The 243,956-nt window shown below is 37.6% G+C and overlaps 3 protein-coding genes across 3 annotated transcripts; 2 read left to right on the top strand and 1 right to left on the bottom strand.

Annotated features, from left to right (window-relative positions):
• Positions 1-743: 743 nt before the first annotated feature.
• On the bottom strand, positions 744-127,060 carry NT5DC1 (5'-nucleotidase domain containing 1). The gene is made up of 12 exons (XM_041478140.1): positions 126,838-127,060; positions 124,841-124,932; positions 123,126-123,197; positions 121,512-121,618; positions 119,782-119,861; positions 115,996-116,077; positions 45,681-45,855; positions 41,133-41,230; positions 19,116-19,234; positions 18,132-18,290; positions 11,923-12,091; positions 744-965 (listed from the first exon to the last, which is right to left on the bottom strand). Exons 1-12 carry the CDS (start codon positions 126,928-126,930, stop codon positions 850-852), a joined length of 1,362 nt encoding a protein of 453 aa, XP_041334074.1. The 5' UTR covers positions 126,931-127,060; the 3' UTR covers positions 744-849.
• On the top strand, positions 103,733-110,308 carry COL10A1 (collagen type X alpha 1 chain). The gene is made up of 2 exons (XM_041478138.1): positions 103,733-103,871; positions 108,396-110,308. The coding sequence occupies exons 1-2, from the start codon at positions 103,733-103,735 to the stop codon at positions 110,249-110,251; spliced, it is 1,995 nt and encodes a 664-aa protein (XP_041334072.1). The 3' UTR covers positions 110,252-110,308.
• Positions 127,061-141,947: 14,887 nt separating the features above from the next.
• FRK (fyn related Src family tyrosine kinase) lies at positions 141,948-188,234 on the top strand. The gene is made up of 8 exons (XM_041478065.1): positions 141,948-142,375; positions 163,814-163,935; positions 170,248-170,408; positions 171,022-171,190; positions 178,726-178,884; positions 183,869-184,050; positions 185,996-186,161; positions 188,041-188,234. Exons 1-8 carry the CDS (start codon positions 141,948-141,950, stop codon positions 188,232-188,234), a joined length of 1,581 nt encoding a protein of 526 aa, XP_041333999.1.
• Positions 188,235-243,956: the final 55,722 nt, after the last annotated feature.

Raw genomic sequence — 243,956 nt, 5'->3', positions numbered from 1 at the left:
GAACAGGATTCCTGTTTGTTTAAATAAGCAGGTAAAAATCTCATATTTTCAGTTCATGCCTTGAGTCCTGCTCCCCTTCTGCCCGAGGCTGTAATTAGCAAAGATGGCTGGTCGCTATACCTTTCCTACTCTTGGGAGGTTTTCCCAGGAGGTGGAGAATGCAGGTTAGAATCCACTCCATCAGAGAAGGGAAACGTATGCAGGTTTCCCTCCTTCTGCACAAGAGCTTTGATGCTTGAGATATTGCAGACTAAAGGAGGAAAAGGTATGTAGGGAACTTCGTGGCTGAAGAGTGGTCAGGCATTTTCAGGAATACAAAGTATGATAAAGACTTTCCGAATTATCAGTCTGTATTTAGTTGCCTAAATCCCATTCAAATCTCTCTTTGAGTATGATGATCTTTCTCTTGGGATTCTTTGTCTCCAAGAACAGTTACAGTGGGAGAAAAAATTCCTCAGAGCTTGCAAAACATTGGTGTATGGTGATAACCTGGGCTGTCCAAGGCAACTGTTAATTGAAATATGTCTGAGGGAGAGTACCTCAAAAATGTAGAATGTAACTTGGGATGAGCTTTTACTATTACATTTCTCCTGAAGGCTGTGGGCAGTGCAAGGAAAAAGCCAACAGCACTTTGTGAAAGGTAGTGGTGGTCAGAAGGCTTAGAGAGAAGGATACATCACTCACCTGTTCCAGCTGGACCAGAGAAACAAGTGAAACACAAATCTACACAGGAGTCTGCTTTAATCCATCACTCTATTTTATGAAGCATCACACAGCATTTTCAGCAATTAGCATTTGATAGCAGTTTAAGTAAGGGCCACAGGGTTATCTAAGGAAAAAGCCGACAACCTATTTCATCATCACTGAGTCCTCACTTGGCAGCAGTGCTCTTGGAGGGCTTGGGTAGTACCCAGCAGTTGAACTATTTGAGGAAAATCGTGTAAATCTATAATCCAGTGGTAAATCTGCAAGACAGAAACATACCACATCTGATTAGCAACACAGCCTGTATCACATAAAAAACAAGCTTGTGGTGAATAGCAGTTCTTAAAACCTTGAGCTGTTTGCTCACCGGCATCAGAATTCAATTTGATTGCATGATTACACATTTATTTGACATCTTCAGCTGTTCAAAGGATTGACTTTCAGAGTTTATTCAACTGCAGTAAAGGATATTCAGTTCCTTGATTGCTGAAATAATGTTAGTCAGAGAAAATTATTTAACGAGTGCTTAAATACTAATCAAAAATCTTCATTGAGCCTAGATGCAGTTTTTCTCCCAATACACCTTAAAGTTCATTCTTCAATTAGTCATCCTTCTCTTTTATCTCAGCAATCTACCCATAAGAGGGTTATGTTTAAAACAAAGAATCAGTTCCTTTTTCTGTTTTTCATGGGTATTGAAGCAGGATTCCCAAAAGGCACCCACTCTTAGACCTTCTTGTAGTCCAGTGTTAACAACATTATTTTGTATCAAGCATTCTTAGAAATCTGCACTTGTAACTTGATGTACTCATCACTTCCATTTGTAAAGAACACTGAATGCATTAAAATAGCTCTGAACAGTCAAAGCTTTCTTTTCTGTAACTTTTCAAAAGCCTCTGCTGCCAACAGTGTCCCACCCACCCTCACAGCCAGAAAACTGATACTTCCTGTGCTCACCTCGTACTCAAAGTTCAAGAAACCAAATTAAAAAACATAGAAATAAAACTTAGTTCAAGAAACAATTCCCTTTCCAATAAACTAAAAGAAAAAACAACTTCCCCCCAAACAGGGTTAGCTCCTTTTCAGGGTGTCTGTACAGAACCAAAGTAATGCATAACAGCGACTACTAGGCTTATCTGTACAATAGCTTATGAATTGCAATTTTTAAAATTTAATTTTAAAATTAAATTTGGAGTAAATTTGGGGAAGTGACATCCTGTCACAACATGCTACAATTTCCACGCCCCCCCCCCCAACAGCTTCTATGAAATAGAAACCCACAATTTTAGTAGTTTCGGCAAAAACAACAGGAAATCCAGTTCTGTCTCACAAGCGATTTGCAGGCAGGCACCAGGACAGCATCCAGGTCTGCAGCTTCAAACTCATATTGAACTAATAGAGCAACAAATGAGTACTTAGATCAAGTTGAAAAATCAGATAGAGGCTGGAATAAAGTAGGAATAGTAGGAAAGATAATTGGAAGAGAATTATTTAAGTGGGTGATTTTAGCTTGTCAAAGAAGTTAATTTTCTCATTTTGTCTGAGTCAGGGAAATCTCTGGAGCTCATTGTGAGCATGGAAGAACAGGCAGATGTTTTCCTAGTATGCAGAAGGCCCAGTGGATTTACTGGCTGCTGAGTCTATTTATGACACTCAGTTTAACACAAAGGTTTCAAAAATGACAAACTAAATGGAAAAAGAAAGCAAATATTTCCAAATATCTTTACAAGCTATAAAAATGAAATGTCATACAGTTACTTTTATAAAAAAGCTTTTACTAGCTTAATAGTCTAGCAGTCTGGAGTTTCCCAAGAGTAGTTTAATCAAAGAGCAGCACAAATGGGGCAGACTTGCTAGAGAGTTGATAATTGCTGAGGAAAAGAATCAGCTGGATCAAAATGGTAATATCATTGGTATTTCTTGGTAAACTACAAGAATCAGCTTAAACACCCACACCATTCTATATACAATGCAAAATGCTCCAAAAGAGAATAATCACATTTTTATATATTCACACCTTGGTTTATCAATTTAAATGTTCCTTTTGTCTCAGCAAGCTGACTTTGGAAGATGACTAAAAAATATCCATATGCATTTTACAAAAGCATGGAAAAACCCAAAGCCATACAGTATTTGGTAAGAAAGCCAATCTTGGGGAAAAATCGTTGCTTATTTCCAAGTTGTTGTTTTTCTTGTGTTTTTTTCCCAGTAAATTCTTCAGTGTTTGCTGTTGTGCATGCTCACAGCCGCTGCTGTGGTGATAGACCTTTGCATCTTGGCACCTAACCCTGATGGAGAGTCATGAATTAGGCAGGGGGTAGATATGACAACGAGGGGGCAGTTTGACAACAAGGCTCTAATAAGTCCTAACCTGCACTGATAATGAATTCAGCACAAAACTCATCCAATATTGCCACTATCACAAAAAACCCTAAATAGACTTGAACAAATGAAGCAGCCTGAGACTGGAAGAAGGAACTAGCTGACTCTACCCAATTTCTTGAGAACCACAGTCCCAGAATTTTTCTATCATTCTTAGGTAATTCCACCCAGACTAATTTTTTTTTTTTAACCCAAGGCAAAAAAGATATTCCCTTTAAGAGCCAAAGACTCCTAGAAACTTCAGACATGAAGGGTACCAAGAGGGTTCCAGAGGAATACAGAAGGTCCTAGATCTACAGAAATGCCAGTTATCAGATGTATCCCCCTGAGTTCCTGTCACACTTCTTTCTTGGCTCCCACACCAGCCTGAGTGCAAGAGAGTGATGAATACTGCTTTCCCTGATGGTGACCACTCAGTGGTGCTAGCATTTCCCAATGGCTTGGGCAGCCCTCACAGGTTACGTGGCTTCACCTGAGCTCAGAAGAGCTCCTGCCCTGCCCTGCCTCCCTTACAGGCCTCCAGCAGCCATGGTGCGAGCAAAATTACAACAATGGTATCTGAATAGTAGCTACTGTCAGTTACTGTGCTCCAGTTATCCAGATCCAGGTATTAAGTGACGTTAGGTACAACACTGTGTTCTGATGCTTAAGTATACTCATATCCATGCATGTACTCAGGAGCTATGGATGGATTTATGTCACAGCTACAACACCTCACTGTCTCGTATGCTGTGCACTTAGTGTAGGCCAGCTAAATCAGTGCCACAAACTTTTATCACAGGAAGACTTGGAGTTCCACCCACAAGCAAGAAAGAGAAACCACAAGAAGAAGGGAAAATGTAATATTCTCAATGAGTGATCAGGAAAGTATTTGAGTAACTGAATGGAAGACAATTTTAATTTAATCCAGACACAGGCCTGCTTGATAAACTTACTACTCTAATTTTTTAAAATTTCCTTGAACAAACCAATAGATTAAACAAATAAAATCTTAACTAAGCACTTTAGGTGGATGTAATTGTTTTTCAATTAAAAACACAGTCCAAGACTGAAACAGATTTCTCCCAAAATACACAGCAGAAATGTCAGGAATCATTTTTCAGTATTGACCAACAAAAGCAAAGCCAACATTTTTTCACCATGACACCACAGCAGCATCCCTGGGATGAGTGAGAAGCTCTACAGAAAGCAGAACTCCCCCTCCCACCCTGAGGTCTGCTCCCTGCCAGTGAGCAGGGCTGGCGCCAGATGCTGCAGAAGCGTCCTAGTAAACAGCAGGGTTGTGTTCTTAAGTGAATCCAAATATATCCTCCTGATTATCACCAAGGAAAAGACATGAGGAAGAGAACTAAAACCTTGTTAGTGATACCCAAGTTTGAAAAATATTTTTACACTGCTTAATTGTGCAAAATTTCAGAAAACACCATCAGAGCTCTATCTTACATCTCATCATCTGTGTGAGGTAATTATAGGGGCAGAGGACAAACCATCAGATAGTATAAATTCTTTTCCTTTTACAGGACTTTCCGTAATTAATGCTGGCTTAGAAGCTTTATCGCGAATTTTTCATTCTATTTCAAAGTCACTGCTGAAAGAAAATATTAATTTCCTAATGAAAACAACCTCTAATAACTGTTTAGCAGTGGAGTAAGTACAATTGCTGCGGGGGAACTCACCAGTTTGGCTGTGCCTTTGAGTGGTCTGGCTTGCCAGTCTCTGGGTAACCTGTAACAGGTGTTGCTTTTTCTTAAATGCTAAATGTCTTTTATCTCCTGACCCATCTCTATTTTGTAACAGTCAAAGCAGCACTTGCACTAGAAGCTCAGGATGTGAGACAGCATACTAGAGGCAAAAAGAAAAAAAATCCCAAGGCCACAAATAGATTTCTCTGATAGCAGTTATTTTTAGAAAAACTTCTAAGGTTGGTTTTCCTAAACTGGAGGTCAGATGTTTGCTGTACTAAAGCAATGCTCCCAAAAGAGTGAAGTCAGCATGAGAAAAGCAGTCCTTCTGTCAATTACATGAATGTCAGTGCTGCTGTCTGCATACTCCATAACTCAGAAGATGAAGAGGAGGAGAGTATCTGGGAGCTGTATGGGAGAGGGGGGACTCCTCAATATAGGTTTGCTCCACAGGAGAAAGCTTCTGAGTTTGGACATAGATGGTGATACAAGCCAGTGCAGTTTACCCCTGGCCATGCAGGAATAAAGACTAAAACTACTCTCAGTCAAAGTGCAGGTTTGCTGCTTTCCTTGAACTTACATAAGAGCTTTTGCCAACACAGATGTATTGGTTGGAGATCACACCTGTGGCACTGCCAGCAGACATCTGTGGCCTGAGCTTGGCCTGAGCCACTGAAGTTTGTCACTGGTTACTTTTCTGTGGTATCTAACACAGAAGACAGCGCCATTGGGGAAAACCCAAGTGGCAAACTGCAGGGATATATGTGCAGCAGCAGCTTCACTACCAGTTTTGCAGATGGACGAGTGCCTGGGGAAATGGAATGACTGTCCCATTATGGCTGCTGTGATTGCTTGTGGTGTGCAATTTTACTGTAATTATCTTGGGAATAACAAGTCACATTACTTTGGGTCTACCCTATGGCCAAGGGACTGCTGACCCCTTCCTGAGCAAAACAGCTGTGCACAAGGCGTGCACTAACTCGCAGCTGAGCCTGATAAGGGTCTGCAGTGAAGGAAAGCCTTAGGAATTCCTTTGCTGTTTTGGGTTTTCATGAGAAAACTCATTATTTCCATGTGAGGGAAATGTTTTTCCTTTTTGTTTTAGTTCAAACAGTGGTTTTTGAGAGTCTTGTAAGAAAATAGCTCCATGTAGTTCTTTGCTTGATATGGAACTGATCAGAAGAAAATACTGGACTATAATATTTTGAAATATCTAGGTGAAGACTTAATCTAAAAAAAAAAAAAGTTGACAAAATGCCAAGATCCTACCAGGGTGTGTTAGTCTTTCAGGGATCTGTTAATTAATTTCTGTGTGTGAATGACTCATTCTGGATCTCAGAGCAGGAGGAAGGGCTTCTGAGGTAGGTTCAAGAAGTTAGCCTGGAAACAAGCAATTGTTTGAGCTGACAGGCATTTCTGGTTGATAAAAAAACAAACAAACAAACAAAAAAAAAACAAACAAAAAAGAGATGCATTTTGAGACTGTGATGGAGCTACATTAAGACAAATGCAGAGATGATACACCTCTTTACTTTCATTTTGAGGTAAACTCACCAAGATCAACCTTCCTCTCCAAACTCATGAGTTAATCTCATGATGTTCCCCTCTCTTGTAAAACAAATGTTTTCTTTCCCTTTCCCTGATTTTTTATCTGGAGGGGTGACAAACACTGTTTACCTTAAAATAAAAATCCACACAGACACACATGAAGACAAGGCTTACATAGTTTTTTGTGCCTGTGTGACCATCTTAATCTAGAGGGAATATGTTATACACCAGTCCAGAGTACATGAAGGTCCTTCCAGCAATGTTTTTTTTACATGTGAGGTTGCAGGTTACGTACAATTTCAACCTGGTCAGACAAGTGTTTTCAATATTTGGTGATTTACCTATTTTCACACTCAAAAATTATCAACACTTTTTATTCCAACCAGGGTTTATAAAGTGTCAATCTAAACCCACCCCATAAGCCTGTGATCCGGTCAAAACCCAATTATACCTTTAGTTACAGCCTGCAAATGAAATTATGCTGCCTGAGTTGAAGGATAACTTTAAAGCAGAAATGACTGAGTGGTTCCCCCTTTCTTAATGAGTTGCTCATGAGTTCTCCCTTTAATCTTTTTGAGGTGGCTGTACTTTGACATCTCATAGAGCAGAATAACGATGGCAGGAACATTTCTGTCAGCTATTGGCTAGGAAGTAATCTTTTGGGTTCTGCATGATTTGACACGGTCTTCAGGGGCACAAGTCAATACACCTTTATGGAGGAGGAAGGAAAGCCTGACCAAATGGTAATACACTGCATACTGTCTTTTCTACACTGAAAATCACTATCAAGTGGTCAAATCCTGTGGTAAAGATGAGGTCTCAGACCATTTTGGAAGTAACTAGGTCCTGAAGACTTTTTTATAAACTAGTCCTGATTTATTGCACAATAATTTTTTAATGGCTAAAATCCCATTTATTTTTGGTTTCAGCTGTATTTTTCAGATGAAAAAATAGATGCCTTATATTTGTTGGTTGTGTTGGGCATGTTTTTTCTTTTTTCTTCTAAAAGGAGAACACTGAAACTAGTTTCCTGGAACAGATGAATCAGATTTACATTACCTGATGCTTTTCAACTGACATATAGATCAAGATACTGTTTATACACTCAGAACACATATCTTCTCTCTATTCAGTTATCTTTATTATCTGTTTTTTTCCCCCTTGTATGAAACCTCAGGGCCAGAAAACCTCAGAAATGTTACTGATGTGTATTTACACCAATTTTCCACCTGGTGTAAGAGTACTTTTTTTTGCATAAAAACTTTAATTATAAAAATTACCTCTTTCGCCTTGTAGCAGCAACTATTATTTGTAACAGCATATTCCCAAAGCAGTTTAAATCCTCAAAGCATTTTGATAAACTTAGTGTTTAGATGCTATTGTACAGACACAGACTTACACTGAAGCTGGCAAGCAAAAGTGTAGTTGTAAGATAAGGCATTAAATATGAAAGGTTACTGCTAACTAGCAAAGCATAATATAGAGAGTTCTATGTGTTTAAGGGAATTATATATTATTGTATCATTTGAATAAGAGCACAGTTATCAGTCTAGTTACAGGAAGGACTAATTTAATTATCAAATGAGTTGGATTTTACTTTAGGTGATGTAATGTCAACGAAAAAACATAGAACTAAGGTGCAAAAACATGGGATTTTTTTGTTTCGCTTCAGCAACAATTACAAATGTTGCTGTTCAGGATACAGAAATCAGTATATGGCTGATCAGTGATTAGTATATCACAAGATTAGGGAAATTCATGTCTTCCATGATAACAGCTGATTCCTCCAGGGCATTCACCTTTAAAATACATGTGGAAGATGCTGTGTGAAGTTTGCAATTTGTAGTTGATCTCTGCTGGGCAGACCCGTGTATCTGCAACCTGCATATGGCCAGTTCTGGAGCCCCAGCCACGGCTGCCTTGAGCTTTCCATTGTGCAGATAATTTGCAGCTCTAAGCAGAAACATGAACTTTGTCATGGTTCACTGGCAATTTTATCATTATATTTATACAGCAAGCAGGCTGACGACTCAAACTCCCGCAGAAAGTGGCAGGGATCTGTAGGCATCTTTAAAGAGACAGCTTTGGTTAATTGTAATGGAGATTTTCTTCTCTAGCTCTAGCTAACTGAAATAACAATAAGGCATGAAGAAAAACTTATGCAGCCATATGGGCAAGGCCTGATACAATTTCATGTTGCATGCAAGATTTAACAAAATGCATTATACTCATGCATTTTGTTAAATGACACAAGCTTGGTTATCAAATCTCCAAAGTGTGAAATGAACTCTGTCTCCATAAAACATTTATATTTGCACTAATTCCTCTCTGAAATGAAATTCTCTTGAGCTGCAACATTGCTCAATCTCCTTTTCTTGCTTGCCGTAGTTTTTAATCCTATGACAAACTTCACCAGTCAGAGGTTATGAGACAAATTTACAACATTAGGTTAAGAATTATGAAATTAGGAAAAAAGTTTTGTATGTTCTCCTTATTACATTTTAGAGCCCACTTTCTTAACCTTTTCTTTACAATGAAGGAAAAAAAAACCCAAAAAACTTACAAAAATCCCCTCCATAGCTCTAAAACTCCTCATGGAATTTTTTAAAGTGTGGCTTTTATAAAAATACCAAATATAGTGAGATTGAAAGGCAAAGCATTAGCTTGAAATATGTGTATCATATTTTTCAATCAAAGAACTGTTAATCAAAAAACGTGTCAGAAATGGTATTTTTGAAATTGTTGAAATTACTGTTGGAATACCTATATGATGCAGGAAATACAATTATTAACATGGAGATCTGGAAATGTGGTCACGTGGTCACAGAGTAGTGGCTACTGTCCTTGAAGGTAAAGTTCAGATTATTCAGGTAGGAAAGATATGAGTAATCCTCCTCTACTTGGCTCATACCTAACCTTCTGAAGTGGAGAAGGATGTCCTGGAAACTGTGGTTTATGCAGAATGCCATTTTTCAGAGAGACCCCTACACCTTTAATTTCCATGTGGGAGCCCTAAAACAACATTCCCACGGTAATGGATCCCAGTTTGGAAATTCTGTCTTATGATATCATTGTGCATTAAAAATCTGCAAGGGAGCTGTAAATGAGGAGAGACTCAACAGCAGAAAAGTGGAGAAACAGATGGATTTGTGAGTCAGGCATGTAGAATAGAAGTAGGGACATTGGCTTCCTCTACTTTATTAACCATGTACTGTCAATATAACATGTATCTGATTTCCAATCCAAACCGATGGAAGTGCAGAGAAGGAATTGTAGAAGGTCTCCTTTGGGGAATTTTAACAATAAATGAAATATACTCTGTAATGCACAAAGAAAATGCCAGTTTCTCTTCAGGGAATCTGAGGAGAGTTTAGATGATCAACAGTGGTGCAATAATCTGCAATTCCAGTAACACCCTCCTTGCCAGAGGCGAGATTGAAGCTAATGCATCTTTGAACTGGTATTGAGTAAGTGAGTTACTAGCATTAAGTAACATTGAATAGTCTTTGGAATAATCTTTTTCAATGTGTCTTGAGAAGCAAACCAAGCTGTTCTTTATGCACAGACACTCACTGCAGCCAAATGACAAGAATCAATCTTAAAGCCAGCACTGCAGCCATCTGCCACATTTCACCAAATATTTTTTTCAGACCACAAGCATCCTGACTTGTATGTGACACTTACTACTGCTCACGTAGGTGTACAAAAGCCAGGTAAACATTGTTGATAGAGAAGCCCTTGTCAGCCCCCAGCTCCCAGGAGGCTGCAGTGCACCCCAGGGAGGTGGCAGCTTGTTTGGCTGGGTCAGGCTGAGCGAGGTGCTGCCAAGGCTGCGCCAGCCAGAGTTGAGCTCACACAGTCAGCACATCACTAGCTGGGAGCTGGGCTCATGTGGCCAGCATGGTGGCAGCCTGGCTGCACACTTGGGCTCAGGGCATCTTGAGGAAAGGCCTGAGTTTTTGCAGCTTGGCAGTGGGAAGTCCTCTGCTGGTAATTGAAGCAGATGAATGGGAAAGGAAAAGCTGGAGAGCACCAAACTCGCATAACCCATTTCAATCTCTTGTAGCAAATAGCTGTAGCTAAGATATGACTTACAGCTGCAACCAAAAACTTTAGGGCTTGCCAAAGCAGGGGTTCTCAACAGCTTGCTGTGACAGGAGTCAGACAAGGTATTCAAGGGGAGTCACGAATTCCTTAACATCCATAATAATGAACATCTGCTCTTTCACACAAACAAGAAATACCTCTCTCTGTAAGAAAGCAGAGATGTTCTCATACCTTCAACTTTGAGTCTGCTGTCCAGCGCACAGCTGCAAATTTAAAACATTATTTCTCCCCTGCCCCTTAGCACTGGGGTTTAGCTTTTACAGACATGACCCCCTGCCCCAGCAGTGGTTCAATGCAGTGAGGGACAGCACATGGTGTCCCTCCTCATGGAGAATCAGGCCTTGCAGAAGCTCCACAGCTGATGGCAGGTAGCTATCCTACTCACTAACTGCCCAGATATGCCTTATGGGTTTGCACCCTTTCATCTGCAGCTGGAAAGCTTGTCATACATTTGAGGTTGAGAGGCGTTGCATGTCCTTTAAACTGAGCTGTGGTTGGTGGGGATCTGGCTGGGAGGCGAGTTTCAGACTGTGGCTGGCCATTTTCTCTTGGTCAACACTTCCAAAGCAAGCCACAGCATGACCCTGGAAAGGGTATTAGATGGGAGTTTTATGGAAATTATCTCTCTGTTGGCATTTTCCCTTTGTATGTTTGTGTCTTTAGGCTGAAATAGATTGCAAAATGGCAAATATCAGATTCTATGTGGCATTCTATGATTTTTCTGTTTTGAGATATCCATACAATGTAAGTACATGTGTAAAATATGGTTGCAAAGAAAAGGTCTATCACACGTCCTGCTGTAGAAGTCACTGCTGGGCAAGCCTGAAATGCTCTCTTGCAACAAACCTTTTATTCCTTGGTCTTATGCACGAAGCAGGCAACAGATGCTGAATGCAGGGGTTAGTAAAGTAAATTGCTGTATTCTTCATTCATTTAATAATTAATTTATTCCTTTAGGTATGGGTCTCTACAAAGTTCCGTAATGCAAAATGATAGGTGGAGCACATGGGGGTCCTCATCATCACTTTGCAATCCCAGGTATGTACTGTAGCTGCAAAGTTACTGATAGGGGAAGTGTAACAAGCTAGATCAGTAAGAAACCTTTTTTTAAGTATAACAGTCCCAAGTAACTTTGCATGTTGTTTGTTTCGAATGTATCACACCACTGAAAGTAGAAACAGCAAATCACAGTGGGGAAGTAGGGACCAAATTCAGGAACTAATCTACAGTCCAGTAAATGTTGCACCCTATCTATAATAGTGAATCAATTAAACACCTCGTATTTGCAGGCACAAACAAAAACCTCTGGTATATCAGGCAACAATTAAAAGCACAAACATCAAATTAATCAAAGGTCATTAGTGCTAAGTGTTGCATCATATGAACAGAGTATTTTAAATGTGTTTTAGATATATGTAATCTCTAAACCAGATCTACAGAACTGCAAACTTACTATGAATACTGCATGTTCATTAGAAAAAAGCCCCATCTTCCTTACCTGCTATTGCTTCCAGACTAGGGATTGCAATAGTGCTGTAAGTGCTAATACATCTACAGGACCACGTGTGAACTAAGGTCTCCTCTGCATTTTCCAGGCCTGGCAATCTGTCCATGAAGAAAGAGCCCCACTGTTTAGATACAAAGTAAGGAACTTTGAGCTGATCTCCCTGCAAGAAAAATAAATAAATATGTAAGCTTAAAAAAAAAAAACAAACCTAAAAATCTCTGTTTATCCACAAGCATTAGTTTAGGGAACTCTAGTGTTTTTATGATTCTCTGAAGCCTATACTGTATCTCAGGAGCAATGTAACTTTAAAATATAAGGACAATAACAATACAATAACAATCCTCTTCCCATAAGTTCCCAAGTTCCTGTTTATACAATTTATGGATTCCCTAGGACATAAAAAGTTAACTGTAAATATTTTTTAAACCTTTTAAAGAAAACACCTTCTATTTTCCCTGGTTTTTCTGTTTATGATAGTGTGAATTGCTTGCTGTATTTCTCTACTGGAGAGGCTGTGTTACAGCTGGGATCTCCTCCTGGGGGACAAGGAGCTTCGTCATGCTGGGTGGAGTAACTGCAAAGAATGCATCATGCCACCTGTGTTATCTGTTTCTGAGCTGAGGAATGAGTGAAAACACAGCCACAGAATCCATGGAGAGACATTCGGTTGCCTAGAAAATTGTGGAATACTAATTTTTTTAATGTGTATTTTCAGACAACAACATACTTTTTAAAGAAACCATTAAAGCAGCATTGGGAAAACTGACTTTTTACAAGTTCATCTTGAAACCTGCTATAAACTGCCATGAGTAATCAGAAAAAAATGCCAGGACACATCTACAGAAAGATGAAAAAATGGGAAACAAAACTACACTATAGAAAATCTGTTAAAGTAATTTGTGTGCAAAGGAACACTCAGACCTGCAGAGCACAGAACAGATACTGCAGTTTGTGCCTCCAGGTTTGTGAACTTTTGTACTTTTTTCTCCATTTAACCTCTCTCTTAACAGTTTTGAGAATCTGCTGGAATCGTTTGTGTTTATGACAGAGGTCTGTATCTTTTGATCACAAGGAAGTGGTTGATGCAGCTGAACAGACTGCACCAGTAAACACAGAGCCACTCTCTCCCTGAGCCTGTGCTACAGTTTTTCCTCTGAGTATAGATGAGGGGGGAAGTACTGATTTCAACACACGTGGATATTAATTTCTGTCTTCTGATGTAAATAAATTGGAAAAAAACTCCTATCTTTTGTTTCAAAATAAGCATTTAACTGAAGTCCTGGGCTTTTGTGTTTTTTTTTTAATGCCTTACACAAAGTGACTTTCTTTATTCCCCCCAGTAAATCTTATCTTTCCATGCCAATCTCAGGACTTTACATCAGTTATAATTAAGTTTAGATGCTCTGATGAATCAAAATCTGTTTGCCAGCTGGATGACACATGCAGGAAACTCCTAAGGCTGTTACAGCTGTTCAGGTGATTAATCAAAACAACCACCCCACTACTGGCCCACAAAAGCATTTGTACAAAAGACAGGGTCCTGTTTATTGACAAGAGAAAAGATGTGAGGGTTCTGCTTTCTGAAGTGAATGGTTAGTTCAGTAGACAATTAAAAATGTAACCTGAGGAAATGAACTGATTTTTACAGAAGTTTGATTCTAGAGTGGGATTTTCTTCCTTATTAAGGAGGAGGGAGTTAAATTTTGGATTTACAACCCAAGCCCTTAGTGAAATCAAACCCAGTTAGATATGAGATTTGCCATCAAGTCACTTGGTGCAGAGCTTCCATCATTTTGCTGCTGGGCTTATCTACACATGGCAGGGCTGGTCTGGTAGGCTAAATCTTGATTTAAAATTTGGAAAGAGCAGTCAAAACTTTGACACATCCCTACGAACATCAGACATTGCTGCCCCTTCCATCCCTACCTGATGCTCTGAAGATGTCCTTATCTCACCTGCAGCACACATCGTAGCCTGCAATGAAGGACAGGCCTTCTGTACATCTGTGAAATGAGGCAAAAGCTTCCTCTTACTGTGCCTGCTCACATGCCTGGAGGCACATGCCCAGCAGCAGGGCTGAGGAGCTCTGGAAGATCCATCAGCCACTCCTGCAGTCCCCAGACACAGAGTTGGCTCTCACAGCAGGACAGCAGACCCTGGAAAAGTGCTGGGCAATCCCTCTTTCTCATGCAAATCCCCCAGGCATATGGGTTTACTCTCTGGCATATTGGTCAGACAGCAGCAGGTCAGATGTTGATTGTGTCAGTTCAGGGTACAAGGACTGGAAAAAACATCTACACTTCAGGGAAATAGGGATGGTACCAGAAATTCCCAAGTTCTAGGGCCTTCCTTCCACAAAGTCAAAACACCTGGAGTACTTGTTACCATCTTTGCTGTTAACAGAATAGACAGAATCAATTACTGTTAATAGGACCCTTGGGTAACACTGATTTGTCAGCTTACAAATGACCTTTTTAAAATACTAATTAGCAGGGAGCCAAGCTCTGAAATTTTCTACATTTAGTAAAGGGATGAAAGAAAGAAAGATGTAAAGGAGACAGGAGTGGAAGATCAAGCCGTTAGTATTTTTAAGGGCTCTTTAGATGCAGAATTGCCATCTATGCCATAGCAAGCGCGTTAGTATTTTTAAGGGCTTTATTTAGATGCAGAATTGCCATCTATGCCATAGCAAGCACAGAGCCTGAGGAATACTCTACTGCATCCAATATGAGTGATGGTACTGATGATTTTATGCTTTGTCCCGAGGTAGTTACACACCACTGACTCTTGATGCCAGAAAAAAAATCAATGCTCAAGATACAGTTTTTCTGGTGTAATAGTACTTGAGATGCGCTGACCACAACAATGGGATGTTCCTGAACCACACAAATGGACAAGGCAGCCACTGGCCTGAATTCTGTTGCACAGAACCTGCCCTCCTACACATCATGCAAATATGAAACATTTCACACACGAAATTGCACCTAAACTACAACAGGGATTACCATAAGCAAATTTAAAATAAAATGTGCTGCACTTCAGGGTGTTGCCCTAGGAATATTGCTTAACTCACCAGGCTTCACAACAGCACATCAGGTTGTTCCTGGAAGTACTGTTAGATTTATGCCAAAGATAAACAGGAATAAAGAGACAAACAGAACCAAAAGGCATAAAGGAAATTGCCTTGTCTATGGTCACACCAAGGGAGTTAATGGAAATACAGGGGGATAACAGCCCTGACTTCTACCACAAACCAGTCACTAGGCAATATTGTAAATTAAGTTTTCCCTTCTAACTACAAAATTATCATCTGTATCCACCAATTAATTCTTTGATTTCTGCTCCATTCATTCATATAAGCCATTCATTTACACACTGGCAGCTCCTCTGTAATAATTTTCCTCGAAATCCTGGGACAAATTCCAGCTTTCCTTTGAGTTTTCATTGATGGAACTGATCATGCATTTAAAGAACAGAATGCAAAAGCAAAGCCTCCAGCCAAACAAACAAACCCCCAATTCTAGGAAGGAGGGAAATCTTATTTCAACACAATGCCTTGTATTTTTATTCACCCTGCATGCTGCAATTTACTTAGGAGCCAAGTAACTGCATAAATAGTTCTTAGTTTACTATTCTCTTGCTTATTTGGTTATGACTCATGTACTTAAAAGAATTGCAGTTGGTACCATAATTTCACAGTTATGTGTATCTGGCTTATATCATGCATTTAACTGAAGGGAAAAGACAAAAACTGCAAATGAAAATGGAAATCACAAGTCTCCCACTTGGTGTGTGAGGTGGTTGTTCTCTTCCCCTCTTACTGTTAGTGATGAAACACCAGTCAAACAACTAAAACCAGGTTTTTGTAATTTCTTTCTGAAAGATGCAATTGCCAATTAAAGTAATACTTTCTTACTTTAATAGTATTTCATAAAGAGTGATGGAATTGTGAGTTGCATAATGTATTAAATTTTCAGTCCCTCTCTGCACACTGCACATGGCATGGGATATCTACAGTAGCACTGTATTTTATTGCCAATGAATGCTAAGGCCGATTAACCAGATGACATCTAATCTGTTTGTGACTAATTTTCCAGAAACACCTGACTTTGTACAATCCTTTGAATTGTCTTTTCTCCCTTCTTAACCAAAGGGTTAATGGGAGAAGTTTCTTGGGGGAATGAAAATAAAACTCTCATAGGTTTGTAAAGGGAGTCCCTTTGAACTAGTCCTGTTAAGTTAGTGGTGCCCAGTCAACTGCAGAGATATGGATGTGACCTGTTGTTCAGACTCCAGTGAGCAGCATGGTAATGAAATAACACCACTGACCTGCCACGGACCCCCAGGTTCAGGTTCCTTTAATCAACACAATTCATTTCTCCCTTGCTTGCTCGCTGTCACTGCTGGCGGATGTAAACGGAACAGGGGTTGTGTGTGGTAGGGGTGGTGTCTCCTTGAAATACTGCAATCTCTTGTCAAGAACGCTACAGTGTCAGTGAAATGTCAAGCACCTGTCTAAAAGTCTCAATTTGCTGCCTGACAACTGCTGCGATAGAGAAGATGGATCTTGTGAGCAGTCGAGCAGAGGTGTCGCAACAAGGGAAAACCAAATCATCATCGTGGGCTCGGAAACAAATCAATCCATTACTCTTTGTACTTCCAGGAAAAGAACCACCTTCTGCCTCTCTATTTAAAAATGTGTGCTTCAAAAGCATTCACTGAACATGCTTAAGAAACCATGCTGAACAAATCTCCCACACCTTAAGTTTTATGCAGCAATGCAACAGAATATCCAGTCAGAGAATGAACAAATTTATGGAGGATTTGAGTTGTTTCCAAAGCATTAATTATTTAAATCATATTGTATTAACCTGTATGTGTAACTAGCTCTTCCTCCCCCACCTTCCCTTCCTACTGAGAAACACATTCTCTGGATAGGATACTGATATTTTTTTACTTATTTTTTTTTTTTTACAACCCAGGAAAAAGCCTAAACATTAATGATTACATTTCCTCATTTCAGTGACTGTAATGTCCTTGTCTGACCTTAGTTTAGAAATCAGGATAGTGGGGGAAAATATGAGATATCTCTATTAAAAAAATAAGATACAGATATCACATCTATATTGTTTTAGTCCATTGAAGAGACCCTTTTCTCCATTAAAAACAGGAGCTTTTATAACACTTGGATTAAAAACATACGAAGTATAAATGCACTCCCAAATCTTCTCTATCGGTAAGTTAACTTTTATTCACAAAGAGTAATTATTTTAAAAGAAAAATAAAGTTTAGTGCATTACAAAGAAAAGTGTGATAAGCATTTGTATTTCTCTGCAATTAGAAGAAAATGACCTATTTATTTAGTAACATATGAAATGAAGAGACACTCCAAATGGAGAGTGAAGCCTCGCTGTAATTCCTACCTACATGGGACATGCTGGAGGTACAGTGCTGCCTCATCACCCATCTCAGTGCTGTTTCCAATCTACTTTGCTCTTTGGCAGCAGAGGAAAGAATAAACTATAGTAACTTCCCACCTTCTGTGGGAGAATTAAAGGGTAACAGCAGAGCTAAGGCCCTGCTTCCTAACTGTGATCAACCTGAACATCATTTTATCTGAGGTAACTATCAGTAAGTCAGCACTGGGCCAGATTTTGAAGCCGTCCCTCTTATCTGAGCACAGCTGTCACCAAAACAACAACCTGTGAGGGAAGCAGCAAATTAAAAGTTATTTGTATATAAAAAAAGCACAAACAAACCATATTTCACACAGAGAGAAAGCAACCTTCAAAACAATGTAATAAAAATTCCTCTGTGTTTACAGTTGGTCACAACACACAGGGAAACGTCATGAACTCAGCAGAGTTCAGGCGCTGGACTTGTGACAACTGGGCTTGAAATTTTTCCTTGTGGGATGGAGGGATCCTGTTACTAAAAGGGTTCTTGCTAAGGGAGAGCACACACAGCTCCTTTTCTGAGATCTGGTTGAGCTCTAGGTAGAGGTGCTGTGTTACCCACACATTGCTGAGCTGGGACAGAACAGCATCCTCCTGATAAGACAAGGAGGACACATCTGTGAGGGATGCTGATGCTGCCAGCACCCTGGTAAGACAAGCAGGTTCATTCTTAGTGCAGGTGACATGAGGCTTTTTTGTAATTTACTTTATTCTGTTCCAGGAAACATCTGCAGGAGCCCTTACCTCATATTTTCCTTTCTTCTCCAAGGGCTCAGATTCAGCTTTTGCAGGCACTATACCTTTGTCCCCTAGAAGTTCCTCTAAGATGAAGACAGTCTCCCAGTTGCTATAGTGATGAGCTGGGAAAATATCTGAGTGCATACTGTCACCAAAATAAACAACCTGTGAGGGAAGAAGCAAATTAGAAGCATTGTACATGAGGAAAACACAAGCAAACTTTATTTCAGAGAGAGAAAGAGAGCCTTAAAATGACCTAATAAAAAATTCCTCCATGTTTACACTTGGTCAAGACATGCAGAGATCCTATTAATGTCAAGTTTAGGGCTTTATCTTCAACCAGCTCTATAAGGGAAAGGCTGGCCCCACACACCCTCCATGCTCTCACCCTCCAGGGGCATTGGAGAGGGATGCCTAACAGGGACCAGCAAAAGGAAGTGTGAGTATTTTGGCTGACAGAAATAGCCTGATGGGAAGCAGTAGAAAGACTACCAAAAAAATACACTAAACTGGAACAAGCTCTAGACTACACTGGAAACAAGACAGAACATTTTTCTTGGTGACTCAAAACTCTTCTGTGTCCAGGGAGAAATTTATTCACTATGAAAAATGTTGTTACACCATCTTTTGTGGCATTTTCACCTATCCAAACCTGTACTTACACACTCCTAGTTTTTAGTGATGCCATCTTTTAATCTATACGATCTATTTCCTCAGGGACATTTCCTGATTACAACCAGATTCTTCCCAAAGCTGCTGAAATGTTTACCCTGCACAAAGAAAGTTTACATCTAGAAAGTTTACATATTCTACCAATAAGACAAATATGCTATTTCCAGTTCTGGGCTACAGGCTGTTAGACAGCAGCAAGTGTAACCAGAACAGAAGTTTGTGACCAATCACATCAATAACTTTAATGAAAGTTTGTCTGGTGAATTCTTGACTGAAACAGGGTATTTTCAGAAAGATTGAATCTCACTTGCAACATACCTTGGGATCCAACTTGCCAGTCATCTTCTTCAGTAGATCATAAAGCTGGATAGCATTACCTTGGGAATACCAACCAGGCTTGTCCAGTGACAGCAGAGCCTCCTGCTCCTCGTCATTTTCTGAAATCACCAAGCCAAATTGCATGCTGTTAGTGAGACCAGCCCATCCTCCTGTACTTGTGAGATGTGTGAGAAGCTGCCTGTGCAAAGCTGATCTATTTTGACATTAAACCAGCTCCAGTGTCTGGCTCAAGTTCTGGTACTGACTGTGGATTCAGTCGAGGTGTTTGGCAGCTGGAGGTAAGCAGACACTTGTGAGAAAAGAAGAAGCTGAGCCTTGTGTGCACTGGCTACAGAAGAAGACCTAGGGACTTAAATTCATGGACTTTGCCACCCAAACTCTGCAGCAGTGAAGGCAGGAGGCCACACAGACCAGACTGATGGAGCTGCCACAGATGAAGGTGAAACCATGATGCATAAAAGTGACCCACAGTTTTTAAGCACTGATATAAACCCAACAAAACAGACTGAAGTAGCTCTTAAGGGCATTCATCAGCCTTGGATCAGCATAAAAAATGAGCAGTTCCAGTTATCAAACAGTTTTGAAGAAATGATGAGTAGACAAATGATGAGAGGACAACAGCCCCAGTGTTGCTGATGGTGGCATAATTCAAATTGTCATATACCCACTCTGGCAGTGTCAGCAAATTAGAAAATTCAGTAGAAATTGAAACTCCCTGGTCATCACCCAGCTCTGCCATAAGCTTTGTCTCTGGCTGGTTTCAAAGCATGGATCTGTCCCAGTGTCCACGTAAACTTGTTGCTTTTTCAAATCCATGTGCTATTGCCAAATGAACTTTAGCTTCTTGCTGGAGCCAAAACAGCAGTCTCAATGAACCGAGAAACTACAATTCCATCAGAAGTATTAATATGAATGTCTTTTGTCTACTGAACTCATGAAACAAAAGGTTGATTTTATTATTTAGTCTCAACCATGTCTTAATTTTATGCTAGAGACAGAAGAGTTAGAAAACAATACAGTACTTAGATCTGACTTAGGTGTAACATCCGAACTTCAGTTTTTCTCTTGCTTTACAAAATTTTTCAAAGCACTTAAAATGTGTTAGGAATAAGTGGAAAAGAGCAACTTCTACTTGGTTAGAGACTGCTGAAAGCTGAAATGCAAATTTTGGAGAACAGTGAAATGCTAAGGCAGCTTTATGTTTTAAGAGCATTGAAGATGTACATGGCACAATACATTATCTTTGAAAGAAATTAAAAAAGAAGCAAAAAGAGGGAAATGGGTATGTGGAGAGAGGAATGAAACCATTCTTTAATGTTATGACTCTACAAATTTGAAGAAATGGAGACAAAATGATTCTATATTAAGACTGTTTTATAAACTAGGAAAAAACAAGGAAATTCAAAGTTGACATTAACAATTCATGTAGAACTTGTGTGGAAATGTTTTCCTTTGTTCTTCAGAATGTAACACTAATTACAATAACAATAAATATGATGGCATCCGTTAAAAAAAATCTTAATTTCCTGACTATTAAAACCTTTGATCAAACAACTTCTGAACAAACAGAAGCTGCCGTAACAGTAAATTTATTTTATATTCCTTGTATTTTTAGACATATTTGGATGGTTGGCTGAACAAGTAGACACAATCTTCAAATTACATGGACATAGAAAAAGAAATATATGAAAACAATTCTTTTGAGATGCTATAAAGTTTTTTGAAATTTTTGAAGATTTGTATAGCTATCATTGTCTCTCCATTTAGTCAATAAGAAAAATTGACTAAATTAAGCTTTTATGAGGTATTTTCTGAATAATGACATTGCATTTGCAAACAGAAGCCCTATGTATTACAGCAGTTTCAGGAGGCTCCAGTAAAGAGCAAAACCCTGCTTGCCACCTCTATGGAATGGCATGAGGGGAAGTCCTGGCTGCAACAATTCACTCTAATTACAAGGTAGAAGATGTAATTCTACAAGGTAGAAGACCTCGCTCTGTGAGAGCTATTACTGTCTCCCCTAGCAATGAGATTCATCTCACTTAAGGCATTTGGAATTTAGGCTTCTAATACTTCACAATCTGACCTAGCTGGCCAGGAACCTGTGGTAGGCAAAAGACGGTGCAAAAAGAATTTTCTGGGGTGCCAGCTCTGGAGAAGGAAAGGATTTAATTAAATGAAAAACTTTGATTTTAGGCAATGAAATAAAGGGAAATTAATTTCCCCTTTAGAAGGAGGCAGCAAACAGCACTGCAGTGTCTAGTTCATTATGGGAACACTTCAATTTCGGAAGGAACTTCATAAATTTGAGGAATTAGGAAAGGTCCTTTAAATTATTTGAGTTGTAGGGTCATAGGGATAACAACTCTGAATGGACAAATCTTGAATTGAACCATCTCATATGGCTGCTTGTGCTCATACATCGAGGGGTGACTCTGTCAATTTTATCACTCTAATCTGGAGTGGAAGGAAATGGAAGGTGTTTCAGTTATCATAAGTCATTAACGAGAACAGTTTCTAATTTGCTTACATTTGTCCAGTGGCAAAATACAGCTAAGAAAATTATTCTTCAGCACCACCTTTCAAGGCTTTTTGTAGAAGGTCTGCCATGTAAAAAATTGATACACAACAACTTAAAAACCCATCAGTGACACCAATGGCTCTGGCCTTGTATCCTTCAGATGGTAGCTACATGACAGCGCTGAAGAAATCTGCAAATTTCCTGCAAAAATGTTGCTTAAATGTGATTATGGGAGTTCCTAATACATATTAGATATTCCAAGCTGAACACTGGCTACACTCAGTCAAGAGGAAAACTGCTGCTGCCCTGCTTTCCACTTTGCTGTTATTGATTCTTAGAAGTTCATTCAAAGGTCAGAAATGCTATAAATATTCTTCCAGCAGGAAGAAACTTACATAGGTGGGGATGCTTTAGGTCTTATAAGCTAGGAGGAAAAGGAGATGTCCTGACAATTTCAAACAGACTGGGTAACCAAAAAGAATTTCTCTGATGATTTAGATAGAGTGATTTGCTTCCTTCTGAAGCCTCATACAACACTGCAAACCAGATTCCCGGCTGTAGACTGAAAATGTGCTAGGTCAAGAAATGTAAACGTACCAAGCAAGTAAAATTAAAATAATTAAACCCAGAGAATCATTCTATTAAAACACTTGCCCAAACCTAACTGTGATTCAGAGCAGTCTTCCTGAAGGGAAGTTACTGTTCCTTTTTAAAAACAAACGAAAGCTTAACTCCTGCTGGGGCAATATTAACATTGCTGGGATGGCAATTTCCATATAACTTTGTCTAACAGCTGGGAAATGGTTTCTGATTCAGAAATATACTCTCATCACCAACAAAAGATATGTTTTTTTCAGATAAACCAATTCACTAACAAGACTCAATATCCTTTTTCTTGTGAGAATTTTCTTGCCTAACTCTAAATGTGCATTGCAGCTTTAAAGCATGGCCTGAGGAACATCTGGTTTCATTCTGAATGAATATGCAAAAAGTAATCAGTGAAGCTTATTCTTATTTAAATGACAACTGATGGTAATTTACTTTGGCAAAGAGTCACTTTTTGGGAAAGACTTTGCACAGCTTGCTTAGCGCCATCTGCTCTGTGTCCTCTTATGGGTTATACCTGCTGAGATGGAAAGTGTCTGAACCTGGGGATCTATCCCCAGCCTGGCTGCTGTTTACACTGTTAGACCTCAGGCCATGGGATAGGGCTCTTGGCTGGGAAGCACAAGGTTAAGAGAGAAGCTGAGATGAGGGTTAATTTATGCTTCAACACTTACCTATACTGAGCCACACCTACACCCAGGTAAATTTTCTTCAGTTCACCACCCCTGAGGAACCACCTGTGCTGCTCCTCCGGCTGCATGCCCTGCAGTGAGTGCTGGCTGCACACTGGGGCCAGGACCCGCCACTGACTCACCAAAGAGCCTGAGGACAGCTCACATCAACTTGACTGGGCAGACACCGGAGCAAGAAAGCAATTCCAGGTGCCCAGAGGTCCTGCCAGCTTAAAGTGTGCTGGGTTTAACTACAGTGCACATACAGCTCCACTACAGCCCCTCCTTCTGCCTTTCTCTGGACAGCCTTTAACCCCTTTCCACACAGACCTAGTTAGACTGTCTATTAGGGTTATTTTTTTTCTCTTTGAGCTGTACAGTAGTACAAAAAACATGTGACAATTATATAGCTGCTCCTGCTTCTTCTTGCCCATGGGCAGCTCTGGTGGGCTCTCTCTGCCTGCGGGCACCTCGTGCAGATGGGCTCGTGTTCAGCACGCTGAAGCTCTGGTTACCAACATGGAGGTTACTGTAAAACAAATCCATTCTATAGTCCACAACTATCACACTGATATGCCTCTCTGCAATTTAAAATAATGCCATTTCAGACCCTGAGGGCATTAATACAAAAGCTGGGTTATGTTTCAGACTTGCAAACACAGTCTGATTCTGGATAGAATTTTGAGCTCACTTAAGAAAGACAAACTCCTTTCCAAAAGGGAAATCACAGAAGGAAAGTGCATCATTTTACAAGGACAAAGGGACCTGCACAGGTGGGTTCTTCCACTTGTAAGGGTATAACAAGATGGAATGACATAAGCTGTAGAGTTTCCCTGTGGGCATGTTCTCCATGAAGAAAGCAAGCACTTACAAGATTACTGGAGGTAAAACTTCATATCCTGTGGCTACCCTTCTTAGGGCACCACCAAAAACTCCTGGGTATAGACCAATCAACTTTACTGTGTGGTTTCCACAATTCACTCAGGTATTAGTGTGTGTTTTACCATCCCTGAATCACTTCTGTGCCCTGGAAGCAGCTGTGAAATCCATCTGCCTGTGCACCAGCACTTGCCAGTCCCCTGTCTGACTGCAGAGAAATGATAAAGAACAAAATATTCCCTTAACTCCATGTGCTGAAAGGAAAGGTTAAGGCTTCCCAAAGTGACTGGTGGTTTCAGCCATCTCCATTCTTGGCTGTACAATCTGTTTTTTGTGGGTTTTTTTGTTTCCCCCACCCCACCCCAGAAACAGCCTGAAGATCACCTCCCCTTCTTGCCTTTGTATCATTCTGCCTTTTTTGGGGTGTCTTGTAGTTGGTGAGATGGAGGTTGAATTAATCAAAGTAAAAATTTGGTTTTAAAAACTGGAACACGATTTTAAAATTTACATAGGCAGTGATATATCTTTCTTATGCTTAGCAATCCCAATATGAATGTATTCCGTCATATGGAAGACTAAATAACAGTACTACTAAAAACTGGCAATGCTCTGGAAGAACACCACGGATAAAGCTGAGGAAAAAATACAGATACCACTCTGTGGAAAAAAAGAAACTATTTCATAATAATTCATAAGTACTGTTTATCACATTACCAACAATTACTTTTCTCAGGAAGGACTTCTGTCCTTCCACTAGTTTGCAAGGCCTTGTAAAACCAAAGTACAAAATATTTGTACTTTGTGTATTTATATTTGTGTATTTTATATTTGTGTATTCTCAAATTGCCCTGGGCATATATAAAAACCACAGAATCCTCTGAGCAGAAATTAAAAAAAAAATCATTTTTTTAGTTTTGCCAAAACTTTTTACACTTTTATTAAAATCTGCCTTACTGCTTAAATTGTGCCAAGTAACAGGCTATGTAGAGATAAGATTGAAGCTATACTTGATTACAAGAAAATCAGCAGTTCCTTTAGAGACGTCAGCAAGTAAGTTCCTCTGGAATTTTACTTGTTTATAAGAAAATTAGTAGTTTCTTTAGAGAAGAATCAGCAAATAATTTTCTCTAGAAGGCTTTGATTGCTGTGTTACAAGAACTGAAAATAACAGTAATTTGTTTTCAAAACTGTCGCAGCATTAACTTTCTGCCTTCCCAGAAACAGTGTGGCTAACAAAGCCTTTCTTTTTGAAACACTGATATGATGAAATACAAGCAAGGCCATTTTTTTCTCAGGAAAGAAAAATCACTTTTTGGAAAATGAGTCTCCTACAGGTTCATTTTTAATTGTAGTTCATGTGCAAATTTGGCAAGACTTTTCTGTAATTTTATTTAATTTGAATTATAAAAAAGAAAACTTATACTCTGCAAGAGTAACATGGACATAAATACATAATTTCACTTCTTCATTGCATGTATTTTGTAAGGGTTTTCTTGTTCTGTTTTGTTTTTTTAAATTGGGATCTTGGAAAGGTACAAAATGGAATGAAAAGAAATAAATTCCCTCTCTAGAGCAGTTTTATTCTGAATCTCATTAATTTTGTAAAAAGATCCAGAGCCTTATAAATGAGGAACTTTCAATATTCAGAAAAAATAACCATGTTAAAATTAGTACTATAGTCTTCCTAGAGATCCCTATATAATTATGGAGAGAGACAGGCTTTTCCAGAAAGCAGTTCCAATTAAAGTAAGTTAGGAAAGGTAGGTAACTGGGGAAAAGCCCCTGATATGAACATTCCAGGTCAGTTCAAGCACCTGTCCATAGCTGGTCCTACCAGGGAGCACATGAGGTGGAAGCAGAACATGGAGGGAAACAGAGAAGATGAGATGAGAGCTACGAGACAGTTCTGACCTAACCTGTCACTTTAGAAAAATGTCTCAATTTCTCAATTAAAATCACAGTGAGACACACAAAGCATCTTCTTTGCACTGTGTAGTCTGTAGTCTTCCAGTTTATCTGAACTTTTTAAGTCTCTCTAGTATTACCTCCTGAAATAAGGCATATTGAAATTTGCCCTTGGACCATACTTTTCCCCACTGAAAACTGACACTGAAGTGTAATGGGGAAAAACTCCCTGCCATCATTTACCTTGGCCTTAGACTTAAAAAAAAAAACAAACACCAAGGACCAAAAAAAGAACAAAAGTTCTTTAATCCTCAGTTACAGAAAAACTAAGACCTTTTTTCCCCTATATCTTAATACTTCAGATACAAAATATATGTGAAAACTGGAATAGACAATTTGATCCTGAGGAAATGTATCCCCACAAAGCAATATAGGGACCCTGCTGCAAAGGTCCTTAGCTTTTCATTTTTTCAATTCCCTAAAATATGTCATTTCAAAGGGAATAAGGATTGCATAGGAGACATGAGCATGCATAGTTTTGCACATACTGATTTACCTGGAATACACAATAGACTTTTTCATTAACTTTTATATGAAAACTTTTTATACAACTAGGTTGATTTATCATTTATAAGTAGTTCCATTCTTTTTTCCTCTCTTATTACACTGCCTCAAATCCCTACTTTAATTTTATTGATTTATTCTGTCTGAAGTTCCAGCTCCAAATATTGGCTGCTTCTGAAGGGGGGGCAATTTGATATCAACCTTTAAGGACTCTTAAGATTTAAGATTCTAAATACAGAAAGACAAATTTGGGAATTAAAAATAAATAAACAAATAAATCCACACAGCTCTCTTCCTGTTAGTAACTGTACAAGTATAGCTGCAGATAGTGGATAATAAAGCCTTGCTCAGCTTTAGCAATTAAAAAGAACCCCACCCAAACCCAGTATTTCTTACAAGAACTGGATGCCTTAGAGAAGTCCTTTTTTTTTTTTTTTTTTTTTTCCTCTTGAAGTAAAAGCTAACATCTGAGACTACTGAGAGAGGGGTTCTGGCTTCTGTTGACCCAAGAATTCTTTTTATCTCATGGTAACAGAAACATTTCATTGCACATGTAAAAATCATACTGATATTAAACCTATTTGAATATGTCTGTCAGGGAAGACACTACCTCACCATTGCTTCACACATGTATTAAATAGTGAGTAGTTTTTTAGGTTACTCATAATACTTGGCACCTCAAGTAACAATCAAAGAAAAAAAATTTCATTAGAATATAATAGAATTAAATAGTTAAGGACCATTTTCTCACAGAAAATATAGCAACTGCCACTAATAGTTTAAAATCATATATATTCAAGAATATGAAATATACCCACAATCACACTGTGTGGTTTTGTTCAGCAGCAAATACACTTTTTTCCTGATATATTTTCTGGCTTATATATTGTTTCCCTTTGCTTAAGAAATTGTTCAAGAGGCACTGAAAGAGTTTGGGACCTAACACTCACTTTAGACTCTCCCCTTGGAGTCCTACCTCTGTTCATGTATCATCAAAGAACCCTAATGGTGATTTCACAATTTTTTTTGCAATGAGAATGATTTTATTAGTCTCTACTGCATCTTCTATTATTACTACCCCTTCTAGATAAAGACATTACAAGAGAAGGGAAGGAGAAGGTGTTAGTATGTGATGGAAGACAGAGATGTGACAACAAGTTCACTCTTGAGGTCTGGGGACAATTTCATGGCCTTGTGGATCACAGTCTTGGATGAATTCAAAGAAGGGACAAAGAATACGACAGGGTAAGAAAAACTGGCAGAGATTTAAGAAGCTGTTCAAGGTCTGCTAAAGAGCCAGGTGTGTCAGGTGACACCATAATGAAAATCAACACGAAACCTTGTTCCTGTAGGATCTGTTGAGATACAGTACAACTTCATATTTAATAAACAAAAAGAAAAATATTAGGAAGTGAATGTTCTAGCAAACAGGAAGAGTTCTTACGTGTGAAACAGTCCCTGTAAATCTCAGAACAATGCAACTGGGCTGGAGATGGCAAGCAAAACTGGAAACTATTCCTTTCTGGCAAAGTATATTTAGTTACCCTTTGAAGGGAAGACTAATATGAAAAGATCTGTAATAATGAGTCTTCTGAAGAAGTAAAAGAGAAGTGATTCCTCTGACACTTCCTAAGGCACATGGAGGACAGGGAGATGAGTCCAGCTAGCCAGCATGGCTTCACCAAGGGAAAATCCTGTCTCACCAACCTAGTGACTCTGTAATGGAGTAACGACAACAGTGGATAAGGGAAAAGCTATAAATGTCATTTATCTGGACTTCTGTAAGGCCTTTGATGGGGTCTCCTCCAACATCCTTCTCTCCTGAGACCTCACTTGGAGTACAGCATCCAGCTCTGGGATCTTCAGCACAGGAAGGACACAGACCTACTGGAGGGAGTCCAGAGGAAGGCCATAAAGTTGATCAGGGGGATGGAGCACCTCTTCTGTAAGGAAAGGCTGAGACAACTGTGATTGTTCAGCCTGGAGAAGAGAAGGCTATGGGGTGACCTAACTGCAGCCTTGAAGAGACCTTACAGGAAAGATGGGGCAAGAATATTTACAAGGACACGTAGCGACAGGACAATGGGAAATTGGTTTAAATTGAGAGTAGCTTTAGATATTAGATATTAGAAAACTGATTTTACAGTGACGTGGTGATGCACTGGAACACGTTGCCCAGGGAAGTTGTGAATGCCCCTTTCCTGGAGGTGTTCAAGGCCATGTTGGATGGGACTTGGAGAGACCTTACAGGAAAGATGGGGCAAGAATATTTACAAGGACACGTAGCGACAGGACAATGGGAAATTGGTTTAAATTGAGAGTAGCTTTAGATATTAGATATTAGAAAAAATTTTTTACAGTGACGTGGTGATGCACTGGAACACGTTGCCCAGGGAAGTTGTGAATGCCCCTTTCCTGGAGGTGTTCAAGGCCATGTTGGATGGGACTTGGAGCAACCTGGTCTATGTGAAGGTGTCCATGTCCACAGCAGGGGGGTTGGAACTAGATGATCCTCAAGGTCTCCTTCCAATCTATGATTACATTTCCTGATCCTTATCTGTGCATTTTGTATGGTTTGCAAAACCACTTGGGTGTTTATATGAAAATGTGCTTTATCTTGTTTCTCAGAACCAAGGGCATTGTGCCAGATCTCTCTATGCAGGAATTTCACAGATAAAAATCTCTTGCTACCATTATTCCAGAAAAAATAATAATCTTGGAGTGTTCCGCCTTAGTCTGGCAGTATCACAGAGGCACCTGGAATCTGTGGACAGTAACAATATATGAAGTGGTTTCACAGCAAATAAGAATCAAGCTAGAATGAACATGTTTGCTAATGAAGAGAAAAAGTCCTGGGGTTCCTAACTCTACCTAGCAAAACATGCAGCATACATATTGAAGTTTAAGACATCTGGAGCCCAATGTGAATAATAAAGACAGACTGAAGAACAAAGACAGTGAGGAAGAAGATGGTACATCACCTGTGTTTTTGAACTTTCAGGTTGCAAGAACTAATTCCTTTTGAAACATCAGCTATGGAGGACTTAGGCTCACCTAAACAATGCAGTGTTCCATGACTGCTTACCAACAAAGAAATGTCCATTTTTGTATTTTCTGACCTATTATTTCGCTGTACTTAGTGGGAGAGGCAGAGTTGCTCCTGAACAAGGTGACTCTGTACACACTTGATATTTACCTCATGTGTAATCCATATCTGCTGTTTGTTGTAGGTCTCCTCTGCCACTTACCCCTTTGCAGTTCTCCTGGTTGCTTCATAAACATTGGGTAATCTGCAGTATTTAGAGACTGGGAAATTGAGGCAGAGATCAACTGTCATATCAAACTGAAGGAGATCTCATCCCAGGCTTTGATTACGATTCCTCCACATGCTCTCAGCTAATTTCTAGGACTCTTTTCACTACTTGCTTCCAATAGCAGATCAAAAAAGCAAAATGTACTTTCTGCAAAAATCAGTTCTACAGACTAACTTTAATAAAAGCTTGACATTTTGGAGAACACACAAGAGAACTCTAAAGCTCCTTAATCAAAACCAGCACATTCAGATTCATGGAAACTATGCTGAAGGGAAGCTTTCTGCATCAGTTGCCAGCTCGTGCTTTGCCAGGAATGTACCATACACAATTTTTATTTTTGCTTTACTACAAACTGCCTTGATTTAAATTTCCAAATTGGTTCTGAATCAAATCACAAAGTAACTCTTTATGAGGTTCTCTGTCTACTCATCTACTTCTTTTGAATTCTACAGATGAAACAATTACATGGAGAAAAAAACTCCTTACTTCTATCATGCATTGTTTATGCACATGTTATATATGTCAAAGAATGTTTTTTGCCCTGCAAAGTCATACTGGTAAGTCCCCTATTTCACAAGTTTCTACCAGAAATTCTGTTTGGATTTTAACATCATTTTAAGAACTAGATTGTAAAGCTATTTCTCACAGGCTTGCACTAAATGTCAGTGGACCAGTAAAGTTCACAAATCTGTACTACTGATACATCCCTCAGGCACCCCATCTTCCGTAGGGTCTGAGCCACTTCTGCAAGACCATTGGCTTCCTTGGGGCTCTTGCTCAGCACTGAAGGTCTGTAATTAGCAATGAGCACACCTCAGCTGGGATTCAGAGCCAGGCACAGAAACACAGTGTGAAGGCTCTGCAACAGGAAACGCAGCTCTGGGTCAGTGGCCAATGTTTTGTGTGAAGCGCAGGCACTGCTGTTTGGGCACTGCAAAGCCTCCATGGACCAGGACTGCTGGCCCTTCACTGCCAGCAATGGGAGGTGGCTGAGGATAAATGATAGACAGCCAGAGCAGTTTCTACATGCTGCTTTCGGTATCTATTCCTGGTACTTCATTGTTTCAAAACAGACATCTGATTTTTACAATCTAATTCTGAGTCAGTTTTTGTTTCAGGGAGCATGGTGGTTGTCTTGTTGCTGGGGGAGGGTTAATTTTCTTCCAAGTGGTAGGTAGGGGGCTGTGTTTTGGATTTGTGCTGAGCACAGTAATGAAAATAAAAATGTTTTTGTTATTGCTGAGCTCACACAGAGTCTGAGACTTTTCTGCTTTTAGTACCTCCATGCTGGCAAGGAAAGTTGGAGGTGCCATAGGAGTCTGGGACAAGACACAGCTGGGACAGGTGACCCCAACTGAACAAAGGGAAATTCCAGACCATTTGACATCATGCCCAGTAAATAAAGTGAGGGGAGGAAGAAGGAAGGGAGACACAGAGTGATGGAGTTTGCCTTCTCAAGTCACAGTTACATGTGATGGGGTGCTGCTGTCCTGGGGATGGCTGAACACCTGCCTGCCCATGGGAAGCTGTGAATTGTTTTGTTTTGCTTGAGTGTGCAGCGTTTGCTTTAACTTTCAAAAGTTAACTTATTAAACTGCTTAACTTATTAAACCATCTTTATCTCAACCCATGAGTTTTCTGCCTTTTACCTTCTGATTCTCTCTCCAATCTGCTGGTGGGGCAGTGAGTGAGTGGCTTGGCTGCTGGCTGGGGTGAAACCACGACAGTGAGAGGCTTACACCTCCATATAAGAAAAAAAAAAAAAAAAAGTTTCTTAAAATGATCCATGATACAGATTTGGCAAGTAAAAAAGCCAGGTTTTGAATAAGCTACCAAGGTTATAACATCCTACGTAGAAACAGCAGTAGAGTCTGGTAATAATCTACATAAATTTATAAGCTTTCCAGTGGGACATTTATTATTCCATGGACAAAATAAAATGTATCTGTTTAACCATCTAATAATAAAATTGTACAAAAAGAAATAAAATGGAAATATGTGTTCTCTTAATGCCAGAACAGCTGCTGAGTTGTGCGTGGTTTGCCTCCCTAGTGTTTCTTTCAGTCTTTTGAAATTTCAATTTAGTTCTTCCCCCCCAGACATGGACACTCTTGTATGTGCTGGGAAACAGAATGAAGGTGAAAAAGCATTCATAACCATAATTCTACCCTTCTGGTCTAGAATTGTGGGTATTGAATCAAATAATCTGTCTAAAAATTTGCTGGACATTCTTTAGCATTTCTGTGGAAACATAAACATGAGAACTCAAGGTATTATTTCAGAATGGCTGCTACTACTGCTGCAACAAACCCATTGGTGTTATTAGCACCATGCTCTAACCAGCTGAGCTCATCTCAGGGCTAATAAGAGTAGGCTTGGCAAGTCTTGCTCATGTATGGAAATATACATTTGCTTTTATCTTCCATACAGAACTGGGTCTCCACTTTCAGTGTAAAATCTTCCATGAGTCCCAAGCATTTTTATGCATCACATATTATTATCACACTATAAATGTCGTCTAAGTTGAGTGCTCACTGCTTTGCTTCTACAGCTTCTCTGTTTTTCTTACAGAATATGAAGGGAAAAAGAAATAGGAAGGGAAATCATCTCCTCTTAATAATATTTTCATGTTTTGGAGAAGAATTCCCTTAAGCCAGATAATCTGTTTGCTGAACACAGTTTTGTCTGGAATACAAAGTGGTCATTTAGGCATTTTGGCTTTGGTTTTGAAAACACAGACTTAGGTTATGGCAATTTATGTTCTGTGAGTTCCCACTGGCTGGAGAGGGTTGGGTTGACAGGCCCTTAGCTCATTCTGCTGTAAAAAGAAGCTGCATTTTTTAGATTAATTTGGCTTACTAAGTGTGGCGGTTTCCCTGCCTTATCTCTCTGGTACAATCCAGATCAGACTGCTCTACAGTTCTACTCTCTGCTAGTGTCCTGAAATAAAAGACGATAAAGAAACAACACCAGAAGGTGATCACAGAACTATGACTGAGGATTTTCTGTAGATGTTGACTTTTAATGACCTCCCAATTACATGGTGTGTGTGTGTGTTTCAAGGCAATTGGCATGCTTCTCTATGAAAGAAGTTTCTTTCATTAAAATGAAACACAAACATGGCCTGAACCACCAGAATGCAGCTGTCTTCTAAAATAAACAACTAATTGAGCTTATCACTTTCAATAATTTGAAATAATTGCTGGATAACTATAGAATAATATGATTAATTTTAATGTAGAACATATAAAATTCATGGGTTCAATTCCTTGAAATTACAAAGGACACATTAATGAACCATAAAAATTAAATCTAGCAGAATTAATTGAAATAATGTCAATTTTTCCATTATGCTAAATCTTTAAAAAGAGCTAAAAGGATTTTCACAATAAAGACTGATGAGGCCTTATTCAAACTCATTTTACAATTCTTCATTGCTTCTGGATTAGGACATTAGATATCTTAGGTGAACATGCATATCTGCCAGAGATACGATTCAGAGGAGGTCACTCAATATCTTGGTTCTTTAGCTCAAACAAAAAAGCCAGTGCTTTTGTTTTTCTAACATTTGTTTATCTGGTCTGCATGTGGGTTCCTAGAAGACAGAAAGTGACTCTTATCACATCCTTACACAACCGATTAAAGAAAAGGGGTTTGAGCTTTATCCTTCAAGGCCTTGAATATAACATGATGTAATCAATAGCCAGGATTTTGTAGCAGTGTTACTGTAGTAGTTACTGTAACGCCTTTTAAAAATGAAAATATAATCTCTAGACACAAAGAATTCTGTTTTGGAGTACTTGGCAAATATGCTAAACATGTTTTCCAGTTTTAACAAAAGGAATATTGTAGATACCATGCTTTTGAAAGCAGCAGTTTAAACTTTCTTTGAACTAGCTTTCTCTAATATTCTTATCAGCTCTGTGCCAAACACGCTATTTAATATCAAAGGTAATCAGCTGAAGCAACCCCTGCTGTCTCTATGCAGAAGCAAGTTGCAGTTTTTCACTGTTTTGATATTTGGATGAATAACTTATTGTTCCTTTTATCCTCTGAAGTACTTTGAACACTATGCAAACATATAAGGACCTTGGCCTGACATATTTACTGTAAGTTTTTTTCTTTTAAAGAAGGATGGGCATTGGAGAACGCATCTCAATACTCAGCAACAAAGAGATGCCTTACCTCAAATGCTGTTTAATTTTTTTCTTTAGAAAAAAAATTAAATAGAGAGTTGTTTATGAACAGCAATGGAAATAATGTGGACTATCTTCCTATAAAGTTTTCTCGTGTTGCTGCATTCACTGAAAGTCTCTTACAGTGTGGGGTCTCATGGGTGATTTTCCAGTAGCTGGGTCATTTGTAGCTGGGCTCTCATGGATGGATACTCAGATATCTAATAAAGGGGAAGTTTGTACTGCAGCCTTTCTCTGTGTTGGCAGTGATAGTCCCGTCTTTTCCTCAGCAGCCTGTTGAGGGTTAATATCTCGTAGAATGCTAGGCCAGACTCAAATGTGGTTGAAATTGCAGTATTGATAGAGGTTTGCAGTAAGGGATGGGTGGAAATTCCTACCCACACATACCATGAGATTGCATAACCCTCAGTGCTTAGGCAAACAGAGTAAATGTTAAAGAATTAGCCTGTGTCCTGGTAGCTCTTCTGGCTAATATGGTTGAGCCAAAGGAGCTCAAAAAGGAGCACCAAACTAAATTTTCATTGGCCAGTTCAGCTGATAACCAGGTACCTGCTGTGGCCAGTTTCAGGCATTAGCTGAAATCCCAGTCCTTGGTCCGTGCTCCAGGTTTACAGTGAATTGCTGTAGTCAGGCCAACACAGTGCCCTCCTGGTAGAAACAGAAATAGAGCTTTGCTGCTCAACCTCCAGCTTCTGATGTGCTGTAAAATGCCTGAGTGAAACCCACCATTTGTGTAAATAAATTTGTGTAAATGATGTGATGACAATCTGGCCTTCCAGCACTTCTGAAGCAAGTACCAGTAAAGCTCATTCAAAAACAGCCCCAAACAAACAGAACAAAACACACTCACTCCACTCCTCTTCCTAAGAAAAGGAATGGCTTTGCAGCTCAGATTGCCAAGAGGAATGAACTGTAACAGGAAGTCATTCCTTGGCTTCCACATGGTCTAATTACTACAGAGTCACAACTTGAAGAACTTACACCAGTTTAACCATGTCACTGCAGCAGTGCATATACACACTATCAGTGCAAACTGCAGTGTCTCTTGCTTTAGACAAAAGGTTTACACATGATACACTGCCAGTTAGTGATCAATTGTGTGTCCTCAAGTTCTAATTCATTATCTCTGTAATGGAACAAAATTGTACTAAGCATTTGTTTTTATGAGGCAAAGACCATCAAATATGGTAGCCGAGGACTTTGGAAACTATCAGAAAGAAAGAAGGCTGTGACTTTAGCAACCTGCTCTACAAAAGGATGTGAGCATGTGCTGGCCCAACTTTATTCTGCTTTTTGCACCTGTTTTAAATGCTTTCACACAGAACTTAGTACTGAACACATAAAACCCAAAATCCAAACTGTTACCATCTACTATGTTTATCAAAAATTAAATAAAATTTAACTGTTAGAAAAGAGTTTGTTAATCCATCAGGACAGTTAAATGACTCCCATCTTATGTATCCCATGGCTTAATTACAAACATTGAGGACATGCTAGGAAATTATCACCTCTGTTCTCAAATGATTCCCAAAGTGTTGATTTTAAACTACATACAGGTACTAACTAGCAAACCTTAAAAAGATTAATTGGTAAATCCCTTTGCTTACAAGGTAACATCTGTTGAGTTTTTAAATGTTTGTCTACAGGACATAAATAATATCAGGAAACCAGTAGTCTCTGAGACAGCTGTTTACACTGTCAGAAAAAAATCTGTGGATTGGCTGATATCTTTGCAAAGGCAGTACACAAAGTGGAATAGTTTTAGACTAAGATCATCTAAACAAAGGATAGGAGGTGAAACAGTCATCCAAGAAGCCTGACACTGTGGATTTTTTGAAACAATCTCTGAGCTTCTCCAGTGGATTATGAATATCTGTATGATTACAAACCTTGGTATATGAGATGAAATTTCTTTGTATGTGTCTCCCACTGTCAGCTCTACGGGCCTGTCCTAGCTTGCTTTTCAGAAAATGGAGTCAGACATTGATCATGTTGCCAAAGAGGGTCCTGAAGGAAGCAGGTATCTTTATAAGGTACTTCCATAATCCTTTTGGTTTCTCATTATAAAAATTAAAACCAGTCAGGTCCTATCACTGAATATGAAGATCTGTCTACATAATCATCTATACTAACCAGTTGCTTAAAAAGAAACTCCTTTTTCTCAGAAACCATGGATCAAATTAAAATCCCTGGCTGAGATTAGAGTAGGGAATTATTTCTCAGTGGTGGCTTGGGTATAGAACAAGATGCTTTATCCCTTTCAACCGTGGACCTCCTACTGTCAGCTTATTACAGAATCTGTTTCTGATATTAGAGCAGTAAGAGATTCTTAATGTCATGTACTGTGAGGTACAAAAATATTGAGTTTTGAAAACTAGAGTACAAAGTGCCATTGCTTGTTAGTTTTAATCATTTTTCTTTCCTAGAAAACTGGAAAGCACATGAAAAACAATGCCAATACACTTTAAAGAACTGCTAAAAAATTCTTTAAGTCACCCTTAAAAAGAGTAGTGTGGCTTTTAAGGACCATATGGCACTATGGAATGTTATAACAATATAAAGACATCTTCTTGTAGAAGAGATATGGGAAATGGTTATAGACTTGATAGCTCTTGAATAATGCAGTGTGCAGCCAGTGCACCCTTTACATGCCACTCTGTCACAAGCTCCCGGCAAAACTGCATTATTATGTAGTCTCATGTTACAGAACATATCCACACAGACTGATATGAAGAGGCACTATCTCCAGAAGAATGGCAACAAGCACAGCTGCATTGGATAAAGGAACACCCTGAGCCAGGGAAGGAAAAGATTACACAGGTGCCCTTTGCTGGTACTGTTGTTATTCTGCTTGTGCCTCCCGAGAGATGCAAGATGAGGCCCTTTGTGGGCTTCCCTGCAAAAGGCTTCCTGAGCTCTGAGACCTGTGGGAGGACAGTGCTGTGTCCCCTGCTGTGGCTGGAGGATGTGGCCAGCTGAGAGCCCCATTCAGCCCAGGACACGGGTACATCATTTTAAGCTATGTTTGACACACTAGCCTTATTGCAGAAGTCCTCCTGGAGGCAACAGTAGAAGTCAAAAAGCAAAGACCTGACATTCAGAAAACCCCATCAGTGTGAAATCCCTTTCCTCTCTATGCTTCCATGCACTGTTCTGCTCTTGCTTTACTTCCCTCCTCCCATGACTTCCACCAGCTGGATCCCCCAGCCCATCTCTGGCATAGTCAAACCCAGTTGTTCACAAAAGATGGCAAAAGAAAACTCAAGAAGCAGACATGGGATCACCACCTTCCGAAGTCTTGCAGTCCCTAATAACCAAAGATGGTCTCCGTTCGAGGGATATGGTGTTTTATATCCCATCTCCGCATTTTCTTTTCTAATTGGTCCTTTCAGCTAATAGAATTTTCTTGTATTTTTAGAAAGGTGGAGAAGAAGCTTCTGTATAGAACTGTTACAATGGCAGTTACCAGAAAACCATAAAAATAGAGGACTGAATGTTTCTTAAAAGGGAAGCTACATTCTACAGCAGAGGCACCTTAAGATGGACAGAAATTCAAGTTCAGGATGAAGGAAGACAGCCTGGAAGTGTAAATGAAAGCAGGCTTTGAAAGTGGTATTCACTGGCACTACATCTGTAGGATTGTTTTCAACCTGTACAGATATATACACATACACATGAAGCTATACGTAAGTTTTTAAGTGTGTGTTTTAAATTCAGACGCTGAACAGTCAGCAGTGCATTTCCAATTTATGGGAAAAAAAAGAAAAAACAAAAAACAAACAAAAACAAACCAGATCAGAAAACACAGCTGTGCCTGAGCTGAAAATAAAAGATATATAAGCCTTCTTTAAGACCAAGCAGACTTCCCTGTGAATACAGACTTAGAGTAGCCTTCCAGGAAATTAATGGTTATCTTTAGCATTTCAGTTATAATTTTGCATTGTAAAAGATGTATCTGGCAATGATCAGGACTGGCAGTCAGGCTAGTAATTTGATATGCATGAAAAAGTGATGTGATAAAGGGAAAGCTCTGTTGTCAAATGTTACAGAAATCTTCATGTATTGCAGATTATCATATAATTCACAATTGTCTTTTCTATTTATAGTCCTTCAAGCCCTTTGTGGAATGAGAAATTATTTTAAGCTGGATGTAGCTGTTGAAAGCAAAGAAAATCCTTCCTTGTCAACACAGGATTTACGCAGACATTTTCAACCTGATCCTTAGGTCTTGTAGCTCAAGATATTATTAGTACTTTCAAGAACCATGAGAAGAATTTTCCTATGTAAAAGAAAATACAACCTCATGAATAACAAGCAAGTTATGGAGTATTCATATTATGGTAGCAAAGTCTGGGGGTATTTTTATGTGCAGCACTGTTTTTACAAAATATATCCTTTGCTACATAAGTTAGCCCTAAGCATAAAACCAGTTTTGCCAGATCAAAATAAGTGTAGCTGTCCTAAAATCTGTAAAGATACATATAAACTGTTCCTTCACTTAACAGAATGGTACTTTGAAAGAAAATGATGCAAACTTAAATAAATAATTATTGTGCTTTTCAGTGCCCCAGTCACACAAATCTTTTAGGCTTTCAAACAGTGTTTTAGTTGCTTTAAATGATGCACATCTTGAAATGAAAAAGAAATAGTGATGCAATTTTAATTGATCAATTAAAATAATTTTTCATGGTTTCTAAATGGATTAGCTCCAAAATTACTTGTCTGCTGAAAAAAACACTTTCTCAGAGCTGTTACCCAATATCACATTTCCAGACAATGCTTCCTTTGTCATCTTGTCCTGTTTCTCATTCTCCTTCAAATGCCTACTGAATACAATTGCCTTTTGAACTTATTCACTGAAAATAAGTTATCCTTCTCTTTAGTAAACTTCAGAACCTGTCCTTCAGTAAATCTGTAGCAGAATTCCTGTTATAGAGAAATAACATTTAGCTCCAGTACACAATGCAACACTTGGGATATTAGAAATTAAGAACACATTCCATATTTTGTGCCTTATCCTTAAGTCAGTTTATAGCACTATGATATATGGTATCATTAGGAATTTATTGCAGCTCAGACCTAATGGCTGGAAGAACGTGGCTGAGACTCAGACCTGGAGAAATGGGTAACAATGATAAGCAGTTACTTCAATTCATTTCCTACAACACATTTCTTCCTAGAACAAGGTTTGGGTTTTTTTTCCCTAAATTATCTTAGCAAAAGGTTAGTCTCTGTCCTTTAAGAAAATATTCTATGATGTCCACCTATAGATTTTTAATTTTTCAAAGGAAAAATATGAAAATTTTGTCCCCCTGATCTGCAGCACAGGGGCCAAATTCTTCTGCCTGAAGTCTGCAGTGCCAACAGGAAGAAAGGAACTAGAAACTGGAAATTTGAATTTTCATTGGTTCTGATATGAAAGAAAGCCTTAAAAAATTCTGAAAACTGGAAAACTGCTCCCCATCAATGTGTTAGAAGCTTCACTGTACACTGTTTCAGTTGCTGTGAGGAACACAGAGGTAGGGCAGCAAAATAAACATTACAGAAATGCATTATTATTTTGGGAATTTTCTCATATAAATGCTCCTACTTTTATGATGTAAACTTCATGTGCTCTTAAAGCTCTACAGTACTTTAAACATCTCTAAAAACCTGTCCTATGTGTATAAGTCTTTGCTTTCAATGTTGTGGTTGGTCTTTCAGAAGAAACCAGTTACTGTCATTGGAATACAAACATATTAAGAAAAAAAACAACACTCCCAGGTTAGTAGTTTCAACAAATTATTTATCTGATTATTGCTTTAGTTATGTTAGTGTCCTTTATCTATTTAGATAGTGAAGTGTCCAGAACAGAAACTACATTTTATTTTGCATTAATAAGGTATTAATGTAATGGGTGATTGACTTGACATTTGAGCTCCTTTGTGTTGTCAGGATATAAACTGAATGAAAACCACTAAGTCAATAAGAGGACTCCAGATAATGCTATTCTTGTTTGAAAGCAGAGAAAGAATCATCTTCATGAAACCTGGTCCTTACACTACAATGTGGTGATTATGCCAATATTATCAATGGAGAGAGTACTTGGTCTTCTCCCTCTATTCTGCCCCTTTTTTGCACAAACCGCCCCCTCCTCACCTCTTCAAAGTATCCTGGAGCTTTTTGGCTGTCTATTAAATTTACTGAAACTGTCCAACAGGTCCAAAAGCTGCTGGCTGGATTACTGACAGAGGGACACAGCAGGATTTCCTCAGGAAGTTAGGCTAATCAGATTGTTTAAAAGAAATCCAAAGTGAATTACATTTTATTTTCAATTTGCCTTACACAAAACTAAATCAAATGGTCACAGAACTAAGCCTTTTTCACCCTTTATGATTTTACTCCCCTTTCTCCTTTCATACAAATAGTTCCAATTTCCCTTCTGAGATTACTTTTTTCTCGAATTGTCAACTTGGCAACTATTTGAACTAATCCTTTAAAAATCACACCTAAGATACTTCTTATTTTCCTATATAAATATGTGAAACATTAAAATATAGTTTCAATTTGTATTTTTGCTGCTTGTTTCAGTTTTACTGTAGAAGTTCCACAAGCAAAGTTTCTTTTGGGCTGGAACGGTGACTTTCCTGCCATAAATTAGTGATGAACTGTGGTTTAGTGTATGCTGACTTAAGTTATTTTGGCTATAAGATTAATTTTCAGGTAACTTAATCATAAAGGTATTTACCAAAATATGGAAAAATTAACTGTATTCAGCAATGTTTTAGTGTTATTTGTAGTTCAATGAACACTGCTCTTATAAATCTCCTGTGTTACAACCTTAATTACCTAATGGACAACATTGCCAAATGTTCCAGATTGTTTTAATTAAATTAAGTGAGTACAGGGGCGCTTCCTTTTCACCTGCTCTCTCATTATTTAGCCAAAGGAAACACACTTAATGCTGTCAGATTTCCATCATAAATTCTTTCCTTCAGCTTTACAATTTTATTTGTACAGTTCTCCTAATTTCCTTTAAATTCTTTAAATATTTCTGCTTTGTTTTTTCCCAGAACTAAATTTTGTTTTCTGTGCATGACCCTGTGAGAACAATAAAGATTCTTTTTCATTAATGATGAAATATCTGAGCCCCAATGTAATTTTAATTACTATCACAGCTCTGCCTTTTAGTTGTCCTCAACACTGTAATTTTAAATTTCTCAGTGCTCCTCAGTCTTAACAGAATTTTAGTCCACTTCCCATATCCCTGCCAGTGTTCAGTTGCCTTAATTTTCTTTCTTTTTTTTTTTTTTTTTCCATAGAAGTAAGCAGATGAGAAGGGACTTACAGCTGCAACTTACCAAGAGTTCGGAAAGGTCTTTGATTTGGTGTATGGGAGAAGAAACCAGGTTTCAAAGCATTTGTGATCAAAATGTCAAAATACTCTTCGAAATCATTCCTAGAAAGTAAAGTAAATGTGATTAATTAAACTAACAAATTACTTAAGATGTCATGAAATACTCTATAAAACTTAAGAAAATATCACAGTATTTCTTTAAGGCTTCTGTCACTTTTTTTTTTTTTTCAATGCTTGTTCAATGTCACTATTATTCTTCTTTTCCTGAAGCTGTCAAAAGAGAGTCAAACCCACAGTGAGTTATCTTTGGGAACACTCATTATTTGTAAAAAGATGTTCCTTGATCTCAGGAGAACAGATTACATTTTTTTAATCTGAGATGGCAACATATGCATAGACATCGATCAAATGTTGTAAATGAGGGATTTTCTTTTCAAAGAAGAAAATCTGAAGTGATGGGGTAGGAAGGAACTGAAGACACATAAACACAGGTGCTTATATTGTAGGTATCCACACTGAAGGTATGCACAGGCCTAAGATGCCCTTGGCAGACAACTGAGATCTAATTTACAGCCAGTGGAAACTAGAGTGTAATCTCACATATTCCAAAACTGAAGCACCATTTTGATAGCTGAATTCCCTCTTCAGACTCTGCTGGCTGCCCTCACTGCATCCCTGCTGGTTACAAGGAGGCCGGACTTGTGACCACAAATAAACAGCCACCGGCTTCAAGTCTTCACCTGCCAGCTGAATCCCACAACTAAATTCAGATTTTTACAAGATCATTTGGTCCATATATACAGACTGTTATCTGAACTGTGGAAATCCCATCAGTTTAAATGGGTCTGAATGTCTCAGCATGGTATATAAGAAAACATTCCTCATCTGTGACACACTTTATTTTATTAGAAATATTTCATTGCTTAGGTGACTTCATTGCCTACAATATCCAAAAAGTGATGGATATTCTTGCATGGAGCAAAGAAATCACAGATGGCAAGTCCAGGATGGACACAGGCACTGAAATGCTATCAGCAGTAGAGGAAGTTTGCTGGAAGTAAACCAGTTAACTATATCACTTTCAAATAATTCATGATCTTCCATGGGACTGAGATATCTTACCAAAAACTGAATGCTCTCCCTATGAGAGACAGCTTTTGGGCTGTGCTCAAAATTACATTCCAGCCTTGAAATAAAAAGTCCTTTTAAAATTTCCTTTCTCCAATGAAATTTTAGCTTTGTCTAATTTTTATTCACTTGTGACCATACGTAAACCTTTGCCTTTTTAAAAGAACCAGTATCAAATATTACAATGATGTGTTTTTAAAATTTGCTTCCACGTGGAAGATTCCAGATGCCGAGCAAACAGGGTTTGCTGGGTTATTCTGTCCTCGGGTGAAAAGTATCAACAGCAATACATTTTTCAAATTAGCAGCTGGTGCAAATAATCAATCTACAGGTAAATTAAGCTTGAATTTGCAAAACAAAGCAAGCATTTCAGAAGCACAACAAAGAACAAATAACAAGTGAGAGGATGAGAGGAAATGGCCTCAAGTTGTACCAGAGCAGGTTTAGATTTGGTATTACAAAAAATTTCTTCACAGAAAGGGTGGTCAGGTATTCGAAAAGTCTGCCCAGGGTAGTGGTAGAGTCACCATCCCTGGAAGTGTTCAAGTAATGTGTGGATCTGGCACTTGGTGATATGGCTTAGTGGAGAACACAGAGGTGCTTGGTTAATGCTTGGACTCAAGGTTTTTTTCCAACAAATGACTCTGTGATTCTCTGAGTTGTGGGAAAAGTGGCAAGTGCTCTGTTTAAAAAAAGTTGAAACACAACAAACAGACTTTTCAGAAGAATTGATAACTTTTTACTGATCTGTTGAAAAGCTGCTTTGTGTGCGGAGATGCGTTATCTGTGGCCTTTTTTGAAACAATATATTCAATCTCATGTACAAGGCTACTGTTTTTATGAGGGACTTTGTGTTACATTATTATGTAACACTATACATATAAAGCAAATCTGCTCCACTTGCTGCCTGTGATTGGTAGAGTGGCCTGTGGTTACAGTAAGTAGCTAGAACAATGGGCAGGATGTATCTTATACATGTATCATAACTTGCACCTTCTAAAAATTACACTCTCAAATTCGGATAGTGGTTGACGCCACAGACAGAGCCAGTGGAGAAACATCCACATTCTTGAAAGGTAATTCATCCCACTTATTTCAGACATAATTCTACAATGCAGAATGAATTGCCAAGGATAATGCCCAGTGGTTTCTCTCCACTAACCACAGAGGGAAAAAAAAATGACCAGCTTCAAAAAGTTCCCCACTTTTAGGCGGCTAACATTCCTGAAAAAGTGAAATGCACTTGGCTTCAGTGACTATGTGATGACTGACTCATCTTTAGGTGTGCTCCTGCCAACACTTAAATGTTCAGTTAACTGGGCAGCATCCTCATGGTAGGTAAGACTGAAAAGTCACACCATGATGCTGCTGTGTGAATAAAGTGGCACTTGCTCTTTAAGGTTTACATGTCTTGTATACTGATCCCAGCAATATGTCTGTGCTCTGGCTGGGAAACAGTTGTCATTTTATTTCAAAATGAAGTTTTTTCTTTTACTTCCTCTCCTGACCAAAATGTGTTCTAGTTAAGGACAATTTTGTCAGATTAGCACAACTGGGATATTTTGCTCATGAAATGGTAAATGATACACTTAAACATGAATTTCCCAGCATAGGTTTTATGAAGACAGTAATTTCTTTGCCAAAAAGGAGCTTCTTTAATAAAGGGCAAAAAAGTAAGTAGTTACAAGATAAGGATATTAGGAGTAAAAGGCTAAAATTTTACATGCATCTCTGTTTTTCATATTTATCATTATGTTTTTTTTTAATTTCATATTATAAAATTTTGGGCTTTTCAGTATCATATTGATTAACTGAAAGGAGTGGGAATATAAATTAATAAAGGATTATGTGGGTGCAGTTCATAAGTGTTGATATCAAGAATAAAATGCAGTGCTGATGTCAAGAATAAAAACCAGTTAGCCTGGTCAAATAAAGTTAAGGGCAGAGATAATAGGTGTGAACCTAAACTAAATTCCAGTACAGCAAAAAGCAGCACAGGTACAAAGAGTCTTTATGTCTGATATGAGAGGCATGGAACAAACAAAACCACTAAAAAGTTTAGATTTTCAGGAAAATAACATCACTTCACTAAAGTCTAATGGACAGTGGAGTACTCAGCTCTCCACACTGCATGAATCACTGGAAAATAAAATTGTAATAAATACCATAGAACATCCTACACTTTTGTGGAAAGAGAGAGCGACACAGTTTCCTTCTAGCAGGGTATCTTTTTTGGTGTTTTGAAAGGCAACTGATCCTTTCTGATGTCTTTGATGTCTTGCTTACTGTCTTCTAGCAGGATTTCTACAGCTACCTTCAACAGCTGAACACTATTCACCAAGGAACCGAAAGCCAAAATCACTATATGTGTCCAAGAATTTACTTTTATACTAAATTTTCATTTAGGAAATAACTAGACAGATTTACAGAAAAGAGTTAATTCACAGGCATCTTTCTCATAAAGAAGAATTGCTTTTTGTCAGGAGGTAGATTTGTCCCTCAAATGAGCAAGTATAATGCTCATGGAAAGCAGTGAGAACTGGCACAGTTGATGCTTCATTTTAGCATTTAGCCTAGAGAGTACAAAAGAGAAGTAATACTGGCAGGACTGGTTTTGGAAGGCAGCTCTGTCTTTTACCTTACTTGTGGTTTTCTTACAGTGTTGCTGTATTCATTCTGCTGTTCCCTGGCATATCCTGATAGCCAAGGTAGGTGACATTGAACTACTTTATTTCTTTGATTAATAATAAATAAACAGTCTCACTATTTGCATCACTGATTGATTTTTTTTTCTAGGTAAGCGATAGTTCTGCTGAATTTCACTGAATTTGACTTGACCAGCCATGTTCTTAACATTATGCTAAAAACAGCTGTTGTGATCAGCAACTACAATCATAGCCAGTTGCCAAGTGCAATGAACTGCCTGTTCTATCTTTTCTGCTGTGATGAAGCACATCCATCTTTTGAAAACCACTAATGGGAAAAAGTATTTGTAAGATTGTCCTGCAAATTTTCTGCAAGGAAATGCAATAGTACTACTAGTTGCATTCACTGCTGGAGAAGCAAGAAAGGAAGTGGCTTAAATAAGACAGTCTAGCAAAAGTTTACAACAAAATTAGGGATCAGATGGTGTATAGGATATTGGCCTGAAAGATAATTTCCTGGCATCTTCAATACCATCACAATGCCTCCAAAAGGATGCAGGCTATAAGTGTGCTGTGGGTCAGACACAGCTCACAGGCACACAGATGGACTACTTTGTCTCAACTACCCTGGAACACTCTACCGGAGAGGGGCCCAGCGGAAAACTCGGAACCAAATAATTCACCATACATAAACAAAACTCAAATTAGCTTCCCAATAACTCAGGCTTATCTCCAGTTGCTGTTGGGCAGATATAATTTGAAATGGACTTTGCACTTACCCAAGAACATGTTCACACAGAAGCCTGCAGTAGTCACTGTGAGAACTGGTAATTAAGAGCAGAATCTTCCCAGCATTCTTCAGTTGTTTCAGCCACTTTTTTACAGACTCAGGACATTTTTGTAAATATTTGTCTGGATGATTTTTCACTTCTGGGAAATACATCCCACAGTCTTCTAAAAAAATGAAAACATAATTATATTATTCAATCTTGCTCACAAACCACACAACAAATATCCTTTCATGTGCAAACAACACAATTAAAATAAGGCAAAGCAAAGTTTAAAATTTTCTCTGGGCTGTAACATAATAGAAACCAAAACCCCCAATCAAACCAAGAGGATTCACTGTAGCAGAAATAAGTTTGCATGACTTTTTTATTGTGGAATTTTCATAGTGACTTTATTTTATGTTCTTTTGATCATAATAGTTAATAGCAAAAAAAATTCAGATTATAGTTTCATGCAGGAAATAATTATTTCTTTTTGCCTTTGCTCAATTTTCGGATACTCAGTTTGTGATTGTAAAATAAGCTATATGTTTAGAAAGTATTAAGGGCCTAAAATTCCAAAGAACACCTGTTCACTTTTTTCTGACACTTTATGTTAGCATTGACTGATCAGTAACATCCATTTTATTATTTTTGCATTTTTCTCAAGTATCACTTTATCTATGAAAGGTTGATCAACTGGCAAAGACTTGTAAGTATTTGGAATCCTAGGAACAGATGCAAAAAACTGCCCTGTTCCAATTTCAGCTTCAATAATGCTTTTTTTTTTTTTTTTTTGCCAAATAAAACAGCAATAGAATTTTGCAAATACACTTGGAATGTAAGATTTTTAAAAGTGTGTAACAACACTAACTTGGCAGTAAAAGTTACCTATTAATTAAAGTCACCAATAAATATTCATCTTGTTTTAGCCCATAGCTGCTTTACCAAGACATCAAATTAACATTAAATTTCTCTACATATTTCCTCTGTGCTCAAACCCTCTATAACCAAAACTGTCAATCTAGTTAAAGATTTAAAAAGAAATATAATAATTGTAGAGACAGAAATGATACCAAGTATTTGGCTCTCAGTCTGTGTCTGTTATATTATAATGAACATCATCATAGATTATTTTTCTTCCAGCACTTGTTCTATATGCAACTGTCTGTGGTCAACTTTGCTGAATGATTTAATAAATCCCAGACATTACTTAGCCTTCTGGTATGTGAGTAATGCTGTTCTCTAGTTTGAAAAAATAAGATTTAAACCACTTGAACTTTAGCTATTTAATGGAAGAGAACATGCATGCTTGAAACAGTAGTATCAAAGAAAGATTGAAAGATGCTGGGTGCTAAACATTGTTCCATACACTACATATTCAAACATCTACAGATGGCAGGGAACAAAAGTCTTCCAAACGAAGATTCAAATTGGCTGTTATCCCTGGAATTAGACAGGAGGCAAAAATGTATTATTCTGTACTACAACTTGGGAGATTTCTTCCAAAAAAGTAGACTGGCATATCTGAGAAGAGTCTCTCAAACAAAATCTCCCAACTCACAACCAAGCTACTCTTCCAGTTCTTCGCTGTATTTAGGTCAGGCTGTGTACCAATGTCTACCAGGGATACAAGCCTGTTCCTGCAGCTGGCATTATGGGATACCATGACATTAGCCTTGAGAGCTAGCCAAGAACAATGATATTTTTGATTAAACAAAGCAGATTTATGAAAGAGGTTTCCTGTTGTATTTTCCCTCCTTCTTTCCTGAGGCATGAATATTGTTTGGGATGAGCAGTAGAGTTTCTAGGAGCAGAATCTGCATTTTTGTTTCTCCATATTATAAATAGCAATAATATTTCATATGATATCTTATGACAATTTTTCTTTTTGTGTTTTGGAAAGTGCACAACATTAGATGAGACGGAAGGGGGACACAAAACAAAGCAGGCTTCGCATTAGCTCTTACAGGTACAAACAATTAAAATAAAGATGGCAAAGTTAATTTATATAACCAGTGACCTATCACTCTTAACACTCTCAGACAAAAAGATCTATTTTACTCCTGGATGCTCTTTGTTCTTCTGTTCTTATGAAATCCCTTCCACTGTCTGTGACCGTTATTTGATGTACAATTTAAAGCCTTTGAGTTAATTTAATCAAAACTGTCTTATTTCTCCATAATCTGTGCAGCATCTTCTATGTGACAATTGTATTATATTTGGCGTTTGAGCTACATCTGCATTGGAAAAGGTCAACAACTCTGGGTTCAATACATGAGCAGAAAGAGAGTCTTATTCTAGCTTTCTATCTCGACCCTGAAGCCCTGCAGACAAGCAATGAATCAGTTCTTGACACTGGGATCTGAAATTTTCCTCTGGGCTGTTTGCCATATCAGGCAGAGGCAGCTCAGAAGAATCCTCATTAAAGCATACTCTACTGTAATTAGGCCAGCATGGCCCAGGAAAGCAGAGTTTGCTTTAATTCCTAACATACTATTGTGTCTGGTGAAGACAGTTTGGTGGAATACAAACTCATACCTGTAAATGAGTTTAATCACCAAAGCTTGCAAGATTTGATTGAAAGCCAAATAAAATAAAAGCCAAAAAACTTGCTCATTAACCCAGGGCAGGAGCCAATTTTGATGAGTATAGCAGAGCCACAGGCACCTTGTTGGCAGAAAGAATTGTGGAAGCTTTAACATGTGATGGAGAAATAGCATCGCGTCAAGCCTTCAAAATCAAATACAATGATTTCTTAATGACCAGTTAAGCCATTTTCCCATTATGGCATAGGTTTTACTATGTTTTTCTAAAGCAAACAAACAACAGAAGTAAGAAGAAAACTCTAATCAAGAGTGAGAAATCAGAAAAGAAATAATTTTATCAGAGACAACAGAGGAAAGCAAAAATGAGTGATTAAGCAACTGTCACACAGCTCAATACTTGAAAAACAAAGAAGTAGTTCATCAGAATAACACTGTTCTGGAGAAATAAGAAATTTCTCTAGCCTGTAAAATCTCCCTGAGAATGCTTATGGGCCATCCAAATTGGAAAATACTCTTAAAAATGGAAATATAAGCAAACTTTAGGAAAGTTTTGTTAGCCCACAAGTTCAGTGTATCAAAGTGGGGAACTTGTGGTCACTGCCAGATCTACAACTGATGGTTTGTTATCTGTACACTGCCTAAAATAAAAGCTCTACTTTTTTTCTCTCTGTTTTGTGAATATCACTTAACATACAGCTATATGGACATTGACATATGTTAATAGATACCCATAAATCAGTGAAAGCAAAACATTAACAAAACAAATGTTCCAACTTTCACCTCAAATTCTCTATTGTTTTCAGTTACCTTCAAGCATGCCAAAGCCTTCATTAGTAACCTCTGCCTCTTTGGCAGCGTAAACACTTACACAAAATACAAATAAGTATTTAATAAAAAAAATAAAAACAAGAAGCCCATGACATTCAACATAACAATTAACATATTTACCCCCTGTGATTTTATGAGAAAATTTAGTCCAACTGTGTAGAGCAGGCAAGTGAATATCTAAGCATTTTATACACAACCTCGGAATGTAATATGTATATGTCACCATGGAACAAATAGAATTTTTTCAACTTCCATTCTTGTTACTAAACAACTTGAAGTTTATCTCAAATCTCTGAAATACAGCCTGGAATAGAAAATTAGCAACTAGCCTCTGAAGGGATTATAATAATCTTTCAAATATACTTTAAAAAACAATTATTGCTTTTGCAGTCCACCAAGTATCCTTTCGGAAAAAAAAAAAACCCAACTTTTTAAGCTGAAAATGGAAATAGAAGCAATTAAAATGAATTGTCTAGAACCACCACATATGAAGGTCCTGCCAGAGCCTCTTACCAGATCAACGTCCTGGTGTATTTTCAAAGCAATATCATTTCCTCTATCTATATTATCCAGAGGTTCCTTTCATGTCCAGTTTGGAGTTCATTTTTTCTTATCTGATGTTTTAATTTGACATTTATTGTGACTTTTAATCTGACATTTATCTGACATTGTAATTTAACAATTATATTAAGTTTATCTGACTTGTAGTTTAACTGTGTGAGAGCTGTGATAGCAAGTGTGATGAGAATTATGTAGCTGGAAATGCAGAACCGCCAGACCATACTCAGAGAGAGGCTGCACAATGCTTGTCGTGTCTTCCAGCACAGATAGTAATCCAGTCCTTAAACCAATGACCCTCCTCTACTAGAGTCACAACATTTCTTTATTGAAGTATACAATTTGATGTTGTAATATAATACCTGTATTCGTGGAAAAAATAATTCTGGATTTCACCTGTGCTCTGCATTACAGTGCTTCTCCCTGGCAGGGTCAGTTCACACCCACCTGGCCCTGGACTCCTTTGGATTCAATGTCAGTAAATCTGCAGTGCCAGGATACTGCAGTTTTCATCCCTTAACTGCTATTTGTATTATAAAGTGGGCAAATGTTCAAGAGGCACCTTTCTGGCAAGGTCTTAGTCCAGAACTAAAACACAGGAACAGTGTATTTCTCAGTATTGTCACTGCTTCTAAGGGGCACCTACTTGGTTAAATTAAAAATAATTCATCTGCTATTTATACAGTTTAGCTAAGCAGAGAAGTATGAGGCTAAAAAAAAGTCCCTAGAATTCAGCCAAGAAAAATAAACTTTACACTACCAATTTGTAGCTTGTATTTAGTGACTTTAACAACTAACAATCTCTTACAATGAAAGTAGTATTTGGAAATGTGACTTTTCTCTCTTTTAAATTCAAAGGCAATATGATAGCTTAGCTATTAATACCCATAGACAAATTCTCTGCATCTCTGCCATGAGAAAGAACTTCTAGTTCTTCCCTAATTTTTGTCATAATGCTGGCTTGCAGGCAACAGTTATTAATTTGATTAACAGAGTAGAGCTGCAATAAATGTTACAATCAGCAATGATATGGACAACTATATTCAATTGTATATTCCTATCCCCTGTGGCCTTACAGCACTTCATGTATTTAGAGTGAACGAAGACACTTCTTTGACCATTGTTGCTGTCTTCTTCTCCTGTCTAAATAAACTAATACAACATCTATCATGAACATTCAACAGAAACACAAAAAAAGTAACTTCATCACAGAAGATTCTGCAAAAGAACTTAAATTTCATCTAACGAAAACAAGTAGAGGAGAAAGGGGGTGATGGTTAAAATTACATCCGGCAAGTTCTCTTTTACTGCCTTTCATTGAAGCTGAAGTGTGTGTTCTAGTAAGAGCAGCAGAAGCAAAATGAGAGACAGAGGGAAGGAAATGTTTACATAAAGAAACAACATAAGAAAAGATAATGAAGGGTGACGCAGGAATGACTGGACAAAATATGGTTACATTCTGGAGGCCTGGGATGAGGCAGATATCAGGAACAGGGAGCAGCAGGAAGAGATAAATCATCCCCTCCTTCCCCCAGGAGATAAAAACTTTTAAAAAAAGAGTAAAAGGATGGCAGTCCTGGAAGATAGGAGGTTAGGAAGAGGCAAATGTCATATGAGCAAAAATGAAGAGTGACAGATATCAAATATTTTGAACTTTTATGTTTTCTGCAATTGTCCCAATTCTTTAGAAAGACTGAGAAATTCTTTAGAAAAACTGTCCCATTTCTTAAAAGGCCAAAGGGTTAAACTTCCTGGTCGAGTTCAGGCAGGAAGAACACCAGCTATTTACACTTCTTCATTTATTAGGAGCAGACACGAAAAGAGGATACCAAGTTTGGAGACAAAGGAGGTTTTAATATTAGGGTATGAAATCTCTCATTCTCACCTGAAAAAAAAGAGTGAAGCAGCATTTCTGTGATAAAAGAGGGGGAAAAAAGGAGTATGGGTGAATTGGCCAGTGGGGACCAGAAATTCAGAATAACACTTCAGTGAGTTTATGCCTCTCATTAAGCTGAACTTTGCAACCCAATGAACCTCTTCTTGTTGTAGCTAAGAATTAACTTATGTGCCAGATATATGAGTAGCTGCTTACACACCAGTATCTTTCAAGCTGCTCCTGCATATACAAATGAAACAGAAATGGGACAGAAAAGGGGAAAAAAAAAACCCCTGAAAATCAGACAGAAGAGAGGAGGTAGGAAATATGAGGAGAAATGAAAACCAAACCAGTACTAAGGATAGGTTGCATTCTATTAATAATGCACACTTTTAAAAAGGGAATATATATCAGGATGTCAAATCAAATTAAAGAAAAAACTTTTCCTCCTGTATTCTCAGAAAAGTAGGGATTTTCATCATCACAGTGTAAGCCCTCTGCATGTGGCACTTGAGTTTTGAACTAATCACATATTACCAGTTGAACTACAGGATCAACTGGTTCTTCATTTGCCTCTTTTGTCTGTGTATCTGTTAAAGAAGATGTTTACTGCCCATGTAACATTAACATTCTCAATAGTTTTAGCAACATCCAGCTCTGGTCAGGCAGAAATAGATCACATTTTCTAAAATAATAAACTGTTTTCCAGTGATGACAACTCTGTGCTTACTTTGATTACTTTCAAGGGGGTGACCATAAGGTAAGGGTCCGTGGTGGGCTAGGAAAAACACGACTACTTGGATTAATAGTGGCTGCAGTGCTATATAAACACTTAATACACTGAAGGAAACATTTTAGCAGAACACACACAAAACATCACCTCTGCAAATATTTCATGGGTCATTTCCTCTTCTACTTATTTTCTACTCCTGTGGCCTATGAGAAATATACTGCAAGATTTAAAATGCTTTGGTAGCTAAGGATAGGTCTCCAATGAAAAAGGGTCTGATTGACTGGAAATTTTCCTAAGGAAGCTAAGAGCAGACGTTGTTTCTTCTGGCTTAATATTATAAGGCAGGGACCACCACTCTCCCTCCTTTCTGATGTGAGGTTCCTATGACAAAGGCTGTCAGGATAGCACAGGACCTTTAGCTATATTTAAAGGGCAGTCCTAATGTCTACATTAGAAGCTATTACTGCTCTGACATTTCCTAGCTGAACATTAGCCCCTTCTTCCCCCTGTGTAGCAGGGGGTAGAACCAAAGACCTCTGATGGACAGCCCAGAACCTCAAGGCTGTGCAAGGTTTAAGGGCTGGCCCTAACCAAAGTCAGGTTTAAGGTGAGGCTGTATAATTTCTTGGAAACATAGCTTGTCAACAACTTTTCCCCAAAAACTTTTCAAGCATGCTTAAAAAGTACCATTTCCTGATACCCCCCACCATTTCCTATTGGGAAGAAGCCCATTCAGTCTGCCTCTAATCTTCACCCTCCTGCTTGCTAGCTCTCCCTCATCTCCCACCACATTGGCAGTGTCCTGGATGCAGAACAATCAAGACTCCTAGGAATGCAATGCCACAGCCAGATGCTGGCATGGCTTTTCCATGTAGTGTTATTCCTACTTCTTACTAAGGTCCATGGACACTGAAAGAGAAGTTCAGGCTATTTTCATATGTTCTCTGTTTTTACTGGTGTTCCCAAATGTCTGATTTAACTGCTCCCATAGCCAGAGTAAGCTCCACTCTGCAGTCCTTGCCCCATCTCATCCCAAGTTTGCAAATCCCTTCCTTTAGAAAAGGGTAAGAACACAAATAAAAGAAGTTATGAGAAGCACAGGTATGTGGCAAAGTCTCCAGCCTGACTTCACCGTGACTGCTGACACATGACACTTATAAGGAAGTTGTCTTGATGTAGGTAGTTTGAATGACCTTCCATAGTTTTACATACACAAGACTTGGAGAGAGTATTTCTTTCTTTCCTTGTTTTTTCTTTTCATTCTGCTTTTATGTTAATATTTATATCAATATATATTTATATTTATTTGTAGCAATGTATATTTATATTTATTTGTAGCAATGCTTCCCCAGAGCATTACATAGCAGGAAGGATGTACTTTGGAGGTAGTACAGGACTTGCTGCTATATTTTAGAGGAAATTATTTATTTCTCAAAAGAATTCACTTCCTTGCTTTACATTACCATGCTAGTTAGCAGTATAATGGACCAGATTTATCAAACTGTATGAAACCAATCAATTTCTGATCACACTCTCACAACCCACGGGCTGAACACCAAACTTGTGCAGAGGTAAATATTCTTTGCTGGACAAACATTCAGTTAAATTAGTCTGATTCTCCAGATCCTCCCTACTGCACTGTGTGAACAATTAAAGTGAACAATCTGCAGGTGGAAAAATCTGCTTTTTTCCATTGTCAAGAATGTCTTCTGATAGGATTTATGCAGCACACTTATTTATGCTTGGAAGTAAAAGACTGGAAGGTGGCATAGCGATTTCTCAAGGCAACACAACCCACACTTTTTCCTCCTGTTAAAGATTTACATGATCATTTGTTATACAAGTATTGCCATGGTATTAATACTTACAGGAAGACAACCTATCAGTGGGAAATTACCATAAAAATTCTGGAAATCTCCATCTTCACCTATACTTAGACTGCTGAAGTTACTCATCCTTATACACATATTTATCATACAAACTTGCCATAGAAGTATATTTGAGATTTTTCTTCTACATACATTACAACTATTTGCACTCAACACCAACTTTCCCAACAAATTTTGCATACTTAACTAGATGCCTGTTAAACTCTACCTGTTGTTAATTCACTTGCCTTTAAAATACATCCCTTGGTAAAGACATCCTAAAAAAACCTGTAAAACAACTTGGGATGGAAGGAGGAAATTGTTTTATTCAACTGAATGCAGCTAAGTAGTTGGGAAATGGGATCTGTTCAGGATGCTGCTGCAGTCTAATATGTCAAGAGGTAAAATATTCAATTATGAATCTGATGAAGGTTACTTGAGTCCATTAGCTTGTGTAAAATGTGCTTTTATGCTTGGTGTGGAAATGAAGTGCATAATGAAGAAATAAAACACAGTGGTGTTTTATACCTTACAATGACACAGACTACAGCTGCTGATAAACTAAAAATCCTACTCAGCCGTCCTGCGCTACTAAGAAGACATTACAGGTAATCCCTGCTTTTGAGATCTCAAATTAAAATAGCTCTGGAGAAGAGATGAAACTCTTTTTGAAGCTTTGGATGGACCAGCTATTTTGAGGCAGTTGTTGCAGTAAGAAAGAAGTTTAAGTTCTCAGAAATGTTTTTCCTGGAAGCAGCATCATCATCTACCTCTTATATTTGCACATGTAGATACTAACACACAAACAGAAATACGTATATATGTATATTAAAGAAAAACAGTATTTTTTCTTACAAGAAGAAATAATAATTTTCTGTCTCCCAGATGCTGTGCACTGACAAGAACAAATGGTGTTAATTCCAACCTCTAAGTCTACAGCTGCAGACTTTCCAAATGGGTACAGATGGACCAAGAGCTGTAAGCAGACTCATTTTACTTCCTACATAACATTCCTATACAGATGCCACATGTATATTTCAAGAACAATCTGATTGGCAGTGGGAAACTTCAAGCAACAAGTACCACAAGAATGGAGTAGGGAGAAAAACTCTTGTGTAAAGTGAGGCATTTAAAATTGTATCAGAAAAACCTATCAGAAAATAAGACATTACAAAGAGTGTGACCAGGGGAGATTTGTGACAGGCTATTCTCCTTTCACGTTTATGACTACCCTGTGTATACACAAAGTTACCGGTCACGTGCTTTTTGTGATCTCATTATTTTTACAACTTAAAAGTATTGTTCAACAATTACTACTCATACTGTAGGTTATGTACCACCTGCTGTTATGCTTACCATCACATTTAATACATAAAATGAAAGCCTTACTCTTCTTGCCTGGGATCTCACCCTAGCAATCCTGTTAATACAGCTCTCAAATCACACACACACCAAGTGCATTTCATGCTTCTTGCCTACAGAGCTGCACAGATCTGGCTGCAGAGGAATATTTTCAGTCCCTGTGTATTAAAGAACTATTAACAGGAAGATGTACCAAGACAGGCCATCGGGATAAGATTCAAAGAGTTGAAATGACAAGGAGTCAGGGTACATTCAGACTGCGCAGTACAAAGGCGTTCATTGATCTCTAAGAAGCCGGCACAGCTGGAGGAAGCAAGGCCTCCACGTGTACGTATTTGTTCTCCATCTCAACAGTCCGGCCACACGGCAGCGGAGAGAGACAGCAACTTCCCGGAGCAGGAGCTCATCTTTCCCGGCGCTCCTTCCCTGCGGTCCATCGGCCCGCTGGTGCCATCTAGCGAGGGGGGCCCTGGAGCGGGAGTCCCGCGGGACCGACCGGCACCGGCACCGCGGAGGCGGCGGCACCGCCGGCACCTCAAAGCACCGCAGCCGCCCTGCTACCAAGAATTGTGTCCGGGTTAGACACCACGGCTGTCGGGAGCACAATTCCCAGCTATTAATTTTTTTCCCTTTTCTCTAGTAATTGAAACCTTCTTAAATTTCTAGACAAAACTTTTAAAAGATGGAACAAAATTGAAACGTGGAGTTCCACAGCCACAAACGGCAAGTGTGAGAGGTCAGGGTGCGGGTGTGGGGGGAAGGCTTCACGGAAAACACCAGGTGATTTGATGGCTTAAACATAAATCTAAGTGGGAAATAATAAGTCTTCAAGCATGTAGAAAGCTCATGCTGGGGGCAAAAAAAAAAATAAAAAAGGAATAATCTGTCCTCTGAGCCACAGCTCAATGAGTCAAGAAGCAATAAACTTATACTTCTGTAAACCTAGATTAGAAATGATAAGAAGGTTTCTGATTTGAGTGGTACTGACACACTGGAAAAGCTGCCAAGGAAGTTGTATGATCTCTGTCAGTGCAGGTCTTTTTAAAGAGGCTAGAAAGCCATCTGTTAAAACACCTAACCCACCTTTTTGGCAGTGGTGTGCTAAATGCAAGTTATTTTCTAGCGCTTTAATGAGTGATGCTAGTGTTCATGTTTATCAATGTGATATGGATATCACATCACTTATGGTCACATCAGAAAAATTTACTAGTAGGCAGTAAGAGGAATGAATTCAGCAAAGACCAGCAGCACAGCTCTGTAAATCACAGTTTTTGCTAACCTGAACAAGAAGTCTGAAACTTATTCAAACAAAAGAGATAGACAGCTGACTTCATTGCAGTGACTTTCATTGCAGACCATCTCTTTCCCATTTGTACCAGCTCATTTGCCACAGGAAGGTTGAGAGGAGCACTCACTAATGCCATCTTCATGAACACAAAGACTCCATTATTTTATGGCCAAGCCATCAGCTTGAGAACAAAGAAAAAAAGCTGCTTTCCAGAAATTTAACAAGATGTACAGCCTCCATTAAAAATGCTTAAAAAATGGCACAACTAAATGAAATTATTTTCTGCAGAGCCTGTGTGCTGAGTTCATCACTCTCTTATGGAGAATGGAAAAGAAGAAATTAGTTAAAATTATACCAAAAACACTGAAAAGGTCATTGCTGGTCAAGCTGACAGCAAGAATTTTGGAGTTGAGAGTCCACAGAAATCTATTTAAAAGTTATGAAGAAAATTTTTCTGGGTGCTCTGTGACTCTGTATTCCTATCTCTTCTAGTTTCATTCTTCACCTGCTTTAACATTATCCAAACAACACATCAAACAGATGAGAACTCTTGGCTTTCTGAGGTAATTTTTGCATGGATCTCTGCAGCTACTAGCAGGAAATTCTGGAAATTATTGGCAATTTATATATTTGATATAAAATAATAGAATCATAGAATGGTTTAGGTTGGAAGGGACCTTAAAGACCATGTAGTTCCATAGCTCCCTCAAAATATTTAAGTGGCTACAGAGTATATCTTACATTTATAGTGTATTTACAGAGTATATCCTAAAATGTTGCTGCTGTTTCCATTAATGCAGATTTCCCAGGACTCAGTGTTTCAGGTTTCTTGCAGGCTGGCAGAGGGTGGCTGGGAACCCACCCTGCTCATGAGAGCAGTGGGCACTCCTGGGCACGCTGCTCCCCTGGGTGGGCAGGCTGTGGAGCAGAAGGGTTTCCACGCACCTCCACCACCAACAGCCCTACTGCAATTTTCTTGCTCTCTCACTACAACCTTAATTAAACAGTTTGATGAGGAAAAGCAAAAAGTAAGTGCCTGTTTACCACTCGAACCCTTGCTAGGCTGCAAGGAAGGAAGTCCTGCCATTCAAATTCCACTTACATGGGGCTTAGCCAAACAGGATGGAGTATTTATGAAAGCAAAGACTGCATGAACAATTTGTACTTGTATATTTAAAATGTTTGTAGAGGCAGTTTCCACAGAGCAACAAAAGTCTTCCCTGAATATTTATGAAGAAACCAGATGACACACAAACAGCTCTTTTGTTTTCCAGTTTGTGGGACTGGCTATTAAGTTCCAAGCAAACAGACATATAAGGAGACCCACTTCTCCTTTAGTCTTTAAATTACCATTCCTGGCAAAGCCAATGACATGTGCACACCACGTCTGCATTCAGCACCTTACATTCTACAAAAATCAGACAACATCCTCATTCATTTATTCTTTTGGACTGACATCTGAACATTAATGTGAGATTATTATGTTAATATCATTTGTTGTATGTGCTTTCTTTTATTATTATCTTTCTGCTGCAAGAAATGAAGTGAATACAGAAATGTCTCTTGAATGAATGCTGGTTTTAGACAGTTTATAGTGATATAAGACACAAAGTATGTTTTTTCATTAAAATACTCCTATCAGGACCAATATTAAACTATATCAGCAATATAATTATTCTTATAACAATTATTATTATAAAAGGAATTTCTCTGCTGTATAACGACTCAAGATAAACAAAAAGAAAGACAAGTAGAAGTAATGTTTTCTTTTTCCTTTTTAAGTGCAAATTTTTAAACATTAGAAACCATTTGAGTATCAAAGACATAACTCTGACAATAGCATAACAGACATATTCCTGAGAGATATATTCTCTCAAGAATTTGCTCCTGTGTTCATTACTAAAAATTGCTATAAAACAAAATCCAATTTGCATATATTACACACACGCATCCAAGATGTATTTGTAGAGAAAGATAAAACACACTTATATGGAAAATGCTGTTATTACTATTATAGTTCTAAGTTTATGGGCTAGTGGATAGAATAAAACAGTATAAACTATACTTTAAGAAACTTTAAATTATACATAAAGACTTCAAGATTCTTTAGAGAAAGGACTATAAAGTCTTATATGCTTGTTTAATTGTTAGGCATTTGAATTACTTACGGCTTTTTCTACATGTAAAATTATCTACAGAAATGCATTACTAGAAAGTATGAGTACAGCTGTTATGAAAAGAAAAAATATAGAGAGTTTATAATATGAGTTTTCTTGGAATTTTTATTAAATCTCATGCTATTTCGTGATTAGCTCACCAGAAACACTGGGGTAATAAAAGTCCTTGGTTGTTATTTGAACATAGCTGACTATGCACTACAGTAAGATATTTTATAGCTTGACAGAAGTATGCCTCTGAATGATTTGTTGATAGTCCCATGACAAAATTCACACTGATTTCAGTGGCATAAGGGTTTACAAGGATCTTACTCTCAATACAAGAAACAGAGCATTAGCTAATAGTACTTTATTCACTCAAAAGACACAAGCTGATTTTGCTCCTACTCCTGCTCTCATTTTAATTTCTGTTGCAGATGATTACAAGAGATCAAATAAGCAAATCTAAGCATCTAGCAGATGAGAACCTGTACCTGCTTTCTTTACTCCTTCATTGAGGCGAGTGTTTTATTTCACTGTGGGGACAGGTTTAATGTACACATATGCAATCAGTCACTCCATCTCACCTGACAGGCAGTAACTTTTTATGCCACTTGCAAGCTCAGCAACATGCCCTGCAACATGCCAGTCTAAAAACACCTTTCACAATGCTCACCTGGGAAACTTAAACTCTTCCTTGCCAGCTTGTTTAAAATATCCTTTGCTTGAGCCAAACAAAATGGATATAAAGAAGACTGCAGGAGTCCTAGACTGGGGAAAGCATTCTGGCTTTTTAAGTGCAGAGAACTAAACCAAACAGGTGGCAGCATTTCCCCACAGTGCAGTAAGAAGCTTGTCTGAATGACTTACAATCTTAGGCATGCAAGAAACACTTCAATTGCTATGTACAAATTTTGCCTACGTGATATGTGCCTCATGTTTTATCCAGTCAATCTTATTTGAGTTTTAAGAATATGTCCAAGTTCTAATACAGAAGAACTGAGAATGATTTAAATCAGAAGCATGCTTACATGCTATTTTTTTCTAGCTTGTCAGCTACAAAGAGCTTTACATTATATTAAAAAACCAAATAACAAGTGCTTTCTACATAAAGCTTCCAAAATTAGACAAATTATTTTACTTTAAATCCAGAAAACTATGGAATACAATGAAATACTATAGTAAAATGAAAGGGTTATATAAAGGGAAGATGGCATTCAGGATGGGAAGGTGTGTGTGTGTATTCACTGCAATGACACCTGGGTGTTTCTATGAAAACACTGACTGAACAAAATTTTTTTGTTGTTTTTCATTTGTTTCTGGGGTTCTTTCTGCCTTTTTTTTTAAGTAAGATACAGTCAGTTTTTATAATAATTTTTCGGATCACAGATGCCCTCATTACTGTAATGTAATTGAATTATAACTCTGGATTTAAAAATCACAAAGCACTGGCTCTGCTGAAACACCAGAGGGAGCAAGTTTCACAGAGGAGTGAATGCTTTTATTGCAGCCTCCTGGCTACTGTGCTTCATCATTTACAAGGATAGAAAAGAATTTAGTCCGATTATCTGGAGTGGCTGGAATGTGCCCTTCAATGCAAAGCCCTTCAACTTGTGATGAAATGTGTAACAAGGAGCCCCAAACAGCAGAAAAAGTGAGGATGTGCATCATTTGGGCAGTTACAGGGTTTTATTCACAAAGCTGAAAAATCTTCTGTTACTGACTACAGGAGGAAAAACTAACAGCCTTGATGTATTTGCCTAATAAAGATTATTTTGGTATTGTTTTTTAAAAAAACTGACTCACACTCCTCCTTCACAGCACAAATCACACTCAGTTGTGACAGACCCCTCTAAAAGACTGAAAAAAAGAACAATAGATATGAACAAAGTCAAATCCACCACGAAATGAACTGAGTTACTTGGAAAAACCACATTCTCTTGTCCTTCACTGGGGACTAAATTAAGCAGAGCTCAAAGAAAAAAAACCCCAAATCAGCTGTCTTTCTGATGATTCACATGTGAAAAAAATAGATCTCACTCAGAAGAGACCTTGTTGCTGAGTCTTAAATGGGCTGCTCTTAAGGACTGATCAAGTGGCAATGTATGCCTGCCTGCATTGTTAATACAGTCTAAAATTTATCAGGGATAAAAATTCTTTTATGTCATTACACTGGGACCAGTTTGGCCAGAAGACATTGCCAGCCACCATACAGTGAGATCCCAAGGCACTTTTGTTCACAGCTGGTGCCTCTTCACACAGCTGGTGCTTCTGAGGGATGTCTAAGGTCAGGAGTAGTCTTTACATTATGACTAGTGCAATTTCCCCTCATAAAGAATTTTTCAGCATGCACAGGTCTTAGTCCTTCCTGCTTTCTCCAGTGAATGGTGCCTGATCCGAACCCCTAGCAAACTGTTCTGTATACACAAAATGCACAGGAAAGGCTGTTTCAAACCAAAGAACACAGTTCGTGGTGGTTTCAGTGTCCGCTTTCAATCTAAGAACAATGAGTTTCAGAAAAGAGGGAGGAGGAAGAGGAGGAGAGGAGAAAATCATAGGACTAAGCCAAGGAAGCAGAGGGAGAAGGGGAAAAATAACAGCCTCTTGAATGAGTAGAGTTTCTGGCCAGGGAATAGCAATAACAAAAGCAGAATTTATAACAGGTTTTTTTTTTTTAACTGGTCTGATTGGTACTGTTGCAGCAAATCAGTACATATTTCTTTCACTCCAAACACGTTATGACCCCATAGGAGAAAGGCATCCGAAGGATTTGATCATGATTACTACAAAAAACAAATATCTGGATGCAAGGAGCAAGCAAAAACTGCCTAAATGACAGTACTTCACAACATACCCTCCAGTTGTATTTAAGTAAGTTAAAAGTCTGTCAAACAAAAAAAGTATCAGAAGATGCTTTATTGCCCCAGGCCACCTTTGGGCAGCATTAGGAGGATTTCTAATGCCTAGACAAAAAGTATTTTCCTGCTTCTAAAGTAAAGGATGAAAAAAGGAAAACTATCTCAGTGAACTTTTTAAAGATTGGAGGGTATATTTGAAAGTAGAAAATATAATTCTGATTTTGCAAACTCCACAGAGTGTCTTCCCTTCCTTTTGGTAAGCACTGTAATTAGGGAGTTTGTGCTTCACCTGACCTAGCAGCAGGATCACTCCACTCATCCTTTTTAAGCTCCAAGGAAGAGGCTGTCTGGCACCTCAGCAGGCTACTGAGACCCAGCAGCGCTGTCACTGCCTGCCCACTTGGAACAATCCTTTCCAGCCCTCTCACATACCACACAGGTCTCACAGTTCAACTCTCAAGCTCCTGGAGACCACAAAATATTTGGCAGTGCCAGAGATCTATGATCTTTCCTGTTTGGTTTTGCTCAGAGCTCTGTAAGGCGATCAGTTGGTGCAAAGGCACAGGAGGCTTCAAGGATTTCAGTAGTGCTCTCCCCTTGTGTTTTGGTTTCTCTCTCTGTCCATGCAGGCAGCTGGCTGGTATCCTTCAGCCATTTGGAAGTTAGTTTGCCTCTGAAATACACATTAGTGCCACATACTGGCTTTCATGCTGGAAGGTGGATACATGCCATATGGCATGTGACTGGATATATTTCACACTGTTTTCAAATCTACCAGCAAGACAGTTCAAATCATCTTCTAAGGTTGATGTAAGTTACCAGGGTGATAATTCTGTCTTCAAGTAGTTATCTGGCTTCCTGACAGATTTATTTGATTCTTATAATTCTCCAAAAATAGCACATGATCATATATAATTTTTTTTAAAGTTTTGTCAGAAAATCAGTTACCAGCATTAAAAACTGCACACAACACTTATGTTCCCACTTTTCATCTTCAATCCTTTCCTAAGTACTTGGTTCTTTTTCTTTTTAGAAAGAAGCTGATCTCTTCTTTCCTAAACTTTGACAGCAGTTACAAAGTAGCTGGCACTGCACATAGTTAGATAAAGTATTCCATCAGTATTCTTTCTTTCGCATCCTCATTAAAAAGTAGCACAATAATAACACTATACATCCAATTTCAAATAATTTCATACATTTTACCATAAGAATTCAATTTTAAATTTAGCAAGAAAACTTATATTTAGCAGGCAAGTTTTTACTTAGGAAATCTCAGCTTCAGAATCATAAAGCAGTTTTAGTAACTTCAAGCCAGGTAAATGCAAAAATAAATGTACTTTAAAATATCAATTTGATAGAAAAGATGTATGCAAATAGCACTTTTTTTTTTTTTTTTTTTTTTTTTTAGGAGGGGAGTAGTGTATATTGATTAACTTTTCTCTACCAGTTTTCCTACTTTATTAATGCAGAGACTGAGGCAGATCCAGGTTGGTGATTTAAAACAGGAATTTTATGCAGGTGCTAACTCTGTAAAGGGAATATCACAGAAAGCTTATTGCTAATGTTTTACTGGCAGCTAATTGCTTCTGCTTGGGCTAAATAATTAGCAAATGGAAGTGCACAGAATAAATAAAAGTTTTAAAACCCAAGCAAGTCGCCTTTTAAGTTACTCCATGCATCCCAAGAAATCCTAAGACAATCCACCGACAAAACTTACCCAAGGACAACAGAAAATATTTTCCAGTTCATGAGGTCAGGAATAAGTTGTTGGTGACCAAGCAAACCTTTCATTATTAGTTTGTGGAATCTAGTAAGAGTATTTTTTCTTTAGTGGTTTTCTTTTCCAGAACTGGGAAGTACTGGTTTCTTTCCCTCCCTTGCTAATGACTAAGATGCAGTGCTATGCTAGGCTGGCAGGGGGACAAGAAGAATGTGTGCTGTCTCCTGTTCTCTAGACAATTTCAATGTGGCTTGAAAGCAAGTCCTGTCCAGGTCAGCTTTAATAAGAAAAAGAATTCTCGCCAGGGATTGTGGTTACCCTCAAGACTTCATTTTAACCTTCTGGGAGCACAAATATAAATTCCATTAACAGCTTGCTATATTTTAGCTTTCAAAACCAAAACCCTAGTGTGCTTTGTAACACAGATGAATAGCTAGGATATTGATAATATTACCAGATTTTTTAATTAATGAAAACTACACCTGCAAGAAATTGGAATATTGTTTCAATCACAAAAGGGTACTAAAAACTCTGTATGTCTACTTTTCCTTGATTCTTTTTCTACTAGGAAATATTGAAATAAAATGAATAAATCAAGCACTATCACTCTTGTTTTATTAAAATAATTTTTTCTTTTAATTTTAATTACAATGAGAATGCCCCCTTTTTGTTATTCCTGCCAGACAGCAAAGAACTTTATTTAGCTTTCCTTTGAGAAAGAAAATACTACTGCAACTGCAATACAAGCACTTTTGTCATCCTAATAGCTTCACTATTAGGTGGTTTATTATCATTATCTCTTTATTCTCCTTGGAATAAGCAGGTAAGTTCACAGAAGTGTAGTGACATAAAATCTAAGCTCCACAGACAATAATATCAGATCTCTTCTCTGGCTGGTCACCCAATATCATAAAATTTTGCAGCAGGTTAGGTATGGACATCATAACTTTTTTTTTTTCTTTCCACGTTTCTCAAAGCTCACTACAATAAACTCCTTATGCTGACATTATGATTTCATGTTGGTTTTATGCTAAATGCAGATCAAACACCTGATGCTTTATAAAGCTGAAGTGATGGGAACCTCAAAGAAAGTCTGCTGTGACAAAGTTAACCTTGATGATATTTTTGAAGAGAGAACTTATCAGCACCCTACACCAATGCTTTATTTAATGTGATGTTCTGCATGAGGCCATAGGAGCCTTAAGCCAGCATCAGTTCATCACTGAATGTGAGCACACACATTCAGGTTCAGCTTAAATGAAAGTGTTTGAAGATGTTCACACTCAGACACTAAGGATGTTTCTAAATGCTCCCTCCCTTCTACAGTTGTCCACCATTACACCAGTTTTGGAGTAGCTACAATGCTCTACTAACTGCAAACACTGTTTCTGTGAACGCTTTGCTTTGTTTGAGTTTCTATACAGATTACCTGAATTTCTTTCCCTTTGCTGTGGGAACATTTGCAGGTGCAAGTGGAATGCTGGCAAAGTCCTGAAACTAGGAGATCACAGGGAACAGCAGTGCTGGGAATTCCTGTCTGTGGTCCAGGTCTTGCAGAGCAGATTTCCACTGCCTTTACCCCAATGCCATGAAAAAGAGCCAAAACCTCCCAAAGCAGTTAATGCCAGCACTGAGGGGTCCCTTCCAGGATTGTTCCTAAGCAGGAGCTCTCCCCTGAGTTACACACACAGTCCCAGCTACATAATGTACAGCTGAACTGTAATTGCTGGGTAAGCAAAGAGGGAGAATGAGAAGTTTTTCTCTGGGACATGGAAATTTCCCAGCTCTGCAAGATGAGGACAGGACTTCATCATGAATCACTGGCTGGGTAAAAACCTAGCCTAGTAAAAGGACAGTCCTCAAGGATGAGAATCACCCCACCTAAGGCTGACAATCCCTAAATCTGTGCAGGATGGCAAGGCCTCTTTTATAGTTGATGGAGACAAATGGGTGTCTCTAGCATGTTGCTCTTCCCACTTGAGTGTACACAGATGTCTAAAATAGACCGTGTGAGTCACACGCTACAAATACCCATTTCTTTCCTTTGCTCCAAAAAAGTAATCTAGAGAACAAACGCCTAATTGTCAGTGTCCAGAGTTCACTTGCATGAAAACCAGTCTGGCTGGAAGGATGTGATTTGTTCAGCTGGGCTAATTAAACATGAAGATCTCTGAAACAGGACAAACAGCAATGATTAGAATTAATAGGATTGATGAACACCGAAGGACTAGAGGCATACGACTGTCTGAAAATAAATTATCTACTTTTATATCCTCTTCCTCCTCTCTTTCATGAAAGATGAACATTGACTATGCAGACAAGAAGGACATGCCCTAATCTCAACTATCTCCTGCAAACATCCATAATCTGGGGAAAATGAGATGTCTTAGCTTGAATACAGACAGTGTCAGAGGTCATGGGGATAAAAGTAACCCTTGAACTAACATTTATGCTAAGCAAAATTATGTGGGCTTACTCCTTTTACTTGCATTCACTTTTCTCATTAAACTTTGTATTATGCCTTTTACTGCAAATTCTGCAAATCATTATCTTTTAGATAAAATTAAAATCTATTTAAGATCAGGTAAAACTGAATTAAAAAAAAAACAAACAAAAAACAACCACAAAACAGCCCAGAGTAACTGGCTGGTCCCAGTCCTAAACATCAGGATACCTCAGCAGGCAACAACAGCTGTTTCTGCTTCATTCCATAACCTGGATTAAGAAACTGGTGATGTCTGATTGGCATGAAAAAATTTTTGCAGACACCAAATGGTGCAGCATATTCCCAATGGGGCACATAACAGCCTCCTTTAACACTTGCAAAAGAGAATATTGGCTTCTCTACTTCATTAGTAAATTTCCAAAACCTCATTGACTAAACATTTGAACAAACTAGGTAAATAATTATCTTTCTCTCCAGTTGATACAGAAGTAAAAATATACACCCAACAGTCATTGATGGTGAGGTATTTTAATTTCATAAGAAAATATTCAGTTGGGATGGTCTTTGTAACTGTACTGTACTCCCTTATTTATTGAATTAGGTTGTTTGGATCATGGTCCACTCAGTTACGAGAAACAAACGAAGGAGCTTGAGTCCAAAATGGCATTAATCAGTTGCAATTCTCCTTTCCTGTAAAGCAATTAGCTCAACACGATGGCATTTCAAAGCACTTCTAAATGTAGACAGCCAAAGGCCCCATGTAATGGGAGAAGCACATCCACAACTGTGGGGCATGTTTTTACAGGCATTTGCTCTTTTTTCCTTTCTATATCCATCTGGAGAACTGAGAGCACAGTAATTCTGTGCTTGTTACTGAGTAATGTGGTGCCACTGCCGTATTATCTTACATTTCCTTTACAAAATGTCTTTAAGTCTATTACTTTTTAACGACTTAAAACAGTAATTTCACATCTCAGTCAAAGTTTTTTGTAAAAGTTGTCTTGTCACCAAGATCAAGGCCTTTTTCTTCCCACTTAAAAAATTATACAGTCACTGGAAATGAGCTTGACTAACCAGAAGCTCTCTTAAAATTGTGCAAGTAATATAAGCTTATTTTTACTATTAAAAGTGCATAGCTATTTATTTTACTGGGAAAATAACTACTTGGCAGAGAGGACATACTCTAAGCCAACTTTTCAAGAGCTCCCTTGAGATTTATTAGTCCCCTCAGACAAAAAAGAAAAAAGGTAAAAAAAAAAAAACATTGATGAAGGAGAACAATATTTGAAAAAGCAGAAAGCCTGAAGTGACAGGATACAAAGAAATGACTTAAAATAGCTAAATTAATTGCTCCTTGAAGAATAAAAAAATGTTCAAGAAAATGCCAACAACTTTTTCACCTACCAGGAAATAAAAGTAACTCTAGCAAAGTAGTTGAAATACCACAGTAGAAATCAATGTGATTCCCAAGTTAAATGGAAGTCTTCAGTGAAGTCAATGTGTGATGTAAGTATATGTCCATAATCATAGTCAAGGAACAAGCTAAGTTTAAACAGCTTAATGCACTTGAGCCTACTCACAAGCTCCCTTTTATCTCAGAATTCTGAAAAATGGCCATGTAATTAATACCAGACCCAACAGAAAGATTTTTAATGAAGATGTTACTTAGGCAGGGCTACAAAATATGCTGAAGTCATAATAGCACCTGGGCCAACACTGGAGAATAAAAAATGTCTCAAAATTTTTTATCCTTTCACACCTCAGGCTCCATATTAATCATATGATGAAATTTGAAGGAAAGAATAATTAAAGGCTTTAAGGTAAGTGGACAATAGAATAAAATGTAACATGGCTTTAGAAAAGGTAGGTCATGTCAGACCAGCCTGATTTTTTCCTTTGATAGGATACCCGATTTTTCAGACAAAAGAACTGCACAGAGAGATTAGATGTTATCTGAACTTCAGCAGAACATTTGGTAAGGTGTCACAATGGAGATTACTTGATAAACTGGAAAAAAAAAGAAGGTTAGAAAAAGACTGTGAAGGTGCTGACTAAAGTGACTGCTGCAGAGGGAATGCCAATGAACTGTGCTGCAAGGGAAATCTCCGGGCTAAAAGAGATTACTCCAGTAGAGCTTTTCCAAAAGCAGTCTTGATATTAGTTTTATTTCTAATTTTACTTTTGTGATTTACCCCTAAAACAGAAATGAATACAAAAAGTTTGGGGGGGGGGGGGGGGGGGGAGGAATAAAGAAGAGAAGCACTGACAGGGAGAAGAACACCACGAAAAGGAAAAAAATGGAACAGAATATTAAACATGGGATGGAAGTACAAAGTACAGTGCCCCCCAGCTGAGATGGTATTCAACTCATCCAAGCTATCTAAAAACACTGTAACTTCCCAGTTCTTTGTATAATAGAAAGATGTGAACAAATTCACTGATATTTTATGTTATCTACTTTAGACCCATGTCTAAATGGGATGAATGAAGATTCTTCCACCTTTCTACAGTCATTCATAAGGTACATTTGGAAGTCTTCCTTAGGTGCCTAACTATAAACAAAAAAAAAAAAAAATTCCCCAAGGAATATTGAAAAACTACTTTTCAGTAGCTCATCAGCCAGAAATCAGGTAAGAGAAAAACATGCAATTTTCTTTTCTGACCCAGGTCTCAATAGAACACAAATAACTTCTTCAGACATGCTACACAAGATAAATTCAACTGAAGCAGCAAAGAGTTAATACAAGTGTAAAAATACTAGTGGAATCTCATCTGAGTCAATATCTGGCTGTCCATATTCTGCAAGAGTCTTTGAGAACACAGCTTGTCTTGCAAGAAAACACTGCAAGAGCAAGAACTATATGAATAGTCAAATGCTTCATCAGACACCCCTCTCTCACAAGGGAGAAGGACAGTTTCATCTTAAAACCCTCAACAGCAGCAGGTTAGAAACTTGCCATGAACAAATTTAGGCTGGAAACTTTCTTGAACATGAGAACAGTGAGGCTGTGGGAGTGCCTTCCAGAAGAGCTACTGAAGGCCAGAAACCTGAAGAGTTTCTAAGTGACCTGGACGGTTTTGTGAAACAATTATATGATGCAGGGCCTGAGAAGAAGAGGTGTGCCAGAAGAATCGTGCTAGCTTTATTTTGGCTTGAAAGAAGACCTCAAAAGCTAAATTCCTAACTATAATGTGGAAATGGGCTGAAATTCCCTGAGAACCTTTATTTTATATTTTAACAGCATGAAAAAAACACCTTCCAAGCTATTAAAATATTTTTTCCAGTGTACCCTAGTATATTTGTACAGTTTTCAAAGGGAAATGACAGATTTGTCAATTCTGATGACAGTAACAGAACCAAATGTCTGAATTCAAAGCTAACATTCCTTTTTATGGGGGTGTGTTAATTTATTAATATAAAATATTTGCTTGTTGGTTTTATTTATTGATTTATCTATTTACTTTTTAAAGAAAGAAACAAAGGAAGAGTGATTTGTACAATATAAATGAGATAAATTTTCCATTTGGTCAGATCAAGCATGTGGACTTTTTATTAAAGAGCTTTTTTCACTTTTTTTTTTTCCTTGACCTTTTCTGGTATATACACATTCCTAAACAAAGTAAATAATTAGTAAAATAATACATCATAATTAAAATAAGCATTACAACTTGATTTCATTTCAGTAACTTTTTGCAATTTCATATAAAATAGGAGGTTTAAAGTTTTTATGAGACACAGCTATATAATTTCTGATGTTCTTATGCAAGTTTGAAAGACAGTTTCAAGAGTTTAATAGAAAAACATTTATTTACACAGATACCTGATGGTTTTGTAGCATGTTCAGTTCAAATCATCATAGTGTAAGTAAAGAGTCAATGACTGTGAATAATCAGATTTTATTTCTTCCCCTAGGAACTGAAATCTCACTTTGTCATTTTGCCATATGCCTGTCACAATTTTAGTAGTATCAAATATCTGAGGACTGAATCTATTCTTATAAATGTATCCTGTAGCACAGATCTGGGGAAAAACATGCTGGAACAAACATTTAATGATAAAAATACTGGAACTATAAAATAAATGTATATAAAAAAAGATATTTGTTAGTCTTTAATTCCCAATCTTACATGACTTCACCAAAGAAAAAGCAGAGAATTAATAAAAAGATATCGATAATACATTACACTTGATATATCACCTATTCTTTCATACATCTTTGAAAAGTCCTTTGAAGCAAATATACAGGATCTTGAATTTATAATGGAAATGGAAAAATGAAAAGTTTAAGTGGATTATCCAAAATCATGCTTATCCAAATAAGCTTTCCACAAAAGCAAAAATACAGGTAGAAATCAAGACATCACTTGATTGCTCTGTGCTGTCGCAACCAAGAAAAAAAGCCCAACAAACCTAGGATTATCAATTAAACTATTCACAGGATATGTACGTCTTAAAGTTAATTATTTTAGCTGTATTGTTCTACAGACTATTCAACCTGGCCATAAAGAAAATAATCTATTGATTTCTATCTTTATCACGGATCTTGCTTGCCCCGTGCTGAGATGCAGTAACTCTTAAGCAGTCAGAGCTATATGGATGCTGCAGGGACAAGGCCAACCTGCCCTAACTGCAGCCTGAAGCTTTGCTCTCATGCAATAATGCTCCCTCCATTCTCACAACAAAGTTTTTAAAGGAACTTAGTTACATTTGAGATTGTAAAACTCCTTTGAAATTTCCCAAAGGTCTACAGTTTACCCTGTGACATGCACAAAGCTGTCCTTTTGTGCTCACATGGACTCCATATGTGTTTTCTTAGAAAGTTAGGCTAAACATTTAAAGATAGGAGGACAGAATCAAACAATGTCATCCAAGATTCCTTTGCCAATCTCAAAAGGTGCCAAGGATCAATATAACAGTGAAATCATGATCTAAAGCCAGAATTGTACAGAAATGTAGATCTAAATATGATGATAGAGAAGAGCAAAGATTTCAAAGCAGGGCAGAATAGCAGGCAAAGGTTCCCTGAAAAATCAGTGTGCAAGAAGCGTCTCTCAGAGATCAATAAACATCAATTTACTATTTTGCAACTAGAGTGCTTTTCCACACTGCATATTAAATAAAAATAACAAACATGTATCATGTGAACATGGTACTGATTGAAGAGGTAATAACTGGTTTTGGAATGAACTTGCTATATTCCTTCATGCGAAGTTACAGAGTAATTTTTCATTTTGAAGACATAAAGATCTGATTGTTAGGGGCAATCTTATCCAAAACAGAGAAACAACTACATAGACAGTCAGTCTTCACTGCTGGATCTCTGTTTGTCATTAGCTATATTATCTACTAAGTGTATCTTTGATAGACAAATTCTTTTAAAATAGAGCCAATGTGAACCTGTGTCAGAATATCCTCAGCTGGAAGGGGCCCACAAGGATCACCAAGTCCAACTTGTAAGTGAATGGCCCAGGCAGGGATCAAATGCACAATCTTGGTGTTATTAGCACCAAGCAAACTGAGCTACTCTCAGGTAAAATGATGTATGTCAAACCCTGGTTGTAACATGCCAAGTGAATATGGTTTTATGACTAATTTTTGAAGAAAAGCTGTACATTTTCTAGGAGAGCAGAAAATCACTGCAAGTGTCAGTGTGTTCACATTTCATACACATTCAGGAAAAAAATATAGTTTGCATATTTTTAATAAGAAATATATAGGAAAATACAGACTGAACTATACATGCCATTACTATCTCATTCCTGTCTATCTGTGTATTTTCTAATTAGTTTTACAATGCTTCAATACCATGTGGTAGATTACTCAAATGCTTTAAGCTGTACTTTTAAATCTCTTTACCATTAACAAAGTCAGTTTCAAGCTTTGTGTGCCTTTCTTTCCTCCTGCTTATCTATTTCTATGGAGAGTCTCACTGAAATTTCTAGATGAATGCCAGTGCATTTATTTTCCAAACCTGCCAAGGGCTTTATGGGATTCTGTCTGGTAACAGGCACTGGGATCTTTGGGCTAGAACTATTTATTGCCATGGCTGTGAAATGCTCAGCAGCCTGATCTAGAAATGCACAGATTCTTCTCCTGAGATAACAATCTTGCTCTTCCAGCTTTTGTACATTTGTCTGAACCTCTGTTAAAAGCTTATCAAACTTACAAGTTCCTGTCTGATACTTCCTTATCCAGGTGCTTTCCCTAAGCAAAGCAGACGGTCAGAAACATTTTGCAGCATCATTCCCTCTTTGCAAACTTTGCTACGTGTAGCTTTTATCATCACGTAACTGGAAATGATGAAAAGCAATGCTTGCACCAACCCAAGAGTACTTATTTTACTGGTTTTCGGTATGTATAGTATATTCTTTCCTTCCTAACCACAAGACTATACCCAGCCCCTAGATCTGTTTATTTTTTCAGAATTAATTTGCATTTTTCTATGGCAAAAAAATTTAAAAACCTGCATAGGCCAAGCTAAAGCCTGGGATCAAGCTAACCATTTTAAGTTCTAGGATTGTCTAAGGACATAAAATATTTTTTCAAGCTATAATTTATTATGCATTTATAGCCTGGTGCTTGTTTGAAGGGAGGTGGTTGTATGCAAAGGAAATAAGAACATACATAAGGGAGGACCATATCTGATGGATGAATGGAATTGCAGTCTTCAAGCATATGGATGAAAGAAGTGTCAGTTAAGTACAGGAAAGTGAAGTTGAGGACAAAATTGCAACCAGAGCTTTAGAGAGACCACAAGTTTTTCCACTTTTTGAAGAAACACCCAGTTCCCTTTACCACAGAACAGAACATTAAATAATCTTTATTAAGAAGTCATTTCAATTTCTGTGCAAAAATAAAGGTTCTTTCTTCACTGAAACAAAGAAGACACCAAGAATATTTGTATCCTGATTCAGAGATTTAGAAAATCAATATCATTTTGGCCTCATGGCTTTTTAAGATGTTAGAAATAAATGCTAACTTTTGGATAATGTTGCTGCAAAACAGATAAAGAACTAAATCTTGCTGTAAACAATAAGAAGTTGTAAATATTATTTTCTCAGACTAACTATTAAAGATGGTCTGAAATGACTTACTGAATAAAACACAGGGCAAAGATGTAATTATTTGATAGTTTTAGACACAGATTTTTCTCTCTTTAATAGAAGGAGACCCAGAAGACACATAGGTAATTTCTAAGAAAGACCAATCTCTATTGAAGTTAGTCTACTGAAAAATATTTAACCATTTGAATGAAATACCATCTACTTGAAATAATTACTATAGCTAAAATAAATAGAGATGATAGTAAGGGTGAAAGACAAAATTATATATCTCAAGGGCATTCATTTGTGAAAAATATTCTAGAGGTGGTCATACGGTGGTATAAATAGGCATGATGCAAAATATAATCAATGAAGCAAACTTGAAACAAAAGTTCTTAAGCAAGAGCAACAGCAACCACTGGCAACTAAAAATCATATTAATAAGACTTCTTTTTGTAATATAAATCCATAAAATTTATGTAACAGCACAAGCTGTCTCCTGGTGTTTAAGTACTCTGGTTTTACACTTCAGCAACAATCTAAAATACATGCTTCTGAAATTTGCATTATGCCTTTAGGTAATATAACTCTTCAAAGATTCCATTCTTCCTATGCATTTTCTATTCTCACATAGCGCTGCTGTGCCAGTAGGATTACATAATTCACTATTCTTGCCTATAAACTCAGTGCAAATCTCCTTGAGGCATGAAGAGGGCTTCATCTGCAAGTTTGTCTCCAGTGGAGAAGCAGCCACAGCCGAAAGCAATGAGCTTCTCAGTTCTCAGCTCCCTTGGTATCCTGGAGTGGGAAGTCTCCCAAGATTACAAATCTTGCATTGAAGTAGGGTGAAAATTTCTAAGAAACAGACATAAGACAGTGGGACCAGGAAGACAGAGGGGGGAAAAGCAATGATTTACTGCAAAGGAATGATGGTTTATCCTGTCCTTATACAAGCCATATTAACTACCCAGCAGTGCTGGGTGAAAGGCCAAGTAAAGGTGCATTCAACTCAAAACAACTCAGAATGGACCTCAACTGAATTCAGAACCTTATACACAGAAATTATTTTATGGAAATTCATAGTTTATTCACTCTTAATTTCTGTCTTTCACAATACTCCTGCAACACCACTGTGGACTGTAGATACTGCAGTCCTAAGCTGGGAATTTAAATTAAGGAAGTTCAGATACATGCCAAATAAATACTTGACAGGAAATGTCACTTTCATGATAAGATTTATCATAAAAATAAAGGCATGCATCCTTTAAATAAAGCAAACACCCGAGGATGAAGTTCTGAAAGAATGATCGTATATTCCTTCCACTTAATATGTCACGTTCACTTATTTGCCTATGGTATTTCACGTTACCTTATTTTCCTATGTTTTTTTTTTACGTGCTCACATATACTCTGCACACAAATCTAACAATATTGGCTTTCTTATGACTGTCAGCACTACCACCCATTAAGCATCCAAAAGTTTTACAAACATTTATGAACATTCATCACATTCCTAAGAGATATTGGCATTTCGCTATTCCCATCCTACAAAAATCACCAGTTCACTGAGTAGACAGGTGCTGTGGCACATATATCCACTAATTCTGGCTGCCCCTTTCCCCGACATTTTTACTGTTTTCCAAACCTATTAATAAAGAGAAATCCCATTTATTGGTACTACAACCTTTTGTTCTGCCCTTCTGCATGTCAAGCCCTCAGTCCTTGAACAATGATAAAAGGTATAGCAAAAAATGAAGGATCACCTGGAAAGAAGTGTGCCTGTGAAAACCTTGTGCCTCTAAATGTGGAGAAGCTCTGCAGTTTAGGAAAAACTTGTCTTTTCTGAACTCAGTGTCAAAAATTCCATAGAAATGAAAGGGATCATTGCCCCCAGAGCAGCAGTGCCCTGGGCACGGGCATTCCCACTTAGTCTTCTCTATGGCACTAAACTAGAATTTTCAGTCCAATGTGAGTTTTAGGTTTAGAGTCGTAACTGACTTGTAATTTGAATGAAGTTAATGTTATCTCAGAAACTGGCTCATCCTTACAGTGGACAGACTCAAACTGAACTAAATCAGGCAGATTAGCAGTTCTCAAAGAATTCATTCCCTGTAGCAGGAAGATCAAAAAGTGCAGACAAACTACTCCCATGATTTTGGCTACTTGCCCAAAAGAATCAACAGTAAAAAGTAAAAAGTGTTTCCCATATCGATTTTATAGATAAAATCCAAGGCCATGGAGCTGACTAAAATTTTGATACCTAAAAGATGAAGTATTTTGCACTAAATTTTGAAAAATGGTTTGAAATATCTCTGAAGCTAAGGTGCAGGGAACATAACAATTAGTTGTCTATATGCATGAATAGAAGTATGTAACTTTTCTGACATTGCATTTTGAAACAACAAAACAGTGCCACACATCATGTCATAGTTGCCTGTCATATTTAAATGAAACCATGACTGTAAAAAAGATGAATCTGCCTCAACCAAGGGATATGATGACAATTAACATCCTGTACTGTCATCTTCAAGGTTTATACTTTTCTCTGTTTGTTTTCTCCCAAAGGCTATGGCACTGAGTGAGTTTACTCTAAAGGCAAGGTTTTCACCTTTGATAACAAATAACTGTTTAGGATAAATGAAGTAAAGTATCAGCATAAGAGATCTTATATGAACTCAAAAAAGCACAGCATAGTAATCTTTGAAAGTCAGCTACAGGACTATCAGAGCCATGAAAACAGTGTTCAGAAGATGGAATTTTCAAAAGATGGAATTTTCAAATAATCCAAAATCAATACTGGAACTAACAGATTCAGAAGTGGTAATGAAAAGGAGGAAAAATATCTTGATTTGAGATTACTCTCTTGGATTCCAGGAAACACTAACACTTCAGACTTACCCTCATTCCTTAATATGGAAAAAAAAGTCACAGGTATTGCTATTTGACCTTCACATTAATAGAAGCAGAGAAATGGATGACAGACATGAAGGCATTTGTGTAAGATCTTCCAGGATGCTTACTTCCCCTTTCTGAAATCTGAGTTGCCACAAGAATATGAACAGACTGAAAAATTCAGGAAAATGCTGTAACTTTTTCTCATAAAAAGGAATTTTTATTGGTTACAGAACATAAAGGAATTTGTTCTGTACTCTCAAAAAAAGCCCATCCCGTTCAAGAGACATGTCAAATAAATTTCACGCTCCTCTTTAACGCAGATAAATGAGAACATGGAGGTTAAACAAGTGAGAATCCCCAATCCCCTTCCACCTCTCATATGCAGTCATTTTCTGCTGGGAAACAAAAAATTATTCTCTCCTGGAAGTGAATCAGAAGGCAGACCCATCAGTCAGTAGCCAGTATATGATTCAGCTCAGCTTTTCATTAAGTTAGAAAGTCCAAAAGTCACCAAAAAAGGGTTTTTGAATGAGAAGACAGCTTCCTTCTAACTCTTCTGAATTGCCTACTAAGCACTCCTGCAAATCACGCCTGCTGCAAGAGGAGCACATCTGAGTTAAGAAAGCAGGGATTTTCGGTGGCAGCTTGCAAGCAGACACTCCCTCTATCGAGGGACAGCTTTCATTCAACTAAAAGGTAGGACAAACACCAATTCCTGTAGCTGGACACCAAAAAGAAATTAAATCAATGATTAAAATACATAGCAATTACAACTCTCCCTTCAACCACAGGGTTTTCTATAAAAAGAAAAATGTTGATTATAGAAGCTTCATAAAATATGCTGATTTTTGCTTATATTTTATAATTATACTAGCAAACATTTGAATAATTGAGAAATAAACACTACTGCAAGTTGGAAAAAGACATTCTATTCAAGTCTTGGAATATGATACAAAAGGTTAAAATAGCACTAAGTATGCCACTTAGTTATATTCAGTGCTTGAACTGCATAATGATTTAGCTGAGCCTTCCAATGCTTTAAATATTCCTCCATGCAATGCACACCATCAGAAAACTATTTCTGCTGTAATTCACTTACACTTCCAAGGCAATGCATTTTGAATAGGGGTTTTGTCCTACTTTTTAAACCAATTGAAAAAAATACTACTTGGCTCCCAGATTAATATGTTAAGATTTTTACTAGCCTGATCATTTAACAAATTACTAACAATGAACATTTCCTTGTGTTCAAAAGACTTCTGTTTAAAATATTCCAAAGTAGCCTTGTAACACTTAGAGCAGCAGTAGGCAAAACCACTAGAGCTTTACAAAAAAGTGTGAGTTGCACAAAAGCAGTGAAATTTAGATTGAAAACAAACACTTAATTTTCTTTCATCTGTTTTGATGTCTGCTCTTGTTTAAATACATTGGAAATGTATCTGCATGAAAAAGTGTAAGAATAGGGTTACAAAAATTATCACCTTTATTTGGGGGAAGCAGCTTACCACAGCTTTGCAACTGAGGCTACATTAAAAACTGTCTCTAACTTTTTTTGCCTTTAAACAAGATTTGAACAGATAGCTTATATAAAAGTTGGGTTTTTTTCTATTTTTAGGGGGAGGGAATGCTTCAGGTATTTTTCACAGTCTAGACAGTAATTTTTAATTAATAAATTTTACTCCACAATTTTACTTTGAACCTAGGCTCTCAGCAGCCACTTGTGGTGTTTGTCTTAATTTACTTAAATTTTAAAATTTGAAAACTGTCCTTTGAAGGGGCAACAACTAATTTTCAATGAATATTCCAGATGACCCTTACCATGCCAACTATTATCGTTGCAATCTATGGACGCAGCTCGACTAAGCTGAAATATTTTCAAAGTATTCACCTTAATAAAGTAAAAGTCCTCTTATCAGAGAGTTACTGTGTTATACATTAATAGAGAAAGGCCCAGATTTGGCATAAGAAGCCACCAATACAACTTCTTTTGTGTCTTATCTTACAGCTCGTATTTTAAACTGCAGGTATGGGCTTATCTTTGCCAAACACCTTCTTCATACCTGAAATTAAATAATGCATGGTGATAACTCAGAAGAATTAGCTTGCTCAGTACTAACCAGTGTACTTCACACCTAAGCTCCTTGCAGATGATTTTTTTTTTACTGTATTGTATCTGTAGTGTATATACTTAAACACATTTGACCCAGTTGTACTACAACTTTTGTTATCAGAAGCTGTCAGATGTATCTTATTCTCATACAGGAACTTACACACCAGGACACACATCAATCAACATGCTCAAAACACATCTGTAAAAGCATAAAAGTCACTGCTATAGCTCTCAATTATGGTTTGTAGACTTTCTATATAGGAGGAGTGAGGACAGAATACCAATGCTGGGTTTGTTTGTTCTTTGCAATCCAAGGAAAATCAGAATCATAAAGCTGTTTGAGTTTTGTTTCAATTTAAAAAGTCCCTGTAATTTAAAATATAGGGCTTTATGAAGGCAAAAAGTCAGGGCAAAGATATTTCAAATCTGTGCATATGTCTGGGAGACGAAAACTGCCTCTGGTACCAGAAGCTGATGTTGGCTTGGTCCATTTTGTTGCAGAGCCTCCCATCTTTCCAGTCTTCCTCCTCCAGACTTCTCTCCCTAAAGCCTCTGGCTTTATATCCTTTGTTCTAGTTCCTCACATATCTAATCTTCCCAATCCCAGAGTGCCAACGCATTTCCTCTGAAAGTTCTACTTTCCAAATGCTCTCTCAAACCCTCTTGCTTTTCCGACTCTACATCCAGTTACTTTCCAATCTTTTGGAATAGACCAAAATCTACTAGACTAGACTAGACTAGTTCAGCTGGGACTTGCAATGATCATCTAGTCCACTGCTTTATCACTTCAGATTAGAACAAAAGTTAAAAGCATGTTATTAAGGGCATTGTCCATATGCCTCTTAAAAACTGACAGGTTTGGGACACTGACCATCTTTCTAGGAAGCTTATTCCAGTACCTGACTAACTGAGTAAAATATGTCCTAATGTTAAGTCTGCATCTCCCCTGAGGTGTCACCATCAAATTCTCTCCCACAGAAGCTTGTGGCATCCAAGTTCCCACCCAAAATTTACCTGATCCATTTCTTCCAACTCCACACTGCACCTGAAATGTACAAACACCAAACCCCACCTTTCACCAAACTGGTCTTGCAGCCATGACACTGGAATTACTCAATACAAACGTGCTCACTACTTTTTGTGTTTTCACTTCTGTATAACTAAATAAAACTACCAAAGACACTTTTAGAAAGTGATCAACAATTTTGAAGTTATGCATGCCCCTAACCTTAGTTGGGCTGATTCACGGCTCAAGACTGAGTATTAGGATTTGTGCTTCAGAAAAGCCAATTAAAAGTATCTTTTCCAGATGTATGCAGACATATTAATAATACTAGTTCTGTAACTGCTCACAACTTCTTGGAGGAGGTCTGTTCAACCAGGTCATGCCACATGCTGGGGCATGTTCTTAGAAACTTCTCAATTATGAAGCAGAGGACCCAAGAGGTCTGCTGCAGGTAATCATCACCTGCAAAGATCTGCACACTGACCAGGAACCCTTCCTCCACACCTATCCTCACAGACCATACCAACAGGAGCAGTACTAAAATCAAAGAAAGCTGGACAGCACCCCAAAAAAATGTCCTTCCTTTATGCCTAATTTGTTTTGTCTTCACATAGCATTAAGAATTTAAAAGCACTTACTTTTAAACACATTTTTGCATATAAAGCAGGCAAACGTATCTTTAAATGTGTTACAAAAAAATTTATTTGTGCAGAAGACCTAAGCAGTTGTTACAAAGATTTAACATTTTAAAAGAGATGTACCAGGAATCCCTAAAATCCAAGGTTCAAGCCTTTGTGGTTGGTAAGAGATTAGCATGGTTTACCATGAAAATTGGTAATTCTGCCACTTAAAATAAGCTTGGAAGAAGAAATTATGCATTTTGATAGTTGTGCCCAAAAAATCACAGGAGAATATCCTTAAGAAGATAGAGTGAGAGAGGAATGTACTAGACAATATTGTTTCTCCCAAACACAGTGCTGATTGCGCATTATTTGCCCATAATAGATAGTTACTGAATACAATTTTTAAAAATGGAGCATATCTTTCATTGGCAGTCTAAAGGACCTCCAAAGTATAGGAGTGCATAAATGAGTCAGAACTTCAGATTTCATTTATATTTCTATTCTACCATGACCTGACTCATTTACAGTGCACTACAACTTAGAGCTATGCTCTCAATTTACTTCAAGCTATTATATGAGGATATAATGAATAAAGCCTTCTAATATATTTATGGAAAGGATTGACATAGTAAAACTAACCTTATATGGAGCTATGTTTATGAATCACCAAATTAACATCACTTTGTCAAATATTGTTTAGCTTTGGACATATTTTTTTTACATGACAGCATTTTTCATTAAAGAGCTTGCTATCTGGTGCAATTTTTTTTACAGCCTCTCTTCAAACTTGGTGACTTTCTGCAAGTATATGGGAAATTGCAGATCTCCAGCCTTTTCCTTGTTACACCAGGAGGAAACAAAGCACAGTGACAATGCTGGGGAAAACAGTAAACATCTAGACCCCAAACTAAGAATGTCTGCCTTTTGCAAAGATAACCTTTAAACCTGTACTAAGTGATACATTAGGACATAATCTTTTAAGACTCAGGTTATAAAATTAGGTAGCAATTCTGAGGAGGTAGTAATTCACAAGTATCACTGGTCACAGTTTCCTGCCCCAGCATCAAAGGATATATGGATTCTTTGAATAATAGAGGCTGTCATCCCCATAATGCAGCAAAATAGGTGAAAGAAAAAAGACTCTACACAGTGGATTCTTTTAATAACAGAATAGGCCAGGGAGGGCAAAACCAAAAGCCATGATCAACCCTAAAGCAGTCAGAATCAAAATGAGTGTAAAGTGATTAATTTGTATTTTAGATGATAGCCTGGTGTTTATTAGGAAGTGCAGTTGGGCAGTGGTTGAAGTCAATGTGCTTGAGGCATTACCTTGAGTAGCATTGTCTGGTTATTTTTTAGGATGGCCACCCAGATGGGTGGCATTAAGGACACTGTAATCTTCTCTTAGGCCACTCTGCAGATGGTAGTGTATGTGCAAATATGATACACCGGAACTGGCAGGTGCTCGTAATTTGGGGTCTGGATGAATAGAGATTGACAGCTTATTCTATTCTCAAAATGGGCAGTCAATAAGAGTCAGACCCCATTTCATGGAACGGAAGAAAACAATAAGTCATTAGGTCAAGGTTTTCTAAATATAATCTATGTAACTGAAATAAGACTATTACATCCTTGTTAGTATATTAGCATTTCAGTTACCCAAGTATCAGATTCCTTTCAAAAAGCTGCAAAGGAAAAGACACAATGCTGAAGTTAATTAAGCTGGTTTGCTCTTCTGGTAGAAAAAGTGTCCCAATGTGCAACATCAAAACATGAAAAATGCTTGACTTCTTCCTATAACACACACATCTCTTCATTTTTGTTTTCCAGTAAGAAACAGTTTGAAATTAACTAGCCTTTATAAATCTGAACCAGACCAGTTTGATTTCCTGCAGAACATCGCATTTTCACTCAAGGTGTCTCAAACTGCTAAGTAATCCAAAACTTTCAAATATCTAGAGTGCACTGATATAATCAACCTTTTAAAGTCATAGAAGATAAATTGCAACACAGCTCATTTTCAGGACTTCAGTTTACCTTTAAGCACATGAGGCAACAAATACACAAAGGTGCAGGTTTAAAAATAAAATAAAATAAAATTGTATTCATGGCTAGAGTCAAAGACCTGAATTAAAAATACGGACTGTGGAGCATTCAAAGTGATTTATGGACCTGTTCCTTGTCTGCTCACTCTTTCAACCTAATGCTGATGGAACATCCCTATAATGCTCTTTCAATTTTCTAGAATGGAAGAAAACTAAAGCAGTAAAAAGGTTTGATTAGTTTTAGCTACCTTAGCTAAAGCAGATGCCAGAAGAACCTGACAACTGCCACACATGGTGGAAGGAAATGAGGAGAACACAGGAGGGAGACTAAAGGACAGAGCTTGGGCAGAAGTTGAGCATTTGGTGGCAAGCAGTCACTCTGGCTTTGCCCATAAAGATAACACTCCTAATTCCACATTTACCATAGACTACGAAGTGCATATACACACCTTTCTGTTTTGATGCAAGATAATTAATTTGTGGTGTGCTGCAGACTTAAAGCACAGAAACAGGGGGATGACAACCAGAGCTGTGATTTGGACTTTATCCACATGTGGCTTATCCTTCTGCCTCCACATTACTTTGAATTAACAGACTGCAGTAGCACATATTACACACAAAACATTAACCTCCAAGTACATGGAAACACACATAAACCATTGCAATGATTCTAACACTTTGTGAGGAGGAAAAAGATTAGGCTTATTGAGTAAGAAAGAAGTACATATCTTGCAGAAACGTAGGGGATACAATTTAGGAGGTATAAAAACATGCATTTGATAAAAATGCAGTGTAACATCTGGAAAATTATTTAAAGCCATTGCTTAAAAATAAGAGACAGATGTCGAAATTGGAAGAAAGTTCTTCTCTTGGCATTTTAGATGTTAAGGTTAACTTTTGCAAAAATGTCTTTTAGTGTTACAGATTTCTTAGGTGTATTCCAGTAATTTCTTAGGCCAAATATTATCTTGAAAATTATTAAATTAGGAAGCAGCATTACATTACAAAGAAAAAGGGATGGAACACTTTTATAATATGGAAAGTAACTAGAAAATGCTGCATATGCTGAAGATATTATCTCCTTTGACTTCTTTTCTTATTGAACAATTTTTTTGTGAAACAAATGACACTGCTACAATTTCAACTGTGACCCCCCTTTTCCTAGCTGGGCTAGTACTGCTCAAAACATGGTCACTGGGGAAAAAAGGGCAAGAATCTGGTATTCCAGTAAGCAAAGGGTGAATCTTCTATTTGCAGTCTCTCTTGTCCCATGTAGATGACCTTTTCTGTGCTGGACTGAACACTTACACATGAAATTGTAGGCTGAGTTATTAAAGGTAACTGTAATGTTGTATCTGTGGGAATAGCTCAAACACCTTTGGTTTTAAATAGATATATTAGAATACTTTAGCACTCAGATATTTTTACTCTTTACAAACACTTTTTCCTTTAAGAGAGGAGTCTGGAGGCAGGAAGAGAAACTCTGTTGTGTTTGTCCCCTGTGCTGACCTAGTATGAACATATCTCTGTTCATTTCTCTTACTATAATGAGAAAGAATAACACAAAAAAATAAAAGGAATATTTTATATGATGAACATGAATATATGAATGCTACCTGACAGTGCTGAAGCTGCCTCAATATGATGGCTGGGGTGTGCTGACATAAACAAAACCTCTTTTCAGCCATGGAGATCTTGGTTCACTACACACTTTTGTCCAGCTGAAATAAGAACAATCACTTGGAGATAAGGTGTTCAAAAGGTCACACAGAGAAATTGTACTCTTAGGCTGAACCAACTTAAATCAAAATTTCATTATCTTTCAAAATAGCATATATAAATATCCTTACACATGGAAAATGAGAAAAACAAATGTAGATTAAAAAAAAAGGCTGTAATGAACTATGCTGCTGATAATAAAAATGATAATCTGGACAAAATTAGGGAAACCACAAGGAAAAGAGATTAACAAGAGATGAAAGGTACATAATGGTGACAAAGATGGATAAAGGATAAATATAGTGCAACTGTTTTACTTGGTTTTTGACACAATGCTCTATTTCTTCTTATGAGGTGCCTTGTGAAAATCTTATTTTTCTCTATTTCATTACATCGTTTTTTACCTTTTAGGTTAAAACTCAAAATACAATTATAAAGATACCAATTTATGCATTAAGATTATAAATGAAAAGCTATCTGCAGATCAGCTGAGCTGCAATTATTTATGGACTCAATTCTCGTGCAAACCAAAGAAAAACAACTGCATTCCAGCTGCAGAAAAGCCAGGCTAAATTCAAACTACTGTTAATAACGTCAACATTTTCTTCATCCTCAGCATTAATATGAATTTTACATTTTTTCAAACTGCTAAATAAACAAAATAGATCTCCAGGTAGGATAAGAAGATAATGGTTTTTTTAAAGTCTACAAATAATTGACGTCTGCCAATGTTGTACTGCATTCTCAGGTAGAAAACAGTACGCTTTCTCTACTACCACAGAAAGCAGTTTCATATTTTAATACTTCAGATAGTTCAGATAAATAAGTAGTATTGTTCCTCCTTGGCCACTTCCAAATGTTTTAACAGACCTTTCAGCTAACTTGGCACTGTCTGCCTCTCATACCATGCCTGCCTAGAGGTCTTGCAGCCAAAGCAAACATCTTGTGTTTAACTAGCAAAAGCCAGTTTGGAAAGAGAAATTTACTAGTTGACCATAAGTTGGAATGGCTAAATCAGTGATGGGAAAATATTTCTTAGTTGTCTGTCACCTTTTCCAGGTTGAAGGTTGCCCTCCTGTCCCTTTCTCACTATAAATTCACATACACACATACATATGTGCAATTTTTAATTTGTTTTTAGTAAAAGAAAATGAAGAACATATGAAATTTAGCCACAAAACTCAAAATCTTTCAAAGTAACATTTGGGAAATAAAAGGTTTTCAGGAAAAAACATACTAAAGTTTTCCCAACAAAAGTATTTTGGCATAAGAAGTGATTTTTAAGAAGAACCCCAAATTTTAAAACATTATTGAGATAAGTTTCCATTTATGAGGTACAGAGGGAATTTACAGAGAAATACCATGACATTTCTCAACAGTTCACTTCATCAACCTTATGAATTTTATCTCCATCCACATAAAAGCAACCAAATCTTGCATGTAACTGCTCCTGTTGCTCTTCCAAGGTATAACAGCTCACTTCTCAAATTGCATTAGCAGCACTGCAAACCAATATTTTAGATTTCCCTTAGGCTAATTTGGTAGATTTAACTAATCCATGACAGGGTAAAAACTATGCATAGATAAATTGAAAATCAATAGATTGAACTAGGTATTTAGCTGTAGCAGCACTAAACAATTTGGACACTTTTTTTGTTTTTTCCTTTTGTGATCAATACCTACTTTGGGCAAATTCATTGAATTAAGTCAGGCCAATATAAAGCACCAAGTTGTAGTCAATGCCACAAGTATCAAAGTTGTGACTGGTCCTCAAACAAGACACTCATAGTGTTTTCTGATCCTGCACATTTTTTTGATGTATAACTACACCTATTTATCTAACTGCAATAGCTAGAAAAAGTTCAAAAAGTCTTCAGAAACCATTAGTTAGGATTTATTTTTTTAAAGGAATTCTCATCAAATTATCTTTTAAGTCCCAAAATTTCTCTTCTAAAATATCTCTGGTGGATGCCACTGCTTCTCCTAACTCATGTTTGGATGTCCCTCCTGCCATAAATCAGCCTCAAAATAATGCTTCTATCAGTAGACCACCGAACATTTCTCAAAAATCAGTTAAACTGTCTTCTGTGAGTCTTGATCTTCTTCATCATCATGGAGGGAAAAATGCACCATCACACTAACCAAAAAGATAATAATTTTTTGAATCATGTGAGCAGTCTGTGCAATTCTATGGGGCTGTTTTTGTGCTGTAAGCAGAACCAGTTCAGCTGAATCAGTAAGTAAAAGCATGAGTCAGCTTTTGAGCTAAAGAAGGTGATTCTTACACTATTATGTGTACTAGCCTTTTTAGGAGATAAAGACTAATACTATCTAATGTCACTTACACAGATATTTAGCTTTTCACATTGCCTGCTGTTTAAAGCAGGTCTTTTGATACACCTACATTTCCAGAATACTAATACAAACTACATCTGTTTAAAGTGATGAAAGACCAGCTCTGCAGTTTTTTGTGGGAATGAGGCTGTGTAGTCTTTTTTGTTGTTGTTGTTATGTCTTTGTTCTCTTTCTTGTTTTCTGTAAATTTATGTGAATCAGAGATTATGGATGTAGTAATTTCATATGTTATCTTGAGATATAAGGTTAAGGTAAAATATCTCTTAACACAACAGAAGCGTTTATGTTCTGTATAGAAGGGGATCTTTAATACTGAAGTACTCCTCATCTCTTCAGTCCTTACTGTGTAAAAACAGCAGTTGCTCTGATTTCCCAGAAAATAAGTATTTAATATATGTTTAACTACAACAGATGTTCTCTGCTAAAAGGAAAATATCTGCTTTTCCAATGGGTGTGGAAGGATTTATCTTTCACTTTCTTTAAAATCGCTCAATCACCGAGTGAAGTTCTAGGAACGCACTGTAACAGACACCAAAGCTGTTCTTTCCAGATCCACTGCTTCATAGAATACTCCATAATTGGTTAGGCATATTTGTTACAAACCCGACAATTTGCCACATACCAACTGCCATATTTTGCAGTTCAGAAGGAAGAAGTTCTGTTCAAAATCATAAGCACACACAATAGAATTTCCAGCCTCCTTACTCATCCAGCTCCAAAGCCACTTTCCCCCTAGCATCCAACAGAGAACTGCTGTGTGGAAAAGGCTCCTGCCAAATCCTAGTTTTGTGTGCTCTGGCATTTTGATGGAAATAGTTTGGTGTTAAAAAAAAAAATTCTTTTCCTTTTCCAGCCATGTTCTTTTTTCCACTCTCCTTGTATTTTGCAACAGTACAACTATTTTTTTGCTGTAATTTGATAATTTATTTTTAGGTGACCAGAACTGGCAGTTCTACACAATCTCTTGGACACAGCAATGGTATCTATGCAGGCAGGTGCAACCAGACTCTGCTTATACCCTGGTCTGGCTGCACACAAAGCTGCATTAGCATGGATGTCCCCTTGCTAACACATGTATTGTGCTGCCCCACTCTAGATGGTCACACAGCTTCCAGTAAAGGCCTGTTTCACATCCACTTGGCTTCTGCAGGATTGCAAAAGTCTGGTGCCAGCTGTATAAACACGTCCAATGTGCTTAGAGGTTAAAACAGAAAAATGCAGAATTTGCTTTGTGTAGCTGGCCAGAGGCATAAAATATGCTGAGGAGCACCTTTCTGTAAAGCTGAAGCTTCTAGAGAAAAGACAATCTCTCAAGAACCCAAATACAAGTACAACAAATCTTCATGGGGTCAGCTAGACATTAGCAATGGAAGATGGAATGCAGGACTTGTGAAGAGTTAATAAATGACAGTCAGAGGAAAAGTACAACCTGCTACCACAGACACAAATAGAAATTGGCATCTGAAATTTACTTGTGTACCTTTGGCAAGTCACAGAAAGGGTTTTATACCCACTCTTATGGTCAACAAAAAAGGAGCTGCTTTGGTGTCTCACAGCAGGACTTGCCAGATGCAAGTTCAGTCAACAGAAACATTCTGAAGGGCTTCACGTAGGTCATCTAGGCTCTGGGCCAGCCAGATTTCCTTTGTTGATTCATATTTTCAGTCACAGCCTCATTTCTACTTTAGCCTTTCCTGTTTAAAGTAATTTTCTGGCTTGAAAGCTACACTTCAGGCTAATTTAGCAGAATACCCCAACAGAAAACCTTTGACAAAGGTAGGACTTTTGTCAATACAGATGAAGTTAGGATCCAACAGACTCTACTTACAAATGCAGTCCAGACATGTGCTCTGGTCAACAGTACAGTCTGTCATTCTGCTCCCCATCATTTCCAAAGGAGATGAATGCTGTTCTGATGCATAACATAGGAGTTAATTGAGCTCTATATATGAAAGCACGAATTAATATTTCTCAAAATAGAATTACATTGTTTAAAATTACTTTGGAAAATAGGAAATTAAAGACACTTGGAAAAGTAAAGATTTTCATGCACCTAAGGGTAAAGTCTTAGAGAACAGCTCAAGGAATGTTCCTCCTCTGATAAGGAAACAATGCTTCTTTTTCTTTTGAATTTGCAGACAAAGATATTAAATAGAATTTTTACAAAGCTTTTCTAGAGCATACCCAATTCTGACAGATATCTCTTGGATGTAAATTAGCATAAAAGTTGAATTTTTAAGTCAGGAACTAGTTGCAATCAGAGATTAGAAAAAAAATGGTTAGACATTTTTAATGCAATTTCATCATTTTAGCTGGATTAATTTTTACATTACTTTTCAAAAACTAATTCATATTTCATAATGAAAATGTATGATTTTTATGTCCTGAAAATTGTGTTGGAATTAAATTCTGAAAATTAGGTGATACTTAATAATTTTTCATCTCCATATATACAAAAGATGTCTTATTGAACAAGCATATTTTTAAACTTTATTTGCTTAAGTCTGTTATCCATTCAGTGTGCATATGATACAGTTTATGGATATATATGCATGAATTTTTTTCATAGGAACATATGCGCTGTATCCAAAAGACAGAATATATAACATATCCAAACAAGCAGGAAGATGACAGGACAAGAAATTGATCAAGAGAAAAAGAAAGATATGAAAATAAAACCACTGAACTGAGAAAGGTGTTCTCAAAATACAAAACTAAGACAGTTCTTTTGGATGTGTAGAAGAGATTGTGTCTGTAGTAGCCCTCTATGACAGTTTCTGATGCTTAGATTCTTCCAAATCAAAACAAGTTAATATAGCTCCTGGCGTGCTAAAATGGTATTGTACAACACTCCAAGGCAGAGGGAAAAAACCAAAACAAAACCAAACAAGAAAAAAAAAGGAAAACAAAGAAAAAAAGAGATGAAAAAGAAACACCTGACAAACAACTGAAAGATGTGACAACAAAGGGAGTTCTCCTCTGTGGTGTGAAACAAGATCAGGAGCAGTTTGTGAAGTAACCGGAGTAACCCACAGCTACATAAAGACTAGGACAGAATGTTATGTCCTTGACGATATGCTTTGGGTAGAAGCAGAAGCTTCTGGGCAAGCTTCTTTGGCTTGTGTTATGACAGTAGGAATGAATTATTGTAATGACCCAATTTGGCTTTAGACACTGAAAATATTTAAAATTACATTTTGCTCAAGGGAGAATAAGCTGTAGACACATGTCAAAACTCCAGAGAATTACTGGGAAACCTGGTACTGATTTCTCAGATAGCAAGAAGACTCTTCAGTCCCAAAGAGTTTAAGTAAATTTGAAGAAAACAAGTACTGAGCAACTACAAGAAGGAACTTGAAACGAGAGGCATATCACAAAAATATCCATATTTGTTTCCTGCAGGAAAAAGCTTCTTTCAAGCTCACAGACACAAACAAAAGAGAAGTGCCCCGAATTCCACACCTGACCTGATGGAGTGGACAGCATTCTTGGGCTGCCACTACAGCAGGATTTCATCACCAGAGCTTCTCTGCAGCTTCTTGGAGCTAAGAGCCAGGAAGCAGGTTTTTCATTTTGCATCTATACATATCAAATGAGTGGGAAATTTAAAGCTCATTTTTATTTAGCATGTGCAGGCTAGGACTCAAATTCAGATGATCTTCAGTTCTATTGAATAAAAAATACGGTATTTGCAATGAGACACATTGAAAATTCTGATCTAGGACAGCATGAAATTATAACAAACAAAGTTAGAAAATCCAAAGCCTTCAGCAAGAGTAGACAGTGACTCTGTTTGAAGTTTCAGGATTGCTGACTTTTGTCTCAAGTTGCATTTTTAGAGGAAAATATTTTAAAGTGACTCAATGGACAGACTATACTTTTTGGTGGTCTAATACTAAATACAGAGTTTTGTATATAGTGTTTTTGAAGAGAAATAAAATATGACCTTAATTATGTTCTAGCTGAATTTTTCCTTTTAAAAGCAGTGATTCTATGTCAACATAGACTGGACAAGTTGCAGCAAGAACATTTTATACAATGCAGCAGTTTCTTGCTACCTAAAGACTCTGTACTAGCCAGCTTCAAAAATGCATTTCCTTTTTTATTTTGGTCTTATATTTCACCCTACTTATGCTGCTTGGCTCCATGGAACCCCTGCTTCATAATGCATGAGCTTTATTACCCCACCCACACCATGGTGAATGGTAGAGTACAATAGTAAGAGGAAGCATCAAATACACTGAGAAGCAGAGAGCAAAGCTAAAGAAATGGAAATTGGAAAGAAATTCATAGAAAAAAAATCACTGAAAAACTGAGATAAGCCTTCAGTTCTATACATATTGGTTGCATGTTCTATGTAGGAAATGTGCAGTGTTCACATTTCTAGTTACAAGCTAAATGTCTTCTCCGTTTACACTCACTTCCACCAGCCTAGAGAGTCTTCAGGAGTAGTCGTCCTGCAGCTCTAAAGGGAGTAAAACCACATCCTGATGTGGTATTGGAAAGAGGAAAGAGAATAGCCTGAAAGCAACACAGATTTCCTTTGTTGTTTCCTTATGGTTTGCCATTTTACAAACTTTGGAAAGCAACTTTCAAGAGGTGACAGGCTGAGAAAAAAATAGCAGCAATAGCAGTAAAGGGAAAGAGGGCTGTTCTTAAAATGTATTAATCCCCCTGCCCCAAACTACAAACCTACAACCCAACATCATGCTGAAGTCCAAAGAAATAAAACTAATCACCCTATCTTCTACTGCCTAACTGTTCTAAATAGGGGCTATAATAGAAATGCAGTCAGCTATACAATCTTATCATCCTCCATCAATGAAGGTACTTACAACTGCATTTTAGGAAGGTTTGACTAAAATGTGGACAGCACCTGGCCTGAGTTAGTCCTTTTGGGTAGTTCTGCCTACAGGCAGTGGATGCCATTCAACATCATCAGACACTAAGGGCCAGATGCAGAGAGATGCAGGCATTACAGAGCATTCAGTACTGAATAATAATAGATATAATAAATGCATATATAATGGCACAATCAGATACTTAAGAATGGATTTCTAACTGACACTATATTGAATGTCAGAACACATCAGTCAGTCACTGGAGAAAATAATGAATTCTTATCTCCAGCCTCATCTGAGGACAGCAGTTAGCTGCCTCTGTAAAAGTGGCATTCAGAGGATGCCTCACCTAGGATGAGGTTATCTGGCGCATGGGCTTAAATGCTGAACTGCCTCAACAGAGGTAATATTGTGAGTACTTCAAACACCTTCAAAACTTATGCCAGAATGTGTGGTGGCTAACAAGGCAGCAGTTTCTACAGGAATCAGTTTTACTGATGTGAGACTCTTTGCAATAGCCACAGTTACTCAAATCCCTTTCAGTGTTATATTTTCCACTATATATATGCCTTTGGCATGCAAGGTTCCTGTCATGAGGACACTAAGAAAAGCTGGAGGTCTGTGTAAGCATGATAATCCTTAATCCCTGCCTAGTCACAATATCCATAATGAAACAAAGTGCAGGGGAAAAAAACCTAGAAGAGTCCTAAAAATAATCAAATACGCACTCATATGCAGTGTTTTAAAAGCCTAATCTTCTCTCTGTAATTCCATGTTGTAATGACCAACCAGTTTCAGAAAGTATCCCCATGGGATGCAACCCAAAAGATATATTGGTATTCTTAAACATAGTCCTCTACAATTTATTCTGATATAGACAGGAGGGTCACAATAACAGATGGTCAATCAGCTCCAAGCCACAGAGAATGCAGAAGGCTTTTCTAAATTTTTTGTCATTTAAAATGACAATAACTGAAATTCAGAGCAAACATTCTGTTCTAGACTAAGAAAAACAAATTACAGACCTTGGGAAAACAGAATTTAAAAATACAGTTCTTATGGACTTTGCCATTGTTTTTCATACTTAAAAAAAATTAAAAATCCACTGTTCTTCCAAAAGAGCCAGGAACATTGCAGTACTCATCTTTAAAAGGTTCTCCAAATGAACATTTAATAAATATCTGGAATGAAGAAGGAAAAAAATACCTTTGGGAGGAAATGACAAGCCTGAAGCTAGTTTAATTGTGAGTTTCAACTTTTCCAAAGCACTAGTTTTTTACTCCTAGCATCTGTTTGGCAAGAGGATCTCAGAGGGATACAGTTACTAATAAGGACAGAGACAACAAGTCTCTCAACAAGACAACAGAGATAACAAGCCATGATCATGCTTTAAATTACAGTACTACAAAGGACATATGAAACATTTGCATTCTTAGCTTTTTTTTTCTTGGGAAGATTTCATTTTAATTTCATTTTAATTTTAAGATTTCATTTCATGGCAATTGAGTGATAGTTTACAACTTTCAATACCAGTTTTCATAGACCAAACAGCTTTTAATAACAATATGAAATACTATATCCTTAAAAATAAAAAACAAAGACTGTGAAAATAGTTTTCCTTAAAAAAAAAAAACCTTGATGCCCTGAATTGTAAAAGCATAAGAGAAAAGAGTTTAAGCATTAAAAAATAAATAATTGATGTTATAACAGGAAATATATATAATTCATCCGTAGCGTGAACTGTGAGGTTTCATCAGGATCAGGTTTTCAGATAAAACACTGCCAAATTTTCAGCAGTCCAACTCAATACCTCGTTCATGCAATAACTGCAACTTCTTATACCTCATGCTGTTGCTTTTTCAAAAATATTTATTTAAAACTGTTTGTTCATCCTTTAATAAAAAGTCAGGAAAAAAAGTTTCTACCCTAGTCCTGTACATACATCTTGCAAAGCAGCTCCAAGGCATGAATTCCTTCCATAGGTTTGGAATTTGGGACATAGTGGTATAATGTGCAAAATATCCAATCTGCCACTACCACAAAATTTTATGCAATTATTACAGATTTCTGGTTGCATTTGCACAATAAAGTCTTGTTAGAGTTTGGCAGCTAAATGCCCCAAAGAGCTTACCTACACCTTCAGTGTCAAGATCTCACACCTACTTAGCTGCTTAATGGAGCACTCTCCAAAAGAAACAGACTGTGTTTCTTTTGGAAGAGGCAGTGACAGAATATAATCACATCTACTTTGTCCTCCTAGCACAAGAACTGAAATTTGAGATGCTTCCTATGTGCCTTCCAGGCATGTGGCATAAATGCAGAAGTCAAGGAAAAATGCTGTGCTGAAAGGGTATAGGGAGCTGATTAAGCTTTAATGGGCAATAAGCTTGACTGCAGAAACCCAGAACCTGTTGTTGGATTGTTCATAAATTCATTTTCTGTTAAATACAGACTTAGGGCATATATCCTTGAAAAAACATAGAGGCCTGGTCCACATTTGCATAAATCAGTGCCAAAACCAGAATATTTTACTTCGCAGGCCACTGTGCAGTCACCTGAAATGTAATTAGATGCCATCAGGCCTTGATTATAATCTGATGGTCGAGACTTGGACAGCCTAAAGTCCTTTCCTGAACATTAGTATAACTTGGAAAAATCATGTTTTATTTCAAGTAGACATTTTAGATGTAGGTCATAAAATAACTCCAAACACAAAACGTAGTCTTGCTGATCATCACTTTTTTGCAGTTGTATGCAAGCCACCTTCTCCCAACTACTAGACACAAAAAAGCATTTGCATCTGAGGTGTCATATTTGTCCTTCAGGTTACTTAGGAATGAGGGATTCTAAGGAGCATTTTAACAACTTTGGAGAGAGGCTTATGCCAGAAGTTTGAACAAATGCCATGAGGCAGTTTTCCCTCGGATCAGCTGGATGGTAGTGCATCCTGCATTATCATTCCATAGAAAAATGGTTTAAAAATACTGGAATTTTAACTTGCTCTCTAGTTTTGAAGTCTCAACAGAAACAGGTCCTTTACATCTATGACTATTTTTGATTTTTCCATGTCAAAGGACCAAGACTGGTCATAGAGACCAATGGTCTCTGTGCTCCTAAGAGACCATTTAGCTCTGTGAGATTCATATGTAGCATCACTACAACAGCTCCTAATCAAATTCTCCAGAAACTTCAGATTGTTTTCTTAGAGAATACAAAGTTTTTCATTGAGGTCTTTCACTCCTTCTAAAAGATGATCCAATAGAATTTTAAGCAATTCAAATCAGTTTTAGTAATAATGTGACAAAACTGTGTCCACTATTCCAATTCAGTTTGTAAAACAGATCTTGCTTTGTAAATGCAAAAGTTTATCTTATTTTTATTTGGCATTTTGTATCTCTAGATACTGGTAAAGATAGTAAAATTATCCTATATCAGTATGAAATACTTTGTAAGGTTGACCAGAGATTATTTCACGTATCTAATAAATTCTGCTCATGCTCTTGCCAGCTCAGTTTTCCAACAGTGTTGGCACTCCCTATGTGACTAGCCTAAATATATCTTCCCTGAAAGTACCTGCAAACTATTGGTGCACAAACAAACAAAACCCCCTGTTCTAAACGACTTGAGTGTCTCAGGGATATAGCACTGCAGGAGAGGCTCAGAGGGAAAAGTCTGCCATAGTTCATGTAAACATCCTGTGGTCATCAGCACAGCCAAAGGTGTAATCCAACTATGAAAGCCAATTTTTAAATACAATTTATGTACACAGGACATACCAGAAAATATCTGGATTTAGACAGGTATAAAAAGGAAACAGGAGAAAAATATTCTAGTATTTTAATTTTGCTTTTACTTACTAATATTTAAGTAAGCAAATACATCCCACCACAGGTCTATAGACACAGGAGGTCTATTTTCTGAAACAATAAACTCTCTGAATGAACTAACATGTATTCTTGGTGAACTAATATTTCAACAGACAAATAGTGTTATGTTTATGTCCTGAAATAAGGAGAATGTTTCAAGATTCTCAGCTATATTTAAAAATATTTCAAGCTGGTAAACGAAAGAGTTTCAATCAAAAAATAAAATTCTAAATCTCATTCTTGTAACTTCTACCAAATTTGCAGATGGATCTTCTGCATATAAGGCTTCTTTTCGAATCTACTACATCTAAATCTAATACTGAAGTCTATTGCTGGAAAAATGTGAGGTATCTTTAAAAAAAACAACGGGAAAGCCAGCATGTAGAATGAGATTGCAAAGATGCAGATATAAAGATAGAACCTTGCCTTGTTTCTAGTGCAGAAAGGGATAACCAGATACTAATTGGATAAGCCATGCAATCGCAATAGAACCACTGTATTGAATGTACCAGATTTAATGTTAAATGATGTGATGACACTAGCATAGATACCATATCAAGTAACAGCATTTATTTTAGCCACAGCTTCCCAGATTCCATACTTATTTTTGGATGAAAACTAATTTAGAGTAACCCTTATTTTCTACTGTTAGAAAGTCCTCCCCCTAATCATCAAGTTATACTTTTCCTTACTGCAGACAAATATTTACAGTAGCTCTCAAACTGAAATCCACGGCTTATTGGAGGACAAACCCATTAGTTCTACAAGACTTTTTAGAGAGATTTTGCATGAGATAATAATACAATTCAGAGTCCACATCACAATTTGGACTATGTGACATGGATAAATGCAGCAAAATTACACTGGTGGAGTATCTCTGATCTGTGGAGACCACTGTCAATGGGTGCAGAAGTCATTTCACATCACCTCCAGCAGGGGTTAAATTTTCAATTTTGTTTTTTCATCATTTAGTATAGTATCAGCAGGGAAATTGGAAACAGGATGAAGTTTGGTCAGGCTGTCTGTCATGAGTTTAGGAGTCCCCATCTTTCCTGGTATCTCCATATGGTTTTTTTTATCAGTAGTTTGGAAAGTATCTATCTATCTTCACTATATTCTGCTATATGAGTCTCTTTATATAACTCTCTTTTGGTCCTCAAAGCTTTGAATGCAAAAGCCTACTAGTAAAGTTCATAAAAAGAGATCATCCCCCATATTCATGTGGTTTTCCTCCTAGGGAGGAAGATGCCATACAGGAGACATTGAAACTTGTCATTTGAGTCAGGTAATACAGCAAAAGTCACATATAAAACTTTGTAGCTCTGGTTTTCTGTAATAATAAAAGCTGACACTGCATTAGTGCTTTATTAAAAAGCACAATTCTGACTCTCCTATGTGACAATATAATGCTTGTAAAAATTCAATTTCAGCTAACTGAAATGAAAACTAGTCTATTACTAATATCAGGAACACTTAGGTTTCATGGACTCAAGCATATTTTGCATAAGTGAGAGAGTATAAAATATTTATACAGAATCATAGAATCATTTAGATTTCACAAGACTTTAGAATCATCAAGTCCAACCATTAACTCAATGAGTGCAACCAAGTCCCTAAGCACCACATGTATAGGTCTTTTAATACCTCCAGGAATGGTGACTCCACTCCTTCCCTGGGCAGCCTGTTCCAATGCTTGACAACCCTTTTGGTAAAGATATTTGTCCTAATATCCAATCTAACCCACTCCTGGTGCAACATGAGGCCATTTCCTGTTGTTGTATCATTCTCTACTTAGGAAAAGACACTGGAACCCACTCTAACTTCTTTTCAAGTAGTTGGAGGGAGAAATAAGGTCCACCCTGAGGCTCTTTTCTCCAGGCTAAACAAGTTCAGCTTCCTCAACTACTCCTCACAGGATTTGCACCGGCCATATGTACATGCACCCACCAAAAGAATTTTTCAAAGTTTCAATTCAAATAAACTAAAACAAAACAGCAATATTTAAAACGCCAGACTTAACAAAACAAACAAATCCCTTATTTTTAAAATGAACTCAGACAACTTTTTATTTATTCTGGTTGTAAAAGTCTGGATTTCCCCCATTGGCACCTGTTTTTAAACATGGAAGTTTAAAAACAACTCTGTGCCAATTGTCCAAACCACAGCAGGTAGTATAGTCAATGAATAAGACTATTCAGCAGGCTGACTACATGCTCTAGTGGGTACACTTGAAAAAGTAGCTCAGTTACACCTATTTTTGACCAAGTATTTGGAAGATTTCCCTAATTAAGGGATACCAAAGGAAGCTGCATGAACTTTTTCACCTTTGGGATAGCAGAAGCGGTTCCCATTCTTTTTTTCCATGGTTTCTACTTTATTCGCTGTGGTTCAGGGCACTCTGACAGAAACCTTGAGTCCAGCAAGCACAGAGGTAGAGAAAGATATTAAGTAATCTAATAAAAATCAGTAAAAAAATAGAGCATGAATTTAAAAAAAAATTAATAAAAATAGTCCTCACTGAGAAAGTATGACTACTTAGCATATTTACATTTCTATGTGAATGCTCTTTTTAAACAAGAACATCAGGTACTTACTAAAATAGAAAGAAGACTTGCAGCAGTTTTTGAAGGCTAATGATCTATTTAACATGTTTAAAAATAATTTTAAACATACTGTGAAATGACACCGCCCTACAGAAAACAAGCCTCCATCCTCCATCACTCCCAAGAAAGTCTGACTGATTTTAATCCAAATCAAATTCTTAAAGAAAAGTTTCATAAACCATTGTATTGACACAGCTGGGAGTGTAATCAACATCAACCAGAAGGCTGAAAATGAGCATCTTCAGCTAGAATGAACTGGAAACCTCTTTATCTGGTTATGTTTAAGTAGCTCTAGAAAGAAGTTTTGTGGAACTCCCTTGTCAAAATCCAGAGCAAAATCTTTGCATTTACTCAGGCTATTCAGTGACCAGGATCCTGGAAATTTTGTTTTCCTGAACTGTGCAACAAGTTAACGAAATATTTCTGCTCTTCCTCTCCATGCAAGTCCTGTCATCAGCTGCATGTTTGCATTTTTAAACAGAACTAGTGAAAATACAAAACCGAATACAATTAAACATTTACACTACTTAATTAGAAAAGCATTTGTGAAAGAAATGATGAATATTTAATATATAAACCCAGCTTTGTGTTTTCAGTATCTTGAAACTGATCGGTTTTCAACTAAACCCACACATCTGATAGGAGTTTCTAATTAATTCATTCATTTAAATAATATTGTTTTTACTTTCAGAAGCAAAGGACGGAGAAATAAAAATGAGGGAGGAATAATGTCAGGCCAACAGGATACCCAAGGAAAACATCTTTTCTAACACCAGTACTTCTGTTTGGTATCTTTTACTCAGTTACCAGAAATTCTCTAAGATGGGTGAAGACTGTCTTATCTTTATACAAGCCTAGTGAACACGGTGACAAACAATGTAGTGCTGTTAGAAAGCAACAATCAATAATACTATTGTCTCAGAGGACTGTTCCATCAAAAATTCATGTCCATCTCAAAGCTTTCTCTATAAGCTATGTAGAACACATCTTCTCTTGAGGTTTCAACATGGTTATTCAGTGTCCTTGCAAGTTAACTCAGTCAGAATGCAACTATAAATATTTAACTGGGTGTCATCTATTTAAATATATTGCTATACTAAATAGAGCTCTTGTGATCAACAGTCACTTGAGCTGAACAGAACAAACTGGTCAGCAGTCAGTTTTGCAGTGCCAGAAAAAATACAGACCATCTTTCCATTACTACTTGAAAGGAGGACATTTACTCAACCACAATTACAAGTGTTAAAAGAGTATAAGGACTTAAAGTCTATAAAAAGAGTACAACAGGACTGTAGGAGTAACAGAATTTGTTTTGCTTTGTTTGTTTAAAGAGAATTCTTTATTATATCTCAAAATACGGATAGAGATAGGGCTGCACAGCCCTACACATTACCTTAACAAGCCTCTTAATTAAAAAAGACAACATGCATTCTAAAACTCAAAATAAATCTTATTTATTTTTCAATTAGAAAGGTAAATATTTCCTTCACCAAGATGTTTTCTAGTCCTGTGCAGTCCAAGCAGCTAGCATTGGATAGAAAATACCTCCATGTAAATATAGAATGTTACAATAAATACAAAACAAAACAAACAGCAACAAAACAAACAAACAACCACCCAGATTTCCCACAGCTATGAAGTTAACAAATTTTCCTTTTTCCTATTCCTTTGTGTCCATTTGACTGTGGGCAACAAAAAGCTGAACCCCTCTGTATTAGCTTGGCCTGTCAGGTTCAGTGGAACACTTTGTTGCCCTGCACTCCCACTGAGGGCTTACCTGGCTGCTATCGTGGGAGGATGAGAACACTTCTCACCACTGTGTGACAGAAAGGGATAGAGGACAGCTTTAAACCATGGAGTTGACATGATTTAGGAGTTTCCAAAGTGCCATAAAGCATACCACAAACTAGAAAATCCAATTATTCCTTTAATTTCATGGCAGGCTTTCAAACTTCTCGTGGAAACTCTTAAACACCTTTCTTTGAAAACTTAAAATTGGAGACTGGAAAATTTTTTCATCAGAGATGGTGCTAGAAGCTGTTAGAGTCCTTCGCTGTTAGAGTGCTTTGCTGTTAAGAGTTCTTTCCAAATCTACCACGTGTTTTGAGTACAAGCATTTTAATAGAAAAAAACTCGTCACAGACAAGGACATTCTTCAAGGTTACTTCAAGCAGGTAAAAAACTGGACCAGAGCCAGAAGCAGGAAAAGCACTGTGTCCTGCTGCTGACAGTGTTTTGATTTTATATTGTCAGTAACAAATTACTCCCCATTTTTCACTTGACTTTTTAAATTAAAGGAAAAATCTCCCACCAGCACATTCTTGACTCTTTCTTCACAACTGAGATTACTAATCCAAATAAAGGGAGTAAACACCCCTCCACAGACCAGGTTCCTTGAGTACCATTTTTTACAATAAACAGTAATTATAATCCATAACAGCAATTTTATGAAAAAAAATCAGGATTAAGACTAAAGGCCAATTATTAAAAATAAGACATATATCAAGTTAAAGCTGTGAGCTATTACTTTCAGAGAACTCCGTTATTTGAAACTAAGCTCATGGTTTGTGCTTAAATGGTGCAAAACTTAAGATCACATACTCCAAGTCAAAACAATGAATATATTCACACTGAGTATCCTCAGCATCAAGAACATAACTGGCCATTTCCCAGCTCCTGCAAGGACCTAGCACAGCTCTTCTGGAGTTTTGTTTCTCAGCTTTCTTTTTTTTTTTTATTGGAGGGTACATGACAGGGAGTGGTTTGTTCCATGCCTCTTCCTTGTAAGGAGTTACTTGTTGTAGGACTCACTCAAGTCACTTTGTGAGTAACTTGCAGGGTTGTGAGGAAAGTCAGTTCCCTTTTCCCAAATCATGGTGTCACTTCCATGCTACACATTTCCACTCGCTCTGTGGGAGTAAGACCAAAGCAAAAAGGGGTTTTGGAAAGCATGAGTAAGTGCACGCTTTCCAGCAACATTCAACAACAATCTGAACACCCAGTCTGCAAATCTCATGAAACACTACAGACTGCTGCAAATGGCACTGGAGGCTTTGACTTCAGTACCACTCATGTGGTCCATAGAGAATATTTGGAGTCATTATTGCAGGTAAGCTTAGGACTTCAGCTATTGCATCGCCATAACGTGACTACCTTTAAATAGGAAGATGCTGCCAGCACACCACTAAAAACAAAGTTCTGAAGTAGCAGAATGGATCAAATTTTATTCCTGACTATTACACTTGTGGGGAGGAGGGAGTGAAGACACCTTCGTTTGTAAGCAAAAAACAACTTTCTAAACGTGTTACTATAAAACAAAAGCATCTGAAGGTTTGAGATGCGCTTTTTGAGAACAGCTTTGCAAATAACCTTTCTAGTTTACCATGTGCTGTTACTGTAAATAGAGATACCCAAGTATGTCTGTTGCACATATTTTTGCAAGGGCAAATACATGCCACAGCACACCTTTCATATGCACTCAGCACTAAATGCACGTTAGTGCACTGTCAATATGAAATAGCCACAGCAACGGGGAAAACAAAAACCTGTGAACTCCAACTCTACCTCAACTTCCTACACTCACAAAAAACAAAACCTCAAGCCAAAGAAGAGGAGTAAGATAGCATAATAGGCTGGAGCTCAGGTTAATCACAAGGACAACGGGTTTGCCTGTATATACCTTTTGACCCCACAATCATCCCTATTTATGCAGACACACATAGAGATTATTCACCTTCCTGCCCAGAGGGAGCTAAGAGGCAGGAAGCAAGGCTGCTGGGCAAGTATCAGTGTCAATTATTGGTGCTTTTGTAACATAAGTGTGCCTGCTTTGGGGGTATTTATGAATTAGGCAAGAAATTAGCACAAAACTGTGTGTGCATTAAACTGTCGCCTGCTGTTCTTAACCAAATATTATCAAATTAGCAACAACCACACTTCCCACTGAAGGCTGTATATTTAAATGCTTTAAAAAATCAAAAGCTATTTTTGGATTTATACAAACCAAAAAAGGGGTTGGAGCTGTGTTTTTTCAAGGAGGAAATAAACTTTATGCCCAAATATTTGCTACCTCTGTCAAAAGTGGATGACTGGATTCTCATTTGAGTTTATAGAGACTAATTTTTAAAATAAAGAACCTTGAGAAGTTACATAAAAACCTGAGGACAGAGTTTCTTTCTCTGAAAGACTAAAAGAAACTGAATACATATGTGGGGAGTAGAAATGCCATCTCAGATATGAGACTCTCTGAAAATCACTGACCAGGTCAGGCATGCAAGCTTAATGGAGAAAGCAGGCTTTAGTCTGAAGACCCTTGTAGCAAAAAGGGTTATTTACAAAAATCGTACAAGAACAGTGTTGTTTAGAAGATGGCTAGGAAGAAGAATAGAAAACCGTTCAACAATACACTGAATAAATTATTGCACTTATTAGTGTAAGTTAAAACATTAATCCAGTCCTCCACTAAGCAAAGGTATTAGCACAATTGGAAGCAGAACAGACTTGATGGTCCATTGGTCCCTTTCAGTAAAGTAACTTGTGTTCTAGGATGTTTGCCATAATACATAAAAGCCAAAAAAGCTGAAGAGTGTGGAATTAAACAAAGACATGGAGCAGGTAAAATTCAGCCCACGTTAACCTGTCATTCCAGAGGACAGCCACAGGGTTCAGGGCCACCAGCCCAGTCTTTTGGTTGGAACAGTAACAGGTGCTCCTTCTGTACCTACCATGCACGAGAATTGACAGTAGTATACATTATTTATTAGTATACCTATAACTCCCACAAAATTGAATACATATATGAATATCAAAGAAATCTGCAGTTGGCAAAAGAGTTTCAATACACAGATAATTTATATGTAGGTATTTTTTCTTAAAGCAAAGTGCGCTACATATTTAATTCTACAGTTTCATCCTTAATCAGAAAAGCTGTTTCTTGCCTCTTACTTTAACCTTCAGTTTTAAAAGATTATTCAGAGTCACAAACAATTCAAAAACTGAGAGTTACTGCCTATTTAGGACTGATGCTGAATCACTGTAAGATTTATTAAAAAACAAAAGTTGCAGTCTGTGCGCACTGTCCATTAAGCAAGAGCAGTTTAACAAAATCTCTTAAGAGCTAAAATTATAACCAAGTTTTGTCCACCAACACTAAAACCAGCATCAGTTTAAGTTTACTAAACTGAAACCCCCAAACAGCAGCCTGTGTTAACATTTGCAAAATAAAGCAGGGTGGATTTCAGTACATTTGTTACAACTGGACACAATGAAATTCTCATTTTGTAAGGTGAACTTACATTTCAAAATTTCATAATACAGAAACATTACTTGCATTATATATGTAGTAGTATACCTCAAACATGAACAGAAGTCTAGAGATATAACATGAAGATAATCTCCTAAAATAACTGCCTTAAACTAATCAAATTTTCTGACAACACCCTTATTACCACCTTAATTGATTTGAAGTTCTTCACTTGTATCCCAGTGAACAATTACTCACATAAGTAGTCTTTACTTACTCACATAAATGGTGTCTACAAACTTTAGCAGGGTTACTCCTGAAAGTAATAGCTCACCAAAATTCAAAGTATATAGGTCTTTCCTTAAAACACTTACAGAGAAATTTAAATGAACACTTGGAATTACTAACCTTACTTACTAGTTCATGATTTTTCCCAGCGTTACCTGTATCAATTCTTAAAACAGAGGGGCCATAAAATTTTAGGCAAAACAAGTTATCAGCAATACCTCATAAATAATAAGAAATCCAATAAAATAATGAGAAAAAAACTAACAAAAAAACCCCTTAAGAGAATCTAGGATGACTGCTCAAAATAGCTCTCCCCCACCCCTAAAAAACACACTTACACACACACAGGTAATTACTGCTTAGAGATTTTGGGGGAGGAGCTTATGTCCAGCAGTCACCCAACTCAGGGGAAGACCAGATAAATACTCAAGGGTGGCACTTGAAATCATCAGCTTCTGCTCACTCTCCAGTGGCAGAACTCCTCCTCAGTAGAGGAGGATTCACTCCTCTGCCACTCTGCATTGGAGCTCCACAATGGTATGTCACTATTTCATTTTATTCTCTTTGGTTTTGAAGGTAACTTCTTCAGGATGCCTGTTTTCTGTCTGGGGAGGGAAGAGGGCTCATATTTAAGGGCCAGTGACAGCATCCTCATTGCCACAGGGGCTCTTTGTAAGGTTTCAGCCTTGGTGAGACTTTTGCCACTGATGCTGAAGGAACCAGGACTTCATCCTTCATTTGCTACAGCATTAGACAGACGTAGTAAGATCATGGAAGTGTTTATGTATTTTCACTGAAAACTTTTCTTCTTTTCAGGAGTTTTGGTATATGGAGCTCCTGAACTTACTTTGGAGGTCTAGTTAAAATAGTCACTCTTTCTGAATACTATTGTCTTGAATAGGCTGCCACAATCAAAATTATTCTTTTCCTAAGAGTGAGACTATTGTCTCTAATCTATCTATGCAACAGCTCCATCCTTCAGAGTGACAGGAATGCCGATTCCCTTTTTCTTAGAGCACTTTCCAAAACTAGTGAAAGCAGACAGAAGTAAGAGCAAAATATTGTTACTTTTAATACCAATAATTTAAGAAAACTCATCTATTCATGCTCCAAAACCAGAGCTAAACAGCTTTTCTTTACAACAAACTTTCTCTACCTTTTCTAACACAGAACAAATTTGGAAACATGCATTTACAAGTATCTTTACTGCTGCTGTTTTGTCTGAACATTGTCCATGGTGGTGATGGATATTATTCTGAGCGATATCAGAAACAATCCAGCATCAAGGGGCCACATTTTCTACCATACAATGTAAAGAGTCAAGGTAAGTTTACTCTTTTTTCATAATAAACTAACACAATTATTCCTAGAGGTTCAATACATGAACAAAGGCTCTCTGCTTATACTACTGATATTCAAATTTCACTAATAATTTAGGTTTATTGAAATAATTTTATTACTGCAGAAAGAATTTACAGTGGCTCTGGAGTTACCTCCTACTGACAAAGATGCATGCCTGTCAGACAAATGTTGTACACAATAAACACCAAAGGCATATAGAGTAGAAACAAAGCTCCAGATCTCTGCTTCAATAGTGGGAGTAACACAGCATAATTGTGTACATAATGATATACAACATGGTAATAACAAATTTCTTGATTCAGCACTGGGGTTTCTAGCAGCAGACCTGTCACCTAAAACCTACCTACATTCAGGAAGAATTTTTACATTGTCATGTTATCTGTACCCAAGACAGACATTAGGTGTGAATATATGATACACATGGGCAAATGAAGACTCACTTAAATCCTAAAAAGACGAAATAAATGTACAAATAGTTGTACAAATGGGTCATAAACTTCCGTATAGTTTTTCATGAGTGATTTAAGCTTATGTTTTAATTGTCAGGATAAGCACAGACTAATATAACAATTCTAGCTTTAATCTATTTTTAAAAACCCTCTTCATTGCATAGATCAGTCTTATGGCAGCTTGGATAGGCAATATGTAACTGCAATGCTACATTGTTTCATCTTATTTCTGGTTATCCTCTCTGTCCCTTTAAGTCAAACAGGTGGCTATCCCTAATGTTTGAAACTATTTGTTTTATTTTTCCATGCTTAGGCCAACATCTTTAAAAAACTTGAACTCAAAGATTCTGATCCATAATGACTATTCAAAATTGTTATCACTAAAATTAAGAGTAGTGAACCTTCCTTGTAAACATCTTACCCCCTGAGAACAGCATTATTTTGTTTCAGACATTATCAGGCTATTCAAAATAGCTTTATTTTTTTTGCTGCATCCCATCCACTTTTAGTTGTAGTAATCACACTTGGGCGGAAATGAGGAAACTGAATGAGGGGCTCAGAAAACAGCATTAGCAAATAAGCTTCTTTTCTCCAGAAAAGGGACATGGGCAAATCTGGAGAGCAGAATTGCTGTTCAGGGCATTGCATCCACATTACCTTCATTCAGGGGGTTTTGATTCAGAATAGCCCTGCAGACAGATCCTAGGCACTGTCTGATCATGAGCAGCACACATGGAGTCCAAAGAAACTCTGGTCTCATACCAGCTGGTGTCAGCACTGGCCCCATACCAATCAGCTCCAACTCACATGCTCCAAGAATCCCTGCAGTGAGAAACAAGTGAGAGCAGAATGGCTGGGAACCTTACTCCCAAAATACTCTCCCGGGCTGTACCAAAATATTGTCATAGTTTTATCCCTTGTCTCCAGCACAAGGACTTCCTGGAACCCTAGCACTCCCGGATCAAATTTAGGTACATGCACGTACAACTAGAATTCTCACTGAGTTTAATGCTGCATTTCCTTCTTTCTTCCTCATTAACTTTTCTTGTGTTTTTCCATGAGTTTACTCAGAATAATTTACATATTTATAACTCTTTTTAACTGAAGTATAATATTTACTTGGCTATTCTCTACCATACTTCACCCACTTCTCCTAATAGTGGTTCTTCTTTCCCCCTCTATAGAAAACATTTGGGAAGAGGGAAACTAGCAACAAAGAAAGAATCAGGGTAGACAGAAAATAGTGTGAAAGGGGGAAATGAATTGGCCTGAACTAAGTTTTCACTTTATATACAAACACAGAACCTAATGTGGGTGAAAATTCATATTTAGAATGAGAATGATTATATCAAAACCTGAGAAGCTTAAAATGCTCTCAGTTTAAGAAATGTAACAGAAGACTAGACCTCAATAGCAGGAACAGCCTACATCTTTAGAGACATGCAAGTCCAGTCATTCAAAGTGCTTGACAAATTTTGATTTGGTGAGCAAGCATTGCAGAAGGACTGTTATTCCTGAGTCTGGAAAACAAGTACCATATAGAGTTTTTAGAAGAATTTAAAGAGGGAAGGCTGCTGAAGATCATCACTTCTAATCTGAGATGATCTCAGAAGAATAAAACAGGAGCCTACAGAACCAAATAAATCCAGCTTTTGTCTAGTGAGTTGTTCCATTTGCAAGTATCTGAAGTAGCAATGGTAAGCTTTTCATCATAGCTTACTTGTCCAATTTGATCACCAAACATTGACTTCTACAGACATAGCTACCAATAAATTATCTTTTTGCTTTGTATAGCTTTGTCAAAAAGCAGCCTGGAACTGAAATTTCAGTCTAAACCCAAACTGGTGAGTCAGGACAACATAAAATAGACCATACAAATTCTGTTGGCAACTAAAGCCTATTAAAGCTTCATCTAGTTTGGTGAAATTGTTTAAAAAACCATGGTCTTGACAGCTCTCCAGAACATAATTTTTTAACTAGTATTTCTTTGGCTTCAAATATTCGAAAAGCCCAAGCTGAAAACAATAATTGAATGAAGTGTCACTATTCAGCAATGCTTAAATAAGACAATACTGCCGGTAATGTTAAAGTCTACATATTTAATTCAACACATATATGAGGTTTGATTGCACTAGAGAATGTAAACCAATTTTACATCAAGGTATGTGCTGAGACATGTAAAAGGGTAGCCAATCAATACTTCAATGTTCTTGGTATAAATTCTACTTCATTAATAGATTTAGCAGTCCTTTCCTCACAGGAATAACCACTGCTTTTAGGCAGCACAATTAAAATTACAATTATAATCTAAAAGCAGCACAACTTTGGAACAATACGCTCACAGAAAATCTCTACAACAACATGAGTGTGGACAATGCCTTTAGCATTTTAGGCAAAATTGGCAGGACCCACCACTCTGTGAACCTAGGACTGATATCTGCATTTAAAATATGGTAAAAGTAATAAGGAGATACACTCTGAGCTAAAGTCTGATGCAATTTGCCACCAAAAAACCTCCCCTGTCAATATATCATAAATAAACCACAGGCCATGCTTGTTTAGGATTTTAACAGCTGTGTAGGATTTTAACAGCTATCTTCCTTTTCACGGCCTTAAGACGGATGAGATAGGAAGATGTGCAAAATAAGCTGATATGCATTTGTGCTCATTTTATGCATCAGCAGAAAAGAAAATGCATTCTCTGCATCTTCTAGATAAGAACAATTTCCCTGTCAATACAGGAAGAAGGTAACCTTGCAGATCCAATAACAAGCCAAAATCAAATGTATTTCATTTTCATAACCTCTATTATTTAAAAAAAAAACAACCCAATATGTAGAATAATAGTTTCCTCCTTCACCTCACTTTTGGCTCAACAAGACTAGCCACATATTGGAAAATGCAGTTTATTATCTAAAAGGCAGCCAAATAGTCATGGTATAAACTTTCATGTGTGTATATGTATATGTAATACATACACTGGTCTTTTCAGAGACTGAAAGGAAAAATTGTAGCTGATGCAATTGTTGATCAATTTATAATATTTGCTAAATAAGCATTCAATAGAATGTGTTGCCATTATAAAAAAAACAGAACTCAGGCTCTTTTTGTATCCTTCAGTTATTATTTTTAAAACTACTTCTTAAATGAACATCCATCGCAGGTATGTCATTTTGTTCTATACTGCTGCCACTTGTTGCAAACTGCTGAAGTAGTCTCACAGTCTCTCTGTGTTAAACTTGTATGTAATGTCCAACAAATCAGCATGCTAATTTCAACATAAAGCTGAAGGCTCCTCCAAAGCACACACAAACAAAACAGTGAGCTTGTTTGCTTATTGCTCTATTTGTGACATTTGGTTAAGTGGCTCCACCTGCTGTTTTGGTAACTAAGAAAATGAAGTAGTACTAAAAATCTCTATAACAATGCCAGAATTCTGACAGCAATAAAATGAATTATCAGTTGTGACCTTGCCATAGTATGAAATTTTTAGTACAGACGAAGTCTTTCAGACAATATCTGAAAATATAACATTCATATCTTTACAAAAGAACTAGTGCCATGGGCCACTTTTGGAAGTAGAGTGCAGGGAAGAACAAAATTCTCACTACTTAAATGTAGAACCAAATTGTTTCTGAAAAGCTGCTGCACCTGCACAGACAGCTTCCTGTGATTTCATTCATCAAGTCTGATGACCTGTCTGGGTTGTTTTTTCCTTATTTAATAGTCTGCATCTACTTGCACAGCACTTTTTAAGCTCTTTGATGACCCTGAATGTATTGAAACAAAAACAAAACAAAAAAAATTCTAGAGCCCCTATATCTCACATTTCCAACAAATTTGCATTTGTTACTTGTAAGGGCTGTTAAACACTTTTACTCTGAATGTCAGGTTCTCACTGACAAACACAGCAGCTGAAACTTGACTTTCATGAAGTTGAAGTTAAATTTAACCCTTCATATATTTTACCGCCATACTACATTGCCTGCAAATATGTTGTAGATGCCCTGGTTGATCTGGTTTCCTCTCTCTCACAGGTGTGCAGGTAAGGGGGGAACAAGGACCCCCCGGTCCCCCAGGCCCCGCTGGACCAAGAGGACAACCAGGTCCTGCAGGAAAGCCAGGGTTTGGAAGTCCAGGTCCCCAAGGCCCCCCTGGTCCCCCAGGACCACCTGGGTTCTCTGCAGTTGGAAAGCCAGGAGTGCCAGGTCTACCAGGAAAGCCAGGAGCAAGAGGACTAAATGGTGAGAAAGGAGAACCTGGACCTGCCGGACTCCCGGGAGCAAGAGGACCTCAAGGGCCCCCCGGCACTCCCGGCCCTGCAGGACTCACTGTCCCTGGCAAGCCAGGACCGCAAGGCCCTCCAGGAGCTCAGGGGCCAAGGGGACCCCCTGGTGAAAAGGGAGAGCCAGGTATCCCAGGTATAAATGGACAAAAGGGAGAAAATGGATTTGGAATTCCAGGCCGCCCAGGTGGCAGGGGTCTTCCAGGCCCACAGGGACCCCGGGGTCCCCCTGGTCCTGCTGGGATAGGGAAGCCTGGTGAAAACGGCCTGCCAGGCCAGCCAGGTCTGAAAGGTGACCGAGGTTTTCCAGGTGCACCTGGAGCAGTTGGTCTCCCAGGTCCCCAGGGTCTCCCAGGTGAACCCGGAGAAGTTGGCATTGGCAAGCCTGGACCAATGGGACCACCAGGAGCAGCAGGTATCCCTGGAGCCAAGGGACATCCTGGACCTGCAGGGTTGCCTGGATCCCCAGGACTCCCAGGTTTTGGAAAGCCAGGATTGCCGGGGATGAAGGGACACAGAGGGCCTGAAGGTCCTCCTGGCCTTCCAGGACCTAAAGGAGACCAAGGTCCAGCTGGTGTGCCAGGAGAACCAGGACCGATTGGGCCACCAGGGAACATGGGCCCGCACGGACTCAAAGGTTTGCCTGGTGAGAATGGCCTACCTGGGCCCAAAGGTGACATGGGCCCCGCAGGCCACCCGGGATTCCCAGGGGCCAAGGGGGAACGAGGCCTACCAGGATTAGAGGGAAAACCGGGATACCCAGGTGAGCAGGGTCTTGCTGGTCCTAAGGGACACCCAGGTCTCCCAGGTCCAAAGGGAGATACAGGCCCTGCTGGGCTACCTGGGCTGCCTGGTCCAATGGGTCCACAAGGAGCCAAGGGAGTGCCAGGGACCAACGGTGAGCCAGGCCCCAGAGGGCCTTCAGGAATACCTGGGATCAGAGGTCCCATCGGCCCCCCTGGCCTGCCAGGAGCCCCTGGTGCGAAGGGTGAGCCAGGAGCACCAGGACTGCCAGGCCCAGCAGGCATTTCCACGAAAGGCTTAAGTGGACCCATGGGACCACCTGGACTCCCCGGTCCCAAAGGCAGCAGTGGTGAGCCTGGCTTGCCCGGCCCTCCAGGTCCTCCTGGTCCCCCTGGCCAAGCTGTAATCCCACAGATGCCCGAAGGCTATGTTAAAGCAGGAGGAGTAAACCAAGCTCTGACAGGGATGCCGGTGTCTGCTTTCAGTGTCATCCTCTCAAAAGCCTACCCTGCGGCAACTGTGCCCATCAAATTTGATAAAATCTTGTACAATAGGCAGCAACACTACGACCCCAGAACAGGAATCTTCACCTGCAGGACCCCTGGACTGTACTATTTCTCCTACCATGTACACGCAAAAGGAACAAATGTTTGGGTTGCACTCTACAAAAATGGTTCCCCAATTATGTACACGTATGATGAGTACAAGAAAGGATACCTTGACCAGGCTTCTGGCAGTGCTGTCATCGATCTCATGGAGAATGACCAAGTATGGCTCCAACTGCCCAATTCAGAATCTAATGGTCTCTACTCCTCTGAATATGTTCACTCTTCTTTCTCAGGTTTCCTGTTTGCTCACATCTAATATCCCACTTACCCTGTCCTGACACACTCTCCTTCAGACCATTTTAACCAGGCACTGCTCTGATTTGTCCTTAGCAGGTCATGCAACTTCAATGTTGCAAGAGGAATGGAGGAGGGAGTGAGAAAGTGGAAGAGAGTGGTTCAAACATAGTAGAATAATATTATATGTTTTTAGAGAATTGTCATAAAATAATTGTTTTGAATGATGATTAATTGTCTGACTGAATGCAACATAAAAATTTTATGAATTAATATAATGCACCAGTGTCTGTCCTTTTTTCCTTTTTTTTTTCTTTTAAGAGGAAAATCAGAATGTCTAACTATCACAACTCATAACACAATAAAGGATGCTAGATCATACTTCACTATACTTTAATTAACTGAAGGCATTTTATTCCAAGTAAATGGTCTCAAATACACCACAGCCACCTCAACAGCTGGACAATACACTTCAGGAACATTCTACCTCCAGCTTCATCTTTAAGCTATCCAACAGGAGACAAGAATTACAACTCTAATAGAGTGCATATCATAAACACAGTTTTCAATTAGTTCTGCTGTTCTTATTAATTACTAACTACCTTGGAGAAAGGTGGATTTACAAATTATTACATGTTACTGAAGACCTAAAGTTTCACAATGTGAAAACGCAACCAGATTTGAAGCCTAAAAATCCACTCGGCTTTCTTTAATGCACATTGATGCAACAAACTAGTTCAATATTTTAAAATCTCCTAACATTCTGTAACATTCAGAGTACCATAAAGTAACATTGACCAAATTCAAACCTTAAAAACACATCCTCACAAGCATACAGACACTTACAAAAACAGAACAGCTTTACCACCCCAGAACTGGAGATAATCCTTGCCCTGATTTTTCCTGAACAGTTCACTCCTAAAACACAATAGTGCAGGGAATATATTTTACTTATTTGGTAAATTTATCAGATGATGGCAATAATTAGTCAGTTGACACAACCATATTTACCATACAAACATATCTCACAGAAAGTTGTCATTTCATCAACTTGTTATGCTACTATGACAAGTTAATGAGTTATGAAACCTTAACAGTTTGATCACACATTTCTTCCAGTGACAGTTGCCATTTATGTGCTTTAAAAATACTGTATACATCAAAACCTTATGAACCCTTAAATCTACTATAGTTAGCTTTTTTTTTTTTAACAGAAGCTTTTAATCACTTGCACAGAAAGTATGTAAAATTATCTTTATAATACTTGGTAATACACCGGAATTAATAAAAAAGCTAGGATACCTTTTGCTTGATGGTTGATCCATCATTAGCAAAACTATATAATGTTTTGGAAACTGTAAATACCCATCACGAAAGTAACTTGAAGAATTTTTTTTCTTCCTTCTTTTAAGTGCTGCTGGATAAGGAAACCTGTAGTTTAGGCTATAATTCAATAAAATAATAAATGAACATTAGTTCAACAGCACTTCCCAGTATTTAAACACAGCACATCCTGCTGCCCATCCACTCTACCAACCTGGAACTTTTGTTTCAGAAACAGAGAAACTAGATATGGGAGCTGGAAAATAGTAGGTTTTTGGTTAACTAGTTCACATATGAAATCTATGCCAATGCGCATGCTTGAAATTGTTGGAGATGCTTGGTGCTCAGCAGCTCAGGACCACACTGACCTGTGATTCCAATTAACTTAGAAGAAACTGGGCCCAGGCAGCATTCTTAAGAGCATAGTTCACTAACCCTCATCCATCCATCCATCCATCCATCCATCCATCCATCCATCCATCCACTTCAAATCAGGTTTTGTGCTTTATGTCTTTGTTTCTCAAAGTGGGACTTTAAATAAGTCTACAGCTTGGAATCTCATGCTTGGTTTTTGAAGTCTTTTCGTATTAAGTCTCTAAGAAAGCAACTCTTAAAACTGAAAAGCTAGAGATGATACAGCAAACTGTGGCAAAAGCACAAGTTATACTTTGATTTTAGCTTTGGATTTTCAGTTTAGAGGGGACCTTGGGAAGGTCTGTAAGATTTTTAAGTTTGTTTTTTAATATTTTCTCCACAAGAGGTTCAGCAATCTATCTAAAGATAAAGCCCTTCCAAAATCACTATTTCTTCTGCATCTTGGATATTAAAGGAAAGAAAATCCAACATGAGATTCAAATGAAAACTTAAGAGCCCGTTATTGTACAAAATCACTCCCAAAGAAGTACTGAAATTTCTGAAGTCTTAAGTGATCAAAAACAAGAAGCACCCAAACAATCCCTTCTGTATTTACTTGGAAAACACAGTAAAGAAATGTAACAAATTTACTTTTCACTTGCTTCTTTGGTGCAGTTTTCACAATTAAGACAAATAAAGATACCTCACTACTGCTATTTTGGCCAGAAAAGCATCTTTGCTTTTTGTTCCTTACATCTGAAGTTGCATAGTAAAGAGAAAACATACACTTCACAGACATCTGGATTCATTATCTTCTGCCAAGACCATAAACTTGTGATCAAAAACATGTATCCTAACAAGCCTTGTTATGGGCAATTTATGAAGTCTCCTGCCATACCAGCCATGATTTTTTTACTTTCAAAATTAAATACAATCTTATAAACTGATTGAAAATACTACAAATATATAATTTCAACTATACAGCCACAGATGTTACAGTTTCCAGAAGTGTTAGAAAAATTACAGGGAAAGGCAAATCTTCTGGAGTGAAAGTAGCCTTTAAGATAAGAAATGTTACAAAATTCTGCTTTAAGAAGCTATATTTGGCAACATTTCCCTAAAAAAAACCACTGATTTTTCTGTAAAAAAAAATCATCAAATTGAAAATTTTTCACAAGGAAATAATTATACAGTACTTCAAGCTCTTACTAATCCTCTCAAGAGCACACTTTGATTCCATAATACATCCACATAGCTTGACAGTGTAAAATACATTGCCTCATGATGTCTTCTTTAAAATTGCTCTTTAGTACTATCTATAAAACATCCACTAAATCAAACACAGTCAAAATAAAGTTAATCACCTTACAGTCACAAACTATTCCAGTAGTAAGAATAAAGCATTGAGAATAAAATGGATTCTCAAGTAATGTAATGCTTAGCTGGGATTGCAGAGAGCTCTCTTGCAGGTATTACTAGGTAAGAAATGACCACATTGCAAATATCTGTGCTCATTACTATCTGACACCATGCTTTTCTGACAGTATTGTTTCAAAGATTTTCCTTTTTCTTTTTCTTTTTTTTGAAATATTTTTTGAGTTACTTTTCACAACAGAATGTCTAAAATAACACAAGACTATTTGGGAACCCCCTTCCTTTTGCAAGCCTCAGTTCTTCACTTTTTTCCGAGGAGAAGAGTGGGTTAATACTCTTCATCAAGCTGAGTCAGGACAATCATGCCTATCTGAAAGAGCCATCCAAGAAAAATATCATAGGGCAATTATCTAAGGCAATTACCATAGCTAAGACAATGAAAAGCAAAATCCATCAGACACCTGATTATGATCAAAAAAAATCCTGTGAAAAAGAGAAGGGACATAAAGACACAAGGGCATACTGACAACAAATCAAAGTGAACTGCAAACACTCAGTGGATTTTAAAAAATAAAGCAATCAGTCGTTCTGCTCCGCCACTGACAATGGCACCACTAGGACGGCGTTTCGAGTTGGGAACTTTGCGTCCCCTCAACCGACCACTTAATGAGTTTGCCTTTGAAATTTTACCTTGACTAACTGTTAATGAGCACTGCTTTTCTCTGAAGAGTTAAACCCTCTACAAGACATGGCGTTAAGTCAAAAGGCTGTGGTTTTCAGGCCAGATTCTGGGCTATGATAGACACTGTGGCTTCCTGGTATGTAGATGTTGGGATCCAGGTTTGAGAATTTCCTCAGGAAGTTATGTGAGATGTGAAACTGAGAAAAAAAAAAATCACTTTGTCAGCAGTGATACAAGATTAGTACCCTTACTCTTGTATCACAGAGGGATCTGAAGCAAAAAGAGATGCTCCATGGGAATATCACTGGTAAGTGACACAGGAAGAAAATATCTCTGGTTCTTCTGACTCCCTGTTCAGTGCTTTAGCTACTGGACTATGTTATTAAATGGAAAATAAAACCACTATGAAGCCTTTCAAAGTGACGCATGACAGAGTATATAACTTCCTTGTATTACAATATTTGAGTAGTACATATAATCTGTATTTTCACTTCTGATATCACTGAGCTTAAAACTTGTTCCTGTCACTTACTAGACTTTCCTGTATTTTTAACACTCTTATGCATGCATGTGCCTGTGACAGAAGCTAGAAAGGATGAAGCCATATCGCAAATTTTGTTTGCAGATTCCAGATTTACATACAGAAATAGGTACCTGATTGATAGGTATAAACATATATGTCCAACTGTACACACAAGCAGACACATGTAAGTAAAACTGAGCAATTACTTGTATGACTTCAAAATTTAGGCTTTTTTTTGGATCTCATTAATTTCCAAAGAACACTTTTAAAAATTATGCTTTTTGTTGCATGACCCACACCTTTTTTAAAAAAAAAGAGCCGTCACAGTTTGAAGAAAAGAATTAACAAAAATTCTAAAAAATTATTACAGTTGATTGGTGTTGATTTTGTATCAGCAGAAAAGAAAGGATATATTTATTTTGTGTACAAATGAGTTCCCAAGGAAATTCAGAACTACCAGCCACACTCTAAGCTCCAATGGAAACACAGTAATAACAACAAACAAAGCAGTTTGGGAATATCTTGCTGGTTTTTTACCATTTGCATCCTGGTATCAATTTCCATTTTTGCTTGGAATCTCTCTGAAACAATTTTGTCAATTACATTTGAAAGGAATACAGCAAGTGGGAAAGCTGAGGTGAACAAAAAGTGAGTTTTAAGAAAGTCCAAACTACACCTTGTGTCTAGTGAATGCTGCATCAACCAAGGTAATTCTAATAGTAGTGCAGAACTCAGAATTGAGCTGCATATAAACATTTTACAAGAAATATTGTTAAAAATAATTTCAATTAACTGCATGCACAAACAATGGTTAGCCTTTATTATCAACTTACTATTTTATATGCCTGAGAGTAACTCTGAAGTTATGTCTGTGAAGGAAGGAAAATAATTTCTTGCTGAACAGTATACAAGATGTTTTCCAACTCTAATTTATATTACACTGTTACAATGTTGGTTTTGGGTGGAGAAACAGTGTTATTAAAAATGGTCCTCTGCAAGTGTTAGGAAGTTCAAAACCTCTCTATTGTGTCAATACTACATGAGGAATTCTAATCAAAACTAGAGCGCTAAAGAAAACCATCAAATATTAGTACTTGAATTTCTTTCCCCAAGTCATTTTGGTTTTTATATATTATTACAAGATCATAAGGAATAGATTCAAAACACAGTTCAAGGATGTCCACATCACCAAATCAATCACTGTAAGAAACTATTTGTCCTTCTAAAAGGAGTTGAAATAGCAATAAAAATTGAAATATTGAGTGAAATAGCACATCAGAAATGTTATTAAAGATTTCAAAGCAGTGAAATGAAACTGAAATAGTTATGATAAAGATGTTTTATTCCAGGAAAAACATGTGTTTACTATAAAACTTGAAAACTTATTTATAAACTTGAAAAGTAAAAGCTGTGCTGAGTAGCCTACAGTGTACTTGCAAAACATATTTGCTCTGGCAAGCACATGTAATATTTTCAGCTGTTATAGTGAGTCTTCAGTGAACCCACTTACCTTTAAAAGCTGATATTTTATAATTATGCTGGATAGCAGCCACCATGTCCTTCCAGAAGTCATATTTTTTCTGACCATCATGCTGTAAGTGTCAAAAGGAACCTAGTCATTATATCAAGTATCAGCTATTACAAGCTTTCATATTGAAACAGTGACAGAAATGCCATGACTTAACAACATTCTATGGAATAAGACAGTCTTAAGACAGCAGGATTCAGGACATCAGGATTCAGTAGCACCCAGATTAACTGTGGACAACTACAGACAAGTTATGTCCCTCTTAGAAGGTTACGATGGGAGGAGGAAGGGAAAAGGAGAAATGCTGAATATTTGTGAGGAACTCTAAAACATTACAGCCAAAAGGGGCATCAGCTATAACAGCAACTTACAGAATGAGCATCCCATCCCACTGACATTTGGGAAAAAGAAGTGCCCAGAACTGCAGATACTGAACTTAATTAGCATGTTGACATTATCCTCAGCCTGGCATTCATATCACCTTCCACCTTAAGAACTGGCAAATCCCTTTGCTGTAATTTAGAGGAAATGCCCTTCTGCCAAGAACCCTACCCCAAACATGGTATCAAATACTCATCCAGAAGCCTGGCTGAGCAGCACTTCATGGCATTGTGCTCTGAAGACTGCCAAACCCTAGCTCTGGTAGAAGGACAAGGGAAGGTGATCCATGATTGTGAACAGACACTTGCCATTCCTAAAAAGCTTCCCAGGCACAGCAGAGCTCCAGCTGACCTCAGCTTCCCCTTCAGCCTCTCACATGGGAGAGGAAAACCCTAACCAGCTGAGCCCCACAGCACTCTCAAACACCACAAATTTTAGTAGTGATGAATGAAACAGATGCAATTACACAGCTAGGCAGTATTACAGAGCAGAGGATTAGCTACAGATCCTGTAAGAGGTGCTCAGTTACACAGTAATTTGGCAGCAGTAAAGCAGGTGGTATAGTCTTTATGTGTCATGGAAAGTATTTCTGTAATGCTGTCATAGGCCTTCCACTTCAGGATAAATTTCAGGGCAACTGTTAGCACTTTCAGGGCACTGCTGCCCTCTGTGTATTGAAACCTGCACTGATACCTGAATAATGAGCCGTTTGGTAAGCATAAAGCGGTTTGTAGAGAGGGAAATATTCAGAAACTGAAAAAAACTCCAAACCAAAACTCTTACCAGTGCCAAACAAAAACCAAAACCATGTAGCTTATATATACTGAAGCAAACTGCTATTTCAGTCCAAACCTGTCAATGGAGCCTTCCAGAGAACAGTCTGCCTTTACTTTCACAATCAGCAAGCCACACAAACAAGGTTCTTTGTGCATAACTGACAAGCATAGTTTGCTTATCCCCATCAGCTCTACAGGTTAAGGGCAGGAAAGATATGGTGCTGTGGCTTTCAGAAGTTTTTTTTTAATCCATTCCTATAGCAAACTGCTACAGAAATAGATATAAGAGCTAATAAAGAGAAAAGGTTTCATATGTCAGCTTCAGCTAGCCAAGGATACTAACCAAGTGTGATTGTTCAAAGCTATGTATAGAAGATACTGGGGACCATCTCTCTAGTGGCAATGCAAGTAGCCTAAGCTAGTGCTCTTCTCAAGACAGACAGATTCAACTGTCTTTCCCCCTCACACTCCATGTGGCTGACTTAGCCCTTAGTCTGGAGTTTTGGGTTTTTTTGCTTGCTTCTCTTAAAAAAAAAAAAAAAATCAGTGAACTGAACCCAAAGCTCCTCAGAGTGCTGTTTTGAGGGCAGATGGATACTAGCTTAAAACTGGGTATACTTCCTTCAAAACATTTGAACTCAGAGGAGACTAAAATAACTTAAACTAATTTCTTGCAAATCTTCAGCCACTGCATATGAGACATAAAGGAAAAACTGACAAACTGACCAATTCCAAAAAGCAGAGAGAAAACTGCATGCACAGCCATCCAGTCCACCATGATTTTGGTGTTATTACAAAATGTGATTTTATTAGTTGAACCATCAAGACAAAGCATTGTTTTGTTTAGCTCATCAGTGTGAAGATCAAAAACACTAAGAAGCTCCCATGCTTCGTCTGAAAACAGTAAGAGTTCTGGCTCTTACACAGCAGAAACAGATACATTTTTAACAGTGCAGGGTAGTACGGCATCCAACTCACATCCAAACCCATTTTGAACCCAAACATAGTAATTCTTGCATCTGCTTCCAGTAGAAAGCTTTCCTGAATCTATAATGTTGTCTGGAAATTGTAAGAAAATAGCACTTTGTAAGCAGGCTCACAGAACGGGACACAGAAGGCTCTATTTTCTTTTAGAAATGTGGAAGAAGAAAATGTGATGGTTTCTAATCCTTCGAATGCAGCATTTTGCAGGCATGAATTCTGGGCTGAAAAGGTTGACCACCTCCTGGCTTTGTATCTTTCTCAAGTGGCTGATGCTAACCTTCCAGGGAATTACTGTAGCCCTCCTGTTGAAATAGGGCTGACATCCAGTAAGATACTCAAGAACTGCTAGGAGATAAAGAGGTTGCATGACCCACTTCTTGTGGCTCTCCAGAGAAACAGCACGGGTTTAATTCCCTCTGGCTGAACATGGCACTGATCCCGGATCAGCGCTCCAGCCTGCGAACTCATACCTGGATGTGAAAGCTTACTACATGCATGCTATGATGTGCTTGCTCTCTCAATAAGTGGGTGATTTGTGCTGAGTCTAAATTAAATATAAAGTAAACACAATACAGGTGTCACAACTGCAACAGGTTTCTAAGCTGTGAACAGCTTAGGGGAAGGAGATTAATCAGGCAGAAAATTAAGAGTCTTACCGAGCACCTGTCCTGCACGCTTCCCTGGTAAGCTCGTTTTAGCTAACTCTTCATGCAGCACTTGGACTTAGGCAGCAATCTACTCAGCATGCTATTTTGGAGAGAAAGCTAAAGCAGCAAGCCTCCTAATACCCAATGAGACCCCAGACACCCATCTCACCATTTGGATTTTCACTCTGCAGGTAAGGTTAAGTTGACAATTTTCAGGCCTGCAGTGTTTTGGTACCTCTGGCCAGAAGACTACGTCAGTACTCTTTTGACACCAACACTATTACTCTATGAGAAGAATCCTCTCCTACCTTCAGCTGCATGCAAGTTAAACATTCAAATCTTCTTTTACACAACAAAACAATTACCACCAAATTTCAAAAGCAGAATTTAGGACATTCTACCTACCTAAAAAGCACTAAAAAAGGTTCAAGCAATTGTATTTTCCACCTTAAGAATTTAATTTACTGTTTATCAGAGGGGAAAAAAAAAAGATATTACACCAGAGGTGTAATTATACCTGTGTACAAAGATCAATGTATTTAGGACAAAAACAAGCTTAAAAAAAGGAAGAAATGAAGCTTCATTCACTCTTTAACAACTTGCAAATTAGCAAATCATGTAATTCAGGAAACTTACACTATATTAATTTCAAGTAGAATCAAGCATAATTAAAGGAGACCTTAAGAACTACATTGTGCATATCACAGGGTAAACCTGAGGAAACAGCACATTTCCATTAGTATCCTAGTTATTTGTGCCCTCTGGTGGAAGAACTTTTAGTTTGAACATGCCATGTAGCTCACAATTATCTTCAGAGACAACTTTAATACAGTAAATCCAACATGGAATAGTCCAAATAGAAAAAGACCTTGATGCTGTTCAATACCCAATTTGTATGCATTTAATAATGCATGCAAGAGATGTGGTGGTTGAAGAAAAAGATAATGCAATACATAATTTTCAAACAATTCAGTTCTTACCTGATCTAAGCTGTCCACAACCCTTGCACACAAAAGAGCTCCTGGCAGGTCAAAATAATTATCATACAAATAGTATTTAGCTGGAAAAAATAATTAAAAAAAATACTTTAAACACCCCTGTATTGTATGCTATAATCACAAATAAAAATTACATTTAGGTAATAATATAAGCTCCCATTTGGATTTTACTGATTATAAGCATTATCTGTTTCCCAATGTCTGTTAACAAAGGCTAACTTCTGATTGTCATAACTGGCAACTAAAAGTTGTTTACCTATATGAAGGCAGTGAGATTTCAATAAGTCATTTTAAACTTCTAAAAGCCCAGGTGAAAGAAAAGGGGGAGAACCATGAGTTTTAATTCAGGACAGTATCTTTCAACTCTTCCAAAATATCTATTTCCTTAGCAGTGAAAACACAAGGAAAGTGTTTAAGAAATTCACAGACACTTGGACAGGTCTCACACACTCACGTCCTTTGCACACACATGCTGTGGACAGCACCTTGGCCCAAGGGGAAGTGTGTTCACATTATTACATCAATCCTGAAAACAGAACTGTATCAGGAGGGTGCAAATGTCCCCTCAGACTATGGTCATGCCCAACTAACTTTCTTAAAGAAGTGAAATTACTTCACCAGCAATTTTTTTCCATGATCTTGTCTGTGCTGTCTCTTAAGTATATTCAAGAACAAGTCAGCAAAATGGGGATTAATATTCACAACAGAGACCAAGTGCATGTTTCAGTGAAAAAGAAAAGCACATTTCCTATACGACCTAAGGAAACCTCTCTCCTCCTCCGTTTTGCAAAAGATTGCCTGCAGTTTAGAATAAGCATTACATTTGCACTCAGCAAAATCTCGAGGAAAGTATCTCCATTACATAACAAAATGCACCTTAAATGATCACTTCCTGTGTGCTACTCTCAACTGCCAAGATCAAACTCAAACAGAGAGGAAACACAGAGCAAGAATGCAAACCTAGCCACAGCTCCTTCAAAGTGACTCCTACCTTAAACATAGGAACTTCAAATGCAAGGGGAGAAGTTTTGTTTCTAGACTTGCTTTGTTCTTTGCACCTGCACCTAGGCCTCCACTAATGGGACTGGTGGCAACAAGTCAACAATTAAGAAAAATTTAAGATTTGTCCTAAATGAGATAGGATATCAGTAAGCAGGTATTGAGCAATTGTATTGTACATCACTTGCCCCTCTTGGGTTCTGAGGTTCTGTCTCCTTATCATTACAATAATTATCATTAGTAGTATTGGCATATTTATTATTATAACATGTCATTTCAATTAAAAACTGTTCTCAACCCATGAGATTTACCCTTCCTTCTGATTCTCCTGCCCACTGGACCTGGGCAGGGTGGGAATGAATGATCAGCTGTATGGTCCTCTGTTGCTGGCTCGGGTTAAATCATGACACTGGTTGTATCAGTCTACTTCATCAAGAGACACTGTGCCCATCACTATAACCAAAACATGCCTATAATGTCAGCTCATCTGTCTTACCATAAAATAAATACCATGAAATAAATTTAAGGTGAATTCTAGTACTAGAAGTTAAAAAAAAAACAAACATAAAAACCAAGTCTTCCCCAATATATTTACCCATTCCAGTAATTCCCAGTTCAAGTATTTTTACAAATCTGTGTTAAGAACTAACAGTACGAGGCACTGATGGGACCAGAACAATTTCAAAGAAGAGGACATGCTAAAGTATAGCTACCTGTGCGTGAAACCATTCCACTGACTGTATTAAAATGCTTCCACTCCTTCCTTCCATATATCTCCAGGATCTCTTCGAGTGTCATGCTCTTTGTACCATGGCTTGCCCTGTTTGATGCGTTGTTTATTAAAAAAAACCAAAATAAAACATAAGAGAGTTGAAAACATCCAAACTACAACTTGTGCAAAGTAACACACTGCAACTGAATTGCAGTGCATGCAAGCTGATCAAAACTGACTCTCTTTACAGCTTAGAAATTTCCCAGGACCTACTAAGCTTTTATCATACACATTCCAGTTGTTGATAAAGGCCTTACTACACAAAGGTCTGGTTGGCTGGGGGCACAGCTACTGTGCCTCACCTGCTAACACAATCACTCCGTATTGCTCGAATGTTTTCAATTGTGTCAGGACACTCGCTATACTTGAGCTATCAATATACACTGCACAATAAAGCACAGTGCAGAAAGCCTATACATCATTCTGAAGCCTGGTAAGATCAAGAATGCAGGGCAGAACTATGGAAAAGCAGTAGTTTGAGCCCTGCCAGCAGCTTTTTAATACATAAGTACACACAAGCCTTTTTAGGCATTAAAAATTAACTACTTGGACCATGAAATTGGGTCCCATTTTGAAGCAAATGCAGGCAATGCCAAGAGAGGTAACCCTGTACTACTCTTCCCTTTAATGAGGTATACCCTGTTATCTTGATTTCTGCATTTAGTACTCCAAAATTCATGCTATTAAATGAATTTTAGGATACACAGCAATGACTCAGAAGTATTTTTTTCTTCTTTTAATGAGATCTGACTTTCCTAAGCATCTCTAAGCTCCTTCAGAGAGCTATCAGAAAAAAAAAGTAGAGTCTGTCTTGCATTCTAAATTACACATACTTTCATTCTGCAAAAAATTAGGGAGAAATGGAACTAGAATTGATATATTTTAGATACATTTTTCAGATTTTTGATTCCAAATAGCAGTCTTCTATATTTATTAAAAAAAAAAAAAAAAAAAGAAGGCATGAAAGAAGAACTAAGGATTTACTGAAAGTGACGACTGAAAGGAAAATAGCTTTTAAGTGGAAACCCCCCAGAATTCTGAAAGTGAATGTATCAGCTTCTGTGGTTAATTTATCTCAGGCTGTTTAAATTATAAGTTGCAAACTTGCAGCGTTTTGAATGTCTACAGCACAAAGAAAGTAGTCATTCCAGTCATTAGTATTAGTCATTAGTACTGCCTCCCAAGCCAAGTGACTCTCAATCCAAAGAAAAACCTTACCTAGCATTTTAGCAGAACTGGACAAACAGTACATTGGTAGCCACCAAAAAAATGAATTAACTTTTGAGATCAATGTGTCCTCAGAGTTTCAGATTTTATTAAAAATGAGACATTACTTACTACCAGCAAACATTAAAACATTACCAAAAGATTCCATATGTAACATTAAAAGAAACTAAGCACCACAATACCAAAGAGTATTTGAACTTTTACATCTAATAAATGAATGCATGCTGAAATAAGTGTTTTAAATACTTATAAAATTGAGAGACGGCATTTAGGAAGGAGATAAAATGTTAGTGTATTTAACAATACAACATATATTTAACAATATTACCTTAAAACTGTTCCATCTTCTGCAAGTTTCAGGAAGTTTCCTTCTTCAATGTCCAACACCAAGCCTTTGCAACTAAGAATAAGTTAATTTTAAGAAAGAAACAAAAGATTAATGCTTTCAGAGGACTGTCTTCTTATCTATCAGTGATATGCAGTTACAGAAGCTATGGTGCTTCTGTAGCTATGATGCTACAGAAAACCAAACAAGTCACAACCCTTCCAATACTTCCACACTTGAACAATCCTCTGTATACGAAAGTGTGTATTATTACAATGAGGACTGGATTTTCCTTACATAGCAATATCCTACTAAATAAAGCCAGTTCCATGTCCAGTAAATGTAGGGACTTAATATAGATTGGTTGGTCATTTAAGGTCTAAACATATAAAACTAAGAAATATGATATTTAAGTCACTTCCATTAATGAATTTTTTATTTTGGTGGTAACTCCTCTAGTTATTACTTGATTGATTACACCAGCTATTACAGAAAAGAGGGGTAGAACCTCACTCTAAATGAGGCGACTCAATAAGCTAAGAACACATGAATCAGAAGCATTGCCATGTTAGCCAGCACAAACAAGGGGAAGAGTTGAAAGCGTTTGAGACGCTTGGCAAGAGTTTCTAATTCTCCCTAATAAATCTTTATCTTCCAGATTTGCTTAGGTTCTTTGAAAAATTAATTCAGAGTTCAGTGGTTAGAATACAAATGAATAAACAAGACTGAAGAAGCAATGGCACCTTCATCCTCTATGAGGCCCCCAAAGGAAAGAATATATGCTGTGAAAGCAGCAAGCAGATGCCAACACTTCATGAATGACTCCTGGGCAAGAAGTAATGGCACACTTGCTACCAGCACTTGCAGGTCCATGGAGGACTTGCAGGTCCACGTTAATGAACTTCCTGCTTCAATAAAAGACCAAACCCAAGATATTTAGAGCTGACAAAAGGATTTCTTGCATCATAGGCCTCAAAAAATGATAAATAGATACATTGCTTGTCTCATGCAAGTTGAAACCAATCTCATTGGAAACTGTCCAGTCAAATACTGAATTGTAAAAAACCATTACACAAGAATACACACATTCTTAAAAAAAAAAAATAAAATCCGTGTGTATCTAAATCAAATGATTATTTGGCCTTCAAGTCTCCTCTCCCACAGGCTAGCTAATAACCTCATAAAGTTAAAAGATCAAGATTCAAGTTAAGTTCCTGCTCAGAGACCACTGAGTTCAGAGCAGGAACTTGGGTTTCAGTCTTTTTTATCACAGTTTTGTGCCTGATGTGCCACCCAAGGACTACCTGCTGGCATGTCACCTTTCCGTGGCTTCTCAGAAGGCTGTTGGGATTAATCTGCCTTACACAAACAAAACGACATCTTTTGAGGTAACAGTGACTAAAATCTGATGGTTACTGTTGAATAGAATGTAGAAGACAAAGATGATACATAAAATAAGAGAGTGAGACTAAAAGGCTTGTGTCCAGACAGCTGGAAGCACAGACACAGCAAGCTTGGATGCTCAGTTCCCCCTTCAAAATACCATGTTAGAAGTAACTCATGACAAATACTTAGAACAAGTATTTGAAACTGTAATCTTGGATTTATCTATCGGGCTTGACAATCCTAACATCAACTGCCTAATAAATGAAGCTGTTTTCTGAGATTTGTAAAAAAGTTACAGTGTAAATGAATGACATTATTTTCAATGTACTCACCAGAAGTCTAAGCTGTCTGGAGCTAGAGTTAGCAAGTCTTCATCATATCCCTTCTCTGTTACCAGGTACTGGGCAAAACTATCATATATTAGCTACAAATGAAAAAAAAACATTCCATTCATTACATCAGTTAAGTGAGATCCAAAGACACTGCTTCCTTGAAAAGTGGCAAGATGCAAGTGTTAATGCCTCCTAAGCAAAATCAAACCATGGAGCTAGGGGCCCTGTCCCACTGCCACCCCTGGGAAATAGTGCCTGAGGTTATTTCAGTCATGACTGGAACACATACAAGAGTTCTGGTGCAATGCAACCCAGATTACAACATTCTACTTTACAGTCCCTGTTCTTCAAGACTGTTGGGAAATCAAGATGGTAAGTACTTAAAGGCTAGTCAATATTTCCCCCTCCCCAATCATCCTTTTTGCTTTATTTTTTTTTCAATTTTAAATGTTGTGGTTACTGAGATTCAACAAGCAGCTTCTAAACCAGTAAACATTTATCCTTAGGGGCATTTTAAAAGCATCTGAAAGAATTAATTTTGAAGAAAATAGGCAACTACTGAATAAACAATTATTTCTAAGTTCAAATGGCCTAGCATGACACTCAGCAATGTATTAATGTACTGTGCTGGTAAAGTTTTACAAGAAGCTCTGTGGAGATGCTGCCATGTCCTTAAAGACTATCCAAAAATAGTAATTGCTCTCTTTTGCTTATGGTTCTTTCATTAAAGTTGTTCCCTGGCCTTTTTTCTTTAATTACAACAGATGCTCTTGGAATTAGTATGAATAACGTCTGAGAAAGACAAATTATGAAAGACACTGTTGGAATAGTAAGAACTAACTATATCTTCAGCTGGGCCTGTCAACCTTTTAAAGTATTTCCTATTTCCAAGAGATAAGGAGGCATGCAATGAGCATGTGTCAATCTGCCTCTGTCTCCTGTGAGAAGATGAAGAGTGTACCAAATTTAGTAAAAGTTTTGGGATTTTTTTTTTCTCCACCATGTTCATCGGTTGGTTAGCTTTTTTAAAAAACTCTTATAGTTATCAATTGTCTAATGTTTGCCTTCATCAGAGAGAATTTGTGTCAGCAAGAACATGCTTGCGTATGGCAAGAATATGGAAGGTAAGCCCAGTGTTACACAGTTTCCACCTAGAAATTTAAGAGCTCATACATTTTATTGTTACTGTTGAATCCGCCTTCAGAAGCAAGATGCCTCTCCACTTAAGTTCACACATAGCTAAGGGAAGCAATGCACTTTTTCAGCACAGGATGCCTATTAATAAATGGGACAGCTCAAAACATTTGTTTCTATACCAAATTTTGAAATTATCTTGCAATTAGCGTGGGAGTCCTGTGCAGTGCAAAATGTACTGTAAGTGAATGGAGACAAAGAAAGGGGGAGAGTGCGACACCATGAGCATCCGCGACACAAGACAGCTCCAGAACAGAGTCGTGACATCAACAGAGAAGGACGAGTCAATGTAAGATTACCAGGGAGTTGAAAAACGAAAGTGACAAGGGCGGGAACGTGCAGCACAGGCAGCAATTTCTCTTCCAAAGAGACCACAGGGCTAAGTCAGAGATGCCGCGTGCCTCTGAACTCGGCGTTTTATTACAAGCACCAGAAAGTTCGCAAAGGTCCAAAGCGCTGCGGGCTCCTCACTCTGCAGCATCTCCGGATTTAGCGGGCGGGCTCTACCTTTTCCTCATCGCCGCTACGGCCAGGAAAGAAGCATTTTCAAGGAACGCGACATGGCTGTCCCCTCCGCTCGGGCAGAGAGGCCTGCTGAGGAAGCGCCCGGCGAGAGATGCACTTGCGATTCTCTTATCTTCCGCGGATGCCTGAGACAGCCGGCCCCGGGCTCGCTGCCCCCGCCGGAGGGGTCCCGGCCCCGCGCCCCGGCGCTTTGCCTCCGGCGGGGCATGCTGCGGGAGCGGGGCGGAGCGGGGCCCCTCCCGCGGCTCCCGCGGTCGCGCCGCGCCGCCCGCACTCACCCGTGCGCTCTGCGGGAGGTGGTACCGGCAGAGCGTGTGGTCCAGGTCGAAGCCCACCACGTCGCACTCGGCCAGGGAAAAGTGCTGCTGCATCGCCGAGCCGCCGCCGCCGCAGGCGAGCGGAGGAGGAGGAGGAGAAAGAGGCGGGAGGAGGAAGAAGCGCGGGCGGCGCTTCCTGCGGAGCCGAGCCGGGCAGAGCGGAGCGGGGCCCGCAGGACACCCTCGGCCCGCTCCGCTCCGCCCCGCCCCGGCGGGGCCGCCCTCACCTGCGGCACAGCCCTCGGCGAGCCGGGGATGAAGGGGTGGGCGCAGGGAGGATGGCCGGAGGCGTGTCCAAGCGCTCGAGTTCGAAAAACACGCTTCCCGCCGCGGCTTTGTGTGCCTGGGAGCCGGCGTGGGAACGGAGCGCTCCCGCTCCCCTGGCAGACCGCGAGTCTTCGGGGGGTGTGTGCTGGGACCTGGTGAGCAGGGAGCAGGCGGGGAGCAGGAGCCAGCCTTGGTTAGTGACAGGACAGCCGGTGCCACACCTCCCGGGGACGATTAGCGTATATAAAAGTAGAAAAACTCTACTTATTCGTTATGAACCCTCAGCACGTTTGTGATGACACGAAACTGTGTGGTGCAGTCGACTCGCTGGAGGGAAGGAAAGGGATGTCATCCAGAGGGACCTTGACAGGCTTGAGAAGTGGGATTGTCCGAACCTCGTGAAGTTCAACCAAGTGCAAGGTCCAGCACCTGGGTCAGGACAATCCCAAGCACAAGTGCAGGCTAGGAAGTGAATGGACAGAGGGCAGCCTTGAGGAGGAGGACCTGGCAGAGAAGCTCAACATGACTCGGTAATGTGCACTTCCAGCCCGGAAAGCCAACTGTGTCCTGGGATGTATCAAAAGAAATGTGGGGAGCAGGACGAGGGAGGGGATTCTGCCCGTCTACTCCACTCCTATGTCCAGCTCGGAGGCCCCCAACATAAGAAAGATGTGCAACCTGCTGGAGTGACTCCTGAGGAGGGGCACAAAGAGGACTGGAGCACCTCTCTTATGAAACAGGCTGAGAGAGCTGGGGTTGTTCAGCCTGGAGAAGAGAAGGCTTTAGAGAGACCTTACAGCAGCCTTCCAGTATCTAAAGGAACTTACACGAAAGCTGGAGAGGGATTTTCTACAAAGACATGCAGTGATAGGACAAGGGCTTTAAATTGAGGGTAGGTTTTTATTAGAGGTAGGGAAGAAATTCTTTCCTATAAGGGTGGTGGGGCACAGGAACAGGTTACCCAAAGAAGTCGTGGATGTCCAATCCCATGAATAGTTAAATGTTATGTTGGATGGGGCCCCAAGCAGCCTGGTCCAGTGGAAGGTGTCCCTGTTCATGGCAGGAGGGTTGGAACCAGATGATCTTAAAGGTCGCTTCCAAGGCAAGCCATTTTATGATTCTATGTATCAAAGTCCCTGCAGGGTGTACTGTATACAGTAAACAGCACTATGCTGTACTTTTGGCTGTGGAAAAACCAAAATTCCATAGGTAATTCCATAGCTACATTTTCATTTATTGACAGTTTTGGTAACCAACAGCAACAACAACAAAAAAGAATAATATTAAGAACAGTACAGTCTGTGTCCAGAATACATAAACAAATTAGCTTTTGACAGGTATCTGCTAAATAAATAATGCTGTAGAGCAATTAGAAAGAAAGTGCTGTCTGAAGTACTGTATTTGGAGAAAAGCTTGCAGATGAGGGTTGTATTGAGGTAGGCTTGTTCTCAGTGGTTGAACTTGAATCTAGTTAAGACTGGACTCAGGATGCTAAAACAACAGGGATTGACAGCCTTGTTTGAAGGACCTCCTTATTCTTCAATTCTTTTGTCTCAGTAGACCAATGACACCATCAAAACTTTTTGATTCACAAAACATGAAAAATTCTAGTTGAATATGTTAGAAATATATCTATTTTCTTTTTAAATTCTTGTATGGCTATAAATAGAATAGTATAAAAAGTAATTGAATTGAGAGCAATTGTTAAAAAACATTTAATACAAGTAGTTTAATACAAGAATACATCTTTTCCAGTGTTGTCTACCTTTGCACAGCTGTAAGTGCTGTGCTTTGTGGATAAGTTGGAGTTCATAACCATAGTAGTGTGCACCAGAAATTTTGTTTATATCAAATTATGATTTGATTTTTGCAGGATCACTCAATGATACTTTGGTATTATGGAGAAAAACACTTTTGAAAATACATTCAAGTAGTAAATATACACCATTTTCTTATATATTAAGAGCTACAAGGTACTTGCATATTAAGATTCAGTTTGCTATGTTCAGGTGGACACAGATGAGAGAAATTTATTAGCATGACCTCTCACATGCATTTAAAAATTCTACTGAGAAATTCACTATCAGATTAGGAAATGAACTAGACAGGAAAATATATAGAAACTAGGAATAAAGTTCAAAAATGCTAGTAGTAGGGCAGGATAAGCATTTAGGGTGTCAGAGCAAGATAGAAATGGATTACACATAATTTTACCAAAGCGTGTTGTACAGCAGCTTCCCTCAAGGGTTCTCAGAATCTCCCACAGACATTAATATACTTTCTAATATATGTATAAATATGTATACTATATAATATATATCCACACAATACATTATATATGTATACTCACCATAAATTATGTATAAATAATGATACATACATGTGTTTTAGACATATGTTAAAGAAATACATATATGTTTAAATACATTAAAAATACATTAAAAAAATTAACATGTGCGAAACCTGAGCATACAAAAAAAAGTACATCCAGGACCTCACACACAACAGGGGTAATAACTATCCAGATGATGCAGCAGCTGGGAACTGAGAGCACAAGACAATTTACCTTCCTAAAGCTGCTCACTTCAGAAAACACAGCAAATTCCTGTGCTACTGAAGCGGATGGCCACAATTTTGATTGACTTCAGAGGGTCCAAAAGATCATCCACAGTTAGTGTTTCATGCTATTCTTATATAAAGTTTGTCTGCCTTGCAGATTATATCAGTACAGCTATCTTATTCCAGTTACTTTTTTTTTTCTTCCCTGAAAAGGATTCAGGTAGCTTCCGATATAGTGTTTAGGTTATGGCATTTTCTTGCTATGCCAGTAAAGCATTTTATACAAAAAACTCACTAAAAAAGCAACTTAACACACTGAAGTATTGAAGCGTCTGAATAGATACTGAAAATTATGTATTCATTGATAGAATCATAGGATATTTTGGGTTAAAAGACCATATAGTCCAAGCTCTGGTCACTGTTTTCACTGTCAACTGAATGTAATCTTGAACATCCAGATTTTGTGAATGCTGGACAATTATATTGATAGCAATGATAAGCGATCATAGAATTTACAACACAATGGTACTAATCATACTTATCTTAAACCACTTTGTGTAGGGAGCAATATTCACCCATGGAGGGATTCAGCAAGTTAAACTTCAGGTACATGAAGCTGAAGATTAAATCAGAAGTTTGACAACAAGAAATAGAGAAAATACTAATGAAGAGAATTGGTTTTCAGTTCTGGGGAAAGAGAAGATAAGTGAGAGAATAACACTTTATCTTCAGTATTTGCAGCACAAGCCTGTTAACTCTCTTGGCCGTATACTTTCAGCACATATACATCATATTTTATTTCTTTTTCTTTTGTCTTAAAAGTGTTTTTTCTCTCAGTTTCTTCCTTTCAGATGAATTCTTTAAGTATACTGACATCCCATTCTAGGGCCTTTCTCAGAAAGGAGCTGCCTTTGATGAAAATCCTCTGCAAAAACTGAAGTACCTTACTGTGTTTACAGCACTCTTTCAGCCGTGTCCTTCAGGTTTGATGGCACCATGAGATGCTCAGAGATCTCCACATAACTAAAGTTGAGCTGTTGGGCTATCAGGTCCTAATTGAATTTATTTTAGGTTGCCCCATGGTTAATTTATGCATCACAATAATTTCTTTTATGTTATAAATATGTGGTAATTGGTAAACTGGGAAAAATCACAAATCCTGTCCTAGTAGGGGAAATTAATAACTGGTCACTCTGCACAGAGATGGAATTACTCGTGGTGTGGCACACCTGAAGACCAGCATCCCTCAGGCTGGGGCTGCCTGGAGGGTCATTCCCTCTCCAGCCCTCAACCCCTGATGCACAGATCCCCATGGAGCCTGCAGGAGGGGGCCGTGTTTTCTGCGCACCCTCAGCACCCTTAGCAACCTGCAGGAAACGTGTGAAGTGGGCGATTTGACATGTCAAAGCCTTTTAGAACTATGGAAAAGGAGCATTTTGGTTTCCATTGTGCTGCGTCATGCCTGCTTTCCATGTAGAACAAGCTCCTAACACCATGTAGCTTTAAAGCACGAGAGCATACTCTTGGCCTGGAGAGCAAACGGGACACAAATGAGTGTGGTAACGTACAAAAAGGCATGAGAACTGTGTCAAAATCCTGCTGGCACACAGAAGTCGTAGGCCCCTGAGCAAGACAAGCAGCGCAGCTCTTCGCTTTCTTTATCCTTAAGGGGGCAGCAGTACAATGCATTGGAGCATCCCTCGGAGTTAGCTGGGAACCGTCTGCTCCTTAGTCTGTTTCACTTCCCTTAAACTTCGTGTGTGTTGTCCTAGGACTGTGCAAGTCGACTTTGTCCCAGCTATGCAGTTGTAGTCGTTTGTCTATTTTGGCAAAGGTTATAAGGGTTTTTTCAGTTTAAAAAAAGGGAGAGACTCTCGTATTGTCACAGAAGAGTTTGCAATAGTGATAGGTGAGAATAAGAATTTGAACAAATATGGATTGTTTTCCTTATTTTAGACAAGGAACACCTTATGCAGAAGTGAGGTCAGAACATTCTAGATTTTTCCCTGCTGGTTTTCAAAAAACATATGAAAATACTTTTGGAGTAACATTAGCCAAACCAAAAAGTGTTGGGGTTTGTTTTTTTAAAAAGTATATTTAATTTTAGCATCCTGCTAAGATACGAGCATCAGGTTTGTACCTGATTTAGCTTTTTACCCATGTAGTTGTTCAGTGCACAGGTATAAGAATGCCTCACAGCCCAGCATCCCCACCCTGAAGCATTGTATGATGCATCAGTGGGATTCTTCATGCATTTAAACAGGACTGTTGTATTTGGTTCCTTGCTTTTGAGTTTAAGACACTAAGAAGGAAACATTTGTTTAGGAACCATCACAGGAATAAACTCAGGATATACAGAAGTAGGGCTATGACTTTTTACAGAGTGATACTTTGGGAGACATAGGTCTATCAACACTAATTTATTTTAAGGATAACCTTTGTCTCTGCAAGACAGTGAAATCTGTCAAGAATATATTTTCTTTGAAAAACTGTCTCTAGCACTTACTATTTCTTTAGTAGACTTTTAAAAGTTGAACAAAATACTATATAATCTTCAAGGCATCCCTCTGTGGCACACAGGATGCCTTGTTACTAGGTAGAGAAGCTTGGTGAATATACTTAAGTCTTGATCAGAACTTAATATTCGGTTAAATTCCAGCGACTTCACAAGTTTTACTATTTATTGGGATGTTTAGTAGCCTTTTTATATGGTACAAAATATGGACACGTCAACTTTCTAGTGGGATTACACACTAAATTACATAAAATTTATAGTGTCCTGCTGGGATTAGGACATCTGATTACATCTGGCACTTCAGTGCTATATTCCCTACATTCTATCTCAGCAGCGTAGAAATGAAAATCAGGATGCTAAACAGACAAGACTCCCAAAACTAAACCCAGTAGTTCATCAAAAGGTTAAACAGACAGTAATCCACTAGGTGCTCAGAGTCTCTCAAATGCCTTCTTACTGTCCTTATCATCTCTCTCAGATCTTGTAATCTACCTCAGGCTGTTCCCATGCAACATGAAAGAAGGAAATGAAAATCAATTTTTTTGTCAGAATGATTAATAACCAAGACTGATTGCTGGGCCCTTAGTGAGTATATATTTTAAAACTCTGCATAGTTGTTTAAAGGTACTTTGAAAGATTTTTCTTTTTGACCTGGGTGAATGTTACATTTAGTCAAAAGAAATTGCACTAGAAATATGGACTTTTGAGGAAGATATGCTTCCAAAACACACCTTTTTGTATTTAATAGTGAGAGAACAGTGCAGTTTCTATGATCTATGAGACACTGTTTGTTTTTCCTATGTTTGGGATTTTTTTTTCTTGTTCTTTTGGGCCCACTCTTATGTTTACAGTGTGAAGTATAAAATCCAGAAGATTACTCAGTTTGCAGTCCTCATTTTCCATTCATTTGTGGTGTAGTCATGGACAGATAATATGAATTGCTTATGGTTTCAACTTCTTCATGAGTAAACCAGTAATATGTCTAATTCAGACATTCTGAAGATTTTTGAGTTGTCCAAGTAGGTTACAAGCGTGCATTTCACGCCTGACATTTGCTGGTTATTGCATAAAAAAATCTAATGTATTCCAATACGCAGTCTGCACAAAAGAACAGAGCTGTCGAATGGCCAGTGGGAAATGCCACAACTATAACACTGCAGACATGAAGATAACAGAACTAAGAAAGATCTAACAACAGCCATGTTCTGCCCTGGGACAGGATCAATCCTACTACAAACATCCTTAGAGGTCAACTGTCTACTTCTTTAAAAGTACCCCTTTGAAAGACCCATTGAGGCAATTTCTTCCAGTGTTTAATAGTCCTTACATGCAGAACACAGGGTTTTCTCCCTCCCTTCATTTTAAAACAAAGTCTCTGTTGCTCTAATGCCTCTTTTTTTTCTTGTGTTGTGTCCTATTCCTAGCAGATGTGAGAACCACATGCACCAGACTTCCATCTATTTGAAGTCTGCTACTATATTTTCCCACTGACTCTTTTTGTTTAATTGTTTAAGTTCCTTCCTTAAAGGCTGAGGGGTTTTGAGTCTGCTTGTCTTTGATTCTCAGTCTGGATGGTGTACATTCATCAGTCCATTATCAAATTGGTCATTATGAAATGTTCTGGAATACAGGAACAAAAACTGGACACGTTGTTCTAATTTTGGTATTACTACGACTGAGTACAGAAAAATTTAACCCACGGTAACGTAACACAGAAATCTGTGCTTTCAAACTAACATACAAGTTACTTAATTAATTACAATCCTTACCATCTTTGGATTTTCAAGACCAGATTTTATCTTATTGCTATGATAAGTAGAATTTTTTCCATCTTTAACTATAAACCCTCTTTCTTAAGGAGCATTTGATCTTCTATTCAATACATATTTTCTTCTGTATGTGTTCATTGCTGATTATAATGAGAGTGATATTTCTTGGGGCTGCAATAACAAAAAGCTAACATTAATGCATTTTAGATTTATAAATCTAAAATACAAGAGCTTATTTTGAATATAAATTGCATTTGATGTTTACTGTTCTGCTTCTAGAAGATGTCTAGTAGTGGTCTGATGGAAGGATAAAAAAAAGTGCACTGCATTTTGATAAGGAGGTGTTGTAGAGGAATGTATACTAAGCATCAAGAAAAGTCCATCATGCTGATATAACTGTTTAAATATCTGTACTCTGTTTCTATGTATGTTTGTGAAGCAGGTCAGAGAAACCTCTTCTGTTTTTAGGAAAACCATATGTCTGCATTTAGCTACCTTCATGTTCTTGATAGGGAGAGGGGCAATTATGATAAGGTTTAAAGCTGTGGAAGCAAAGACAAAGGAATATGAATTTGGGAAAAAAAAATTCAGAGAAAGAAGGTGACAGAATTCTTCATCAGAAGTCCTTACTGAAAGTGAGTATCACCAAAGCTGCTGGCTTCCTATCCCCTTTCCCTGTGTTTACAAATATCAAGTCTTTCATGTCAGGTAATGTTTTTTGTACAGCATCTCATTATACATCTGTGAAAGACATGCAGAAAGAAAACAGGAGGCAGGAAACTATACAGAAATTTTCTACATCTCTAGAGAGAGAAGAATACTGAAACAAAAGGAAGAACAGAAAGAAGATACATCTTTGCAAGACAGGTTTCTTCAGTTTGTGAAACTTCCAATTTCAAACACACAGAAACAGATCAGACTGATGCTGAAACACAGTAAAGAAATAAATTCATATACTGCATTTTTACTTTTACAGTAAAACTATTCTAAATATAAGTCAAAAACTGATTTAAAACAATGATACATGAACCAAGTGTAAAAAGGTAGTCCCACTATCAGTTAAACCACTATCTTGTCGCTTCTTATCAGTAACATAAACATGATTTTAGGACCTTTTATGCTGGATCAAATATAGAAATTAGTAATCTAAATATTGATATTTGTTGACCCTCAGATTGTACCCATGCATCTGAAGATGGAGATAAGATAATGTTTTTTAAATCAGTTTTGCCCTTGGCCATGGCTAAACTATGGTGTTTAAGATTTTAGTTTCCAGAGTTTAACACATACCTGTCTGCTACTTCCTAACATAATTTTGAAGTATATCCCAGCTTTATAGCTTTATTTCTGCCTATCCTTTTCTTTTCATAGGGAATATATAAGTGCACATCCTGAGGTTGCTGTGGGGCACTTTCAATTCCTTTTCCTCTGGCTTATGAAGAGTGTCTTTTGGGTAATGTTCTTTATACAGCATCTCACTGTGAAAGCCAAATACATCAGAAAGAGAACAGGAAGTAGAAACTATCTAGAAAACATAGAAGAGAGAGGGACACTGAGTCAGGAAGGTGAGTGGACCATGCACTGGATTCATATAGTCATAGAACATGATTACAGAACCAGTCTTTTTCCAACAGAAAGATTTTAGATATATAAAATCATAATGTATGCACAGTTCATGGAAATGAGTTTTGTTTAAATATGATCTAGCAGGGAGAATAAAAGTAAGATGGATGAGAGAGGGAGATGCTGATCTCTTGTCCCTGAGATCCAGTAGCCTGTCAGTGTTTAAGAAGTGTTTAGGCATTGTCCTTTAAAACATGCTTTAAATTTTGGCCAGTCCTGAAGTGGTCAGGCAGATGATCATTACAAGTCACCTCCAGTGGAACTGTTCTGTTCTGCTCTGTTCTGTTCTATTCTATTCTAAAATTAACAGCAAGTTTTTCTACTGTTTTGCATGCCGTATTTCAGTAATCTAAAGTAATTAATGTGTTCCTTTATATGGTGCATCTATATATTCTAATAGTAACTTTCAGCTCCCTGTGAGGTGCTGCTTTTTTGAGGTACAGTGAAGCTCAGGAGAGAGTGCTGGTTTTAGTTTTGGAAAAAGAACCCCAAGCACTTTCACTCACAGGTGAAACAATGAATACAGTACTTTGATACGCTGCTCCTTTACATCCATCTCTCTTTGGACTTCTCTACTTCTTTTGATGCGATTCCAACTTCAGATATAAATGGTAAATCATGTTCACAAGTCATCTATGTTTTAACATGCAGACTTTAATAGAGTTATGTGAGAAACGATCTTGACCCATCATAAAATCTTCATAAATAAATGCACATTCTAAATTTAAAAACTATTCATAGGAGGGTCAGCTTTGGAATACATTTTCTTAAAAGAATGGCAAAGTCATGTTTGCTGATAATTCTTTGTCATCCACTTGCCATATTTTTCCCACACAGAGATAAATTTTATTGGAAGTGTTTTTCATGCCTTAGAGAGATAGAGCTCTTTGGTTTTATTCAGAGAGGCTGCTTCATAGAAAGCAAATTAAGTTACAATTTCTAACACTGTGGGCTGTATATCATTTAGAATAATGTACAATGAAATGAAAAATAATGGTTGAGGTCTGGTCCCATTGCAGATAATGGCAAAACTCACATTAAATTTGAGCAAAGTGGGATCTGTTTGTTTGAACAAATAGAGGAAGTCTCTATTCTGTCAATCCTTGACAGAACCTTATTCCTCTCTGTTATTTTGTTGTCAGATGTAGTGTGTTTCAGGCTCAAATTCATCTAATAAATAAGCAACCCTCATCACCAAAGCACTTGAAAGTACACTTTTAATGTTTTTCTAGGGTGGAGATGGATTACTGGATCAGCCTTTTGGAAATAAATAGCCAGAGTTTTCTCATTACAAATGCAAGAAGATTTCAAGTTGGAAAATGCAGAATCAAATGTAACTCTACGTCTTTGTGGATTTATGGTTCAAGATAATAGACAAAACCAGGAAAGTGATTAATCAATAAGAGTAAACAATTTTGCCAAGAGTAAAATTACGCACATAATTTATTTTCACTGAAAAAAAAGGCAATTTGCAAATTAGAGAAACAAAATGGAAGTGCTGATTAAAAGGAATATAAAAAAGCTACAAAGTGGTAGTAATGTGTTCCATTTTAATGTGCAAATGGAAAGAAATACAGCTGAAAAGACAGCTGTAATAAAAAAAATCACTGTGCTTTATTTCAGTTTGTTACCTTAAAAAAACTACACAACTTTAAAATAGTCATTTAAATTATTCCCCAAGAACAGATTTAAAGCAATATGCTTTTGGTTTTCTGCTAACTTCTTTAAAGATGACATTATTTGAATATTTTACTTTGCTGAAAAGTTTGACTTGCTTTATCATAATGCATTATGAAGTTTTTATAAGAAAAGTAATAAAGTTAAATATTTAAACTAGCATACATTAAATACAGCAGTATAGCTTCTGTCTTGAAAAAGATTATACTGTATGGAAAGTGATGCAACAGGCATCATAGATTATTTAATTATAATTCTTGTATTTTATACCTTAATTTCTCATTTCCTTATATGGAGTTTTTTATTTCCTTTTACAGAATTCAACACAATTATGAATGAAAATGTTTGTTTCTGTTGTGATCTCATTAAGTAAAACCACTGTCTTTTTCAATTTCCAATTTCAACTGACTTATATTTCATTAAAAAACTGTTGATAGATATTGCCTTGGAATATTCCTTTTTTCCCAGCAGAACTGTTCAGACTACAATTCTTCTCTGCATGACGTAGGGGAATGGTTTCAAACACCATGTATCATCAGTACTGAAGACTGAGTCTCAGTAATGTGCGCTCCTTGTCTCTGAAATATGAACCAGCATATTTGTGTGTTGAAGGAGGGTTCATTTTTTCTGAAACTCATAAATTTTATGTATTCATGCCAATAGTTCCATACAGAGCACATACAAACCAATAATTGATGGAAATATCTGTAATTCAAACTCATACAAAATAATTTTTGAAGGCATGTAGCAAAAATAGAACTTCTATCAAAACAAAGCTTTTGAAATATTGTGGATTCAAATCTTATCTGTACTTATTTTATACAACTTAAGTTGTATATTAAGCCTGATACCTAATTCATGCAGAGCAGGACCTGATTCTAAGATCAATTAATGTCAGTGTTGCAGATTAGTTTTGTACTAAGTTTACCAAAGGATGTAATGTTAGCACATTATTCTTCTGTCCATTCAGTCAACTAAGAAAAATATGTTTCACCACCACGTTTAAATGGGATTGTTTTGTAGAATAAGGCCTAGAGGGATATTGACTCTAAGTTAATTAGAATTTGATTTAATGGATTTAGAGAACTTCAAATTAATTGCTTAAGCAGGTGCAAAGCTCCTTGCAAGAGTCTTACTTATACTGGACTTTATAGGCAATGTATAGAATGTAAAAATAACTTCAGATATCTGTCATCCTCAAACCTATAGCGTCAGTGTACACTCTTTTCTTTATGGAGCAAGGAAATATACATTAAAAGCAATGGGAAATTACCTAGCATGATGGGGGAAGGTACTGCTTGATTGAATAGATTTGCTCTATTTTCTAAAGCCTAAGTTTGCATAGTCCTGTCAGACACAGCTTTTAAATGATCAATCTTTGTTTCAAGGTGTTGCATATTTTAAGAAATTACTTACAATATTGTAATATATGGACCAGAATACTAAATTTCAGTATTCATACTGTAAATGTGCCATTCTGGTTATAATAAATTCATCTTTTTTGCTAGCTAGTGCTGGCTACATGAAGGAGGTGAGACCCTTGCATTCTTCTTAAAGCACTTTTGCCAATAAAATTATTCAATATCTCTGATTAAGTCTTTTGCAGTCACTCTGCCTCCAGTGGCTTATTGTTTTGAACAATTTCTGCTCTGATATTCAGACTTGTAAAGAAATTAAATAAAGATACAGAAGGCCAAAGAGCAATGCAGAACTCTTTGGTCTCATTTTGCAAAAAAAGTGAGAATATAGTGGGAACCAAGGCAAAAGAAATGTTTAGCCAAGGAACAGGTAATGCAAAGATTATTCTATTAAATTATATGTAATACAAATGCAGAGGACTTGGACAGCAGTTTATCTTGAAAAGCTCCTGAATATATATGATTACCCTCATTTGTTCCAAATTGTGAATATGAAAATCAGGATTATGGGATTTATCAGATTTTATTTTTTTCTGTAAAGCCAGCAAGAACATTTTTATTACATGCTAATTTTCTTTTCTTGCCTGTGATAAAATTATATAGTCTCTTAACCATTAAGAGAACTTCTTCATTTTCAAAAATGCAGTGAATCCTCAATAAAGTCACCAGGATGGGAACAAAGACCCTTGCAGAAGTTGCTGCAGTGTGGCCACCACGGCTCAGTTACTGTCCTGTCCCACATAGGATGGGAAATCTGCTCAGTGGTTCTCAGCAACTCCAATCTTCTGTCTTTTTGAGAAGTCTTTTAAATCTGATTAATGATTTTAATGGCTATTTGTTAAAGTCTACTTGGTTAATACATAGAACTGGTCCTGAGGATCAGGATGACAAGAATCTGATTTATAGTTATTGATCACTTCCAGAAAAAGTCTTTCTGTTCTTCTAAAGCCAAGCAGGGACACAGATTGAGGGAGAAGACGAATTTAATGTCTGGAGCTCTTTGAGATAAGGTAGTCATATGCACAACTATTTGTAGGCTTAAGCCCTGTTGTAGCTACAGTTATAAATACTTATCTGAGTGGTCTCAGGGAATGCAGTGTGATTTCTAATGTGTTTGTATATTGGTTCCTGAGTGTAAAGGTGGGACTTGGTCCTGAAAACGGTTGTGCATTGTACAGCTTGATTCTGTATGATGCAAACAGCTTTGTTGTCATGATGAAACTATTCTGGGCAGTAAATGAGTTTGCAAAGCTTTGTCAAATTAATGCCCAAGTTGCCAGAACCAAAAACCGTTACAGGAAAAGTTAATCAAATATGCAAACTGAAAATTGTGAGATTACTTAGTAGTAGTTTCTAATATTCTTTGATTTCACTAAATGTAATTAATTCTTTAAACAAGACTAATGAGGATAGTTTCTTTATCAATATAGGCTTTTCTTTCCTTTGGATAGTGTTATTCACACCAAGGAAAAGCAAATATCTCTTGGATATCTGTGTTCTTACTATTATGTGGTAATAACCGTTGGTGAAAAATCATCTCCAGTGGTGCTTCAGAAATGAAATAAGATTATCATAATCTGCCAAATCAGCATACCTTTTTTTAATCAGACCCTAAAGATGATGAGGTTTAGTGGTGACTTATGTGTATGGTACTTCTTCCTTTATTTAATTTCTTTTGCAGTGTTGCAGAAATGTGTGTAAGCAGTTCCCCATTCCTCTTCAGTGGAGATGCACCTGATACTAACATTATCACTTTCAATGGTGATATCTTTTAGTTGTCCCACAGTCTTTAGTTTGTCAGTATACTACTGCCTCTGCCACTGGTCTCCTCACTCAAATGAATGAGAGACATGATGAAAGCAAGTGACTTTGGTTTCTGTTACTTAGGTGTTTTCTTTCTAGTAAAATAAAAAAAAAAAAAAAAAAAAAAGGAAAGAAGAAAAAAGAAAAGAAAAATATAGGCCTCTGTTTTTTTAATCACCAGGAAATTATAAGTCCATGTGTGAGTTTTGATTGATCTCAATAAAGAGACTCCAATCTGTAAGAGTTTGTCTCTTACTGACATGCCACCACAGTGTGCAGACAGGCTATTGCTGTATCTTCTGTGCTTCCTGCTCCTGTTCCAATCATTCTGTGTCCCCCCGGCTGTGGTGATTTCCAGGAGTTACAAAGCTTGGATTGCACCACTGTGATAGGACGGCCAACCCTTCAGCCTGCTTTGCCACAGCCACACAGTATCCAGACACCCATGCTTGGTCTGTTTGCTGGATTAGAGATACTTTAGAAATGGGAATGTACTGGTCAATGCAGTGTCATTGTTTACAAGCTGACAGCCATTATTTTTATGCAGGGTTGATTTAATCAGCCAACCACATAGAGAAATGCTTTTTGGCTAGTGCCTTGGTTTCCTTAAAATGCAGAATAAGGAATGCCTTAAAATATACTGCTTTATTACTGTAAGCCATATGAATTTGGTTTTCCTTGTAAAATGTGCCCAACCCAGCTGAAAAAAATAAAAAAAAAATAAAAAAAACCCTATAGGGTTTGTTTGAGGGGCGGATACTTGGCAGGGAATGCGCCTGGGTGTGAGCGAGGGCAGGAGCCACAGGTGCACTCCTGGTGAGGGCGTCTGCCAGTCTCAGGCGAGCAAAGGCTTCCCACTGCGAACTGAAACCAGTGCAAACCGGGAAGCAAAAAGAAATATTCATTCAAGCTGTCCACGTCAGACTGCTGGGGAATCAGGCAGGTCAGTTTGGTTAATCATTGCCAAGACAGACATTCACCGCTGATCATATGACCAGACCACATCTGAGATAAGAAAACACCAGTCCCGAGCAGAAGGAATTGAAAAGCCTCCCTTATTTACATGTTCTGGCTTTATTGTTGTGCTGTAACAGAAGAGGCTCACACTTTGCCGTTGTTCTCAGAGCTCAGCCCAGCACAGCTGTTGTGTTGCTTTCCTTTTTCTGAAGAGGAAGTGAAAAATTCCCTCCATACGTGTGCTGGCACTTGAATGCTTAGGTTTCACTCCCTAATTGGGAGCCGTCTGTAATGAGCTCTCCGTGGGACCCAGAGAGGAGCTTCCAGCCGTGCCAAGAGTCGTTTCATTTTATGCCAAAGGAGAAGGGGGAGAAGAAGTCCACAAAAAGCTAATATGTGGATGGTGCAAAAATTGGTCTAAGGGTCTTGCAACGAGGAAAAGCAAAAGAAAAGCAGAAGCAGAGGAAGCAACAAAGTATCAAGATGGGAAACTTCTTCCGGAAGCACTGTGCCTGTTTGAAGCCTTACCTTCCCTGCTTATTTGGGAGAAACGGTGAGCAGGAAGACAAAGGAGGCCAAGTCTTCGCCAACCTTGCTGTGATAAAACCTGACCCTCAAGCAGGACAGAAGGACATAGAGAGTAAGATAAAAGAGAAACCTTTACCTCCACTGCCTGGCCAGGAGCTAGCAAACATTTGCAAATTTGTGGCGCTTTTCGATTATGACGCTCGCACTGAGGATGACTTGAGCTTCAGAGCTGGGGATAAGCTGGAAGTGCTGAATGCATCCCATGAGGGGTGGTGGTATGCCAAGCTCCTCCTGCCAGAGTGGTCAGTCTGTCCTGGCCGCAAGCTCACGGGCTACATCCCTGCCAACTACATTGCTGCTGACCAGAGCATCGAAGCTGAGCCGTGAGTAACCCACGCTGTGTGAAATGAAACTCTTCTCTGTTATGTTAAATGGGTTTGAGACAGGAGGTTGCGGCCTTTTCTCTTGCTGGGTATTACCCTGCCGCACTCAGCCTCTGGTGGTTCTAGAGGTGGTAGCACTAGTTGGCATGGGCAAGGAAAAGACACCATGGGCACCGGAAAATAAATTACTGAAGACAGATTGTGGAGGGGTTTTATTTTGTTTTAAATAATTTCCTTCTGTGATATACACTAATCAGTTGTTTAAAAATCACCTGGGAAGATCAAGTTGGTTACTGCTGCAATGGTTCATTAATTTTATTTGTATAAGAGTAAATGTGTATCAGACAATACCCAGAGAGTAGAAGTATATGACCCCTGCCCTGAATAAGTATCCAGCTTAACCAGCTGCAAAGTTACCAGTTAATCAGTTAAAGCAAGCTGCCTTTACACCTTTTCATCTTCTTCCAAATGATGGGTGAGTCCCTAGCATATAAGTTTCAAATGGTTCCTTCTAGACTATGTGCACCTTCTCTGGAGGCAAATCTCTGCTCTCAGGACAAAATTAACAGCAGCAAGTACTGCAAAGGGCAAAAGCGGATGTAACAACAGAGTAGAAATGAAGTTATTAAATTTTCACAGAGTTTAATTAAGATCCATCCCATCTTCTTCTGCCCCTTCAAAGCATGTCAGATCTTATGAAATATTCAGAAATAGATCAGGAATCACACAGAATCAGTTACTTGGCTCCCTAGTAATGATGAGTAAGGTCTGAATCAGACTGGGCTGCACAGTTGGTTCTGTGTGTTGAAGTCAGAGTCGATGTTTGCTGAAATAGGTCTGACTGCAGTTCCAGAGGTATATTTTGGAAAAAAAAAAATTATCACTCTGTAAAGAAATGCCATAAGCAACATTCATTATTAGTCTCAGAAGGGATGTTGACTTTAGAGGGATGGTGATGCAGCCTTTCAGTTAAATCTCATTAGAACCTGAAACATCGTCTTCAACCTGATCTGCCCACTGTACTGCCACAGGCTAGGAAAATTGGCTCAGATATGATTATACCAGTCTTTTATCAGCTGTAGGATTTTTGCTAGAGGCATTTTAGGGCAACTCTAAGATTAATCTCTAACCTGAAGACCTTAATTTCCAGAGTTTGTCCAGCTGTTTCTATTTCTGTATTCAGGCAGACAACATTTTCAATGGTCGTGTTCAAAAAAATTCTTCCAACTGGAGAAATTAATCTGCAGGGAAGGCATTTTCTGAATCACTAGATAAATGGTGTTAGGCTCTAATTTAGCTCAGGTTGGCCTTTACTCTCTTTCAAGAGCTAGTTTTCTTAGAAGTCGTCAGATTTCTTCATGCTGTTAATACTTTGAAAGTAATTTTTCTCAGTTATACAACATCTCAGCTCCTAATGTACTTATTTTTCTATATCTAGAGCTTCAAATACAAAGTTAAGTTTGCCAAAGTGCACTGTTGTGTACCTCTGTTTTTTTACTTGTTACTGAATGAATTTTATTATTTTTTACTTTTTTTTTATATACCTTTCTCCCTTTATAGTAAAGACTAAGTTACAAGAAATGTTGTAGAAGAGTCATCACAACTCAAACATGGCCAAAATAAAGATAGACTTCTTTGCTTTGTTAGGCATTTCCAGTTGAGCTGTGCATCATCAAAATGAGGATTTTTATTGCTTTTTATCAAATTGGAAAATCCCTTGCTACTGTTTCTCCCAAGAATTCCCTTTCATCCACCCTCTGTAGTTTTCACCTCAGTTATCCTAGTGAAACAGTAAGAACAAGAGTAATGATGGTTTAAAGAGCCACCCTTTGTTGTCCCTAAAGATTGCAATTAGAAAAAAAGGTTGTTCTAGTATCTCTTTTATTAAAATTTAAAGATTAAATAATTCTCTCTACCCCAACCTGAGTTTATCTTCTCTCATCTCTCTAGTTTGGTTTTAATTCCTTTAGGTGTTGGCGAATTTTTCATGGCCATGTTATAGACATCTGTGGAAATACGCAAAGTTTCTAATGCGTCATTGCATCCTGTATGGCAGGGTCTTTTATGGTCCCAGCACAGAACTGACAAAGAATGGAAGACTCACAATCTTGTGTTTACCTGCCAAAATGCTCATTTACCATATATTTGCAGTGTGGTTTGATGCTTGCAATATTTGCCAGGCACAGTTGATCAACATTCTTTGACTTAATTGAATGCACATTTGTAGCACCAGCTAGCTTCTGTACATCTGCAGAGACAACGGGAATTTTATTTCCGGATTGCATCTCCATCTCATTAGACAAAGAAACACTGGCTATTCTGTTCTGAGAAACAGACTTAATTCATGGTATGACTCTTAGGAAGCTTGGAAAAAAACCAGACTGATCACATTCTTTAGCAGCTGATTTCAGCATGCTTGTGTAGAAACTATTTTAAAAATTGCATTCATATGCATGCATGGCTAGTCTGTAAAGTCACTCAAACAAAGGAATAGAGGAGCATGAAAGGTTCTACAGTGAGAGATGACAGGGCCACTCAGTAAGTTTAGCCAATAAATGCTTGAGAGCTGCTTGCAGAGCAGTCAAATTTCTTTTGCTTATCATTTCAGTTTTGCCTGTGACCTTCAAGAGTATTAACAAGCAAATCTATCTCGCCCTCTTTTATCAACATATTGACATGGTCTTTCTTATAGAGACAGTTAGAGATCAGATAGTCCATCTGGCACAGAATTGTCAGTTCTGGCAGAGAATAATGCTGGGTCATTGCTTGTTCTCAACAAGTGCTGCAGTAGACCAGCTTGTCTCCTTGCTGTCTGTGAACTTTTATCAGAGGGAAAGGCATGCTTTTTTTTTTTTTTTTTTTACTTAGAGTTTACTTAGAGTAAGAAAGAGAATGAAGTAAAGCAAGAAGGAAAGTAAGAAACTTCTTTAGATAACTTCTTTTTTCTTCCTGGGTGTCTCTGACTGTCTGATATGACTGAAGTAGTGCTGATAAGGCAGATCAATGCCTGGGGGAAAGGGCAGAAAGGATTTGCAATATCTCATCTGGGAAAAACAAAAAAATAAACACTATTCACAACAAAGGCAATTTTGATGTATCCTTGGCTATCAGAACTGAGAAAGAATGAGATTTCTTTACTGAGTTGCTCTCTTTTGACCAAAGGTTCTTGGTAGAAGTTGTTGGTAGAAGTTGTGTGCTACAATTGAAGGGGACATTTTTTATATTTTGCTAGTATATTTATATTATATAATAGAACTAAATTATATCAAAAGTCAAACACTTCTTATTTGTGCACGATTTCTTACTAAGAAAAAAATGTCATTTTTCTTCCTTCCTTTGGCTTAAGTGATCTCTTTGTAGGCAGATGACTTGGATAAAATTAGTAACAATCTGTGTGAATAGGGGGAAAAAAGGTAAATCCATGGCTTGACTTCTGTCTGCTGCATCATTTCAGTCCAAACATGTGCTCCATGTGTCCAAAAATGCATCCAAGGACCGCACACCTGCTACAATGAAGTCTGTTTTGGACAGACCGAGGGAAAAAGGCCTTTCATTTTTATATTCACCAGTAAAGCATCTTCTCATTGCTGAGCTCTTCTAGCACCTGCTGTACTTCTTATACCAAAAACAACCTGTCAGGTGGAGACATCATGAAGGAATTGTGTTTAGTGTCTCTGGAGAGACACTAATGATAAATTAAAAACTGTGAGAACACTTGGTGCTTTTCTTCTTTCTGTGTCACAGGTAGCAGTCAAAGCCATGAGCCAGACAGATTTTTCATTTCTAAGGTAGTTTGAATGAGGTTGTATCTGCTGCATCCCATGAATCTGGAATGCTCTTCTTTATGTGTTTAGACATATAACACTTGGAAAGCAAAAAATGTTATTTGAGATAGAATCACATAATTTAATTTGCACATCCAACAAAGGATGATCAGAAAGATCAACTTGACAAATACCAAAATCTGAATTAAAAGATAGATCTTCTTGGCAGAGTATGACCTTCCTGTCTCAGTGCTCTTTTTCTGTGTCTGTTATTCTGCACTACAAACAGGAACCATAGTAACATATTCATCTGCTCGTGTTTTATTACTGCCAGTTGTTTAAACTAAACAAGAAAGTGACATAGTGCAAATTGTTCTGGACAAGAAATACAGCCCAGGTCTACAGTTAATTTTAATGAAGCAAGAATAAAAGAAAACACCTTACTTTTGGAGTGACGTGAATTCTGGTTTTGATAGAGGAAAGATAGATTGTTCTTGGAGAGGGCTCTCATCTGCCATCCTGATGGACCTGTTGTCTGTTTATTGAAAGACAGTTTTCAATCATAAAATCATAGAATCCCTGAGGCTGAAAAACACCTCTAAGAGTCCAACCATTAACCCAGCACCACTGTGTTTGCCACTGGCCCCAAGAGCCACATCCACATGCCTTTTGAGCACTTCCAGGGATAGTGATTCCACCAGTTCCCCAGGAAGCTTGTTCCAGTGCTTGACAATCCTTTTCATGAAGAAATTTTTTAAAATAACCAATACCTTTCCTTGGCACAACTTTTCTTCTCTTCTTGTCATTTATCTGGAGGAAACTGACTCCCACCTCACAACAACCTCCTTCCAGGTAGTTACAGACAGCAATGAGACCATTCCTGAGCCCTTTTTTCTTTAGACTAAACAACCCCAGCTCCCTCAGCTGCTCCTCCTCCTTGTGCTCCAGACCCTTCCCCAGCTCCACTGCCCTTCTCTGGACATGCTTCAGGATCTCAGTGTCCTTCTTGTAATGAAACAGTCCAAAATTGAACACAGGACTCACCAGTGCTGAGTACAGAGGGACAATCACTGCCCTGGCCTGATGCTGGCCACATCATTGCTGATACAGGCCGGGGTGTCATTGGCCATCATTCATTCCATGCGTTCATGCCAGCATTATTGATAAAAGACTGCTGTGCTGAGAGAAGCAACTCCATACAAATTCCTAGTAGATTGGGTCAAAGAAGATCATTGCAATTACTTTAAACTTTTTTCAGTTTCAAAAATATTTCTCTCTTACATCTTATGTAGTTATTTCCCAGTTGGTGGAAACTGAGCCCCAGACCTAATCAATGAAACCTCATCAGTTAATTCCACAGTGAGCTTTATAAACAACCGTCTGAAAGCAGAAGTGTCTAGTAGGTTATTTTTGTCAATCTCCATAGTTGCTTCATCTTCTGTTACCTGCCTCAGCTTTAACTATTTCATACATTGACTGAATTTCAGATACTATATGAGAACAATACAGCTTTCACTGGGCTGGCTTGTTTTAGACTTCCTGTGAAGTCAGGCTTTTGGGGTTTTGTTGGTTCATGTGGGTCATTTTTTCAAAGTGGTATTTACAGTCAAAATGTCTAGAAGATTTTTTAAAAGTGAAACCTTGGATTCTACTGAATACCTCAGAAAACTAAATGTAATCCACTGCAGCTTCTGTGTGCTCCCTCTCTTTTGCTGTCATAGTTCCTTATTCTGTCACAGTGCAAACTGCTGGGGACACCACCAGAATATCACCACCAGAATATCACCACTAACCCTTGTACTGAAATGAACTTGTAAAAATTGTTCATTGATAAATGACTGCACAAAGTTCTAATAGTTTGTTTGCACATTCTTGGAACCTGCCAAGTACAAAAGTAATTCTTAATTTTTTTTTTCTTTTTTTTGGGTAGAAAAGATGTCTATCACCAAAAATATGCCTTTAGTATAAAACATTGAAAAGCCTATATGTGAAATTTCATCTTTTCTTTCAATTGATATACTTTATCCATGGGGTTGGTTTTTGTGTGTACATACATGTGTACACACATACAATATAGAGAAAGTTTATAAGACTGATATTTTTAAGATCTTGCAATACAGCCCTGTGAGATGAGGTGTGTATTGCTAAGCTAGATCATGGTTTTGATATTTTTTGTCTTGGGAGTGCCTTTTTTGAATGTAAACAATGGAATACTGCAAAAAGACCATTAAATTAATAATTTAACCTCTTTAATGATGGTTAAGCATTCCAGTCCTGTCTTCAAGCACATATCAAACTTTGACTTAATTTCTGCTTATTCCTTAAATATTGAAAGACTATACAGAACACAGAAGTAAATGGTTTACCAAACTGTAAAATGACACATTTTTTCAAGTGCCAGTACTATTTATACATCCATGTGCATATCCACGTTCAGAAAATGTGTCTCTGCTCTGCTCTGCTCAGAAAAGTGGAAAGAGTTATGGCATTGTACACAAGCAGTTCATGAAAACTTGTCTAATTAAGGTCATCCATTTTCTGGCAATGTGTTGTTCTAAATATATATGTCTTTGTCTATTCAAATTCTGAGAAATTAGGAAGTTTTATCCTACCTTGTCTTTATTCAAAATTAGTGTGAGTATTATATATTATAATTACTAGCTACTAGTTTTCATTACCCTATTATGAAGAATATGGCAATGAATCATGTGAACACCAAAAAAAAATGTTCTTAAAACACATCCTGCAAACACAGCTAGTTAGCTTTCCCTAAGGCTTTGTGGCCTTTACAGTGCCTTTTAGAGGAAAAAAAAAAAAAAGCCACATACTGGTCATAACAACTGGATAGTCCTGTTTGGTGGGGATTTTTTTCTGACTCAGTAGGAATAAACACTGTGCATGCTAGCATAGATTAGTTGTGTTTGAGTAATGTTGTTGGCAAAAACATTTTCCAGGTATTGTACAGTGTTTCTTCAATAGCTGTCTTTGATGGCTCTCTGCCCAGGACAATACAGAGCTGTGCAGAGCTGAGTGATCTCTGAGCAGGTTTAGAACTGAGAAATGGTAACCAACAGTTCAGCCAGGCTAAGAAATCCCAAATCTGGGCTCATTTTAAACAAACTAGGTCAGGTATCTCTGTGAAGAATTATTTTGTCACATGTGAAAAGCACTGTTGGTTATAGAAGACTTTCTTTGTGTAAGATTCTATCTGTACTGAAGAGATTAAGAAATAAAAACATAAGAGATACCCTACAAGGTTAAACCAATGGCTCTCTCTAACCCCATTGCTTTCAGAAAGGATTTTCTGAAAAGTGCACAAGCCCATCTACTTTCTTTGGTCTCTTACCTTTGTACTTCACCGCGGGCTGGAACTGTTGTATAAGCAAAGTCAAGGGTACATCACTGCCACATCCAATTACAGACCTATTGTCAAGTCTGCTTAGCAAAAACATAGGTGTTGACACTGCACAACTCTTTATTTCTGTTGGTGGGCAACCACCAAGCTATTAGGACAAAACACAACCTCACAAAAATCCCTCTCATCTGTGTGGAACATTTTATATTTCTAAACAAGTGTTTGGCTTTTTTTTTCCTAGATTGTTGCTTGCTTAGTCATGAGTGACACAAAAAAAAGACACACTGAAAACAGGCACAAAAGGAAATGGTAGCATTGCACAGGTCCCTGTGACATTCAGGGACTGGTCCTTTACAGAACTCAACTATCTGCCCCATCTTCACTAATGCCTCTTAGTCAACCCAGAGCTGCAGCCATCAATGACTTTAGCCTCACAGATTTATCCATCAATTATTTTGCTCCCTACCAAAGCTGCAGTGCTAAGCCCAGAATATGTTGTTACCCTAAAGACATTATATTTCAACATGAGGCTATAATAGACATTTCAAAGATCTTGATACTGAGCGACCTTCCAGCAGCATAGTTTAGATGACACAAAATTTACCTGCACTTTAATTTTAAAAGAGATTAGTAGAGAAAATATGATTCATCAGACTCAGATGCTTTTCTGTAGTAAAATGTTCTGTTCTTTTTCAAGCAAGGTATGCATAGCAGAGAAAGAACATAATTTATTGAATAATATTTTAAAAAAGGACAAAATATTTTTACATATTTACTACTCTGTGTAAGGAGAAAAATAAATTTTCAGTTATTTTTAAACAATATATGATATATTTGAAGATCCTTCTTGTGTAAAAACTTTAAAAATAAGTGATTAAACTTCTTTACATAAGAAGTTTGTCCTTCACCAGAATTTTCTTAAATGTTGACATTCAGGTGTTCAACTCATATCTGTGTAAAGAAATCCATGAGTGTTATAAGAATTTAGAATGGAAATTTACGTCTTTGCAGTTTTCAGTTCTCCAGCAGGCCTGGAAATCATCTGGAAGCAGCTTTTCAGAAAATCAAAATATTGATAATGAAAAAGTATTACTTTTCTCTATCACTTAAACCATATAGAAATACATACTTTTTTTTCATGCTGGTACACTAATCTTGATCAATAAAAACTGGAAAAACAAATCAGTGATTTAAGTGATAAGTGATAGCTCCATAAAGGATTGCAGTAATTGACATTCCACTACTGTGCAGTGTACTCTGTAATAATTAACCTTACAAATTTATCTGCAGTAATGTCAGTAAGAATTTTTCCTTAGCTTTTTCTCACTAAATTAGATATATTCCTAGTTTAATTAACTTTTTCCCCCTGTATTTATACCATAAAAACTTTTGCAGCACAGCTTCTTAAACCTCACTGCAAAAGAAGAGAAAAAAAGAAATCTAAGACTCACATGTGGGAATGAGTATGTACCATGAATTTCAGAAATGTTGAGAACTCACTAACCCCAGTTTTCGTTTTGAAATTACTGATCTTATCAGTCTCTGTAAAGGAACATGGAAGGAGCCTTTGCTCCTCTATGAGTGTGTAGGGAAGGGAGCCATACACAAGCACACACAGACAAACCTGAGGGGCACACGAGGAGGGTGTGGTGATGAGGAGGAGCTGCTCAGTTGCACTGACAGAGAAGGGTAGGTGGAGTGTGGGAACATTTCTTTTTTCAGGATTATCTGAGGACCTTGCCAACAAGGAAAGGGAGGGAGACAAGCACACAGGCAGCAAAACTGACAAGTTAATGTTAACAAAGACAATAAGCAACATAAAGTCAGTCACACCTGCTGATGAGCTACCAGGAAATGACAGGCAAACTCGGACTATGCAACTGATAAGGATGTAAACCTGGGGGTTCAGGATGCTATTCCAGAATAACAACTTGATTATAATAATAAGATAATTATTAGTTTTCTGAATATGTGCAAGGAAAGAAAAGAGAAAATGAGATCTTGTTATTACAGAGCTAAAATACTTGAAAAATCACCCAGAAACTTCCTATGATGCTGACAGAACTCTTACATGGTGTTGTGATCTCCTGCAAAAGAAATCTGTGTGAGGGTCTTGGTCTGATAATACACACAGTGATATGGAGTTTGATGTGCTCCAGCTTTACATCTGGAAGTCAAAGGTATATTTATTGTGTCACCCTTCACGTCTGTCACCCTGAAAAGGTTAGTCTGAAAGGTGGGAGACCCTTTATTTAAGTAATTTGTCCCACCATGAAAGAACCATTCTGTCCTTTGACTTAGAGTCACCTGAGGATGCCAGACTGCACAGTTTCTTTATGAGTCCCTCTGGGGACAGATTGTCCTGGTTGTCCACCACTGAAAGCTGACTTGGCAGAGGACACAAGTCTACTAGACTTCTGGCAATAGTCCGAGGTGTGAATGTCCCAAGTGAATGTCCAAGAGAGAGCTCTACACAATACGGATGAAGATATCTGCTCTGCCACCAGTGTCTTGGGCAGGCACGGGGGCTATTTGTTTCTCAGGGTTTCTGTATTATTTCTCTTTCTTTTCTGTGAGAAAAGAAAATAATTTCTCTGGAAAGATTTTCTCAAGAAAATCAATTGAGTGCTTTTGGAAGCTGTAATGGTTTAAGTGAATGTATGATTGAAAATTTTCTTGTCTATTTGAGTTTCCCATGGTGTTAAATCAATTCATGTTATTTGTGTTCTCTGTACCATGTTAACATTAAGGCTACCTCAAGATTTCCACTTTGTTCCTCGGTTATGAACATCAGAGTTATTGCTACTTTTACAGTATATTATATCAGTGTAAAAGCACAAATGTATACAAGTACTACTAACATTGATGCAAGACTTCACTTTTTTATTTGAAAGACTCTGTGCAGCAGAAATAGGATCTCAAGAATGTATTTTAAGTTTGGGTTTGTTTTTTTTGGTTTTTTTTTTTTTTTGAAAGAGGTGACTATATGGCTGTATTTCACACTCCAAATCCTAAAGCAATGGGTGCTAAAGACAGTGGTAGCTTTTTATTGACTCCAAAGGCAAGTAGTTTCAGAACAAGCTTTAAGTGCAACGGAGCCCTTATTCAGGTGCAAAACTACAACAGAGAATAAACGTATACAATTGAATTTAATCTCTTAAATGGTACTTGTGTAACTAAAACATCACAAAAAGCAATATGATATCACTTTCACCTACTGTTTGTTTTCTCATATAGAAGAACTTCAGAGCAGATTAAATAATACAGCATGCAGATGACTAATATTGTGGAGAATGAATACAAATGTTAAAAGTAATTACACAATAGCTAAACAGGGACTCACAAAATGAGATGAATTTATGGATATTTCCAAAAATTAATGCTATCAGATTGTGATTTGTTTCCTGTTGTGCAGTGAACCCAGTATTGGGTGAGCTATACTAAATTACATAGCTCATGCCCTTGGCCTCATAAAACTATTTCTACAGGAGAAACAGTCACTTCCAGTCATTACTGAGTGCAAGGGTGGCCAAAGGTGCAATGGTTTGTCATCCTGAAGCAGACTCAGAGCAAATAAATTTCCATGTTTGCAGCGTGATCAGCTGCCATTATCAACTACTGAAAAATGAGTGTAGTATCATTTGTAATCACTTACAACACGTGACAGTAGGGTCATGGCCCACCATGTCCTTGTGGGAAAGGTTTACACACAGTGTGCCACAGATTTTTAGACCAATGCAAAAGTAACCTTGGTGTTTATGTTTGCAAGATAGTAAATTTGCTTTAGACTGGAAGAGGAAATGCCTGCCATTGTGATAGGCTTAAACCAATTTGCTCACTATTGAATTTTCCCTCTTCTAAACAATCCCACACAGTTACTTTACTGTAAAAGCCTGTGAAGCCCTGACAGTCCCTTTATTTAGGGTGCTCTATTTAGAGTCCTTTATTTGGGGCACAGCTCTTTATTTATTATGCTGAAAACAGTGGTGTAACACAAAACAAAGATATTTCTTGGACCAAAACAGACTTTAGGGGCTCAGAGTCCTTTTTGACACATCTGTTGCCCTCTTCACATGAGAAAGTAATCTCCTGCTGTTTCTTCATCTCTGCCCCAGTGATTTGTTAGTAAAGCCTGGGGCTCCTTTTGTGTCTCAGATACACATAAGGTCAGTCTGCCAGGGTAGGTGAGAATTTTATGTTTGCAGCCATTGGGATTGTGGAGTAAGCTACTGTTCAGTATTACAGTCCAGTTGTCAGTGATTAGTAAATTGAAACCATCTGTTTTTAAAGACACTACTGTCACGGACATATTTTATGAAAAATCCTTTTGCTAGGACCTTTTCTCCTGAGAAGCTGGGAAGCTTCATCTTCTACATGTTTTGCTGCTTTTGAATGTGATTTGGAGAATTGTTTACCCAGCATGTGAAATTGTTTTTACTTGATGACCAATGACAGCCACCTGTGTCGAGGCTGTGAGCAGTCACAGAATTTTATTATCATTCCTTTCCAGCCTGCTGATGGATCTTTTCTCTCTATTCTTTTTAGTATAGTTTTAGCGTCACATTTTAATATAATATAATATCATAATATAATAAGTCAGCCTTCTGAAACATGGAGTCAAGATTCTCATCTCTCACCTCGCCTTGGGACCCCTTCGAACACAACCATACACTACACAATGAAAATGTGGTGAATCTCCTCCTTCAGTCTAGAAGTATAAAGACTTTTTTTCTGGCAATAACCTGCAAATTCCCATCTTGCTACAAAGAACTGATAGCAAAAGTAATGCCTAATTTTGGTGGTAGGCTCAGAGACATTCTGTCCCCAAAATATTACCTCTGTTTATTAAAGTACTATGCTTTCTATATTACAGTGTTTAAGCATCTATACTCATTGTAAATTCCAGCAAGATAGTGACTATAATATATTAGAAACATAGGTTTAAATTGCCTTGTTTTAGCTAAAGATCCTCTTTTATGTGGATGAACGTATCACTTGTATTCTAGTGTACATATTCATTATCAAATAAGTATAGGACACGAGAAAGGAAAAATGTCTCCTTTCTCCTGGAAGAAAAAAGCAGAGAGGTTCCTCAAGAATCCTTCATTTTAGCTTTATATGAAATCAAAGTATTCCCTGAAATAATGTAAAGAGTATTGCTTGGTTTTGTCTTATGTTCAGATAACATAATCACTTCTGAACAAAATTAAAAGGAAAAAAATGGTTATATTTTGTTGGAACTTCTGTTTGAAAACATAACAAAAAAACCTCTACATTTTAAAAGTATTCAAATGAAGTACTTTCTCAAATTAAACTATAATATTTTGTTTAGAAAATAGATGGAGAAATATAATTTAATTCTCTTTTCCTTTTTGCTTCTATGCCTCTTCTCATATCTCCTCTTATATTCTGCCATCTCACCAATAAAAATCTCTCAAGTGTAACATAAATTTAGTGTTTCTGGAAAAACACCAACCAGTCATCTATATCTGCTGACAAGAACACTATGAAAATGTTATCCAAAAGCCAAGAGCAAAATGGGATCTGTTATTTTCCAAAACTGTATTTCACACTGTAATGGTTATTCAAAGAAAAATCACAGTATTGATCTTAAAGTGTGGAAAATACAGAAAAACTTAGTGCGTGTTACGACAGTCACTTTCAAACATACAGACAGACTTTTAAAAACATAAACTAGTGTTGCTCTGTTGCTTTGATAGATCTCTGCTGCTTACATGGTGTAGAAATGAGCCTTTTTTTTTTTACACAACTATTTTATATACGTCTATTCACATGTTCTGTGTTTTCCTCTGTGGAAAGAAAACAAACTTATTCCATCCACTGTGAAGACTCAGAAACTCCAAGTCCCACACACAACACACACAAGACAGTCTTCATTTTAGTTTGTGATAAGTTATTCAACAGCAGGGTTCTGAGCAATATGCATGACCCAGTTCTTTCCGTATGAAGCAAATTCATTGTAGTTGCCAAAGGTTAAGTGTGATGCCTGACATAACTGTTCCTGAAAACCTGAATTTCTGGTTTCACTTGGAGGGAATTAGATTTTTATTGCGGTAAATAAGCAATCAGAATTGTGCTGTGTCACTGTATATAAACAGTTTAATGTTTTTTTTTATTCAATTCCAAGTCAGGTACTCTCTGCAATGTGTTAAGATCTCAGATGATTTACTTATGTAGACAGAGAAAGGTGTTGTTATAGAAATGTTTTTGCACAACCTCTACTGACTCGCTTTTTGCTGATGGTACTTTGGTGAATGAGGTTTAAAGCAAAGACTCCTAGACAATAAATATCTGATGAAAACTAATGTCAAATCATTCTTTTGGCAAGTACAGAAATGAGTGGTGTGATGAACTAAGAAAGTGACAGAGAAAAGATCTGTGTAGAGCAATCCTCGCAGTGAGAGTTAGTCTGTGAAATTGTTTCAAGGGATATTCTGTAAAATTGTTTTCCCAAGTAGGACTGAAATGGCTGCCAAAGGCCAGGCTCCCTGTGGGAGCAGGGTAAGATGAAAATCAGCATTTACTGAGCAGTGCAGCAGCTCAGCAGCAGGCTAGAGCCCTTGGGCACTGAATGAAGTCCTTAGCTATGTCTTTCTTTTCTCATTGTTGTCTACTTGCTCTGATTTTCTTCTCTCAATCCACCCACTTGCTAATTCTATGGTCCTCTCATCTTTGGGTTTTTACTGTTCTGTTTTCTCCATTCTTCCTGTAATGTCCTATGAGTTCCTTTTGCTTTAGATTCCTTCCTCTTAAATTTTGTCCTCCCATGTACCCTTCAATATCTGATAGTAAATTACAGTGAGTGACAAAGAGAATTAAAAATGATCCCAGGCATGCCTGCAGAAAGACGTAAGGAGGAAGAGCTCTGCCTGAAAAGCAATCTTAGGTTTTCTGGATTCTGCCCAATTAAAGTCTGCAAGCCCTAGAGAAATCCCTGAATTCCCACTGTTTAGATTCTTAGGCCATTTATGGGAAGGTCTGTGTTTTTGAAAATGCTCTTGAAAGGAATCTTGCTGGCAAGTGTTCATCTTTATGGTTTAGCCAGACTAAAGATTTTTCTGGTTTTGGTTGATTTTATCTCATATGTTTTGGGGTTTTTTGGTTTTGCTGTTGTTTTGTTTTGTGGGAGTTTTTTGTTGATTTTTTTGTTTTGTTTGATTGTTTTGGTTTGTTTTTTCCCCTGGAAACTGTCATCAGGTTCACTGTAAACTATACAGGGAAAAATTGAATCAGCCAGCACTCATCTCCGACTCTCTCTTTCATGCATACACCTCATCATTTGTAAAGCACATTTTTTTCTTAGGTATGTTATGTCTGGAAGGCTTTCTTCTATGCAGTGATATTTCCTAATTTTCTGAAAAATCAGCTCTTGAAGCAATGGTATTACTTCATTAGTCTTATAATTAAAACAACCTAATATTTTCTATCAGAAGAGCTTGTTTAGCTGCTTTTAACTTTTCCTGGCTTTACCTGATTGGGTGTGAATTTTCCAGGATTGATTTCCAGGATTGATGCCAGGCACTGACGAGGCACAGGGTGCCTCTTCCTCTGTCTGGAAACAAAAAATGTGTCTCAGAACAATACAAGAAATCTTTTGTTCATGTTCGTTGGAGAAAGAGCCTGATATTTAGTAGGGAAGATTGGTGCGCTAGAAGTGTGTGCTTTTTTTGCTATCTAAGAAAACTTTGCTTCAAAATAACAAAGGCTTTTAAAGTAAAATTATATTTTATAGTAGTAACTGAACATATTATTAAAATTTGACATCTGCATTCTCTATTTTTGATATTTTGGGAAAACCCAAAAATGCTTGGAGCCTTCCTGTCAGCATAGAGAGGACTTGCTGGTGGCTCCCTTGGTAAACTTCTGCCCCGGTTTCCACACTATCCTTTACCCACAGCAGGCTGCAAACATGGCATGGATTAAAAGCTGGTTCAGCAGCCTTCTTTGTCCTGCATGGATGACAGCAGAGAAGAGTGATGCACACAAGTCTGTTCAGGTTTCCATGTGCTGAGTAAGGGCAGTGGTCACAGGGTGGTCACATGATGAAAGTAGTTGAATAAGACCCTGGAGGATCTCTCTGTCTCTGTCTCTTCAGCTTTCCATGCATCTCTCCTTGTCTTCTCTGGCACAGAAGTTAGCACCTATTGCTGTCCAAATAAACCACTACATACTGCAAATGTTAAATTCCTGAAAGACAGGCCCTGAACTTTTCAAGTTGGACATCCAAAATTAGTAGAAAATACTCACAGTATTTTCATATTGCCTTAGTCCCTTTCTGGGCTGTTTCTCCACTGCAGAAAGTATATTACAAGGAAAAGAGCCACAAAAAGTATTTAATGAATATTTGTAGAGCATTTGGATATTACAGTAATGAACGCTGTAACAGAGGCTGCTAGGAAAGAAGCCATTCATGTAATTTTGTAACTGGCATGGAGAGCAGATGCTAAACAATGTAAATTGTTTAATACAGTAAATGAACTCTATCTATGCAATGACAAAACAGAGGGTAACTATTCAGTGAGCAGCATTCATATTAACACTGTAGGGAGCACTGGATATGACCATGTAATTAAAGATGGTATCACAGTGGATCTTCTGAAAATGGCTGAGTGGATGCCATGAAAGCAATATTAATATTGTCATCTCCTAACTTTGAAGTACTTCACTGTGCAGTTAGAGCTTTCTATGACAGTAGATTTTGAGGTATTTAAAAGGTAAGCTTCATATGCTGTTGGAGCTTTTCTGTATTTGTTGCTTTTCTCGGTCAAAGAAACCCATTCTCATCAGCCCAGTACTACAGACACAGTTAACACACTTGAGTTAATCTTCTGGAGGGCCAGATAACCTTTTTGTCAGCACCATTTGTTCTCTAATGGAGACTTCTGGTTGAGAACTACAGGAATCTCAACAAACCCTCTCAGCTCTTGACGTTTAGCAGCCTCAAGAGACTTACCCCAACATGAGAAACTAAGCCCCAGCTGTAAGCACTTATGAAAAGTGAGAAGCAAGATGCCCTTATGCCACAAAGTGCTGATCCAGGATAGGATTGTGTAGTCCATTTTAACATCTTCAGTAATTTTTGAAAATTAATATTATGTGACTTATCTGCTGTTATTCATTCTGTTGTTACTCTTTGCTATTTTTCAGCATTTTTTGCCCTTTCCTCCCTCTTCATTCCTGTTGTAATGATGACAGCTTCTATATGTTGTTTTACCTTACTGCTGATTCAGCCCTCAGGGCTTTTGGTTTTAACTGAATATTAACAAAATTAGGAGTATGTCACAGACCTCTGCTTTTAGCCTTATCTTACCTCCAGCGTCCTGTAACTTGAATGAAAAACTGAAATAATCTCCCCATATCCCAGCTACAACTACTTACTAAAGGAAATTCAGTGACTTCAGATATGATATTGTAGAGTTAATTCTGACTTTTCTCCTGTACATATTAAATCTAAATAATGGTAGAGGATAAAAGTGGGAAACTGGTGAGCTTTAAAGGAAATGGGTGAAAAACTTCTGCATCATTTTCTCTTCTGGTTTTCAGTGGGAATAGCAAAAGAGCAATGAGGAATCTGCTGGTATTTCCAAGGAAGTTAAAGATTGCAGATGTTATTTCAGGCTCAGTGTTTAGCTTGGTTGTGAGCATTTTACCCACATCCCAAAGGGGGATGCTCACAGAGTCCTTAATCATAGAGTTTCTGTTGGAATACAGTTGTGAAGGATCTGTCCAAGGAGTGACATGCCCAAAGAAATATTTTGTCTGGCCCATGAGTGGAGTGCTTTGGCTAAGGTTCAGCACACACCTTGTGTTAAGAGTCAGGATTTAGCATGTTAGGGATTCAGGAGAGACCAAGGAGACAGGTTGAATGTAGGGAGGTGTGGGGTCTGTGAAAGGGGTGTCCAAGGAACGGCTGGCTGCCAAAAAAATATTTCCCCTAAGAGCATTTTCATCTGGAGCATGGCTGAGGATCCTTTTTCTGGAAGGAGATTAGTTCTGAGTGTTGGATAGAGTTAATTTCAGAACAGAAAAAACCCATAGTTCCCAGATTAGTTGAGATCTTCTGTAAAATCTTCAGTCTCTATCTCAGACAAGTAAGTGCATTGCACAGATTTGATCAGATGGGGATTTTACATTAATGAGATGGAAGAAAACTCATTTGCATACTCTTTGTTATGGGGATATTTGTGGGTTTTGTTTTTTCCACTGAGGCTTTTGTCCTTTTCTAGGCATGTTACCAGGCACTGGAAATCGTGCCAGTGATATAGCACTGGAGAATTTTGCCTCCACATTTTTCGTTACTTTAGCTCTTGGCCCGTATTACTTTTCCTTTCTTCTACTGTCCAGAAGTTCTGGCCATATCTTCCTGATATAAGAAGTGCAGAAGTAGGAGTGACTACTTTTATTTTAGCAGATTTTTTATGTAGCTAAGCACAGGGAGACAGAAAGCAAAGCCAGGTAAATGGGACTTTGACATTTAGATGGACTCAGCAGTGCATTACACCATGGAGGACAGAAAGCTTCTCAGGAAAGGCAGTGGTGGAGCCCGGTAGCACTACCAACTTCCCTTGAGCTCATGACTCCATCTTAACTCAAACTGGGCTGAATGGGTAGGCAGGAATGAGTGCAAGGTGATGTGATCTCTGTTTTTTAAAAAAATTGCCCTTCAGGTATAGCCACCAGCATTCAGCTAGGTGAAGATTTTCTTTGCTGGAAGAAGGTCTTCAGAGGTCTCAGCATTGATACTGTCACAGTCAGGGAACATGCCATGACAAAACCTGCTATGATCCATGATGTGATATGGTGATGATAAATGTGCTAGTGGAACTGGTGGCCAAAACAGAGGTGATTACTACGCTGTCAATAACCACAACAAATCTCACTGGTATTCCAGTATTGAGCATCATCTGCAACAAGTGAGGACTGTGTTTGTCATGGACCTATACAAAGGTCATGTTTTCTGGCTCCAAAGGTCTATATGACCTGGAAATACCCTATAATTTTTAATGAACATATTCCCAATAGCTATGAATGATGGTGTAAGCAAGAGATGCAGAGGAAGCTGCTAGAAACAATCCCCAAAAACCAGATCTGGCATCCTACACTTCAAAGGGAGTTAGGGAGTGGGATGCAGTGTTGGCCAAGAAAGCATGTTCCTGGGTCTTGCTGACAGAAGAGCGCTATTGCTGTGCTAGCCAGACAGCTCCTGCTAGAAGTGGAAAATTGTGCCCAATTCTGAATGCACTCATTTGTGCCATACCTGGTCATCTACTGATCCAGCACTGATAGTCATGACCCAAAGTGGCCTGGCTGTGAGCTGAAGTTCAGGCTGATACTGTGTAAGAATTGCTAATTCGAACTTCTCCTGGACTGTCTGCTGCCAATACACTGCACTGGAGTCAGAGAAGTTACTTAACCAGCTCAGTGGATAGTGCTTCATGTTTAGTTCTTGTTTTCCAAGTGTTCTGTTTTAAAACTTTCATCTGTCTTTGAGCCATAAAACATGAATAGATTTACTGAGGATTGGGTGTTGTTTTGGTCTGACCTTCCTATCCTGCAGAGCAATATCTTGTGGTGAGCAATTACTTTGATTCATTATTACTTTTTAGAGTGCTTTTCCCTCTAAGATACACACTTTTGGATGAAGTAAAATGTTATGCCTTTTGAAGCAGAAGTTCAATTGCTAGAAGTCGAAATAAGCTCTTCACGCTTTATAAAAGGAATTTAAACTTCCATTACACAGAAAATAGTACTTTAAATTCAGATGTGCTTTAGTTGAAAAAAAAAGTGAAAAACAAGTTAAATTATTTGCTTTGAAGTTAAGAGATTGTTTTTTTCACATTCAGTATTACTTTTGGTACTGTATAATTATTATTGCAAACCAAATGGCTTTGAACTAAGAATCAAATATTCAAGTGCTATTAAAAGTAATTTTCCCTGTATTTTTCTGAAACATTTTAATCAGATCATATAAAGTCAGGCAAATGAGGTAATACACAATATGTATCCACTTTTCACCCTCATAATAATTGCTTCAGTTACACTTACCTCCTCTAATACTGTTGCTCTAATGATATTATTTTTCAAGTTAGGATCTTTTTAACTGCTAGGCTTATCTGGTGTCAGAACCTACATATTATATATCCTCTATATAATCTTTAATGGTAATTTCATATTGATTTAAGTGAAGTTTTTCCAGCCTAATAAAAATAAGCATATTAGTTGAAATGTTTTGAAATCAAAGAAGCAGATACTTGTGCTAAATGTGATGCACTTATGTGCATATTATTTTCCCAAATCATGGTTTATATTGTAGACATGGTTTTTACATACACAGAGTAATAGTGTATTAATTAATATATTCAAAATAAACCAACAGTTTCCTTTAGTTGCATAGATTGTATTACTGCTCAAGTATTCAGCTTTAGAAGTTTGCGCTACTAACAGTGCAGTTGAGTCACATAAAGACTATTTTGTAACTATGGCTATAAAATCCAGTCTTGCTAACAATGCAGTGGAAGCTCTTTTGGTTTGGTACAAAATTAAATTCTTTTGAAAAGGTACTATCCTTGATACCCACGAAGAAAGGAGACAAAAAATTAAACAACTCTTCTGACACACTCTAATGAGGATTAGTCACTTTGAACATGATTGAATGATAGCTAGTACTTCAAGGGGAAAAATATTCAATTTTTTTGGCTCATATAGTTTGTTAGATTTCAGATGTTATTCTCAGAGCAAGTATGTTTATCAATTTCAGAATGATTCTAATTTAGATTTTAGGGCAGACAGATTTTTTTTGTGACTTGAATACAGTTGAACTTGTACTCTCCTTCCTTTGACAAGAACCTTACTCAAGGATTTGAACATTTATTGATTACTTAGTTTTCTGCAGTCTAATGAATGAATTAATTAAATTAATTAGTTGAATTAATGAACACATTTAACTAATTAAAATTACTTCTAACACATTACAGCTTTCTGGTGAGATTACTTTGCTTGCCAAATATGTATCAAGACCTATTTTATCCAAATCATCTTCAGCTCAGCAGACAGGAATATGATCTGGAAAAATCTGTCTTTCATTTTCTTTTGTTAATAAAGCATACTCAGTGTGGGTTAGTGCTGTCTGTATTTGCCTCTTTTTATTTCCTCTTTGTTAATACAAACCCATTTATCAGTCCTCATGCTTGATCAGCTAAGGCATCACCCAGTATTCTCATTTATTTCCTCCATTCCTCTTGATGACTACAAGCCTTGCAGATACCAAAAATAGTTTGTTGATGACTCCATCTGTACTTTCACTAGTAATTTACAAATCAAGTAGGCAACTTACTTATGGTGCATTGATTTATACTTGAAGTTTGTATAATAGTTTTAGCTATGATTAATTTAAAAGGAATTCTCCTATGAGCTTATGGCATCTTTCTGGTACCTATTTATCATCATTTGCTTCAAATAAGAGGTGGAGCTAATCTTGGAAAGAGCTTTGCATGTTTTCTGCAAGGAAGATGAACACCACCCCAGCTGAAAATGCTGACTCATCTGTGTCTTATTTCTCTTTAATTTAAACTCAGCACAAAGCAGCAAGAGAGCTAAATCTTATCTTTAGAGGAGCAAATTAAAATTATTGCTTGAACAAGCCTTTGTAAACTACAGGGTTGAGTGAGGAAAAATGTTTTAAAAGTAAGAGATTGGAGTAGATTTTCACAGAACACAGGTGCAGAGATTTTTGTAGTGGCTTGAGGGATACACTGGTTTTGTTTGTCAAAAAGCAGCAAAGCTGAAAAATTGCCAGTAACTCCTTTGAGGTATTGACGTGGCAGTGGAATGGGGAAGCAGGGTGATTTACACCTTGGAATCTGAGAACCCTTCTGCAGTTTGAGACATTTTTGTCTTTTAAGATGTTGGGTTGTTAGCACATACCTGCACCTCTACCTAGTTCAAGTGGCATCAATGGACTTGGCATCAATTTCTGCCCTTGTAGCCTTGGCAAATTTTCTTTTGGTGATTTTTTCTGGGACAAGACCAGTCTGTCACTTCTGAATGCTTGTTGCCTTGAAAGCAGTAAGACTTTTCATCAGCAATAAAATCCAGATTTCACTCAAATGTGTAAGCGATGTTTTCTTGCAATAAATTTGTTCTGTAGTTCTTGTTGGCTTTTTTCCCCCCATACTATTGACATTTAATTAACATAGCACAGATTATCTCTTAGTAAATATGCAGCATGTTTATAAAAGCTAAACTGTCTTCCTGGTATGTTTCACTGAGTGGTAAAATTAATGGTTTTTATTTGTTCAGATGGTTCTTTGGCCCAATCAAACGAGCAGATGCTGAGAGACAACTGTTGTACCCTGAAAACAAGGAAGGAGCCTTCCTAATCCGAGAAAGTGAAAGTCTAAAAAGCGAATACTCACTCTCAGGTATATTCTAGTTTTTCATCTGAAGCAATATTTTAAAAATTTTTCAGGTGGTCTGGGCTTTTTCATTTTCCAGAGCAATAAACTGTGGGTATGAAAATGAAATTAAGTTCATAATAATGTGGGGGGTTTTCTTCTCAGGAGGTACATAAAGAAAACTTGGCAAAAGTAATTTGAGTTTATATTTTATAGACTTTGTTTATCAATATACTCAGAACAGAAATTAACTTTTTTATGCTTAGTACTTCCAGTGTTCTAGCTGCCTTAATATATTTTCATGACCAAAGCATAAATAATTACATTAAAATTGTACACTACAGCTCTGACTACACAAAACAAAGATAAAAATAAAAGCATGTTGACAGATATCTTCAATTCAAGAAAAGGAGATTTCTGTTAGAGCTCACACTTAGGTTTGTCTTTATTTGTTTTCAGGGATAAAATTGTAGGAAGGTCTTCAAAGCTGTACTTTAGAATCAGTGATATTTCATTGAAAATTTCACTGTAAATGTCAGCAAAAAATTAGATTGATTATAATTTTGAAATTTATTTAAGTTCTTTATTTGAATCTGAATTATTATCAAATTAGGACACATTCATTAATAATTTTACTCACATTTAAGTACATCATGTTTTTTCATGCTGTACATATTTGCCATTTTGGATAGTAAACCTGATTGCTCATTGGTTGTTTTCTGTGAACACTTCCCATCAAACTTGTCACACAACTGCAAGTCACGACTATAGTGTTGTACTTGAGACAACAGGGCTATACACCCAAACTTCCTAATATATTCTACCTATACTAATTCCAGAGCCAGGAAAGGTTTTTGATGTTTGTGAAAAAGCCATGAGTAGTCATGTGCAGAATTATGTAAGTGAAATGAGAAGCACCTTGTCCATAACCAGATTCTTTCATATTGACTCCTCTTTTGCCTGGATGATTACGTGTCACTCACCTTCTGAACATACACAGAAACACAGCTTAAGGTTGTGAAGAAACATGTTCTTGTTTCACTTTCCCAATTATAACTAGAGCGTATGTACCTGCAGTGTCTTGTGGTAATGTGAGTAATATTTTTTATTGCCAAGACAAAGAAATGTGAAATATAGGGATGTTTATTGAAATAAATGTGATATTTACAGTACTGGGAGAGGTTACTCCACAGTTTTCAGTTTGCCCTTAAGGAAGCTGGTCCTTGCCATGAAGTGCTTAAAGGAAAACCACCTTTAGCAAGGAATCAGACTGCTCCTGAGCTGTGACAGAACTGGCCCCTTTGTGTGCGCACACTTTTGTCCAAGGACTGTATTACAGCCACAGACATTTCAAAATGCTTTCTCTACATGTGCCAAGTTATTGCTGTGTTACATGTTTCAGCTTCCTGCAAGTTCATCAGTGCACTCATTTTATCCAAGAACTGGGCTAAACTGGTGACAGGATGGTGTTATGCATGGAAGGAAAGACAAGCGTGTATTATCTTCTTAATGATGGCATGTAAATATTACTAAACATCAATGAAAAATCTTTCTTTTGTGCACCTGGGGGTGGAAATGCAAATTATTTTATTATTCTCTCTCCTTTTAGGAAAAAATTAAAATATTATTTATTTATCCTGCACGCTGACCACTTCTCTAACAGGAAAATAGAAGTATCTTAGGTAAACTAGAGAAAAAACCAAGACAATGAAAATAAATATTAGGCCAGCATTTGCAGTGGTATAAAATCATCATTTGATGCTGCTGTTTAGTTTTTTTGTTACAGATTTTGGATAGAAAATTTATTCCATCTGATCTAGTATATTTGATTCAATTATGAAAGCTTGTGGTAGACATTTATTTACATTTTTTATAAGCTTATTTGGGAAGAGGAGACTTGATGATGAATGATAAGAGCAAGATATGAAACCAACAGTGTGGGTTTGTTTCATGGTGGTTTGTTTAATTAAGGAAGATGTGCGGCACTGAAGAAAGTAATACACAGAGAGGCAAGGCTCCAGCTGCAGGAGCCAGCTCTCCTTCATGCACAAACATGGGTTATACTCTGAAAATGCATGCATGGATATAATGTATCATCTCAGATTTATTAAATGTTTGTGCTCTTTTAGGCAAAGAAATAGGATAAACTGAAGCGATCTGTAGATGCTATTAGTGGCATCCTTTCCCAGTGCTGCTGTATTCTTTAGCAGCTTCCCAGAGTTGAACATAATTTATCCTTAACATGTTACTTCATCCCAAAGAGCTAAATATTATTTGCTGCTTACTGAATCAGCTTAGCTGGATGGCATCTGTTTGTATTTTGCTGCCAACCTAATAGTACACATCACGGTCTAGATGTTTTATGTCCATAATCTCATTTCTTACTTTTCTTGGAAAGCTTGTGCATTCTAAAGCAAACAATTAAATAGTTTGTATAGCGGGAAGCATTAGTAGGAAAGAAGGTAGTTCAGTTCACCAGGTTTTGTGGAGAAGAGAGTTTTCCTGAATCTTTCCTGTTTGTGCCATCGGTAGGAATTATGATACACCAAAGCTGAGTCGGAAGGATGGCTTCTCTCCATGGCAGCTGATACACGAATGGGAGAAGTCACACCCAATATTTTGGAATAGGTCCCTAATTTCTGTTTCCAAATTTTCAGTCCAGAAACATTAGACTTCAAAAGTCCCATCGTCTGTAGGTCTGATTGGTTTTGCTCTAGCTTTTATTGCAATTTTGGTTTCATTGCAGAGTGGATGATAATGTCTTGAGGAGAAAATCTGGCTTTCAGAATTAAGGTCTTTAAGAAAATATTTTAATTCTGCATCCCACATGACATTTAGGTAAAAAAAGAAGCTGAAGAGGAAGATTTTTTTATTTTACCCAAGAACCCATAAACTGATTTTATCACTTTTGTGCTTGATTTCATACTCATATAGACAATGAGATATATGAGATTTAATGTTAATGGAGACAAGTGATCTCCTTAGTAAAAAAAAAAAAAAAAGAAAAATTAAAAAATTCAATCTTTCATGAAAATTACACTTTTAACCTCTAACTTGTCTTGTTAGGAAACTCTCAATTTGTAAGATTTGGATAATAAATAATTATTAAATTAAAAACAAAAATTCATTTTCAGAAAGGTTTTTTTCATCTGTGGATAGTGAAATGGAAAGCTCATCAAGCCAGATAGGCCCCTGACATGTGTTACTATAAATTTAGGGTGTTTGACATTTTAGAAATAGGTTTTCCCATTTTAAAAATGCACATGTTGCCGACAGATTTTTATGTTGATGACTCCAGCATCTGGTGTGAAATGCATTAAATTTTAAACATGTTGGTGCCATCTTAGATGTTGCCTCATTTTAATTAAAAGCCATAATTTAGATGTGCTCAGCTTAATTGAGTGTCATTGCCAATGATAGCAGCAGGCTCTGTACTTAGTCCATCACTGAATAATGGTATCTAAAAGAAAAGACTTATTGCATTAAATAACAATGTAAATGGTTTGTGTTTTCTTCACCTATTTTTTCCATGCTCCTAAAAGAATGTTGTGTGTTTTCCTCTTGGGTTCCAGCATAGGAAAAACAGGTAGTTGTTTAAGGCAGCAGACTCATAGAACTGGCAAAATCATGGCCATACTAAGAGGATGATTTTGGATCTGCCTCTGTACCCGTTCTGTGCTGGTGAGAGTGATCTCATGAGACCCTCCTCCCACATCCACTCTGGGCATGGAGGCAGAGCAGTGGTGCTGTTGGCAGTGCTCCATGCTGAGTGCTGGGGGAGGGCATTCCCAGGAGCTGTGTTGGGACACATCGTTTTTGGCAGTAATGGAACATTAGTGTCTCCATGACTCATTTAGTGAAGGTGTGGACTCTGCTGATGTCACCATAAATTTTTGTGCCCTGAGGAAAGAGTAGTAAATTATTTTATTCACATTCTTCAGGTGGCAAAATCTACTTCTGCTTAATCCATCATGTGAAGACGGATAGCTGGGAGAGGATAATCCTTCTGCTAGACTAAAACCATGTAGAAATCTAATGGGGAGCTGTAATTCTTTTGCAAAGGGCAAGTTGAGGAGAAAACCTCTGCAGTCTTCAAACCAAGTTACTGTCAAGCCGTGTGAGACTGAAATTACAATCCTGTCCTGGTTAGTAGTCTGACATGGATGTAAAGATGACTGGAAGGGGTTATGGATAGTTCTTTCCTGAGTGATATGTGCTCTGTATAATTCTGGCAGAGGAGTCACACTATGCTGCAGAACTCCAAGTGTGTGCTGCAGGACTTGTACAGCCAAACTCAGCCCTAAAATAAAAGTAAACAACTGTCAAATACTGCACTAGTCTCAGCTTAATATACTTATTACAAGATGAGACAGTATCAGTGCAGAAATCTTCTCCAGCTTCTCCACACAATTCACCTGCTGACCTGCATGCTGTCAATCATAAGGCCTTGTAAAAGACTCATTTAAGAAATTAGAGCACATCCTTCAAACCAGCTCTTGCATTATTAATGCTAGCTACTTCACAAATAATAGTTAAAATACTGCTAATAAATAAATCAGATAGTCAAACTACCATTACTTGTGATATATAACTGAGACTGGATTAACACAGTCATCCTGTCAGCCTTTTGTTCAATGCATCATAAAGACTAATTTATTTGTCTGGATTAATTTTCCTGTAAACTTTGGAAAAGTCATTAAATTTTCAGTCTGTTTTTACTGAATTACTCTTTCCTTCATTTTGCTTCAGCACCATTTCCAAAGGACACATCACAAAAACATCCATAAATTTTACAGTTAAAAAGTAGTAATTATGGGTGTTAATTCAAAAAGAAATATAATTTGAAAAGTGCAACGTAATATGGATTTTGTTTACAAACATTCTCATTCCTGTCCTCATGCAGAATTATAAATTCTCAGATTCCTAAAAATACTACCTGAGGTGGAATATTTTGAAAAGCTCCTGTCTGCTCTCTGGTGGTCTTGGATGACAATCACACGGTACAGTGCAAAAATATTTGATCACCCACAATAGTGCTTAAGGAAGGAGAGATTTCCTCTTTGATTTCACCACTTAGATGGTGAGAGAATTGATTCTTCCTATCAGCTTTGCTTATTTCATGCAACCAGTTCTATATTTTTTCTACATACAATATCCAACCATGTGTTCTTCTGTTATTATAACCAAAGCTATTGCCAAGATGCACACAGTGGTACAGTATAAAGAATCTGTCTTCTAGGTTTATTGTGGAATACTGTTAATGTTAGAGCTAACAGCTGTGGACTTCTTTGGAGCTGAATCAGTTACCCTTCTGTGTGTAATATAAACTCTCTACTGCCCACTGAACATGGACAGTGTTGTCTAAATAATGGAGGGTCTAGGAAATTACACCCACATAAATACCTTTTCAGCTCTTCTGAACTGTCCTCTCTGATGATTCTGAGCCTGCTATTGCTTCTACTGATATTCCTTTGTAAAGATCTCTAAACTAGTGGTCTCCAAACGTTTTTTTTATCTATGTGTGTCTTTGTGTGTGTGTGATTTATATACATTTTTTGTCTCTCTCTGATCTTGTGCTGGTCCATGTCTAGCCTCAGCATGCAGTGGCCCAGCCTTTTTTTTGACGCATCTAAAGAGTGCTCCAATGGTCACAGGGAGGGACACTTTGGCTGTCATTATAAGCAGATAATTTACAGGAGGTGAGGAATAGTCTTATTGATTAAGACACAACAGATTAGAACAAAAAACATTCCACTGAAAAGGAATTAATCAACTACCTGAAACACAGCATTATTCACCTGATTTTTACATATTCCAAACATGCACAAAATTAAAAAAAAAACCCTTGGAAGACGTGAGCACTTTTCGAGAGCCATTGCTATGTGGAGGGTGTATCTGTTTCCTCTAAAATGCCTGCCAGCCCAGCAGCTGCTATTTGGAATGTTAACACTAAAATAAAGGAGGATAAAGAAAATATTAAAAACTGACTAAATGATTGCTGTCAGTTAAATGCTTTTGGCTGGCTTTGGTGTCTTCAAACACGGGAATCATGAGCTGCCTCACAGAAGATATATTTATGTACTTCTACATCAGTCCTTTTGGTGGAGAATCTCCAAATCTGAATAGCTGAGTAGTGATAGACAAGATGTGTTAAGCTATGTGAACAATGGGCTTTGGTTTGAAGAAGGCTTTTTTATAGTTGTTGTATTTGGAACTAAAATAATTTATTTTAAATATAAATATATAAATATATTTAGGAACATTATGATGGTTTGGGTGTAAATGATATTGCAACACTTCAATAATTCCTGGACAATTAATATATTTAAATATTTTTAGTTTTTGATGGCACATCTGTGAAGCACTACAGGATCAAAAGGATGGATGGAAGCTTTTTCCTAACCAAAAGGAAAACTTTTCAAACTTTGAATATGTTGGTTGACTATTACAGCAAGAACAGTGATGGCCTCTGTGTGTTGCTTGGACAGCCATGCCTAAAGGTAAGGCATGGATGCTGCCCTGTGAAAAGTATTTTTTGTGAGCCAGCTCATTAGATATCTGTCAGAAAGTGTTGACCCCATATCTGCTTCTACTATTTCAGAATGTTAATGATCTGCATGTTTTCAGAAAGTTCTGGGTAGTGTTACAGTTTTGTTCTTGAGGTTGACAAATTAATAATAAAGTACCATGCCATCTTGAAAAAAATCATCAAGTGTTTGGGGGTGGGGGAAATATGCCAAATCATGATTTATGAATACCTTTTTATAAATATATATGGAAATGAAATCTCCAACTTCATAACTCTAGCTGTCCATATGTAATTACTAAGACAAAACCACAAGGTTCTGGCAACCAATATGTTATTGTTCAAAAAGCTTGCTAGAGGAATTATTTCTAATTTTTACTTTTAATGGGAGGATATTTTCTTTAGCATATTTCTTATTTGTAACAAAGAGCACCCAGTATGAGCGTTGTATTTTATGTTCTTGGCTCACTTTATTGCATGTGTATACTCTAAGGAAACATTATTTATATCTGTTCCAGCTTTACATGAAATAGTTAACAATGATTTGTATATGTTGTTGAAGTTTATTATTTATTTTCTTTTATGAGATACAAACTCCTGCTACTTTTGATTTGTCTTACAAAACTGTTGATCAGTGGGAGATAGACCGACGATCTCTGAAATTGGTGAAAAAATTAGGATCTGGTCAGTTTGGTGAAGTATGGGAAGGACTGTGGAATAATACCACCCCCGTGGCAATCAAAACATTAAAACCAGGTATGTGAATTATTCTTAAATGCTAATGAGCTATTAGCAAGAGTGGTTCTTTACTTTTTAAATGCTGCAGCAAACAGAGTCTATCTGTATATATGAATTCATTCTTAAAATCCATACACCTAGACATGAAGGTCTAGGTCTAGATAGTCTTTGGAATTTTGAATTAGAATTTTATACATTTTTCTGTTTCTAGATGAGCTGAATTAATTCAACATCTGTATCACATAAAAGGGCAACCACAACAAGAGTTGTACCTATTTTTTACAGTATTGTTTGTGTGGAAATGAGTAACTGTAGATTGAATAATCTGTAGGTGAAGTAATTGATTTACAAGCACTTTGTCATCTGTAGGGTTTTTCTAGTGATTGGTGCTATACTGCAGTGATTTCTTTGGTAATATAGAATATTTACTATGCTAAGTTTGTACTTAAGGAGTGTTTTAATCTTAGTATTGCCTGAATCAAATTTTTTGAAGTTTTTGATACACGACATTTATACCCACTATTTGCATGTAATATAAGATTGTAACTAATACAGCTTTTAGCATTTTTCTTAATTATGTTTCATTAACTTCAAGTAATTTGTGCATTTTCAATTGACAACATAAAATATCTGCCAGCAGATGGCAAGAACCACATAGATAAGAGAGGCAGCCTGGATGATATACATGTTTTTTAAAAAGAGATAACAACATGAGCTGTGGTTAATTGAAAAAGCTTGTGTTGGGCACTAATGAGCCTGATTCAAGAAGCAGAACAGATTCAGGCCTTTGATTCAATAAAACGTCAATATGCTTGAGCACTGCTTGAATGGTCTCCTGAACAGGGAGGAATTTAAGCATATGTTTTAAGGCTCTCTTGTATTGGGATATCTTTCGTGGTTTGGGACATGCAAACGGAAAGAAAATAAACACCTTTTTTTTTTTTTCTGCTTAACTGAAAATATAAAAACTGTTCAGACTAAAGACCTTCTATAATTCATATGAAAGACAATACTTTTTTCAGTGAACCGGTGCATCTCCCTAGTGACTCAGCAAACAGAAACCAGCTTGAAATCTCTTTTTCACTGGAATAAACATAAGACTCACTGCAAAATTGTTATCATGTATGGACTACCACAGTATAATGGAAGAAACTCCTTCTACTGTGATTCTTTTTGTAGTATCATAGTTCACCTGGGAAAAGGGGTCGATTAATCAATATTTTTTCTATCTCATTTTTTCCCTCTCTAGTCTGACTCTTGCTAAGGTCAACAGCAGTAGTTTCACTGATTGCATGCTGGGTTGTATTGAGTTAGGGCAGACAGAAGCTCCACCTGGATGCAGTGCTTGGATATCAGAGAGTTGGTGACCTAACACTGAGATAAGGAAGCTGTGAGTCGCACAGAGTGTTGCTCAGAATGAAGACTTTGATTCCCAAAGGCACCTTGATAAATTATGTAGTTAATGTTGAATCTCTTATCACTGTACTTTGTGAACTATCTCATTCTACAAAAACAGTTCAAGCAGTCACAAATGTAAGCAATTAACCTTGTAGTATCACTTCTTCAGGGAATTATCCTCTTCTATACATTGTTTTTCACTGTATAGTGAAAGGCATTTGGAGTGCCTTACAGTAATCAGCACAATGGTTTTCCATAGCTTATTCTCATTGTTACTCATGAGGAATAACAATTCACTAGTTAAAGACAAACCACAATACCCTCACCCTAATCTGAGTAATAAATGTTTACCTTGGTACTAATAAAATTTCAGCAAAGGGAAGGGTTGGTATCTTCATTCACCATAACATAAAGTTGACAAATGAATGGAAAATATAATATATAATATAGTTAATGAGTAATCAAGAAATACATTGGGTTGATCACTGAAGCTTCCAATATTCACATAAGCAATGTTTCAGGTTTCAAGTGTAACACACTGTAAAATACGCCTCTCTGTTTCTTGGCTCAAAGACCTAAATCTCTTGTCTTTACACTGGGGCAGGAGAGGGTGTATTTTAAACTACAGACTTTTCACTACACTGTTTTACAGTGTAGACTCTCTGGACAAGCAAGTCATCAGAAAAACAGAGGAATGTGTTAAACTCAAAGTGATCTGGCAAATACAAGGGGCTGAAATGGAAAAGGTTCTGCTAAAAAGGCTTTGCCAGCAGAGAAATTGTGAAATGGAACAATGCTCTTATTACCAAGCAGAAGCAGGTTGATCAAGGGTAATCATATGGTGAACAATAGAGAAGAGTATAATGTAATCAGAATGTCATAGATTTATAGACCTTAAGGCCAGAAAGGAATTCTGTTACTTTGGGTTTTTCTGTTGAACATTATTTTGCAGTGTACATCTGTTCTAGACCACATATAGTCAGAATAATTTGCTGTTATATGTCATTACACATCGTCCCTCTGCTGAAATTAGCATTTATATTTAATCAAAACACAGCTTGTTCTTGACTACACAATAATGAGAAGTCCTCTAGTCCTAAGATGAAGGCACTGTAAGAATCTGCACCTAATTTCACATTTGAATTTGCCTGATGTCTTCTCTTTAACCCTTGCTATGTCTTCTTGTAATAAAATAAAAGCCAATTTGAATGTATTAATTGTTCTTTCCATTCTGGAGGTAAACACAGCGTGGGTTAAACCAATTTTCCGTTGTCTTTAGAAAGGCTAAATGCAGTTTCTTGTTATATAGTGTCCTTCTCATTTCTCAAACAATTTTTTTTCTGGACTTAAACTAATCTCTAGCTATTGCTACTAAAAGGCTTAAAAACAGTGATGCCAATGGCATCCTGGTCTGTGTCAGCAATAGTGTGGCCAGGGGGATGAGGGCAGTGATTGTCCCTCTGTGCTCAGTGCTGGTGAGGCCACACCTCAGATCCTGTGTCCAGAAAAAGAATTCCCCACTTCAAAAACAAAACACCATAATCACAAAACCAAAGTCAACAATTTGCACACAATCCGCCTCTTGTCCCTCCAGCACAATTACAGCTGAAATTCCCTGAGGTCATTCCACTCTTTGCTCTCAAATATCATTGTCAATGTCTTACCCATTACCTCTCCTTATTCCTTTTACAATGTGTTGATCAGTGTGACTGTAAACAGAAAGTGGTAGTAATGTGATGCTTTTGCTTGCATAATTCTCTTATTTGTTCACTGGTTCACTTGTCTCTGTTTTGGAGACATCTGTGACATTTTACCAGCCACAACCATAGCCATGAATGTGTGAATGAAAAAACAAAACATGAGAACATCTTTGCCTTAAGGAACATTTCTGATTTTTGAGCTGCTGACCCATAGTTTTCAAAGAGGTACAGGGATCAGTAGATAGGAAAACAGTCTAGAAACCAGCAGTTGCTATTTCTGGTTTTGGCTCTGCACAGCACAGTCTTGATGCAGGTCCCTGAACATGTCATTCCACATTTTTGTTTTTATTTCCTCACTGAGACACTGGATTTTTCTATTTAAGTGGAAATCATTGCAGCAGGGATTTGCACTTTGTCCTGTGTTGAGTGTGATGGATTTTCTAGAACCTATTGTCTGGGCTAGCTTGCTTCTCCAGCTGTCAGCATGTGAAGCAGACATCTATCATCACCAATTAATTGTATCTGATAAAGTTCCTTATGTCTGTTGGAGTTGACGCATACATTTGTCATTATCACATTCTAAAGCATCTCCCAAGTTTCTCTCTGCATGGAAACTGTCCAAGCATGATTTTTTTTTTCATGAGGCTTTTCCAAAATATTGTCTGGGTTGGTACTGTCAGTGAAGTTTTTCATAACATTTTAATTTCTCTAATTTCTCATATCTTTAATACATATGCAGTATAAAAAGCTTTGCACTCAGGGAAGTACCTCAGTTTGCCTTAAAAAGAAAGATTTTTTTTATTCCATTTAATTCAGAATGCAGCCTTGCACTGACTTATAAGTTTATTTCTACATGGTGACAAAGGTGCTTGAGAATGTTCAGAAACTTACATTATTCATCTGTTAATATCAATAGGCTATTTTAGTTTCTTGTGTTGCAAAATGCTTAGTTTTTAAGTGTTATTTCTTTATTACTCATAAACTTCTTCAGAAGATCATAGTTATATACTTAATGCCGTCTCCACCTAAATTAATTTTCTATAAACTTTACTTAGAAGACTAGGTTCGTCTGAAGTACAAGGGTATTTTGAAGCAATTTGGGAAGGCTTATTGAAAAGTTGCAAACAAAGGGTCTTGTGATGGGTTTATCAAATATTTAAGGGCCATTTACATGTAGGCCAGTGGAATCTGGAAAACAACTGACCTTCCCCTCTAACTCGTTTCCAGGTTATCAGTGTTTATCTTAGAATGTAATGCTTCCTCCAATCTAGAACAAAATATATTCAAAGAGAAGTTAATCAGAATTGATATATCTGTTTTAAATAGGCATAAGTTAGAGGTGATTCCTGGCAAAGTAGCACAATACAGAACATGTCAAAGAAAGAGATTCCAACATTTTGTTCTGAAGAATGACTTTGACATTTAGAAGAACACTTTTCATTCAAAAAACAGATTATCAAGACCATATTTTCTTGAGGTCCTGATAAATTCACTCCCAAACTGGTATCTTACCCAAAAGGAACGTCCACTTGTTTCAATAAAAGCTTATGTTAACTAATTGTTTTATGACCAAGTTGTTTCTACTTACAGTAACCTGCTCTTTGTCTTGTGTTTACCACTTATAGGTGAAAATATATATTTCATTAAAAACATACATATTCAACTACAAGCTAAAATGCCCTCAGTTATTTGAAACTCCATTTGGCATGTGTTTCCTACCCCAAAGGGATGTACTGTAAATTCTTTGCCACTATTGTGACAGGCTTTATCCAACTAATTTGTAACAAGCGTGTTTGGTTGCTTTTAGAGGCAGTTTTTAATTTGCTTATTCAGTTGCTGAAACATAATCTTAGGCAGAACACTCATAAAGACACTTTTAATTTTTTTTCATTTGGCATCCAATCTTCTTTTGAAGTGCAATATAAGACCTACAGGCCTGTGGGGGATTGGGGTGCTGTCTGCTACTCGTACTATTTAAAGATATAAACTAAGTAAAACTGAAGGTTACATATGCTCTGTAAAACATGCAGGAAATACTTATTGATCTTTTTCTGGTTTGTTATCATTATTGTCACTGTTATTTGCTTTTACAGTGTAGAAAAAGATTTGCAGCTATTCAGCTAATGGAACAGTTCTTTCTTGATCAATTTATTGAAAGTTGTCATATCTGAAAAGCATGTTGTTTGGTTTCAGTTTGTTGGGAGAAGTTTATAGCATGATTAAACTGAGAAATTCCTTGTAGGCAAACTTTGATGGCGGGAACAAATCAGACTGTCAAATTCTATGGTGCGAAGAAATCCTGTATAGAGACCCATAGAGGGTCCATGATTTGGTAGGCCCTAAGTGAGCAAGTAGTTCATCCTTTTTAGAATCAACTTGTCAAATTTTGGCACTGATGCTAAATTATTAGTCATGCTGATGCGTTTGCTTTTGGAGGCAGAATGCTTCACACCATGCAGCTTCTCTGTAGATTTTAGGTTGATTTTCATGATAATGCATGTATCTTGAAACAAGTAAGTAAATGGGGCAAAATTTTAAATCAATATCAAAATGAGTTCAAACCCTATAAAGACAACCCATGACTCTTAAATTATTTTTTTAATCTAGAATTGATGGAAAGTTTGAATAAATCTGTAAAGATTGTGCTGTTCTAAACAAGAAAAGGATATAGAATAAGCATCACAGATATTTTGGGTTTTTTCCCTGTCATAATCTCTGCTTTATCCAGACCAGGTGTGGTCATTTCCTCTTTGTGCAGGCCCCCACTTTCCTGACAGTGAGTAAAGAAAATGAGTATAGCTTGGACCTGTTGAGGAGATGTATTATTGGCTGCTTGCCATTTATTGATGGAAATCCAAATACTTTGACCATGCCACCTAATGACATCCTATAAATTCTCACCAAATTGGTCAATATGGGATTGCCAATGGAAGTATGAGCAAACGGAAGTGAGGAGCACCTGTTCCTTGCAATGTAATCTTTGCTCTCCCAAGTAGCAATGTCAAGTGGCTCTTTTTTCATAAAGTCTGTGTCAGAAGCATTTCTGAATCATTCCTCTTGTATTGATGCGAGGATAAGAAATCACACATCATTCCTATGTTTTGGGAAATAGGCTGGAGCATTTTTCAGGAGGTAGCATTCAAGGTAGGTGTTGGGTGAACAGGCTGATTTTCTAGTCCTTTTTGTAGAACAGATTATCGGTTGGAATTTTATTGCTGAGCCATTTAACATCCTCCAAGAGTTTAACTTAATTTAAGCATCAATGTTGGGAACAGAATCAAACTCCCAAATGAACCTTATACGTTACCTAATATAGAAAAACCCCATGAAGACTCCTACTCTTGCAGCCTTGGCTTCTCAAACTACTTAGTCTGTTTACTGAGTAAGATGAGTTTGTTTTTAAACATGGCATAGAGCGGAATAACTTGGATAACTAGATATTTTCCTCCTGAATCTTAACCGTAATATTTTCTTAATTAAAGTATTTTGATTTGTGAGGAAGGAGATATTTGAGTAAGTGAATAATTTCAAATTTGCTTGCACAGGCATTTTGAGGGAGATATTATTCACCAACTTCCTCAAACATCTGACAATATCTGATGACTACTGGATCATTCATCTAGAAGGCTTTGATTCTTCATTTGTTCATGTTTTCCTAATCAATCCCCTATTCAGGACATATGATCTTTAATCCCACATTTGCCATGACTTTAGCTTCCTGTGCCATTTCTGACTGATTCTTTGACATAGTTTCTGCATTGGTTCACTATATATATATATATATGAATAGAACTAGAGATGTTATGATCTTATGTAACACTTAAAAAGTTGGCATCATTTGCTGTTAAGACACTTTGGTATTTAAGGGATTGTAAAGTTAATGTTACATCTGTGCATACATTGGTATTTCTGATAGGGTTGCTATTGCATGATCATTAAAAATAGCTATTTGTTTTTGTATATATAAAATGCACACATCATCTCTGCATATGCTAAACTGATTTCAGTGCTTTCAGGCTTTAATTGGTGAAGCTGAAAATATAGTGCAACAAATTTTTATTGCAGAACTAGTTTTCTCTCAGAAATTTTATGTTCATTGCCTAGACACTCTCACCTCAGTTTCTGATCCTTTCGTTAACCAGTTGTTTGTTTAAAATGTATCCCTTAACATTCTAGCCTCACTTTTTTTCCTGTTTGGGGGAGTCCTGGGGGTGGTTGATTTTAGCCTTTATATTTCTGGTGGCTGGTACACATATGTTCTCTGTCCCTACATAACTGGCATGTTTCACTCATTAAATGTTTGTTTCAGCTGCACTGTCTATTTTCTGTGGGAACTGTGAAGATTTGAGATGTTAATGTACTTTCAAAGACAGAAAACAATATCAGTTTCTCCCTTAAGATTTCTGGTAGAAAGCCCTTTAATAACCTCAGTTTTGTTATATGCTGTTGTTTCAGGTTCAATGGATCCAAAAGACTTTCTGAGGGAAGCACAAATAATGAAGAACTTGAGACATCCAAAGCTTATACAGCTTTATGCTGTCTGCACTTTGGAGGATCCAATTTATATTATTACTGAGCTGATGAGATATGGAAGTCTTCTAGAATACCTTAAAAGTAAGCAAATTACTCTAACCTCATTTTAAGGATGCTGCAGTTTAGTAAATACACTAACATAAAAGACAGAGGTACAACACCCTGGTTTAATGTAAAAGCTGCATTATTTGCCATGTGTGGGGGTGAGAAAAGCAGAAAGGTTTATGAATTTTTGACAACTGAAATATTTAAAAAGTAGGAAAGAATCACATCCACAGTCTGATTCTTGCCTTATAATGGCCCATATTTTTTCATCCAGTTTTAGGAGTAGATGGGAACATACACAAAGGAATAAAAATATAAGTATCCAGAAGGATAGGTCATCATATTTGACATGAAATAGAAGCACTTCCACAAAATGTACTTAACAGCTTTGAAAACTATTACTAGTCAGGGATAGCTTTTCACTACAGATTTGTTCCTTGCCTATCTCATCAGGGCTTTTATCTCAGCAGCACTTCAAAGTGCTCTTTTGAAGGCAAATAATAATTAAAAATAAAATGGTACAGCCTGGAACAGACTAGCATAATGATTGCACTTTTAAGTTCACTCCTGTTATTGGGAAATGCTTGATTCTAGTGTTGTTACCCATTTTCAGTTTAGCAGATGTCTGTGAGATGCTAAATGTCTTTAAAGCTGTAATGATTTCTTGAAGACAAAATGTTTGCCATGGTTGTCATGCTGAATTTCTTCTCTGTTTACAGCCCATAAAGCAAAGCCCTGTGTAATGCCACAGACACATGCCTTCCCCCATCTTTTCTGCAGAACCTTTTTTAAATGAGGGTCTATCCATGCACAATTACAGCTAAAGAAATCTCTGACACAGAGACAGCCCTACCAGGAACTGCCCAGAGTGGGTCTGCCATGACCTTGGGCCACATCATCCACAGTTTTGTAGGCATTTGCTGGCCAGAGGTAACAAGGCACAAATTTCCTTCAAATTCTCGTCTTTGGTACCTTTGTGTGCAGATTGCAGCTTATATGATTGAAAGAGCCTGGCATCTCAGGAAATGATTGCTGTGCATGGAAACATTTATTGCACTGGAGAAATATCTCCTGAGAAAGCCAGGATGAGTCACAGCTATTGCAGAGGTGAAAACTGGTCTGTTAATGTGCACAGAGTAAACATGTCCATAGCATATCAGTGCTGCAGCCTGTGTGTGGATCAGTTGCCAGCATTTGCACAGCACCCTGCTCCTTGCCTAAGTGCTCACTCCTGTAGCTTTTCATCAGAGGCCGTGGAAAGTCACCTGGTTTCCAGGCAGCCATCAAGATGTCTATAAAAATGTCCAGTTGAAACCCAGTCCAGTGGTATCCCTCCTTGTCTGATGACCGATGCACAGGGAGGTGCACAGAACTAAGAGGTGGAGACAGAGATCCAAGGGTTTTGATACATATTGTGGTCAGAGAAAAGTCATTGCTGTCAGTGAGACTAATAAGGAAAGAGATTTGAAATTTTTATAGAGCTCTGTGACTGGAAGTGATCTATATCAGTTGGAGTGCACAGCTCCTGGTAAGTTTTCTTGAGATTCAGCCTCTGCAGGAAACAGGAAAATATTTCCAGAAGGCTTCTGTCTCTGTGTGCACGATGGGTAAATAAAGCAAACTAGAGTGGAGAAAAGTCCAGAGATATTCTTTGTTCCTATTCCCCTCCAAGAACTATATGGTATGCTTTTCCAGCTTTAAAAGTCCCTAATATTTTATTCACAGTTACTATCACATTTCACCATAATGACAGCTACTTAATAATGATGGACATGGGAATTCCCTGTGCATGCTGTAAATGTACTTTGGGAGAGTTCTTGATGAGCACTGCTATGCAGAGTTATTGAGCTGCCACCAGTATGAGAAAAATGCACCTGAAAACTTTTCTTTGCTATTGGAAGTGAATGAAATTGTCATAAATGTATGAGTGCTTTTATCAATTCTGATGGGCCTGGGGCTTGTTCTGGCAGGTATGTAGTCTTGAAATTCAGTGAATTATTGTGGAGGCAATGCCCTCACTGGAGAAAGTGCTGCTTATTTATTTTTCTCTTTTTTTATTGTCAGATATCTGTCAATGAGAATATTTTCCTGTCTTTTCTATATGAGCGATTTTGATAGATTGCATAGAACAGGGTGCAGACCCCAAGACTTCTTTAATATTTTCTCTAATAAATTTTTCATGTAAGGTTGAGGGTTTTGTCAAAAAAATATTAGTAAAAAAGGACATGGAGGTGCCACATTTTCTCAATCAGTTAAAGAATAATCCATAGGATTATTTATAAATTTATAAATTCAGCAGTTGTGCCTGATTTTGAGTGTGGAAGTTATATAGACATATATATATAGCTATAGCTAGCTAGCTAGCTAGACATAAACTTAAAGCAGCATTCCAGTACCTAATGGGAGCCTACAGGACAGCTGGAGAGGGACTTTTTAAAAGGCCAGGTAGTGATAGGACAAGGTGGGATGGCTTTAAATTGAAAGATGGTAGGTTTAAATTAAGTAATTCTTAGAAATGCTTCACTGTGGTGAGGTACTGGGATATGAGGTACAGGGTGGCGAGGTACTGGGATACTTTGTCCAGAGAAGTTTTGCTTGAACTTGTGTGCTCTGAGTGGCCCAGCCTGGAGAAATCTTTATGAGACAGCCATACATGATTTACACCTCAGATCCCAAAGAGACCTGTGATTTCATCCTCTGTCTTTGTGCACAAGTTGTAGCTCCTGGTCAGCTGAGGCTCTTCATTAAAGCTTTCCCTTTCACTCCAGAACAACTGCAGTGCAGAACCAGCTTACAGAGAGATCATCCAAAAAATACTGCAGCAGCCAGGGCAACAGTGGCCTCTTCCCCTCCCTCAGCCCACAGGCTAGAGGCAGTAGGTTAGCCCAGTCTGGTATTCCAAACATGCCCTAATGAAATAAATGGTCTTTCAGGTGCCACTCCAGTGTTAGAGGTGGATCTTAAAATTGTCCTTCAGCATGGTGCACCTGAGTGTCTGCAGGGAATAAACCAGGGGGGTTTAGCAGTTCTAACTCCTGTTCTGCACTGAAGCTCTCATTAAACAGGAGGCTGATGAGTCACCCCTTTCTCCTTAAGGCATTGTCTTATTTTGTCTCTTGGAGCAAGCTTAAGTCAGGCTGTCCTGGAGCATCAGCAACCAGTGACAAACCTGTGATCAACTTTGTTGGTATCCTTGTCTGCTCTCACCAGCAGGTAGTTCACAACAAATGCAGATGAAGTTGTGTGAAAGAGAATATTTAAAGCTGGCTGACATAGGCTAACTTCCAAAACCCTAGTACTAATGCAAGGTGCTTGAAAACATTTAATTATTTTCCGATTAAATACACCATGAGCATCATTTCTGGATTTTATCTTTGTCTAACTAGATGAATAATAAACGTTGATGCCTGCCAGTTATCAGAACAGAAAATCTTCAAAATGTTGTATTATTCTGTGGACTGAGTGGATTTTCACACAGCTCAATTTTTGTACCTCTGTCTTTGAAAAGTCCAGGCAGTGTGAAACATATGTGTAGGAGAGGAAAAGACATTCTGAGTAAACAATAGAAGTAAATAATCTTAGTGTTGGAATTTTTAGCCTTAAAAATGACACATACAGGACAATTTTTTTTTCTTAATTATGTCAGAGCATGCAGATAAGCAGGAAATTCAGGGCCTGGGTTGCAGAATACATTAGTAAACAATGGCATTTCACATTCTTCATAAGGTGGGATGACAAAGTTCCATCAAATAAAATGCCAGAACTGGAGGAGGCTATTTAAAACAATGGTAAGAGGCTATTTAAAACAATGCTAAGATACACTATCACTGCAAATCAATTAAAAGTAAGTGAGAGAAAACTGCCAGCTACAAAAGTTTTATTTCTCTAACACAGAGGCAGTAAGTAAAAGTCACCAGTCTGATGACAAAGAACTGCCAATAAGCCTAGCAGCAAGGATTCAGCTTTTTTGATGTAAAGATTCTGAAACAAAGTTGAAATAGTTTTGGGTGTTAGAGGCTACAGAGGTAGAAAGCCATGCTTGAGTGATGCAGCATTTGGGATTGGGTGAAGTGGTCCTTGAATGTAACATTGATTTGGTTTACTATCAATTACCTTCTGGTGTAAATTCTTTGTGTTGAGAAGGTTGGTTAGTTGTCCCCAAAATGCCACAAAAGCCCTGAATTTGTACTCTAATGTGTTATATCCCAATTAATTTTTTATTTTTTTGGTTATCTGTCTTGCAATTTTTGGCTGCAGTTTTTCATGGCCTGAGCCTTTCCTTCATCTGTAGAGGCAAGTTGCTCAGCTCAAAGTTCATCTACTGCATTGTTTGAACGATGATCTTTGATTTCCAAATCTCAATTTCTGGAATTTGCTTATGTTAGTGTGGTGGGAATGACATGCACATTGCTTCAAAAAGTTCTACTGGAGAAGAAGGCAGTTTGAAAGCATCTCAAGGAGTCCTACTCTTGAGTAACAACAACAGAGATAACAGCGTGAAGCAGTCAAGTGGACTGGAAAGTGAAAATGAGTTATACTTGACAACAGAGGGTATTTTTCCTAGTCAGAATCATTGGAGAACAGGGAACAAAGATAATTCTGTGCTTTTCCTTCTTTAGTAAGCTCTGGCTACAACCACTGTGTACTGACATTAACTCTTACTCACAGTTTGGAACAGTTTTATGAACTATTTATGTCAGAAAGGTGCATACTGTGTTACTAATAGTAGATAAAATATTTTCTCTTTGGACTGTGTCAGCAGCTCATTCCTGGCCTAGATTAACTCCTGCATGTATTATCTACTCTTTTAGAGAAGATGGGACAAACACTGTTACTCAGTTATTGGGAAATAAGTAATGTCATTCAGTAATCCCTGTCATTTGGCTGGGCTGTTACTTTATTGTATTGCATGGTTTGGTTTATTTGTGTTGTCTTTTTGAACCAGGCTGGTTTTCAGTTATTTATGTCTGAAATCAACATTTTCTTGTTCTTATGTTCTTGTCATCTCCTTTTTAAACAGAAGATGGAGGCTCTCAAATCTCCCTGACACATCAAATAGACATGGCTGCTCAGGTGGCTTCTGGGATGGCATACCTTGAATCTCAGAACTATATCCATCGGGATCTGGCAGCCAGGAATGTTCTTGTTGGTGAGCACAATGTTTACAAAGTGGCAGACTTCGGACTTGCAAGAGTTTTTAAGGTAGGTTGTGAAAGGGTTAATTGTCCCTGCTCTTAACTCTGGAGAACAAGGTGCAGAAAGGCCAAGTAAAGAATGAATTGTAGCCCTGAACCGATGGATTGAGAAAAAGGCAAGCCCAGGGAGAAAAGGACCCATAACCTGTTCACTTGTACCTTCTACCTGCATTATCCCATGCAAGGTTAGAAGCTGTCCTGTGTTGTTGTGCCAATCTGAAGAATCCTGGGGTCTGCTTCCAACCCCGCCACCCAGGAAGGATCCTGGCAAGCAATACCCTTCACTGGACCATGTTGCAGTGTTTGTAACATGTTCCAGTGTTTGCAACATGGAGTGAAATGATGGAAAGATTGTACACCTGGGCCTGTAAAGGAAGGCACATAAAAATGTATTGACATACGTTCTCGACTTGTTCACTTCCCCTCTGCCTCTACAGTGCTTGTGATCACAGGTGGTGATCATAAAAGGACCTTATTCCTCTCCACAGCTAACAGCAAAGTTCATAAAGTGAGTTCTCAGGGCTTCAATTCTGATGCAGTTGCAAATTCTTTGCCACTGCACTGTTTTGTTTTTTTTTTCTCTAGTCCTTGAAGGCAGAGAATGCCAAGGATCACTGGCCAAAGTAACCCTATTATGGAAGAGCTGTGGTTTAGAAATGAGATTTCCTACCTCTGAAAACTATTTAATCAGTGTTGGAAAGATTTTTTTTACCAAATTTTATGGATTTCAATATGAAATCCATAATTTCTGAGTCTGTGCTTGTTTGGATTTTATTATTTATTTATGTTCTTGCACCGAGAAGGAAAAACACAGAAAAAAGTCTTCTGCTTCTCATTTTGTTTTTCCATTCAAACACCAGAAATTGAAGTTCATAACACAACTGGATTTATTACATATTGAAGTATAGAATAATAGCTTAACAAAGGCATCAAGGGAATTTGAAAATTCTTTTAATTTAATTTTGATTGTTCTAAATATACATAAGTTCATATTACAAGTTCTTTAACATAAGTGTATATTTTTAAATGAAAATTGCTCATAATGGATATGTTTATTGTTTCTAAAGATTAGTGTTGTGGTCAAGATGCCAACTGTATAAGTATAGAGATACAAATCAATAACAATCAGTATTTTCAAAACTAATGAGCATTGAGCTGGGAAACATACATTCTGTATTTAAACAATCAAAAAAGCAAAATCTGGTACACATCCATCTGGATTTGCATGTGAAAAACTTGACTGAGGCTTAGGTGTGACTTGTGTACACTAAATTATGTGTAGGAATTAAAGAGAGAAGAAATGTTCACAAAATTTAGATGTCTGTGTGATAAACCTTTAAGGACATGATTGCATAAATTTGCAACTCAACAATTTTTTTGTGTCTTTCACCTACACTTTACCTTAATTAGCTCACTGGAAACTAATATGTTAATTTGAATCAGTCAGAGCTTATTCTTTCTTCCCCAAAAACCTGCTTAAGCCACTGTTATCAAAGTCAATGACCCTTCAACATCACGATAAATCACAGAAGAAAGGTTCTGAAATTCATTAGCTCTTGCTCTTGCCTTCTCTCTTTACTGTAGACCAGACGTGAAGACATTTGGTCTCTAGTGTCAACAGGATGCTTACACTGCCACTCCTGACAGACTTTTGAAATCTTGCATGCCAGGTCCAGAATTCACAGCAGCAAGTCATAATTAATCAGGAGCCATTCCAATACTATGTGCTTGCTTGAAAAGAAAAATGCTTTACAAAAGCCTCTGATGAAGCTTCCACACTTTTCAACTGCAAAGCTGAATCCAATGGTAGACTTCAGAAAATGGGTACTTACATGAAAAATAAGAGTTTGGTTAAAAGATAAGATTAAGCACATGCTGAGCTTAGCCAGATGCTTAAAGTGCTTTGCTGAAGCAAATCTGAAACTAGGCTTGTTTTGTTTTACCCATGATAGGTAGAAAATGAAAAAATATATGAAGCTAGGACTGAAACAAAACTCCCAGTGAAATGGACAGCCCCGGAGGCAATTCGCTACAACAGATTCAGCATTAAATCAGATGTCTGGTCCTTTGGGATACTTCTGTTTGAAATAATTACCTATGGGCAGATGCCTTATCATGGTAAGTACTTTTACCTAAAGAATGATGTATAATTTTTTTCTTGATTTCAGAATAATACAAAAAAAGAAGGTTGAATGCCTGTATTATGGGCATGTTAAAGGGTTAACATTTTAAAGAGAGGAAGAAGGTTGTTCAGATGAGGTCCATTTAGTGGGGCAGACCTTCTGGCTTCCCCGGGCCTCCTGGCAGCTTTGCAAAGGCTGTGGTTAGCACACATTCAAGCTTCCTCTTGATGGAGTCAATCTGCACTTCAGAGGCACCTAAGCCAGCTGGCTATTTTCCTCCATCGTCAGATCAAAGATGCCAACTCTTGGAATGTGAAAAAGGAAAGAAATAAAGGGAGGGATTTTTGTTCCCCAACCTGCCCCTTTTGAATTTTTTTTAGTATATCTCAAGGAAGAATAGATTATGTGTGAAGTGCTGCACAGGCACTTCAGAAAGAAGTGTCTGAAAAATAAATCAGGGTGCTTTTACCCTCCTCCATCATATATGATTGTTGCAGTGAAAAGTCTTCATAAAGGAATAGATCACAAGAATTAAATAATTAAAAAAATAAAATGTCACCAACCTCAAAAGTAGATATAGTAGTCTGAGAGCAGCTACTATTTCTAGTACTGCGAGAAATGCTCAAGGAACCATGGCTCCAATAACACAAGATATCAGTGAGATGATTGACTGTGACTCATTTTGTGCTGGTGAGTAGAACACAAGGGAAGAACTAAAGCAAAAAAAAAGTTATTTTGCGTCTGTACAGGCCTGAGGGGTGGTGCGTTTGCCATAAACTACATTTCACAGAGTCCCAAACTGATATTTTCTGTAAAAGGAAAAATTGATTTTGCTTTTTGATTCCCACCCTCACCTCCTGCAAAATTGTTCTGAAGAAAAAAAAGCAAAGCAAAATATCCTGAAGTCTTATATAAACTATAGTTGTGTGCATATGGACACACACACACATAAATACATCATTTTAGTATAAAAAATATGTAACACTGTGGCTCTGGATATTGTCTGAAAACCCATTCAGTATTACCCCCTTGCAAAGGCATAGTTTATCTGTATCTTGAAAGTAGAAAATGTCATTTTACTATTTGCTTACTTGGTATTACTTTCAGGAGTTTGTTCCCAGTAGTCAGTTAGAAGAGTTTATGTTGATTTGTGGTGGAAGTGGATAATGTGCACAGGACACACCATCAGAGATCTAGGGAAAAGAAGTTAACATAACTTAAGATGGAATTTAAAGAATAAAATATTGGAAGAGAACTGGACAATAATCTTAGTATATAAAGGTATAGCAAAGATAGGGAAATGAATGGTTTCTTCTCCATGACTGGTGATGATGGAGCAAGCAGGATACCATTGCCCAGCTGCTCTTGAGAAATGAGGGCTGACTTTAGGAAAAAGTTTCTAAATGTGAGGAAAATTCAGCAGCTGGTCAGGTTTTCTTAGGAGATTTTGTAGTCACTGAGACTAGAGGCATTTAGGAACTATTTAAGCTAAATAGATGCCAGAAAAATGTTGAGAAATCCGAATGGTGGAAGAAAAGCCTCACACGCAGACAAACCTATTTGCGATGCCTTGCAGCTGGCACAGTCAGGGTGAGGTGGTGGGGAAATGTTGGAGGTGGTTTTTAATTGCTGGTAAGCAGTAAGAGATGAGGCCCTGTCCCTGGAATTGTTCAAGGCCAGGCTGGAAGGGCTTTGAGCAACCTGGTCTAGTGGAAGGTGTCCCTGCTCATGGCAGGGTCTTGAACCAGGCGGGTGATCTTTAAGGTCCTTTCCAACCCAAAGTGTTCTGTGGTGATTCTGTGCTGAAGAGAGAGGGACACATGGCACCCAGAAGCAGATCCTGAGTAGCCTGGTGAACTCATTTTGGCTTGCAGGTATGCCGGGACACCAGGTGATCCAGCTGCTGGACAGTGGGTACAGACTTCCTCAGCCGGAGACGTGCCCAGCGCCACTCTACAAGCTGATGAAGCAGTGCTGGAGCGCGGAGGCCGAGGAGCGGCCCACCTTTGAGGCCCTCAGCGACCAGCTGGAGAACTACTTCAACAACGAGCTCTATTCCTTTGCCTAGGCCCAGGCCATGGGACATGAACCCTCAGGATGCTCCTGAAGGACATGTCCTAGCCAACATGGCTAAAGGAGGCTGTGGAGTCGGCCTAACCCCAGGTGTGGGGTTATTTGGGGGTGCTGAAGAATCCTGGCACACTTCATCTCCTCCCTGATCTTCAAAGACTTAATTTTTTTGCTGCTGGCAAGTGTTTTGCAAAACAAAGCATGAGGAAGCTGGAGGCTGGGTGTTTCTAAATGATAGTCTTCTATTTATTTTAAAATGACATGTTGCAAGAACAAACAATTGAAATGAGTCTAGCTAAGAAACTATTGTAGCTTTTTGTAATTTCTTTATTGAAATAATTATTTACTGTTAGACTTTTCATTCCTATCATTTCTCAAGAAGGAATGTGATGGCTCTACACAGCAGGATCTGTGCTCCCAGAGTCTTTTCATTGTAAAAAATAATAAAAGTAATCCTGTGACTGTGATGGCTCTGATTTGGCAGAATCCAAATTAATTGCCTTGCTTAGAATTGAAGTACATGTGCTTTTGCTATATCTGAAAATAAACAGATATTCATGGGAGAAAAGGAATTATTTGGTTTTGTAGATGCACAGGCTGATCTTTTTATATTTTGTCTACTGCACTCCTTTTACAAGAATAAACAAAATTATTATTTTGAATTATTATTAGAAGCTGTTTGTTCTTAAGATTGTTAAATATCTATGACTTACTGTCCATTGAACTGTGAGGATTTATTTTATGGTTCTTAATTTTAGGGATATTGGAGGAAAATATATTTTAACAAGAACTCAAGACTGTCTCAGTGTTTTAGAGTGACAGCCTTTTCAATCCTACTTCCCCAAATCACAAACCCTCTCCAACAGGGCAAGTCTAGGTATTTTGCAGAGTAACCTTCTTCAGGTTCAACTTTAATACAGGAGATTTGAGTAATAGATGATCCATTTTATTTTGTTCCATGGAGAAATACAGCCCAGGTGCTTCTTCTAGCAGTCTGTATATCTAGCTATAGATGTTAATTTTTTTTGCCCTTTCCCTAACTACAATATCTGTTCTGCTAAAATCTGGTATCACTGTGACAGTTTTATTTTCTTAGTTGTGAGGCTAACAGAACCAAGTTTTAATTATTTACTTATGATTCATCAGTTAATTATTTAACAACATAATTAAAATAGCATAAGGAATTAAGACGTGTATTGTGTTAACATAGTGTGAGGTCAATACAAGTGTGCTACCATTTTCCTCTAATATCAGAAAGATCCATTACTGGATCTGGGTGGCTTTTATTACATCTTTTCCATATGATTATCTTCACTTTATATTTCAAATCTATTAATCTTGTTTGCTTGCCTTGCTTCTAATTTTTAATTTCCTTTCCCCCTCCTCTGCCTTTGGATGGCAGCACACTGCTCATTTCTTTCATACACACCTCTTAAGTACTCATTATTCAAAAGCCCTTTCCTTGTTTATCATTTTTCTTCTCTTTCTATCTCACTACAGTGGCTTTCCAGCACTGTGTCTATGTTCAACTTAATTTTCTGTGCAGTGTTTCTCTCTACTAACCTTCTTTATACTAATTTAATTTGTAAAGCATAATACAGCTATAATTAATTAGCTGTCATAGCATCCATGTGATTTTGGAAAGTAATCATCCACTCTGAAAGAAGAAGAGGTTGAATGGCTTTGCCAAACCCATCTGATAAGAGTTGGCATGGATGGGCCTGGGAGATTCCCAGGCAAAGTCTCCTGCTGTCCTCCGTCTCTGCTTGTTTTGAGGCTTGTGCTAGCTTCTGGCTCATGGCCTCAACAAGATGTTATTTATGATTATCATACTTCCATCAATCCATGCATCTCTCATCTAGCTAGGAGCTGTGTTTAACTCTGTTACAGTATGAGGTTAACCAACCCCACAGAGTGGGTTTCTGTGATAATAGGGATGCTGTTATGTGGAAAGATCTCTGCATTAAACTTGTGATCTTCCTGTTCAAGCAGTATTTCTAACCTGATTTTTCAGATTTATGACATTAAGAACGTTGCAAATAAAAGTTGAGTTTACCCAATTAAAAAAAAAAAAAAAGCCCCGCCCCAAAAAAAAACCCAAAAAACCCCAAACCCAAAAAATCAAAACTGCTGATGAAAGATCAGCACAGATGTGTGCATTTCACAGGAGAAAAGCTACCAGGAAAAAAAAAATTGACAGCTGGGAAAGTTTTCAGAATTCCAAATTACACCAGTTTGGTCCAAGCTGTTCTGTGCTGGCCTCTGCCCTTGAGTGGAAGTCAACAGGATATTGCAGAACTCCACTGAAGTGACATCAGTAATTCTGAAGAAATCCCACAATGAATATATTGTGAAACAAACATTTATGGAGTAGAAAGTCTGTTTGTCCAGCTAAATTGACTTCTTCGTCTCCTTAATTTCTCTTATAGTCAAAGGAGAGAGAGGCTCCTTGAGATGATGAAGCAGTGACCCAAAACTTCATTTCCCCTCTGAAACACCCTTGGCAGAGTTCTCTGTGGTTGCTGCTGTGAAGGAATTTGCTGGGGAGGGTGTGTAATAACCCACTTGCTGCAAACTGCAATCAGCTGTTTCAAGCTCCTTCTACTAAGCGCAGCCTCAGGAGCCACCTTAGGCCGAAAGGAGCAAAAACTGCAGGTGAGCTGCACCCTGCTGAGCTGTGTGAGGAGCAGGCACCTGCATGTGATGGCCTCCAAGTGTTGCAGCCTGGCACACTGGGCTGCTGCTAGCAGGCACCTTTCCCTCCTGTTGCATCCTGCCACTCTATTTCCACTTTTATTTTGTGTGCTTGCACAGCTGCAGCTGCTTAATGGAGTTTGGGTCTGCCAGCTGCCTCTCCTACGTGCTGGCCCAGGGAGGGAGACCTGCAGTGCTGTCTGAAGAGGGGCAGGTAGGTTTGTTTTGGTGTGTCTCATTATAGGCGCTACAGCAAGTAAATTAATTTTGTGCTCATCTTTGAGGCAGCCTGTGCATGTCTGGCCTCCCCAAAATGTACTGTAGGTGAAAAGGTGTGGTGAATCTTTGTCTGCTAAGCCTGAGCTCTGTTTTCACCTCACTGTTATGTGTCCTGAGACCAGTGCACTTTCTTTTCACAGCAAATTGAAAAGCAAAGAAAAGAAGGAAAGCAGGCTGTTCATTTTTCTCTTGCTCTAATTACACTAAATCTGGTGCCTGGTAGAGTTCCTTTGCCACTGTGAACAATCCAGTGGAGGCCAAGTTTGGGAACTGCAGGTGCTGGTCTGAGATCCATTGGTTTCTTTTTCTGGCTTAATCCACACACTTGCACTGACTCCCTCATTTTGCCTGTCTGGAAACAGCTGCCATGCAAGAGAAATACTGCCACTCTAATATGAGGTCTAATTTTGGATTGTTTTGTTTTAACTTGGGCTAGCAGGGGAACAAAGGAGACAAAAATGGCTAAATGCAACAGAATCAGTAAAGCTCTGGAAATAAAAAGTAATAGGGAAAATTAATAATTGTTTTTCAGCTCTTTCAATATTTTTGCAATTGAATGGATCCATTATTAAGAAAGACTAGAGGAAGAAGGCAGCAAAGAGTGATAAACCTTCACAGAGTTCAATTTGCTTACAGGCAATGCAACAAGCAAAACTGTACCTTTTATAATAATTTTATTTATGTGACAGATAACAATTACAGTCAGAAGTCTTTTCTATGACTTGTTTTAAATTAAACCTCAAGGTTATCATTTCCAGTTATAGTGCACAGCAAGATAGGTTTAACAGATCTCATTCTATTCTTGAGGCCTTTTATGTTCAAGGCTCTGCTAGAACTGTCTATTGCACTTGTTTTTACCTGATGGATCATGGAGGGAAAATAATGGATTCAGTTATGAGAAACAGTAATAGATTTTTTTTGAACTGACATAAATTTCTATGTTTAGATAGAATAAAAGGATCAGGAAGAGATAAGTTGAATTTTCTACAATAGACTGCTTCTTGTGAAATTCACTTCACATAAATTGCACTGAGATGTCTTTTATGTAATGTTTTATTTATGTAATTCAGTTATTCTTTGACAACTAAATCATTTTATGTGGTTTTACAAATGATAACTTAAAAATGTCCAGCCATAAAGAAAGAACCTCTATTTTTCTTAAACTCTCCATTCCTCAGAAAGTTATGGAACAATGCAATTGAGAAGTATTAGAGAGTCCCTGGTGTTTATTTTTTACTTCTTTTGGAGAACTCATTTCACTTAATCTGTACTCAACAACATATGCAGGGGTATTAAACATGATAGGGTAACAGGAAACCTTCTGTCTCTCATACTGCTTTCTTTTACTATCCATTGTATGCCATACTTGCTCTCCAAATTACATGACTATGAGCAGAAATTTTCTTTGCGTATTTTTGTAACTTACAGCAAAAAAGGAACTGAACCAGTCGAGTGCATTATTTTGTGGTGGTTCAGATTCAACAAATTATCAGCACAGAGAAATGGAGCACATGACTTATTCAAGTGATTGCTCCTTGTGCTCTCTCTCCCACATGCTTCTGTTTCATGATTTCACAAATTGCTGTAGCAACTCATCCACTCAGTGCCCCCCAGCCATTGTGACTGGTCAGCTACTTGTAGTGTATAGATCTTGGAGCAAATAAAACTGCTGCATGTAGGAGCTGCTCCACTGTGCTTGAAGGGGTATAAGTATCTGGTATATTTTTATGAAAAGCTGCATGGTTTTCATTCTGTTCCAACAAGATCTAGTGTGTACCTCAGCCACTGCTGCAAAAGTTTTCTCAGAAGAACTGTCTATGCTTGAACAAAATACTGAACTGGGATCTATGAAAAAAGACTTAATTCTATCCACACTTACTATTAGCAGGTCCATGTAATTTATTTTTTAGTCTCAGGCTTCTCAGGAAAGACTAATGTGAAAGAAAAAAAAAATCAATGGCATGTATAAGCAAGCTGGGGAAATCACTAAAAAGTACTTTGGCATTTTAATCTTCACAGCTATATTAGGCTGAAGGACTCAGTCTGGCCTTAGTTTGGTATAGAGAAAATGAAAATGTATATTTGAAGCATTCAGTAGCCCAGAAATGAATCTTAGCCGATTTCTGGATCTCAGCATCACTAGAATTAAAAACTGTGATAGAAATTGTACCCTTCCAACAAAATAAATTCTCCAAAATTAAGCAGATATGGAGAAGACAGATACAACGTCTTAATTTCTTTCTCCCTCTCCCATTTATTTACTGATATCATTACAGGAAGATTAGAATTGCCACTGAGTGAAAAGACTCTTTAGTTACATTGAGAGATAAAGAGGTTTTTTCTGTTCTTTTTCTAAAGTAAAAAAAAAAAATAAATAGTTGAGCTATAAAGATTATTCCTAAAACTACTTTTAAAACAAATTTTCTAAAGTTTCTTTTGTTGGTCATGATGATTTTCATGGTTTTAAACATAATTTTTTTCTCCCACTATTTTTTTCTGTCCTTGATATTTAAAAACATTTGCTTGGATGTTTTTATGCTATGATCTATTTATTTACATTTGAAAAGAGTAAAACCCACTCATATTCCAAACTGCTCTATTACTCTGCCAAAGGTTTAAAAATATCAAAAAAGAACACAAAGATTTGGTGGGTTGTTTTCCTCTGAGGCAGCTTCTTATAAGAAATAGCTGCCTGCTCTGTGTCATCACCAGCATCTTAGTTGCACAGCCCTCTCAGAAGCCAGAAGAATGGAACCTGAACCTGTTTGTTCTTCTAGAACTCCTTAACTCTTGATTAATTTACACCAAAAATAAAAAGTTGGAAAAACGTACTTTCCATCATTCCTTTTACCTCTTCTAAACATAGGCCTGAGTCCTCCAAAGTCAGGAGTGTCACCTGAAGCCACACTTTTACTGCAACACTTTGATAATAACTGTCTCCTCTTCTACCATCAGCATTGGCTGTCTCCTTAGCAAGCTGGCTCTCATCCATGCTATCATCTCTGCCAGATACCAGATCAGTTATGGAAGGAGAGACGTGCAGTAGCAAGTTAGAAATCCAGAAGTCATCCCTGATTTATTTAACTGTCCTTCTGACATGCACACGGACATTAGATTACGATAATAACATAGATTCCTATTGCAGCTGACAGACTGCCTTTGGAGCTGATGAGAAATGACTCAAGGCAAATCTTTGGGAACCCTCAACTATGAATGAATAACGTTACTATAGTCAGATTAATAATGTACTCAAATTTGGAAGAGATGAGGTATGAGAGCTGATACTTTACAAACTTCTCAGCAGCCTTCCCTGAAAGAGAAACGCAGGCCTGTTTCTTTAGGAATGAGGTGATGGAAAGAGAAATTCATTGATGGTGGGGCACAAGAGATTGGGATGGTTCCTGACACCAGGGTCTTAATATTGATCTGGCATTTTCCTGTGCAACTAAAATTAGAAAATGGACTAGACTTTTGGTGTAGGAAAAGCAGTGGTAAAGGGTGTGACTCTAATTTAAGGTGTTAGTAAAGCATAAATCTGCAAACATGGCTGGTGGGAAGAAGGCTGGCTGTCGGGGTCCGCTGTTATGTGTCTCTGCCCCGACACGGGGAAAGGTGGTTCTGGGCAGCCGCGATTGCAAAGGATGAGTCTGGACTCTCAGATTCTCGGTCTTCAGTTCTGTTTATTATCTCTTATCTACAAAGTTTTTCTCTCTGACCAGCTGAGGTCTGCTTAGCAGGACAGTCAAGTGCACTCTCCCCCACCCCACAGGGGACTTTTTGTCCTTTATAGTAAAAATTACGTGTGCCATATTTACCTTTATTTCCCAATACTATTCACCCTTATAGACAAGTGTACCTTCACCATGAACCAATCCCAAAGTGCCAACATCATCACACAAAATGGAAGACATGAAGAAGAAAGAAGAACACAGGACCACGCCCTGAATCCTCCATCTTGTCTTCATGACCCCCCTGTACCTATTTTTCTAAAATTTATATCTCCTTCCATAAATGTACCATTCACACCCAAGAAGCTCTCATTTCCTCATACACAGGTTCTTCTCCTTTTGATGGATCGAAATCCAACCACCAAACCCTTTTGGCAACATTCCAGGGTTTCCGAGCCCCCCAGGGGCTCCCCTGGTGTCTCTGCACATCCACAGTGATGTGCTGAGATCCCACAGCTGGCAAGATCTTTTCTATCTGTACTGTGACTACAGGAGGGTCTGGCTCCTAAGCTGTTTGCCTCAATAGGTAAACACACACACTGGAGACCAAAACTGAGAGGAAAGTTCACCACTGTCAATAAGCTTTAAGAAAACTTCTGCCTTACAATCCTCTAAGGCAAACACCAGTGAAAAACCTTAAGTATTTGTTTACACACTCTGGATATGTGTAGGAATACCCTGACTAGCTTCAGCTGTCTGCCTTCAGTCGCTGCTGTCATCTGGCTATGGCATTGAAAACAGCTGTTCCTGATTGGGATCATTCTGACTTTTGATGTGGATGAAACATCTGATTTCTGAAATAATAGTGGTTCGTGTTGGAGCTTGCACACAACCAAGACTGTGTTCTTGTCTCAGAAACTGTGCAGGGAAAGGCTTTGTTTTGTGAAAGTCCTTATACCTTCCTCAGCTGCTTTTCCATGATTTCTGCGAGATTTTACGAGACCTCAGGTTGCAGTAGCAGAAGACCAGTCCTAGTGCCATTGACTTTCTGCATCAGCAGAAGTAGATAATGACCTCAGTAAGTTAGCTCAGTTTCTCAAGACAAAATAAATAAGAGATAAAAAAGGAAGCAGAGAATTCAGAGCAATAAATGAATTGGGTTTTGAATCAGTTACCAATTTAAATCTTCAGGTTTCTATGGATATTTTATTTTACCTTTTAAACTTGGAAGTTTCTAAAGTTTGTTGGGTTTTTGCCCCACCCCCCCCAGCCCTGAAAAGCAAGTTCTAACCAAAGCCATTACTATTGTCTAGAATTTCTAGCTAATTTTAGTTTAGTTTGGCAAGTGAAACTTTTAAGTGTCAAACTGACCAAATTAGATAAAAGTTGGAAGCACTTCTATGCCAAGCTCTTTTCCCATCCAGCTTGCAGCTTTAGCCCTGTACAGCCCAGCAACACTACAGATCCCTGGGTAGGGTCACTGGTAAGATGAAACAGCTTCAGGGTGATCCAAGAGCTCTCCCCATCTTGGCACTGCAGTGGTACATGATTGTATCTCTGCATGTCTGTCTCCTGAAAACACTTATCCTCTCCATTTCAGGACCATGCAATGTAGTTGTGATTTCCTCTAATCAGTTGTTATGCTAATAAAGGAAGGGTATTTGCTAATCCCTGCCTCATAGAGTGATAAGAGGTTTCATATACTTGTGGCTTCTGGAGGTCTGATAAGTGCCTATCACATCCTCTTATAGGTCCCAAAAATCTAAAATAATTTTGTTTTTCTTAATCACACTTAATATAAGAAATGTGGCTGCAGCCATCAGTTATCATGTGAAATGATTCTTAAGGGTAGAGATTAAACATCCAGAGAATTAGAGAAGAACCATATTTTATATTTCTTTAGTACTTCATATAACTAAATAATGAGTTATACTGAGAAATTACAAAAGATTTATTTAGGATGGGTTTTGGAACATCATTGCAGGAAACATACAGTTGTAAGTTGTTTATTGGTTCTTTGTTAGCCTGATCTGTGGAATAATTGTATTCTCAACAGTGAATTCTTAATATACTTTAGATCAATATAATTTAAATGTAGTGCAAGTGTCAAATATCGATCTGGCATTGACTTACAACTGATATCTAAATAATAATGGTGCTGTTTCTTAAGGCTACAAGCATCTGACCCCTTACTTTATTATCTTTTATATTTTATTAGCAAAATTGAACTTCTGTCCTTCTAAAATTAAAATTTACAGTGAACACATTTAGAAAATCTACACAAACATATTTCTGTGGCTATGAAAGCAGCTTAGAAACCTTCTGACACTTCAAAGAGGCTTTTTAAAATTAGGAAATAACACTTTTCTCTATGGTATTTCTCTGCTGCACTCAAAGGTGTAACTTCATTCTCTGTGAATATAATAAAGATTCACATCACAAAGTAACTTGGTACCGTTACCAAATAGTTGTACAAAATTAGAACATATTACCAGCCTTACTGAGAGAGCTGGAAAAATGTATCACCAAGACAGACTCTGCAATTTTGTGATGATTTGGCCTTCTTGTTAGCCTGCACTAGCTAGTGAAGTTATATCAAGTAGGTTAGCAGAAGTTTCAATAACTGCAATTAAGATATATATTCTCTGTACTTCTGTTAAGAAACTGATTAGGTGAAGGCTTTATCACCTGTCATTCATGCTCAGTGTTTTGGTTTCAAAAGTGGAAGATGAATGTTTAAGAGTCTCTTGAGTGGCATTTTTAGAGCTAGCTCAAAATGTTTCTTACCTATCACAGGTGACTTGGAGCTCAGCACACTGCAGGTGTACAGCAAAATGCTGATTTTACCCCATGTTACTGCAGATGCTGTGCTACTGCATTCAGTTAATGGGTGAGGACTGGCCTGTACAAAACACAGACTTACTTTGATTTACAGTAGGGAAAGCTACTGAAAATAATTTGTCTGCCTTAAGTGGGTAAACGTAGGATTGAAAGAAAAGCAAAGAGTGAGAAAGCCTATGGGGATAAAATGTTCCTGTCTACAGACGAGCACTGCAGTCAAGAACATGACACTAAATACTTGGGGTCCTCCTTTGGGTGTTTCCAAGATAATGAAGCTAAAAGACTGGGGTCTCCTCGTGACACCCTCTGAGTCTAGTAGGATTTAGGTGTCCTTTGTTTATTTTGGCTAGGAAAAATTAATTCAAAGTGAGCAATCAAGTTTTAGCAAAGGCACAAATTCCTTTGGCATTTTGACTGGATTTTCTTGTGTTGGTATAGGAGGTAGTTGATGGAGAAGGAAGACTTGCACACTAGATGATGAACAACAAGTTTCAAAAGTTTATTGAATAGGCACACACATTTATAGCAGTGTTAATAAGGCTAATGTATATTGCAAAAATTGAGCTTATTATTGGTTAGTTATTTATTAGTTAACTACGTCTACGTTTACATTTTTGTGTTCACTTTGTTATGGTTTTTTTTATCGTTCTTTCATTTTTGCTAGCTAACGAACTTCTTTTACAACTTCAAGTTTCGGCAAGGGCACAGTGACTTTGCTGCTTTTATTTTCGTTTCTTTCTTGCTTTTAGCATGATCTTTGTTAGTTAGTTAACTGTTTACAAAATCTTCTACATTTTTCTTGTTGTATTTCGGGCAGATTAATCTGGCTGTGACTCTTATCTAGGAGCTAGCTTGTTACAAAGCTCTCAACAGGTAGTAGTGCTGGAATAAAACTTAGTAAAGGCTTCCCAAGGTTTATGTGGTGCATGACAACAGCAAGCCTTCAGCACAGTCTCTGCAGTGAGTGCAGAGATGAGATGTGTAGTTATAGAACAGTCACTTCTGTCTCCAGGCTCTTTGGCACAGGGCAGAGCTGGGGCAGACCCACATCTCACAGTATCTGACAGCTTTCATCATCCACTTGGGTTCTGCTGTAACGAATAGTGAGCTATAAAATAACAGTATAGTTCTAGTTTTCATGCTTGCAGAAAATGTGACTAAGAAGCTCATTCCTTCAGTGCAAGGGTTTTCCAGCCTGACTCTCACCCTGGTGCCTCCTCTACTGTTTCTCTTGCTCAGTGTTTCAGATTAAAAAGGAACACTCCAGCAGTCCTGCAGTCTTTGTAGGTTACATTTAATTTTTTTTTTTTTGAGGTGGTGAGTGTGTGATTGTGAGTTTTGTATGTGTGTGGTTTGATTTTGCTTTGCTTTGTTTTTAAATATTCTCCATCAAAGATATAAAAATTTTAAGAAATAGAACAGTTTGGGTGGCAATTTAAAACAGTGTTTGGAGACCCTGGCATGGTCAAACTGCCTTCTAACCCCAAATTTTACTAAATCATCTTTCAGTTATGATGCCACATACGCTATTGACATGCAGCTATTTGCTCACCTTGGCTTTACCTGCTGTGATCCTTTTAGGTGTGGAAGGCCTTGCTAGTCTTGAACTTGAATTCAACCTTTAACATTTCTGAGAGAAGAATTTCTCTTCCTACCTTTCCTGATGTGGTAGGGGGATGGGGATGACAGAAGACAAATACTGGATGTAGAGGCAGACACTTGCTAGTAGTTGCTTACTTGATTCTTTCTCCCCCTCCTTCATGGAAGCTTATTGAAGTGCAGGAAAAAAAGTAGAGCAGAAACAGACTGGTATAAATTATTCAAGGATACTGCTGTTTCTAAGAAGAATCCAGAAGGAGTCTGCCTATAAAACATCAACATGACATTTTTGAATTGTGATAGGTGGGTTGAGAGAAGAAAGCTTAAGAACGAGCAGAACGCTGCTGTAAGGAAACGGATACATTGTTTTAAAATACAGGCAGGTCTGCTTTATCACTGAGTTGCACACAATTATCCAGTGATTATGAGCTTGGGATAAAGGGAGATGGGGGTGGAACAGGATGTACTAAAATTTTACAGATTCTTTTCAATAGGCCAAAAAGGCTCTGATCAGTACTACTGTGGGAAATGAAAAAAAGAGTCAGAGTCCAGCTGGGCTTCTTTGCTATTTCACTCCTTTGGCTAAAACTGGGGAGCGATCCACTTGCCCAACTTAAATTGTTGAAAACTCCTTTTTCTTCTGGTTGACAATTTGGAATCTTGTTTGTGATCTGCCTGATTTCCCCGGAGACTCCAAAGTATAAGAAGTGCAAAGAAGGTGTAATTTTTTATTTAGCTTCAGTAGATAGTAACAATACAATGGTGCCAAATTCCCTTATTTGATAGAGCATTTTTTCAATTGGGAAGCCCTATGGCAATGTCAAATGCTCTCTATTTAATGACATCCCTATATCTTAGAACTGAAATACTATTTTGGACAGACTGAAGGCAATTTTCCAGGTGAATAAAATATCTCCCAGGACTAGAGACAGTGAACAATACCTTATGCTGAATGGAGCAACTATGTAAAATTCATGAATTTGTCGCTGTATTTTTTGGCTTTGTAGCTTTAGCTCAGTATTTCAAATCTTTGACTCCCATGATTTAGTCCTATGGCCTTTCTCTTTTTCCCTATAGGTGATTCAAGCTTTCTGTTCCTAAAGCAGGTTTTCTGCAAAAGCAAAGTGTGCTACCTATACAGAAGCTAGGTATAAAAGTGATACTCACAAAAGGCCAGCCTACTGAAGTAGGTTTCCTTCTTTCTCTCTTTCCATATATAATTTGTATATAGTACGATTTCATTTCCCAGCTGAATTTCTTTCTTTACTGTTTTTGTCCCTCTTGGGCTGACTTTTTTTCTCTTCTCAGTCCTGCAGTGTATGATTTTCTTTTTATCTGCTCACTATTTCTTTTTGCCTCAGATACACAATGCCAATACTATTTGAATCAAATTTTTAATAGATGAATACATTTAAAATAATGCAAAGTTATCCAGCCCACTTTGTCCAGGCAGCACAGGAAAATAACATCTTCACATAGTTAGCCAAAGGTAAGATTCAGAACTATTTCTTTAATTAAATTGTTATGAAATAGATGCTCCTAAAATGGACCCTAAATTTTATGATGCAGATCTGTTTTAGCTCCCTCTTGTTATTGAATGCATGGCGAGAAAATACTGGGTTAATTTTTTTTTAAATGCCACAAAAGGAGACTTCAGACTTTAAGGCCTGCTTACAGCATGAAGGTGCAAATTTGGGGCACTGAATGTCCTTTCAGAAAACAGCAGTCATACCTGCAGAGCAGGTCCCTGTTCCCACTTAGGCAGGCCCATCACTCTTATAAAAGCAAACATCCTTGTTTGGGAATGTGGGGCTATTAACCCACTGGAAATCTAGGCCAGCCCAGCTAATTCTGATCAGAGAAATACTCTCTGGTGTTTGCAGCTTGCGCTTGTAACAGATCAGAGGATACTATTCACCCAAGTATTTGTTTGCCACGCAGTTTTGTTTCTTTTGTATCCCCCAAGGTATTAGTTTCTGCAGCCTTCCCCGCCCGCAGGTGATGGCTGAGAGCACTGCGCAGCGGGTCACCCTGGCAAGAGGCAGCATTTGTGTGAAGTTTTGTGCCAAAACTCTGCTGCTGGAGTGCTCCAACTGTTCACTCTCCATTTTTGTCTTGGCTCAAGGAACAGCCACCTCCTGCCATGTCTGCTACTGCAGAGCAAAAACTGGATTCCCACCATTACTGCCGTTCACCAGCCAACTCCTACTACTTCTACCAACTGCAGAATGGGCATGAGCAGTCACATTTACTCAGTGTGCAGGCTTCCCACATGTTAACCCAGACGTGCCTTTGGCTCGCCAATCACTTGCTCCTGTGCCTTTAGAATAGTACATGTAATGCTCCTCTGCCTCTTGGATGGAGGTGAGACTGACAAGATCTCACCTGTAAGCCAGGAAGCTTCATTCCCTGAATTAAAAACACCAAATCAAAGCGCTAAGACAAAATCTCTTCTGTTCACTAAGTTTGACACGATTCTTGAAGGTAGAAGGCTGAGTAACCACATGGGAAATCTGTGAGAGTCTTCAGGCTTTTTCACTCCCAAGGACTGCATGTGAGAGAAAGCACAGCTCTAACATGCTGAGTCTTTGGCATGAGGGATCCGGGCAAAGCAGGGAATGTTTCTTCAGTCCCAGCTGCTGGTTGATTGATGGGAACTGGATTGGTGATAACTCTGGAGGGAGATGTTTGCCCTGTCTTCCATCTGGAGCTGCTGTGTTATGACTCACGGGGATGGCTATGGAACAGGCTGGGCTGGCAGACCTTCTCCAGCAAATCAGACTGGAAGCTGTGGAAATAAGCAACTTATCCTGGGGTGCTTGTAGGGAATGCAGTTTGATTTATCTAATGCTGATGGCTTTCATAAAAACGCAAAGTGCTGGGAAAGCAGAATGTCTCTCTGTGACTAAGATGAGGAAACAATTGCAGATGTCATCTTCTAGTTCTCAAAATGATTGTTTTTACAGGACCAGATTCTGCCCTTGGATCTGCTTGATGCATCACTGTAAAGTACTTTATTTTGCATGTGAGGTGGTGCCAGCTGCCAGGGCTTAAATTACAGAGACTCCCGTCTCTCCTTAAGCCCAGTGCCTGAGACTTACCATAAGATTCTGAACCAGACAGGTCATTGCAAAGCATTGTGTAAGGCAAATGGAGATGTGCTGCTGCCTAAACACGGAATACTTTAAACAATATTCATTAATGGACACCTAAAGCAGGCATAATATAATAACTTGCTTCAATTTTGGTGGTCCAGGAAAAACATCAAGCTCAAGAGAATCCAGGAAAAAAGAAAATGTAGACGTAAATTGTGGAATGTGGTACAATGAAAAGGAATGTCCCATGGAGAATCACAGCTGGGATGGGATGTCTGGGGTGAATATACATGTCACACAACACTTGAAAAACGCCATTCAATTTCTACAGCTTTCTAAATATGCTGAGGAGAAAAAGTGTTTCCAAATAATAATACAGAAGAAAATCAAGGAGTCTTGTCCAGAGTATGGCACCTTTAATCTTCAAATGTATTGGAACTGGTGTATGTGCAGAATTTCTGCTGTGGGGTAGAAAAGTCTTTCAGCTCTATTCAGAGAAACAAATCCACACATCCAAAGTGCTGGGGATGGGACGCCAGACTATGGTAACTGTTTTACTAATACCTGGGTTTGGTTATTTTAGCCAAAGGTGGGTTTTGTTGCTTTTTTCTAGTGAGGTTTAGGGCTTCTTAAACTTTGTAACTGACAAGAAAATTGCCAAAAGAATAACATTGTTCACAATGTTTTCTGTGTGTTAAAGAATTTTCACTTTGTGTGATGGTTGATGTTCAGTGGGTTCAATAGAGAACTACATAACAGTGGAAAAATAATTTTTATTTTTCAATTTTCTGTAAATCTTTAATTGTTTCTGATTTTAACTCGATATTTAATTTCAAACCTTCACCTGACTTCCTAATGTTTTTAGTTGTCCACCTATAATTTAGAACATGGTTTAGATGTTTATGGTCATTCAGACAAGACAAATGCATGCCATTTTACTTGTTTTATATCTATTTTTCTTTGTAATATTTATTTTTTTGTGAAAACAGATATCCTCCTAAAAAAAAAATAATCCAAAACTCTTTGTTGTAACTAATTTTCATTTCATAGATTAGAATTTTTCTTAAAAATAAAAAAATGAAAGGCCAGGTTTTGGAGGCAAAGGAAGTGCTTAATTGAAAACTTTTCTAACTGCAAGGTTTATAACTCTTGGTGTCTATCCAGAAGTTCCACCACTAAGCTCTTTTGCATTCAAGGGGAAGTGCCTGGCATGCAGAGAATAAAAGTGTGAAGGGAAAGGATTGATAATTTCTTGTCCCTTTAAAGTTGTTGGAATTCCTCAACATACTCTTCAGTATTCTGTCCTTCATGGTGTTCTTGAAAATGACACTTTCTCTTTGCTGGTAGGCACAAGTTTGCTGAGCAGGTTGTAGTTAAACATGAAGAGTTTAGTAGTTTTCTCAGGCTGAGACTCTGATGACCTTAGATACTGTTTGTTCCTGAAAGTGAGGCAAGAGAACTACTCAAAACCTCTTCACACACACAAATCTGAAACATATATATTAATATAAAAAACCCCACCAGTTCTTCTATTTTCCCAATGTTTTTATCAATCTGATTAGAGGACTTTTAAAAATGTGTATCCAAAGAAAACTATTTTGTCTTATAATGTCAATATGATTTTTAACACTATTGTGAAATATTAAATTAATTTCAGATGTTAAAATGTTTTATTTCACTAGAAATAGAAACATCTTTACTTCTTTTTATGCTAATGGTTTTGAAATTTTCTCTGAACAAAGAGAGGACTTCTGCTTTTCATTTTAATAATAAGCCAATTGGAAAAATCTTAGAATCTCTATAGAGATAGAATGCCATTTTCCTTTAAACAACTTGATTTACACAGATAATCTCTAAGAGATTTTCCAGCTCCCCTAAAGAAATTAAAACAGTGAAGTGAATGTTTAGACACCTAAAAATCACATTTTTATGTTATTGGAATCCCAAGACTGTTGGATAATTGGGTCAAATGAATTATCTAGAACTTATCTGAAATATCAAATTTTATATTTCTTTAGAAGCATGAATAAACCCATGGTTGTATGTAATTTAAGATGGCATTCCAATTTAATTTTTTTCTAATTTGTAAAAAAGTAATGCCATTAGAATTACTATTAAAGATTTAGAAATCAGCCAACAAACCTGGATAATTTAACATGAAAATACAGCAAAAATAACAAACTCCACATTAATAATAACAAATTATTAATTAATAATATTTCTGTTATTTAAAATAACAAATATAACAAATTCTATGCAGTGGAAACTTGTTGAAATTTTAAATGAAACAAAAAATAAACTGAGTGTAGTGTTTCACTTTTCCCTAAACAAGATATCTCTCCTTCGTCAAGACTGTAACAGAAAAATTCCTAAATTGATGATGAATGAAGTAATGTGCAACATAAAAAGGGAAAGATGTGATTTTTTTGTCAGAAAGTGTGAAATGTACTGACTTTCTACCGTGATTTGTTTTTCATTAAAAATAATAAATCAACACAAAATCAAATGAAATGGGTACACATTTAGAAAATATGTTGCTGACCATGTATTTATATTTTGCTCTTTACTTTTTAACCATGAATATTTATGAACAGAGATCTCCTTTGGACTTAATCACATTTTTAGGCAGTCATCTATTTTGGAAGGAGAATTCAATGTTTGTGAGTTGTTTGTAGTCACATTATCAATTTATCATGAAATGAAAATTGTTTTGTCCACCCTCTGTGAGTATTTTGGCAACAATGGACTCAAAGTAGTGAATTTGATACCTCTTTAACTCTTTGGCTGTGAAGTACCTTGGGGGCATTTTAATGTAGTTTTACAAGGATATAAAGGTTTGTCAACAGTTTATTTCAGGATTTTGCTATTAGATGTAGATTAAAGTGCATGTGCAAAGTTGGATAAAATCTGTAGATGCAGACATTGCTTTTTATTATGCCAGATAGACAAAATTAGTAACCTTTTGATGGCTTGCAAAAAGGCTTTTGTACTTTCTCTACTTTTCTACAGCTGTAGTAATTCTAATTACTCCATCAATAAACATTTATTTGCATATGCCTAAACATTATTGGCATAAAAATCTACTACAGTTGGACTAGCACTAAACAATCCAAAATCTTAGGATTCAAAATATTATGGCTGCATTTGCATTGCATGTTACATCTGGGCTCAAACCCTGGATTTATATGTTTGATAACTTCTTCCTTGCTTGTTTCAAACCTTTCCTAGGCCCTCTCATCTCTTGTTCCCTTTTGGATGAATATAGAGGAGCTGAATAGCTATTGCTATTCGGTCAGCTGCCCCCAGAGCAGTCATGAAATCTGAGTCAGCTCCAAAATACAGCTTTGCTCTTGATCCAGCCTTTCCCAGCTGGGCTGCCAGCCTACCTGGGACCACAACACAGCAGGCCAAAGCATGGGGGTCTGATTCTGGCTGCACACACGGCGAACACATTTCATCAGTTTAAGATCTCCTGACAAGGACAAGGCTTGTAAAAGAAGGTGGTAAAGATGTCAGAGATGAAGAGGCTTCCCTGCCTTCCCTCCCTTCCCTTTGCAAAGGATGTCTGTCCAGGCTGAAGTTGGGAACAATCTTTCTACATTGTATGCATGTTGAAATCTGTCCAAATTGCTTTAAAAGCTGTGGGAAAAATGTCATTGCCACCTTTGGGGACTGTCTTATCTCTTAATACATCTTTGACCCTGAAGCTCAGAGCTGCTTTTTGGAAGATCTGTGAACTTTTTCAGATTTGTCTAGAGCTGCTGCACAACTTTGATTGCCACGTAAACTATTTGGCCCAGTCTTACTGTTTAGAACTCACAAAATTCATAAAAGGAAGAAAACCAAACTCTGAACTCCCAATGTATATAGTTAGACCATGATTACCTTTTAATTTCTCTGATACATAAGTTGTGATATTTGTATTCTGCAACTGCCTGCTAAGCCTCTTATTGCTCTTTATGCTTTAGTGGCCTTTTATGTATGGATCTTAAGTGTTGTGTGTCTCCAGAAAGATCTAATGGAAACCAGCACATGTGAGCACAAACATGACAACAGGCTCTCAGAGAAGAGTATTGTGAAAATGGAGGGTGGTTTACTGGCTGCATGCCTGGATAAAATGCAGTTCTTTTCCTGCTTCATTCTTCCCTATTTTTCCCTTGGTGGAGGATTTCTAATTTTATTCCTAGTGTAAGCACAGATAAAATATATTCAGTAATAATAATAATACCCATATTTTCATATGTCTCCCTATTATATAGTCACTTGTCAAAACAAATTTTAAAAGGTAATTGTGGAAAAAAAAATGGGACAGACTCACTGTTTAATAAAGTCAGACTGGTACACCCCCCAAAAATTTGCTTATTACAACATGTAAAGAAGGAATGATGATTTCAATCTGTTTCACTTATTAATTTTTTTTTCACTTGTTTCTCAACATATATTTTTAGTTCTATGCAAAAAAGAAGAATTGTACCCAATTACCAAAGGCAATGAATTAGTCACAGTGAGATCTGTAAACAATGAAACTCCGTTAAAAGGCTTAATCATAATTTAATGCACACAATTTAATTATTTAATGTCCATCCAGATTTTTTTAGGTGCAAGGGGAATTGTTGAACACATCCATATTATAGTTGAAAACGTGTGAGATTGTGGATCCCATAGGATAGGAAAAGATTGCAGTTCTTTAACTCCTCCTTACTTCTGGGGAAAGGTTAGAAATTACTGTAAGGCTAAACAATTTATGACAGAAAGTAATACTGATGGGATGATCTGATTTTGCAAGGGACACCTGTACACATTCCTCACTGCCATGCCTCCATTTCCCAGCATCTATCAGGATTAATGTCTTTTAGCCAGATAAGCAAGTGTGCTGGTAGTCCTGACATGTGAAAGAGAGAGGTTTTTGACTTATCCAGGAAAATTTTTGTGCACCGTAGACTCAGTTAAAACTTAATCCTGCTCTTTTATCATGATATGATCACTGTTGCCCTGGAAAACGTGACTCAGAAATGCTTTTCCTACAGGTTACAGAGACTTTTTCTATTTTTCATAGCTATCTTCACCTTGGCCCAGAATGTAACCAAAACTCAAGCAATCAGCTCATCTGAGTTGAAGAAGATTCAGTTATCTTCAAAAAGAGTACAATTGGAGACTTGAGTCTTCCATATTTAAGAAGAGTACCTTAGTTACATGGTGCCTACCTAATGGACGCTAATTTTCTTCCTTATGTTGTATTTTTGATCAGAATTACATAATGCAAAAATCTGTCCTAAAAAGAACTAAATTAAAAGTGGTGTATTTTTATCAGAAGCTTTTATTTCTGATGTAGATATTTTTCCAAGACAAAACAATTCAAGCAAACAAAACCCACACACGACTGGAGATTTGCTACCCACTCAGCTTGGAATTTTCTACTTGCTGTAGGTTCCAGCTGGATCAGCTCTCAGCTCAGAGTGATTTCTTTCTTTCCTTTCATACTAATCCATCTCCTCAAGTAACTACAACTTCCCTTAGATGAAAAGCAGCCAGTATTCTATTTAAGTTCAGAGTGATATCTATGTTATGTAGTTTATTAGCAATCAAACCTTGGTGATGGCTTAAGAATGACAGTGTTGCTTTTTAATGCAATGCTTGTATAATGTGTCTTCTGAGCCACTCCTGTGGCCAAAACTGACAATATTCTGAAGTCTCACACATGTCACATACAGACAGTTCTAGATTTTGGGTGGCAGTTTATACCGTCTGAAATGAGCAATGCTGTTTACTGTGAGACAGCCAGAGGGACTATCAGAATCAGGAATATATTTTACTGGTATACTGGCTTTTAAGGGAGTTGTATGAAATGTGTCTGGAGTAAAATTCTATTATACATGCCTATTCTCTTGTACTTAAGTTCAACAATGAAAAACATTTCTGTTAGTGCTACAATTAGTGCACATTCTAAACTTCATGCTTTGATTTTCACACTCAGATGACAGGATACCTGTAGGCCTGGCTCAATGTCATGTAAGAAGTTGTATGTTTTCTTTCTCTCATTCTTGCTGTACTTCATTGTGTTACTCAATGAATATCAGTTTAGGAGAGTTTTGTTGGAAGGGGATAAAAAATGATGTTACGCCTCCATTAGCATTTATATATTGCCTTTAGATCCAGACTTTTATTTGTTATGCCTGTGTTATGCTGAAAGGACCCATGATCTGAAAAAAGAATATTTACAGGTTGGCACAAAGAAGGTAAGTAATTTTGATGATATCATATGCATTACAATTTTTAATGTTTCCAGAGGTAGTTTATTTAATATGATTAAACAGGAAATGTTCAGTGAGAAGAGTTAACCTGATAAGAAGTCACTGCAGTGAGTATTTCATCTTTGACATGCGGTTGAAACCAAAACAGATATTTTCAGAGGAGAAGTGAAAACAGCCCTTTCTTGTTATTATTCCTTGAGATGAAACATTTCCCCTCACCTGAGTTCTGCAAAAGTCTTCCTAATGAATAAATCTCATTATCACCTTCATTTAAATGAAGAAATAGAGCAAATTATTAAAGATCAGTTGATACTTTTCTGGTAGAACTGTGAATTGAGTTCCTATGTATACATATCCCAACTTTTGATGCAGATTTCACTTCACCTGCCTTTAGATAACAACAGTCTCAATGTTTGCAGTTTGACTAATCGTTGCAGCTCCTTTTGCAGTTATTGGAGAGACATGGGCAGGAAGTTTTAGACTTTATGTATGTACTTTATGTGATATGGTTTGGTTCGTTAGATCAGTATGGACCACTTCCTAAAGACGCTTTTTTTTTCTGCGACTACAAAGAGTCTAGGGGGACTAACTCGGATGTATGCATACACATTTATTGACATTGTGCACTTATTCAGGTGACTCCTGTGTTTAATTAATTGCATTCACACAGTAGTTAATAAATGTGCCTGTAGGATGCTACATTAACCATGTCACACCAAGCAGAAATGGCAGCTAGTATACAATCTGAGCAACGTAGTCCTAAGTACCATTATGACCTTCTGTACTTTCTCTTTCAGCAAAGAGCTGAAAGAGAAAGTACAGAAGCACTTGAAGTATGTTCTCACAGAGTCAGTGATTCTACCTCTCTTGCATAAAAATCTGCAAGAAATATTAACTAAATAATGTTTAATAGAGTACATTATATTTTAATAATACTGTCTATTTATTGGGGCATATTGTGACATTTGGATTTCCTTCAAGATCTTCTACATCTCTGTCATGACTTGCACACATATATTATCACACTTGATTCTCCTGTAACAAAGTACCAACAGCAGATTAACCATAGCCAAAAATTATGTGACTTGCACAAAACCATAGCAAGCTAATTAAAAAGAACCAGAGTTAGGCTTGATCCCAACTGTAGTAGCCATGTTTCAATTTGGTAACTAAAATCATCATTATTCTAAAATACTGGCAAGTTTAAAAAATTCTAATTCAGCTTCGACAGTAGAGCACAAAAACAAAGGATAATCTATTTATTTGGTTGATTTTCTTATCATGAAGAATAGGTGTGACTATTCATTCCAAGCCAGGCAGGTGTAGTCATCAGAGGCATTGCAGAGTCTTTCGTAACTCAAAGGGTTTGTTTCAAAACTGGAATATTTTTGTTTATAAGCTTGGGAACATGAACAATCCAAGGAATGTTTTCTCCCTTGCAGTGTTTTCTGGAGAACACATGATGGAGCCAGTAAGTTCACAAATCTTTCTGAGGGGGATCTGCAGCGAAAGCATGATTATGTATGCTGGCTTCTCTGAAATGTGTCCAGGGACAGAGGTGTCAAGGTGCTTTGTCACCAGTGCCATTCATGAATCTTCACTAGCTCACACAGCAAACAAAAACAATTTAAGAGTATCAGGCAGAGACTAATGTTTCAGGACATTTCTTTGGCAAAAATACCTACTCTGGGGAAGGTGGCTGAATTGTTAAGATATTGGCCCAGAAGGTCTTGTCTTGCAAGATCCCAGCCCTTCACCAGTTCTTCCATTTCTCCCACCTTGGGAAGATCCAAGAAAGGTGGATTAGAGTCTACGTCCTCAAAGTATAGGCTTGTCTTAGGCGTTCGTTCTGAAGGTTTGAAGTACTTTCTTCATAAGCAAGATTTGAACAGGACGTAATGATGCTGGGTAAACTTTGGTTTGTCAAGGGAGGAAACAAAAGCTGGGATTGTTTTTGAGTCTGTAGTAGTAAGAAAGTCTTAGCGAAGCTAAGAGACTTTTCCCTTTCCTTCTTGGCCCTTGGGCTTGGTGAGATAATAAAAGCAACATGAATGGCAGAGGCAGAAACAAACCACTGAAAGAGATGTTTTAACCTTCCTCTACTCCTCTCGTGCTTATGGGTAAGCTATGGGCTTACACAGTCAGTACCAGTGGTTAAACACTTCTGTTCTGGCCTGGGTCAGTTCTCTCACCTTTTCAGAAAGTTTTGGTGTAACTTTCTCTTTTGAGCTTATACTTCAGTGAACCCAGAATATGATTCTGTATTTACCGTGTATCAACCAAAAGAAGATTTGAAATATATTTACAAAAATGTCCCTTGATGCGCTGTAGAATAAAGCTTCAATTCTCCCTTTTTCCTTCATCTCCAATCCACTAAGTGATGGAAATTCAGTCAACTTGTTTGGAAAGTACATTGGACACTGCAGCCAGCAGTGCTGTGCAGAGAATAATTCTGAGCTGGCAGAAATGATAACAACTTGTCTTAACATACTTTTCTCATCTATTATCTTTTTAAAGTGACTGCTGAAATGCCTGTTTGTGTTCAAGGTCTTTCTGGCATGTTCAGAGGAAATTCTGAAATTCCACAGTAAAAAAACCTCAACAAACTGCTTTTTTTTTTCTTTTTTCTTTTTTTTTCTCCCAGAATGCAAGATGCTTCAGAGAAAGTGAACTAATTTCTTTTATTTCTATTACCTTATCAGCCCAATTTTATCAGAGGGGCATATTCTACTCTAAGAATAAAGTAAATTGATTTCAATCCTGCACCCTTCATCTCCAGTGGGTTATCTGAAATTCAGAATTGGACGGTTCAAAACCATTTTGAATGATTTAGGAAGACAATGACTCTCTCTTATTTGTAATCTTCAAGTTAAGAACATACATTTGGAACTAAATATTGAAGTTTAAGTCAAGCTGTTGGTCAGATAGCAAGGATATCCAACCAGTGGAACCCCATATTGGGGTGAGACAAGCCTTTTGCTTTGGTTCCTTCTGCCTCATTTCTAAGGAAATGAAAAGAAAAGAAAAAAAAAACAAACAAACAAACACCCCAAAAACCAGAAAAAAAGGTGCAAATGCAGAAGCCCAGGATCTTAGGAAAAATGAGTTTTTCTCTTTTTTTGTGGGGCGGTGTGTGTGCCTGCAATGGCTATTCTTGGTAAGATGAATATAAGAAGAATGTTTCAAGCAAAGAAATGCACTGGGGTGTAAAAATAGTGCTGAGGTGTTTTCAGTGAGAAACATTCTTAATGAAGAATCATATGGAAAAGACAACTACTCAAAAGAACACAGGAATAAATTATGCTTATGAGAGAATTTCTCCTGCAGTCCCAGTATTTCACTGTTTAGTCTGGGAAACCTAGAAGCATGTAACACATGACTTCTAACCTTTGCACTTTTCTTTCTCTGTTGGAACCCTTCCAATTTCCCAAGGGATTCAGGACTTGACTATAGGAAGGATTGTGATGGTATTTTGTTCCCTCAGAACTGCAAAAAGACAGTTTAGATGCATAGTGGTACACTAACAGAATCTGGAACTGAATGGAGGATACTCCTCTGGCTAAAGGGAAATATATCAGAGAATACCTACATCTCTGGATGATGCTCCACACAGAGCTAGTATTGCACAGGCCCACCATGAACTGTGAATTGAATAAGCACAACACTACATCTGAGTAAATGTTCACTGTTTTCAGGGTCTGAGGTAATGTTGCTGTGCTCTGTTAAAAGATTAACATTGCCAGACCTAACTTAAGGACAAGGAGAAATATGCTGCATTTGAAGCATTCACCCTGCCTTTAATTGCTGAAGGTTAGGATGAAGTTTATTTAAGTCAATACAGGGAGATTGATAGGAATTATTAAAGGCATCCTATGTGTACATGGTGTGATAACTGGAGTGAAAATTTAGCAATAAAATGAACAATAGCCAGTAGGTAAAACAAAAGGAGTAGGCCTGGCAAACTTTGCCAAAAAATGACGTTTATGAAAAAAAGATTTCAGGAGAGGCTTGCAACATTCCTTTGCCTCATCCACAACAAAATCCAGAGCAGCCTGGAAATCAAAGCATGACTTTGCCATCAATGTGTATTTCTGAGATCAGGGAAATGAACAAAGTAGTTATCTTTATCACTTGTTTAGAGCAGGAAGGATATACCTCATTAGTAGAGCTGCAACAAAATCTAACACAAAAAAACAAGTCCATAAAGAAAAGTTGGTTATGTCTAGCAATAAGAGAATTCAGATGATCAATTAATAAATTCCATTTTTGAGAGAAAGTAGTGGTTGAGGTTATTCTGCAAAGGCAATGGTTTAACACTGCACAATTGAATAAGTATAATTAACAGGTTCTTTTAATTTCCTTGCTACTACACTATGACAGACTGAGATTATGAGGGATTATACATTTCTATCACATAGCAAGTATCAGAATTCAAATGTCTGTTTTTCCAGGATTAAACTCACCCTGCTCAGAATCAGCAGGCAATGATGTGTTACGTGAAAGAATTTTAAGGTCTCTAGTAAGGAAACTAACTCCTTCATGAAAAGAAGAGTATCAGAGCAGATCAGAATATACAAGCACAAAACTGTTTCTATCTTATTTGGGGGAAAAATATAGTTATATCCTTTTATGCACACTGCTGTGTATAAACTCACTCTCATAGAAAGAGTTGGAATTACTGGGTGAATTTCAATCTTCAGAAACAGAAGGATGAGATTCACGGATACTTGCTATCAGTAGATGCTGAAGTCCGGATTCTCAGATTTATTTATCCATGTATTTCTGTTCAAAATATATGAGAACCTTCTGGCAATTCAAAGGCCTGTACCTTTACAGAGCGCAGACTTAGCTATGCAGTGGCTTCAGTGTATTCTGAAATTGTAGTAATTCTTCTCTGTGGTTAAGAATTTAGTGAGAGAGATCAGAGGGTAGAGAAAAAAGAATATATAAACCATGGCTGATTCAGAAAGAATATCTCAGATGGTTTAGAGAAAAAGAGTGAAAAAGACAGAAAGGTATGTAAAATATGGCTGTGATACAGAAGGCAATAATCTCTCCCTTGATGTTTGTGGGACAAGGAGGGTTTCCTTGCAGGTAAGACTTAGATCAGACATTGAGAAAAAAATATTCTCACAGTTAAGAATAGGAGCAGACTGCTGAAAAGTTATAAACTTCACATTCCTGGGTGTTTCTGAAACAGACAGGACAAGCTTTCGTGAGGATTGACATTACTACAAATGATCCCACCTTTGGGCAGGGGGAAAATGAAGCAACCTTTGAATGTTATTTTCTAGACTTACTGTCTATAATTGCAATGATTTATGAGGCATAGAGCAGACCAGGTTCTACATTTGTGCCAATTTGCATAGCTGAGAAGTTGGCTTATTGTGTACCTAATTCTTTACCAGCCATTAATTTGAAGTTAATTATCCTTCTGTTCTTACATGTTAGATTGATTGGCTGTACAGAATGGTCTTCATATCTATTCTGGATAGAATTAGTGGAGTGCTTGCAATCTCCTTCCCACTTATTTTTGTTGAACTTCAACATGATAAGGAATTTGTCAGAATAGGTTTAGCTTTAGTCTTTGTGGGTGCATTTGCTGAAAAGAATATGATTTACAGAAGTTCAGCAGTTATTCTGTTATACTGTTTATGAAGAATACAAGTGCACTTCTTCACCTTAATTAACTTGTCTAACAAAAGATTATATTAAACAGGATGTATTTTTTTCAAGCTCTTAATAACCAGATTGAATCCTTTTGGTGTAATGACAAAACATTGTTGAAATGGCAGAATTTTTATAGTCCAGAGTTTTTTATTAATATACTTTATCACTCAGTTTCTGTAATGCATCTGAATGTGTTCTGTGTTCTGTATTTTACACTGTTATCTAGCATTTGTCTGGATATTTACACTGGAATTGGTTCTTGGAGACTGCTACCTCATCATTGCTCTGCAAGGGTGTAAGGAATATTACTACATACTTCTTGGTATCCTTAAACCATCTCTCAGCAGATACAGCACTGTCAATGAGTAATAAAATCCCAGGAGAGGTTGGTGTAAATGGCAATTTACACTCTGTAAATTCAGATCAGGCCCCAGAAGGAAGGAAAGTTCATAGTTCAATTCAAATTGAGATGGGTTTAAAGGATCCCTTTTATTTGACTGTGGATTTTTACTCTAGTTTTGGTACACCAATCCAATGCTGCAGAGTGTTCTGTATAGTATTAGAGTAGCACAATTCTCCAGAACTCTCTTTCAGCTAATAAGAATTTTGTAAAAAATTTTGAATAGAACATTGAGGGCTTTCTTCATCTTTACCTTCAAGTTCCTACAGGTTAGAGTCTATACCAAGTTTGGTGCCAGAGATTAACCATCCAGAGAAAGGAGATATTCTCTAAGTGCTGATTTTTGAGGCAGCCTGGACAGCTAACTCAGGTTTAGCTTGTCACCTAAGTTAAATGAGATAAAGGTCACCTAAGTTGAATGAGGTAAAAGTGAGGGTCATGATACTAATAGACAACCTTAACCTGATGTCACTCTTTCCACCTCTCATAGCACAATGATTAAGAGCAAACTTGTAGCTGTGCTTCAGCTGTGCAAAATTATCTGGTACTGGAGAACACAGAGCTTTTCTTCCCACAATTATTGCTATGGATAGAGTTGGGGGACAAGGAGGGTTGTGATGGTGTTTATGTGCTTTGCTTGTTTTTATTTTTGTTTTCTTATCATAGGCACACCTTACATATCTAGGGCTGCACTGTCAGGTCAGCAGAATCATCTTTGGATCTGGGAGAAAGACTGAAAGAAAATAAGAACACTGGAGAACACTCTCAGCTACTCAATGGCAGACGCAATTGGGAAGTGTGCAAATGGCAAAGTGAAACCTCAAAGTATCAGTAGGCTTTTCATTCACTAGACTCCATCAGTTATAAATCAGTTTGCTAGTCCAGACAGGTCAGAAAAGAGACCACAGACCACCAGCCACTAAGTGCATCTACAGTTAAGCCTCTATCCCCATCCATGTCATAGAGCAGCCAGGCTTCCTTTCCTCAGGATGGCCCCCCAGGGAGGCTCCCTGTCCCTCTCATAAGCCAGCAGTCTACTTTCTGAAGTAGACTGTGTTGACTTACAGGCAGGTCTCCTAAAAGTAGGGAACCCAAGGAATGTTTGTCATGTCTCAACCTGAAAGAAAACACCACGTATCCTTCTTGGAGTCTGTTCACTCCCTCCCGAGAAGCATGGCTGTCCCATTCTGCAGATGGTGGAAGGAAAGCTTGGAAGGGCTCACAATGCATTGCAGCTCTTAAGCACTGCACCTAGATAGGGGGAAACAGACCCAGGACAAATATGACACACTCTTAGGGCCAAGTCTCATCCCTAAAGCCATCTTTATATCCTCTCTATCTTCCCTTGGACTTGAAAGTAAGTACGTATTTCAGGGACAAGTCATAGAGGTTATTGCTCACCTTGAACATGAAGAACTGGTTTGCCAACACCCCCAACATAAAAGAAAAGATACAATAATACAGCAGATTCTTTTTTACTATGTTGGTATAATCACAACTCTTTTCTATTTTAAGGGCTTGTTTTGATATTTATCTTACCTTTATGGAGAGGCCACAAGAAGGCCTGAATGTGTATGATTTTAGATGGTTCCAGGAATGACCCATCCCATGCCTTTAAAAGGGTTGTGGCTAAATTGAGTTTGCCCTATTGAAATAAGGTGTCCTTTGTGTATATGTTCTCCACATACAGGCTTCATTTAATCTCAGTAGGCATGAAGGAAGTATGGCCTTTTCCTACTCAAAAGAACAAAAAGTCTTGTAAGAAATAGACTGCAAGCAGGAGTTCAATGCCTATTTCAATGCCTATTTTCTTCCTAAAAGCCTTTTAATGCAAGGACATAATTTCTGCTTTCTTTTGACAACAGGAAAGTGTTTTCTTAGTAATGAAAACAGTAATTCTCTTTTACAGCAGATAATATGTATCAGTTAGCTTAAATCGATACCTGTGAAAACCTGCAGAAATGAAATTCCCCCTACAGCACCTAGGTGGACCTAGCAGCAGCTTTTTGTGGGAGTAGGTGGTAAGGTTCATATGCCGGAAGAGAATGGACAAAAGATGTAAGAATGGAAGAAGGATGTTAGATAGGGCAGCTACACTTGACTTATCAGGGGAATAAGAAGGGAAGTGGTATCTGAAAAATCTCTAGGCAGGCATTTGTTATGGTCCAATAATTTTGTATGTTATGATGTAATAGTAGAATGGCAAACAGATGGCAAAGGCATTAGTAAGACCTTGGAAATGTCTTTCCTCCTTCCCCTTATGAACAGAATCAGCTTCCCTCAGGGTGACGCAGAAAGGTTGAAGATGGAATGCAAAGAAAAAATGCCTTTTGTTTGATACAGTTTTTGGATCCTCAACTCCTTTGCATGCATTAGAGTGCTCTGTGTGTTTTGGTTTACAAGTGTTTACTGTGTGGATACCAGGAGAAAGCAATTATCTTCCCAGGTGAAGCAAGCTTTCCCTCTGGACAACAAAACAAAGCAGGCAGTCTTCCTCACCTTATCAGTATCCATGCAGTATATTGCAAGAGTAGCACAGGGAAAGATATATCTGAACTCTGAAATATGCAGATGTCTTGCCTTTGCCCTTGCCCTCTAAAACTGGTCTAAATGTGCATAAAAGACTTGTAATTTGATTTTTTTTTTGAATCAGAATAGAATCAAAGAATGCTTTCAAACCTCTCTAGCAAATACTTATCAGCCTTCTGGTGCAATTGACTTCCCTACTTTAGGGATGTGCTGATGTTTAGGATGTCACAGATGAGCAAGAGAAGTAGACCACACAGCAGATGGTTTTTTTGCACTCCACAGCAATGGATTTCCTGATACAATTGTTGCTCTGAAGGTTATGTTTATGTCTGGTATAGATGTCTTCCAAAGGCATAATACCTGCTCAATTCAGGATTGAGTTTAGATGTAGAAGTAGGACTGATGCAATCAGTCTCCCTTTGTCTCAGAACACAGACAAAATGGCTTTTTGTTCTTGGACATTTGTAGCTTTCTGCAGCTGTGAGTCTGGAGTTATGGAGATACAAAAGGTCGAGATGTGATTTCCCACAAGGGTGCCATTGTGTGGGAATACAGTTTAGTGTGCCTGGGACGAGGTGCAAGGTTGGTGCTCGAACTTAAGAGATGAAGTAATCAGATAATTTAAAGGTTATCTGCACAAGAGGATGTAGTTGTGTGGGAACAAGCTTCTTGCTGTTTTCGCCGACTCTATCTTTCCCCTGTGTTGCTCATATTGGTAGGATGAGCCTGCTGGTGCATCAGCATCAGGGATGGACAAGGAGGTACACTGGGCCTGTTATTACAATGAAAGAAGTTGCAAAATGCAGCATGACACAGAGGAACCCAGATGTATCTGATTACTATAAGGGCTTAAATTTTACATGTCTTGGCTTGGGGATCTAGTATTATCATTAAAATGCCTCACCTGTCTATGCAAATCCCATAGAGGGGGCATGCATGAAGTATCCTAAACCTACTTTGTGAATGCAGACAGCTGCTCCAGGCTGAGTCTCCATCACACTGTTGTCCCAGCAATGCTCTAGAAGATGAACAGGAATGTGTCCATACACGTGCTGAGCTGTCTGAGTGCATGTGTGTGCCTGTTTTTCTTCAGGAACACATGTTCAACTCCCTTTGGCTTCAAAGGAATTAGACAGGTGCTTAAACACTAAGTATAATCAGAACCTTGAGCTCTTTCCTACCACATATGAAATGTGTGTTCAAAAGTGAATTTACTAAGATTACCCTTAGCTCAGTGTTTAATATCCTTTTTCCTTGTGTCTTTTCATTGCACCATATGATTATTTTTTGAGCACCACTGAGGATACTTTATGGTTTTCTTGTGCTTATTCAAAATTTATTTAGACCACCTGTTTAGAGATGTTTTATTGAAAAACAAAAAAAATAAATATTTAGTTTAGACGTTTTTTATATATGTCATACTTATTTACGGTATAGAGATAAAAATGTCTCTTGGAAAAATAAAGATCAAGTAATAGTGGAAAACTTATATGCTCTTTTCACAATTGTTATTTTTGCATCTACAGGTAATTTAACATCCTCTCCACCAATGCTTTAATTTTCTATATTCAGTGCATCACATCTTGCATTAATAGTGGCACTGGCCAAAAGAAGGATGCAATATTTTTTATCTAAATGTCAAGTTTTATTTGGGAAAAAGAGTGTGTAATTACTTACTTGAATTATCCATGGAAAACCTATTGTTGTAGGAACTCAAGCAATTTAAATTGTTAATATTCATATATGATCGTAAGATCACCAGATTATTTCTTTGCTAGCATGTAAGAATGAAAATGATATATGTTTCTGTTGATAAAAATAATACAAGTGAACTTGTGCTGTTATTAAAAATGTTCAATTGTTATTAATTTTTTTTGTGACAAAATAAGGGTTGATTTGAATTAAATTATTTGATTTTTCCTCTTGGGAAAATATTGGTTGAATTATATTGTCCTAATTATAAATAAAAGAATTACTAGTAGCATAATCCTTACTTTATATTTTTAATTGCTTCTGCTTGATTTATTTTTTTTCTTTGGGTTATGCAATACGAGCTGCAATTCGTGATATCAAGAGATTCCAACATCTCTGAAAGTGTTGTAAAAAAATGCCCATAATGAAAACTTCATGGATACCATGTAATGAACTTTATTGTAAGAGAAAAGGGAATATGTTTGTGGTGTTGGATTTTAACCACCACGACTACTAGCCTTGCAAAATATGGTCAGAAAACCAGATAAATTTCTTGGAAAATGAACTACTGATTGTACTTAAGCTTTTTAAAGGCACCTATACTGAACTGTCCTTGGACTGGAAAAATTATAAAGGCTATTTCACAGAACACATTCTTAGCCTAGCCACTGATGACTGAGCACTGAAACAATGACTGCTGTCATGTCTACTGACATAGGTGACTCACTGCACACATGATTTTCATTATTTGTGCATCTAGTCCTTCTCCCTGAAGTGACTGGGCTCCTTTGTTGACATATGGGCAATGCCAACCTGCATGTCATTCCATGCTGACAATATCACGGATAAATAAGAATATTCACTTTCTACAGTTCTTTTTTTAAAATTTGCATTCCTGATAAAGAACTAAATCCAGCATATATTTTACCTAACTGGGTAATATGTTAACCATTGGAAGGACATAAGTGTGAAATTAGAGAAATTTTTGATTTAGAGAAATCAAAGCAGAAGTCCTGCATCCCTTTCTGAACAAAAGTGGTTATTCTCAGAATTGCAGAATAGTTGAGGCTGGGAGAGACCTCAGGAGGCTGTCTGGCCCAACTCCTCTGCTCAAGTATGGCCACTTATTGCTGGTTGCCCAGGACTGTGTCCAAACGGCTTTTAAATATATCCAAGGAGGGCCACAACATCTATAGGAAAACTGGGCCAATGCTCAGCCACCCTCATAATAAAATAGTGTATCGTGATGTTCAGATGGAACCCCCTTTGTTGCAGTGTGTGCCCATTGGCCCTGGTTCTCTCCCTGGGCACCACGGAAATTACCCTGGCTCCACCCAGGTATTTACAGCTATTGATAAGGTCCTCTCCAAGCCTCCTCTTCTCCAGGTTGAACAGTCCCAGTTCTTTCAGACTTTTCTCTTATGTGAAGGTCTTTCTTCATCTTAATGGCCCTTCTCTGGACTCTCTCCAGGAGCTCTGTATCTCTCCTGGGCAAAGGACCCCAGAACTGGCCACAGCACTCCAGGTGTGCACTCACCAGCACAGAACAGAGGGGAAGGATCACTTCCCTTGACCTGCTGGCAATACTTTGTCTAATGCAAACCAGGATACCACTGTGTCTTTTTGCAGCAAGGACATTTTGTCTGCTCATAGCCAGCTTGGTGTCATCCAGGATCCCCAGGTCCTTTTCCCACAAGTTGCTTTCCAGCAGGGTTATCCCCAGCATATATTGAGGTCTGGGGCTGCTTGTCCCCGGGTACAAGACTTTGTACTTCTCCTTGCTAAAGTGCCTGAGGTTTCTGTCAACCCATTTCTTCAGACTGTTGAGGTCCTTCTGGGCAGCAGCATGACTGGCGCATCACTGCTCCTCCCAGCTTTGTATCCTCATCACACTGACCTGCTATCCAGATCATGGATAAAGATGCTGAATGGTACCAAACCCAGTACTGAGACTTGGAGTGCATGGATATTTGTCCCAGTTGCCATGATCAATCAGAGGTTATCAAAAGTGGTGTCACAGTGACTTAAGACAGCCTCAGCACTCATGGGTGCATCCTATCAGGGTCTGGGCCATCCACGGTTCTTAAAAAACCTACAAATATTTTCTACCTGTCTGTCTGTATATCATCTCCTTTTAGTTTTAAAATAAAATATAATATTAACCATGCCGTTTTACCTTTTAATTTGAAACATCTATGTTCTTGTCTCTATCCCAAACCCACAACAGCTTCCTGGCACTATACCCTGTGCTCACACATCCCAAAGCGGACCATGAATTGACAAACATGATGAGAGCAGTGTAAGCTATAAAATTCTGCTGCTTTATCAGGATTAAGAGCAATTATCATGTTCAAGTGGAACTTCAAGAAAAGGACACATACACAGTATGCTTTGGTTTTCATGCTTTAAAATATCCTCCCTACCCCTCCCCCATGTACTAAGAGTTCAGTATTTCATCTTAATGTCCTCATTGCTTACCATAATTATGGATAACACAGTTGACCTTACAGTGTGCTTTAGTGATCAAATTTAGCTTTAATTATTACTATACAAAATTCTTTCATGGTAAAGACCACTTTCCCTCTGGGTCTGACCTATGCCTCTTTTAGCATTTTTCATATGTGGACCGAAATTACAGGTACAGAAATATAGCTATTTTCCACTTTAGATTCACTAAACCATTGGAAAAATGTCTGAGTTCAACCATAATTTCTTAAGGTTATTTAATGATTTATAGTTTTTCTATTGCTGTGGCCCAACATGCTGTTCTTATTAACTAAAACAGTAAACAGTGTAGTCTGGAAACCACAAAAGCTGAAAGAACAGTGAATTGTAGATGAATGGCTGTACCAGAATCTTTGAGAACAAAGTCATAGGAACATCTCAGAGTTGCCTACAGGCTAGATTTCAGATGTGAAAGTACTGGTAGGTAGATCCATCTTAGCATTTTCCTTTGTTGGATTCTCAGGCATATCAGACAAATTGTTTTGCTGCTTCTTCTGAAAGCTTACATTAACATTCTTCTCATTTCTGGAAATACATTTTTTAAAATTAGTCTTCTTAAATAATGAGATTTTAAAATACAAGACCTTGGTCTTTGATTCTGTGGAAGATAAACTTCTTTAGGAAGAGATAATTCTTAGAAAACTAGACTCTCTCTTGTAAAGAATTTTTTTTCTAATGCTTACCAAACTAATCCATTCATTGAAAAATAATGAATAAGAATTCAAGACAATGAATGACCTTGACTTTTGTGCATTTGTTCGCTATAGCAGGAAGTCCCTGAGGGAAGAAACCAGCTCTATTGCATAGACTTAGTACAATATAAAATATTGTGGTAAAAGCAAATAAAATATTAGCACCTCAAACCACTATTTGTTCCTTTTTAAAAAGATTTGACACTCCTGTTGCTGAAAAATCTCACTCTCCTCCAGGTCAGAAATTGTCTATTGTGACCTACAATATATATTGACATATATTATGCTACACTGCATAAAAACATACTGTATGCTGTGCTGTTTCCACATAGGAAATGTCTACAGTATTTTGGAGGTCACCTGGAAATGTTTAAAGTGATTTTTTAGTCTTTTTCTTTCAAAAACCCCCAAAAATCCATACCAAATCAGCCAATCAACCAAACTTAATGCCTTCTTCCTCATCAGTGCTCCTCCTCTCCTTCCTTTCTCTCTATGTTTCTCATATCTAAATATGGTTCATGGATTTCTGCCTCTCTGGGGTAATCTCTAACAGCTGGACATCTAGGCAGAAGAAAAAAAAAAGAAAGAAACAGAAGAACAAGAAAGGGTAAGAGTAATGTTACTTGTGGATAGCTTTCTTCAATAATTTATTATTTTCCGTGGTTTCTGCAGATGCTCTGGTTATTTGACCAGCATGGTGTGTCTGTTGCCATAATAAACTAATTGAGCATTTGGATGGCAATGGCCCATGGCTGTGTGTACTATGACAAGTTTCACCACCTGGTCTGTCTGCAGTTTCCACCGTGCTCACATGGGAATTTTGAATCTGCTCAATCTCCTTGCATCTATGACCCTCTTTATAGATTTTCGGCATGTGTGATCCTTGCCCCAGGGGAGACAGCTTGTTTCAGAAAATTGTCCTGTAGGTAAAAGCAATAGGCCATCCATTACCCTCTTCCTTCCACTCTCAGGTTAATGACTATATTAAATATTAAACGGGGTTCCATCTCCAGAGTGTCTGTGTAAGTGATTTTACATTATCTCATTCAGCCCTTCTCTGATTTCTTCTAAAGTGTGTTGCTTCTTTCTAGAATAACTCTAGCAGTGAAAACCATGATTGATTTGACAACCATTAACAGGATGTTTAGTACTAACCTTCCTCATCAGTGGGAGAAAAAGATGGTGAAAATGGAAAGAGGAAAACAGGGATATATGATGTGAAGTTGATTTCTCTTATTAAAAATATTATTTTATATGGTTTCTACAAGTTATTAAGAAGTAGAAAAGGACTGCACATTTGCTTAAAGGGATGAGTGAGAAATAAATAGAACCTTTTCTACCAACCGGGATTAAATTTCGTAAGAAAATTGTTTGGTTAGCAACTCACAGAATCTTCTGGTTAGAAAAGCCCTTAAAGATCATTGAATCCAACCAGTGCCAAGTCTACCACTATACCATGTCTCCAAATGCCACATCCACACATTTTTAAAATTTCTCCAGGGACAACCACTTCCCTGGGCTCAGTGTTTCACTATAGTTTTGGTGAAGCAATTTTTACTAATATCAATTTAAGCCTCTCCTGGTGCATCTTGAGACTGTTTCCTCATGTCTAACTACTTTGTCAAATTGGAGAAAAGACTGAGCAGCCCCTCACTGCAACCTCCATGTAGGCAGTTGTAAAGAGTGATTAAGCTGACCGTTCTGTGATTCTGTGATCTTATGTGCTGCTAACCTAGGAGTTGACCAAATACCAGGAAAAGCTGCAGCATAATATAGCCCATCCCTTGAGGAAAAGCCTTGGAAATTCCCACCAGAGAAATCAGTATCTATTTTGGTTGTAAATTACTGCATAATTTGTGATACTGTAGAGATTTTATCCTATCCTTGTGTGGATATTATATCCTTGTTTGGATACTAGCAACTTTTTAAAATTTTATGCAAAAAATGAAGAAGAGCTCTCAGATTCTGCTTTAAAATGTATCCTTTAAATCCTTCTAAAGTGTTCATTGAACATAACAAAAGAAAAAGTAATCCTACTATCTGTACCTGTAAAAATGCTATCAAACACCTCCATTTCCACTAGAAACATTTAGCAGGGGTAGTCAATCTGAAAATGAACACTTTAGTGGTGTAAATCTTGATTTATAATGTTAGAAAGAAGTGAACTAAGAGGATTGCATTTGAAGTGCACTGAAACTAGAGTGAATGCTAGTAAATGGTAGAGTAAATGCTAGTAAATATTAGAGTAAATGCTCTGCTTATCAAAAACTAGTCACAACTATATAACGAGCTGTAGAGTTGTTGAATGTTTGAGATTTTTTCATCTTAGTCCCTGATAGGAACCAGAGAGTTCTGCTTCTCTTTCTGTGTGCAGAAGTCAATATATCTTTTTGCTGTCTCCACCTTATCTTCTGGTTTAAGCAAGTGCCGTGAGCGCTGCTCTAACGTGCAGATCCAGTTTGCAGAGTTACAACCCAAATGAATGACTGGAGGCTGAAAACAAACCCTGACCCAACAGCAAAAGAAAAAAAAAAAAAAAGGGTCAGATAGCTGTGGGGAATCCAGTGTGAAAAAGTTCCTTTGATTTCATTACTCCACTCTGCTGCTGCCCATCAATTCCCAGTGTTGCCCTCAGCAGCAGGTTATCTCAGAGCTGGCTGAATCTGCAATCTCTGAGTGGCTCCTGGCACCCTCTGCTCTTGGCTGAACCCCATAGATCAGGAATAAGGTGCACTGATGGGACTGTCGAACACAAAAACTCTGTGATGGATCTTCACTGCTCTAAACCTAATAAAACAATTGCTGCAGAGCAAACTTAATTTTCAGCTTCCTTTCTGTTTTTTCACCATTTAATCACAGCTAAGTAAAAATGTGTCACATAGTTTTTATTTGTAATCTATTATTGAATCTATGTGAATTTAATGAAATAATGTTTGGGGTTTGGGGTTTTTTCCCCCCCTCCTTATTCCTTTCATTTCACCTCTGGTTTGGTGTACCCAGTATTACATCTGTAGTCAATCATCCTTACCAGACTAGCTTGCTAAATTATCCTCTGAATGTCAGGAGAAGCCAGTCTGAAATGGTGATTTAAAGGAATGATGCTTACTTGGGTCAAGTAAAACACATAAAACCCAAGGAGGCATTTTCATACTTTCTTTAGCTGCACTTGCATTTAATTTCTCTTTGTCACCTCCTTTGTCATTACTGTCACCCTTCACCAACAAAGCACTGGCAATTAACACTGAGGTAAATTGGTGAGATAACATTTACCTTGGGTTGTCATTATTCTGTGGTTGATACATAGGAAATCACAAGCAAGTGACCAAATGGGCTAAAAGGTTAGAATTTAATGGTCAAAATATAAATAAGTAATGGATAAGAACATGCCAGGTATTCAGTAACACCTTGTAAATGGGGCTATTTGTTCTACAGAAGAACCAAACAGATTTTTCTTCGTATTTATCTTCATTTGTTGTTAACTGGAACAGGCTGTGAAAATCACAAAGGACACACACTGTCTATATAAATTTAAAAAGCCATTTTTCCCCTTAAAATCTAAGCACCAGTTAAAAAGAGTAAATCGGAACAGATTTAATTGGTATTTACACACACCAACATTAGCAATTAGCAAAGCAACAGCAGGGGAAGAAGAACAATTACTTCACCCAGTCTAAATGGTTTATTTGGATGAATTAAAGAAACCAGTCAAACTTAACCAGCTGTTTGCAGAAAGAATTTTTCTTTATTTTCATAAACATATTTATTTGATTGAGATTAATCCCCATTGACAGTGAGGCAGGATTAGAGCTGTTTTCCTTCTCTTAGTTTGTGTATAATTTTTGGATATATCAGATATTGTAAACATTAACAGATTGCTTGCTTGGCTTAATGATCATCCAAGTATGATAAAGGATGACAGATTAATAGTATTTTTGCTATGTAAAATAGCATTTGTCCACAGATTTTGTCGGTATGGATTTCCACCAAGTTAGAGAGATTAGGAGAAAGCACTGATTTCCCTCCTCCCTCCTTTCCTTTTAAGACATTATAAGCAAAAGACTAAAGGGTATTTGAAGACGAAGATGCCTTTGATCCTTAATTCTGAAAGTCAGTGCAACATACAGAGGGCTTGTCTTGCAAACATGAAAATCTTCTAGCTGAGAAGGTGAAAAGTAGGAAACTGAACTAATTTTACTGCTCCCTCTTCTCAACCACTTTGACCAGGTGGTTGTAGTTGCATTTGTCCTTCATTGTTTGTGACTGATGAGACACGCTGGGCATATTTTGTGGGAATTTGACAAGCTGATGTCCATTCCTGGGTTTATGATTCTGGGTGCTGTAGTGATGGATAGCTGACCTGCTGTTCTAAGAGTCAGCGCCATGTGATGTGATTTGGGCTTAAATTTGAGAAGTCTTTATGAAAACAGCTGATAGTGACTGTTAGAGACAGAGTTTGGAACAGGAATTTCAAATGTGCCTGATTTTTTTTTCCATGCCTATTTTATTTGATTTTAATTAGGACTTTTATTTGAGGACTCTCGGGGTGGGGCAGGGGGTGCTATATTTTTTTTTGTATGTGATAAGTTTAAAATGGGAAAACTTCAACATGCACAGAACTAAGGAAACATTTACACCAAGAAATTATATTTTCATCACAGAAAAGCTTGATACATGGGAGTGACCTAAGTGTAGACTTCATAGGCAGGAAGAGTGCTAAGACATCCCTGAAATTAATGTTATGATGTATAGTTTGGAAACAAAAGAACAAGGTCAGAACAATCCTTTCAGCAAACTCTGATGCTTAACCCATAGAATTATTTTAATATTTTTGAAGACTTTCTGCATTTCTTAATCTCAGCAAATTTTAGAAAAGGGATGCAAAGTGTGGCAATGATATTATCTATTTTAAAAATAAATCAACCATATGCCCAAACCCATCAGGTGCCAGGAATTCAGTAAATTCAGCAAACCAGGAAAGCACATGGGGCATCTGTTCAAACCTGCTTAAGAAGGGGCAGCAGCCACGAAGGGAGGAGCATATGAGGAGATAAGTGAGTGGTGAGTTACACTGGGAGAAATGCAAAGAGGCACACACAGAGACAGATGGGGTACTGCTGTGGAAAAGTGCAGCCCAGGGTGCACACTTGGCAGGAGGCACTCCAGTCTGAAGGGGCTTTGGTCTTCAGGTAGACCCAAAGTGGGGCAAGTACACCCCCAAAAGACTGTTGCCTATGGACTGATACTAAAATGCACAGAGGAGTGGAAAATAAGGAGCACAAAGGAGCAGGAAAAAGCCATTAGGACATTAAAAGCAGCAGATAGAAACCAATACAGTTTACTCCAACCTTCTGTGCTGCCTGTCACCTTATTGAAGCAATTTGCAGAGACAGCCTGTAATGGTCGGCCAAAACAATGATTTTTTAAAAAAAAATTTTTGTTAATACTGGAATCAGTGAATACATTGTTTGTGTTTATTGGGAATAAATTCAACTAAATAAAAATTCTCTCAGTTGAGGCTGTTTTGCCTGCTACAGATTATAGCCCCTGTGAAGGGGTGCATGTAATAATTGTCTTCTTGGTTGACAGCAGGGAACTTAACCAGTGCCCGAAGAAGATGCCAATTATAGTGACATATATTTTTGCATCAGTTTTACCCATTTGTAGACATCCTCCTGGAAAAGTTTCCCAGGTTCAAAATGGAGCATGCAATAAAAAAGTTATAGAAGTTTTCTGGAAAAAGTAAGAGAATACTACAAGAAGATACAAAGGTCTTTGAAAGAGTACAAAAATACTGAAAATAAACCAAACCCAGAGGAATAGATGTGATGGAGAGAAACTGAAAATGAGTACCTTGCTGAAGTGTGCAAGGGCATGAAATGTAAAAAATTACATGATATTCAGAAATGTGAACTGTGAATATTTAGCATCTCTGAAAATCAAGTCAAAGACTCCTGCTCAAGGGAGATTTGTTTTATGTGTTTCTTTTCTATGACAAAGACAGTGAAATTGAAGGGAGGTGAAATACATGAAAATGGTTTTTACAATATCAACACATACAACATGATTGATTCAAAACAGAAGTACGACAATAAAAGAAATGAGGGTCACTGTGTGAAAGAAATATAAATAAGTAGTTAGGAAAAACTATTGCTCTTGGATTCATGGAAAGATGCTTTGAGTTTTGTGGAATGTATTTTTTCTTCCAGAAACTTGTTTTTCTTCTGTGATCCTATGAGAAAGAACTGAGTCTCCTGTGCAGAATTCTTCTGTTTTGAAAGTAGCTAGAACAATTGCTTTATTTTGACTTTTCATTCCTTTTCATAAGCCCCAGACCTTTCAGTGTGGTCACTCATTTTATCTCAACTTCTTCCAAGGATTTATTTTCCATTTTGTTCATCATTTCAAACACCCACGTCACTTGACTGAGATCTGACCACTGCTACCAGAAATAATTCATGGAGGTAGGGAAACAAGATTGGTGTCAGGGTGTATCCAAGGAGAACTACACAGGTGATGGACTTTCAGCCATTGATTATTAATACAATCAGTATCTCTAAACTGAGGTAGGACTTAACAGTTCATTAACCAAAATGCATGACAATGAGGAGAACACTGGTTAATGGGTCATTCCTAATGAACTGCTATTCAAAAAATCCTCTTCTCCCAGGCAATTAACAGTAGGACAAGAGGGGATATTTAAGCTGAACATTAGGAAGAATTTCTTCACAGAAAGGATAATTAGATATTGGAATGGGCTCCCCATGGTGGTGGTGGAGATCCTGTCCCTAGAGATCCTTAAAGAAAGATTGGACATGGCACTGAATGCCATGGTCTGGTTGACTTGGTGGTGTTCGATCACAGGTTTGACTCCATGGCCTCAGAGGTTTGTCCAACCTGATCAATTCTGTGATTCTGTGATTAACGAATTGACATTAACTATTAGGTAAAACTTCACAAAATATTTTTTCTTATTAAAAAATTGTTGTTCCATCATTCTCACATTAAATTACTAATTTTTCTCTCACACATGTTAAAAAGCAAATTAGATTTGAAGTCTCTGATACATGGCTTAGACTTGAGATAACAAGGGTGGAATGGAGAAGTGTTAATTCTCTTTGAGGAACAGGTCAGCAAGGAAGATGCAACTAACATTAATAAGGGGTCATATATCTTTCTGCACCACAGTCCCACAGTGCTGGGAATGTTTACACTGATGCACACAAGAGACACAAGTCACCTCTCTTTTATTGCATAAGAAAAGTTGAAAATATACACTTAAAATAACCACTGGTGAGTCTAAATTTATGAGGTTTGTTGGGCTGATATTCCCAGAAAGAGGGATTCATCAACATGCCCTACTTACTGAACAAGATATGCCAAGGATTTCTCCCTGGTGTCTCACTGTGTCTGGGATCTTTAGTCTTTCATATTCTAAACTTCATTGTTCAAGGTCAGTTCTCTATTTCTCCCTGGACACTGGAGAAGCCATACTGCTGGAATACAATGGTTGGTTCAAATACTTGAGAAATGAGTGACCTGTTTTGAGGCAGAGCCTGAATTTGACTCAAATTATTGTGGCTGCTCAGCAGATGGTCAGTGTATAACATAACTACCCTCAAATGAGATTTCGAATTTTTCTCTAGATTTGTCTTTTGAAATTACACCCTTTTCCTTGTATCTGGACTGGCTTTAACCTTTGCCACTTTTTTTGTTATTTTATGTTTCACACTTTGAAAGCAGTCTGGATCTGAATTTGAATTCTTCCTCTTTGTGTTTCCAAGGTGGACATTTATTAAAAAACCCCAGGAATCCAGAGTTTTCTAAAATTGTGTTGTTGGATTAATGGTATTAAATAAACTGTAAAAGAGTTTTAACCTTTTGACTGCTTTGGAGAAGAGTGCATGACAGCATACAGAAACTTGACCAAAGGCTGCAAGTGTTACAGAGCAGGTTAAGCAAGAATATGAAATGGACAAGATGCAGAGGTTAATTAGCTGAATTCAGTACATCATGCAAGAATATTTTGGTTTATTCTCCCATTTGCTTTATATTCTAGTTTTCTTCTCTGATTTTCTTCTTATCAGTAACTTTAACTAAAAAATGTATAGTTTTACTACCCTTAAAACTGGAGTGACATACTCTTGATTAAAAGGATTTTGACAATAAGGATTTTGAAAGATGCAAATAAAGGTAGAACTGCAAAGCAGTAGGTTTTGATTGAAATAATGTGTGTTTCTTCTGTCTGCAGCTTGGTTTGTGAGTGTTGTTTTCCTAACACTGACAGTTCTGTCATATCCTTTGTTAAGATAGATGGCCATGTATTCCTTAGCAGTTGTAACTGCTCAGTGGTTGGCAGGTCTAAAAGTAGAAACTATGGAAGGCAACTTTGCTTCCTTTTCCAAACCGTTCAGTACAATCTTTATGATGAAGGAGATGAGAGCTTTGCAGCTTGTGCTTGCACTGTCCCTTGCCTCCTTTTTAGGAGACTGAGTGTTCTCTTTTTTTACCAGTCTCTGGCTCTGGAAATTCATTTATTCAGGAAGTTATTTCAGAATAGATCACAGGCAGCCCCACCTAGCAAGTTAAATTAAACATGCCCTGTCTGGACTAATGAAGGGAGAAAGGAAATCTATATTGGTTAAGCCAGATAACTTCTTTTGTTCTTGAAAAGGAAACCCACTTCTCAACAAGACTGAAGTACCTCCCTATCTGTTCCCACTCATGTTTTCTGGAACAGCAGACACAAACCAAGACTGGGAGAGATACTCAATATTTTTGAATTTGAAAATGGGAACTGCGATGGGCTGGTTTGAAATGAAAGAGACAGAGGATGCTGTTTGTTTCATGGCATGAACAGGATATTTAAGGCTGGAACATGTCGTGGTTTTGTCCAAGACAAGGTTTATTTTTGCAGAAGCCACAAGGGGGTAAGGCTGGGACAAGGAGGTTATTCTATACTATCACATCATTCTATCACATCATTGATGGAAGTGGGGAAAAGGAACTCATTGGGGAGAAGTGTTTCCTTCCAGGGTGATTGTGGCAGAAGGAGGCAAGGGCGGGGGCTCTGTGTGGACCATTCCTTTGTCATTAGTATTGTTGCTGTAATTGTTCATTTTCTTATCTCATTGCTGTTTCCAGCAAATTGTTTTGATCTCAGCCCATGACATTTATCTTTTGTGCCTCCAATTTTCCTCTCCATCCTGCCACAGGGGAAGGAGGAGGGGAAAGCAGGGGAATGAGTGAACAGCACATGAAGAGTCTTGATAGGGGCATTGAACTGGGGAGTACCATTCCTAGACCTTGACAGCCATTTTAGAATTCACAAAAAAACCCTAGTTAAAATTTATTTAAGAATTTTGTTGCACTTTTCCACAGATTCCAAAGGCTGTACCATCTTTGAATTAATATCAAAGCCAAACAATCCATTGAAAGAATTGGTGTATTAGAACAATGTAAGATTTATTTTTCCTCCAATTATTATACTCACTGTGAAGAATCTGCACTACCTCATTTAAATCTTTCCTGAAGTGGGTCACACAGTGAAGCTGATTGATAAGGAGTTGGAGAATTGAACTTTATGGCTGATCAGCAGACCTCTATCAACTATGGGAAGGGAGGTGTACCACAAATAGAGCTGTCACTGCAGCTACCTTGCTATTAAATCTTTAAAAGTGCCAAATTTATGGCCTGGAAGAAGGGGCATGGGCTGATCCACACATACAGATTGAATATGTAAGGAGAATTCTCTGGAACTGCAGTGAGTTGTTGGCAGGAGACTTGAACTCTAGTGAACAAACCTATCTGAGCTCAGTGGGGAAAAGCGTGTAGTTGTGCTGCCTTTCATCAGTTTAGTGACAGGATGAAAAGCACACTAAATCTAATACAGAAGCATTAATCTCAGTCCTCTTTTTTTTTTTTTTTTTTTTTGAGAGCATGAAACTGTGAGAACAAAAGGAACAGATATAAGCTGCTGCTTCTTTTGTGCCAAAAAAAGAAAAAAGGAAAAAGAAAAAAACATAAGAAAGAAAAAAAACTGCACATAGAATAAAGACATATGCACATGCACATTAAGAAAGAACAAAACTGCACATAGAATAAAGACATATGCACATGCAAAGGTGTAAAGAAGACTACTTTTATTCACATCTCATGCCCTCATATACAGGCAAGGGGAGCAGGAACCTTCTGACACTTTGTGATGGAAAACTGGAGGTGGCTGAGATGCTGTAAACCTATGACCTATTTTGAATAAACTGCCTAAATCTCCTGTTCACCAGGATGAGGCAATTGTATGACTAAGAGATGTTGTGATTATCAACAGATGTCATCAGTTCAGAATGAGTTTGAAGACATTAGCTTTTTGGGACAAGCGTACAGCATGAACTCTGCTGACAGTGCAATTCAATTTAGCCAGCATAAATGTAAATGCCTATATCTAATCAAGAAAAAATTAGGTGACTATAAATTCTGGTAGTAAACAGAGCCTAACAGAACAGCATAAGCAAGCTATCACTTTAATAATAATACTTTGCAAAAGAACCACTCTTGTGTGTTTCACATTTTCAGCACAGTTTGCTATACCATAAACTTAGGAAACTTAATTACATTGTAATACAAATCATTGTACAACCTCACTGAATCATGTGCATAATTTCAATTTTTCTGTCTATTTTTGTTTCTGCTCAGTTTTATAGTATTGGCTATGCCTGAACTGCTGAAGTCATCCTGTTTCCTGACTCCCAAGACAAGAGAAATTGTGTCTTTTTGGAGGAAAGTATCTACATCCATGCCTTATAAATTTTTCCAGTGATCTCCTATTGAGTAACTCCTCTGATCAGAACCTTATCCTTTGTTGTGCATCTTATCTAAGTTATTATTGACTGATCTCCCTAAGAAACCAGGCACAGCATACATTTCCTTTAGTGGAATGTTTTTTGTGTCATTCTGCCATTCTTGTCAATCACTTCTGATTATCACCTATATTTAAATCCTATTGGAGGATCAAATCAGGGATCAAAATTAGCTTAGCCCCTGCTATGTATAGAAAAACATACAGATTTTTGTGTTGGAGTTTGGTGGATGTCAAAGAAGAGAATAGGTAAAGATGGAGATATAATTTATGGTTAGAACTTTGTGGGAAATGGTTTAAAAATCTCTTCCCCATGGACTGAAACCTAAACTTTATCAGGTTGAAAAAATAGGGAATGAAAAAAATATCTCATGAATGAATATTTCATTTCAGACTAGCTGTTAGTTCAAAATATTTGTGCAGGTTGAGTAAGAAGCACAAGCCTTTGTTCTACCTGATTCAAAACAGGGACTTGAACTCCATCACCTCACATGCCAAGTAAATATCCTATCAGTGTTGACCTTTCTGTTTGCTAATGTCATTTTTGTCTCTAATTTTGATCAGCTATTCTATCTTTGCTGAAATTGATATGATCATTCCTGCAAAAGGTCTGAATTTTAATGAACCTGAACATTCTAAAGAAAAAAACATAACATAATAATTTCACTGGAAATTCCTGAACAACTCTGTTAGGAGGTTTATTCATTCCACTGGTGCAAATCTGTATTTACGTTTACACAACAAATAAGCCAGAGATTGTTCTCTGCCTCTGAGGCTGCCTGCCATGGCAGAGTTTGAATTCACATGGCTGACCCTTTCTGCAGAGAACAGATTTGTTAGCTTGTAGTTTCCAGCCTGATCAACTGTAGAAATACCCTGGGCATACCCAAGAATATTAGCAGTTGGCACACGCCAAATCTGGACTATTCATTTAACAGTATGGAAAACTACAGCATGGAACTCACTTCTGTTTTTAATTCACTATCATAGATGTAGCCTGTGTTTACAGCCTGATCCTGTTCTGTGCTTAGTGCTGCCAGTGTTAGTTATTGGGTTGTGTGTCTACATCAGTGCGTGGGTGAGCAGGTGCGCATCAAATTAAATATTCATAGGTTCATTGAATCTCTTAGCTAAACTGGATTATTTTTTTGTTGAAAAAATCCATCAAAATCTCTATAAATCAGGGCAAGTGTTCACTGTTCCTATCTATGCAATCTGTAGAATGGTGAAGTCTGAAATTTGAGCAAAAATTTCAGTGTTGATGACAAAAATTTGAAGTAAAACAGTGACGTATCAAGAAGAATAGTAAAAATATCCTTAATGATATTTTAGAGTCTGACTAATACATAGGATAAACATACCTGAATTTCTGCAGCATTTTATGTATGCCAGTGGCACAAACAATAACTGTAGATGACTTTTCTGATATACTAGAGGAGGTTTATGTTGTAAAATTAATCTCGGTGAATTTGTACACAGATCATTAGGAAACAAGCTGAAGGACAGTTGTCCACTTGGTTGTACTGGAAAGGAAACTCATGCCTGGATAGACTTTCAATGTTATCTTATGTAATATTTCTATTAAAAGCTTTGGCACACAAGTAGGTGTATACTAATGAAATTTGATAATGACACATGGGTAGGTGGCTGGCATTTATTCTTTTAATACTGAAGCTAGAATATATGATTTTCATTTTATCCCTCTGGGCACATGGGGGAGTATATGTGGGCCCTAGAGAAGGATTTTCTTTTTTTTTTTTTTTCTCTCACTTTTTGTGCAATTAAACTGGGAGATGGAACTACTGACCTTGGCTGTTGCTGTTGTGAACTGACATTACCTAAAGAATATATTCTTACCATAAGGCAATGTTTCTTAATTTATAGCACTAATTCAGCTCCTCTGAGGGCTCATTATTTAAAGTAACAAAAAGTTTTGGGGTTTTTTTTAGGTCATTATTTAAAGCAACATAAATAAATGCCTTTTTTGTTAGTTTTTTTGTTGTGATGGTGCATTTAACTAATGGTGCATTATGAGGGAACTCTTACTGGAGGCTGAAATGAGCATTACTTGAATACAAAATTAATTCATCATTCTCTATGCTAATATGAAAAAAATGTAGGAAATGAATTCATAATGGTGCTATTTAATGTACAACTTTTTCTTCCTTAATTGTCTTTAGAAGGTGAGAGAAGTGTTGCAAATCAAAGTAATATTGGAAATAGTCAGCTGCTACTTCAGGAGAACAAGCTTTTAAGAATGTTTAATATCTGTGTATATCTTGTATGTGATCTGTATGTATTTGAATAGGCACATATTTATAAACATACACAGACAAACTTGTATGTCACACTGTGAAGATCTGTGGAACTATATACACACCTACCTCAACAAGGCCATGCATATGGCTATGGGCCTGGCTCTGGGCTAGTGTAAGCCTCCAACACTGTTACCTTCTGCTCTGGGATGAGCATCTATGAGGAAATTCCAGAAATCCATCAGACCGGTGCAAAGAGCACACCACTCAGGTTGTACTCTCAAGTTCTGAACACACTGAACTGAGGTTATTTCCATATGAAAAGGGGAATCCTGCCTCTCGTGCTTCCGCTCCCAAGTCTTCTCTTCATAGTGTTTGTCATCGTGTGATTCATCACTGGTTTGCAAATAACCACTAAAAAATCCTTTAAAATTAGACTAAATTCCCTGGAAGCATCCCAAAGGTACACTATCCAGAGGCAGCCCAAAAGGAGGCTGTGCCTGAGGATGGGCAAATAAAGCAGATCATTTCTTTGCCCTCCAACTCACAGTTAGATCAGCTAAAACTGTCTGTAAAATCTTGAAGTTCAAACCATGGGTATCATCTTTGTATACACCACACCTCTTAAGTGTGGGAGTTCTCTTCGAAGACTTTGTTATCCCAGTGCCCACTCACTTTGTCCTTCTCCCCTGTGTATCATTTAAACTGTAATGAACTAAAACACAGTTTCTTTCCTCAAAACTCACCTTTTACATGTTGCTTGCTCACAATTGTAGGAATAGGGAACTGAATTAGGTTGGCTTTTAAATTACATCATTAGCTAAGTTTCACTAAAAATTACTATGATCTCAAGCCTGTAAGTACACTCAAGTAACTAGACATGATGTCAGAATCTTTTCCATTACTGCTCAATTTTTAGGTTTAAATTTGGATGTAGGGGAAAAAGGAGACATGAGAAAGATATTTTCAACTAGTTTTAATATTTATAATGTATTTTTTTTTCTTTACCATCTCCCAGGAAATCAATTTGGGATCACAGCTTTTATTTTCCAAAAATGAACAAGACTTGGTATTTCAGGGTAATTTGACTTCTGTATGCCAAGCACCTCTCACCAAAGGCATAAAGGGACACTCTACTTACAGAATACTTTGTTCAGCCACAGGAACAGGACTTCTATGCAAATCTCCACTTAACTATGGACTAGAACCACGTCTGCTTTGACTCCATACCCCAAGTAAACCACAAGCTCAGAAGAGCTTTTGTTTATCTTCTTGCCTTTGCTTGTTATCAAACTAACATTAGAAAGTAAATATGAATGAGATTAAATATTTGTCTCTTTAATTGTTTCTGTCCAGCTATGTCTGTGGGAGTCTGAGTACATAGTCTGTCCTCCCAGATAACTATAATTCATATTGAGGCAGGTAAAAGGTTTAAACAAGCTGGTACATGTCCTTGTTTTCTGGCTAATGGCCACCACCACACCTGGTATTGATGGGCTCCCAGAGTCCCAAAGCCTTCTGACATGAGTCAGCTCCAGGACAATTTCAAGTGTTGAATGTTGCATCCAGTAAAAAAATAATAAAAAAATTAGTTCTAGTGTCAGTTTTTGTAGAGATCTCTCTGCATTCAAAGTTCTTTCTGCTCTCTAGTACAGGCTTCCCATAGGAAAGGATGAAGGACTGCTGTTGCTCATTTTCCTCTTTTTAACTTACAAAGGGGTCAGTCTTAGTTTCTCTGAAGAAGGAGATGAAGTATGAAGTAAATTTGGAAATGCTGGGAAGCAGTAGAGCAGCGCTTCTCAGACCTAGGAAAGCGCTGTCTGACAAGGACAATTCTTATGGTTAAAACCCAGAAAGGGTTAATATTGCTTTTAGAAAATTCAGTCCTAAAATAATTGAGAAAACACGGGGTCCTCAGCTTTTCCTCTTTTACTCATGCTGTTTCTCTTCTGGCATTCAGAACTTTCCAGAAGAAACTGTCTGTCTCCTTACTCTGCAGTTGGTCATCCCAGAAATTTTCCTTAGCTGTAATAGTAGGTCAGTAAAAGTTTGAAAAGTTGCCTTACCAAATTTCTTTTTTTAAACAGATGTGCAGTTAGTTTAGTTTTGTTTTAATTAGTTCTGTACTTCTGAAGAGCTAGTTCTAAGGAGTTCTATGGTACACTTTTGCTTTAGTCTTCTTGGAAGACAAGTCCAATACTTTTGTCAGAATATTTATTTGAGAAAAAGAATATTACTACATGCGAAGTTTATGAATTCTAGAACTTGTTAAAACTCTAAAAAAATTCAGTAAAGAGAATCTGTGTGCTAGCAAGCTCTGAAATCCAGTCTATGGTAAATGTAAAAGTTGGGCTTTGAGTGGGCCTTAATTAATTAAATAATTAGTGGAATTTAGTGTGGGGTATTGCCTGACCTTCACACTATACCTTATTTTTGTTTTCTTCATGAATCTTCAGTTGGTCATTTCTTCAGGACTCCTGTTGTCATCAGTGGGCTCTGACCTTACAGCAGTTTATAATGGACAGATGTCAGTGCACACAGGAGGGTGCAGTGTGCCCACAGGAGGAAGTTTTAAGCAGTAAGGAAGGGTGTTGCTGGAGAGATTGGCACTCTACCTCTAAAGACTGCCTGAGCCTTGGGACAAGGGGAACTTTTGTACTAGGATGTTGTTTGGAAATCTCAAACTCTACAGCAGCACCAGAAAACACTGTCTGGCATTTTTAGAAGCACTTTATCCTTGCTGTACCTCTGGATTTTTAAGCCATGTGATAATACTGCCAAATGATCATTAGTAAGCCTGGTCTGAGTAAGCATCATCATCACTTAAATGGAAACAAGTAATATGAGTAAACGAGAGATATGAAGTTCATTATTTCATTTTGCAAATCACTAACTGGGTAAATTTCCATTTTAATATGTTATTTGTTTCAACACAATGACTAAGAGGTTAAGATCACATATATCCTGTAGATAATGTAAACAAACATTTATTTCAACCTCTTTTGTTTTCTGAACAGAGGCTCATGGGTTGTAAGGTTAGTTTATTTACCTACATGCTTACTTTGCCAAGTACTTTGGTATTTGTCATATTACTGTCCCTCCTTCTACTGTCTATATTCTTAATTCCTGCTGAACATATTTGCTAATAATAGTGTTGTGTATTAATAAGTTGTTTCAATGCAGAGAAAAGAGGTGGTAGAATATCATTTTACCCTTTATCTCTGTATTTTATAAAAAACTGTATTTTCTCTGGACATATGTTATTTACTACACTGTGAGGTTTACATTAGAGGATCAGTGATCATGCCCAGGTATTAGTAAATAAATAAGGCTGTGAACTTCAAAGGTGCTTTGTATGACATTCAAGACTCCATTTTACCTTAAAATCTCACTGTGCTATTTTGCCAATGGCTATTGCAGTGATGTTAAAATCTTTAGAGAAAGCATACACGGGATTTTTACAATTCAAACCAGAATCTGTTCTTTATATTTTCCCATCTTTTTTTTTTCTTCTATTTTACTGCTCCAGGGTAGAATTACATTAACTTAGCAATGTTGGGAGGAATGGGAATTGTATTAGTTCAGAAAATATCTTCCGTGCTTATGAATAAATAAATAAATAAATAAAGTAAAAAGATTATCTGGAGCACTGGCAGATTGATTTAGCAGTGAGACTGGGGTCAAAGATTTTCACTTGTTTTAATGGTCTTCATTAGGGAATCAGAGCATCCTGTTGAGAAAGACTGGCATGTTTTGGCTCCACCAGTGTCAGACTGCACAGTAAACATGCTGGTACCTGACTTGTGAATTTCTTGCCACATGGATGAATGTTTGTCACAGTCACTGGAACACAAATGTCACAGCCTAGGGAATGCCTGCTTATCATTCATGTGGTCACTTCTATTACCTCTGGTTGTACTGTGCTGACCCGCTATTAGTGACTCTAATTTAATTTCCCCTACCAGTGTCATGGGTTATTTCTTCCATTACTTTAGAGATTTAATTTACAAGGTAAACTCCATCACTTGAACGAAAGGATTTTTCATGACATGAAGAACAAGTTATATTTGAAGATTAACATGGTTCTGGTTATTTATCTTGGTCATCTGTAAGGCATGAGGCTTAAACACCAGTGAATTACATTACATTCATATGTTGGTGCTATTTCAAAAACACATTAAATATTGTATTTTTTTCCTCATTTGAGCTACATTGCAACATCTAAAAGGGATTCTGTGCACAGTGTTATGAAAGACCAGTTATCTTTTTGTTACATCTATAAATAAGTTTGTCTGGAATTGAGCCTGGGATCACATTGAAAAGACTGGCACATAGGATAGATAGGACAGCCACTGTAATAGGCAAATTTGTTAGCACCTGTATATTTGTTTTCCCACATATTAATCATTCCAAAAACTGAAAAATACATGAGGAAGCAATCCTAAATATTGAAATATTAAATTCATGTCATTAATATAATGATAAACATTTCCTAGACTAAAAAGCACTTGTGATCACTAATTGATTTTTCAGTGTGTTCAAATTCAAGTGCTCGCACCTCCTGGAAAAGCACGAACCTTGAATGCTTAGTTAAAAAAACATAAATATTTCCTTACACAATCAGAAGTATAACTACCAGAGCTTAATATAATCTTAGATGTTAGTGAAATAATTTTAACTGTTTGCCAGAAGCTTGTTTTCCTATGTGGCGAAGACAGTTCTTAATGAAAATATTTGCCAGCCTTTTGGGGTTGTTTTTTCAGAAATCCTGAATTAATTTCTGGTGCCTCAAAGAATTTCTATGCCTTTATAGCCCCCAGTCTGAGGGCACAACCCAGGCCCATGAAAACACATCGGGGTCACTGAAAGGAAGAGGGCAGCGCTTTCTTCATACAAACCTAAACAATGGAGAAAACAATGAATGGGAGAAAGTTACCTGCTAAGTTCTTCAAGGGCTGCATGACGCTGAGGTCAACAGAGAAGACAGTGAAGGGAAAAGACACCCATGATTACTTTGGCTTCCAAGGAGAAGGGGCAGCATGGGCAGGTGTATGAGAGGGTTGACTAAATTTTATGCCAGATCATTTGGACACCTGCCATGATTTCAACTGAGTCAGCCCAAAGTCTCCAAGCACAGTGGGACTGTCTGTAAGGAGTGAATTAAATGATCTTGTACTTGAATGTCTTCACCCACACTCTGCCAGCCCATTTCACATCAGTTTTCATAAAACAGAGAAGCAGAGAGTGAAGAAGTCTAGGTTTTCCCATTACTAAATTATAATTAAGATAATAATATTTATTAAAATGCACACATATTCAAGTACATATGTATATGTATGTGAGCATGTATGTATTTTTACTTTCAAGAAAGGCAAAAAATTATTAATTTTTCAAATTTTAACAAGCAATAAACTTGGACTGTATGGCATCCATATGAGTTCCATGGAAGTATTTGCTATTAAGAACTGTTTTGACTAGCAAAGTAGGTCATGTTGCTCTTTCTGTTCACATGAAACTCAGAGGGAATTGAGTTTTCACTGTGAACACTTGTGATTATTAATTTATAATTTACTTTATGTAACTACACTGTGTTATTCAGAAATAAGATTGTCTTACAATGATTTTGTTTGGAAGCTTTAAAAAGAATTTCAGTTTAACTGCATACTATATTTCTTGTGTTAATGCTACCTCTTGAAATTTGGTGCTAATTCAGTCAACAGGGATGAAGACATGGATTAGAGCAGAAAAATTGCAGCACAGAACTCTTATTGCCAAATATTTTTTCTATCAATGATTTTTGCTTATCTGTCAAAAAGATGTTCTTCTGTTTATATTGTTATACACTTGTCACATTTGAACAAGAACATTTCAACAAGGAACATGCAGTAGGAGAGTATTAAATTACAAGGAAAGTTCCAATTTTTATGCAAATTAATTTTTTTATATAAAAACACAAGAAACAAAAGAGTCAATGTCAAGAGGTATGCTCTGTTCAGTGTCATAGCTCTACATAGAGAAATGCAATTGAAATTTTCAGGAAACTATTTTTATTTAGGATCAGGTCTCTTTGCTGTTTGCTTTGAGGCACATAAACCACTGGAGAACAGGCAGAAATGAAAGGAATAAATCCTCTCTGTTCTGGTGCTCCTCCCTTACCTCAACATGTGCAATGAAACTTCTGTCATTTCAGAAATGAAGGATGTGGTCCAGAAGGCACTCCTGACTACTGAGTGATATAAAGGATACAACTACAACTAGAGAATATGATTCATGAATATCCTGTATGTTTAACTATTTAAAAATATTTTTCAAACTCTTCAAGCAGTTCTTGCATTTATTTCACTGCCAAAATCGCTTCTAGCTGTACATTCACTTCAAAAGAAATGCATAATGCCTCTACTGGAATACCTAGTCAGTGCTGCAGTAAACAGCTCTGTTGTCAGGTCGATCTGCAAGTAATTTAGCACAATGAAAGAGGTACTATTCATTTTGTTTTCTGACTTCAACAATTCAGGGAATTACCTGTATCTTGGTCATAGTTCTCTCCCTTTCCATTGCCTCTGAGGAGAGGTGTCAGGAAAAGCAGCATGTGTAAGATAAAAGCCAAACCAGGGAAACTAACACTTTCTGAATACACAGCATTTGAGCAACAAGTGGGTATTTCAAGGTAGTCAGGTCAAAAGATTCAAAACCTAAGTGAGAGCTTTACTTCCAGTTTCTGCTGACAGAGCAGCCCAGCCTGACTGCAACAAGCTTCTGAGCCTTAGGCACGACTGAAGCTTACTTGACAAGATCACTTGCTAAGCCCAGTGTGCCTGATGAGACTTAGTCACAGTGGAGTGTGACAACAATGCAGAATGGTGAAGAAATAGGAAAGGTAGCTGAGTCACTATATTTACAAGTCACTAATCCACTCTGGGTATAATTACTTATAAAGCCTACAGATTTGAACAAAATATTTGTTGGTTTTTTTTTTTTGGGGGTGGGAGGAGGGAGGAGGAGGAATTAATCTTCCTGACTTAATAGTGTCTGTTAAACAGAAATGGAGTTTTCTAATCAAAAATACCAGAGGAGGAAAAGAATAGGCTTATTTTATGGTGTGGAAAAAATTTAGTGAGCTAACTGGGTTAGCTGTTATCGACAAAGATCCCTGAGGAATGTACACCAGTAATATTGCTCATACACATCTTCTAGTGCTGGCACAAAATACCTCAAAGAAACAGCAACTAAACCTAAGGTTTTGCTAAGAAATACAGATTGTTTGCAAAGAAGTATGTTTTAAAGTACGCGATTATATGAGGTTTTAATGCAAGATGAAGTACAATTGCACTTGGAGGCCTTTAGGCTCTTTCAAATTTTTAGGATTTTAAAATTATTATAGATCAGTTTGTGGGTTTTTTTGGACACATTATGTTATTCAGCTCCTGAATTCCTAGCTGTTTGCATTCATTGTAAGAAGTGTTTAGTGTTTACTTGATATTCCTGCCTGAAACATTTGTTTTCTGCAAGAAGGGCCACGGGACACTTTCGGCTTGGCTTCAGCTGTCACCAATCCTTGGCATCAAGCACCAGGATCCTGGGGAATATAGTAAGTGGGAGGTTAGGAGAGAGTTACTGGGGAGCTGAATCTGAATGAAGTAACAGTAGGAACATACATATATATATATTTAAATATAATTTTAAAATAAAATATATAATTCCCCTCTCATATTTTAATATTGGGAGTCATAAACTTTACGGTACTTTTAATGGAAAGTTATGGGTAAGGGGCTTATTAATACACTGGAGAGGTAATGAATCTAGGGGTATGGTGTGAAAAGAGAGATACAGTTCACTGTGTGAAATGAGTGTGAGTTTTATGGCCAGGGGTGCCTTCTCTGACTGGGAAAAATGGCAGATCTGAGGCAGGAGAAGTGTGAATGTGGAGTATTTCATTCCAGGTTAAGTATGTCAAGAACTACCCGGTCCCTGCATGTGCCCTCTTTCCTGTTAGAAATACAGTAGCTCAACATGGACGGAAGATTAGAGAGTAGATGAAATTCAGTAATGAAAACAGTTGAATGGAGGAGTCAGAATCGATAGAAGAGTGCCTTGCTGATAACCCAGCGGGCTGTCATAGAAAAAAAAGTACCTAACAAGAAAAAATGTTCCCTTGAGTTCTGAAACAGAAACTAGAAACCATAACACAAAGATTAATTCAAGAAAAATCTATAAGATAAGACTTATTCAACCTCTGAAGAACATCTTGTTCCTAATTAGGATCAAGCTCATTGACAGTGTGACCTGCTGGACATAAAACAGTTCTTGACAACTGAAAAAGGGCAATCATATATGTTTTATCAATACTGTTGTGCTGTTGGTTATAACATCATTCCATAATAAATTATCTTCTTAAAGAAGACTTCCATAACTGAAAAACAGCCTTACACAAAAAGGGAAACAATCTAGATACAAACATGTGGACAATCATTTTAAAATCAGGATATTTTCTTTTAAATTATTGTTAATGGCAAAATAGTTTGTGTATTTAATACTATCATTCCTAGTGGCATTGGATTCAGAAGGGAATTGTTAATAACAAATTTGTTGTTACAAATTCATGTTCGTGTTCTGTTTGGTGATAACAAACAGAAAATGAAATTATAATGAGATGAGAAACCAAATGCAAAATTTGGAGGCAGGCTATTTGGCTATTTGG

The sequence above is a fragment of the Pyrgilauda ruficollis genome, unplaced genomic scaffold, assembly GCF_017590135.1.
Source record: "Pyrgilauda ruficollis isolate IOZ18807 unplaced genomic scaffold, ASM1759013v1 scaffold43, whole genome shotgun sequence".
NCBI lineage: Eukaryota > Metazoa > Chordata > Aves > Passeriformes > Passeridae > Pyrgilauda > Pyrgilauda ruficollis.
This window is presented reverse-complemented; position numbering and strand designations above follow the sequence as displayed.

Coding starts and splice junctions, on each gene's coding strand:
- COL10A1 (XM_041478138.1), top strand. CDS start 103,733: ATGCATTTACAAGTATCTTTACTGCTGCTGTTTTGTCTGAACATTGTC. Junction 103,872..108,395: donor ATACAATGTAAAGAGTCAAG/GTAAGTTTACTC, acceptor TCTCTCTCACAG/GTGTGCAGGTAAGGGGGGAA.
- NT5DC1 (XM_041478140.1), bottom strand. CDS start 126,930: ATGCAGCAGCACTTTTCCCTGGCCGAGTGCGACGTGGTGGGCTTCGAC. Junction 121,619..123,125: donor GAAGATGGAACAGTTTTAAG/GTAATATTGTTA, acceptor CGCATCAAACAG/GGCAAGCCATGGTACAAAGA. Junction 41,231..45,680: donor CTGTGTGAACATGTTCTTGG/GTAAGTGCAAAG, acceptor TTTACTTTCTAG/GAATGATTTCGAAGAGTATT.
- FRK (XM_041478065.1), top strand. CDS start 141,948: ATGGGAAACTTCTTCCGGAAGCACTGTGCCTGTTTGAAGCCTTACCTT. Junction 163,936..170,247: donor AAGCGAATACTCACTCTCAG/GTATATTCTAGT, acceptor AAATATTTTTAG/TTTTTGATGGCACATCTGTG. Junction 178,885..183,868: donor TCTTCTAGAATACCTTAAAA/GTAAGCAAATTA, acceptor CTTTTTAAACAG/AAGATGGAGGCTCTCAAATC.